General features: G+C 37.9%; 11 protein-coding genes and 2 long non-coding RNA genes across 35 annotated transcripts; 3 read left to right on the top strand and 10 right to left on the bottom strand.

Moving 5' to 3' along the window:
- Positions 1 to 32,821: 32,821 nt before the first annotated feature.
- On the bottom strand, positions 32,822 to 61,027 carry LOC131940338 (uncharacterized). Of its 2 annotated transcripts, none has more exons than XM_059298976.1 (4): positions 60,908 to 61,027; positions 55,032 to 56,475; positions 36,585 to 36,829; positions 32,822 to 36,047 (listed from the first exon to the last, which is right to left on the bottom strand). In XM_059298976.1, the coding sequence occupies exons 2-4, from the start codon at positions 56,386 to 56,388 to the stop codon at positions 35,835 to 35,837; spliced, it is 1,815 nt and encodes a 604-aa protein (XP_059154959.1). In that variant the 5' UTR covers positions 56,389 to 56,475; positions 60,908 to 61,027; the 3' UTR covers positions 32,822 to 35,834. The 2 variants fall into 2 exon arrangements, with proteins under 2 accessions (XP_059154959.1, XP_059154960.1); XM_059298977.1 differs by having other exon boundaries at positions 55,032 to 56,462.
- Positions 61,028 to 63,283: 2,256 nt separating this feature from the next.
- On the bottom strand, positions 63,284 to 68,235 carry LOC131940322 (uncharacterized). Its single transcript, XM_059298975.1, has 6 exons — positions 67,824 to 68,235; positions 66,943 to 67,051; positions 66,634 to 66,678; positions 66,306 to 66,380; positions 65,810 to 66,041; positions 63,284 to 65,660 (listed from the first exon to the last, which is right to left on the bottom strand). The coding sequence occupies exons 1-6, from the start codon at positions 68,186 to 68,188 to the stop codon at positions 64,003 to 64,005; spliced, it is 2,484 nt and encodes an 827-aa protein (XP_059154958.1). The 5' UTR covers positions 68,189 to 68,235; the 3' UTR covers positions 63,284 to 64,002.
- Positions 68,236 to 72,528: 4,293 nt separating this feature from the next.
- LOC131940254 (uncharacterized protein C05D11.13) lies at positions 72,529 to 82,542 on the bottom strand. 4 transcript variants are annotated; one of them, XM_059298893.1, is made up of 3 exons: positions 82,428 to 82,542; positions 74,620 to 74,946; positions 72,529 to 74,347 (listed from the first exon to the last, which is right to left on the bottom strand). In XM_059298893.1, the coding sequence occupies exons 1-3, from the start codon at positions 82,501 to 82,503 to the stop codon at positions 73,443 to 73,445; spliced, it is 1,308 nt and encodes a 435-aa protein (XP_059154876.1). In that variant the 5' UTR covers positions 82,504 to 82,542; the 3' UTR covers positions 72,529 to 73,442. The 4 variants fall into 4 exon arrangements, with proteins under 4 accessions (XP_059154876.1, XP_059154892.1, XP_059154900.1 ...); XM_059298909.1 differs by lacking the exon at positions 82,428 to 82,542 and adding an exon at positions 82,003 to 82,020 and having other exon boundaries at positions 72,531 to 74,347; XM_059298917.1 differs by lacking the exon at positions 82,428 to 82,542 and adding an exon at positions 75,604 to 75,622 and having other exon boundaries at positions 72,531 to 74,347.
- LOC131940316 (uncharacterized) lies at positions 79,051 to 80,900 on the bottom strand. Its single transcript, XR_009386542.1, has 3 exons — positions 80,479 to 80,900; positions 80,184 to 80,291; positions 79,051 to 79,163 (listed from the first exon to the last, which is right to left on the bottom strand). It is a non-coding gene; the product is annotated as an uncharacterized LOC131940316 (long non-coding RNA).
- A 2,014-nt stretch (positions 82,543 to 84,556) lies between the features above and the next one.
- On the bottom strand, positions 84,557 to 89,994 carry LOC131940281 (G patch domain-containing protein 11). 5 transcript variants are annotated; one of them, XM_059298952.1, is made up of 7 exons: positions 89,970 to 89,994; positions 87,801 to 87,869; positions 87,254 to 87,477; positions 86,787 to 87,040; positions 86,408 to 86,566; positions 86,206 to 86,287; positions 84,557 to 84,829 (listed from the first exon to the last, which is right to left on the bottom strand). In XM_059298952.1, exons 2-7 carry the CDS (start codon positions 87,851 to 87,853, stop codon positions 84,774 to 84,776), a joined length of 828 nt encoding a protein of 275 aa, XP_059154935.1. In that variant the 5' UTR covers positions 87,854 to 87,869; positions 89,970 to 89,994; the 3' UTR covers positions 84,557 to 84,773. The 5 variants fall into 5 exon arrangements, with proteins under 5 accessions (XP_059154935.1, XP_059154943.1, XP_059154910.1 ...); XM_059298960.1 differs by lacking the exon at positions 89,970 to 89,994 and adding an exon at positions 89,507 to 89,522; XM_059298927.1 differs by lacking the exon at positions 89,970 to 89,994 and adding an exon at positions 89,089 to 89,165.
- On the top strand, positions 89,734 to 145,647 carry LOC131940188 (uncharacterized). Of its 6 annotated transcripts, none has more exons than XM_059298825.1 (11): positions 89,734 to 89,975; positions 109,484 to 110,302; positions 129,646 to 129,790; positions 136,047 to 136,159; positions 137,305 to 137,452; positions 138,034 to 139,415; positions 139,716 to 139,842; positions 140,030 to 140,181; positions 140,430 to 140,553; positions 140,703 to 140,783; positions 141,274 to 145,647. In XM_059298825.1, exons 2-11 carry the CDS (start codon positions 109,676 to 109,678, stop codon positions 141,456 to 141,458), a joined length of 3,084 nt encoding a protein of 1,027 aa, XP_059154808.1. In that variant the 5' UTR covers positions 89,734 to 89,975; positions 109,484 to 109,675; the 3' UTR covers positions 141,459 to 145,647. The 6 variants fall into 6 exon arrangements, with proteins under 6 accessions (XP_059154808.1, XP_059154829.1, XP_059154821.1 ...); XM_059298846.1 differs by lacking the exon at positions 89,734 to 89,975 and adding an exon at positions 99,306 to 99,413; XM_059298838.1 differs by lacking the exon at positions 89,734 to 89,975 and adding an exon at positions 105,781 to 105,913.
- A 489-nt stretch (positions 145,648 to 146,136) lies between these two features.
- On the bottom strand, positions 146,137 to 151,818 carry LOC131940226 (DDB1- and CUL4-associated factor 4-like protein 2). Of its 4 annotated transcripts, none has more exons than XM_059298883.1 (8): positions 150,612 to 150,872; positions 149,235 to 149,531; positions 148,549 to 148,912; positions 147,773 to 148,112; positions 147,185 to 147,367; positions 146,754 to 146,924; positions 146,533 to 146,647; positions 146,137 to 146,446 (listed from the first exon to the last, which is right to left on the bottom strand). In XM_059298883.1, the coding sequence occupies exons 2-8, from the start codon at positions 149,524 to 149,526 to the stop codon at positions 146,259 to 146,261; spliced, it is 1,653 nt and encodes a 550-aa protein (XP_059154866.1). In that variant the 5' UTR covers positions 149,527 to 149,531; positions 150,612 to 150,872; the 3' UTR covers positions 146,137 to 146,258. The 4 variants fall into 4 exon arrangements, with proteins under 4 accessions (XP_059154866.1, XP_059154858.1, XP_059154840.1 ...); XM_059298875.1 differs by lacking the exon at positions 150,612 to 150,872 and adding an exon at positions 151,756 to 151,818 and having other exon boundaries at positions 146,157 to 146,446; positions 149,211 to 149,531; XM_059298857.1 differs by having other exon boundaries at positions 146,157 to 146,446; positions 149,211 to 149,531; positions 150,612 to 150,869.
- Positions 151,819 to 153,938: 2,120 nt separating this feature from the next.
- Positions 153,939 to 155,797, bottom strand: LOC131940473 (uncharacterized). The gene is made up of 3 exons (XR_009386547.1): positions 155,548 to 155,797; positions 154,112 to 154,274; positions 153,939 to 153,981 (listed from the first exon to the last, which is right to left on the bottom strand). It is a non-coding gene; the product is annotated as an uncharacterized LOC131940473 (long non-coding RNA).
- Positions 155,798 to 157,359: 1,562 nt separating this feature from the next.
- LOC131940481 (uncharacterized) lies at positions 157,360 to 159,755 on the bottom strand. Its single transcript, XM_059299144.1, has 4 exons — positions 159,603 to 159,755; positions 158,807 to 159,037; positions 158,409 to 158,558; positions 157,360 to 158,074 (listed from the first exon to the last, which is right to left on the bottom strand). The coding sequence occupies exons 2-4, from the start codon at positions 159,015 to 159,017 to the stop codon at positions 157,767 to 157,769; spliced, it is 669 nt and encodes a 222-aa protein (XP_059155127.1). The 5' UTR covers positions 159,018 to 159,037; positions 159,603 to 159,755; the 3' UTR covers positions 157,360 to 157,766.
- Positions 159,756 to 165,305: 5,550 nt separating this feature from the next.
- On the bottom strand, positions 165,306 to 188,432 carry LOC131940178 (WD repeat-containing protein 81). The gene is made up of 28 exons (XM_059298805.1): positions 188,219 to 188,432; positions 185,989 to 186,164; positions 185,602 to 185,761; positions 184,792 to 185,403; positions 183,842 to 184,531; positions 183,292 to 183,474; positions 182,898 to 182,947; positions 182,587 to 182,740; positions 182,103 to 182,284; positions 181,272 to 181,554; positions 180,515 to 180,765; positions 178,629 to 179,752; positions 178,371 to 178,510; positions 178,003 to 178,122; positions 177,501 to 177,762; positions 176,944 to 177,114; positions 176,687 to 176,810; positions 176,140 to 176,276; positions 175,251 to 175,440; positions 173,605 to 173,675; positions 173,358 to 173,417; positions 172,213 to 172,333; positions 171,444 to 171,546; positions 171,033 to 171,163; positions 170,860 to 170,921; positions 170,280 to 170,419; positions 169,537 to 169,737; positions 165,306 to 165,598 (listed from the first exon to the last, which is right to left on the bottom strand). Exons 1-28 carry the CDS (start codon positions 188,324 to 188,326, stop codon positions 165,470 to 165,472), a joined length of 6,135 nt encoding a protein of 2,044 aa, XP_059154788.1. The 5' UTR covers positions 188,327 to 188,432; the 3' UTR covers positions 165,306 to 165,469.
- Positions 188,433 to 188,529: 97 nt separating this feature from the next.
- LOC131940061 (thyroid adenoma-associated protein homolog) lies at positions 188,530 to 218,538 on the top strand. The gene is made up of 39 exons (XM_059298627.1): positions 188,530 to 188,636; positions 190,151 to 190,245; positions 190,691 to 190,809; positions 190,973 to 191,130; positions 191,484 to 191,516; positions 191,754 to 191,802; positions 192,010 to 192,182; positions 192,732 to 192,823; positions 192,970 to 193,208; positions 195,690 to 195,807; positions 196,040 to 196,106; positions 197,146 to 197,339; positions 197,563 to 197,724; positions 198,457 to 198,535; positions 198,805 to 198,959; positions 201,415 to 201,570; positions 201,736 to 201,834; positions 201,999 to 202,116; positions 202,247 to 202,392; positions 202,789 to 202,933; positions 203,075 to 203,282; positions 205,041 to 205,228; positions 205,358 to 205,548; positions 205,857 to 205,966; positions 206,162 to 206,294; positions 207,602 to 207,721; positions 208,087 to 208,209; positions 208,376 to 208,473; positions 208,803 to 208,889; positions 209,162 to 209,293; positions 209,434 to 209,605; positions 209,733 to 209,839; positions 210,274 to 210,958; positions 211,084 to 211,158; positions 211,240 to 211,280; positions 214,998 to 215,230; positions 215,470 to 215,577; positions 216,289 to 216,425; positions 217,832 to 218,538. The coding sequence occupies exons 2-39, from the start codon at positions 190,171 to 190,173 to the stop codon at positions 218,327 to 218,329; spliced, it is 5,823 nt and encodes a 1,940-aa protein (XP_059154610.1). The 5' UTR covers positions 188,530 to 188,636; positions 190,151 to 190,170; the 3' UTR covers positions 218,330 to 218,538.
- Positions 218,539 to 218,682: 144 nt separating this feature from the next.
- LOC131940168 (calpain-9) lies at positions 218,683 to 227,538 on the bottom strand. Its single transcript, XM_059298795.1, has 18 exons — positions 226,646 to 227,538; positions 225,789 to 225,870; positions 224,855 to 225,116; positions 224,259 to 224,439; positions 223,723 to 223,794; positions 223,477 to 223,562; positions 223,092 to 223,169; positions 222,596 to 222,753; positions 222,263 to 222,423; positions 221,854 to 222,065; positions 221,591 to 221,702; positions 221,438 to 221,495; positions 221,279 to 221,337; positions 221,048 to 221,116; positions 220,846 to 220,924; positions 220,569 to 220,685; positions 220,402 to 220,454; positions 218,683 to 220,302 (listed from the first exon to the last, which is right to left on the bottom strand). The coding sequence occupies exons 1-18, from the start codon at positions 227,390 to 227,392 to the stop codon at positions 220,279 to 220,281; spliced, it is 2,610 nt and encodes an 869-aa protein (XP_059154778.1). The 5' UTR covers positions 227,393 to 227,538; the 3' UTR covers positions 218,683 to 220,278.
- Positions 227,539 to 231,557: 4,019 nt separating this feature from the next.
- LOC131940140 (calpain-B) lies at positions 231,558 to 287,642 on the top strand. 7 transcript variants are annotated; one of them, XM_059298737.1, is made up of 21 exons: positions 236,554 to 236,708; positions 237,461 to 238,071; positions 266,432 to 266,501; positions 268,219 to 268,330; positions 269,172 to 269,312; positions 269,594 to 269,762; positions 270,489 to 270,569; positions 270,850 to 270,950; positions 271,073 to 271,150; positions 271,358 to 271,527; positions 272,729 to 272,892; positions 273,739 to 273,950; positions 277,275 to 277,311; positions 279,344 to 279,370; positions 282,117 to 282,252; positions 285,398 to 285,456; positions 285,628 to 285,696; positions 285,864 to 285,942; positions 286,183 to 286,299; positions 286,513 to 286,571; positions 286,814 to 287,642. In XM_059298737.1, exons 2-21 carry the CDS (start codon positions 237,496 to 237,498, stop codon positions 286,838 to 286,840), a joined length of 2,484 nt encoding a protein of 827 aa, XP_059154720.1. In that variant the 5' UTR covers positions 236,554 to 236,708; positions 237,461 to 237,495; the 3' UTR covers positions 286,841 to 287,642. The 7 variants fall into 7 exon arrangements, with proteins under 7 accessions (XP_059154759.1, XP_059154720.1, XP_059154712.1 ...); XM_059298729.1 differs by lacking the exon at positions 279,344 to 279,370 and adding an exon at positions 280,260 to 280,307 and having other exon boundaries at positions 236,555 to 236,708; XM_059298756.1 differs by lacking the exons at positions 236,554 to 236,708; positions 237,461 to 238,071; positions 279,344 to 279,370 and adding exons at positions 244,072 to 244,213; positions 252,972 to 253,407; positions 280,260 to 280,307.
- Positions 287,643 to 288,358: the final 716 nt, after the last annotated feature.

Here is a 288,358-nt window from a genome sequence, read left to right as displayed (position 1 = left end):
GGTGTTGCTGTTGCTGTTGTTCTTGGTGTAGTTGTTATTGTGCCTGGTGGTGTTGCTGTTGTTCTTGGTGTAGTTGTTGTTGTGCCTGGTGGTGTTGCAGTTGTTCTTGGTGTAGTTGTTATTGTGCCTGGTGGTGTTGCTGTTGTTCTTGGTGTAGTTGTTGTTGTGCCTGGTGGTGTTCCTGTTGCTGTGCTTGTTGCTGTAGTTGTTTTTGTGGCTGTTGCTGTGGTCTTTGATATCGTCGACGATGTAGTGGTTTTGGTGTGACAGTCGATCTGAGAGCATGTTGTTTACAGTTAGAACAGTGGATGGCGAGGGGGGGGGGGGGGGGGGGGGTTGTGTTGTAAAACTGATTGAATTTATCGATTCAGTTGAACGCAAAACGTACGCACTCAAATTTAAAATGCTTCTATTTTTGTTGATTTTAATTTTGTTTTTTGTTTTACATTTTCATGTTGAACGAAAGAAATATTTTTAAATCATGGAGCATAACCAAATAAACTAAAAAAAATAATGGGTGGGGGGAGGGGGGGGGGGGAGTCGGAACTTTAGTTTTTATTGATATTCTGTCCGAAAATAGTTGGTGGAATCCGAAATTGACGAAAAAATGCGGGTTTCTTACTAAACTATATAAATCCATTGAATTGTGCTTAGTCACTTTAAAATATATACCGAAAACTAGTTCGACTGATAGTTCATTGGTCGTTTAATATTGGAAATAGTAAATCTAATAAATATCACCAGTGGCGTAGCGAGGTCGGGTGTCACCGGTGCGGCACTTAATGGTGTCACCCCCCCCCTCACAATATATATATATATATATATATATATATATATATATATATATATATATATATATATATATATATATATATATATAATGGGGCTGGTAAGTAAGTCACCAACCAGCTCTATGGCTCATGAAGGTTTTATTGAGCTGTAGAGCTTGTAGGTGACCTACTTACCAGCCCTATTGTATGTCAAACTATCATTGGTGTAGTCGCAAAATTATTACTCGCTAGGTTATTAGAACTGCAAAGGCTTCCATAAAAGTATAAATCAAATATTATATTAAATTCATTTTAGCAATTAATTTGTACAGTTTCAGTACAATATATATAACATAATTTATAACGTAGTATTTATTTAAATAAATGCTATACTTTATGATTTTGTTTTCTTTTAAATAGTAAAAAAAAAAACAAGTTAAAAATTATTACTATATTAAGTTACCTCCCCTGTACATATACCAAATTACGTAGTCTTTGTTTACTTTTTTACTTTCTCGTATATACGTAGTATAGAGAAAGTATTGTAATCGTGCAAAAAAAAATCGAGATTTTTACAAATCTCGACGTTTTACACCTCACTGATACGGAAAAACATAATTTTGCAATCTTGTCCGTATGTCTGTGTGTGTTTGTGTGTGTGTGTGCCTGTGTGTCCGTGTGTAAACACGATAACTTCAGTACCGTTACAGCTAGGCTGGTGAAATTTCATATATAAGTATTTTATCAAAATCGTAGATCCGTATCAACTTTTGAGCGAATTCCGATAACCGGAAGTGGTACTTTTTCTACTTTGAATTTTTCAAAAGCCTATAACTTGAGTACTATTTCAGATAGATAAATGAAATTCGATCTGTAAGTAAAAGAGCTAATTCTCTACCTTCTGTCAAATTTTGAGTAATTTCCGTTGACCGGAAGTACTTATTTACGCTATTTCCGATTTCTCAAAAAACGCATGTAAATTTATAAAGTACTAATAGTATTGCGCACTATTATGCGCTTTTTTATTTAGCGTTCACGTGGTGTGCATTTCTTTTTTCTACGAGATTATATTCTATTTTAAGAAATGTGAGTATTTAAAATGGATTAAAAATCATGTCTAGAAGTCTATATCCCGAGTTGCCATCCATTTTAGTGTTATATTAGAATATTCGAGAAAGTTTAGGGGAGATCACTCCCGGTTTATTACAAACAATTGTTTAGTTAAGAAAATACTTCATTTGGACAAATCTAACGACCTTACATATAAGTAAGTATATATATACGCATGTGTATACGTATTCACATAATTTTAATTTATTTCGTTTTTTACGTCGTCCCCCCCCCCCCCCTCCCCCCATATTTGGATTAACACTTAAGTTATTACGATTCTCAACCAAACCGTATAACCGATGCATATTTTGCAACGTTGAGTTAATGGGCGACCAGAAAGATGCGCAACGGAAAAAAGCGCTACAGAAAAAATCGCAAACCGAAATAAGCGCCAACAGAAAAAAGCGCACACAGAAAAAAAGCGCAAACAGAAAAAAGCGCACACAGAAAAAAAGCGCAAACAGAAAAAAGCGCACACAGAAAAAAAGCGCAAACAGAAAAAAGCGCACACAGAAAAAAAGCGCAAATAGAAAAAAAAACGCACACAGAAAAAAGCGCAAACAGAAAAAAAAACTGTGCTCAGATATAATACTAACGATTTTTTTTACCTATAGTCGGTTATAAATACAGCTTGATGTAGCATGTTTTCTCTATCATTAGCAGGTTTACGTCATGGTGTCGTTCCCCCCCCCCCCCCCCCCCCCGTGATTTGTACAATTTGCTCTTAAAAGACTATTTAACACTCTAAATAATCACTTAATTAAGTAGAATTATCATTTTTCTCTATATATTTTGCTATTTTTTGCCTATGTTTCACCCCCCCCGTAAGTGGTGTCATCTGGTGCGGTCCGCACCCCACGCCCCCCCCCCCTCGCTACGCCACTGAATATAACATCTACAATGTAACGAACTATAGAACATTTTTCATACAGTTTATCTTTCTCAACTTTATATGGTCAACCCGTGTTACCACCATGTTAGGGATAAATTTCTGAATTATAAGTATTTTTACCATTCTAAATTGAACGTTTACCATAGTAAATTGTATTTGTCCCATTACAAATTGTATTTTTACCATTGTCAATTGTACATTTACCATTCTTAATGTATCACTCTTCTTGAACCTGTTTTTACCAATATGTTTTGCTCTTGCTTAAACGCGTAAAACAAAATTTTCCTACAATAAAAATATAAGTATTTTTTTATAAGCTAAAGGGCGGTTGCACATTAGTCAAACAAATTTATTTTGATACAAACACAGATAACTGACAAGACCATTCACATCAAGCAAGGTATAATGGCGCTAGGCTTGGGTTAGCTTTTTGTGGTTCTGTAAAGCAGAACTACGTCATGTGGAAATGTTAACCCCACTCATGTGTGTTAACTTCACCATGTGGAAATGTTAACTCCACTCATGTGTGTTAACTTCACCATGTGGAAATGTTAACTCCACTCATGTGTGTTAACTTCACCATGTGGAAATGTTAACCCCACTCATGTGTGTTAACTTCACTATGTGGAAATGTTAACTCCACTCATGTGTGTTAACTTCACCATGTGGAAATGTTAACTCCACTCATGTGTGTTAACTTCACCATGTGGAAATGTTAACCCCACTCATGTGTGTTAACTTCACTATGTGGAAATGTTAACTCCACTCATGTGTGTTAACTTCACCATGTGAAAATGTTAACTCCACTCATGTGTGTTAACTTCACCATGTGGAAATGTTAACTCCACTCATGTGTGTTAACTTCACCATGTGGAAATGTTAACTCCACTTATGTGTGTTAACTTCACTATGTGGAAATGTTAACTCCACTCATGTGTGTTAACTTCACCATGTGGAAATGTTAACTCCACTTATGTGAGTTAACTTCACCATGTGAAAATGTTAACTCCACTCATGTGTGTTAACTTCACCATGTGGAAATGTTAACTCCACTCATGTGGAAATGTTAACTCCACTCATGTGTGTTAACTTCACTATGTGGAAATGTTAACTCCACTCATGTGAGTTAACTTCACCATGTGGAAATGTTAACTCCACTCATGTGTGTTAACTTCACCATGTGGAAATGTTAACTCCACTCATGTGGAAATGTTAACCCCACTCATGTGTGTTAACTTCACCATGTGGAAATGTTAACTCTACTCATGTGTGTTAACTCCACTCATGTGTGTTAACTTCTCCATGTGGAAATGTTAACTCCACTTATGTGTGTTAACTTCACCATGTGGAAATGTTAACCCCACTCATGTGTAATAACTTCACCATGTGGAAATGTTAACTCCACTCATGTGTGTTAACATCACTATGTGGAAATGTTAACTCCACTCATGTGTGTTAACTTCACTATGTGGAAATGTTAACTCCACTCATGTGTGTTAACTTCACTATGTGAAAATATTAACCCCACTCATGTGTGTTAACTTCACTATGTGGAAATGTTAACTCTACTCATGTGTGTTAACTTCACTATGTGGAAATGTTATCTCCACTCATGTGTGTTAACTTCACCATGTGGAAATGTTAACTCCACTCATGTGTGTTAACTTCACCATGTGGAAATGTTAACTCCACTCATGTGTGTTAACTTCACTATGTGGAAATGTTAACTCCACTCATGTGTGTTAACTTCACTATGTGGAAATGTTAACTCCACTTATGTGAGTTAACTTCACCATGTGGAAATGTTAACTCCACTCATGTGAGTTAACTTCACTATGTGGAAATGTTAACTCCACTCATGTGTGTTAACTTCACTATGTGGAAATGTTAACTCCACTCATGTGAGTTAACTTCACTATGTGGAAATGTTAACTCCACTCATGTGTGTTAACTTCACCATGTGGAAATGTTAACTCCACTCATGTGGAAATGTTAACTCCACTCATGTGTGTTAACTTCACTATGTGGAAATGTTAACTCCACTCATGTGAGTTAACTTCACCATGTGGAAATGTTAACTCCACTCATGTGTGTTAACTTCACCATGTGGAAATGTTAACTCCACTCATGTGGAAATGTTAACCCCACTCATGTGTGTTAACTTCACCATGTGGAAATGTTAACTCTACTCATGTGTGTTAACTCCACTCATGTGTGTTAACTTCTCCATGTGGAAATGTTAACTCCACTTATGTGTGTTAACTTCACCATGTGGAAATGTTAACCCCACTCATGTGTGTTAACTTCACCATGTGGAAATGTCAACTCCACTCATGTGTGTTAACTTCACTATGTGGAAATGTTAACTCCACTCATGTGTGTTAACTTCACTATGTGGAAATGTTAACTCCACTCATGTGTGTTAACTTCACTATGTGAAAATATTAACCCCACTCATGTGTGTTAACTTCACTATGTGGAAATGTTAACTCTACTCATGTGTGTTAACTTCACCATGTGGAAATGTTAACTGCACTCATGTGTGTTAACTTCACCATGTGGAAATGTTAACTCCACTCATGTGTGTTAACTTCACTATGTGGAAATGTTAACTCCACTCATGTGTGTTAACTTCACCATGTGGAAATGTTAACTCCACTTATGTGTGTTAACTTCACTATGTGGAAATGTTAACTCCACTCATGTGTGTTAACTTCACCATGTGGAAATGTTAACTCCACTTATGTGAGTTAACTTCACCATGTGAAAATGTTAACTCCACTCATGTGTGTTAACTTCACCATGTGGAAATGTTAACTCCACTCATGTGGAAATGTTAACTCCACTCATGTGTGTTAACTTCACTATGTGGAAATGTTAACTCCACTCATGTGAGTTAACTTCACCATGTGGAAATGTTAACTCCACTCATGTGTGTTAACTTCACCATGTGGAAATGTTAACTCCACTCATGTGGAAATGTTAACCCCACTCATGTGTGTTAACTTCACCATGTGGAAATGTTAACTCTACTCATGTGTGTTAACTCCACTCATGTGTGTTAACTTCTCCATGTGGAAATGTTAACTCCACTTATGTGTGTTAACTTCACCATGTGGAAATGTTAACCCCACTCATGTGTAATAACTTCACCATGTGGAAATGTTAACTCCACTCATGTGTGTTAACATCACTATGTGGAAATGTTAACTCCACTCATGTGTGTTAACTTCACTATGTGGAAATGTTAACTCCACTCATGTGTGTTAACTTCACTATGTGAAAATATTAACCCCACTCATGTGTGTTAACTTCACTATGTGGAAATGTTAACTCTACTCATGTGTGTTAACTTCACTATGTGGAAATGTTATCTCCACTCATGTGTGTTAACTTCACCATGTGGAAATGTTAACTCCACTCATGTGTGTTAACTTCACCATGTGGAAATGTTAACTCCACTCATGTGTGTTAACTTCACTATGTGGAAATGTTAACTCCACTCATGTGTGTTAACTTCACTATGTGGAAATGTTAACTCCACTTATGTGAGTTAACTTCACCATGTGGAAATGTTAACTCCACTCATGTGAGTTAACTTCACTATGTGGAAATGTTAACTCCACTCATGTGTGTTAACTTCACTATGTGGAAATGTTAACTCCACTCATGTGAGTTAACTTCACTATGTGGAAATGTTAACTCCACTCATGTGTGTTAACTTCACCATGTGGAAATGTTAACTCCACTCATGTGGAAATGTTAACTCCACTCATGTGTGTTAACTTCACTATGTGGAAATGTTAACTCCACTCATGTGAGTTAACTTCACCATGTGGAAATGTTAACTCCACTCATGTGTGTTAACTTCACCATGTGGAAATGTTAACTCCACTCATGTGGAAATGTTAACCCCACTCATGTGTGTTAACTTCACCATGTGGAAATGTTAACTCTACTCATGTGTGTTAACTCCACTCATGTGTGTTAACTTCTCCATGTGGAAATGTTAACTCCACTTATGTGTGTTAACTTCACCATGTGGAAATGTTAACCCCACTCATGTGTGTTAACTTCACCATGTGGAAATGTCAACTCCACTCATGTGTGTTAACTTCACTATGTGGAAATGTTAACTCCACTCATGTGTGTTAACTTCACTATGTGGAAATGTTAACTCCACTCATGTGTGTTAACTTCACTATGTGAAAATATTAACCCCACTCATGTGTGTTAACTTCACTATGTGGAAATGTTAACTCTACTCATGTGTGTTAACTTCACCATGTGGAAATGTTAACTGCACTCATGTGTGTTAACTTCACCATGTGGAAATGTTAACTCCACTCATGTGTGTTAACTTCACTATGTGGAAATGTTAACTCCACTCATGTGTGTTAACTTCACCATGTGGAAATGTTAACTCCACTCATGTGTGTTAACTTCACTATGTGGAAATGTTAACTCCACTCATGTGTGTTAACTTCACTATGTGAAAATATTAACCCCACTCATGTGTGTTAACTTCACTATGTGGAAATGTTAACTCTACTCATGTGTGTTAACTTCACCATGTGGAAATGTTAACTGCACTCATGTGTGTTAACTTCACCATGTGGAAATGTTAACTCCACTCATGTGTGTTAACTTCACTATGTGGAAATGTTAACTCCACTCATGTGTGTTAACTTCACCATGTGGAAATGTTAACTCCACTCATGTGTGTTAACTTCACCATGTGGAAATGTTAACTTCACTCATGTGTGTTAACTTCACCATGTGGAAATGTTAACTCCACTCATGTGTGTTAACTTCACCATGTGGAAATGTTAACTCCACTCATGTGTGTTAACTTCACCATGTGGAAATGTTAACTCTACTCATGTGTGTTAACTTCACTATGTGGAAATGTTAACTCCACTCATGTGTGTTAACTTCACCATGTGGAAATGTTAACTCTACTCATGTGAGTTAACTTCACTATGTGGAAATGTTAACTCCACTCATGTGTGTTAACTTCACCATGTGGAAATGTTAACTTCACTCATGTGTGTTAACTTCACCATGTGGAAATGTTAACTCCACTCATGTGAGTTAACTTCACTATGTGGAAATTTAACTCCACTCATGTGTGTTAACTTCACTAAGTGGAAATGTTAACTCCACTTATGTGAGTTAACTTCACCATGTGGAAATGTTAACTCCACTCATGTGAGTTAACTTCACCATGTGGAAATGTTAACTCTACTCATGTGTGTTAACTTCACTATGTGGAAATGTTAACTCCACTTATGTGTGTTAACTTCACTATGTGGAAATGTTAACCCCACTCATGTGTGTTAACTTCACCATGTGGAAATGTTAACTCCACTCATGTTAGTAGGGGAAGAAATATAAATACTTAATTGAAACAAAATAAACAAATCTCACAATTACCTACCCATCCAGAACATTGACCACCCCCCCCCCCCCGCCCCCCCCCTCTCGCGGCACAGCTTTGATAAACTGGTCGAGCAAAAGTTTGATTGAATGAACATCAAATGTGAGGTTCTAATGTCAAGGTCGTTTGTTCGAACCTTACATTACGCGTTAATTTAGAACGTGTACACGTCATTTTAGACGTCATTTCAGACGTCATTTCACGTCTACATTGAAATGTAACGAGCTGTCATCACCACGAGTCTATATGACATGTCATATTGTCCACACACCCCCACCACACCACACAACAATTGCCAGGGGGGGGGGGGCGAAAAGATGCCTGAAAGAAACTCCGGCCTATCTATTTTTGAACTAAAACAACGCTAGATTGGGCATGACGGAGGTGCATCTAATCTGCACCGTGAAAATATCGTACTTTCTCTCTCCCAGTGACGTAGGTTTCCGGGGGAGGGGCGTATGTACGCGTCGCTTGTTGTAACCATGGTTACTCCCGCCGTTTCTGCTCTGTCGGATGAGGTAAGCACGCACAGATTATTTAGGGCATTCCTCGATTGTTGTCTATTCCAGGAAATTCGATTTTTTTCTACATCGCACCATTTTAATATTCCTAATCAAGTCTCTTACCACAATGGGTTGTATGACAACATTTAGTCTAGTGACCAAAACACAATTGGTTGTAGGACAACATTTAGTCTAGTGACCAAAACACAATGGGTTGTAGGACAACATTTAGTCTAGTGACCAAAACACAATGGGTTGTATGACAACATTTAGTCTAGTGACCAAAACACAATTGGTTGTAGGACAACATTTAGTCTAGTGACCAAAACACAATGGGTTGTAGGACAACATTTAGTCTAGTGACCAAAACACAATGGGTTGTAGGACAACATTTAGTCTAGTGACCAAAACACAATGGGTTGTAGGACAACATTTAGTCTAGTGACCAAATCACAATGGGTTGTAGGACAACATTTAGTCTAGTGACCAAATCACAATGGGTTGTAGGACAACATTTAGTCTAGTGACCAAAACACAATGGGTTGTAGGACAACATTTAGTCTAGTGACCAAATCACAATGGGTTGTAGGACAACATTTAGTCTAGTGACCAAAACACAGTGTGTTGTAGGACAACATTTAGTCTAGTGACCAAAACACAATGGGTTGTAGGACAACATTTAGTCTAGTGACCAAAACACGATTGTAGGACAACATTTAGTCTAGTGACCAAATCACAATGGGTTGTATGACAACATTTAGTCTAGTGACCAAAACACAATGGGTTGTAGGACAACATTTAGTCTAGTGACCAAAACACGATTGTAGGACAACATTTAGTCTAGTGACCAAAACACGATTGTGGGACAACATTTAGTCTAGTGACCAAAACACAATGGGTTGTATGACAACATTTAGTCTAGTGACCAAAACACGATTGTATGACAACATTTAGTCTAGTGACCAAAACACAATTGTAGGACAACATTTAGTCTAGTGACCAAAACACAATGGGTTGTAGGACAACATTTAGTCTAGTGACCAAAACACAATGGGTTGTAGGACAACATTTAGTCTAGTGACCAAAACATAATGGGTTGTAGGACAACATTTAGTCTAGTGACCAAAACACGATTGTAGGACAACATTTAGTCTAGTGACCAAAACACAATGGGTTGTATGACAACATTTAGTCTAGTGACCAAAACACAATGGGTTGTAGGACAACATTTAGTCTAGTGACCAAAACACGATTGTAGGACAACATTTAGTCTAGTGACCAAAACACAATGGGTTGTATGACAACATTTAGTCTAGTTACCAAAACACATTGGGTTGTAGGACAACATTTAGTCTAGTGACCAAAACACAATGGGTTGTAGGACAACATTTAGTCTAGTGACCAAAACACGATTGTAGGACAACATTTAGTCTAGTGACCAAAACACAATGGGTTGTATGACAACATTTAGTCTAGTGACCAAAACACAATGGGTTGTAGGACAACATTTTGTCTAGTGACCAAAACACAATGGGTTGTATGACAACATTTAGTCTAGTGACCAAAACACAATGGGTTGTATGACAACATTTAGTCTAGTGACCAAATCACAATGGGTTGTAGGACAACATTTAGTCTAGTGACCAAAACACGATTGTAGGACAACATTTAGTCTAGTGACCAAAACACGATTGTGGGACAACATTTAGTCTAGTGACCAAAACACAATGGGTTGTATGACAACATTTAGTCTAGTGACCAAAACACGATTGTATGACAACATTTAGTCTAGTGACCAAAACACAATGGGTTGTAGGACAACATTTAGTCTAGTGACCAAAACACAATGGGTTGTAGGACAACATTTAGTCTAGTGACCAAAACACAATGGGTTGTATGACAACATTTAGTCTAGTTACCAAAACACATTGGGTTGTATGACAACATTTAGTCTAGTGACCAAAACACAATGGGTTGTAGGACAACATTTAGTCTAGTGACCAAAACACAATGGGTTGTAGGACAACATTTAGTCTAGTGACCAAAACACAATGGCTTGTAGGACAACATTTAGTCTAGTGACCAAAACACAATGGGTTGTATGACAACATTTAGTCTAGTGACCAAAACACAATGGGTTGTAGGACAACATTTAGTCTAGTGACCAAATCACAATGGGTTGTAGGACAACATTTAGTCTAGTGACCAAATCACAATGGGTTGTAGGACAACATTTAGTCTAGTGACCAAAACACAGTGTGTTGTAGGACAACATTTAGTCTAGTGACCAAAACACGATTGTAGGACAACATTTAGTCTAGTGACCAAAACACGATTGTAGGACAACATTTAGTCTAGTGACCAAAACACGATTGTATGACAACATTTAGTCTAGTGACCAAATCACAATGGGTTGTATGACAACATTTAGTCTAGTGCCCAAATCACAATGGGTTGTAGGACAACATTTAGTCTAGTGACCAAAACACAATGGGTTGTAGGACAACATTTAGTCTAGTGACCAAAACACGATTGTAGGACAACATTTAGTCTAGTGACCAAATCACAATGGGTTGTATGACAACATTTAGTCTAGTGACCAAATCACAATGGGTTGTAGGACAACATTTAGTCTAGTGACCAAAACACAATGGGTTGTAGGACAACATTTAGTCTAGTGACCAAAACACGATTGTAGGACAACATTTAGTCTAGTGACCAAATCACAATGGGTTGTAGGACAACATTTAGTCTAGTGACCAAAACACGATTGTAGGACAACATTTAGTCTAGTGACCAAAACACAATGGGTTGTAGGACAAAATTTAGTCTAGTGACCAAATCACAATGGGTTGTAGGACAACATTTAGTCTAGTGACCAAAACACGATTGTAGGACAACATTTAGTCTAGTGACCAAAACACAATGGGTTGTAGGACAACATTTAGTCTAGTGACCAAAACACGATTGTATGACAACATTTAGTCTAGTGACCAAAACACGATTGTAGGACAACATTTAGTCTAGTGACCAAAACACAATGGGTTGTAGGACAACATTTAGTCTAGTGACCAAAACACGATTGTATGACAACATTTAGTCTAGTGACCAAATCACAATGGGTTGTAGGACAACATTTAGTCTAGTGACCAAATCACAATGGGTTGTATGACAACATTTAGTCTAGTGACCAAAACACATTGGGTTGTAGGACAACATTTAGTCTAGTGACCAAAACACAATGGGTTGTAGGACAACATTTAGTCTAGTGACCAAAACACGATTGTAGGACAACATTTAGTCTAGTGACCAAAACACAATGGGTTGTAGGACAACATTTAGTCTTGTGACCAAAACACGATTGTATGACAACATTTAGTCTAGTGACCAAATCACAATGGGTTGTATGACAACATTTAGTCTAGTGACCAAAACACGATTGTATGACAACATTTAGTCTAGTGACCAAAACACAATGGGTTGTAGGACAACATTTAGTCTAGTGACCAAAACACAATGGCTTGTAGGACAACATTTAGTCTAGTGACCAAAACACAATGGGTTGTAGGACAACATTTAGTCTAGTGACCAAAACACAATGGGTTGTAGGACAACATTTAGTCTAGTGACCAAAACACAATGGCTAGTAGGACAACATTTAGTCTAGTGACCAAAACACAATAGGATGTAGGACAACATTTAGTCTAGTGACCAAAACACAATTGTATGACAACATTTAGTCTAGTGACCAAATCACAATGGGTTGTATGACAACATTTAGTCTAGTGACCAAATTACGATTGTATGACAACATTTAGTCTAGTGACCAAATCACAATGGGTTGCAGGACAACATTTAGTCTAGTGACCAAAACACGATTGTATGACAACATTTAGTCTAGTGACCAAATCACAATGGGTTGTAGGACAACATTTAGTCTAGTGACCAAAACACGATTGTATGACAACATTTAGTCTAGTGACCAAAACACAATGGGTTGTAGGACAACATTTAGTCTAGTGACCAAAACACAATGGGTTGTATGACAACATTTAGTCTAGTGACCAAATCACAATGGGTTGTATGACAACATTTAGTCTAGTGACCAAATTACGATTGTAGGACAACATTTAGTCTAGTGACCAAATCACAATGGGTTGTATGACAACATTTAGTCTAGTGACCAAATCACAATGGGTTGTAGGACAACATTTAGTCTAGTGACCAAATCACAATGGGTTGTAGGACAACATTTAGTCTAGTGACCAAAACACAATGGGTTGTAGGACAACATTTAGTCTAGTGACCAAATCACAATGGGTTGTAGGACAACATTTAGTCTAGTGACCAAAACACAATGGGTTGTAGGACAACATTTAGTCTAGTGACCAAAACACGATTGTAGGACAACATTTAGTCTAGTGACCAAAACACAATGGGTTGTAGGACAACATTTAGTCTAGTGACCAAAACACGATTGTATGACAACATTTAGTCTAGTGACCAAAACACAATGGGTTTTAGGACAACATTTAGTCTAGTGACCAAAACACAATGGGTTGTATGACAACATTTAGTCTAGTGACCAAAACACAATGGGTTGTAGGACAACATTTAGTCTAGTGACCAAAACACAATGGGTTGTAGGACAACATTTAGTCTAGTGACCAAAACACAATGGGTTGTAGGACAACATTTAGTCTAGTGACCAAAACACAATGGGTTGTAGGACAACATTTAGTCTAGTGACCAAAACACGATTGTAGGACAACATTTAGTCTAGTGACCAAATTACGATTGTAGGACAACATTTAGTCTAGTGACCAAAACACAATGGGTTGTAGGACAACATTTAGTCTAGTGACCAAATCACAATGGGTTGTAGGACAACATTTAGTCTAGTGACCAAAACACAATAGGATGTAGGACAACATTTAGTCTAGTGACCAAATCACAATGGGTTGTAGGACAACATTTAGTCTAGTGACCAAATCACAATGGGTTGTAGGACAACATTTAGTCTAGTGACCAAAACACATTGGGTTGTAGGACAACATTTAGTCTAGTGACCAAAACACAATTGATTGTGTAATTAGTTTAGTTGCGGCATGATTTAGCTATATGTTTATTACATTAGTTAATTGATTGCGGATAAAGATATTCCCTTGAAATCAAACAGCAGTGCACTTGGTCAGCACTGACACACATTTCTTCCAAACAAAAAACTAATTAAGCCTGGCCAAGAAACCCCCGCTATGCGCGCGCAGACAGTGACGTGGACGTTCAACTTGTGAACTCTCCTTATGGCTCAGCGCGTGCTTATGTCAGCGCTTCCTCCACGATGACTTCAACGCATGCGCGGAGCTAATTTAATTTTTTTTTTCAGTTCTCCGCGAAGCTTTATTTTTATTTCTTCATCAATTCCAGCGTGTGGTCGAGATTTAGGAATTGTAGCCAACAAGACAGAGGCGCCTAGCCAACAAGACAGAGGCGCCTAGCTAACAAGACAGAGGCGCCTAGCCAACAAGACAGAGGCGCCTAGCCAACAAGACAGAGGCGCCTAGCCAACAAGACAGAGGCGCCTAGCCAACAAGACAGAGGCGCCTAGCTAACAAGACAGATGCGCCTAGCCAACAAGACAGAGGCGCCTAGCCAACAAGACAGAGGCGCCTAGCCAACAAGACAGAGGCGCCTAGCCAACAAGACAGAGGCGCCTAGCTAACAAGACAGAGGCGCCTAGCCAACAAGACAGAGGCGCCTAGCCAACAAGACAGAGGCGCCTAGCCAACAAGCGATGTAATCACACAACAGACCATTGAAATCATCCAAGGAAACCTCGGGGGAATCTTAATGTAACAAGCTTACATTATGTAAGGGCGAAATGTAATAAGATTACTTTATGTAATTAACTCCGATTTCCCTTCTTTTGTAACAAACTATACCAGTGAGGCTAATTATCTGATTTGTGATTCTGTGGTTAATGTAAAAAAAAAATTTGGGGGGGGGGGGGGGGGGGGGCTGCAAGATTGAAACTGAACCGGCGAGATTTTAGCTGACTTCTCTATCGGCACTCAAATCTTGATTCAACGTTTTATAAGCTTTTGTTTCGTTCACAAAGTGTTCGTTTGATTGTTTGTTTAGTTGTTGTTTTTTTTTTGTGGAATATGGCCAATTTTCTAACTTAATTTTGCACCTCTTCTAATCCAGTGATTTCGACAAAAGTTTTTTTTTTTTAATTTGATTTTAAAATTACAAAATTCCCAAATAAAGTGGAGGTAGCAAGATTAAATGCTAGCGACTGCTCTGTCAACTCTCAACGACGTTTACTTTTAAAGCTAATATTTTTAGTCGCATGTTATGTCAACTTCATTTTCAACATGAAATAAACCGGGAGCGATCTCCCCTAAACTTTCTCGAATATTCTTATATAAAAAAAACAGGGGAAGGGCTCGGGATATGGACATGAATTTTAATCCATTTTAAATACTAAAACTTTTTAAAATAGAATAAAATCTCGTAGAAAAAATAATTGCACACCAGTGAACGCCAAATAAAATGTGCATAATAGTGCGGAATATTATTAGTACTTTATAAATTTACATTCGTTTTTTGAGAAATCGAAAATAGCGTAAATTAGTACTTTTTGGTCAACGGAAATTACTCAACATTTGACAGAAAATAGAGAATTAGATCTCTTACTTACATGTGAAATTTCATTTATCTATCTGAAATAGTACTCAAGTTATAGGATTTTGAAAAATTCAAAGTAGAAAAAGTACCACTTCCGGTTATCGGAAATCGCTCAAAAGTTGAAACGAATGTAAGATTTTGTTAAAATACTATATATGAAATTTCATCAACCTAGCTGTAACAGTACTCAAGTTATCGTGTTTACAGACACACATTCACACAGACATACTGACAAGATTGCAAAATTATGTTTTTCCGTATCAGTGAGGTGTAAAACGTGAGATTTGCAAAAAACTAGATTTTTATTTTACACGATTACAAGACTTTCTCTATACCTCCTATATACGAGAAATTTAAAAAAAGCAAAAAAGTAAACAAACATTAAAAACCTTAATAATACTGAACAAAGAAATAAAACTATTTTCTTACACATTAAGACTATCAATACTTTTTATTACTTTTTTGTATACAAAGTATAGAGAAAGTAATATAATCGTGCAAAAAAATATCGAGATTTTTACTGAGTCGGAAAAACATAGTTTTGCAATCTTATCTGTATTTCTGTGTGTGTATGTGTGTGTGTATGTGTGTCTGTGAACACGATAACTTGAGTACCGTTACTACAGCTAGGTTGAAGAAATTTCATATATTACTATTATATCAAACTTGTAGTTTTGTATCAACTTTTCAGCGATTTCCGGTAACCAGAAGTGGAACTTATTCTTTCAATTTTTCAAAAGCCTATAGCTTGAATACTGATTCAGATAGATGAATAAAAATTGTACATGTAAGTAAAAGATCTAGTTCTCTGCTTTTTGTCAAAATTGAGTTAATTTCTGTTGAACGGAAATATACGCTATTTTCGATTTCTCAAAACACGCTTATAAATTTATACACTATTATACACGTTTTGTTTGGCGTTTACTTGATGCGCAATTCTTTTTTCTACGAGATTCTATTATATTTTAAAAAGTTTAAGTAATTAATAAACTGGGAGTGATCTCCCTTAAACTTTCTCGAATATTCTTATATAACACTACGGGGGATAGCAACTCGGGATATAGACATGATTTTAAATCCATTTTAGGAAGACGTAAGAATATCTAATTTGATCTAATCAAAACAAAGTAAAGATTCAATAACAAAAATAAAGATTCAATAACATAAGTAAAGATTTAACAACATAAGTAAAGATTCAATAACAAAAGTAAAGATTCAGTAACAGAAGGAAAGCTTTAATAACATAAGTAAAGATTTAATAACGAAAGTAAAGATTCAATAACATAAGTAAAGATTTAACAACAAAAGTAAAGATTCAATAACATAAGTAAAGATTTAACAACAAAAGTAAAGATTCAATAACATAAGTAAAGATTTAACAACAAAAGGAAAGGTGATCAGTTTTACATTGAATATTTTAAGTCTGGAGCCGACCGCGGACATAAAAAGGTGAACGGAAACAAAGTCACAGGGGAAAAAACACAGAAAAAAGTCAGTTTTTGCTAAACAAAAAAAAGTCACAGAAAAAAAGTCATAAAAATCTTTTCAGAAATATTTTGATTTATTTGTTGAAAATTATAAAATTGTGTATTTTTATTGTTGTGGGTTGTATTTTTGATAGCACATATTATTTATAGATGTTAAAAACATTATGGTTTATAACAATTGTTAGTAAAAAATACTCTAAGATAATTTACACAACATTCTCAACTTTTGTTACGTATTTAGTTAAACACACGGTAGAAAAATTAATTATAAAAGAAATTTAGGCAAATCATTGTGTTTTGCATATGTTTTGCCGTAGGCTATTCTCTGGTCGGCATCTCATCGGTAGGCCTTGTCTGAACATGTTGTGTGTTGTTGGCGTTTTGTGTCAATGACAGCCTTTGAACCTTGTCGGCTTTGTGTTTTGATTCTATGCTTTGTTATGCAATGAGCGTGATAAATGTGGGCAGTAAAGGTGGTTGAACTATTGTTGCGATGAGTTGAGGGCAGCTAGTCAGATGAACTTACCATTTCACTGTAATTTAATGTTAGTATTTTAAAAACTCGATGGAAACTGAGGACGCTGGAACATTCTATTAAATGCTATTAATATTATGTTTATCATAATTACAATCTACATACTTAATACTAAATATGTTTAGATGAATTATAAAAATTATCATGCGTATACAACCTGCACACATTACATTATATTTAATTAACCCGAAGTTAATTTGCACTCTCTGTATATAGAATTCATAAAAGTATTAACAAATTCAATGCAAATATATATCTGTGAATTTTTTCCTGTGACTTTTTTTCATGTGACTTATTTCCTGTGACTTTTTTTTTGTTTTTTTTTTTCCAGTGTTTTTTTCCTGTCACTCTTTTTCCTACAATCCATGAAAAAGGAGTGAACGGAAAAAAGGTCACAGGAAAAGAAAACAGAAAAAACAATCACAGTTTTTACTAAAAAAAAAAATTCACAAAAAAATGTCACAAAAATCTTTAGGGAATATTTAGATTATAATTGTTGAAAATTGTAAATTTGGGGTGTTTTTTTTATATGGTTTTTTTATTTACCATATTATAAACGTTAAAAGAATTGTGGGTTAGTACACTAATTATTAAAAATATTATAACATAATTTTCAGAGCAACCTCAACTTTTGTAATGTATTTAGTTAATTACGTTCTAGAAATTTTAAAAAGAAATTTTCTTTGTGTTTTGCATGTTTGTTTTTTACTTTCTCGTGTATACGAAGTATAGAGAAAGTCTTGTAATCGTGCAAAAAAAAAAATTGAGATTTTTGCAAATCTCGACGTTTTACACTTCCATGAGTCGGAAAAACATAGCTTTGCAATATTGTGCGTATGTCTGTGTGTGTGTGTATGTGTGTCTGTGTGTGTATAAACACGATAGATTGAGTACCGTTACAGATAGGTTGATGAAATTTCATATATAAGTATTATATCAAAATCGTAGATCCCTATTAACTTTTGAGCGATTTCCGAAAACCGGAAGTGGAACTTTTTCTACTTTGAATTTTTCAAAAGCCTATAACTTGAGTACTATTTCAGATAGATAAATGAAATTTCACATGTTAATAAAAGATCTAATGCTCTACATCGCTTGGTGCGCAATTCTTTTTTCTATGAGTTTCTATTCTATTTTAAATAGTTTAAGTATTTAAAATGGATTAAAAATCATAACTATATCCCGAGTTCCCATCCACTGTTGTTTAATATAAGAATATTCGAGAAAGTTTAGGGAGATCACTCCCAGTTTTTTTTACTTTCTCGTATATACGAAGTATAGAGAAAGTCTTGTAATCGTGCAAAAAAAAATCGAGATTTGCGAGATTTTTGCAAATCTCGACGTTTTACTCCTCACTGATACGGAAAAACATAATTTTGCAATCTTGTCCGTATTTCTGTGTGTATGTGTGTGTGTCTGTGTGTCTGTAAACACGATAACTTGAGTACCGTTACAGCTAGGTTAATGAAATTTCATATATAAGTATTTTATCAAAATCGTAGATCTGTATCAACTTTTGAGCGATTTCCGATAACCGGAAGTGGTACTTTCTCTACTTTGAATTTTTCAAAAGCCAATAGCTTGAGTACTATTGCAGATAGATAAATGAAATTTCACTTGTAAGTAAAAGATCTAATTCTCTACCTTCTATTAAATTTTGAATAATTCACTCCTTTGAATAATTTCCGTTGACCAGAAGTAGTAATTTACGCTATTTCCGATTTCTCAAAAAAAAAACGCATGTAAATTTATAAAGTACTAATAATATTCCGCACTATTATGCACATTTTGTTTGGGGTTCGCTTGATGCGCAATTCTTTTTTCTACTAGATTCTATTATATTTTTAAAAGTTTCAGTAATTAAAAATCATGTCTATATTCCGAGTTGCCATCCCACGTAGTGTTATATAAGAATATACGAGAAAGTTTAGGGGAGATCACTCCCAGTTTATTTTTATTTTTACCTGTGACTTTTTTCCTACAATAAATAAACCGGGAGTGATCTCCCCTAAACTTTCTCGAATATTCTTATATAAAATAACAGGGGATGGGAACTCGGGCTATAGACATGATTTTTAATCCATTTTAAATACTTAAAGTTTTAAAAATAGAATAAAATCTCGTAGACAAATTAATTGCACACCAAGTGAACGCCAAATAAAAAAGCGCATAATGGTGCGCAATATTATTATTACTTTTAAAATTTACATTAGTTTTTTGAGAAATCGGAAGTAGCGTAAAGTACTACTTCCAGTCAACGGAAATGACTCAAAATTTGATAGAAGGTAGAGAATTAGATCTTTTACTTACATATGAAATTTCATTTATCTATCTGAAATAGTACTCAAGTTATAGGCTTTTGAAAAAATCAAAGTAGGAAAAGTACCACTTCCGGTTATCGGAAATCGCTCAAAAGTTGATACGGATCTACGATTTTGATAAAATACTTATATATGAAATTTCATCAACCTAGCTGTAACGGTACTCAAGTTATCGTGTTTACACACGGACACACACACACACAGACACACACACAGACACACAGACATACGGACAAGATTGCAAAATTATGTTTTTCCGTATCAGTGAGATGCAAAACGTCGAGATTTGCAAAAATCTCGATTTTTTTTTTTTGCACGATTACAAGACTTTCTCTATACTTCGTATATACGAGAAAGTAAAAAAGGTGAGATTGAGATAACTGTCATAGATCACAAGCAACTAATTGGGTTTTAATCAAATTTTAGTTTTTATACTTAAAATTCGACTAAGATCTACTATGTTTACTAAATGAAGTTTTATTTTATATTTTTATTTTAAGTGCACATTAAAAGCCTATCATTAAGGTTTAGTTTTGTTTTATTTCGAGTGCATCGAAAAGCTAGCTATTTATGGGTTTCCTACGATGAACACATCAGGGTCACGTGGGTGACGCCATGTCTGAATGTGCCGTCCCAAGTCTGACGCAAGTTTACAACGTTGTCTTCCACCTGACACCGTTATGAGACAGTCCGTCTGGCCGTCCCAGACAGCAGACGTAGACGTAAACATGGCGTCTACACGTGCACTTTGGAAAAAAACACAGAAAAAAGTCAGTTTTTGCTAGGAAAAAAAGTCACAGAAAAAAAGTCACAATGGAAAAATGTTATCGGAAAAAAGTCACAGAAATAAAGTCACAGAAAAAAAAAGTCAGAAAAATCTTTTCAGAAATATTTTGATTTTTTGTTAAGAATTGTAAAATTGTGTATGTTTATTGTTGTGGGTTGTATTTTTTATAGCATAAATTATTTATAGACGTTAAAAGCATTATGGTTTAAAACAATTGTAAGTAAAAATACTCTAACATAATTTACACAACAATCTCAACTTTTGTTATGTATTTAGTTAACTAAGCGGTAGAGAAGTTAATTATAAAAGAAATTTAGGCACATTATTGTGTTTTGCATATATTTTGCCGTACGCTATTCTCTGGTCGGCCCATCCTCAGTAGGCATTGTACGAACATATTGTGTGTTGTTGACGTTTTGTGTCAATGACAGCCTTTGAACCTTGTCAGCTTTCTGTTTCGATCCTAAGTTTTGTTATGTAATGAGCGTGATAAATGTGGGCAGTAAAGGTGGTTGAACTAAGCATAACTATTGTTGCAATGAGTTTAGGGCAGTAAGTCAGATATTGGTATTTAAAAAAAAAACACGATGAAAACCGCGGACTTTGGAGCATTCTATTAAATGCTATTAATCTTATGTTTAACATAATTACAATCACACACTTCATAATAAATATTGTTAGATGAATTATAAAAATTACCATGCGTATACAACCTGCACACATTACATTTAATTAATCCTAAGTTAATTTGCACTATCTGAATATTTAATACATAAAAGTATTAACAAAATCAATGTAAATATATATTTGTGACTTTTTTCCTGTGACTTTTTTTTTCCTCCAATCTGATATTTACTGTCTTTCTTATAATGTGCTGTACCACCACTGTCTGTAATCCTGATTGAATTTTTTTGACAAAGCATTTGAATTCCACATTGTCTTATAATGTTAAAACGCGTTTTAGTGCTGCTGATTCTAATCAGAACGTCATGTTATTAAACTTGTTATTACAGCTTCTTCAACCAGTACTAGTTTTGCATTTGTTGTTGACTATGTACGAGATAGCAGCTCAAATCTACGAAATCCAAGACTTCGAGCAGTTATATCCGTTGTATTCCAGCCTGCTTCCTCTAGCTTGTTTCGTTATACAATCAACCAGCCAACGAAAGACCAATGCTAACAATAAATGTTTCTAATAAGTTGATCTTGTATGTCACTTGTATGACCTTATTCTAACAAACTTAGGATCCATATTTTTCTTCTTCTTCGTTCTTAATTTTTAGTGTTGGAGGGGAGAGACTTTTTTTTTTTAATTTATCAACCATGTACTTTTGCCGACTCGACCACGCCTCCATCACAATTAAGGATACGTGTCAACTGGTTGTGCGCCATTGAGGTCATTGACTCCGATTTCAGCCTGCTTTTCTTTTTGGATTTGCTTCCATAGCCTTTGTCCAACCTAGAACAAACTACAAGGCAGCAGTTGTTTGATTTTGGAGTTGTCTCTCCTAGAAGAGTGGCTGTCCTCAGCAAACGAGCCTCATCTGCCCGAGGGTTCGAACTCGAGACTTTTCGGTTTGGCAACCACGAGCTTAACCGACTCGACCAAGCCGACCCCTTAATCAATGTACCATATCACAAAAGAAACTGTTCCAAAAATAGAACATAAAAGGCCTCAGATCAGGCATATTTTTAGCGCAATTTCCATACGGACAATTGCGATTATTAACTCGTCAAGGATGGATGTGTGTCCGATGTGTGTCCGCAGCTTTAAGTCGTATCTCCTCCTCAACGAAGCAATATCGAGGACTAGTTCTAAAAGCAAATATGTTAAGCAAGTTTCGAGGATGACTGTGGGTCAAAAAAATTCCCGGAATTCCTTCCTGGATTTCCCGGAAAAGCCAAAAAATCTCGAAAAAATGCAGTTTTTGGCTCATATCTCGGCAACCAGGCCACTTAGCGACTTGAAACATTTACCAATCGATTCCTGCCATAATTTAGAACAATATTGCCGAAGAAAGTTTTCAAAAAAAAAATATCCTTTCGTTCGGTCACAAAAAATTATTTAAGGAAATTGCGCTTAAATTGTCACTAGACTTTTTATTAACTTGGATTTCCTTACAATTCTAATCTTTTGTAAACAAAAAAAAAACCGCATCTTCATGAGAACTTACTGAACGTCAAGTTAAGTTTAAAGGAACGAAAATCATACTTTTTCCGGACTGTCGCACACAAGCTTACACACACACACACTCACACACACATATATTTTTTTCCGGAGGGGGGGGGGTGCCAAATTGAAAGTTCGCCCCGGGCGCCGGGAGGGATCGCTACGCCTCTGAGACAATGTGACAAGTCTAGAGAAAACAACATCCGCCCCTCGCGTCACAGTTGATCAGGCGTGGTTATTTGGGTGGTGACGATGGGTGGGGGGAATTTAGGTTGTCACCTCCCATTAAACCATACATCTGAATTGAAAACGGTGTATCACACGACACTACCACTATAATCAACAACACAAATGCTGGCACCCCTACACGGCAAATGGGATGGTCTAAACGGCTTGGGTGTACACCGGTGGACGCTAAGTCGTGTTTACACCGTGCCACATGTTTTATTCATCGCCCTTGGCAATGATGGGGGGGGGGGGGGTATCTACTATCAGAAATTCGATACTTCCAACCAGTGACCTCCCTTCTCGTGCCATCCACCCGTCTGTCTGCACGTGCCAAGATGACATCAGACATATAAAAAGTAACAGCACCTAGTGGCACACGGGGGTAGCTCGACTTTTGATTGGGGACATTCGAGCATTACTAAATCAAATGGAGCACTTGGCCATGTAGTTTAAGGTAGATCAAGGCATATCTTCGGGGGTGGGGGGGGGGGGGAAGCATGTCTAAGATCCCCCCCCCCCCCCGAACGAAATATAATTTATTATAGAAAACATATACCTTCACATGTAACCGCCCCCCCCCCCCACGGAAAATTGTGTACGACCCCTCTCCCTTCTGAGTCGTAAAGCAACACTGACCCCCACACCACCCAGTCCTTAGTTACAGATCATAAGAAAATGTCATGTGACTGTCTGGTGTAGCCGCGACCAAACAGCCAAGTAGAAGAAATATGTTTGGATCACAATAAAGCTTCTTATAGTCTACCGAGTACTACACATGTAATGTTCTATACCTTTAATGTGCTACACAGGGGCGGAACTACAGTGCCGCCAGACCCCGCAATGCGGGGGGGCCCAGACCAATTGGGGGCCCAAAAATCCAGGCTAAATTATTAAAAAAAAATTAAAAAAAAAAAAAATTAGATGGAGGTCGAGTTATCTTTCTTCTACAGTTACAAACAAACACGATAGTCGGCAAACGTCTTTGAGAAAAATGCACAGACTATAGCTCGAGAGACCGCCAGACATATAGACAACTTCAAAGACGAAGCATCTGAAATTTGACTGTGCCGGCACGCTTTGAAATCGGGCTGGGGAAATGTTGCGGCGAGGCGACTATCCTGGTCTTCTAGACGATCGGAAAAAGTCGGCACTATTGATGTAGATGTTTATCGGCGCTTTCTTGTCCCCTTCCCTTCCCAACTCTCTCCCCCCCCCCCCCTGCCCCCTACCCCTCACCACACCCTTACTCTTACAATAAGATGTAATGCATAGATTAACGAACCGTCTATGAACTGTAAACTGACCAGTTCTGCACATTTTGTTAAAGACACTAGTCAGTAGTTGTTCATTTACCTGATGAACAGGGGCGGAACTACAGTCCCGCCAGACCCCGCAATGCGCGGGAAGGGGGGGGGGGCAGGCCGTTTAGGGGCCCACGGCTGACCAAAATTAATATATTTTTAAAATTTTGAATTTAATTTTTGCCTTAATATTTGGTTTGTAAAAGAAAAACACTGTAGCTGCGGTACGATTATCTTTATTTTACAGTCACTATACCACGCTCTTCCGCAAAAGATAAAATCCATTACAGAAACTACAGTGTAAAATATAGGCAACTCTTCAAATTTTGAATGACTTCTTTGACTCGTTGCCCCCCCCCCCCCCTCCCTTTGATAGCTAAAAAGAGGACACGTAACTGTTTGACCGATCCTCCAAAGTGTACTGTGGCGGATGGGGCAGGGGATGGGGACCTAAAAGGGGGTTAAAAAATTGTCGACAATTTTTTTTACATATTTAAAACAGTTATTTATAGTTGAATTTTTTAACCTTCGTCAAGGCCGAGTTCTATTTCCCTACAATCAAACACACGCTGTCGCCGGCAAAATTCTTTAAAAAAAACAAACAACAAAGTCCATAGCACGAAAAGCCGCTACATATGAAGTGGGCTTTCATGATGCGCGGTTTTTATTTGCGGCATTGGTAGGGAACCCGAAATCCATTGTACGTTTTTCAATGTTAATATGTGTTTGTGATAGTGGTTGAATTTGTATCCTGTACTATCTTGTATCGTACAAATAATTTTAAAAAAATAATATAATACTAGAAACTTCAGTTTTATATACTATACGTTTACTTGTTTTTGATTTTACAAGAAATATAGTAAACTTCTAAGGCCTATACTTCAAATTATCTCCCCTGAGTAAGTTTTACAATGGGCGATGCTGACGTACATAGATCAAGGCGTTTTGTTGTCCCTTTCAAGTTTTTTCCCGAGCCGACCCCTATCCCATCCCTCTTTTTCAACCTCACAAGTATCGAGGAGATAAATGTATCGTTTATGAACTACTGCCTAACCGTACGATTCACCACTTCAGCACATTTTGTCAGACACTAGACAGCACTAGATCTAGTCAACACATATTAATTTACTTTCATAGTATCAGGCACATCTAATTCACAAAACAGGGCAGGTAAGATTATTTTTTATATAATTATTTAGAAATTAATTAGAACGTTTAGAATTAATTGAACATTATTAATAGTCATTGAGGTGGGGGTGTGTGAGGGTCTGGCTTTTTGTTAATCCCCCCCCCTCCCCTAAATCAGATGGTTATCCAACGCGTGACCTGGTCACATACAGTTGTACATGTGTAAAACATTTTTCTCTCTATTATTATTATGCATTACTGCATCATTCACCCAATCGCCATGAAAACTTGGGAAGCTGTTGAGTACAACCCCGCAAAGGTTTCTGTCATAGGCCTAACATTTGTACATATTTGAGTGGGGACTCCTAACGGAAATATGTGATTTAGCCAGTGGCGTAGGCAAGGGGGGTTAGAAGGGGTCGTAACCCCCCCCCATAGACCCCTCGGTATATATATATATATATATATATATATATATATATATATATATATATATATATATATATATATATATATATATATATATATATATATATATAAAGTATGAGGGGGGTGCAAATCGAAAGTTTGAGCGGGGGGGGGGGGGCAAATCAAAAGTTTGAGGGGGAGGTGCAAATCGAAAGTTTGTCCCCGTGTAAAAATTGGAACCCCCCCCCCCCTTGAGACGATCCTGGCTACGCCACTGGATTTAGCGCCCCGTGATCCTGCATAAGCGGATGAGGTTACTACTTGAATACAACCGGCGTCAGTGTCATCCTGAGCGCATCACATATGTGCAAATTGGCCCCCACAGACAGTCGTTTAAAAGTTCCCACAACACTAGGAATAAGTCTCGCTACAACACTCGATGACTAAATCTAATTAGGTGTCGCACCAATGTTTCTTCCAGGGTAGACTGTTTTCGGGGGAGGGGAGGGGGGGGGGAGCTCTGCCGGAAGAAACAATGTGTCACACCCATCAGCCGTGCAGTAATGTAACCGGTAGCTCCAAGAGCCCCGTGACTCCCCTGACACCTGGGTCGTCGCCGAGGGATTTACAGCATGCCTTGGCGTGTCTAGTTGGTAGTGTGGACAAACCCGCGCCCTAAGATCCAAGAAATGAACTGCCGACATTGTTAACATTTAATTCAACTTCTGGAAAACAGGGCACACGGTTAGTAACGTTTTGATGAAAGCCTCAGTTTGGTGTGTTGGACTAGATTTAGAAAGGGGCCAGCTCGTGTGTTGGAAAACCTCTGATTTATTCGTGTACCAGATGGAATTTTTTTTTTTTAAATTGAGAGCGAACCTTGTTTTATATATATCTATATATATCTATATATATATATAATATATCTATCTATATATATATATCTATATATATATATCTATATATCTATATATCTATATATATATATATATATCTATATCTATATATATATCTATATATATATCTATATATATATCTATATATATATATATATATATATATATATATATATATATATATATATATATATATATATATATATATATATATATATATATATATATATATATATATATATATATATATATATATATATAGGGGTCCAAAAAAAATTCTGCGGGGGGGGGGGGTGGCTTTTTTTTCTAGTTCCGCCACTGATACACATGACATGTTGTTGTGATTAGATTTAATTGAATTTTGTTTTTTAAAACCCGATCAGGCCAGAAATGAGTATCCTATGTTCGTATTGTGTGTTTATATATATATATATATATATATATATATATATATATATATATATATATATATATATATATATATATATATATATATATATATATATATATATATATACATATATGGGGGGCCCAAAAAAATTTTTTGCGGGGTGGCCCATTTTTTCTAGTTCCGCCACTGGTGCTACACCTTTAATATGCTACACCTTTAAAGTGCTACACCTGTAATGTGCTATACTTGTATATTGCTACACCTGTAATGTGCTATACCTGTAATGTGCTACACCTGTAATGTGCTATACCTGTAATGTCCTATACTTGTATATTGCTACACCTGTAATGTGCTACACCTGTAATGTGCTACACCTGTAATGTGCTATACCTGTAATGTGCTATACCTGTAATGTGCTATACCTGTAATGTGCTATACCTGTATAGTGCTACACCTGTAATGTGCTATACCTGTAATGTGCTACACCTGTAATGTGCTACACCTGTAATGTGCTATACTTGTATATTGCTACACCTGTAATGTGCTACACCTTTAATATGCTACACCTTTAAAGTGCTACACCTGTAATGTGCTATACTTGTATATTGCTACACCTGTAATGTGCTATACCTGTAATGTGCTACACCTGTAATGTGCTATACCTGTAATGTCCTATACTTGTATATTGCTACACCTGTAATGTGCTACACCTGTAATGTGCTACACCTGTAATGTGCTATACCTGTAATGTGCTATACCTGTAATGTGCTATACCTGTAATGTGCTATACCTGTATAGTGCTACACCTGTAATGTGCTATACCTGTAATGTGCTACACCTGTAATGTGCTACACCTGTAATGTGCTATACTTGTATATTGCTACACCTGTAATGTGCTACACCTTTAATATGCTACACCTTTAAAGTGCTACACCTGTAATGTGCTATACTTGTATATTGCTACACCTGTAATGTGCTATACCTGTAATGTGCTACACCTGTAATGTGCTATACCTGTAATGTCCTATACTTGTATATTGCTACACCTGTAATGTGCTACACCTGTAATGTGCTACACCTGTAATGTGCTACATCTGTAATGTGCTATACCTGTAATGTGCTATACCTGTAATGTGCTACACCTGTATTGTGCTACATCTGTAATGTTCTATACCTGTATAGTGCTACACCTGTAATGTGCTATACCTGTAATGTGCTACACCTGTAATGTGCTACACCTGTAATGTGCTATACTTGTATATTGCTACACCTGTAATGTTCTATACCTGTAATGTGCTATACTTGTATATTGCTACACCTGTAATGTTCTATACCTGTAATGTTCTACACCTGTAATGTGCTATACTTGTATATTGCTACACCTGTAATGTTCTATACCTGTAATGTTCTACACCTGTAATGTGCTATACTTGTATATTGCTACACCTGTAATGTTCTATACCTGTAATGTGCTATACTTGTATATTGCTACACCTGTAATGTGCTATACCTGTAATGTGCTATACCTGTATAGTGCTACACCTGTAATGTTATATATCTGTAATGTGCTACACCTGTAATGTGCTATACCTGTAATGTGCTCCACCTTTAATGTGCTACACCTGTAATGTCCTATACCTGTAATGTGCTACACCTTTAATGTGCTACACCTGTAATGTTCTATACCTGTAATGTGCTATACCTGTAATGTGCTACACCTTTAATGTGCTACACCTGTAATGTGCTACACCTGTAATGTTCTATACCTGAAATGTGCTACACCTGTAATGTGCTATACATGTAATGTGCTACACCTGTAGGGTGCTATACCTGTAATGCGCTACACCTGTAATGTGCTACACCTGTAATGTGCTATAACTGTAATGTGCTACACATGTAATGTGCTACACATGTAGGGTGCTATACCTGTAATGTACTACACCTCTGATGGTCTACACCTCTGATGGTCTACACCTCTGATTGTCTACACCTCTGATGGTCTATGCCTGTAATGTGCTACACCTGTAATGTGCTACACCTCTGATTGTCTACACCTCTGATGGTCAACACCTCTGAGGGTCTACACCTCTGATGGTCTAGACCTCTGATGGTCTACACCTCTGATGGTCTACACCTCTGACACCTCTGATGTTCTACACCTCTGATGGTCTACACCTCTGATGGTCTACACCTCTGATGGTCTACACCTCTGATGGTCTACACCTCTGATGGTCTACACCTCTGATGGTCTACACCTCTGATGGTCTACACCTCTGATGGTCTACACCTCTGATGGTCTACACCTCTGACACCTCTGATGGTCTACACCTCTGATGGTCTACACCTCTGATGGTCTACACCTCTGACACCTCTGATGGTCTACACCTCTGATGGTCTACACCTCTGATGGTCTACACCTCTGATGGTCTACACCTCTGATGGTCAACACCTCTGAGGGTCTACACCTCTGATGGTCTACACCTCTGATGGTCTACACCTCTGATGGTCTACACCTCTGATGGTCTACACCTCTGATGGTCTACACGTTGTATGAAGAAAAACAAATGGCCAAAGTTAAAAAGTTTATTGAGATTAAAAAACACAATGCAGGTAGGTCAATTTGACATGAATGACGTCATGGTTTCTTTACGAAAGTTATGTACATTTTAATTGTGTTTTTTTTTAATGCCAAATAATAATTAAGGTTTTATCTCAATGTACAAGCAAAAACAAAATGATAAAATTACAAGCACTCCATGAAAAATGAGGTTCTATGATAAAATTACAAGCATATGTCGTGGAAGATAAAGTTCTAAAAAACTTAAATTTGTTTTTTTCTTTTTAAAAATGTTTTACAAAAATAAGATTTTATGTGTAAGTAACTTGTGAAATATGTGAATAGACACAATTTAGTTCAAACGTGATTAGACAAGATGTCTTGGAGTTGAGCTATTGAGTGGGTTGGCAACTTAACAAAAGCCAACCCGACTGGTTGGTTGGTGAAGGCTTTATGAACAAACGTGAATACATGATAGTTCTCTGCTAGATGACTGAACCCATCAGTCGAGTGTCTGGGTGATGGCACGGTGAGTTCATATCATCTCAGTCTCAGTGCTACACTACATTATACCATACAATAATGCGATACAATAATGCGATACAATAATGCGATGCTGAAATGTATGACTGTCCTAAAAAAATCAATCTATGGGATGTAGTGTTGAGTAGGAATGGGTGGACGGAATGATTTTCATTATGTTTTAGGTGAGTTGATCAAAAAGTGTTAACAGGTTTTGGGTGAGTTGATCAAAAAGTGTTAACAGTACTTGAAATGTTAACGTTACAGTTAACAGGAGCGGACGTGACTGGTAAGTATTGCTGTCTGAAATGGACGTTATGGAGTGTTGGCTTTGGGAAATCCTACACCATAATACTGGTTCGGTGGTTGTATTTGATAGTGGCATGTTTACAAAACTGGTTCGATGGTTGTATTTGATAGTGGCATGTTTACAAAACTGGTTCGATGGTTGTATTTGATAGTGGCATGTTTACAAAACTGGTTCGATGGTTGTATTTGATAGTGGCATGTTTACAAAACTGGTTCGATGGTTGTATTTGATAGTGGCATGTTTACAAAACTGGTTCGATGGTTGTATTTGATAGTGGCATGTTTACAAAACTGGTTCGATGGTTGTATTTGATAGTGGCATGTTTACAAAACTGGTTCGATGGTTGTATTTGATAGTGGCATGTTTACAAAACTGGTTCGATGGTTGTATTTGATAGTGGCATGTTTACAAAACTGGTTTGATGGTTGTATTTGATAGTGGCATGTTTACAAAACTGGTTCGATGGTTGTATTTGATAGTGGCATGTTTACAAAACTGGTTTGATGGTTGTATTTGATAGTGGCATGTTTACAAAACTGGTTTGATGGTTGTATTTGATAGTGGCATGTTTACAAAACTGGTTCGATGGTTGTATTTGATAGTGGCATGTTTACAAAACTGGTTCGATGGTTGTATTTGATAGTGGCATGTTTACAAAACTGGTTCGATGGTTGTATTTGATAGTGGCATGTTTACAAAACTGGTTTGATGGTTGTATTTGATAGTGGCATGTTTACAAAACTGGTTTGATGGTTGTATTTGATAGTGGCATGTTTACAAAACTGGTTTGATGGTTGTATTTGACAGTGGCATGTTTACAAAACTGGTTTGATGGTTGTATTTGATAGTGGCATGTTTACAAAACTGGTTTGATGGTTGTATTTGATAGTGGCATGTTTACAGAAGATTTTGGTCAAGTTAAATCGTCCGAGTTTTCACAGTGTATTTAATACAGGGCAGAAGCTTATAAGATGGCGTCTTCTGTTTGCCTATGACTTTTGTAACTAAATAAAAATTAACACTTGTCATGCTTTAAATCCACAAGTATTAAATAAAAAGTGTCTGCAAACTATCAAGTATTTTTTTCCTACATGCATTTTTTAATAACATGTATCATCTGTATCTAACATCCACACATCCACAAAATCCAGATTTGCCGTGTACCGTCTAACATCAACAAAATCCAGGTTTGTATGTGTCTAGCATTGGTCTATAAAGTACAATCGTCTTCAATCTTTGATATGTTTGGATTTAATACTACAGCGACAAGTTAGTATGGGGAGGGGAGCGCAAATAAACACATGATCAAAATTGAATTGCAACAATTCTCGTCAATATGATATGTTGGTAGGTGGGGTGGGTGGTTATGTCACAGACTTGTGGGGGGGGGGATGTGTCAAAGACGTGGTAGGTTGGGGTGGTGTATATGTGACGTGGTGGGTTGGGGTGGTGTGACGTGGTAGGTTGGGGTGGTGTATATGTGACGTGGTAGGTTGGGGTGGTGTATGTGACGTGGTAGGTTGGGGTGGTGTATATGTGACGTGGTAGGTTGGGGTGGTGTATATGTGACGTGGTAGGTTGGGGTGGTGTATATGTGACGTGGTAGGTTGGGGTGGTGTATATGTGACGTGGTAGGTTGGGGTGGTGTATGTGACGTGGTAGGTTGGGGTGGTGTATATGTGACGTGGTAGGTTGGGGTGGTGTATATGTGACGTGGTAGGTTGGGGTGGTGTATGTGACGTGGTGGGTTGGGGTGGTGTGACGTGGTAGGTTGGGGTGGTGTATATGTGACGTGGTAGGTTGGGGTGGTGTATGTGCCCTGGTAGGTTGGGTTGGTGTATGTGACGTGGTAGGTTGGGATGGTGTATATGTGACGTGGTAGGTTGGGGTGGTGTATATGTGACGTGGTAGGTTGGGGTGGTGTATGTGACGTGGTAGGTTGGGGTGGTGTATATGAACTGGTAGGTTGGTGTGGTGTATGTAACGTGGTAGGTTGGTGTGGTGTATGTAACGTGGTAGGTTGGGGTGGTGTATGTGACGTGGTGGGTTGGGGTGGTGTATGTGACGTGGTAGGTTGGGGTGGTGTATGTGACGTGGTAGGTTGGGGTGGTATATGTGACGTGGTAGGTTGGGGTGGTGTATGTGACCTGGTAGGTTGGGGTGGTGTATGTGACCTGGTAGGTTGGGGTGGTGTATGTGACGTGGTAGGTTGGGGTGGTGTATGTGACGTGGTAGGTTGGGGTGGTGTATGTGACGTGGTAGGTTGGGGTGGTGTATGTGACGTGGTAGGTTGGGCGACATGCAGTAGTTTGACAATTATACACATGTTTAGTGACGTAATAAGAAAGCTGAAAACATGGAACAAAACAAAGCCCTTAATAAAGTGAATGGAGATTTAATTTCTTTTGAAACCAAATGTTAAAAAGTTGGAAACAAACAAGCTGAAAGGGAGAGCATGCTGGTACATAACAATTGGCGATGAATACAAAGTGTCACAGGCTAGTGATCATAGCACATTCAATTCTTTCATGCCAGCCAAAACTGAAAACATATTTACAATAAATCTTCCACAGCCCAAGTCAAAGTCGATCAAAAGTAACACAACTAAAATGTAATACAATCAGAAGTAACACAATCAAAGGTAATACAATAAAAAATAATCAATTCTTAACAAAACGATAATGGTTTGATCTACATCTTAAAGTTTTAAACTGCTGAAGGTTAAGATAACCCACAGAATCAAATACAGAAGGCACCCATTGTGCCGGACTATACAGACGTTTTTAACTCGACATAGTCTTAATATTGATGTCAGAAAACAAATCTTTGAAGTGACAAAAAGACGCATGTATTTCTCTACATTATGTTAGACTAAAACAAGTCATCATTGAAGGCAAATAAAGCTAAACATGTGAGTTCAAACTAAATGGACATGTCAGGTTATGGACATATAAACATTTGGAGATCATTGAATTGAAAACAATCACTAAATCAGCTCTATGTACAAGGACTTTCCATGTAGATTGATGTGGTTACAATTTATAAATCATGGGGGAAAAATAATAGTATCAATAGTAGATTCATTGTATCAATAGCACAATGGTTGTATCAATAGCACAACGGTTGTATCAATAGCAAAATCCAGTTGCTTAAGGCCCCCGTTTGTATCTATAGGGTAAGTCGGGCTGCTGGAACTAGACAAGGCTTCATCCCACCAGTGTGGACTGGAATACAAGCTTAGCTGGTCACGTGGTTTGCTGGGGTTGCTATGGGAGCGACACGTCAACCACCTAGCTCCAAGTTATCTTAGTGCGACAGTCAATGTGTGTGTGGGGGGGGGGGGGTGAGACGGGAGGTGAACACAAACAGCACCATAAGCACAATCACGTAAACATAGAGACCAATTGTTCGTCTCAAGGTACGACAACCCTGAGCTCACACAACAGGGGGCGCTCCTGACTAGTATTTGGTGGGAGTCTCCTGCCCGGCTCTGTAGCCTACATGTAGGGAAGGACTCCCCCCGCTCCCGCTATGTGAGGCTTCAACTTGTGAAAGACACGTGAGACTAGGGTGGTGCAAGCCAGCACTCCAAAAAAAACTTAGGCACCAAATTGTAGGCAATGCAAGCCAGCACTCCAAAAAAACTTAGGCACCAAATTGTAGGCAATGCAAGCCAGCACTCCAAAAAAAAACCTAGGCACCCAATATTATTTAACTGTCGTCACATTTGTTTCGATCATCAGTTGCTATAAGCCAGCAAACTTTTGAGGTTTAAAATTAAGGCAACTTTAATTTCTCAAAAAATAAATACATCAATAAGCTCACATTTGAGAATAAAATTTCCGATACTTAAAATTGATATTGCACTTGGATTCAGCTTGAGACTCTAACGTACAGCGGTGGGAGTGGTGAGACCAATATGGTCGTGATCTCACTTCCGGTGTTACAACGTCAGGACGTTACAACGTCAGGACGTTACAACGTCAGGACGTTACAACGTCAGGACGTTACAACGTCAGGACGTTACAACGTCAGGACGTTACAACGTCAGGACGTTACAACGTCAGGACGTTACAACGTCAGGACGTTACAACGTCAGGACGTTACAACGACTAGAGTCCATGTCTGCTGCTGGTGCCTGCTCTAGCGGGAAAGACATCAAGGGGCGGAAATATGGAGGGGTCATGTAGTTGTATAGAGGGGTGACCTCACCCTACAGCAGGGTGGGGGGGGGGGTTACCCCGCCCTAAAGCAGGGTGGGGAGGGGAGCTACAATCTGACAATAAACTTTTTTTTCGCGCTAATCAAAAGAAACATTTTCCTACAGGTAAACTTTTTTCACGCTAATAAAAATAAAACATTTTCCTACAGGTAAACTTTTCTAAGAGCAAAAGTTTTGACCGAGTTTTCTAGTGGGATTAAAGAAATAACAAGAATAAATGTGAGACAGCTAGCAGCTCAACAAAGGTTTCTGGTTGAGTGAAGAGGGAAACAATAGACTGGGTGACATGGGCTTGCTGCGTCTAATACTCGTCTAAAACTTAATGCATAGAAACTATGTACACACGGAGGACAGGTGTACGCATGGTGTACAGGCATTAGTGCCATGTGGAATGTGGCGTGGTTTGTATATGCTAGTTGACTACACTACAAACTGCTCCAGTCAACTTTTAAATCGCACTAGATACATGCATGACTTTTGGATGTGACTGTAGAAGAAATGAGAAAAAGTGTAAAAAAAAATGAACATCAATATCAACATTGTAAAAGTAAACAAAACCAAAGAACATCCCCTGAATAGCTTGAAATGTCTGAGTTAACCTAGGATGTACAAGTTCAATACAACAACATGTGCTCGGTTAGTGCTGTCTAGACTCCAAGGTCAAGGATTTGTTGCAGTGCTCATTGAGGTCGACGTTTGAAGGATGGAACCAAGCAGTCGATGGACAAATGGAACTCTGGTGCACGGAGACCACAGTACGTGGCAGTTGTTGCACACACAAGCGGCCAAATGTGAGCTTTCTCAACACACCAACAAGTGACGTCAGACAGCTCAAAGTAGGCGGGGCAATAGCTGAGGTCACGTGATTGAAGCTGATCCAACGTGCTCGTCATGAAGTTGGTGCACTAGTCATGAAGTTGGTGCACTAGTCATGAAGTTGGTGCACCAGTCATGAAGTTGGTGCACCAGTCATGAAGTTGGTGCACCAGTCATGAAGTTGGTGCACTAGTCATGAAGTTGGTGCACCAGTCATGAAGTTGGTGCACTAGTCATGAAGTTGGTGCACCAGTCAGCTGAAAACAATTTGGCTTTGGTAGGGTTGAGGTTACTCACTCCGACGTCCCAGAGGTCAGCTTAAATGTATGTCCTTAACCTTTGAGCCGTCGTCAATGGGCCGTGGGCCCCTGACTGCTGGCTCCCTCTGCTGGCCCCGCCTGCTGGTCGGACAGGTCAACTGATGAGCCGCTGCGTGGTAGGCTGACCCGGCGTCCAGTGGCCTCCCGCCACAGCCACTGAAGTCGTCTGATCACCCCGCTCTGTCCCCGGGCAGAGGGGTAGGAGGAGGGGTGGCCGTCAAACAGTTCCTCATTGACGGGGCTCTGTGGGGAGAAACAAATAAATGGTCTAGGCGAGCTCATAATAATGGCTATTAAACACATAGATCGTTATCGTTTCTGGAGATGTTTCAATGAAACAAGCACCCCTGGACTAAAACCAAACCTCAAGCACCCCTCGACTTAAACCAAACCACAATCAAACACAAATGCTACAGTGCCAGCTTGATTAGCTACAGATTGTAAACTACGAGTAAGGCTTTGATGACATAAACCACCTACAGTGTTCATGCATTGGCCATTTTTTGCGAGATAGTTCAATTCTTGTGCTAGATAGTTCAATTATTGTGCTAGATAGTTCAATTCTTGTGCTAGATAGTTCAATTCTTGTGCTAGATAGTTCAATCCTTGTGCTAGATAGTTCAATTCTTGTGCTAGATAGTTCAATTCGTGAGCTAGATAGTTCAATTCTTGTGCTAGATAGTTCAATTCAAGACTTAATCGAGTGAGCTATGTTGGGACCCAATAAATAGTTTAGTAACTAACATGCGTGCAACAAGACAAACAGTGAGGACTACTGACCAATCGTCTGAAGGCTACGAAACTGAAGTTGAATTCGTCACTCATCCTCCTGAGCTCCCTCCCCACCTGTCGCCCAGCCTCTGCCGTCCTCTCTGCTCTCTGCAGGGCGTGGAAGTCGGGCACGGAGTGGGACCGGTCACGTCCCATGGTAGGTATGATGTCAGGTAAGGGGGCGGAGCTAGAATGGAGCCCCAAATGGACACCACTCTCTGAAGAGCGACGTCGCAAGGTCGCGGCGGCTGTTCCTGAAATGACGAAACAAACGCTTTTTGATTGGCTGTTTCTTACGTCTATCTGGTATATGTGGGTCAGTGTTACGAACCAACGTTGCTACATTTTTAAAAAATTACAAATATAAAAAAACCCGCTAGATCTGGGTGACGCATTAAAGAAACACATGTAAGTCGTAAGAGGAAACTTCTTTAAAACAATCTTGACGTAATCACTTCACTCAAGTGTTTACCACTGTCAACAACAGCAGTGCAGTGCTGGGCACATGTAAACAATTATTAACAAAGACCTTGAGTCAACAATCTACCAGAGACACACAAACAATAATGGAAACTTAACCAACATTACAAACACACTAGAATCCTGCGATGGGGAAAATATAGACACGCGTGCGGAAATGGGCTATCGGGATTATTCAGAATGGCACGGTCACTGTAACCGATCTTTCTAAAATGCGAAACGAGAAATGACAGGGCGGTAAAATGCGAAACATACCTGCGGAATTACATTTTTTTCATGCTTGTTTTTCTGGAACTAGAATCTGGGTCTAGATTTTTTTTAATATACAAAAGTTATGCCAATTTTAAATATCGTTGCTGCAGGAAGGCCGACTCACGTTTTCTTGTCAATGGGAGAAAAATCTTGTTTCGGTCGAGGGGTCACTTGTAGTTCAGATTAGTTAAGATATCAGTAGGCCCATAGCATACGTCATAAAGATCGGTATCTAATTTGTCAACAATGTCACGTGACAGTTTTCGCACCCTTCTCGCATTTTACCGCCTCGCCATTTCGCGTCTCGCATTTTAACTAGACCCCACTATTACCACGACCGATAGTGAGACCTTATAAAAATGTATAGAAACAAACAAGGTGTGTCTTGCTATTCCTCAATGGTAAGGCTCCAGGTGTTACTAATCTGTACCTACACGAGTATGTCACTCTGGTAATCTCTCTCTCTCACTCACTACTCAATTTAATATTCGCACCTCAGTGACCCTCTGTGCTCCAGAAAAACCGGACGGAATTTCTTTTTTCAACCTAGGGTTTAGTCAGTTAGTGCCCCCACAGCTGTCACCCCTCAAAGTGTGAACAATGGACTCAACCATGTGTAAAATGTAAGTCATTTGTTCCAACATGGGGCACACGGTGTATTTCATCAGTCCCGTGCGTACTAGTATGGTCATACCTTGATCTTCAATTAGATGGGGTTTTTTTTTCTGCGGTTAATTCTTCATGCATGAGTAAACCTGGTGAGCCAGCGTGAGCCGCACATTGTGCAGGCCATACCCGGCTCCTTCCTGCTTGTGCACGTGTCACTCTATGGATAACGTCTAAGTGAGATTTGGTTAAAGCTTTTGTAGAAACCCACCAAACTCGTTTCTGTGATAAGCTTCTCAATACATGCAGGCAAAAGAAAACATTGAGCATAAAGCAAGTATTTGTTTGATGTTGTGTTCACAAGGACATAATGACAGGATCTGTGTATAAACATAGAAGGTCGATTGCTGCAAAGTTCAGGGGTTAGGGCTGACACACTCAATCACACCCCAGTAGTTGTACTGTCACAAACAGATCCATTTATGTCTTACCACCACACACATCAACTGATCCAGGTCTGACCTACCACCACACATCAACTGATCTAGGTCTGACCTACCACCCCACACATCAACTGATCCAGGTCTGACCTACCACCCCACACATCAACTGATCCAGGTCTGACCTACCACCACACACATCAACTGATCCAGGTCTGACCTACCACCCCACACATCAACTGATCCAGGCCTGACCTACCACCACACACATCAACTGATCCAGGTCTGACCTACCACCCCACACATCAACTGATCTAGGTCTGACCTACCACCACACACATCAACTGATCTAGGTCTGACCTACCACCCCACACATCAACTGATCTAGGTCTGACCTACCACCCCACACATCAACTGATCTAGGTCTGACCTACCACCCCACACATCAACTGATCTAGGTCTGACCTACCACCCCACACATCAACTGATCTAGGTCTGACCTACCACCCCACACATCAACTGATCTAGGTCTGACCTACCACCCCACACATCAACTGATCTAGGTCTGACCTACCACCCCACACATCAACTGATCCAGGTCTGACCTACCACCCCACACATCAACTGATCCAGGTCTGACCTACCACCCCACACATCAACTGATCCAGGTCTGACCTACCACCACACATCAACTGATCCAAGTCTGACCTACCACCCCACACATCAACTGATCCAGGTCTGACCTACCACCCCACACATCAACTGATCCAGGTCTGACCTACCACCCCACACATCAACTGATCTAGGTCTGACCTACCACCCCACACATCAACTGATCCAGGTCTGACCTACCACCCCACACAACTGATCTAGGTCTGACCTACCACCCCACACATCAACTGATCCAGGTCTGACCTACCACCCCACACATCAACTGATCCAGGTCTGACCTACCACCCCACACATCAACTGATCCAGGTCTGACCTACCACCCCACACATCAACTGATCCAGGTCTGACCTACCACCCCACACATCAACTGATCTAGGTCTGACCTACCACCAGGTAACACTGACCCACACACACGTTTTAGCTAGCCTCATGTGTGAAGGCCCCTTAAGCTTGATCCCTGCGATTTACGGTTTCACTTTTTTCATGACCGACTTTTCTTCTCGTTCCTAGGTCATCGTAACCTGGATTTAATAATGCAAATGGCGGTCACACAAGTTGGGTAACAGATTCAGTGGAGCTTGGTGGAGTGGTTGGGCTACAGATTCAGTGGAGCTTGGTGGAGTGGTTGGGCTACAGATTCAGTGGAGCTTGGTGGAGTGGTTGGGCTACAGATTCAGTGGAGCTTGGTGGAGTGGTTGGGCTACATATTCAGTGGAGCTTGGTGGAGTGGTTGGGCTACAGATTCAGTGGAGCTTGGTGGAGTGGTTGGGCTACAGATTCAGTGGAGCTTGGTGGAGTGGTTGGGCTACATATTCAGTGGAGCTTGGTGGAGTGGTTGGGCTACAGATTCAGTGGAGCTTGGTGGAGTGGTTGGGCTACATATTCAGTGGAGCTTGGTGGAGTAGTTGGGCTACAGATTCAGTGGAGCTTGGTGGAGTGGTTGGGCTACATATTCAGTGGAGCTTGGTGGAGTAGTTGGGCTACAGATTCAGTGGAGCTTGGTGGAGTGGTTGGGCTACAGATTCAGTGGAGCTTGGTGGAGTGGTTGGTCTACAGATTCAGTTTAGCTTGGTGGAGTGGTTGGGCTACAGATTCAGTGGAGCTTGGTGGAGTGGTTGGGCAACAGATTCAGTGGAGCTTGGTGGAGTGGTTGGGCTACAGATTCAGTGGAGCTTGGTGGAGTGGTTGGGCTACAGATTCAGTGGAGCTTGGTGGAGTGGTTGGGCAACAGATTCAGTGGAGCTTGGTGGAGTGGTTGGGCAACAGATTCAGTGGAGCTTGGTGGAGTGGTTGGGCAACAGATTCAGTGGAGCTTGGTGGAGTGGTTGGGCTACATATTCAGTGGAGCTTGGTGGAGTGGTTGGGCAACAGATTCAGTGGAGCTTGGTGGAGTGCACGAGCTTTTAACTTATAAGTCTAACCATAACTAAGTGGTGCAGTCATGTCTAACTTACAAATTCTAACCTAAACACCCACTAAAGCAAGAATTGTCCTGAACGTTCAAACATCTTCCAGCATGTAACAAAACATGAAAGTAAAATGGCAGCAAGTTGAGGCGGGGGGGGGGTAATTGAGCTACAGCTGACAGTAAGATTCATTACCAACACTAACCTGACCCCCACGCCCCCAACCCACCGTCGAGTGAAAGGATCTTCTTTCAAGATGGGGAATAGGAACATTATAAACTTCAGTGCTCATTGCACATTCAAACAGATTTTTTGTTTAAATGCTGAGCTCCATAGCGAGGTGAACGAATGTTTAGTTTAAATGTGAAACAGGTCACACCAAACAGAAAAAAAAATGGGTGTGGTTTTTAGCCAATAACTAGAACCTAAGTTACACGTTCGCTTGTTAAGCTGGATAAAAAAAAAACGGACTATCATTGGAGGGTTGGTTCACACTTTTAGAGCAATAGGCCTAGCGGATTTTCCCAATTTTACCAGCACAGATTCACGAATGTCTGCACCAGTTTTACACACCACAAAGAGACGACGCCAAAAATTTACTGCGCAGTTTCTGACACGCATGATGAGACCGCGCTTACGCTTACTTATCTCGAATAGTTGTTATCAAGTGTTTTTTTTTTCTTAACCTGTTTCATGTTTGAGATTGAAGAACAGCTTTCCTTGGCTATAAAAATCTAGTTGGTGTGTAAAGTCAGTCCCAGAACTTGCAAGTAGGCCTACTGTGGCCAAAACTACAGCTGTCCGTAGGGTAGTTACAGGGGTCGTCTGGGGAACTAGTCGAGTAGATACAGGGGTCGTCTGGGGAACTGGTCGGGTAGTTACAGGGGTCGTCTGGGGAACTAGTCGAGTAGATACAGGGGTCGTCTGGGGAACTGGTCGGGTAGTTACAGGGGTCGTCTGGGGAACTAGTCGAGTAGATACAGGGGTCGTCTGGGGAACTAGTCGAGTAGATACAGGGGTCGTCTGGGGAACTAGTCGAGTAGATACAGGGGTCGTCTGGGGAACTAGTCGGGTAGTTACAGGGGTCGTCTGGGGGACTAGTCGGGTAGTTACAGGGGTCGTCTGGGGAACTAGTCGGGTAGTTACAGGGGTCGTCTGGGGAACTAGTCGGGTAGATACAGGGGTCGTCTGGGGAACTGGTCGGGTAGTTACAGGGGTCGTCTGGGGAACTAGTCGGGTAGATACAGGGGTCGTCTGGGGAACTAGTCGGGTAGATACAGGGGTCGTCTGGGGAACTGGTCGAGTAGATACAGGGGTCGTCTGGGGAACTAGTCGAGTAGATACAGGGGTCGTCTGGGGAACTAGTCGAGTAGATACAGGGGTCGTCTGGGGAACTAGTCGAGTAGATACAGGGGTCGTCTGGGGGACTAGTCGGGTAGTTACAGGGGTCGTCTGGGGAACTAGTCGAGTAGATACAGGGGTCGTCTGGGGAACTAGTCGGGTAGTTACAGGGGTCGTCTGGGGGACTAGTCGGGTAGATACAGGGGTCGTCTGGGGAACTGGTCGGGTAGTTACAGGGGTCGTCTGGGGAACTGGTCGGGTAGATACAGGGGTCGTCTGGGGAACTGGTCGGGTAGGTACAGGGGTCGTCTGGGGAACTAGTCGGGTAGTTACAGAGGTCGTCTGGGGGACCAGTCGGGTAGATACAGGGGTCGTCTGGGGAACTAGTCGGGTAGTTACAGGGGTCGTCTGGGGGACTAGTCGGGTAGATAAGGGGTCGTCTGGGGAACTAGTCGGGTAGATACAGGGGTCGTCTGGGGAACTGGTCGGGTAGATACAGGGGTCGTCTGGGGGACCAGTCGGGTAGATACAGGGGTCGTCTGGGGAACTGGTCGGGTAGTTACAGGGGTCGTCTGGAAGAGGGCAGACTTTCAAATGGAGGCTATGACATAAGTTTAGAAACGGGCTGACACATTGGAGGAGGGTGTACTAAAACGCCAGCTGAGTCGTCCACCCCCCTCTCCCCCCCCCCGACACTGTTTCACGCGGAAGTGATATCCGTTGATTGTGGCAGTGCATTCTTTGAAACTGCGTCTCCCACTAATGGGATTGTGTAGTTATGTGAGTCTTGTGTGAGGGGCAGATTAAAGGAGGGTGTAGTCACGAACATTTGAAATTTAAAAAAAAAACTTTGTCAGTTAAATGAGTCAGGGTGGGGAATATCATGTGACCACCGCTAAAAAGTTCTAATGCGACCATCGTCACCACCACTAAACCTGATCTCAAGACACCCCCCCCCCCCTCCCATCCCCCGTCGCGTGCGCGGACCGTTGTCCCCGCGGTTACCTCATCTGCCGACTTGTATTACAACAGGCCGTTACGCCCTTTTCCATTTGGGCAGAGTCAAGGAATCCCCTAGCGGCTTACTGTTAACTTTTCAGGCAAAGAAATGAGAATCCCCCCCCCCCCCCCCCCCCCGCCTACTGTTAACTTGGCACTTCTAGAGATGAGAAGCACAAGTACTGAGTGACAGTTACCAAAACCCACGGCCTTATCAACTTCCTCCAGGGAATTTTCTTTTTCTTTTCTAAAGTCCGTTAAGCTCGCAGACAGCAGATATTATCGCGCTCCCCACCCCACACCCCTTTTGCTGCTGTCACGTGTCTACCGTCTCGAAGTGCTGAACTAAAAATAGTGCTGACGGCTTCACTATAGCGAGGCCAGGCGAAGGATCGTTCGGCGCATGTGTAAGTATAATTAGGTCAAGGAACACCCGTTTTGTTATGGTTTTCTTGTGATACGTAAACTCTCACACCAAAATAAAATAAACATTGCATAGACCTGAAACATATTTAGTGGGGTATTACAGTGGGTTTATTCAATGACTTATCAAGAAAACAAAAGACAATGTAAATACAAGCAACCCTGTACATGGCATAGAGCCGCACGAGCTGCCCTCGTTATCAACCAAACGTGTCTAGACTCGATACTTCGCGGAGTCGATTCAACAAAGCGAGAGAATGAGAAAAGCGAAACGTAATCAGCTCACTTTTGAACCTATCGCCTGGCATTGTCTGGATGCTCATTCACAAAGACGACAGCTTCGTGTTCCAACATGTTTATGGCGGAGATAGCTCACATACAACATATTTGGTTTAGTAACCATGTTCGTTTGGTCGTCTACTGTCAAGTTGAACAAAATCTAAATCTTTGTTCGCTTAGAATGGATTACATGAATAATCGCTAATTATATTTTTTTCAAATGAACCAAATATAGATTGCTCCAGCAGACGCATTAACCCTTTTGTTGTGCTGATCGTGGCGACCATTTATTCCACAGACAAAACTTGATTACAACCAGCCCCTACCCTCGTAGGGGCCAACCAAGTGCAACCATTAGTCATCTGCGCATTTTTTTTAAAAAACAAAATTTTTCCTCACTCAACTGTGTATGACCCCGCCATGACCTCCAGGAAAAAAAATTCTCCCCTTGCCCAAATTGAAGACGCGCAGAACGAGGCTAAAAATGGTCTATCTCCCCCAGTTATCACAACCCGTCATCCTTACGTCAGCCGGTGACATACAAATACGAGGGGGGGGGGGGGGGGGGGGGGTAGTGTGTGTGGAGGCGCTCGCGCTGAAGCTGTTGACATACCGTATTGTTTATGTTTAGACTGGATATGGTCGCTCCGACAGTCTGTCTCAGTGGTTCTCAAACTTTGTGAGCATAACGCCACCATTAATATATTCACTCCACCCCCACTGGCAGTCTGTCTCAGTGGTTCTCAAACTTAGTGGGCCCAGGGCCACCGTTAATATATTCACCCCCCCCCCCCCCACTGGCAGTCTGTCTCAGTGGTTCTCAAACTTAGTGGGCATAACGCCACCATTAATATATTCACTCCACTCCCCCGCCCCCACTGGCAGTCTGTCTCAGTGGTTCTCAAACTTAGTGGGCCTAACGGAGGAGGGGGTGGGGCACGGCAAATAACAATGATGGCAGATGGGCAATCCTATATTGACGACACATCGATGTAAACAAAAAGTGAATGAAACAAAACAATGGAGTGATGTTTTCCTTACGACGTTGATAGTGACGTAATCGCTCGGCATCTTCGTCCTCGCTGAGGTCCGAGTCAAAGACCTCGTCACTTCCGCTCATTGTCCGGCTGTTGGCGGACGGCTCACACGCTCACGTCTGCCAATGTCCGTCTGACAATTGGAAGCTTTGGTTGTGCTCGGTGTAAAACATCCATTCAAATGTCTCGATTGGTGTGCTTATAAATGTGTGTATTCAACAAACGCTACTAGTCTGGTTGTATCAATACACACACACGGACAAACAAAATCCTCCGGACAGAAGAAAACAGTAGAGGTGGAAGGGTGGATTATAGAAAATGTGTTGTTGTCCACCACACGCCAGGGCTACACTACACACAGCAACATCCACACGAATAACACCAACTACACAAAAACCTCCACTGTATGGCGTGTAGAGTTTGAAATATCACTTTTGTTAATATTGCCACTTTATGACCACCAGTGTCCTGAATGTGTGAAGAAACTTGGTGAACACAGTTCTAGAGTCTGCTATGATGGATCTCTGCAAGCTACCATATTGTTGATGTCATCTCTTCTTATCGCTGCTCGTGTGCTTACATCGGCTTATACAACTGTTGCTATTTATAGACATGTGTTGTTGAAACTTGTGTGTTGATACACAAATTAAGATAACATTTAATTAAGGACTGAAAATGTGTCGTCAACATACGCTGGTAAAAATAATTAGCTTTATTTAGTAGATCCTAATTAGCATTAATAATCAGTGTATTTATGTAAACAGTGTGAGTTCTATGTATAGGTCAATAATTCGGAATATATGTGTTTACTTTTTAAATTTGGTGATTTTTGTGTCCATTGTTAACATTGTAGGGACAATATCACGCTGTTGCTGGGGTTACAATGTTGTTACTAAAGTAAACAATAACTGTAGCTAGTGTTACAATGGTGTTGTTACTAAAGTAAACAATAACTGTAGCTAGTGTTACAATGGTGTTGTTACTAAAGTAAACAATAACTGTAGCTAGTGTTACAATGGTGTTACTAAAGTAAACATTAACTGTAGCTAGTGTTACAATGGTGTTGTTACTAAAGTAAACAATAACTGTAGCTAGTGTTACAATGTTGTTGTTACTAAAGTAAACAATAACTGTAGCTAGTGTTACAATGGTGTTACTAAAGTAAACATTAACTGTAGCTAGTGTTACAATGGTGTTGTTACTAAAGTAAACAATAACTGTAGCTAGTGTTACAATGTTGTTGTAACTAAAGTAAACAATAACTGTAGCTAGTGTTACACCGTTGTTCTTATTAAAGTAAACACTAGCTGTATGGTCACGTGATGTACCAGAACAATGTAGAGTCAGTGGATGAGATAAAGGGCTGCCATTAATCTCTCCATACAGTAAAGTAGTGTCAGGTCAAGTGGGCAAAGGCCATTGACCTTTTATGTGTTACTTCGTATCTCTCCAGATAGGAGGCTTGTACACGTGGTTAAAGGTGAAAGGTTAAAAAAGCGAGTGGCTTGAGAAGGCTTGGGTAATAGAGGGGTAATGCCCCTCCCCTCACCCACCCCACCAGCAAACAAGTACCAAATTTGACAAAACAAGCATTGTAATACCATAACATCGCACCAGACTTCGATTAAAAACACGTTTAGTACTGCACTTCAAGCAGCCGTTACGTAATCAAATAATGAGACCTTGATCACGAGCCGGGTTAAATTTTATAGGTTGTGTTACACTTTATTAAGCCTTCCCAGTGGTCCTAAAATTTTATAGGTTGTGTTACACTTTATTAAGCCTTCCCAGTGGTCCTAAAATTTTATAGGTTGTGTTACACTTTATTAAGCCTGCCCAGTGGTCCTATAGTTTAATACACCTGCCCAGTGGTCCTATACGCTTGCTGAGTTCAAATCGAATTTCCTCAGGGGAGAAAATGTTAAGTCACAAACTCGATGGTTTCTTACGTAAAACCTAGCGATACTCGAGTATTTGATAATCTCCACAATAAAGACCAGTGGACCAGCCTAGTGACGTGAGAACCACTGGCCCAACACCACGTCCATTCTCAACCATGTAAGTCATAGTTAACATTCAGCTTAGTCACAGGCCCAGTCAAAACATATTGCATAATTCAAGAAACACTTTCTAATTATAGCATATCATCAACCAATGACTCACCGCACTGTTTAGGTGATGCCAATCTATAGAAACCAAACAATAATTAATTAAGAAGCCCCCCCCCCCAACACGTTCCACCACTTGAGTGAACAAAAACAATGGCCCAGTTTTAAACCAAAGGTCTTGTTTCCGTAAGCCTCGTGTGTACGTGGTGGACGAGTTCACCATTTACAGGGCTACGTACGTGGTGGACGAGTTCACCCTTTTCATCGTTTTTTATTGATTATAAATCATAGTGTACACTGGTGCCGATGGGGTTAAGTCTTCGTGTTAAGTCATGGATAGTCTTCGAAGGTTAGCTCAAGTTAAAGGGTGTCTTCAGGTTAGGTCAAGGGGTGTCTTCAGGTTAGGTGAAGGGGTGTCTTCAGGTTAGGTCAAGGGGTGTCTTCAGGTTAGGTCAAGGGGTGTCTTCAGGTTAGGTTAGGTGAAGGGGTGTCTTCAAGTTAGTTCAAGGGTGTCTTCAGGTTAGGTCAAGGAGTGTCTTCAAGTTAGTTTAGACAAGGAGTGTCTTCAGGTTAGGTTAGGTCAAGGGGTGTCTTCAGGTTAGGTTAGGTGAAGGGGTGTCTTCAGGTTAGTTCAAGGGTGTCTTCAGGTTAGGTCAAGGAGTGTCTTCAAGTTAGTTTAGACAAGGAGTGTCTTCAGGTTAGGTTAGGTCAAGGGGTGTCTTCAGGTTAGGTTAGGTGAAGGGGTGTCTTCAGGTTAGTTCAAGGGTGTCTTCAGGTTAGGTCAAGGGGTGTCTTCAGGTTAGGTTAGGTCAAGGGGTGTCTTCAGGTTAGGTCAAGGGGTGTCTTCAGGTTAGGTTAGGTGAAGGGGTGTCTTCAGGTTAGTTCAAGGGTGTCTTCAGGTTAGGTCAAGGAGTGTCTTCAAGTTAGTTTAGACAAGGGGTGTCTTCAGGTTAGGTTATGACAAGGGATGTCTTCAGGTTAGGTCAAGGGGTGTCTTCAGGTTAGGTTAGGTCAAGGGGTGTCTTCAGGTTAGGTCAAGGGGTGTCTTCAGGTTAGGTTAGGTCAAGGGGTGTCTTCAGGTTAGTTCAAGGGTGTCTTCAGGTTAGGTCAAGGGGTGTCTACAGGTTAGGTTAGGTGAAGGGGTGTCTTCAGGTTAGGTTAAGGGGTGTCTACAGGTTAGGTTAGGTCAAGGGGTGTCTTCAGGTTAGGTCAAGGGGTGTCTTCAGGTTAGGTCAAGGGGTGTCTTCAGGTTAGGTTAGGTGAAGGGGTGTCTTCAGGTTAGTTCAAGGGTGTCTTCAGGTTAGGTCAAGGGGTGTCTACAGGTTAGGTTAGGTGAAGGGGTGTCTTCAGGTTAGGTTAAGGGGTGTCTACAGGTTAGGTTAGGTCAAGGGGTGTCTTCAGGTTAGGTCAAGGGGTGTCTTCAGGTTAGGTCAAAGGGTGTCTACAGGTTAGGTTAGGTGAAGGGGTGTCTTCAGGTTAGGTTAAGGGGTGTCTACAGGTTAGGTTAGGTCAAGGGGTGTCTTCAGGTTAGGTCAAGGGGTGTCTTCAGGTTAGGTCAAGGGGTGTCTTCAGGTTAGGTTAGGTGAAGGGGTGTCTTCAGGTTAGTTCAAGGGTGTCTTCAGGTTAGTTTAGACAAGGGGTGTCTTCAGGTTAGCTTATGACAAGGGATGTCTTCAGGTTAGGTCAAGGGGTGTCTTCAGGTTAGCTTATGACAAGGGATGTCTTCAGGTTAGGTTAGGTCAAGGGGTGTCTTCAGGTTAGGCTATGACAACGGGTGAATTCATGTTAGGTCAAGGGGTGTCTTCAGGTTAGGACAAGGGGTGTCTTCAGGTTAGGTTAGGTCAAGGGGTGTCTTCAGATTAGGACAAGGGGTGTCTTCAGGTTAGGTTAGGTCAGGGGGGGGGGGGTGTCTTTAGGTTAGGTTTGCAAAAAAATTTATCTAAATGGTTAATTTTAAAGTATATTGTATTTGTATATTGTTCCTGTTTCCGATTTTTAAAATGTAGCTTTTGGACGCATGCGGAGAGTTTTAACAACAGATACACACATCCAAGCATAAAATACACATATTATTCACAACGTGAAATAACATCGTTATGAGATCACCTAACCGGAAGTGACACTCACGACTGACCTTGACATACAATTTGCTGGATTAGACCAAACATTCTATATTTAGACCAAGTTTGTGCGTCTTAATTACAGACAAATGGATGTCAAGTACATCATTAGACGCGGTCCGTTTTTAACAGAAATATGTAATGGAGACACGTGAGTTGATTAGACAGGGGTCACTGTGATGAAACACTAATAAGGGGTCACTGTGATGAAACACTAATAAGGGGTCACTGTGATGAAACACTAATAAGGGGTCACTGTGATGAAACACTAATAAGGGGTCACTGTGATGAAAAACTAATAAGGGGTCACTGTGATGAAACACTAATAAGGGGTCACTGTGATGAAACACTAATAAGGGGTCAGTGTAATGAAAGACATATGAGGGATCTCTTTTATAAGACGTACTAGGGGCTGTTTAAATACAAGAAGTGTTGAAAACAAGGTAGAAAACTAGTACAAATTTGCATGGAAAGATTTTTTTGTAGGGGCAGCATAATCAATCAATAATTAATATTTTACAAATATAATGATCAAGATTATACAAAGATGAATTATATGACAATAAATAATTTTTTAAAACTCTGGAATTTCAGCTTGTTGAACCAAGATACCGTCTAGCCAGATTTTTTCCCCATTTCCAAAATCTAGTACTGTGACCCAACCCCCCCCCCCCCGGGGGGCTTGTCCTCCCCGCGTGTCATCAACTCACGGCCGCTCGCGACGGCTATTAAATGGTCAGCCGATGTGTGTATGTCACGCTCGCCAGGGTCAAACAGACGGTAATGATGGAGGAATTAAACAATCAGCTCTCTAACGGGCTGAGTAGAGGGGCATCACGTGACCCACACGCTCCACTAATTATCAGTTTGTTGTCCGACCCTTTGTTGTTCACGTAACGCTTTCAAGCAAAGTGGGGCACACATATACACATATATGTATATATATATATATATATATATATATATATATATATATATATATATATATATATATATATATATATATATATATATATATATATATATATATATATATATACTACCTTCAGAGGTGTAACTATAGGGCTTGTAAGTAGGTCACAACTTCTCGTTCTTGTACTTGCCACGTAGTAGATTTCAAGACCGTAGACTTACAAGCCCTATACTAGATACATCAATGACATTTTCAGTTTACTAACGTTAAAGAAAAGTTTGTAAGAAACAGGCGATTATTGTGCTATATATATTTACACCAGGAAACAAGGTCTCTGTGTGAGCACTCGGTGATTGGGTCAGCTTGGTCTCAGACCCAGCCAACACCAGCCGTAAGGACGGTGTCGTCTGGTCTGTTTGGTTCGAGGGTTGCCACAACACAACCCGCACGAGATTTCTTAAGCGCATTGAATCATTGCTAAAAATAGACCTGCGGTACGCTTTATGTGGAACCAATCGTCGGCCAATAAGACGACCCACGCCGTATCCCATTGGCCAGCCCGCCACGATTTGTTTGTAGCAGACCTCCCTCGTGTTAGACTCGAACATTCGGCGGGAAAAATTTCACATTCTCGTGTACTCTTACGGAGTCGATTAAACACGGGTTTAATAACCGACAGTTTATTTACCATACAAGATTGTTTTTATAATCCGTAGTAAAGTTATTTATTATTTATAATTATTTTTTTTTGGCGGCGAATGTCAACCGGGTACCACTGATACAAGCAAATGTAAACACGAAAGACGTTACGTACGACCTTGTGGTTGTATACAGTCACTTTTTTTTATTTTTTTTATTTTTTCCCCACGAGGTCGTCAACCTTAAAAGGGGGCTCCAATTAATTACAAAATTAGATCCGCCCACGTCACTATGCTTTTATTAGTCTTCGTTCTAAAACTTGACACTAATCTCAAAGAGGGAGAAATTCAGAAAACAATTAGTTAAGTAGGATTTCTGCATAAAAAAAATATTAATGCACAAGCGCTGCTACAGACAGACTCCAAGAAAGACAAGCGCTGCTACAGACAGACACAAGGAAGACAAGCGCTGCTACAAACACAAGGAAGACAAGCGCTGCTACAGACAGACTCCAAGGAAGACAAGCGCTGCTACAGACAGACTCCAAGGAAGACAAGCGCTGCTACAGACAGACTCCAAGGAAGACAAGCGCTGCTACAGACGGACACAAGGAAGACAAGCGCTGCTACAGACAGACTCCAAGGAAGACAAGCGCTGCTACAGACAGACACAAGGAAGACAAGCGCTGCTACAGACAGACTCCAAGGAAGACAAGCGCTGCTACAGACAGACACAAGGCAGACAAGCGCTGCTACAGACTATCAGGAAGACAAGCGCTGCTACAGACAGACAATCAGGAAGACAAGCGCTGCTACAGACAGACTATCAGGAAGACAAGCGTTGCTACAGACAGACTATCGGGAAGACAAGCGTTGCTACAGACAGACTATCAAGAAGACAAGCGCTGCTACAGACAGACTATCGGGAAGACAAGCGCTGCTACAGACAGACTATCAGGAAGACAAGCGCTGCTACAGACAGACTATCAGGAAGACAAGCGCTGCTACAGACAGACTATCAGGAAGACAAGCGCTGCTACAGACTCCAAGGAAGACAAGCGCTGCTACAGACTCCAAGGAAGACAAGCGCTGCTACAGACAGACTCCAAGGAAGACAAGCGCTGCTACAGACAGACTCCAAGGAAGACAAGCGCTGCTACAGACAGACACAAGGAAGACAAGCGCTGCTACAGACAGACACAAGGCAGACAAGCGCTGCTACAGACAGACTCCAAGGAAGACAAGCGCTGCTACAGACAGACACCAAGGAAGACAAGCGCTGCTACAGACAGACTCCAAGGAAGACAAGCGCTGCTACAGACAGACTCCAAGGAAGACAAGCGCTGCTACAGACAATCAGGAAGACAAGCGCTGCTACAGACAGACTATCAGGAAGACAAGCGCTGCTACAGACAGACTATCGGGAAGACAAGCGCTGCTACAGACAGACTATCAGGAAGACAAGCGCTGCTACAGACAGACTATCAGGAAGACAAGCGCTGCTACAGACAGACTTTCAGGAAGACAAGCGCTGCTACAGACTCCAAGGAAGACAAGCGCTGCTACAGACGGACACAAGGAAGACAAGCGCTGCTACAGACAGACACCAAGGAAGACAAGCGCTGCTACAGACAGACACAAGGAAGAAAAGCGCTGCTACAGACAGACACAAGGAAGACAAGCGCTGCTACAGACAGACTCCAAGGAAGACAAGCGCTGCTACAGACAGACACAAGGCAGACAAGCGCTGCTACAGACTATCAGGAAGACAAGCGCTGCTACAGACAGACAATCAGGAAGACAAGCGCTGCTACAGACAGACTATCAGGAAGACAAGCGTTGCTACAGACAGACTATCGGGAAGACAAGCGTTGCTACAGACAGACTATCAAGAAGACAAGCGCTGCTACAGACAGACTATCGGGAAGACAAGCGCTGCTACAGACAGACTATCAGGAAGACAAGCGCTGCTACAGACAGACTATCAGGAAGACAAGCGCTGCTACAGACAGACTATCAGGAAGACAAGCGCTGCTACAGACTCCAAGGAAGACAAGCGCTGCTACAGACTCCAAGGAAGACAAGCGCTGCTACAGACAGACTCCAAGGAAGACAAGCGCTGCTACAGACAGACTCCAAGGAAGACAAGCGCTGCTACAGACAGACACAAGGAAGACAAGCGCTGCTACAGACAGACACAAGGCAGACAAGCGCTGCTACAGACAGACTCCAAGGAAGACAAGCGCTGCTACAGACAGACACCAAGGAAGACAAGCGCTGCTACAGACAGACTCCAAGGAAGACAAGCGCTGCTACAGACAGACTCCAAGGAAGACAAGCGCTGCTACAGACAATCAGGAAGACAAGCGCTGCTACAGACAGACTATCAGGAAGACAAGCGCTGCTACAGACAGACTATCGGGAAGACAAGCGCTGCTACAGACAGACTATCAGGAAGACAAGCGCTGCTACAGACAGACTATCAGGAAGACAAGCGCTGCTACAGACAGACTTTCAGGAAGACAAGCGCTGCTACAGACTCCAAGGAAGACAAGCGCTGCTACAGACGGACACAAGGAAGACAAGCGCTGCTACAGACAGACACCAAGGAAGACAAGCGCTGCTACAGACAGACACAAGGAAGAAAAGCGCTGCTACAGACAGACACAAGGCAGACAGGCGCTGCTACAGACAGACACAAGGAAGACAAGCGCTGCTACAGACAGACTCCAAGGAAGACAAGCGCTGCTACAGACAGACTCCAAGGAAGACAAGCGCTGCTACAGACAGACTCCAAGGAAGACAAGCGCTGCTACAGACAGACTATCAGGAAGACAAGCGCTGCTACAGACAGACACCAAGGAAGACAAGCGCTGCTACAGACAGACTCCAAGGAAGACAAGCGCTGCTACAGACAATCAGGAAGACAAGCGCTGCTACAGACAGACTATCAGGAAGACAAGCGCTGCTACAGACAGACTCCAAGGAAGACAAGCGCTGCTACAGACAGACACCAAGGAAGACAAGCGCTGCTACAGACACAAGGAAGACAAGCGCTGCTACAGACAGACACCAAGGAAGACAAGCGCTGCTACAGACAGACTATCAGGAAGACAGGCGCTGCTACAGACAGACTCCAAGGAAGACAAGCGCTGCTACAGACAGACTCCAAGGAAGACAAGCGCTGCTACAGACAGACTCCAAGGAAGACAAGCGCTGCTACAGACAGACTCCAAGGAAGACAAGCGCTGCTACAGACAGACTCCAAGGAAGACAAGCGCTGCTACAGACAGACACAAGGAAGACAAGCGCTGCTACAGACAGACTCCAAGGAAGACAAGCGCTGCTACAGACAGACTCCAAGGAAGACAAGCGCTGCTACAGACAGACTATCAGGAAGACAAGCGCTGCTACAGACAGACTCCAAGGAAGACAAGCGCTGCTACAGACAGACTCCAAGGAAGACAAGCGCTGCTACAGACACAAGGAAGACAAGCGCTGCTACAGACAGACACCAAGGAAGACAAGCGCTGCTACAGACAGACTATCAGGAAGACAAGCGCTGCTACAGACAGACTCCAAGGAAGACAAGCGCTGCTACAGACAGACTCCAAGGAAGACAAGCGCTGCTACAGACAGACTCCAAGGAAGACAAGCGCTGCTACAGACAGACACAAGGAAGACAAGCGCTGCTACAGATAGACTCCAAGGAAGACAAGCGCTGCTACAGACAGACTCCAAGGAAGACAAGCGCTGCTACAGACAGACTATCAGGAAGACAAGCGCTGCTACAGACAGACTCCAAGGAAGACAAGCGCTGCTACAGACAATCAGGAAGACAAGCGCTGCTACAGACACAAGGAAGACAAGCGCTGCTACAAACACAAGGAAGACAAGCGCTGCTACAGACACAAGACAAGCGCTGCTACAGACAATCAGGAAGACAAGCGCTGCTACAGACAGACTATCAGAAAGACAAGCGCTGCTACAGACAGACTATCAGGAAAACAAGCGCTGCTATGAACATGATGTGCCCATATGCAGACAACATAAGAACATGAAGCGCCAAAATACTACATAAGGACGCGTTTTTTTTTTTTTTACAATGTTATACCCTGCCCCAAAACAGCTCTACTTGAGCTCATTAAAACTCCAGTTCTATCGCTATAAAACAGTAACCGAAAGCTCACTCTGTACTTGGGCTAGTTGAAGTAGAGTATGCCTGACAAAAAGCTTTAAAAAAACCGGTATTATGTTTAGTCAGCTGACACAAAGGTGTGACGTGGTTTAACTTACACAGGTGTGGCGTAGTTAAACTGACACACAGATGTGAAGTGGTTAAACTGACACAAGTGTGACGTGGTTAAACTGACACAAGTGTGACGTGGTTAAACTGACACAAGTGTGACGTGGTTAAACTGACACAAGTGTGACGTGGTTGAACTGACACAGGAGTCACGTGGTTAAACTGACACAGGTGTGACACGGTTAAACTGACGGGTGTGACGTGGTTAAACTGACACACAGGTGTGACGTGGTTAAACTGACACAAGTGTGACGTGGTTAAACTGACACAAGTGTGAACTGGTTAAACTGACACAGGTGTCACGTAGTAAAACTGACACACAGGTGTGTCCTAAGCTAGTGTTCCAGCTAAAAAATAGTTTGATAATCAGCTTAAGCAGGTCATTGAGTGGTGGAGGGGGGAGAGAAAAAAAAAAAGAAAAAAACTGAATACTCACCAATAGCTTCATAGGGCAGAGGCAAGGGTAATGGGGTACCGACAATCTCTTCTATAAATAGACTGGCCATGTGGGGGGTCTGGGTGGAGACGGAGACCCCCAAGATGGTGCCTGCCCAAGGCAGCAATGTTCCGTTGGACATCCTCACATGGGACGACGCCATAAAGCTTCGTCGCCGGCACTGGCGTGAAGCGGGGCTTTGAGGGGGCTTCTCGTAGCGTGAGGCGGGGCTTTGAGGGGGCTTCTCGTAGCGTGAGGCGGGGCTTTGAGGGGGCCTCTGGTGGACAATGTTAACTGCGGCGCTTCTTCTCTCAGTGACGGTCGAGCTTTCCGTCCTCTGGTAGTCGTCGATATCGTCAGGGTCAAAGGTGAAGACGTTTTCCGAGTCGTAGCTGCTGCTCCTTGACATGAAGGTGTCGCGACAGCCGGGCTGGAACCCTTGGCTGAGCGAGGAGTCACGTGATATCTGGCAGGATCTACTCTGCTCCCCGCTGGTCAGAGAGTCACTGAAGCTCTGACTCCGGTAGGCGTGGAACTCCCCAGGCTCATGTAGAGCTGCTGCCTGGGGTATGTGCTCACTCGCATGTCTGCGGCGGCGGGCTGACAGGCCGCCATACCTGGACACGCTCATGTTGGAAGTCTGGACCCAGTGCTCGAGGTATCGGCTGCAACTGAGGGAATTCTTCTCGTCGACATCTTCTTCGCCGCCTTGGTAGTGGACTAATGATCTGGAATGTTCCAATCGGTTTATTGCTCTGCATGCTGGAGGGGGCATCAAGGTGCCGATGGTTTCGTTCTTATCACGATTGTCTTCCTCCTCCTCGCTGTCAAAATCAAAGAGAGGTGTGTTCACGTCAGAGGCTTCCGACACGGGGCGGGGGGAGGGGAGAGCCCCGCGGCCCAAAGAACTTGCTGGGGATGCGGAGGTTCTGAAAATTTCTGGTGAGACCCTTAGTGGAGGTGTAGATCTTCTAAAACCTCGGCGATCTCGGGCAGGTGAGTCCAACACGTGAGCTAGCGGAGATCTGGGAGCGTTGAAGGCCGATAAGGTGGGCAAATGCTCGTCCCCTTCACAGTGGCTTCTGGGCAGTTCATCAAATGTAAAGTGCTGCCTGACTGGGATGTGGGTGGCGGGGGAGACGGTGGTGGCTGGGGACACGTCGGTGTTGTAGCCGCTGTCTCGGGTGAGAGCTTGGGACGGGGAGAAACTCGACTCAAAGCGGCCCGGCTCTCGGGGTGGGGAATGTGGGCGAATGCTTGGCACAATGGGGGGTCGGGCTCCTGTGCCACGACCCCGTGGGTCAAAGGCGTAGAAATTGTCCTGGTTTGTGTTTCTTGTTTGGTTTCTATCCGCCATCGTCAAAAACCATTTGAACAGATAGCCCCAAGTCGTGGTTTCAATAGCCCCAAGTCGTCGCTTCAACTTGTGTGCTAGACTTGTGTGCTAGAAGACAGAATATATAGTTTTGTACGACAGACACATTGAGTCACATTTTCATGGTTCAAATATGGGATGTGTTATGTAGGAGTCAATTGATGTATATGATGACTCAAGAAATGAATGAGTGATGTGTCATTTAGGAGTCAATGGACGTATATGATGACTCAAGAAATGAGTGATGTGTCATGTAGGAGTCAATGAATGAATGAGTGATGTGTCATTTGTAAGTCAGACGATGATAATGAGATATTATCTGACACATTATTTACATAGCAACGGGTTAAGCTTTAGCTAATACAGGAGAATTTAAATACTAACAGGTTTATGACTTTATGCAGGCCAACAGGATTAATTGAAAGAGCAACAGATGTATGGCTTAGCTAATGCAGGCAAAAACTCATGCTTTAATAATAATAAGATGGACGGAAGAAAAAGTACAATCCAGGCTCCATATCACACCACCATCACACAGGTGTACAACCACCATCACATAGGTGTACACCCACCATTACACAGATGTACAACCACCATCACACAGGTGTACAACCACCATCACACAGGTGTACATCCACCATCACACAGGTGTACAGCCACCATCACACAGATGTACAGCCACCACCACACATGTGTACAACCATCATCACACAGGTGTACAGCCACCATCACACAGGTGTGTGTACAACCACCATCACACAGATGTACAGCCACCACCACACATGTGTACAACCATCATCACACAAGTGTACAACCACCATCATACAGGTGTGTGTACAACCATCATCACACAAGTGTACAACCACCATCACACATGTGTACAGCCACCATCACACAAGTGTACAACCACCATCACACAGGTGTGGTGTGTGTACAACCACCATCACACAGGTGTGTGTACAACCATCATCACACAAGTGTACAACCACCATCACACATGTGTACATCCACCATCACACAAGTGTACAACCACCATCACACATGTGTACAGCCACCATCACACAGGTGTACAACCACCATTACACAGGTGTTCAAACACCATCACAGGTGTACAGCCACCATCACACAGGTGTACAACCACCATCACACAAATGTACAACCACCATCACACACACACACACTCTAATGTTAAACAGATAATTTATTTGGCCATTACTTTCGTCGAGTCAATTAATCCATGTTGCTAAATCTACACGTTAATTTTAAGTGATCACGTAAATCTGCATTCAATGTAGGCCACGTGATACAGTGTATCTGGCAGCTACCTTAACGTCTGGCTATGGTCAGTCATACCCCCCCCCACACACACACACCATACCACTGCTGCCAGAGGTATTTTAATTGCTCAGCGGTTAAACGTTTTTTTTTTTTAAAACTTATTTTAATTTTTAACGCTGCCAGGTTTAACAACGTCCTATTTTTTAAAAAAAATGTCACCACAAAGCTTGTATGTCTAAAGTAGATTGGCTTAGTACTTCAAAGTTCAGTAGGTCTGTGCTTGTCTAGTGCTTCAGGACCCAGCGATTACGTGTTTGGTCGATTGTACATGTCTACGTTTTCCGTCTAACACAAAGACGAAAAGTTGAGGGGGAAAAACGTGCGGGAAAAAGTGCCAGATCTAGAGATAAGGTGAGACGTAGACAGGCGTATCGTCTGGGTGTTGACCTTTACTAGGTAAGCTACGGTAATAGCACAAGAAAACAAACTCGTTCATCCTAAGACACAAGACAAAGGGGAGCTCTATACTATAATATAGATAGTGGGGAGAGTAGTCCTTACAGTAGAGGTAGTGGGGAGAGTAGTCTTACAGTAGATGTAGTGGGGAGAGTAGTCTTACAGTAGAGGTAGTGGGGAGAGTAGTCTTACAGTAGAGGTAGTGGGGAGAGTAGTCTTACAGTAGAGGTAGTGGGGAGAGTAGCCTTACAGTAGAGGTAGTGGGGAGAGTAGCCTTACAGCAGAGGTGGTGGGGCGAGTAGTCAGTAGAGGTAGTGGGGAGGGTAGCCTTACAGTAGAGGAAGAGTAGTCTTACAGTAGAGGTAGAGTAGTCTTACAGCAGAGGTAGTGGGGAGAGTAGTCTTACAGTAGAGGTAGTGGGGAAAGTAGCCTTACAGTAGAGGTAGTGGGGAGAGTAGTCTTACAGTAGAGGTAGTGGGGAGAGTAGTCTTAGAGGTAGTGGGGAGAGTAGTCTTACAGTAGAGGTAGTGGGGAGAGTAGTCTTACAGTAGAGGTAGTGGGGAGAGTAGTCTTAGAGGTAGTGGGGAGAGTAGTCCTTACAGTAGAGGTAGTGGGGAGAGTAGTCTTACAGTAGAGGTAGTGGGGAGAGTAGTCTTACAGTAGAGGTAGAGTAGTCTTACAGTAGAGGTAGTGGGGAGAGTAGTCTTACAGTAGAGGTAGTGGGGAGAGTAGTCTTAGAGGTAGTGGGGAGAGTAGTCCTTACAGTAGAGGTAGTGGGGAGAGTAGTCTTACAGTAGAGGTAGTGGGGAGAGTAGTCTTACAGTAGAGGTAGTGGGGAGAGTAGTCTTAGAGGTAGTGGGGAGAGTAGTCCTTACAGTAGAGGTAGTGGGGAGAGTAGTCTTACAGTAGAGGTAGTGGGGAGAGTAGTCTTACAGTAGAGGTAGTGGGGAGAGTAGTCTTACAGTAGAGGTAGTGGGGAGAGTAGTCTTACAGTAGAGGTAGTGGGGAGAGTAGTCTTACAGTAGAGGTAGAGTAGTCTTACAGTAGAGGTAGTGGGGAGAGTAGTCTTACAGTAGAGGTAGTGGGGAGAGTAGTCTTACAGCAGAGGTAGTGGGGAGAGTAGTTTTACAGTAGAGGGAGTGGGGAGAGTAGTCTTACAGTAGAGGGAGTGGGGAGAGTAGTCTTACAGTAGAGGTAGAGTAGTCTTACAGTAGAGGTAGTGGGGAGAGTAGTCTTACAGTAGAGGTAGTGGGGAGAGTAGTCTTACAGTAGAGGTAGTGGGGAGAGTAGTCTTACAGTAGAGGTAGTGGGGAGAGTAGTCTTTCAGAAGCCTTTGTTTATGTAATTTTGACAGATGAAACAACTCGTCAACACCTGCCTGTGTTTGTGTTTGGATTTGTTCTTACCCAGCACGCTTTATCTACTCAAATAAAAATTAAACTTTTTGAAAAATAGTTTAACCTCGTGTAGTGTTTCTCATAAGATGGCGTGTCCATGATGTACCCCCTCCCTAACCACCACTGTTGGCAACCCCCCCCCCCCCACACACACACACCAAAGAAAAATATATGAAAGAAACTCTGGAAGCATGGCTGGATGACATGGTCTTGGTTAGGGTAATTAAGAGACAAAGATAATTGTTAGTGACCCCTAAACTACTGCCGCTATGGACATAAAAAAAAAAAACAAGTTTATCCCATTTGTTTTACCGTCACCTGCAGTGAAAGGTCACGATGCGATAAACTTATGTTGAAAGCTAGGAAAATATTAGTGGAAAAAAGAACAGTAGGATATGGTTAAGGCTGCTCTCGGGTGTAACACGGCACATTCACATTAACAGACACGTCTTTTACATAATTTAGTGGAACGGCCTTTCAGCGTGTGTGCTACAGGTCAAAGCAATTCAATAAAACGTCTTGTTGAGTGTGCGGGGGGGGGGGGGGGCTGCTTAAGGTAGTTTGGGAATATAATAATAAATATTACGTCAGTAACCAACACCTATAGCCAGGCACTGGTAAACTAATCGTCATATTAAAACATAAAAGCAAATGAGGAAAAATTAAAAATGTCATGCCAACATTAGCCTACAATAATTGTATTATTGTAAACAAAAAACTATTAAATCTATCTGATTTAGATCTAGAATCTAGAGATCTATATTTTTAAAATTGTTAAGAGAAGTTAACTCTCATCTTCCGCTAAGGAAAGAAAACGCAATAAAATGTGCGTACACAAAGGTAAAAATCAATTTACAAATCGTGGCTAGAATCTAGATCTATATATATTATGACTAGTTACTAGAATCTAGGTCTAACTGCATTGATTCTATGATCTATATTATCTTGAATTCTTCAAGCAATATAGATCTAGATATAATATAACTGTATCAGTTTATTTTTCAGTTACTCGTGAGGATATCCACCGATACAATTATTTTTGCCAACAGTCGAAGTGAGGGCAAGTAGGTCACTTAAATTAGATAATGATGCAACCACTAAGGTTAGCGTAAAAATTAGTTTTTCCATGAGAAATAAAATTCGAACAATGAGCTGGTAAGGATCATGAGCTTGGCCTATTGAATTAATAATAATAACAACGCACGCCTTGCCTTACACGGCTTACGGGATTTCTCTGTTTACCAACAAACCAACGTGACTGCCACTTCTACATCACACACGAACAACACAAATGTTGGACACTGAGATTTATTAAAAATTATAATAAACGTCTTATGATGTTAAAGATAGAGCCTTCAAAGATAACTTACCTCGGTTTAAAAGATAAACCCTTTTATTCCCGGATTTATATCGCAAATGGTTCTGTTAATCTAATGATCCAAGGTAACTCACACTCACTACAAATACAACTTAGCACTGCCGCGTTTGTGTTTGTACGATAGGCATGCCCTATGATGTCATCATTCGCGTACGGCCAACCAATCAGATTTCAAGGGGCGGTAGCAAGTCTATGCTTGCTAAAAATCTGATTTAGCGAAGAGAAATCGGGTACCACGACTTACACAACCATTTTATGTTGTTAGACTTTAGTACTGAACTTACTGCGTAATACAGATTGGTACACATTGATAGTTATTTTTTAATAAGTTACTTTGTAAAATATGTATTTATTTTGGTCGGAGTTGAGAACGAGTTATTGACCCTGGCATGACCCTAAAATATCTGCATAAAACTACATTACTTCGTTTAGAAAGCAGACAAAATAGCTTTACTTTGCAAGCGCTCTTTTAAGAATTTAGATATAGATTCTAATGAATTTTGTAACTATTCTAAATTCCAAATTAGTAAAATTACAAGCTAACAAAAAAAAAATTAGAGACCTAGATCCATAATGAACATTATAGAATCTAAGCCCTATAGTCCTATAGGCTATAGTAAAACTAAGCCGCTATACGCTATAGTCTAAGTCTATAGACATAGTAGTAGTAGGCCTGATTTAAGAGAGTCTAGTATAGATTAAATAAATCTAGAAATCTAGATAAAATTAAACTAAGTTTTTTTTTAATTAATAGGCCTTATAATTATAATATGATGCAGGCCTAGGCCTATTTATTTATCATGTTTAAAGTAAACCTTCTTAGCTAATTACTTCATTAGGCTTATTAGTATTAGACTTTTATGTTGTTAAAACATGTAATATTTTTTTCAATATTTACTTGACTCTACGCCTATTTTTGTAGTACCGTGCGCGCCTCTAATTTGATTAAAAGTTTTAGTCTACCAGATTAATTTTATTTGGTTAGCCTAAGCCTCGTTTTTTTTAGTGGTAGATCTAGTACTATAGTAGGAATGGGTGTTTGGGGAAAGGGGGAAAATCTATAGTTAACTGTGCTTTCAAGTTCAACCAAAACTACTTCCCTTCAGCTTCAAGGAACAGTCCATATATTTTTTTAGCGCAATTTCCATTCTGGAGAATTGCGTTTATTAACTCGTCATTTCTGGGAATGGATGGATGAATGAATGAATGAATGAATGTATGGATGAATGTGTGTCCGGGCTTTAAGTCGTATCTCCTCCTCAACGAAGCAATATCGATGACTAGTTCCAAAAGCAATTATGTTAAGCAAGTTACGAGAATGAGCATAGGCCATAAAAATTCCGGGTTTCTTTCATGTATTTCCTGGAAAAGCCAAAAAACATCGAAAAAATTCAGTTTTTGGCCCATATCTCGGCAACCAGACCACTTAGCGACTTGAAACATGTACCAATCGATTCCTGCCATAATTTTGAACAATATTTCAGAAGAAAGTTTTCAAAAATATCCTCTCGTTCGGTCACAAATTTTAAAATTACATAAACACCTACAAACCGATCGTTCTGCCAGCTTGAACGCACCCCAGCATTATACGTCAGAGCTATTTTTAGATAACATAAGGAAATTGCGCATAAATGTCACTAGACTTTTTTAATTAACTTGTTTTACATTATATTTTATATCAATTCGTGTATAATAAGTTGTATAGGCCTAAATAGTAACGCAGGTGAAAAAGTTTGCCTTCTTTCACATTAAAACTTGTTGCATTTTTTTTCTAATTCAGATTCATCTGGACCTAGCCTCTTATTAATCCTATCCTCATGGCGCAATTATACCCATGTAATTAAAAGCAGAATTTTCATCACATTTTAATTTACAATATTGTCTTTTGTTGTAACCAAATTTAGTTCAAGTACAAAAATTCACCTCTGCAGTTGTAGTGTCACTACACTTGACTTGGTTTGTTCGGTAGTGTCACTGCAATTGTGACAAACTTCAATTATTGTCACTGCTCCTTGAAAGAATTTAATCACGTTGAAAGAATTTAATCACGCTACAGTTTAATGCTGTTTTAGCTTAAATAAAATGTAGCTTTAATATTTTGAGTATGTTGGCCTATGCATTTAGATTTTGGAACAATTTCCCCCTCCTCCCAAAGAGCTGAAAAATTAGATGTAACCCCTGAAAAAGCTGAAAATCAAATCAGTGAAAGCTGATGATGGTAGTGAGGACTGCACATGCATGCACTGACTGAGGCCATCAGATAGAGAAGTTTTCATACTTTTATATGTTAAATAATAAAATTATCTGCACAGAACTAACTCAAATCTTTAGAGTTTGAAAATAAAAAGCACTAAATCTTGGTCAGTGTTAAAGACAAAATATTTTATTTTCCAACTCAACATGGAAATGTGAGTATAAATTTGAAAGACATCAAAGTAAGTTTCATCAAAAGTTCTAACAGTGAAGAGAATGCTAGAGACACCTGAATACAAAGTAAAGCTGACAATGCAAATATACATTCCTCAAAGTGTGGCACAGAATGTGATTCTCTACATACAAAGAGACCACTTAAATGTATATAATGTGACCAAGAGACCACTTAAATGTATATAATGTAATGGGACCAAGAGACCACTTAAATGCATATAATGTAATGTGACCAAGAGACCACTTAAATCAATAGGCCCTATTCTACCCACAGCTGTCTCAGTTTTGAAATTCAAAAATCCATCTTTAAACCAAGGGGGTTAATTCCTGATGCCATTTTAATTGCTTAACTAAAAATGATACAAGAACTTTAGGTTCATGATCCCTTTTAAACAAAGTTTGTTAAATGTACACAAATCACTGGTGTACAGTAAAAAATGTTACTATAATAAAATTAACAATGAGTACTATCAGTTACAGCAGAACATTGGAATTTAGTTTGAAAATTTCTGAATCATGGACATTTCAATCCTGTCTGAATCATGGACATTTCAATCCTTAAAAGTGTAGACCAGTGAAGGGATTGGGTTATGTGAAAAACTACAAACATCTGGGATGTGTTGGGGCAGGGGAGATGCCAGTTTTTTCAGAGACAGCATGTTACAGCAAGCATGTATCCAAGTGGTCATTGATCTGTTGGGCAGGTACTTTTATTGTACACACAGGACAAGACACTAATGGGGTGTCTTGTGCCTGTCTGGTTGCAGGATTACCATCTGCCTGTCTGGTTGCAGGATTGCCATCTGTGTGTCTTGTTGCAGGATTACCATCTGTGTGTCTTGTTGCTAGGTTGTCTTGGCCTTTTCCATGAGTTGAAGATGAAGTGCTTAAGTACTGAGAGTCCCGATTGTTTATGTATTTTGAATTATTCTGTCCTTGCAAGGACTCCAACCCAAATGCTACTTCAGAGCTTCTTTTACGTGGAAATGAAGAGTTGCTTGCCTGAAGAACAGATTCACCTGTTTTTGGTCTTTGGATTGGACCTAACAAAGTGTTCCTAGTGCCAGATGTATTACTGTTAAATGATTTTCGTATTTGTGAAAGAAAAGAGCTGCCTGCCTCCCCAGTACCTAACCGATAGCCTTGACCTGTAAACTTCTCTGAAGGGCATTTGGAAAGTGCAACATCTTCAGAACCAACCTGGCTCACATAATTAGATTTCTGTGGTTTTTCTATCTTTCTCTCATCTTGTGTGTTTTTAGCAAATGAAGTTGAAAGCTCAGTTTTTACATCGCCATCCTTTTTATGGGTGACCTCATTTATATCAGTACTACTTCCTTCCTCATCAGATTCTAAATCCGTGACTTCTGTAAAGCCTTCCTGCTTATTGCATGCACTGTGTTTTGCTTGTACTTTTTGTAGACTGCTGGTTTCCACCCACAAATCATCATTATCATCCAGCTCATCAAAGACATAAGACTTTGGTTTTTTCAAAGCTTTGGGTTTTTCCGTAAACTTTCCTCCTTCACACACACTAACAAAATGTCTGGAAAATATGACCTTGCTGTTATCTGGTCTTCTGCCGCCACTGTTATTCTTGTTACCTCTGTGTACAACTGGCGTCCTCTTTTTACGAATGTTTGAAGTTCCAGGATATTTTTGGCTGATTCTTTTAGAGGAGTTCATGCCAACAGTGGGCAAAATTTTCTTTTTGTGCTGAGGTTTTGGAGTCTGATGGGACATGTTAAGACTTTCACAATTTTTAATGTCTTTAGCAGTTAGATCAATGATGTCTGCTTTATTTAAAGGGGATACTGTATCCAGAGATGGGCTGGTGAAATAACCCTCAGAACTGCCAGTGTCTGCATCCAACATCCAAGAATCATCTTCATTCTCTGGAAAATTATCCAGACTTTCCAGTGAGATAGCACTGCAGTCAAACATCTTAGGTTTATCTTTTGAAGGGGGTTTCTCCAGTGAGACACCAACAGCTGTGTTTGAGGAAACTTTAGCAAGGCTGTGAGGGTTGGAACTATTTTTTACAGATGGGATAGAAAAGCTTGACGGAGCAACAGATTTGGCAGCTGATGAATTAGGTAAAGATGAAAACAAAGGACTTGGTCCAACAGCTTTGGTGGTCAGAACACCATTGACTATCACTGATTGCTTAGCTTTGTTCCCCGTAGAGATACTCTTTGATGAATTGTTGGAGGAAAATGTACTATTTCTTTGAATGACATTTTTTTGAGAAGAAGTTCCAAGAGAAATGCCTCTGCCGACAAAGGCACGAATATCAGTTGTTGGATTTTTTATTTTATCTGGGAAACAAAATGATGCAAATAAATATACAATATCAATATACAAAACAAAAGTGTTCATAACTAAATTAACAGAGGAGGATAATTTCACTCTTATTTGAACTTTAAAAAAAATAGTTATCCAATTAATCTTTCTGATACCAAACTACCTTCTTTTCCCTTTCCCTTTTTTTGACCATAGCCCTCAGGTTCTTTGATCTTTGTAAAGCTTCCACCACAAGAGGCTTGATGTTCTCCCCACCAAAAGTCACGAGGTGAGGGGGCGCGATTCATGGCACGTTTGACGTAACCAAAATATGGTTTCCTACTTTGACAGGGACCATCACATCTCCACCAGTGTTGTTGGTAGGCCTCAACTTCATCATGAAATGTGTGATAGATCTAAAGCAAAAATAAAATAGTACATCTACTCTTAGTAAAAAATCCCATTTCCTACAAACTTGTACTTAGAAACATGCTTAAATTATAAATAAAAGCTATTGTTTGTAAAGATAACATAACAAGAATGTGCCTGAAAATACATTGTTTGTATAAAAACAGATAGGAAGAGAAAAGAATATATGAAATCCAGATTTTGAGAGTATTATACTAAATAATCTTATTCTTAAATCATTGAGTAAAAAAAATAGCTGAAACTTTTCTTACAGAAATGTTAGCTCCTGTCTCTTTGTTAATTCGATGCATATGACTTTTAAACTGAGGGCCATGGCCATCATGATCCTAGAATAGATTTTTAAAATTGTTTTTTACTTGTTCCTGTTAATATGCTTAATCATGTTCATTGTCCATATTAAGCAGACTACACAGAAGTCGACATAACAGAAGACAACAGCAGCAAATCTAGCATTGTAACTTATGGGTTGGCACTAATGAACTATCATTAAGTCAACAACAGCATTTTAATATTGGGTGACAAACTAATCTTAATGAAGCTCACTTTGACTGAAAATTTCACAAACAAATGAAGTCTTACCCTATCATTGTCTGTGATAAACAAATAAGCATGGATCATTTCATGCTGAAAATTTAAAAACAACTTGTTTTATGAAAATATTTATATTTTTAAACACATTGTTTTAAAGTAAAGAGAATATCTCTTGCCATAACAATCAGGGTATTTTAATAAAATCTTAGTGGTTCAGTCTGATTATTCACAAACTTCTATAGAACCTTTCAATATCAAATCTGTACATTTCGTAAAAAATTAAGTTTGACTTAATCTTATGATCACTATGCATATGTAAATTTCTTTGACAAAATAATAGTAGAATATTTAAATTACCAAGAGAGTTTCAACTAAATCTTTTCTTGGCCTGAGCTTCAACAAAGGTAGACTAAGTCTGACAGAACAGAGACCTCCACGTCCTTCATAAACACATAGGCCTGCACAGCTGAGAAAAAAAATAAGAATAAATGAATAGCACATTTTCAATGAAGCTATTTAACAGTTGGGTATGTCAAAAAATAAACTAGAATAAACTAGGATGACGAAGAACTATATCATTACAACAGTTTATAAAATATGAATATGATAATCTTATAAGTTACATTACTGACAATCCTTACTCACAAGCTTGAGGAAAGTTTATCAAATTTTTAGTAAATTATATTAGTAGACATGGAGACTAATATTATTATGATAGAAAAGTCAGATACAGACCTATAAGTAGCAGTTTTTTTTAAAATGACTGTACTGTATTTAAACTATGTAGACAAATGTAATGTATAAGTATAGAGGGCCCAAGCAACAAAAATTAATTTTGTTAAGAAAAGCAGAAAAGAAAAGCCAGGCCAGGCTGAGCTATTTTGTCAATATGCACAGTTGAGAAAGGCCTTCATTCAAGTTTTCCCTAGGCTAGGTTAAAGGCAATAGTTTCTTTCTGCTGCGTATGCATATTCCCTATGGGATGGAATAAGCCATTTTAAAATAGTTATAATACCTAGTGAAATTTTTTAGGCCTATAAATTTCATTAGTAATATTAGTATGATTAGAATTGTAATTGATTAGTTAGTAGTAAGATCAACTAGTCTAGAATGTAGATCTAGAGTTCTACTATTACTATTACTATTACGCCTAAGTATTACTATTACTAATTGTAATAACCTAAAGTCTAGAATCTAGGCCAGGCCTAGATATTTCATTTCAAAATATTTTTACTCACAGAGTCATTCTGGGGCTCCATTTGACTTCAATTCCAGAAAGACGTCCCCAGAAGAACTGAATATTAAATTGAAGAAACAACTCAAAAATGTTAGGATTTGGATCTGAAAATTCCAATGATGGGTCAACTGGGGACAAACCCAAGTGAAACTTTTCAGTAAAATCATTCATCTGTATTGAAGCCGCATTCTTACTTCTTCCGCTTCCATTAAACTTTATAGCGTATTCTGGATTATCATTTACACTTCTGCTTTCAGAATTGTCATCGTCTGCAATTTTAACGGCTATTTCTCTGTCATATTCTTCCTGAAGTTTACGGGCGTATTCTAGATCGTCAAGGCCAGGAGAACCGAACATTTTCAACATTTCATAGATGATTAATATTAGATCTAGACTAGTATTAGTAGGCCCGGCCTATACCCGCCCTATAGATGATTGATACAATTGATAGAATTTAGTTAGATCTAGTCTAGGCCCTAGAATCTAGAATTTATCAAATCTTATGACTTATGTAATACATATAGTATAATAATATCCAGCGAAACGCAGCGCGCTAAACAAATTTAAAAAGAACTGCAGATAATATGACTATTATGACACAAAAAAAACGGTTGACAGTACAGTAACATTACACTTGGAATGATTACACAATGTTTTGTTCATGGTTCAGCATTTTTTTTAGATTTGAAGTCAATAAGGGGCAACTACTATTAAATCATTTGACTTAGGTTTTACTAGTAACCGAAATAATCGTTAAAAATCAAAGATTACGGTTATTAATGTAATAAAATAGGACTAACTGTTGCATAAATAGATGGGTTAATTGTATATTGTAATTGGAAATTTGTATGCCATCTTTAAATAATAAATATTGTAAGCAGTATATTTGGGGGTTTGAAGTGTCATTAATCCACATGGCAAAATGCCCCAGTTGTTTTTTTAAAGTGTTTTTTTTAAATAAGAAAAGGAAAAGTGTACCAAATTGTACCTATAGATTTAGATCTAGATAAAAATAATAAATGTTGTTTAATAACATAATAATTTCAATAAAGGATAATGCAGAGAAAAAAACTTTTTTTTTTATAAAGTGTTTCTACCTAGACTTCATTTACTTACTTCGTTAATGATAATTTCTTACTTTCAGTTTCAATCACTTTATTTAATTCACTTAAATTATCTTTACAATCTAATCACATACTTTATCCCTAAACTTAACCGAACTTGAAATTTAATAAAATAGTTGAAGTTAAAATACCTAATGTTACAGTTATATACAGTATAAATATGTTTTGTAACTTTCGCTTAACTTAATTTTCATAACTTCTTTTCTCTTAGCTCTTCTTTTCATTTTTGACCAAGCTTTCCTCTCTTTTCCATGCAGGCTGTTTTATCCAAGGAGGTTTGTATTTTCGCGCCTTTATCTTTAAGAATGTTTTGGAAACGAGTTAGGTTAGTATCATTAAAATAGTTAATAAATAGCATTGACGCACAATATGTTCAACTTTTCGGGGTGTTCCTTTTGCACAACTGTTAAACCAGCTAATCCAATAACGTGTATCTCTTTTACTTTTAAGTTATTTAGATTGTATGTCAAAGCAACTTATAGCTTGCTCAAACCCTTGTTGGTTTCTCAAACTTCTCTTATGTTGTTGGGGCAATCATAAGTATATATATGTGTGTATATATATATATATATATATATATATATTAGATTTTCTTAGTAAATTTGAAATGTACTCAATTTTCAACTTAAACATGACAACTAAATAAAAAACGTCCATACTTTATCCACTAGGCACTAATTTTGGGAATTTGCAAGTTTTAGACTAAATTATTGAATTTTAAATTTTTTGGTCACTCACAGCTATGGTATGAGGGATCCATCCATGACAACCTGCTTAAAAGCTGAAGGGTTTAACTTTTTAATTGACCGTGAAATAGATCTAATTTTTTTTTACAAGAGAGTTCCTAAAAGTAGAATTGGCCCGTCTATCGTCGGGATATATTTATAGAGGGAAAAAATTTAAGAGAATGTCATCAGAAAAGAATTTTAAAAAAGACAAGACAGAAGTGATGTTTGAATTCTTTTATTTCTTTAATTTTATAACATTTTTTATTGTACAAAAGAGCAAAATAAAAAACCATGCCAGGTAAACGTATCCATTCAAATAGCGGTCACGTGGTAAAAAAAAATAAAAAAATTTGGTTGTCATTTTTTGGACACATCTTATAAAAAAAAGTGTTGAAGATATTTGATTTATTTTTTCATAGAATGATAAAACTAATAATGCTTTACTTTGGAAATCAATTTTGTGATATGGAGATCTATATTTAAAAAGTTATATTATTTTGAATGACACCGACTTTAAATTTAGCCTACATTCTCCAAAGCAATTTTTGAAAATGCTTTTCTGGCATATTTCGACTTGCCACCTATAGCATGTTTTTATAACGTGAAAACCTGCCATTTTGCTCGTGGTAAACACTTTTAAAAGTAATTCCAAGGAGGTCCCTGGAACTAAGTCGAAAAACTCGCCGGAAGTCATGGTCCGATCCTAACGCCATGTTCTGGTTAGCAACCAATGACGCTTTCAAGTTAGTGAGCCTCGCTAATATATATATATATATATATATATATATATATATATATATATATATATATATATATATATGTATGTATGATTTTTTTTTAGAGAGGGAAGACTTCAGGTTTTGATCTTTGGTTATGAATCAAGTACTGTGAAACATAATCAACAACTTGACAGTCATCTGATACAGTCACCCTATTCAGCCATCTGATTAAATATTTGTTCCAAAAAGAATTTTAAAAAGTTCTACAGCATTCTAAATTTTTTTAAATGTGTCATGGGTGGGTGGGGGTATTACATCCACCCTACCGCTGTATTACATACACAGGGTAAACTGTATTAAATGTGTGTGTATATATGTATATAAATATATACATATATAAACAGGGAAGGCCAAGGGAGTCATATAGGTGCATGGTGGGGAAGCAGCTGGCAGAGGCAGGACTGGCTTCAGCTACTGCCTGGAAAATTGCAGAGATCGACAAAAGTGGAGGCAGCTTTCTCACTTTCTGTGTCTGCCCCATGTGTCTTGGTAAAAAAGATATATATATATATATATATATATATATATATGAGACTGTGGGTTATCAGTACACAACAAAGGTAGACCAACGGCGTTCCAAAAGATTTATTAACAGAGTATTTATAACGTTGAAATTCACAATATGATAATACTTGATCAGTACATGAATATTAAACTATGTTTGCATAATTATTGAGAGCAGCTCCTCCTTACCACTAACAGGGGGTTCATTTCCTACAGCAATATTTTGGACCAGGAAAAAACAGGGGAGGGGTAATTGACACTCAGCGGCAATGCTTCCTGGTATAGAGCTGGTAAGTAGGTCACCAACCAGTTCTACCGCTAAATAAAACCTGCATGAGCTATAGAACTGATTGGTGACCTACTTACCAGCCCTATAATGCCTGATGAATGGATTTCCCTGCTGCTTAAAATAAGACAGTAACATGTGTTAGTGATGTCTCAAACACCCTTTGAGCAAGATGAAAGATTCTAAACTTATTATCAGCGCGTGTTCCTATGAGTTCCTCAACAATGCTCTACACAAAACGTGTGGGGCTATTTGTCCTTTAAATCTTCCAATTTGTTTATACTTATGACCAGTCATATTTTCTTCATTGATTACCTTTTCTAGATTATTTTGATCAAGCCATTCCATTGCTTTATATAATTTTGCTTTTACTTAGCAACAAACAAGTGATATTGTGGCATCTGATACTCAATATATTAAAAAAAATCTGCCAGTGGATATATTATGTGGTAGATCTATATCATGGATTTCATCTGATGGATGAGATAAATAACTAGCTATTTGCCTTTTTTTTTTTATCACGGCAAGTTTATCTTGTCTTTAAAAAGAAAATCTTTAAGCTTTACATGTTGATATGCTTTATAATCAAGCTGCGCTGACTTCTTCAAACTTGGGTACAACTGTTCAAAATCAAGCTCTGCTGCTTTTATTGGCTCTGTATTTTTTATCTGTTTTGCTTACATTCCAACAGTATATTGAAACCTTAGCGAGACAGCACACCTACTAGTTGGTTTGTCCAAGCTATTACACTTATATAAACAAGGCCTCATCCAAAGACTACTTTTACAATACTGAGAGCTTGCAGCTCAAGGAAAAATAGGTCTTTTTTAAAATTTAGATCTTAGTAGAGAGATTTTTTTTCAAAATGGTAATATGAGAATTTCTGTCAATGTCAAAATAAATTTTGAATTATAATGCCCTGTAAGTTAACATGTACAACAGTATAAATACTATTTAATTTCTTTATGTTTGATTGTTACTCTTGTCCTTTTTCCTTATATATCAGGTCACATATCACCTTTTTAAACTGAATATGTGGTAAAATATAAATGTTGAAAATCATGTACATTGTAATTTTTACATATTAATATTATATAATACTAGTATACCAGTATGAGTAAGGTAGTGTAAGAATAAATATAATGTTTAATAAATTTGAGTAGTTAAATATTGCTAAAAGGTACACACACCTTGAGTTGACAGTTATCAGAAAAAGCATAAATAAACTATTGACAATTTAACTCAGAAAATAAAATAAGGAAAAAATTTATTAATTACACTTCATGTATGCCTAAATATCAACAAATTTATTTAAAATTATATATACAAGTATAAGGTAACATAAAATCAAACAAAAACAATATGTAGAAAATATTTTATTTTAAATCTTTAATATTCTTTGATTTTTAATGTGTAGGAACTGAAAAAACATTTCAAAATCTTCAAAACTGGAGTAAAGAGAAAATGTTAAAAAATAATGCCTTTTAGTCTAGAACTCAACAAATAAAAAAGAACTCAGATGACTAGTTGCTAAACAAACAAAAATTAACATGTCTTACAAATTACTGAAATGCTGTACATCAACAATAAGAATAACTTAAGTTTTGTAATGCTTGAGATTTTTTACAATAATACTAGTGAGATCACATATATTTTGATTGCTTCAACATATTACATCCCAGAGAACAGGTAGGTAAAATAACCGTTTATGCTGTTTTCATAAAACAACATGAACAAGATCCTGATTTTATTTTGTGAAACAAAACATCTTTTTTGAGGTTTTTATACATTATAAATATCAAGTTTACAACAAATGTTTACAAATTTAGTCACATTGTTACAGGTCAAGGGAGGAAATTATCTGAATTTTTAAAAAATATCTTTCACTTGTAGCACTACTAAAATAGATGATAAAAGTCATGAAACTTTACAATTCAATGACAGAAATCTAAATGAACTTTTTATAGTGATGTAATAGTACAAAGGATTTATACTTTTAGTCGCCTGGCTTAACACTCTTGCAACAATGAAGCTTAATGCAGGTTTGCTTTACTACACTACTTATAGACACAATCAGTATTTATTATAATTTCAATATTTATTTTATAGTTTTATTTTTCTAGAAGAGCTACATCTTGTCCAATTTGATTTGTTATACAGCTTGAACTCTTAAATAGTTATGTTCTATGATATAACAGATTAGACACAAAATGCACAATTTTCTTGTATTTGATGTTGAAGGTTTTCCTTCCTAATCTCTCTCAAGTGCTGTAACCTCTGTGACTGTTGCTCTTGTGTTTCAACAGCCCTATATTTTTTCCCCTGCTCTCGTAAACGTTCTAATCTCAAGCAGCGTTGCTCGAATGTTTCATGCTCATGCCTACGTCTCTGATTTTCTCGTAATCGTTGTAATCTAAGTGAGCGTTGCTCTGGAGTTTCATTACTACGCATTTTTTTTGCATATTCTCGTAAACGCTGTAACCTCCTTGAGCGCTGTTCTGGTGTTTCTTTTGCTGACAATTTAATTCTGATATCTTTCACACAAGTGTTTTGGCTCTTTTCTAATTGTTGTAAGTATTGCATACTAGTACATGGTGCAGTTTCCTCTGATCTAACTGGTTGATGCTCAAGAGATTGTTTATTACGTATTTTTCTTGCATATTCTCTTAAATGTTGTAGCCTCCGTGATCTCTGCTCCGCAGTTTCTTTCTCTAAATATTTTCTTTTATTTTCTCGCAAGCGCTGTAACCGCATCACTCGCTGTTCTGGTGTTTCATTTTCAAGTGATTTTCTTTTGTATTCCCTTGAGCGTTGTAGTCTCAATGCACGTTGCTCTGGAGTTTCATTTTCTCGACTTCTTTTTTTATATTCTCTCGAGCGTTGTAGTCTCAGTAAATGTTGCTCTGGTGTTTCTCTCTCTAACCACCTTGCTTTTCTGTTGTATGAAACTTGCAGTTGCCTGGTATGTTCAACACCTTTAACTTGGGAGTTTTCTAAATCAAAGCATTCTGTTGGTTTTTCAAACATACTTCTTTCACACAGTGATTGTTCATATTTTCTGATTGATTGATTGCTCAATATTTGTTTACCTTTCAAGTTGTGAGCTAAAATAAAATATTTGTAAAAACATATTTTAAGAGGCAAACAATTAAAGACATGAAATTTTTTAATGTAGGGCCCTATCTATTAATTTAAAAAAACATTTTTGTATACACAATAAATTAATGAGTCTATTTTTACATAGATAACATAGGATAAGCTAAATTTAATAAAAATTTTGGAATGTGGTTTTCAAATGATAATCTGTTGCTTTCCCAAACAAAATGCTGTTAAATTTGATAGTTATACAATAATTAAGATCATTTATTTTAATTACCTTGATAAAATGAATCACTACTATTACTATCACCAAAGGTGATTCTTTCCTGCATTTCTGATGTTTCCAGTTTAATGCTTTTCAACAAATCTGTTTCATATGATGGTTCTTCTTTAATATCTAACACATGCAGATCAGGTTTTATATCCTGTGCACAAAGCTCTTCATGGTTTTGGGAGTAGTGTGCGATTTCAAAGTATACATTAGGGGAATCTTCACAGTCAGAAAGTGTTTCATCAGGTTCAGTCTTTATTGACATCAGCATATACTCAGTGTTTTCATTATCACATTCTTGTAACAGCATTTTGAAAATAGACCTATAAGATTCTGAAATTTTTTATAAATAGAATTAATTAGAATATTAAAATTTGACTGTGATTATGTGATCTACATGATAAAACATATGTCAATTATATTAAAAGTAATCAAATAGTTGGATAAAGTAGTCTATACAGCTAACAATTAACTAACATTAATTTAACAGTACAAACACTAAATAATTGAATATTTGTTATTACTTGTTCGTTACTGAAAGACATTATTGATTTACATAATCAAAAGCCTGAAAAATTTTTAGTACTAATTAAGTTTTTTTTTCTAGAGTGGGGTTTTCAGAATATCGATCACAGAGTTCCCGCAGCCTGTTTGTCTTACAAAGTTGAAACTTCAGGTAAAATCTTAGGATTGATGAAAATTAATAGAAATGTAGTTTAAATCAATGTAGTCTTTGGTAAATAAAAAAATTATTTTAAAGTTGATTTAACATTGATTCTAAAAATATTATATGTCTGAAATCTGAATTATTTTCAGAATTAAGTAGTTTGATTGCAAAATCTTTATCCATGTTAACAATAATCAATTAATGATGGAAAATAATGTCAATATTTTAATACCCATTTAATCATTAAGGTAATAATACTACAGTAGTAAGTTATTATTAAATACTAGGCAGATTCTAAGCGGAAGAAGATGAGCTACAATGACCTGGTTTTTCTTGTCATCTAAATGTTCATTGTTTAGGCTTATGTGTTGTCTTGATGGGACAGGGATTAACATGATAAATAATTAAATAGTAGAGTAAAGTTCCGCGTGTGGTCAAAACCACGGTGTAGTCACATTCCTGTTTATGGCTTCGTATAATATTTGTTTGGATGTTTTATACGAAACTACCAATATCTGCTGTAAACATGTCCATTTCTAAATATATCCAGGTCAAATTCTTTTGTTTCACTCCTTCTGAAAGACGAGTTTTTAAATTTACAAGTTTCGAGGTATGACGTCGTAGGCGATTCTAGTTCCCCCGTATGAAAAGCACTAGGTCCCGGATGAGATGAATAAAACCAACCAATCAAAGCTTTTTATAACTAGGTTAACTATAAATAGCTTCTATTTATGTGCGGGACACTGAAAATACTGTAGTTAAGGCTATTAAAAGAATCTTAGTGGTGAAATGGGGGTGATCACAGCTGGGGTAACGATTTTTGTGTTTTACCCTCGCTGTGGTCACCAATGACTTGAGCTAGACTAGCCTAGATCTAGCTGCTCTATATTTCAAGCTAAGTCTAGAACCTATATAATTTCTATTTTTTTCTGTTGTTTTAAATTATTTTAATCATCTACTTCTTCTAAATCTAGTTTGTGTCTCTACATACAATCCAATTGAAGCAAATGTTACGTTTTGTCTTGTTAGTGATTGTTACGTCCCTTTGTTATGATTATAATAGTTGCGTCCCTTGAGTCATCACTGGGTCATCCGTAATTTGTAGTTAATAAATTTAATTAACGTGTTATTATTTGGTTTTGCAAATCTATTAATTAATTATACAATCATCAACACGTTTAAATGAGTAAAATTATTAAAATTGGATCAAAACGTAAAAAATACGCTAGTGATCACAAGCAGGGACAGGTGACCACAGGCAAGTAAAAAGGGGGGAAAAGTCGATCACAAGGAGGTTCGTCACTAAAACATGAATATCTCAAATACTATGCGTATGAATACAAAATAACTCATGCATATTAGAGTAGAATGGCAGTGGAGTAATAAATTACTTTCGGTTTGTTTCTGTGTGAAACGGTTACAAAATAGCGCCCGATGAAAATCGGGAGTTCGGAATTTTTCGCTATGTGTGACCACACGCGGAACTTTACTCTAGATTGAAATAGGCTATTAAAATAGATTTTTTAAAAATATTTTATGCTTCAATTATAGACTCCAATTAGTAGATCTCCTAACTAGATTTCTACTATAACTTAGTACTATGGACCCTAAATCCCTGACGACTTGACCGAAGCACAATTGCTCGAACACACTGAAGCGCAACTGCTCAAACACATGGTACCGATTGTTTTGTCAGAAGAATAAGGTTAAAAAGAAAGGTAATCTATCGTTTCAGGTACGTCAAATCACCCGCAACTAGTAATGTGAAAAACAGGTGACTCCTTAAATTTTAATAATTATTTCACATTTTGAGGAGGATTCATGTTTTGAAAAATACAAAAATGTTTCCTTGTTTCATTTATGCAGATCTACTTGTTTGTAAACAATTCAATTAAAACTTTTCAGTAATAAATGAAGACTAGCGATGTTTTTATCAGATGCAACCATGCTCATTTACTATTTACTAAAGCAGCCATCTTCTTTAAGTTTTATTTTGTTAAACTTATAGCGAAAGATTCAGGGGAAGCCACTCTATTTTACAAAGCTGTTGTTTATATAGCAAATCTTGCTCTCAAACACTGCTGTTTAGAGTTAACTTCTGGCCTATATTGATATTGATATATTTAGCCATTGATTTTGGTTTATTATTCAGTTATCTATAATAATTGACACAAATATTTTACAATATAGATCTACTTCTATTAAAGCCTTGACAATGAGGTAACTTTTCCGAACAATACTAGCCGCTGCCGATTTTACATACCTAAAGCGATAGATTACCAAAAGAAAAATTGATCCCATGCACAGCTAAAAAAAAGAGGTTAATTCAAGCCCATTGCGCAGCTATTGATAGTAATTTTAATACTATTCAATTTGAGCCAATTGCGCATCTATTATTAATCTAGTAAATTCTAATATAAGGCAATAAGCCAGGACAGGTCATAGCATTTTTTCATCTTCTGCTGGCCAGACTAGAGTCTAGAGGGGGTGGAAGGCACAAATAAATGAAATTTTATGGGCCTTTCTTTTTTTTAAGACTCAAAAATTTAGTTAGACATTCAAAAGTTAATATTATTGAATATTAATCTAGATCTACGGCCTACGGCATTTCTACGGTATTAACTATATTATATAATTAATATATAATATTAGCGTGTATTTCGAAAATTGAAAAATTCGTTATTTTCGGGAGGAAAAGATACCGATCGACGCGTAATTTTTTACTGAAACTACTTTTTATACTCTGTGTGTGTCTAGCAAAAGTTTATTTAGCCTATTTCGATTTTAAAATTTTTGTGTTTATAAAAAATTTGGATTAACCTGCCACCATTATTTTTCCTCTTACATTAAAAAAAAAAGTGTCTCCGATATTGGTAGTACACAACTTGATGACGTCATACGCGTCAAATTATATTTTCGGACTTTTCGTCATTTTACTATAAATTGTTAATGTAGTATTTTATTATGAGTTAGACTTATCAAAATTATATTTACTATACACAACTAGGCCTATTAATATTTGAATAAATTAATAGGCATAGGCCTACTGAAAACTTGAATTACAACCACCATGTAGTAGTAGCAAAATATTTTTTTTTTTATTATTAGATTTTAACATTTGTGTAAGGCCCTACATGACCAACAATTTCATACCAATACCATTGTCTAAAATAGTGAAAATGTTATAATATAGTTTATATAGGCCCTCTACAAAGGTATTCAGCTGCTTCTTATAGTTAGGCCTATAGATTATCAATATTATTAACCTTGCTTGAACACATTATAGTAAGTTATAAAAATTCATCAGTTAAGCTAGTGATACTAATTAATGGAATCATTATCTCTCACTATGAATATTTAATTTATTTATTCATTCTAAATATTTAATATGTAATTTGGTGTCTAATAAATATATTTATTTATTGACTGCTTACTTCCAATTACTGTTGTTGCACTGTGAATTGCGCAAGTCTAGAGAAAAAACTTCAGCATAAGCTTATTTTATCAGAACATGTATATGAAGGCTTACTCATTGCAAGTTGTTTTTTTCTAGACATGTATAGTATTCATGTGGTAAGTGCAAACATGGTGTTACTCTGACAGATCCACCAGTATAATTTCTTATACAAGACCTGGTTTCAAATTAAAACAAAAGATAAAAATAAAAAGAACCAAAATGGTTTGCTTTCCAAAAAATATTTATTTATTAGATTTAGATGCAATCATATAAATTTCAATTATCAATGAAAAGAACAAAGTAATAATGGGTTTAAGTTTAAGGTGTGAGTACAACAAAGTGATTTATATAACAAGTTTTAGTTGATGCAGATTAAAAAATGATCAGGTTGAATGAAAGTCATCAGTCCAGGAAAGATACAAAAATCTGCAAAGAAAAAAAAAAGTTATTTGATTTGTTTACACTATACTGTGTATCAAATTAGAATACCATAAGTAAAATATAAAAAAAAAAAGATTAAAAACATAATACCATGTCATTACATACCAACCTTTATTTTTTAACAAAAAATTTAGCGCACTTTTGAAAAAATAGAAATTATATACATATTGTAAAGACATAAATATTGCAATCATTGCATGTAACTGTAAACATAAAAATATATAACAAAGGAACAAAGCAAATTTAAAATAAAACATTAATTATTTTTTAAAGCTCAAATTTTTAATAATCATGCTGTCCAAGGATTAACAGCAGATTAGGATGTAAAGCAGAGATCACTACTAATCTAGTCAGCTATTAGTGATTCAGCAGGTAGGCAAAAGTCCTCAGCTTCATCCTCATCGGGTGCCCAGTAGCCTACAGTGTAGACAACAGACTTGTTCTTTTTAGCTAGTACTCTGTTAATAATCCTCACATAATAGCGATGCACTTCCTGATCATCTAGCTCCCACTTGTCAGTCAGCTGGACACCAACCAGGTCTTTACCACCCACTATTCTTGACAAAGAGGGTTTCCGCTTCTGTCAACACCACAAAATAGGGGATGGTTTACTGAGACATTCGATCCAGACAACACATCATAGATGGAATTTTCAGTATCTCTGCGTTCCATAGCTTCCAACTTTTTCTTCATCTGCTTTATTCGAGATTGAATGTCTGTGTCTATTTTGTGCTGTAACTGGTTTGTGTCGATGACCCTGTCAAACTCCTCAATCAGTTTGAGATTCTCTGCATGAACAATGTCATTCTTTACTGAGATCTTGACCCTTTCTCCTCTTAAAGCATCATCTATCTCCTTCAATACTCTGTCATTGTCAGCAAATCCATCTCCCATTTAACACTATCAATCTTGGTTCTCAATTCTCTTGCTGAAGATGTCCAGTTGTTCTTTGAAACCTAACCTGCAATTTAGCATATTTTATGTTTGAAATCATCAATAACTTACCCTTTCATGCTGTTTCTGCACCAGCCAATACCTGCTTTGACATCTGTTTTTTTTTTTCTTTTATGTAAAATACTTCCTCTTCCAACACTGGATCTGTGTCTGCTTTCTCTGCAATGATTTAGTATCTTTTCTTAGTTTACTTATTGTAGAAAAATATGAATTGTAAAGGAAGTTCTGTGCAACTGTATTTTATAGCTGTAAGTTGATGAATCAAGTCATGACTTAGTATACTAAAATAAACAATTAGTGTTAGAAAAAAGTCTGTTACATTAGTAGTCTATTACAAATTACTTACTTAATCCTCATCACTCCCTGTGGAGTATAGGGCAGCAACAAATCCCTGCCATTCCACTCTGTCCTGGGCGAGCCACTTTAGTTCATGCCAAGTCTTGCCAGCAGCTTGCACTTCTTCTTCCATCTCTCTCCTCCATGTTCCCAGTGGTCTTCCCCTCTTTCGTTTTCCAGTGCCATGTTGGGGGAGTCATCTTTTGCTCTTGCGTAGGACATGGCCCAGCCATCTCCATCTCCTCATTCGAACTTCTGAAAATGCATTTGGAAAATTTAGATATAGATATCTAGGCATAAGGTTTATTTTAAAATAAATAGACTAGGCCTATTAGGTTTATTTCACACAAAAAAAAAACCATTTGTTTTTAAAATTGTGAGTCTAGTAAAAAGTTACTATTGTTTAGAGTTTAGAGTAGAGGTAAGTTAGAACTAGATCTAGATTTAATTACTTAACACTAAATAGGTATATCTATAATTAAAAGTAGTCTATAATTAATAATTAGGTAAATAATTATGATCAATTAAAGTACTGTCACTTATCAGAAAGACTAACCATGATTCCGATGGCTGAATGATTTCTCACTCAGATTTCTATCAAAGCGCTGCAAGACCACAGACTGAAAAAAAAAGTAGATTAGAGATTCTAGAATCTAGAGTCTATATCTAGAAAATTAGATTAATTTTTTAATAGAGATCTAGATCTTCTAAAATAATTTAGATTAGGCTTATACTTAATTGTACTATACTATATATAGAATATGTATAGAATAAAGAATCTACATCATCTAGAATCTAGATCTATTATTAAATCTAGAGATTCTATTTCTAGGTTTCATAAATTGATCTAGAATCTAGATCTAGCCTCTCCTAGTGATCTAGTCTAGAGTCTAGCTTGACGATCATCTGGATCTAATCTAGATCTAGATCTAATTCTAAGAATCTAACTAGACTCTAGATCTAGATTAGAATGATAGAATCTCTAGATCTCTAGAGTAGATCTGGATTTAGATTTCTAGATCTAGACTCTATTCTAGATCTAGATGATATAATCTAGATTCTAGATCTAGAAATTCTAGGTCTAGTCTAGCTAGATCTAGATTCTAGATCTAAATCTACCTAATGACACTATTAAACCTTATTACTTTTTTTCGTAAAATAGTTTTTTTTAATAATGCTATTTTTAAAAAACTTATTAAATATACAATATTTTTAAAATCTTTTTAAAATAATGGCGGCTACAAAGCTATCGATTCAGACTTTGCAGGTACATTTAAACGACTTGTTGGTGGGAAATTAGCCGTTTTCAGACTTAATTTAAAGAAAATTTGCAAAACTCTGTCGAACTACCAAAATTTTAAAAAGAACTGGAGTTAATGAAACATTTCAAACAAAAACTAAAAATCTCCTAGATCTAGATCTATCAAGTCTCAAGTATTCAACCGTTTTAGGTTTAGATTTTTACATATGGATCTAAATTGATATGATAGATATAGAATTATAGAAATAGATCTAGATCTAGATTTAAAATCACCACAGAAAGAAAGGCTCAGTGTTGACTTACTTAACTAAACACCTGTCACTGTTTTTCGTTCGATTAAGTTTTTTATTTTGTGGGTAGCCTCCCCTTGTAGTTAAACGTTCAAACTTCAACTTTTTATTTATTTATTACATTTTTATTAATTTTCAACAGTTCTAATATGTGAAAATTCACAGCAACAGTTTTAAACAATTGACAAATAATAAGCTTAATGCAGAAAAAATAGGCCTACAATAGTAAATGTTGCCAAAAAAAAAAATAATAATGACAACAAATAAATTTCACTGTTATCACTGTCACTGTAAGTCACATCACATCTCAGTTTTACTATAAAGCAAAACAATGTTACTTTTTGCCTTATGATGTATGACATATACATGTAAGTATAATTATACAATGGTAAATCATTCTTATGTTACCTCTATTAAAAATCAAAAGTCTCTTGTAATAACACATAATCTTTTTAGCGTGTTGATTTCTAAACATTAAGTACATAATCGACTGATACTGATTGTGTACCAGGTCCTAATTCTTTAGATTTCTTGTCAGAAAGTGAGCATACTTAATTTAAACAATATTTAGATCAGAACTTGAACCTGCTGGAACAAATAACTAGGTCAGAACTTGAGCTTGCTGAACAATTAACTAGGTCAGGACTTGAGCTTGCTGAACAAATAACTAGGTCAGGACTTGAGCTTGCTGAACAAATAACTAGGTCAGGACTTGAGCTTGCTGAACAAATAACTAGGTCAGGACTTGAGCTTGCTGAACAAATAACTAGGTCAGGACTTGAGCTTGCTGAACAAATAACTTGGTCAGGACTTGAGCTTGTTGAACAAATAACTAGGTCAGGACTTGAGCTTGCTGAACAAATAACTAGGTCAGGACTTGAGCTTGCTGAACAAATAATTAGGTCAGGACTTGAGCTTGCTGAACAAATAATTAGGTCAGGACTTGAGCTTGCTGAACAAATAACTAGGTCCACTCTCCCTTGTTTTACAAAGAGATAGACTCTTGTAACTGTCTTTAACTTGTGAGGTAACTAACACTATCTGTTTTATTACTAATTGCATTAACCTCACTGCAGCTACCATTTGTTTTAGGGATAGTGAATGAATTTCATTAAATCATAGACCTCAAGCAGTTTCACTAATTAGGAAACTGACAAGGCAGAAGCAGGTTAAATTAACCTAAACACAGGAAGGTTTAGTTTAAAACCAAAATGTTTCAATTTCTGACGTCAGGGCATGTGAGGCTTGATAGCTGGGAACCTATCTTTGAGAGAAAACTTGAAAATAAAACAACTATTGCCTTTTAGTTTATTCTTGAATAAACAAAGGCATATCCACAAAGAAAAGCAGAGTGAATTCAGAGTCATATAACCATAAAATTAGATAGTCCAAGCTGAAATTAATTATTGATTGTAGACATCTGTAGTAAGTTTCTCCAGATAGAGCTTTTGGTTCTAAATTTTGTTACTAATTTTATGAAAATATCTAAAACAATAAAAATAGTAATGCTATTTTCAAAAAAGCAAAATATTTTTTAAAACTGCACTTTTTGTGAACCAATATTTTCTAAATTAATTAACATGTAAGTGCTGAAATAGGCAAAGCTTCTCAAAAGTATTAAATATCTATGCCAGATTCTTTAGTCATCTAAAATTTTCAGACAAAAAACTGTTTTGACGTTTTTCTTTTCAAACTAAATAAAAAGAAAAAAAAAAAGCTAAAATAACTTCTAAAAAGCTTTACTGTAGTAATGCACTAAAAAGGAGAAAATAAATTATTTTCTTTGAATATAAAATAATGAACCACTATTTAAATATCTAAACAAAAAAGTGTAGGTAGCTGTAGGCCTATATATATTTCCTTTACTAGAATTAGAATTCAAGATGCGATCCATGCTTTTATTTTTAGTTATTAAACAGTGGTTCATTATTAAATACTTAAAGAAAATCATTTATTTACTCCTTTTTAGTACATTACTATATAAAGCTTGTTATACAATTTTTATTCTTTTGAGTATTTTAAATAATTGCGCACTAAATGAACACAAAAAATATGCGTATAGTAGCAGTAAATTATATTGGAAACTAATTCTTTAAAAATTAATTAATCATCCAATTAAGTCATATTTCATTTAAGATTGCACTGTCATCGGGTCTTGACCCACGTGCTAAGTTTCAGAGAAATAGGTCAGTAAGAAGTGGTTGAACTTTGGCTCATCAATTTCGATCCATAACGACCGAGAAATCAAGTTAGATAAAACCTTGTAAAAATGAAACTATTCAAAAACTGAAATTTTTGTTTTTTGACAGAGATTAACATTTGAAATGTCACAATGAAGATAAGCAGAATAACATGCACTGTTTTTATGGCACCAAGAAATATTTACAGAATTGTGAATGTCATTATTACTAATATTACCACTTTTATAAAACAGTTATTAAAAAACTCTATGAAGTGAATGTATGCAGAAATAACAATGTACAGTAATTATAATATCAGTACTGTAAATAAAAAAAAACAAAACAATAACACTGTAAGTGGTTAAAAATAATGTATTTACAAAGTACTTAAAATGTACTTATATACTTGTAATAATATAACATTCAACTGCAATAGAGTTAAATTAACATTGTTTCTTCATCCATTTGGATATTCACTTGGCAACTGTAGGTTATTTATAACATTCACCAATGGTCAAGTTTCTGTCTTAAAACTGTATGAGACACCTGGCTGCTCTGTAGATTGTATCACTCATCATTCATGTGCTTGGAAGGAGTTACCAGGACAATTAGCTTCAAGGTCTTTGTTGTCTGTTAAAATAATACCAGAAATTCTTATTGAAAAGAAATGTAAAGATCATTATTTTCTGATGAGAGAGAAATTAAATAAAGAGCTCTGGTCTTTAACTTTATAAAGACATTCTGAAACTGTAACTTGCTAATAGAGTTATCTCTCTCCTCTATTTATTTTTGTTATATAAATTACACATTTCTAAATTATAAAGACATTAGTAAAGTCATTTAAAATAAAGAGCTTTTAAATAAACAAAAATAAGAAAAGAAACTTATTCAGTAATAACAGTAAAAGAATTGGTGGCTAAGCAGTATTGAAAAAATTCTTCTTCACCTGTACTTTTACTATTATAGAAACAGAAATTATTTCCATTTATAATTTTTTACTGAATTTAAATGGTTTTTATTATAAAGGTTTTTATACGTTTCATTTTCTTTTTAAAAACCAGGAATCGTGAAAATAATATTAGACCTACCTTGATATTTAAGTTTTTAAAAAACATATAGCACCATAATTTATAGTAAGTCAATAACATGTACCCCAAAATACAAACATTTACTTTGAAATATGATCAGCAACTTGCTAGACTTTAACTCTAAACAAGTATTATTTTGTATTAACACCCAGTGGTAAATGAGGTAGGGAAACACCACAAACTAGCATGCTTGGGCAAGTGATGGCTACCAACTCGTTATTTCCCATTTTGTTGTTGTATATAGTAATCTTTAAATTAATTTGTATTGACTAATTCAGTGATTGTTAACCTTTTTTGTTAATGCACATAAAGTCTGAAATAATTAGCTCTCTTGGAAATGGGACATAATTGAGTTTCCTGATTTTATCATAAACTGATAATACACATACAATGTGACATAAATAAAAAGAAAGTCTATGTACACTGTTAATTGCCTACTATACTAAAAGAAATCTAGATATTCAATTTGTTTTGAGAATAAGAGTTTTTTTTTAAAGTATTTAAGGAGTTGACCCCATCCAACTGACCAAATGCCTACACAATCTAAATCACTAGATGTTTACTCCATCCAGATCATCAGTTGTCTATCTCATATTGTGTTATAACTCCACTGAATTAGAGATTACCTATTTTACTTATTATCATCTAAATGAGAAGCTGAACATTTTAGAGAAAATCATCCTGAAATGGGCAGACAGAGTTCGACAATAAACAAATCATGTTTCACTCTAGGCATTCTAATAGGGGAAAAGCAATGTGCGTATACCCTGCAGAATAACTTAACATTTAATGTTACAATTATGCTTAGAATCAAATTGAAATTAACGGGGAAGCTAAGTGACAAAGTGTAATGTTGGGGAGATGACCAGGAGAAGCGAGTAACTAAAGGACATTCATCAGAGAAACCTTAACACTCACCATCATACTTAGTGCCACACCATAAACAATAACTGTATACATTTCGAAGATATCGGGTAACTATTTCGAGCCGTTCCGCTTCCTGAAATTAATAATATAAATCAATTATTATACACTACTTTTAAGAAGCTATATTCTATTAATTACAAATATGCATATATTTAACATAAATCACATACAAAGTTTAAAGAAATAAACTCACAGAAAATTCTAAATAAGCAGGGCATTCTGTTATTTCATCTTCATCTGATTCACTTTCACAATTTTTTTCATCAACATCATCATCACTTTTTTCTTCCTCTTCTTTAGTAAGCAAAGTTACTGCAGGCCAAAAAAATGGCTCCTCTGGTTCTGTTAGGCCCTAAAAATTTAAGAATTTATTGGAATTCTTTTAACAATATGAATAAAAATGTTAATAGCTTAACAATACTAAACATTAAAAAGCTCATTTCAGATAACAGTTACAAGCAGCTGATAAATATCACAATTGTCATTTATTCCTAGTAAATTTTTTTTTTCTCATAGCTACAACTTGAACATAAGATAACAGTATACAAAGAATTCAGATGTTCCTTTATAACCTGTTCTTGATCTAGTTGTAAGCATGCTCGTTGTGCTGTTCTCAAATCTCTCTCGACATGCTTTTCTGAAAACCGCTCACTCATTCTGCCTACAAAAGTTTCTTTCTGTTTCTCCACAGCCTTTTGTCTCTTGGCTAACATGGCAGCTCTCATATTGTTCATCTCTGTGGCTTTCCTTTTCATCTCTGAATCTCTGCCTAGTCCTGAACGGTTAGTTTTCAACTCAATAGGGACTGGCTCAACTCGACCATTTCCTGGGTGAATAAACCGAAATTTAACGAACTTACATTACTTTTACAAATCAATCCATTTTGAGTATCAAATGCTTTAAGTACAATTAATTATATACAACACAATATTAACTCTTAAAACTGTTAATAGAAAATAAATTTCAATAAACATAGGAAGTATTGTGATTAGGTAATAACTAAAAAGCTGTTTGATTATGAGAAAACATTCAGAGTTACCTAATTTCCCTATTCCCATGCCAGGTTTGTAACCCATTTTTTGCAACAGTGCAAATCCTTTACTTTCAGTAGAAATGCTAGCGCTAAGCCCTGCTTCACGATGAGTAGCTTCAAGCTTGTGCTTAGGAATAGTTGCATTTTGTTTATTGGCCACTTTCATACTCTTTTCCTTCTCATACTTCTGTTGTATTTGTTTTGGCGCTAAACCAGGTCTTGTGTCTCCACTAAAAATGTCAATTATTCTTTATAAAATGCCTTGACAATATTAAAATTGCATGATTAAGCCTAGGCCCTAAGAATAATTTCAGACAAATAAAACAGGCCCTACATATTAGTATATGTAGATCTAGCTTTGTTTAAAAGCTTGTGAGCTTATAAGTTTTAGAATAGACAAAGAAACAAATGGTTTACTTTACTCTACTTTATTTGCTTGATTAAAACTGTTTCAATTAAATTTTCAGGACTACAAATTGGTTTGGAGTAGGCTAGTTATCAACATTTTCCAAAGTTGAGTAAGCAATCTAACTAACTAAAGCATCATATTTACCACATTTGCAAGACCTTATCTGACATATAATCATCCTCATCATCACTAGACATTTTGTTGAATCTGTACCTTTTTTTAACAAAAAAAAAACAATCAAATTATTTCTTACATAAATATTTTACAGAAATAAGCCTTAATAAAATAGGGGCTACTAAAGAAAATAATAATATAGGCCTAATACTAATTATAAGATTGCCATAACTATAACATATTAAGATATTTTAGTAGTATTACTTATTATTACTATATTAGTATAATAAGTAAGCCCTATTAGTAGCCAATATTAATATTACTAAAATAGTATAGTTAACTTTTATAAGCCTGCTAAATACTTATAACTTATAATAAGTATTTAGTACTATTTTTACTATTTTATTATGCCTGGGCTATACACAAAGGGGTAGCGAGGGTGGGGCGGGGGGTGCAGACCGCATGGGGTGACACCATTTAGGGGGGATGACACCAAGGCGAAAAAATTGAAAAATGTACAGAAGAAAAATGCTTTTTGCCAGTTCCATTTATGATTAATTAAAGTTAAATACTTAAATAGTCTTTCAAGTTCAAATCGACAATTATTACAATACAACGTGCTAACTATAGAGAAAACAGTTCTACATCCATCTGTATTATTAACAGAGATTAACATCGTTACAATTAAGTCTGCAGTGATTTAAGTTTATTTATATAGCCTACACATAAATACATACAGACACACAGATATATAATTAATATATATATATATAGGCCTATAGGCCCTATATTATATATTTATATATATAGGGCCAATATATACTTTGTTTCTTGGGGGGAGGGGGGGTGACACCATGTAGTGCCTCACTAGTGACACCCAACCTAGCGCCACTGGCTATACATTCAATACAACTATACAACTATACTTTACTATACACTACAGTACTAGAGATCTAGATTCTATACAATATACATTACATTATGTGACTATAGGCCTAATATTTAATTATTTTTTATACTATTATACTATAGGCCTATTAGTTAGATCTAGATCTACTAGATGTATGACTATGTTACTTTATGTACAGTTTACTTTTTAAGTTACTAGCTACAAGTAGCTAGATCTAGATCTCTAGGCCTATTGCCTAAGTCAAGTTTAGAACTCTAGATCATATTTCTTTAATCTAGTAGTAGTAATAATTAAGTAGTAGTAGTAGATCTATAATCTATATTAAATAGCTAGGTATATAGCCCATAGCGGGCATAGGGACCTATCTTAAGTTCTTAACTATCTCTAGATCTAAATCTAGATCTCTACTTTTAATCTGGAGTACTGGAGTAGATATTGACATTATTGTAAACTAATTAAATTAAAGGGAGTTCACTCGAATCAAAACGATGTGTGTAATTTTTAAAATCTTTCTGATTCCGAAATACGTTCAATTATTTAGGTTTGGTGCAACTTAAAATCAGCCTTACATTATTATTATCAATAATAATACCATGTTTATTATGAATAGTATTGAATACTGAATAGTCACTATTACTATTGTAGAAGTGACTGTTTACTATAACTTATAGTCACAGTGTAATGGACCTAGTCTAGATCTACAACTCATTTATTGATTTAAGTTGATTTAAGGTTTAAAACACTAACTACTAGAATAGATCTAGATTTCTTGATCTAGATCTAAGATCTATCTTTTTAATTTTTAGGGCAGGGTGAGGGGTTTCACCGTTTTAGTTTTTTTTTTTTTTGTTGTTGCTAATCTAGAATAATCTATAGATCTAGATCTATCTATTTATAGGCCTAGCTTATTATCTAAGTCTACTGAGTTCTAGATTTTAATCAGTATTTTCTAAAATTCAACCCCACAATGCACAATGTATTATTCCTATATTGAACAATTTTTATTGTGATCACTTTGTGACCTAGTGACCTAAAATTGGGAACACACCAGTTATGCCTAGGGTAATGTACCTAGTGCACTGCTACGGATTTATCAAAAGGATACAGCGCTCTTCTGTTCTTTAGTTAACGAATGTACAGTAGGCCCTAGTCTAGATAATACTAGATATTGAGTCTAGACACAGATTCTTATTCTAGATCTAGTTCTAGATCTAGATCTAGATCTAGAAGTGTTAGAAGTGACTAGACTTAGACAAAAAAACTTAAAAGGAGTAAAATCTACAACTTACAACAAGGTAAGGTATGAATTATGAATGAATTATAGATATATATATAATTATAATAGTATAGGCCTAGGCCTAGATCCATACAGCCGCCGTCAGCGCTTAACACTTAAATAACAGGCTTAACAAAATTGACAATTAAAATTTAATTCTTCTTTAGTCTAGAGTCTAGACAAATAAAAAAAGTGGCCATTTCCAGATGGCTATCATTTCATGTAAAATACAACAGGGAATAATTATCTTACAATAACAAAAGCATTTATCATAACCGGGGAATGATCAGTGGCGTAGCTAAGGGAGGGCGGGTAGGGCGGCCGCCCCGGGCGCCGATCCTATGGCGACCTATGGTGTTGCCAAAAGGGGTAGAAATTTTTTTTAAAGCTGAGGTATTGAATTATACACAGTCAAAGTAGGAAAGTAAACAGCTATAAGGCTTTACACACTGATTTTACTGTTTTCTACATCACTTGTGTGGTACCACAATCAAAAACTTTACGGGAGAATGACTGGTAAAATTCGCCACCAACCTTCCAACTGGGGTGTGGGGGGACCCTTGTTGAATAACTATAAACATAAATGGGTGGGAGGGGGCGCAAAATTTATTTATTGTTTGCCCCGGGCACCGGAATAAGTAGTTACGCCTCTGGGAATGATGTATAGATAGATTAAAATAGCAATGTTAGGCCTATTTTTATTGTGCTTTTAAAAATAAGACAAATAATTATTAATTATTCTGATTATTTAGGTTTAAGTAGTTTATGTTCATATCTGCTATGCAGTAAAGCAGATGACTAACGAAGTCTAATGCACTCGAAATCTAAAGTTATGATCTGAAGTAGGATTAATACTAATAGCAATTTTTTAATGAATACCTAATTATGCATCACTTAAGTAGTTCAAATGCTTTTCAACTGTCAATTACCATTTTAAAAATCACATAGGAGTAAATAATAGTAAATATCAGGTGAAATAGCATGTCAGTTTTAATCCGATGTTTTTATTCATGTTTCCAGTTTCCATCACGATTTTCCCAAGTTTTTTCTCTCTTAACAAAAATGTAAGGGATTTTTTTTTTTTTTTTTGCTGCAAATATGCCAGCAATCACATCATAAGTGAAAAACAATTTAAGGAACGTTAGCCTTTCATGAATAACTGCAAAACATAATGATAAAAGGTTGTGAACTTAAAATCAATACCACAACATCCAGCACGTCAGCAACACATTGTTCCACTTGACCACACTGCTTCATGCCTTACATTACATACATGGCATTTTTAACATTCAATGTATCGAAAACAGTCATGAATGGGAATAGCCCTAATAAAATAATATGGCAATACCCTGTCAATTGAGTCAACTGGGAATAGAAACTTGGGGTAATTTGTAAGTAAATGAGTTAATGTACTCGGAAAAATAATTCATATAACATGTACATTACTATGTATGAGACTTTTATAAATCATGTGCAGGTCTGTTATATTTAGAAATATGCCTTCCAGTTTCCAGAAATTTTAAAATATGTAATCTAGCATCCCTTGCTATTCTTTATTGAAAACATTTTTAAAGAAATAATTTTATTTTCATCTTGTTGGTGCATAAATAAAAGCTTGTTATTATAAATGTTTTTATTCTTGACCATGGACTAAAGTTTAAAAAAAAGTCTTGATTTTCTTTCTTTTTTTAAATTGGCATTAGAGAAGATTGTTATCCAAGACTTAAGGGTTGCCCTTAGCTTAAAAGCTACACTACATTCCTCATGCTCTCTCCTAGCATTGTGAGCATTGCTTTATCATATTAATTTTGATATAATAATAGCATCAATCAAATGTATTCATTAATTAATAAATAGTTTGTAGGGGGAAGGCAAGTGTCTTGTGAAATATATGATGACCACTTTAAATAGTAACAATCGCTATGCCATGGTCAGAGTTAGAGCACACAATTACCAACCGGAGAATCCTGAGTTTGATTAACAGTCTTGTGTTCTTTGGACCTAAGTCTGAAGGGTACCTGACTTAAGTTAGGGAAAGTAAAAGCAGTTGGTCTAAGTGCTGACCAGACTGTTCCTTCATAAAGCAAAGTCAGGGAAGTAGAATGAATTCCATTTCATCTGCCCCATGGTTTGAAAAAGTTCTTTACATTTTACTTAATTTGTGCTGATAAACTTTTGAAAAAAATTTGGCTTAAAAGAAGTCTTGGGATGCACATTGCTAGACAGTGCATTGAGGTTATCAACTGAATTCTATTAATTGTTTGCTGTATTAATCAGATTTGATATCTGAAGTTGGTCTCACAAGCTTATCAGGCATCTTATTATTAACTGAATGTAATTTGTTAGTTGAAAATCAGCAGATTTTAATATTGATATTTTTATTAGCTCTAGTTTGTTAATCTGTAGCTACTCAATCTGTTGTACTGACCCTTAGGGGTAATGTGGAGGTGGTGGAAATCTGAAAGATTCAACTTTTGTTGACTGCTTAGGTGGAGGGGAAGGGTTGTCAGTACCTAATACCAAAGTACCTCATACATTTCTCTGATTAGGTCTGTGCTGCCTTTTTTACTTTTTCATATACAAAGTAGAATCTATATTGAGAGAGTAACAAAAATCAAAAGAGAGATTTTGACAAATCTGGTCATTTTACACCTTCCTGAGTCAGAAAAACTTTTTGTCTGTGAACAGGATAACTTCAGCACCATTTCTGTTATGTGGAAAAAATCTCATGTATAGTATTTGTAGTATTAGTATTTTATTGAATTTGTAGTTCTGTAGGACTATCTACTTTTAAGTGATTACTGTTCTTGTAACAGGAAGTGGTACTAACTCTGCTTCTGGTTTCTCTAAAGTCAATAACTGTTTTTCCATGTGATAACTTGAGTGCTGTTTCATTTTAATTTAAGTAAACAAAATTTCATTTAGCTAAAGAAATTTCATTTATAAGTGAAAATCTTATCCTTAGATTTTTTCAATATTTTAGTGACCTGCAATATCTGGAAGTGGTACTTAAAAAGTCTATGGTTTCTGAAATACCATGAATACCATTTTAGATAGGTAGATGAAATTTCATACACATGTGTAAAAGATCCTGTTCACTGTTTCTTTCAAATTTTGAGTAATTTCCCATGACCGGAAGTAGTATATCTACTGTATACTATTTCAAACTTCTTAGAAACCATAATAATAAATGTATCTATCTTGATTAGATAGGGGGAGATCACCCCAACTTCCAAGAGCCTCTCATTTTCCAACATTAGCTTGTATATGTTGTTTGTATTGTCATTACTTTAATTTTGAACATTTCCATCTTTGGTTATACCTTATCACCATTTTAAAAATTCAAGAGTTATTTTTCCTAATGATTGTGTCAAGTGTATTTTGGTAGATTGTTAGCTATTGGCTAATTACAACTAGACTTAGGTCAATGATAATAGCCACTTGTAGCTGACTTCTCAAATATTTAAGAAGAAACCAATTTAAATAAAATGGCAACCTACTTATTGGGGGCAAGCCTTCATCCCTAATTAGCTAGGCTTGTGGTTGTCCCACCTGTTACTTGGTTCATAAAGCTACCATTGTAAAATTGGTATTGATCTCATCTAGTTTTGACCTGAGCCTCATTGATTACACAATAAAAATACCTTGCCATTAATGTTGTCTATTGAGTGGCGTCCTGTCCTAGTCAGGCCTAGTGCAGTCACAAGATAACAATTTACAATGCTGTAAATAAAACATGCCTGGTTTGGTTTCTCTGTTCAAACATGTTTGTTACAAGCTCTTTGGGGTAGGGGGGGTGTACAAATGCTACATTGTATAGAGCTGGGTTAAGATTGAACACAACTGGTACAGGATAATTTTTGAAGGAACCCGCTGTTTACTATTAAATTCTGTAAAGAATTTGAAACTTGTTCATATTATCTTGAAATACCCACCTTTTTTTTTCACTTTCCATCTAGGCCTGTAAGAGTATTGATTATGTTGACTTCTTCGTCACTTAGAGAAAAGTTGCTGGTAATTTATGCAAGTTTAGAAACCAGCAGTTTGGAGTCAATATATGCTAATATAGGCAAAAGAGATGTACATTCCATTTAATATCCAAGACAAGAAAGAGATGGTTTCTGTTGGTCTAGCTGATGTATTTAGAAAGTAGTTGTTTCTGTTAGGCTAGCTAATGTATTTAGACAGTGTTTTTTTCTGTTAGGCTAGCTAATGTATTTAGACAGTGGTTGTTTCTGTTAGGCTAGCTGATGTATTTAGACAGTGGTTGTTTCTGTTGGTCTAGCTGATCTATTTAGACAGTGGTTGTTTCTGTTAGGCTAGCTAATGTATTTAGACAGTGGTTGTTTCTGTTAGGCTAGCTAATGTATTTAGACAGTGGTTGTTTCTGCTAGGCTAGCTGATGTATTTAGACAGTGGTTGTTTCTGTTAGGTTAGCTGATGTATTTAGACAGTGGTTATTTCTGTTAGGCTAGTTGATGTATTTAGACAGTGGTTGTTTCTGCTAGGCTAGCTGATGTATTAAGACAGTGGTTGTTTCTGTTAGGCTAGCTAATGTATTTAGACAGTGGTTGTTTCTGCTAGGCTAGCTAATGTATTTAGACAGTGGTTGTTTCTGTTAGGCTAGCTGATGTATTTAGACATCTCTACACTAGTGAGCTCTTCCAGTTGGTGAATATATAGAAAATATATGTCATAACCACTATCCCCCCCCCCCCCCCCCCCCCACATAGTTTCTAGGGCCACTACCCCCTGATAAAAATGTCTAAAAGAAAGGCTGCTGTCCGCACATTAAATTGTATCCTCCAGGGGATCATAGTTGCTCAAAGGGTGTCATTGTGCTTCTTGCAAATTGTGACTTTTTGGAGGGGGAGGGGGGAGCAACATCATTGGAATGCGATTTTTTAAAATTCAAAAGCTGCATAGTCAATAGAGACTGTTTACATGGTTGAATACACGGTCATGTGATTTAAAAATTGTTTTAAAATAAACACTCTAATTTATGCAATTGAAATAGGTTTTTATTTAGCTTTAACTTACTTGTTTAATATATAGAGCTGACCCGCGACGTAGCATGCCGCTATCTAGTTGTTTTATTTTCTTCTTATCAACAATTCATAATTTGTGACTTCGACACTACCCCACCCGGCTGCCTCAAGTGAAAGTAGCCGTTTACATACGACAATGAAAATTTCAAGTCATAACTTATTATATCTCCTTAGTTTCAAGTCGTTTAAAAACTAAATTATATGTCCCTAATGACTGCCAATTATTCGAACCGGCTCTACTATTGTAAACATTCGGGGTGAACCACAGCTCACCTGATAGGTGGGGATGAGGGTGGTGGCTAAGCTGCGTGGTGTTTTCTATGGTCTTCGTGAAGAGAATTATATATATGAGTTGACCCGCGGCGTATCATACGCCGCTATTTAGTTGTTTTATTTTCTACTTTTCAGTTATTCATAATTTGTGAATTCGACAGTACCAATGCTGCCACTGAAAATATTTGCTTTAAAACACTACCAGATGGTCAATACCCCCCCTCCTTTCCCCCAACCCCTACCCCAGCCCCCCCACACCCCACCCCCTTGAAAGCAAACTCCTCTTCGTTACCTCCCCTAAGTTTTAAATCGTTTCAAACTACATTATCTGCCCCTAATAGCCGTCACTAAACCCGGCTCTACGATTGTAAACATTTAGCGTGAACACAGATCACCAGACTAGAGAGGAAGAGAGGGGACTGCAAGGCGCGCTTACAGCTTGTTTTTTAACGTCTCCAAGAAGAAATTATATATATAGATAGATTATATATATAGATTTTTAATTTATGTGTTGTTGTTTTTACACTAAATGCCAATAATTGCTTATTGAATTTGAATTTTGAATGAATTCTCTTACATCAGTGAGCAAATAAGTTTGTAGAGATACAGGTAATTGTGTGCAACCCACTCTAAGCAACCCTGCATTTGACAGAAGAAAGAATGTTGTCTATATCTGTCTTATCTGACTGGCCCTATGCTAAAATTGCTATCTCTTGTCAAGTTTATCTAATTGGCCTTACCCTATCTGTTCTTTGCTGAAAATTACACTAAATAGTGTGCAGTTATTGTGATATTTTTCAACGAATAATCAGGCTATATATCGCAATAGTTAAAACGTGCGCCCGGAGCTTTGATAATGAAAAGCACCTGGCAGTCGGCTGTAATCTCCCATTGATCCAGCATTGAAAGAAAACGAGCCCGTGTAATGTCTCGTTTCACTGAGACGTTGAGCCTACACTCACCCATCTGTTCTACCCCGACTTATCAATACCATATACACAGGCTACAAATCTTTAGTGCCGGTTACTACTCCACCCTCCTTTCTCTCCCCTCAACCCTTGCGTTATTTTTTTTCTTTGTGTGTCTAATGCGGTATACCCATTCGATTCCGATGTCTTTGTGCCATTATGTGTATATAAAGTAGGCGACTGCTGGGATCAATAGTAAACACTAAACACCTCACTCCAGGCTGGGCAATGTGTTAGTCGGGATCAGGCCTAGAAACCACATTTCTGTTTCAAAATGCACCATACATTGATCAATGGTATGACAAATTGACGTAGACCTACTTGCTTTATGGCAGTTAGATCAAGTAGCTTGTTTAATATATCAAGCCTAACGTATTATGGATAGATATAACTCTAGACGCAGGCTAACGTAATTACCGAATACATCCTGATCTCGATGCCATCATCGGCACCAGAAAATATGTCAGTGCGGGTCTATGAATTAGTGGTCATTGACCTTCGCATTGGACCAATTATATCTTAGACATATGTTGCAGTTTGTATTTGTAAGTCACAGTTGTCTGCCATCAGATTGGTGATATCATCCATGCAATTATTAACAAAGCTTAAATCAGTCTTGCGCGAAAGTTACGCATGATTAAACATCTAGGTGATCGTTCGTGTTTCTACTAGATCTTGTAATATCTTTCGGCGGTTCTACGCCTCCATGTTTGATTTTTGAATATCCTACGGCCGTTCTACGACTCCGTGTTTGATCTTTGAATATCCTACGGCCGTTCTACGCCTCCATGCTTGATCTTTGAATATCCTACGCCCGTTCTACGCCTCCATGCTTGATCTTTGAATATCCTACGGCCGTTCTACGCCTCCGTGTTTGATCTTTTAATATCCTACGTCCGTTCTATGTCTCCATGTTTGATCTTTGAATATCCTACGTCCGTTCTATGTCTCCATGTTTGATCTTTTAATATCCTACGGCCGTTCTACGCCTCCGTGTTTGATCTTTGAATATCCTACGGCCGTTCTACGCCTCCATGCTTGATCTTTGAATATCCTACGGCCGTTCTACGCCTCCGTGTTTGATCTTTGAATATCCTACGTCCGTTCTATGTCTCCATGTTTGATCTTTTAATATCCTACGTCCGTTCTACGCCTCCATGTTTGATCTTTTAATATCCTACGTCCGTTCTACGCCTCCATGTTTGATCTTTTAATATCCTACGGCCGTTCTACGCCTCCATGCTTGATCTTTGAATATCCTACGGCCGTTCTACGCCTCCGTGTTTGATCTTTGAATATCCTACGTCCGTTCTATGTCTCCATGTTTGATCTTTTAATATCCTACGGCCGTTCTACGCCTCCGTGTTTGATCTTTGAATATCCTACGGCCGTTCTACGCCTCCATGCTTGATCTTTGAATATCCTACGGCCGTTCTACGCCTCCGTGTTTGATCTTTGAATATCCTACGTCCGTTCTATGTCTCCATGTTTGATCTTTGAATATCCTACGGCCGTTCTACGCCTCCGTGTTTGATCTTTGAATATCCTACGGCCGTTCTACGCCTCCATGCTTGATCTTTTAATATCCTACGGCCGTTCTACGCCTCCGTGTTTGATCTTTGAATATCCTACGGCCGTTCTACGCCTCCATGCTTGATCTTTTAATATCCTACGGCCGTTCTACGCTTCCATGTTTGATCTTTTAATATCCTACGTCCGTTCTATGTCTCCATGTTTGATCTTTGAATATCCTACGTCCGTTCTACGCCTCCATGCTTGATCTTTTAATATCCTACGTCCGTTCTACGCCTCCATGCTTGATCTTTGAATATCCTACGTCCGTTCTACGCCTCCATGCTTGATCTTTTAATATCCTACGTCCGTTCTACGCCTCCATGCTTGATCTTTGAATATCCTACGTCCGTTCTACGCCTCCATGCTTGATCTTTTAATATCCTACGTCCGTTCTACGCCTCCATGCTTGATCTTTGAATATCCTACGGCCGTTCTACGCTTCCATGTTTGATCTTTGAATATCCTACGTCCGTTCTACGCCTCCATGCTTGATCTTTGAATATCCTACGTCCGTTCTACGCCTCCGTGTTTGATCTTTGAATATCCTACGGCCGTTCTACGCCTCCATGCTTGATCTTTGAATATCCTACGGCCGTTCTACGCTTCCATGTTTGATCTTTGAATATCCTACGTCCGTTCTACGCCTCCATGTTTGATCTTTGAATATCCTACGGCCGTTCTACGCCTCCATGTTTGATCTTTGAATATCCTACGTCCGTTCTACGCCTCCATGCTTGATCTTTTAATATCCTACGGCCGTTCTACGCCTCCGTGTTTGATCTTTGAATATCCTACGTCCGTTCTACGCCTCCGTGTTTGATCTTTGAATATCCTACGGCCGTTCTACGCTTCCATGTTTGATCTTTGAATATCCTACGTCCGTTCTACGCCTCCATGCTTGATCTTTTAATATCCTACGGCCGTTCTACGCTTCCATGTTTGATCTTTGAATATCCTACGTCCGTTCTACGCCTCCATGCTTGATCTTTTAATATCCTACGGCCGTTCTACGCCTCCGTGTTTGATCTTTGAATATCCTACGTCCGTTCTACGCCTCCGTGTTTGATCTTTGAATATCCTACGGCCGTTCTACGCTTCCATGTTTGATCTTTGAATATCCTACGTCCGTTCTACGCCTCCATGCTTGATCTTTTAATATCCTACGGCCGTTCTACGCTTCCATGTTTGATCTTTGAATATCCTACGTCCGTTCTACGCCTCCATGCTTGATCTTTTAATATCCTACGGCCGTTCTACGCCTCCATGTTTGATCTTTGAATATCCTACACCATTGTAGGCGTGGATGTCAACCGACATGAGTGCCACAGTTCTAACCCTAGAGAACCTCGCGTGTGTGTAGGTAGAATCGCGCTCTACCCTGTCGCACTGCAGACAGAACTAGGTTGTGAAATCTTCCCCTGCCAAAAATGTGGGTTAACTATTATCCCATGTTTTAGATGAGTCCTTGTCTTAAGAAGCAAAAAATGTGTCACATAAAATGTGCCTCGCGGAAACACGTTAAGCCGAGGTACAGGCTTTTAACGCCACTGGCTAAACTGGAAATTTGTATGCGCGCTTTTTCTTTTCTAGAAGGTAGGTAATTAGCAATTAGCTTTAATTAGCTGTTCTTGTTCGGCTCTGCTATCCTCCTAATGGGATAAATGTTTGTTGATATTTTTATCACTGGTAACCTGTTTGCCATTTATGTAAACATAAAACACGATTTGTTTAGGCTCAGTTTTTTTTTCTGCGAGCTTTTATTTAAGTTGATTCAGCTATATGTCCTGCTTGCTTTGTCATGGGTCAAATATTGCCTTAGCGAAACTTTCACCCACTTCTACCGAATGGATAGAAAGCTTTACATTTAAAAGAAGAAAATTATATCATTAACTGATATCTCAAAAAATACTTATTTTGATTGTTCCGTTACAAAATGATGTGCATGCTACGACAATTAAACTTAGAAGTATATTGTTAGTATTTTCTTTGTTTCTTTTTAATATATGTAAAAGCTTGTTATTTTTTTATAAAGTGTGTTACTTGTTTATTACGTCTATATTCTGTTTGTTTAGAGATCTTTTCTTGTGTTCTGTAGCTATAACTACAATGACTTAAATGAACATGTTCTTATGAACCATCCATAAGGTTTGGTATACTTAATGCTCAAATATTAGAGTCGCTGGATTAGACGCGCTTATCATCAAATGTAATCGGAACTTGCCTAAGCCTCCCGGAAACAAAGGCAACAAATCAAGCCATTGTAGCAGATAACAATGGACGTGTCGGGACATTAGAACATTGTGTTAACAGAGCTAAGATGGGATGGCATACATTATTGAGTGGCCTGAAACATTGAGTGCCTGCCCAGTGGATGTTGCTTCTTACCCTGGCCCCACCAGTCAACGATTTATTGATTGCTCTTATAGTACACTTGTTTGTTAAGCCAGGAAACATTGGTTGGTGTTTGCTGTAAACAAGGAGTGTAAACCCTTGGTTGTGATAGCACCCTGTTGTGTTAGCATGCCTTCTATAATCTATTACTTGACCATGACGTGCCCATCAGGTCTAAGACCTGAGCTACTGGTTTCCTGTGCGCGCACAGCACATGTTCTCCACGCTCTATGGAGCTCATCCGTTATTCAGGAGCCGGCTCTGCTGTAAGACATATGGCACCCGTGTGGACGTGTTTGCTTTATTCCCTGACGTGCCACACCATGTCAGTGTTCATGTGACTTTTATCACCTGTGATCTGCGACATACTCTAGTTTCTATATATAACATCTTGTACATTTGTATAGAGTTGTAGTATTTAAGCTATCAAGATATACCTCCTTGCTTGATCCGTCATAGATTGTTTGGTTGCTACATCTGCTCTTCATGTACTGACACATGCAAAGAAAAAATCGAATACTATATATATTTGTATATATATATATATATATATATATATATATATATATATATATATATATATATATATATGCGCTGTCGTAGTAAGATAGTTGAATCAACAGGTCATGTATCACCAACATCGCGTTCTACAGCCTAGTTTTAATGTGTCGTTTTTACTTTCTCGTATATACGTAGTATAGAGAAAGTATTGTAATCGTGCAAAAAAAAAAAATCGAGATTTTTACAAATCTCGACGTTTTACACCTCACTGATACGGAAAAACATAATTTTGCAATCTTGTCCGTATGTCTGTGTGTGTGTGTGTCTGTGTGTCTGTCCGTGTGTAAACACGATAACTTGAGTACCGTTACAGCTAGGTTGATGAAATTTCATATATAAGTATTTTATCAAAATCGTAGATCCGTATCAACTTTTGAGCGATTTCCGATAACCGGAAGTGGTACTTTTCCTACTTTGAATTTTTTAAAAGCCTATAACTTGAGTACTATTTCAGATAGATAAATGAAATTTCACATGTAAGTAAAAGATCTAATTCTCTACCTTCTGTTAAATTTTGAGTAATTTCCGTTGACTGGAAGTAGTAATTTACGCTACTTCCGATTTCTCAAAAAACTAATGTAAATTTTAAAAGTACTAATAATATTGCGCACTATTATGCGCTTTTTTTATTTGCGTTCACTTGGTGTGCAATTAATTTGTCTACGAGATTTTATTCTATTTTTAAAACTTTAAGTATTTAAAATGGATTAAAAATCATGTCTATAGCCCGAGTTTCCATCCCCTGTTATTTTATATAAGAATATTCGAGAAAGTTTAGGGGAGATCACTCCCGGTTTATTTCAGTTTGTAGACCGCATGAATGTATCTTATTTTGTCTGAAAAGATAGATAGTGTTGTGACCTTATTTTAGGTGTGTGTATGTAATCCACAAACTTGACAAAATACTGGCCATCTTTAAGCAACTTAAAAATATTCTGAGACAACTTTCAACTGGTATATTTGAGCATCTCCCCATGCATAGTTCTATATCATTTATATTGTTTCTCTTCTTATTTATTCATACTCCTTCTGTATCCCTTAGAAATGTTGTCAGCATTGTCTTACTGGTGTTATGTTTCCTTAAATAGCACACTTTTTTATCATGACAGAACCCTTCTTTGTTCAGTACATTTGCATTCGTTTCTTGGTACTTTCATAATTTCGACAGCATTTCTTGGTTAGTTTCGCACCCAGCTCGTATGCTAGATTGTATTAAGTTTTATGTTAAGTGAATTTGTTATACGCCATAATAAACTCGCTTTTCCCTCAAGTTTGTATCTGGCTCTAACGTTTGATCACATTTTTCGTGACCATCTAACGTTCATCTTTTTCAACTGACCTAACCCAGTTTTGATGAGCTCGTGTTATTTCTAGACTCGATCTAGTGGGCGCAGACAGTAAACTGAAAAGATAATTGTCTGATGACCCCGGCGATAAGAGTTCCAGAAGAAGACATGAAAATCAATAGAAGAAACTCTGGCGTCACCCGGTCGTCTGGTGGCTCCACCCCCTGCCCCACTGGTGCAGCACCGGCAGGTCGTTAGCACCGTTCTAGGCCCGAGTTGTTGCCACCTCTCCATACTGCCTGTAAATCATGCAACCCTCCCACAGGCCTGTGTAGGGACACTTCAAGTGTTTGTACAACACCATCTCATGCACTACAGATCAATCAGAGTGATGATCATGGGTCGGGTGGACTCGAGCCTGGTTCTATTAATAGCAAGAGAGGAGAGACACGTTTTAGTTGCCTAGTCTTTTTTTAAGGAACCGTTTTGACACAATGATCAGAGCTGAAGGAATTCTCTCCTGATGGCGTTGTGTAGAGCTTGATCTCTGCCAGGCTCCAAGAGGAAACATCAAGCAGGTGTGTAAGGTTGACCAGTACAGGTGTGGTGGCCTCTGGGGTCAAGTCTTAAGTCACACTGGTAATGCACCAGGACAGCCCTTTTATCTGGGTGAGTAAAAGAAAGTAAGCCGTCAATAGCGTGGAGTAACTCAAGCGAAACGGAAAGATTGCTGTAGCAGGACAAAAATAGCCGTGTTTTTAACTGCCATAAATAGCCCTTGTTTGCTGCAAGCTCCCCTAAAGTGCTTAGCATAGCGTGTATCCATTTGAAATGGCGGCTATGCTCTCGCTTATGTCTTTGATTCGGTAGTTTTTGGAAGGCTTTATGCGTGTGTATCTGTACTAAAGAATAAATTCCCTTCGTTTCTAGAGTTAATTGCTTTGATTACCAAGGGCAGTGTTATTTACCCGACCAAGTTGATGATTACTTACTAAATACACATTCAGTATTGCAGTTGCGATTATTAGGCTATTTTTATCACCAATTATCCAGGCTTCTAGTTACGTATACACAGAACACACGGTATAAAACTCTCCCTAAATGAACACCGTGGCCAACATTGTATCAGATTTGTATTGTAGTTGTAGGCTGGAATGTTGGCTTCTGATTGTTCTATTACACACTCAACACACGGCTAATTAATGCTCCATTCTCAACTATTGATCAACTCGTGGTATGTAAGGGTTCATATTTGATGCGACAGGTGGGACATTGTTTTTAGTGTTGTGTTTTAAATATTGCAGCTGACAAATTATTGTTTTAACATGAGATTTGCTATGTTTTTCTACTGTGATATTGCTGAGATTTGTTAGTTTTACCATACGAGTTGCTGTTTTTTTTTTTACAATGAGATTTGCTAATATGTTTTACCAGATTTGCTAATTTACCATGAGATTGATGGAAAGATCACATAGTGCTTTTACTAAGGTGTAGAACCTTCCCCCTCCCCCTTCTCCCACAAATAACGAAAATTCGTCACGATTTCAAATAAAAGATAAACTATTGAGACAGTAAAATTTCAGATTTAGCTTTAACTTTTATTGTATAATCTGACAAAGGCCTAGAATACACTTCAAACTGGTAAATACAAAACAGCTTTTCTACACATAGGGGAAAAAATTAATCTTTTTTAAACTTGACTCCTCATCGGTGTTCACTCTACCTACCCGACATAGATCAAATAGCTTTTAGCTAACCCAGTGTGCTGCTGGTGCATATTTAAAACGCGAGGCTAGCGGGCAATCCATTTTTAACACGTTTTTATTAACTCAGCTTCGCGTGTGTTTGTTGTTAAAATTGACATCGAAAATTAACCCACTTCTGATTGCTCAATAGATCTGAAATTTGGCATGTAGGCTACTTTCGCCTAACAATTTCAGATGCAATCATAAAAACTAGCAATTAGAGACGGTAATTAGCTTAATTTAATTACGCCCCAAGGACCATAAAATTGAGGACATGATTTCTAAAGATACCGACAAGACTGGAGGCTTATAGACACAGTTACTTCGGCCCCAATCGATGTGAGCGCGCTGGCCGTGATCGTATAGTGGTTAGTACTTCGCGTTGTGGCCGCGACAACCCAGGTTCGAATCCTGGTCGCTCAAGATTTTTTTAGTCCGTGTATTTATAAACACTTAGTCAATTCATACTTAATCAAGTCATTAGATAAAGTAGAAAATAAACTATATAAAAAACTTTTTTAAAAAACACGTTTTTCATGTGTAGCAACGGACTAAAAAGGAGAAAATAAAATACTTAAAAAAAACTTTTTAAAAAACCACGTTTTTCTTGTGGACTAAAAAGTAGAAAATAACTATTTACATACATTTGATGACAAAAAACGTGGGTCGGGCAGATGGGTCGGGAAATTTGATGGTGAACGTACCCACGTTTTTTGTCATCAAATGTATGTAAATAGTTATTTTCTACTTTTTAGTCCACAAGAAAAACGTGGTTTTTTAAAAAGTTTTTTTTAAGTATTTTATTTACTGCTAGCTTCAGCTGCTGAAAGAAATCTATAGCCCCCAAGTGTAACGTATTTGTTGTTGCTAGGTCTTTGAACCCACCACCACTTTAATGGCGATGACCACGTGACACGTTTGTCGTGACGTCATAGGTTGCTTACCAATCGATAGAAGCTATATCTGGTTCCCATCCATCCACACCGTGGGTTCAAGCTTTTCATTTGTTTACTGTACTCCGTACACTCGGTCTTGCTCCAATGGTAAACTTTGTTCGATTTTACTCATCCGGTCTGACCACAACCACCTATTCGCTAATTTATGCGTATTGGTTGGAGGTTAGGTTTTGGGTTAAAATGTTGGTGGATTTAGCCCTACAAATATGTCATCCCGACCAACGAACAGTTTCCCACTTTGATCACTTTGGTACATGTGTTGATTCAGTTTCCCACTTTGGTACATGTGTTGATTCAGTTTCCCACTTTCGTACATGTGTTGATTCAGTTTCCCACTTTGGTACATGTGTTGATTCAGTTTCCCACTTTCGTACATGTGTTGATTTAGATTCCCACTTTGGTACATGTGTTGATTCAGTTTCCCACTTTCGTACATGTGTTGATTCAGTTTCCCACTTTCGTACATGTGTTGATTTAGATTCCCACTTTGGTACATGTGTTGATTCAGTTTCCCACTTTCGTACATGTGTTGATTTAGATTCCCACTTTGGTACATGTGTTGATTCAGTTTCCCACTTTCGTACATGTGTTGATTCAGTTTCCCACTTTCGTACATGTGTTGATTTAGATTCCCACTTTGGTACATGTGTTGATTCAGTTTCCCACTTTCGTACATGTGTTGATTCAGTTTCCCACTTTCGTACATGTGTTGATTCAGTTTCCCACTTTGGTACATGTGTTGATTTAGATTCCCACTTTGGTACATGTGTTGTTTCAGTTTCCCACTTTAATGTGCTGATTCAGTTTCTCACCATATGTAATGTTTCTCTCACAAGTCCTGCATCCATTATTCAGTATTCCAAATAGCAGATGAAGTGCACCGTGACAAAAAAAAAAAGCGATGTTTTGTTAACCCGCGAGCTTCCTCTCACCAACTGCTAGAAAATAATGTGAAAAACAACATGCCGGCGTTTTATTTTTAGCCCAGTCAAGGCCTCCAGTAGTCGGGGATTTCCAATAACAAGCAAGTCGTCATCAACATGGCGAAAACAGCTTAGCTCAGTGTAGTCTTCAATACTGGGTCATCCACTGGGGTGTGCACTCCTGGCCAATATTTTTTGTACCGCACACCGTCACATGATCCAGTCACGGAGGTATAAAACGTGGCAACTATCTCAAGCCTTCTCGAGTCACGGAGGTACCAAACGTTGTGAGGCCGCCTCAGTGTTTAGTCGTACACGAGTTGTTTATTGATTGATTTATTCCGTGAGTAAAGTGGCTATTGTGTACGCTTCTTTCAGCGCTTGCTTGTGTTCTGTGTAAACCTTCATACAGGCGGTTCTGTTCGTCTTATTTGGATTAGCCGGTTCATGCTAATTCTTGGGTTTGTATCAAGTATAGATCTAATTATAAACGCACGCTGGTTTGTATTTAGGTGTTGACCGTGTGTGCTGGACACAAGCATCACGTGACATGTCGTGACGTCACGTGGGCATAACGTTGGGACGGCTGTGTGTCATGTCGACATGTCGTGACGTCACGTGGGCATAACGTTGGGACGGCTGTGTCTGTCGACATGTCGTGACGTCACGTGGGTATAACGTTGGGACGGCTGTGTGTCATGTCGACATGTCGTGACGTCACGTGGGCATAACGTTGGGACGGCTGTGTGTCATGTCGACATGTCGTGACGTCACGTGGGCATAACGTTGGGACGGCTGTGTGTCATGTCGACATGTCGTGACGTCACGTGGGCATAACGTTGGGACGGCTGTGTGTCATGTCGACATGTCGTGACGTCACGTGGGCATAACGTTGGGACGGCTGTGTGTCATGTCGACATGTCGTGACGTCACGTGGGCATAACGTTGGGACGGCTGTGTGTCATGTCGACATGTCGTGACGTCACGTGGGCATAACGTTGGGACGGCTGTGTCTGTCGACATGTCGTGACGTCACGTGGGTATAACGTTGGGACGGCTGTGTGTCATGTCGACATGTCGTGACGTCACGTGGGCATAACGTTGGGACGGCTGTGTGTCATGTCGACATGTCGTGACGTCACGTGGGCATAACGTTGGGACGGCTGTGTGTCTGTCGACATGTCGTGACGTCACGTGGGCATAACGTTGGGACGGGACGGCTGTGTGTCATGTCGACATGTCGTGACGTCACGTGGGCATAACGTTGGGACGGCTGTGTGTCATGTCGACATGTCGTGACGTCACGTGGGTATAACGTTGGGACGGCTGTGTCTGTCGACATGTCGTGACGTCACGTGGGCATAACGTTGGGACGGCTGTGTGTCATGTCGACATGTCGTGACGTCACGTGGGTATAACGTTGAGACGGCTGTGTCTGTCGACATGTCGTGACGTCACGTGGGCATAACGTTGGGACGGCTGTGTCTGTCGACATGTCGTGACGTCACGTGGGTATAACGTTGGGACGGCTGTGTCTGTCGACATGTCGTGACGTCACGTGGGCATAACGTTGGGACGGCTGTGTCTGTCGACATGTCGTGACGTCACGTGGGTATAACGTTGGGACGGCTGTGTGTCATGTCGACATGTCGTGACGTCACGTGGGCATAACGTTGGGACGGCTGTGTGTCATGTCGACATGTCGTGACGTCACGTGGGCATAACGTTGGGACGGCTGTGTGTCTGTCGACATGTCGTGACGTCACGTGGGCATAACGTTGGGACGGGACGGCTGTGTGTCATGTCGACATGTCGTGACGTCACGTGGGCATAACGTTGGGACGGCTGTGTGTCATGTCGACATGTCGTGACGTCACGTGGGTATAACGTTGGGACGGCTGTGTCTGTCGACATGTCGTGACGTCACGTGGGCATAACGTTGGGACGGCTGTGTGTCATGTCGACATGTCGTGACGTCACGTGGGTATAACGTTGAGACGGCTGTGTCTGTCGACATGTCGTGACGTCACGTGGGCATAACGTTGGGACGGCTGTGTCTGTCGACATGTCGTGACGTCACGTGGGTATAACGTTGGGACGGCTGTGTCTGTCGACATGTCGTGACGTCACGTGGGCATAACGTTGGGACGGCTGTGTCTGTCGACATGTCGTGACGTCACGTGGGTATAACGTTGGGACGGCTGTGTCTGTCGACATGTCGTGACGTCACGTGGGTATAACGTTGGGACGGCTGTGTCTGTCGACATGTCGTGACGTCACGTGGGCATAACGTTGAGACGGCTGTGTCTGTCGACATGTCGTGACGTCACGTGGGCATAACGTTGGGGCGGCTGTGTCTGTCGACATGTCGTGACGTCACGTGGGCATAACGTTGGGACGGCTGTGTCTGTCGACATGTCGTGACGTCACGTGGGCATAACGTTGGGACGGCTGTGTCTGTCGACATGTGACGTCACGTGGGCATAACGTTGGGACGGCTGTGTGTCATGTCGACATGTCGTGACGTCACGTGGGCATAACGTTGGGACGGCTGTGTGTCATGTCGACATGTCGTGACGTCACGTGGGCATAACGTTGGGACGGCTGTGTGTCATGTCGACATGTCGTGCCGTCACGTGGGCATAACGTTGGGACGGCTGTGTGTCATGTCGACATGTCGTGACGTCACGTGGGTATAACGTTGGGACGGCTGTGTGTCATGTCGACATGTCGTGACGTCACGTGGGTATAACGTTGGGACGGCTGTGTCTGTCGACATGTCGTGACGTCACGTGGGCATAACGTTGAGACGGTTGTGTCTGTCGACATGTCGTGACGTCACGTGGGTATAACGTTGGGACGGCTGTGTCTGTCGACTTGTCGTGACGTCACGTGGGTATAACGTTGGGACGGCTGTGTGTCATGTCGACATGTGTGTCGGTGGTAGGGGCGGGCACCCAGCACGAACAGTTTCTGACATTCAGCGTTACACCCTTTCACCCCCACAAGGGCACACTTCTGGGAGTTTTATTTACACTTGAAAAATGGCTTTCGTAATGCTTCATTCAATTTTCCGAGAAATGTATTTCTTTAGCCAAATTTTTTTTAAATAAAAAAAAATGAAATATTCAAATGCCATTGTCCCATAATTCTGTCTTTAGAAATGTTGTGTAGCGTTGTTTCCCCTCGCCGTTGTACAAGCTGACTTCTTATGATCAAAGAACATGCTTTACATAGTTGCGAATTCGTTTTTATAAACATTATATAATGTTTTTGTTCAGAAGGTATATTGCTAAGCCACACTATTCTCATGCCGTGGTCATTAAAACAGTTGAACTCTACTTCCTCTGCTCCACGTGTATATGGGTACGATAGGGAACAGATGATTTGTTTAGATACAGTAAAGAAATAAAGTTTGGTCATAAATTATACTATTTTCACAAACATGTTTTGCTATCTGTGTCATAAAGACATACGGTATGCTACCTGTGTCATAAAGACATACGGTATGCTACCTGTGTCATAAAGACATACGGTATGCTACCTGTGTCATAAAGACATACGGTATGCTACCTATGTCATAAAGACATACGGTATGCTACCTGTGTCATAAAGACATACGGTATGCTACCTGTGTCATCGTGACATGTTATGCTCCATGCGTCATACGTACATGAAGGCATGAATAATTGATCGAGCTGCAGCAAGTACTTGTTAGCTACCCCGTGTATCTTTCAGTAGATTCCACCCGTATGTCCACGCTGGCTAGTGTTAACTCTGTCATCTTGTTGTATCTTTCAGATGATGAGCGCCAGTTAGATGGACGTTGTGAATCGATGAACTCAAGATGGGGAGGCTGTATAGTCGGCCAGCTGTCCACCTTGTTGGCTAGACTGTCACGTGGTTCATTGATGTTAAACCACCACCGTGTGGACGCTGATTCGCCTTAACATTAGACTTAACCTCTCTTTGATTTGATGACTTCTAACTAAGATGGCCGACACAGAGCAGCTGTTCACGCTGACGGAAAAGTCTCCGTTTATGGGCTACAGCCCCAGCATATTCCAGACCAAGTACGGCATCAGCAGTGTGGAGAGGCTCAAGAGATCCTCCAAGCTTGGCAAAAAACTAACCAAGAAAGCTCGATACTCGGACAAGTCATCAGATAAATACAAGGATGATGTTGATAAGGATAAAGATGAGGTGATCGTCAAGTCAGAGCCGCTTGATGATGCGGAGGATTACTCGATGAAAGGCAACAAGAAGCTGGAGGACTCCTCTGTTCATTCCACCAAACCAGCCAACAAGTCTTATCGCAACAGTTCGGACACTCTTGGCTCGCCACCTACGTCCACCTCGCCCTTCATTTGCAAGTCCAGCCCCAGGGGCTTCGACGGTCAGTGCACCTCGCCCGGCTCCTCGGCTCTACCAGACTCGTCCACGGGCTCCTGTGAGCAGCTCTTGAGGACCGGGAACCAGAGGAGTGGGAGTATTTCCAGCCTAGAGGACTGTTTCCACAGCACCACCTCAACCTCTTCAGGGGAGACCATCCACTGTCAGGTCTGTGGGGATTTAGCTGCTGGATTTTACTGCGGCGCCTACATATGTGAAGCCTGCAAGGTAAGCCTTGAGTTACATGCACATTACTTACACTTTCATCTACATATCTTAGCAAGATACGTTGATTTAGACTAAGGGTTATTAATAAATAATATTATATTTTGTATTCTTTGTTGCCCTTCCAGATTGTATTTTATGTTCAGAGTTTCTTGGGGAAAACAGAGGTTTTCTTTATAAACAACTTGTCTTATTAAATCTACCACTCCCACTTTTTATTTCACCCATAGCCGAGTCATCACTTAGAAAACAAACCAGATGACTGTTATTACCATTTGATACAATTTGGATACTCCGTAGCTGTTTTGTTTTCGCTCTCGTCACGTTAAGCTGTAGGGGCGTACAAATGATTGGGGAAATAAGATGGATGGGTGTTTGTCTAGTATGACCTTAACCTTGGACTAGTTTAGCACAATGAAAGATATGAAAATACTACAAAATGAACTTGTTCTAGAGGGTAAGGGCACGTTATCACACTAGGCGAACCATCAGTTGTTTGATGCTACTTGTAGTCTCCGACTTATTTGCCGTCACACATCCCCCCCCCCCCCCCAAATAATAATAAAATAGTGCATACACTAGAATAAGGTCAACATCACAACAAAAACATTTCGGACCACACGCTTGACAAAATGAAAATTAAAAGCGAACTTCATCTAGTTGTTTGTTGCTTTTTTTTTTTGGGGGGGGGGGGGGAAGAGAGAAAGGGGGAGGCATCTATTATTATAGACAATGTCAAGGGCAGACACTGGCGTAGTTCAAACGAAAAAGCTCGTGAGGCGCTCATGGTAAAACATAACTGTTAAACTGTTACATGTAGTATATGGTGTATGTTGCTGTAGATCTACTGTGTTGTATGCAGAGGCGTAGCGATGGGGGGGGGGGCAGGGGGGTACATATGTCCCCGGGCGCCGACATTAGGGGGCGCCAAAATGGGTTGTAAAAACAAATTAAAATGTCATTTTAGCGGCATTTTTGCAGTTTGGGGAGAGGGGGTTCAAATCAAAAGTTTGAAGGGGGTGGGGGTGCAAATTGAAAATTGGCTCCCGAGGGGGCGCCAAATTGACAGTTTGTCCCCGGGCGCCGGGAAAGGTCGCTACGCCTCTGGTTGTTTGTCGTGTATGGTAAAAAAAAAAAAATTTTATCCGTCTTCAATTAAAGCGGTTCTCAAAGTAAAACTTGTTGACACGCAGTAGCATGATGCAACATAAATACTATTTAATACAAACCAAGGGAAGGGCTCATCTAAACCAGGACCCCATCCAGTCTCAGACTGAGAACCGCCGAAAAATTGTTTGAAGAAAATTGTTTTGACTTTCTACCCCGCCAAGGTTAAGTCGGACAAGCAGACGTGTCCGCCATAGATTTGTACCAAACAACATGGCCGATGTTTACCAGTTCTATGCCACGCTTGTTTGTGCTCGTTGGAATTTTGAGTCTGGCCTGCACAGGGGTGTCCATTAAAGTGGAACGGTCTCAGTGGTAGTGGCGTATCCACTAACGTGTAACTGTAGTAGTGGCGTATCCACTAAGGTGGAACTGTAGTAGTGGCGTATCCACCGAGGTGGAACTGTAGTTGTGGCGTATCCACCGAGGTGGAACTGAGATGGATTTGATACCAGTTGTTTACAAGCCATTAAATAGATGTACGTGTCCGCTGTAAACTGTCACAGCCAGTGATGGACGTCTGTCAACGACATGCAGCCAGTGATGGACGTCTGTCCACGACATGCAGCCAGTGTTGGACGTCTGTCAACGACATGCAGCCAGTGTTGGACGTCTGTCAACTACATGCAGCCAGTGATGGACGTCTGTCCACGACATGCAGCCAGTGTTGGACGTCTGTCTACAACATGCAGCCAGTGTTGGACGTCTGTCCACGACATGCAGCCAGTGTTGTATCACACAGAAATTCCCGGATGTCGCCTGCTGGATCTAGAAAGGTCCGTCTCTAAAAGGTCGGTCTACCGGCATCAGGTCTGACGAAAATGAAAGTAGCCGCCATCTTTTTCCCCGCGACCAGCTTTGTGTTGTGAAATCCCAGAGGTCGGCATGAATTCATTGCAGTGGAGACAGAAATGCAAAACAAACACAGGTTCATTGACTTGTTGAGCAAAGCTGGCAATTTGGTTAATTAATGATGTGTTTTGTTTCTTGTTACAAAATGTTTATCTCGTGACGGTGAAGTATTTGTAATATTGACTAATGCCCAACTCGGTGGGGAGGGGGGGGGGGGTCTGTAAGTCTGGCCAGATGTCATGGTGTCCTGTTTATCTGTCTTGTTTATTTGGATTGAACGTCCTTCGTTATTTTGGACAACTGCGTCCCAGGTATTGTTGTTTACGTCGGTCTGCTATTTGGGTCAGTTTGGAATGAGCACCTGCAATTTATTGTATTGATTGACGCCTCCGTCCTAGTTTCTTGTTTTATACCTCGCTAGCATTCAATTATAAAAAAATGGAACATGCAGTCTAAGACATCAGTGAAGGATATGTTAGCGTTTGGGTCACGTGTTGTTATGGGTGAGGCAATCGAGTGGATGGGGGGGGGGGTGATGAACCTCCGTAACCAGTTGTTTACCACTTTGATGTCAAGGCCATGTGTGCTGGGCAGGTTTCCAGTCCGGCTTTACACTTGACGTTTTGTGGGGGATCAATGTTGGTCAAGTCACGTGATGCCCGCAGCTTACCGTGGTACAAAGCTGACATAGATCAGACTTACAACATGTGTATTGTTGACTCTACCAATAGGTATAAAATGTTCATTGTCTGCAGCCGAGCTTGTCTTTGTATTAAGGGATGACTATGTCGTCATTTAGAACGTAGTAGTATAGGCGATGGGGTAAGGGGAGGGTGTAGGGTAATGCTCTACGATAAAAAGGATTGAATGGTACGAAAATAACAAGATTAAGGAATGTCCTATACACACGTTCCCTAGGTTTACCCAGCGTGAATAGTGTGCACAAATAACGCGCTCAAAAGTGGGCCATGGTACCAAGTCCGGGCTGACTGAAGGCCTTGTTTTCTAGGTTACCATAATCACTCTCGGCGGTTCTAACATTGTTACAGGCAACACTAGGATTCCACTTTACCATCACATGTCGTGTTCAGATGTCTTCTCAGTTATGTGATGCCGGCAAATAATTTTTTTTTAAAGAAATAATTATTGAAACACTTTGTTGAAAGCAAATTTGCAAATATGCTACCTACAGCACTTCTGAAATGAAACTATTAAAATACTTGTTTAAAACTTTATAGCTAGATAATTAATTGCTCCAAGTTTGACTGTTAATGTATGCATGAAATTTAATAACTGCACGTGTACATAATGTAGCTATTGCGAACAATCAAATGTGGGTCCTTAGACTGGGTTGAGAACCTTTGTTTTGTCTAGAACAAGATTGCTAGATGCAAGGGGGGCAATCATGTTTCTGGACTAGCATTACAACCGATCGCTCTGTTACTTGATGGTAATGTTTACGGAGGGGTGGGGGTTGTTTTTCTATCTGTACTAGAACCACTGTACTCTTAACCCTGGCCTAAAATAGACCAGCTATGTTTTTCGTGTTTATGAGTTTGAAAGAGCTTGAGCGGCAAGTTGCAGTGCATGTCCTATCGATCACCCAGCCTACGGGATGGTAGGATGGACGGGGTGGCAAGCACTTTTTTTTTACTTTGGTAGATACCCGTATAAACGTAATAAGTAATATCTAGGGTATTATTAGTTGTAAGCTGAAGTTTGTTTTTTAAATCCCCACTCGATTGGTATTCTTGAAGGTTGGTTAGGACTGGTTTATATGAAAGAATGTTTTAGCTTTACGCTGGTTCTATATTTAGAGTTGTTTTGTTGCGTGGCTGGTTGAAAAAAAATGTGGGGCACTGTGTGGGAGTGTGTGTGTGTGGGGGGGGGGGGGGGTGAAGATGGAAGGGTGAGGAGTGTGTGTGTGGAGGGGGGGGGTGAAGATGGAAGGGTGTTGGCTCTGTGTTTGTTTTACAGTATTGTTGGATTAATGACTAGCTTGACTGCTCGTAGGTTTTATGTGTTTGCGTTGTTAATGTTATATGGGTAGCTTGCTAATCCTACGCCCAACCCTCCTTTTGCGGGCAAGGGACGGGCGAGGTGCTCCCTCAGGTTGATCTCGGTGGTTTGCCCATCTGTATTTCCAAAAAATATATTTCTTCTGTCTTCATCCACCCATGTCGTCAATGTCCATCCACTGTTGCTCTACATCCACCCATGTCAATGTCCACCCACTGTTGTTCTACATCCACCCATGTCAATGTCCACCCACTGTTGTTCTACATCCACCCATGTCAATGTCCACCCACTGTTGTTCTACATCCCCCATGTCAATGTCCATCCACTGTTGTTCTACATCCACCCATGTCAATGTCCATCCACTGTTGTTCTACATCCCCCATGTCAATGTCCATCCACTGTTGTTCTACATCCCCCATGTCAATGTCCACCCACTGTTGTTCTACATCCCCCATGTCAATGTCCATCCACTGTTGTTCTACATCCCCCATGTCAATGTCCATCCACTGTTGTTCTACATCCACCCATGTCAATGTCCATCCACTGTTGTTCTACATCCCCCATGTCAATGTCCACCCACTGTTGTTCTACATCCCCCATGTCAATGTCCATCCACTGTTGTTCTACATCCCCCATGTCAATGTCCATCCACTGTTGTTCTACATCCCCCATGTCAATGTCCACCCACTGTTGTTCTACATCCACCATGTCAATGTCCATCCACTGTTGTTCTACATCCACCCATGTCAATGTCCATCCACTGTTGTTCTACATCCCCCATGTCAATGTCCATCCACTGTTGTTCTACATCCACCCATGTCAATGTCCATCCACTGTTGTTCTACATCCACCCATGTCAATGTCCATCCACTGTTGTTCTACATCCCCCATGTCAATGTCCATCCACTGTTGTTCTACATCCACCATGTCAATGTCCATCCACTGTTGTTCTACATCCACCCATGTCAATGTCCATCCACTGTTGTTCTACATCCCCCATGTCAATGTCCATCCACTGTTGTTCTACATCCACCCATGTCAATGTCCACCCACTGTTGTTCTACATCCCCCATGTCAATGTCCACCCACTGTTGTTCTACATCCCCCATGTCAATGTCCATCCACTGTTGTTCTACATCCACCCATGTCAATGTCCACCCACTGTTGTTCTACATCCCCCATGTCAATGTCCACCCACTGTTGTTCTACATCCCCCATGTCAATGTCCATCCACTGTTGTTCTACATCCACCCATGTCAATGTCCACCCACTGTTGTTCTACATCCCCCATGTCAATGTCCACCCACTGTTGTTCTACATCCCCCATGTCAATGTCCACCCACTGTTGTTCTACATCCCCCATGTCAATGTCCACCCACAGTTGTTCTACATCCCCCATGTCAATGTCCACCCACTGTTGTTCTACATCCCCCATGTCAATGTCCATCCACTGTTGTTCTACATCCCCCATGTCAATGTCCACCCACTGTTGTTCTACATCCACCCATGTCAATGTCCACCCACTGTTGTTCTACATCCCCCATGTCAATGTCCATCCACTGTTGTTCTACATCCCCCATGTCAATGTCCACCCACTGTTGTTCTACATCCCCCATGTCAATGTCCACCCACTGTTGTTCTACATCCCCCATGTCAATGTCCACCCACTGTTGTTCTACATCCCCCATGTCAATGTCCACCCACTGTTGTTCTACATCCCCCATGTCAATGTCCACCCACTGTTGTTCTACATCCCCCATGTCAATGTCCATCCACTGTTGTTCTACATCCCCCATGTCAATGTCCACCCACTGTTGTTCTACATCCCCCATGTCAATGTCCATCCACTGTTGTTCTACATCCCCCATGTCAATGTCCACCCACTGTTGTTCTACATCCCCCATGTCAATGTCCACCCACTGTTGTTCTACATCCCCCATGTCAATGTCCATCCACTGTTGTTCTACATCCCCCATGTCAATGTCCACCCACTGTTGTTCTACATCCCCCATGTCAATGTCCACCCACTGTTGTTCTACATCCCCCATGTCAATGTCCACCCACTGTTGTTCTACATCCCCCATGTCAATGTCCACCCACTGTTGTTCTACATCCCCCATGTCAATGTCCACCCACTGTTGTTCTACATCCCCCATGTCAATGTCCATCCACTGTTGTTCTACATCCCCCATGTCAATGTCCACCCACTGTTGTTCTACATCCCCCATGTCAATGTCCATCCACTGTTGTTCTACATCCCCCATGTCAATGTCCACCCACTGTTGTTCTACATCCCCCATGTCAATGTCCACCCACTGTTGTTCTACATCCCCCATGTCAATGTCCACCCACTGTTGTTCTACATCCCCCATGTCAATGTCCATCCACTGTTGTTCTACATCCCCCATGTCAATGTCCACCCACTGTTGTTCTACATCCCCCATGTCAATGTCCACCCACTGTTGTTCTACATCCCCCATGTCAATGTCCACCCACTGTTGTTCTACATCCCCCATGTCAATGTCCATCCACTGTTGTTCTACATCCCCCATGTCAATGTCCACCCACTGTTGTTCTACATCCCCCATGTCAATGTCCACCCACTGTTGTTCTACATCCCCCATGTCAATGTCCATCCACTGTTGTTCTACATCCACCCATGTCAATGTCCACCCACTGTTGTTCTACATCCCCCATGTCAATGTCCATCCACTGTTGTTCTACATCCCCCATGTCAATGTCCACCCACTGTTGTTCTACATCCCCCATGTCAATGTCCACCCACTGTTGTTCTACATCCCCCATGTCAATGTCCACCCACTGTTGTTCTACATCCCCCATGTCAATGTCCACCCACTGTTGTTCTACATCCCCCATGTCAATGTCCATCCACTGTTGTTCTACATCCACCCATGTCAATGTCCACCCACTGTTGTTCTACATCCCCCATGTCAATGTCCATCCACTGTTGTTCTACATCCCCCATGTCAATGTCCACCCACTGTTGTTCTACATCCCCCATGTCAATGTCCACCCACTGTTGTTCTACATCCCCCATGTCAATGTCCACCCACTGTTGTTCTACATCCCCCATGTCAATGTCCACCCACTGTTGTTCTACATCCCCCATGTCAATGTCCACCCACTGTTGTTCTACATCCACCCATGTCAATGTCCATCCACTGTTGTTCTACATCCACCCATGTCAATGTCCATCCACTCTGTACTAAGACAGAAAGACCCCCCCCCCCCTCTAGATGGCGTGATTTGATGTCAACATGACAAACCCCGAGTTGTTTACGCCCGGCTATCACGATCTATTGGGGGCGAGGACGACACGGTGTCGTGCAAGTTGTTTTCTACTCAGTCGTTGTTTGTTTGTTTAACAGTGCACTTGTGTAGTCCGACATTACACGTTAGTACCCGCTGCTGGTTGCTGCACATATGATTAGTAGGGCAAGGGAAGACTGAAGGTTAAACAACAACTTCATATCTGTGCTGTTGATTGACGTTGTTTGTATCAGTCATACATGAGAGGCTAACAACCTACACAGGAAACTGTACAACTTACTTTCATGTAGATTTCAAATCCTTATTGGAGCTAAAAACATCGCGACATATTTGTATAAAGTTATTTTTAAATGGCCATTTGACACCGAAAGCTCATTCAATCGTAAAATCCTTAAGCCATTTCAATAATTCAAGATCCTTGCTACTTTTAGATCCGGTAACATTTGGGGAGTGGCCTTTGCTGAATCTGATACTTACACCGGGGAAGGGATGTGTTGTGTGTTCTGTTCAAATGTTTTCCGTGTGTTTGTGTGTTTAACGTATAGGCCTAGTGTTGTTTGAAATCAGTGTTTCTTCCAGACTTTTTTCTCCGGGGGGGGGGGGGGGCACTTGAAATTTTCGGAGGGGCCGACACTGTTAAAAGTATATATTTTCTATATAAATTTGATTTCGTTCGGGGCGGGGGGTGGGGGGGGGGGGGGGGGGAGACGGTAGACTTTCTTCGTGGGGAAACTGCTATAAATGTCAGTGGTTGTATGTAGACCTGGTGTTATCTATGTTAAATATGAATGGTTGTTTAAAAAACTGGGTTTGGCCGCTGAGAGTGGTGTTGGCTGTAAGTGTTGTCTGTACGATTTGATTGAAGAAAAAACGCAGCATCAAGTTGAATGAGTGGTCAAGTCCGACTGAACTGTCCGTAAAGCTAGAACATGGCGCAATCCTACGCCTCCCTCCCCCCCCCCCCCCCCCCCCCCCCACTTTCCCTGGCATTGAACTCAATAAACATAACGGCGCAGATACATGGGGGTAGTGGGCGGACTCACCCACCCGCTCCCGTTGTGTCACGCTGCTCTATTTCCCCCTGTCTGGTCTGGTAAACAGCCTTGTTTTTTCCCTCGGCGGGCAATACTTGACCTTGAGAATGGATAGTAGGCTAGGATGTGTCATTCCTGGCTCGTACTATGACATCATCGAGCACACGGCCTGCACTCTTACGAGTGGCTCAGGTTTGTTTGCCTTTAAGTCTGTGAATACCGCAGATAAAAGGTTTACTAATCAGCACTTAATTGCTTAATTAAGCCGTGAGTTAAAGAAGAGACTTTATTGCAATAACTCATTAGACTAATGACATTCTCTAGTGGGAAAATTTGTTTACGTCGCTGGCTTTTCTTCCTTGCTCTCTGCTAGGATCATTTTTTGGGCTTTCCCGTTTCCTGAACGGTGATAGGTCATTGTGCCGAGGCTATGAGAGAAATAGAACTACAACTTTACATTTTTCCATATTTATTTCTAGAAAAAACTCTTTACCGAAGTTAATGTCCGTTGTTCAAGTTTTGTCCTAACCACATAGCCTTGGTACAGAGCATGAATGGTATAGAAACATGCACACGTTTGGTGTGGCTAATCTCTCGACACAGCTTTCATAACTGTGTCATTATGTGGTTATCACATCTCTGTACATTGGGTTGTCACAGCTCTGTACATTGGGTTGTCACATCTCTGTACATTGGGTTGGCACATCTCTGTACATTGGGTTGTCACATCTCTGTACATTGGTTTGTCACATCTCTGTACATTGGGTTGTCACATCTCTGTACATTGGGTTGGCACAGCTCTGTACATTGGGTTGTCACATCTCTGTACATTGGGTTGGCACAGCTCTGTACATTGGGTTGGCACATCTCTGTACATTGGGTTGTCACATCTCTGTACATTGGTTTGTCACATCTCTGTACATTGGGTTGTCACATCTCTGTACATTGGGTTGGCACAGCTCTGTACATTGGGTTGTCACATCTCTGTACATTGGGTTGGCACAGCTCTGTACATTGGGTTGGCACAGCTCTGTACATTGGGTTGTCACATCTCTGTACATTGGGTTGTCACATCTCTGTACATTGGTTTGTCACATCTCTGTACATTGGGTTGTCACATCTCTGTACATTGGTTTGTCACATCTCTGTACATTGGGTTGTCACATCTCTGTACATTGGGTTGGCACAGCTCTGTACATTGGGTTGGCACAGCTCTGTACATTGGGTTGTCATCTCTGTACGTTGGGTTGTCGCATCTGTGTACTTTGGGTTGTCACTTCTCTGTACATTGGTTTGTCACATCTCTGTACATTGGGTTGTCGCATCTGTGTACATTGGGTTGTCATCTCTGTACGTTGGGTTGTCGCATCTGTGTACTTTGGGTTGTCACTTCTCTGTACATTGGGTTGTCACATCTCTGTACATTGGGTTGGCACATCTCTGTACTTTGGGTTGTCACATCTCTGTACATTGGGTTGTCACATCTCTGTACATTGGGTTGTCACTTCTCTGTACATTGGGTTGTCACATCTCTGTACATTGGGTTGTCACATCTCTGCAGTCACTCTACATTGGGTTGTCACATCTCTGTACATTGGGTTGTCACATCTCTGTACATTGGGTTGGCATATCTCTGTACATTGAGCTGTCACATCTCTGTACATTGGGTTGTCACATCTCTGCAGTCACTCTACATTGGGTTGTCACATCTCTGTACATTGGGTTGTCACATCTCTGTACATTGGGTTGTCACAGCTCTGTACATTGGGTTGTCACATCTCTGTACATTGGGTTGTCACAGCTCTGTACATTGGGTTGTCGCATCTCTGTACATTGGGTTGTCACAGCTCTGTACATTGGGTTGTCACTTCTCTGCAGTCACTCTACATTGGGTTGTCACAGCTCTGTACATTGGGTTGTCACATCTCTGTACATTGGGTTGTCACTTCTCTGCAGTCACTCTACATTGGGTTGTCACAGCTCTGTACATTGGGTTGGCACATCTCTGTACATTGGGTTGGCACATCTCTGTACTTTGGGTTGTCACATCTCTGTACATTGGGTTGTCACATCTCTGTACATTGGGTTGGCATATCTCTGTACATTGGGTTGTCACTTCTCTGCAGTCACTCTACATTGGGTTGTCACAGCTCTGTACATTGGGTTGGCACATCTCTGTACATTGGGTTGGCACATCTCTGTACTTTGGGTTGTCACATCTCTGTACATTGGGTTGTCACATCTCTGTACATTGGGCTGTCACATCTCTGTACATTGGGTTGTCACATCTCTGCAGTCACTCTACATTGGGTTGTCACATCTCTGCAGTCACTCTACATTGGGTTGTCACATCTCTGTACATTGGGTTGTCACAGCTCTGTACATTGGGTTGTCACATCTCTGTACATTGGGTTGTCACAGCTCTGTACATTGGGTTGTCGCATCTCTGTACATTGGGTTGTCACAGCTCTGTACATTGGGTTGTCACAGCTCTGTACATTGGGTTGTCGCATCTCTGCAGTCACTCTACATTGGGTTGTCTCATCTCTGTACATTGGGTTGTCGCATCTGTGTACATTGGGTTCGTCGCATCTGTGTACATTGGGTTGTCGCATCTGTGTACATTGGGTTGGCACAGCTCTGTACATTGTGTTGTCGCATCTCTGTACATTGGTTTGTCGCATCTGTGTACATTGGCGCTGTAGTCAAGATGTTTTGTTGTGCTCAACAAGTTGTCCCGGAGAGATGACGTTGATGTGGTATACCTGTTGTTGTTTCATGTCTAAACCAACGTGCCACTGATGCTACGATTGTAGCCAAGTTTTTATCTTGGTTAACTAAATGTGTGTCACTCTGGTCTGGCTGTGACCAATGTGGTAGACGATGATTTGTGTCGAGCCATCCTGTTGACCATGTAACCACTTGCTAGAGTTTTATTTGTAACCACTTGCTAGGGTTTTATTTGTAACCACTTGCTAGAGTTTTATTTGTAACCACTTGCTAGAGTTTTATTTGTAACCACTTGCTAGAGTTTTATTTGTAACCACTTGCTAGAGTTTTATTTGTAACCACTTGCTAGAGTTTTATTTATAACCACTTGCTAGAGTTTTATTTGTAACCACTTGCTAGAGTTTTATTTGTAACCACTTGCTAGAGTTTTATTTGTAACCACTTGCTAGGGTTTTATTTGTAACCACTTGCTAGAGTTTTATTTGTAACCACTTGCTAGAGTTTTATTTGTAACCACTTGCTAGAGTTTTATTTGTAACCACTTGCTAGAGTTTTATTTGTAACCACTTGCTAGAGTTTTATTTGTAACCACTTGCTAGAGTTTTATTTGTAACCACTTGCTAGAGTTTTATTTGTAACCACTTGCTAGAGTTTTATTTGTAACCACTTGCTAGGGTTTTATTTGTAACCACTTGCTAGAGTTTTATTTGTAACCACTTGCTAGGGTTTTATTTGTAACCACTTGCTAGAGTTTTATTTGTAACCACTTGCTAGAGTTTTATTTGTAACCACTTGCTAGGGTTTTATTTGTAACCACTTGCTAGAGTTTTATTTGTAACCACTTGCTAGGGTTTTATTTGTAACCACTTGCTAGGGTTTTATTTGTAACCACTTGCTAGAGTTTTATTTGTAACCACTTGCTAGAGTTTTATTTGTAACCACTTGCTAGAGTTTTATTTGTAACCACTTGCTAGAGTTTTATTTGTAACCACTTGCTAGAGTTTTATTTGTAACCACTTGCTAGAGTTTTATTTGTAACCACTTGCTAGAGTTTTATTTGTAACCACTTGCTAGAGTTTTATTTGTAACCACTTGCTAGAGTTTTATTTGTAACCACTTGCTAGGGTTTTATTTGTAACCACTTGCTAGAGTTTTATTTGTAACCACTTGCTAGAGTTTTATTTGTAACCACTTGCTAGAGTTTTATTTGTAACCACTTGCTAGAGTTTTATTTGTAACCACTTGCTAGAGTTTTATTTGTAACCACTTGCTAGAGTTTTATTTGTAACCACTTGCTAGAGTTTTATTTGTAACCACTTGCTAGAGTTTTATTTGTAACCACTTGCTAGGGTTTTATTTGTAACCACTTGCTAGAGTTTTATTTGTAACCACTTGCTAGAGTTTTATTTGTAACCACTTGCTAGGGTTTTATTTGTAACCACTTGCTAGAGTTTTATTTGTAACCACTTGCTAGAGTTTTATTTGTAACCACTTGCTAGGGTTTTATTTGTAACCACTTGCTAGAGTTTTATTTGTAACCACTTGCTAGGGTTTTATTTGTAACCACTTGCTAGGGTTTTATTTGTAACCACTTGCTAGAGTTTTATTTGTAACCACTTGCTAGAGTTTTATTTGTAACCACTTGCTAGAGTTTTATTTGTAACCACTTGCTAGAGTTTTATTTGTAACCACTTGCTAGAGTTTTATTTGTAACCACTTGCTAGAGTTTTATTTGTAACCACTTGCTAGGGTTTTATTTGTAACCACTTGCTAGAGTTTTATTTGTAACCACTTGCTAGAGTTTTATTTGTAACCACTTGCTAGAGTTTTATTTGTAACCACTTGCTAGGGTTTTATTTGTAACCACTTGCTAGAGTTTTATTTGTAACCACTTGCTAGAGTTTTATTTGTAACCACTTGCTAGAGTTTTATTTCAACTACGCTATTTATGTAACAACTAAAGAAAACCATACGACTAATTATGTTTCGACCTTTGTCTTCAGTAGATTGTACACAAATAAAAAAAAAACGTTTTCTTAAAAAGTATGATTTACATGCTCAGCGAGTGTATTCCTTAGCCTGTTGACGTATCCATGATACCCAGTTACAAAACACAGTCCGAGTTTCTAGAACGTAAGCCATTCATCTCCGTGAGTGCAAAAGTGAAAAAAATCAACCTTATGATGTACATAACGGTTATTGATTTCATTTCCTGTCTGGGTTCCTTCAAGCACTGAGACGGCCCAGCTAAAAACTCGTCGTTGGCTTTAGTCAACCCACATGAAAGATTTCATGTGGCTTTTTAAAAATCGGTTAATCTTAGTTCATTTTTTAACGTTTTCGAATGTAATTTGAGATTCATTTTAATGGTTTTTTTTTTTTACTTGGACGCATGCCCGTGGGGGACAGAATCGTAGTTATGGGAGAAGGTGGGCGGAGACGGGGGAGAAGGTGGGCGGAGACAGGGGAGAAGGTGGGCGGAGACAGGGGAGTTTGTACAAACTTTAGTTATTGGAGAAGGTGGTCGGAGACAGGGGAGTTTGTACAAACTTTAGTTATGGGAGAAGTTGGGCGGAGACAGGGGAGTTTGTACAAATTTTATTATGGGAGAAGGTGGGCGGAGACAGGGGAGTTTGTACAAACTTTAGTTATGGGAGAAGGTGGGCGGAGACAGGGGAGTTTGTACAAACTGTAGTTATGGGAGAAGGTGGGCGGAGACAGGGGAGTTTGTACAAACTGTAGTTATGGGAGAAGGTGGGCGGAGACAGGGGAGTTTGTACAAACTGTAGTTATGGGAGAAGGTGGGCGGAGACAGGGGAGTTTGTACAAACTTTAGTTATGGGAGAAGGTGGGCGGAGACAGGGGAGTTTGTACAAACTGTAGTTATGGGAGAAGGTGGGCGGAGACAGGGGAGTTTGTACAAACTGTAGTTATGGGAGAAGTTGGGCGGAGACAGGGGAGTTTGTACAAACTGTAGTTATGGGAGAAGGTGGGCGGAGACAGGGGAGTTTGTACAAACTGTAGTTATGGGAGAAGGTGGGCGGAGACAGGGGAGTTTGTACAAACTGTAGTTATGGGAGAAGGTGGGCGGAGACAGGGGAGTTTGTACAAACTGTAGTTATGGGAGAAGGTGGGCGGAGACATGGGAGTTTGTACAAACTGTAGTTATGGGAGAAGGTGGGCGGAGACAGGGGAGTTTGTACAAACTGTAGTTATGGGAGAAGGTGGGCGGAGACAGGGGAGTTTGTACAAACTGTAGTTATGGGAGAAGGTGGGCGGAGACAGGGGAGTTTGTACAAACTTTAGTTATGGGAGAAGGTGGGCGGAGACAGGGGAGTTTGTACAAACTTTAGTTATGGGAGAAGGTGGGCGGAGACAGGGGAGTTTGTACAAACTTTAGTTATGGGAGAAGGTGGGCGGAGACAGGGGAGTTTGTACAAACTTTAGTTATGGGAGAAGGTGGGCGGAGACAGGGGAGTTTGTACAAACTGTAGTTATGGGAGAAGGTGGGCGGAGACAGGGGAGTTTGTACAAACTTTAGTTATGGGAGAAGGTGGGCGGAGACAGGGGAGTTTGTACAAACTTTAGTTATGGGAGAAGGTGGGCGGAGACAGGGGAGTTTGTACAAACTTTAGTTATGGGAGAAGGTGGGCGGAGACAGGGGAGTTTGTACAAACTGTAGTTATGGGAGAAGGTGGGCGGAGACAGGGGAGTTTGTACAAACTTTAGTTATGGGAGAAGGTGGGCGGAGACAGGGGAGTTTGTACAAACTTTAGTTATGGGAGAAGGTGGGCGGAGACAGGGGAGTTTGTACAAACTTTAGTTATGGGAGAAGGTGGGCGGAGACAGGGGAGTTTGTACAAACTGTAGTTATGGGAGAAGGTGGGCGGAGACAGGGGAGTTTGTACAAACTTTAGTTATGGGAGAAGGTGGGCGGAGACAGGGGAGTTTGTACAAACTTTAGTTATGGGAGAAGGTGGGCGGAGACAGGGGAGTTTGTACAAACTTTAGTTATGGGAGAAGGTGGGCGGAGACAGGGGAGTTTGTACAAACTGTAGTTATGGGAGAAGGTGGGCGGAGACAGGGGAGTTTGTACAAACTTTAGTTATGGGAGAAGGTGGGCGGAGACAGGGGAGTTTGTACAAACTGTAGTTATGGGAGAAGGTGGGCGGAGACAGGGGAGTTTGTACAAACTGTAGTTATGGGAGAAGGTGGGCGGAGACAGGGGAGTTTGTACAAACTGTAGTTATGGGAGAAGTTGGGCGGAGACAGGGGAGTTTGTACAAACTTTAGTTATGGGAGAAGTTGGGCGGAGACAGGGGAGTTTGTACAAACTTTAGTTATGGGAGAAGGTGGGCGGAGACAGGGGAGTTTGTACAAACTGTAGTTATGGGAGAAGGTGGGCGGAGACAGGGGAGTTTGTACAAACTGTAGTTATGGGAGAAGTTGGGCGGAGACAGGGGAGTTTGTACAAACTGTAGTTATGGGAGAAGGTGGGCGGAGACAGGGGAGTTTGTACAAACTGTAGTTATGGGAGAAGTTGGGCGGAGACAGGGGAGTTTGTACAGTTGTAATGAGATTGCTCGTACTTGGAGAAATCGTTCACTTGCCATAGTCGCCATGTTCCATACAACTTTGCCATACAATCATATACAACACCAGTTTTTTCATTTTCGTAGAATGCGTTTGGTAGTATGTCATATTACTGAAGTTTTAATTGTGAGATGATACTTTTAAAAATTAAATATGAAAGTATTAATTTTCTGTAATATAACGCAAATAATGAAATATGTTGAAGGTTTTATTAAAAGCTAGCCATGCTCCTTTCTGTTAGTATATAGCGATTATCCTCATTGTCTTTTTCTTAGTTCGCAAAAAAAAAAAAAAAACTATTTTTGCAACTGAAACTGACCTTTTGAGTCGTGTTGTAGAGTTGAAGGGAATGTTTCAGTATGAAAAGAATAAACAGTACTAATTGTTTGAAGATGTTTGATCCACATCCTATATCTAGCTTTACAGTGAGGCCCGAACAGCCGACAGTATGCTGCGTGGGTGGGTCACGTGATTCATGTGTAATGCAACATGGCGACCCTGTATTCTGCATGTAGGAAGTTATTTTCATCTAATGTTGCGATAATACCGTCACACCGTGTTCTCTATGTGGATTCTAGACTTTTTTCATCTCTTTATTTTTTCCAGTCGATTTCGCTCCTCATTTATTTTAACTACAACAAAAAACTATCATTTTAAATCGCTTCATTTTTCTCCTCCATTTATTGCGGAACGTTTACTATTACTTTAAGAAAACTTGTCAAAGAGCAGCTGATTGTATCCTAGACTACCCTCCCGGAAACCATGGCAACTGTAAACAAACGCCATTGTAAGCGTTACATTTCACAAATAAAGCTCGCGTTCCCACGTATGACGAAGCATTGTCGATTTCTTCAGATAAAAGATGTTGGATATTTTCTTTGAGAGTGACATCGCATGATCTCTCGTGACGTAACGTTCTCTTTCGTGTTGTCTTGGTAACCGTCCTGGAAGTGTGTCATCCAACTGCCACCTAAGACATTCCTTGTACTGTCCCATCTACCCCTGTATGACTGCCACTCTGACCAACATTGAACGGATGAAATCATTGAGCTCTGTGTGTTTAAATTAGACATTTAGAAATGCCAAGTATTGATAATAATTGGAGTATTCACAGAAGAAACATAATTAATTTTTTTTGACACACTCTATCACAAAGCTGTTTCTCCGTTAGAGTTGGTGTACAAACGTGTAAGGTGGTAATATTATCACAGGGTAGGTAAGGCTGTATGTTGCTATGTGAAAAACACAGGCCGAACATCTGTATCCGGTTGTGTATAAAACGTGTTGTTGATATAGCTCTGTATCTGGTTGTGTATAAAACGTGTTGTTGATACAGCTCTGTATCTGGTAGTGTGGCCCTCATCTGTATAAAACGTGTTGTTGATATAGCTCTGTATCTGGTAGTGTATAAAACGTGTTGTTGATATAGCTCTGTATCTGGTAGTGTATAAAACGTGTTGTTGATATAGCTCTGTATCTGGTAGTGTGGCACTCAACTGTATAAAACGTGTTGTTGATATAGCTCTGTATCTGGTAGTGTATAAAACGTGTTGTTGATATAGCTCTGTATCTGGTAGTGTGGCCCTCATCTGTATAAAACGTGTTGTTGATACAGCTCTGTATCTGGTAGTGTGGCACTCAACTGTATAAAACGTGTTGTTGATACAGCTCTGTATCTGGCTGTGTGGCCCTCATCTGTATAAAACGTGTTGTTGATACAGCTCTGTATCTGGTTGTGTGGCCCTCAACTGTATAAAACGTGTTGTTGATACAGCTCTGTATCTGGTAGTGTTGCCCTCAACTGTGTATGCTCGAGGTGGCGATTAGTTCAGTCCAAATACAGGCTGTGTGTGAACTACAAAGTTGAGTTGGCCTAGACGTGTCTTATACAACACACCCAATATAAAACAATATATTCTAGGGCCTGACTTGATCTGTTCGTGTTTCATCACTACACACGGGATCTGCACCCTGAAGATCAAAGGTTACTGACCTAGTTTCCAACTACGATATAAAAACCAAGGTGACTGACCTAGTTTCTGTTAAAATCGGCGGATGAGAGCAAATTTGGCATGATTTACTAAACATTTGACGCCTTGTTTTTTATTCGCAGAAAGTGAACTTTAAAGAAATATTTCTTGCGTAAATGAGAAAGTTAAATACATCTACCCACCTCAACAAATACACATATAGATTACTTCTGTTTTATTGTATTTGTTAGGCGTGTGTTCAGTGTAAGACGAACTAGTGTCTAGCTAGAACTGTCCTACCGTCTTAACAGGCTGGACATTCTGCTAGAGACGGTTCCACATCGAATACAATACTAGTAGACGATAGTTTATTTAACCTTACGGATCGAGTATATTTAATTGAAATGACTGACGTCGGAATCAGAGTTTCTTCCAGGCATCTCTGGCGCCCCCCCCCCCCCACCCACCCACCCAACGAAATGAAATGAATTTATATAGACAATATATGCTTTTAGCAGTGTCCGCCCCGCCCCCCTCCGGATCCGGATATTTTAGAACGCCCCCCCCCTCCCAGAAAAAAGTCTTGAAGAAACACTGGAATCAACAAAGTCGGCAAATTCATAGGAAATAACCGGATTGGCTTATTTGTAATAATTGAAAGTAGTGGTTTAATGGATTCTCCAGTTTGGAGAAATGTCTTGTTTTGTTAGAAAACAGCGGAGTGAGAGAAGTCTGTTATGATAGAATTTAATCAGAGCTGTCATTTCGGCTCGACCTAACAGTCTATTTTTAGCTCAACCTGGCTCCAAGGCTTGCGATTTTTTGTAAAGTGGAGAAAATCATTTGTACATGAGTTCATCTAGATAGGGCCACAAAGCTGGGCCACTAGCTGTATGTGTCTTATAATGTCTCACTAGCTGTATGTGTTTTGTCATGTCTCACTAGCTGTCTCAGTGTTTTATGTCCCACTAGCTGTCTCAGTGTCTTGTGATGTCCCACTAGCTGTGTGTGTCTTGTGATGTCCCACTAGCTGTCTCAGTGTCTTGTGATGTCCCACTAGCTGTCTCAGTGTCTTGTAATGTCCCACTAGCTGTCTCAGTGTCTTGTGATGTCCCACTAGCTGTCTCAGTGTCTTGTGATGTCCCACTAGCTGTCTCAGTGTCTTGTAATGTCCCACTAGCTGTCTCAGTGTCTTGTAATGTCCCACTAGCTGTCTCAGTGTCTTGTAATGTCCCACTAGCTGTCTCAGTGTCTTGTAATGTCCCACTAGCTGTCTCAGTGTCTTGTAATGTCCCACTAGCTGTCTCAGTGTCTTGTAATGTCCCACTAGCTGTCTCAGTGTCTTGTATGGTTATAGCTACGGGCTAGCCATATCACTTGCAGACGTCATTTCTCCAATTTAATCGCGTGACGTGTAGGGGTGTTGACTCCAGTGTTGCTGTCTTTCTCTTCGTCTTTAAAGGTTGAAGCCTTAGGCCTATCCAATTTTATGTCGGGATAAATTGGACCAGCTAACACTATCGTCTCGTTAAATCACTACATTTTTTTTATATCCATACGTTTCCTTTTTTAATGTCTTTTTTCCCCCCATTGGAAACGTGTGGTTGACATGATCAAGCCTAATTGTATATAAAGTCTAGCTGTAATGATCTATACACGATGTACTCACCTCAAGACATTCTCTCGCCAGAAATTCTTCATCCGGGCATCAAAGTTGGACAAGCCCCGGTACGTCTGCCTGAGACAGAAAGATTGCGTCATCACCAAGGAGAGCCGGGTCCACTGCCAGTACTGTCGGTACCAGAAATGTCTGCAACTCAACATGTTCTACCCCAGTAAGTTGTCACTGTCTGTAGTGGTCGTACGGTGGTTGGTGGGGGTCGTACGGTGGTTGGTGGGGGTCGTACGGTGGTTGGTGGGGGTCGTACGGTGGTTGGTTGGTGGGGGTCGTACGGTGGTTGGTTGGTGGGGGTCGTACGGTGGTTGGTTGGTGGGGGTCGTACGGTGGTTGGTTGGTGGGGGTCGTACGGTGGTTGGTTGGTGGGGGTCGTACGGTGGTTGGTTGGTGGGGGTCGTACGGTGGTTGGTTGGTGGGGGTCGTACGGTGGTTGGTGGGGGTCGTACGGTGGTTGGTGGGGGTCGTACGGTGGTTGGTTGGTGGGGGTCGTACGGTGGTTGGTGGGGGTCGTACGGTGGTTGGTGGGGGTCGTACGGTGGTTGGTGGGGGTCGTACGGTGGTTGGTGGGGGTCGTACGGTGGTTGGTGGGGGTCGGTACCAGAAATGTCTGCAACTCAACATGTTCTACCCCAGTAAGTTGTCACTGTCTGTAGTGGTCGTACGGTGGTTGGTGGGGGTCGTACGGTGGTTGGTGGGGGTCGTACGGTGGTTGGTTGGTGGGGGTCGTACGGTGGTTGGTTGGTGGGGGTCGTACGGTGGTTGGTTGGTGGGGGTCGTACGGTGGTTGGTGGGGGTCGTACGGTGGTTGGTTGGTGGGGGTCGTACGGTGGTTGGTGGGGGTCGTACGGTGGTTGGTGGGGGTCGTACGGTGGTTGGTGGGGTCGTACGGTGGTTGGTGGGGTCGTACGGTGGTTGGTGGGGTCGTACGGTGGTTGGTGGGGGTCGTACGGTGGTTGGTTGGTGGGGTCGTATGGTGGTTGGTGGGGGTCGTACGGTGGTTGGTGGGGGTCGTACGGTGGTTGGTGGGGGTCGTACGGTGGTTGGTGGGGGTCATACGGTGGTTGGTGGGGGTCGTACGGTGGTTGGTGGGGGTCGTACGGTGGTTGTGGGGGTCATACGGTGGTTGGTGGGGGCTTATGTGGTGGTAAGTGTTTGAATGTTGTCATGATTAATTAAATAAAATGCCGTTAGTAAAGTAAAACTGTAACATTGCAAATGAAACACACACATGTACCTATACACATAGTGTATTTCTCCCCGTAATATTCTCATGTTCTAACATATATAGCCGTGTTTTGTTTGGATGTAGTCATCAATGTTCTGCCATTATACAACGTCATAGCCTAGCATTCATTCTCTTACCCGAACTGTCCAAGACACGATATTACACATTTTATTACCATATTGTACACATTGTACCTTTTTGCTCTTACCATTGTGAACACATTGTGCACTTTTTGCTCTTACTATCTTGTACACATTGTACCCTTTTGCTCTTACCATTGTGAACACATTGTGCACTTTTTGCTCTTACTATCTTGTACACATTGTACCCTTTTGCTCTTACCATTGTGTACACATTGTACCCTTTTGCTCTTACCATCTTGTACACATTGTACCCTTTTGCTCTTACCATCGTGAACACATGTCATTGTTCACTTTTTGCTCTTACCATCGTGAACACATGTCATTGTGCACTTTTTGCTCTTACCATCGTGAACACATGTCATTGTGCACTTTTTGCTCTTACCATCGTGAACACATGTCATTGTGCACTTTTTGCTCTTACCATCGTGAACACATGTCATTGTGCACTTTTTGCTCTTACCATCGTGAACACATTTTACCAACGTGTACACACGATGTTGTCATCACCCTGGGAAGACTGACATTCTTGCAGTCCATGTGTGGCCTGCCTGTGATGCTCTGGTGTATAATCAATGGTAAGATATTGGTAACAGCTTTGTAATCATCGGACATGAGTGAGTCCGTGCTCGCCTATCATCGATCATTAGCTTGTGTAACAGCTGACAGAATTAGCATCATTACAAGCTTGCACGAGCCAATCAACCACTTGAGAACAACAAACTGGTCGTCATGGTAAACGGATACTTTAATTTGAGCAGATAGATAACGCCAAACATTTACTTCCTCTCTACGTCCTGTCCTTAGCAAAGCACACCAGTAACAGGCACAAACCGACCTAATCCTAATCCTTCTGTGTTTAACCAAATCTTTGAATATGTCGAGAATATATTGCGTGATAAATATATATTTCAAAAGTTTTTAAGTTCGTGTCTGTGGGGTTTACGTGCAAAAAACTCTATTAGGACCAATTTCCTTTTAATGTATAAATTATTTATATAGATACTGACAGTGTTTTAAAGCAAAATATTTTCAGTAGCAGCATTGGTAGTGTCTAATTCACAAACTATGAATTACTGAAAAGTAGGAAAAAAAAACAACTAAATAGCGGCGTATGCTAGGCCGCGGGTCGGCTCGTGTTAAATAAAGAAATAAGAAAAAAAAACATGTTTTATAGCAGGCAGACAATAACGTCGACTACAATACAATCAAACCCCATGTAAAAGCCAACTAATGGATTTCTCTTAAAGGAAGTGACAGAACCAATTTCTTGTTGATGTCATGTGTATGCGTGTGTATGTGTTTTCAACTATAAAAGGCTTGGTTGGAAGAAAGTGTCTTGCAAGTGAACTTGCTGCCCCTGTGTTCTCTAGACACTGTCCATATTATGAACTTGCTGCCCCTGTGTTCTCTAGACACTGTCCATATTATGAACTTGCTGCCCCTGTGTTCTCTAGACACGGTCCATATTATGAACTTGCTGCCCCTGTGTTCTCTAGACACGGTCCATATTATGAACTTGCTGCCCCTGTGTTCTCTAGACACTGTCCATATTATGAACTTGCTGCCCCTGTGTTCTCTAGACACTGTCCATATTATGAACTTGCTGCCCCTGTGTTCTCTAGACACTGTCCATATTATGAACTTGCTGCCCCTGTGTTCTCTAGACACTGTCCATATTATGAACTTGCTGCCCCTGTGTTCTCTAGACACTGTCCATATTATGAACTTGCTGCCCCTGTGTTCTCTAGACACTGTCCATATTATGAACTTGCTGCCCCTGTGTTCTCTAGACACTGTCCATATTATGAACTTGCTGCCCCTGTGTTCTCTAGACACTGTCCATATTATGAACTTGCTGCCCCTGTGTTCTCTAGACACTGTCCATATTATGAACTTGCTGCCCCTGTGTTCTCTAGACACGGTCCATATTATGAACTTGCTGCCCCTGTGTTGTCTAGACACTTTCCATATTATGAACTTGCTGCCCCTGTGTTCTCTAGACACTGTCCATATTATGAACTTGCTGCCCCTGTGTTCTCTAGACACGGTCCATATTATGAACTTGCTGCCCCTGTGTTGTCTAGACACTTTCCATATTATGAACTTGCTGCCCCTGTGTTCTCTAGACACTGTCCATATTATGAACTTGCTGCCCCTGTGTTCTCTAGACACTGTCCATATTATGAACTTGCTGCCCCTGTGTTCTCTAGACACTGTCCATATTATGAACTTGCTGCCCCTGTGTTCTCTAGACACTGTCCATATTATGAACTTGCTGCCCCTGTGTTCTCTAGACACTGTCCATATTATGAACTTGCTGCCCCTGTGTTCTCTAGACACTGTCCATATTATGAACTTGCTGCCCCTGTGTTCTCTAGACACTGTCCATATTATGAACTTGCTGCCCCTGTGTTCTCTAGACACTGTCCATATTATGAACTTGCTGCCCCTGTGTTCTCTAGACACTGTCCATATTATGAACTTGCTGCCCCTGTGTTCTCTAGACACTGTCCATATTATGAACTTGCTGCCCCTGTGTTCTCTAGACACTGTCCATATTATGAACTTGCTGCCCCTGTGTTCTCTAGACACTGTCCATATTATGAACTTGCTGCCCCTGTGTTCTCTAGACACGGTCCATATTATGAACTTGCTGCCCCTGTGTTCTCTAGACACGGTCCATATTATGAACTTGCTGCCCCTGTGTTCTCTAGACACGGTCCATATTATGAACTTGCTGCCCCTGTGTTGTCTAGACACTTTCCATATTATGAACTTGCTGCCCCTGTGTTCTCTAGACACTGTCCATATTATGAACTTGCTGCCCCTGTGTTCTCTAGACACTGTCCATATTATGAACTTGCTGCCCCTGTGTTCTCTAGACACTGTCCATATTATGAACTTGCTGCCCCTGTTTTCTCTAGACACTGTCCATATTATGAACTTGCTGCCACTGTGTTCTCTAGACACTGTCCATATTATGAACTTGCTGCCCCTGTGTTCTCTAGACACGGTCCATTCTATGAACTTGCTACCTCTAAACTGCGTTTTTCCTTTGATGAAGAAACGTCTTGTATATTTTTACAGATGTTTCATTTTTTTTGCACGATCTCTGTCAATTTTTAGACGTAAGCCAGGATTTTCGAGCATCTCTAGTCCAACAGAAACATCTAGACGCCATAAGATGAAGTAGCACACTCAAGTTTTTAAAACCAGTCTATTGTGTATATATATATATACATAGTCGGGGCTCTACTTTATTCTCACATACCTCATTGATTTATTCATTGATTCAGTATTTTATTCTTTTGTTGTTTTTTTTTTTAAATATGTTAATCCGCACCAAACAATATTGGTGGGGGACGCCATAAAAGAAACCGACATCGAATGTTGAAGTTTGTATGGCTTCTCATAGAAGCGTGGCTGTAAACAAGCGTTCATTATTTGAAGATGTATAAGGCTTTGCCATTTTTGTTAGTGAAAAAAAAATTTTGGCCACAAATTTTCGTTAATTCAGAGGGTAGGGGGTGGGTAGAATAGATTAGGACATTTTACACCAGAGTTCCATGTAGTTGTTGTTGTTGTTATACCCAGTATAAAGTGGGTAGTTTCTAGCTACCCTGTATGAAAGTGGGTAGTTTCTAGCTACCCTGTATGAAAGTGGGTAGTTTCTAGCTACCCTGTATAAAAGTGGGTAGTTTCTAGCTACCCTGTATAAAAGTGGGTAGTTTCTAGCTACCCTGTATGAAAGTGGGTAGTTTCTAGCTACCCTGTATAAAAGTGGGTAGTTTCTAGCTACCCTGTATAAAAGTGGGTAGTTTCTAGCTACCCTGTATTAAAGTGTGTAGTTTCTAGCTACCCTGTATAAAATCTGTTTTTTGCCTTGAGCTAACCAAGCGATGTATCTCATTTGGTTGTGTCGGTAAATAAAGGTCATCGTGTTTCTTGTCAACCTTGACCTCCCTGCTGATGTTTTAGAGCACGTGCAGCAAGCAGTCACAGAATTTCGTCATCCCTGCTCACGCTATAGAGCTGTGTCTACAACAGTTTTTGGGCGGCCCCAACAAAATATCTGAGAGAAACCCTGTTTACCACCCCTACCCTGCCCTGCTAATGTTTTCTCTCTCTCTCTCTCTCCCCCCCCCCCCCCCCCCATCATTTCGCTATCTGCGCCATCTGTTGATTGCCAGCCTGTAACAAGTGGAACACATTTACACTGTGGCGTTCTTCGGCCTCATTCACGTGTTGATCTCACAGCATAGACTGGCATAGAGGTTCTTAAACCTTTTCAGGTTACCCACACCCAGCTGTGTGGCTGTAACAAACACACCCAACACCGTCAACCATATGCACACACACACAATGACAAATGTCTGAAAGAAACACGGATCATTCAGTGTACTTCTTACATAATACTACATGCTTATATAATTTATACATTTGATATACCATATAAAACATGTGTACATGATGTAATACATGTGTACCTTATATCAATTTTTATAACAAATGATACATTTGTACACCATGTGATATTTGAACATCTTCTGATACTTTTGTACAAATGTGATACTTGTGTACACGATGTGATACTATTGTACATGATGTGATACTTTTGTACACGATGTGATACTTTTGTAAACGATAAGATACTTTTGTACACGATGTGATACTTTTGTACATGATGTGATACTTTTGTACATGATGTGATACTGGTGTACATGATGTGATACTTTTGTACACAATGTGATATTGTACATGATGTGATACTTTTGTACACAATGTGATAATGTTGTACATGATGCGATACTTGTGTACATGATGTGATACTTGTGTACATGATGCGATACTGTTGTACATGATGTGATACTTGTGTACATGATGTGATACTTATGTACATGAAATGATATTTTTTGTTCATGATGTGATACTTGTGTACATGATGTGATACTTATGTACATGAAATGATATTTTTTGTACATGATGTGATACATGTGTACATGATTTGATACATGTGTACATGATGTGATACTTATTTGTTACAGAAGATGGGCAGAAGAGTGCCAACAAGGTGGGGGTGCAGGAAATTCCTTGTCGCGTCTGCTCAGCCCCGTCCTCAGGGTTTCACTTCGGTGCTCTCACCTGCGAAGGTTGTAAGGTAGGTGGCCAGGTGTTTTATAATGTATGCTGGTCAGGTGTTTTATGGTGTGTTGGTGGCCAGGTGTTTTATGGTGGCCAGGTGTTTTAAGGTGTGTGTTGGTGGCCAGGTGTTTTATGGTGTATGTTGGTGGCCAGGTGTTTGTGTGTTGGTGGCCAGGTGTTTGTGTGTTGGTGGCCAGGTGTTTTATGGTGTGTTGGTGGCCAGGTGTTTGTGTGTTGGTGGCCAGGTGTTTTATGGTGTATGTTGGTGGCCAGGTGTTTGTGTGTTGGTGGCCAGGTGTTTGTGTGTTGGTGGCCAGGTGTTTTATGGTGTGTTGGTGGCCAGGTGTTTGTGGCCAGGTGTTTGTGTGTTGGTGGCCAGGTGTTTTATGGTGTATATTGGTGGCCAGGTGTTTGTGTGTTGGTGGCCAGGTGTTTGTAGCCAGGTGTTTGTGTGTTGGTGGCCAGGTGTTTGTGTGTTGGTGGCCAGGTGTTTGTGGCCAGGTGTTTTATGGTGTATTGGTGGCCAGGTGTTTTATGGTGTATGTTGGTGGCCAAGTGTTTTATGGTGTATGTTGGTGGCCAGGTGTTTGTGTGTTGGTGGCCAGGTGTTTGTGTGTTGGTGGCCAGGTGTTTTATGGTGTGTTGGTGGCCAGGTGTTTGTGGCCAGTTTTTTGTGTGTTGGTGGCCAGGTGTTTTATGGTGTATGTTGGTGGCCAGGTGTTTGTGTGTTGGTGGCCAGGTGTTTGTGTGTTGGTGGCCAGGTGTTTTATGGTGTATGTTGGTGGCCAGGTGTTTGTATGTTGGTGGCCAGGTGTTTGTGTGTTGGTGGCCAGGTGTTTTATGGTGTGTTGGTGGCCAGGTGTTTGTGGCCAGGTGTTTGTGTGTTGGTGGCCAGGTGTTTTATGGTGTATGTTGGTGGCCAGGTGTTTGTGTGTTGGTGGCCAGGTGTTTGTGTGTTGGTGGCCAGGTGTTTTATGGTGTGTTGGTGGCCAGGTGTTTTATGGTGTGTTGGTGGCCAGGTGTTTGTGTGTTGGTGGCCAGGTGTTATATGGTGTGTAGGGATAGAAAATGTAATCAAAACAACAATAATTTATTCTTATTAGTTACTAGTTGTAAATGTGAAGGCAAGCTGATGAGATTGTTGGTTGCAATGTTTGACAGGGTTTCTTCAGGAGGATGGTGAAAGAAAGAGAAGCCTATACCTACAAGTGTAGCAAGAACAGTGGTTGTGAAGTCAATGCCATGACTAGAAACATGTGCAAGGCTTGTCGTTACAACAAATGTTTACAGATAGGAATGTCTGTAGAAGGTGGGTGTGTCCAACCGTATCATTGGGAGGTGGGTGTGTCCAACTATGTCTGTGGGAGGTGGGTGTGGCCAACTATGTCTGTGGGAGGTGGGTGTGTCCAACTATGTTTGTGGGAGGTGGGTGTGTCCAACTATGTTTGTGGGAGGTGGGTGTGTCCAACTATGTCTGTAGAAGGTGGGTGTGTCCTACCATGTCTGTAGAAGGTGGGTGTGTCCAACCTTGTCTGTAGAAGGTGGGTGTGTCCAACCTTGGTGGGTGTATCCATGTCTGTTGAAGGTGGGTGTGTCCAACCTTGTCTGTGGTAAGTGGGTGTGTCCAACCTTGTCTGTGGTAAGTGGGTGTGTCCAACCTTGTCTGTAGAAGGTGGGTGTGTCCAACCTTGTCTGTAGAAGGTGGGTGTGACCAACCATGTCTATGGGAGGTGGTTGCGCTTAATAAAGTATATGGAGGTGGGTGTGACTAGCTAATTTGGTTGTGTCCTTAAAATTTTATTAGAAAATTGAGCTTTTTTTTTAAATCATTGCCATAGCAAACTTTCACCAGGTTTCAATGCTTAAATTCAAGTCAATTCTTTCATACAGGTAGTCGCATTGGTCGCCAGCCAAATGCAGTGAAGCATGCCATTTCTCTTGAAGCCAAAAAGCAGGTAGCTCTAAAGACAGAGCCTGGCACTGGTCCCCATAAACACGAGATGGACACCAGCCCCTCCAATTTTAATTTTGATTCTGTGGTCCTTGACCCCTGCATGGCTGCTGATATGGAGGACAGCCTGCAGTCCGTGGACCACCAGACCACACACGGCACAGACAAGACCAGCCCCATGGCTGAATACTCACACAAGCGGACAGAAGCTAGGAGGGATGCTGATGACAGCTCAAACATCCACTCGCCCCCATCCATCATACATTCACATCAGGAAATGTTCCGCATGCCCTCACAAGCAGTGCAGGACCATTCAAGACACAGCAGGGAGCCTTACCCCCACAACTCCCCACCATTCCACCCCTGCACTCAGCTGGACATCTACAGTCAGCCGCAGGATGAGGGCATTGACCTGTCCATGTCTCGCTCACCTTTAACCAGCTCAAACTATTCTAGTGCTCACCTGCCTGCCACCACCCACCAGAACCCCTTGCCACTACCAACCTACCAGCCCCCACCATCCCCATGCTATAGTTCACCAGTCCATACACCTCAGGGGCTGCACACCTCCCACCAGCAGCTGCACACCTCCCACCAGCAGCTGCACACCTCCCAGCATAGACCATCCAACAGAAACAGCTCTGTAGACAGAGACGAGGCCCCCAGACATTACTACACCAGCAGGGAGGACTACAGCCAGCCCTACCCCACCTACCAGCACACATATCCAGGGCTAGCTGGTAAAGAAGGTTACCCAGAGAGGTCGTCCAGCCCGTCCCCCCAGCCAGCCAACAGCTACAACAGCGTGTGCTCATACAACAAGCCCCACGCTGGTGAGTACCACCAGCAGCACCACAGCTCACCCTACCTGAGACCAGAGTCTGAGCCACCCCACTACAGCCAACACTACCACAGCGACATGCCCTACCCCAACCCCCTGCTGGACTACACCAAGGACAGACAGCAACACTACAGACAGCACATGCTCAGCCCTGACAGATCGCCAGAGTCCTACCAGCCTCACAACCTAAGCATCAGGCAGCCCCAGCACTACCCTCAGTACAACAGAGAACTGATGGAAAGCAAATCTCAGCCTAAACCCACTGCAAGACGTGGGGCAGACAGTGCCCACATGAAACCCAACGCGCCAGTTCCACAGCTCAATTCCCCACTGAACTATCACAAACCTAAGCCAGCCACGCCCCAGCCAGTCCACAAGAAGTCAGCAGTACAGGAATACAACGGGAAGTTTCTAACTTTCCAGGCTCTCCATGATGAGCTCAAGTCAGCTGCCACCAACCTGTTTCATATATGTGTTACAGTAAGTGCTGCACACTCTTGATCTTACATAACCACAGGTTATAAAGTTATAATAAAGATAAAAGTTATAAAGATAAAAATAAACACTTGGTCATTGCTAATGTAAACAATGAGTAGAATTAAAAATCAAAGCTATGCTATGTGCCTTGTCTAAATTAGTATGCTCTAGTTGTTTGATCTAAGTTTATAAATGTGGGCTGTATGCTCTAGTTGTTATCTAAGTTTATAAATGTGGGCTGTTTTTCTGGTACCATGTCTTGTGTGGTTGACTATGTTTCTGACATGGGGTTGATGTCCACAGGATAGAGCCAAGTCTGATATCTATGATCCTAAAAAGTTTGAGAATGTTGATGCCTGCTGGGAGAGGATGATGGAGCATTTCAACTTCCATGCCAAGTGTATCGTCCGCTTTGCTAAAAGGGTTCCAGGTAAGTCAGTTGTTGGTGCTCATTAGCTTCATTTACAAGTATTTACAGGGGGGGGGGGGGGGGGGGGGGTTCATTTAAAGCCAATATGGAAACTGGGTGGTGGTTTCATTTACAAGTGTGGAAACTGAGGGGTGGTTTCATAATGTGTAATTAAAACAAAAAGTTAAACCTAATGTTGATATTTCAGGTTTCAAGGCCATAAAACTTGATGATCAAGTTCAGATGTTAAAGATGGCCACCTACTGCATTGTAATCCTGATCCACAGCAGAGAGTACGAGCCTGACACTGGCTTCTATAACTACTTCAATTTCTCCAGACTTGAAATACCCCCTGTCAAAGTAAGCTGCTCTTTTACTCCAGTTGGTGTGCTTGGGCAGAACTTGGTTGAAATATTATGATCCCACCTAAAATGTTAACCTTTTTTAAAGCTACATGGTTTCTCAACTTCTGTGCATTAGCACTAAAACAAACATTGGCAAAATATATATTGGATATTTTCAATGCAAACAATGGCTTAACATACAGAAATTTATGTAACACCAAATGTTTCACTTGTTTCTGATGGTAAATGTGTTTTATTTTGTAGGAGTTGTTTCCAGAATTTGAAATTCTCTTCAGTCACTTTAAGCACACTGGTGTGATGGCCAAGCGCTTGTGTCTGACAGACACAGAATATGCCTACCTGTCTTGTATGTTGCTGTTGGATGAAGGTGAGTGTCTCATCTGTCTGCTTGTTTCTGTTGCTAGAGTTGTAAGATTGCATGAGCTGTGGGCTCAGCAGTTTGTATTCATCAGTTAAAGATTGTTGTATTGTTTGTTCTTTTGTTTTTATTAACATCAAGGTGTTGTTTTTTATCAGAGTACCCAGGACTGGAAGATCCTAAAAAAATCAAGGAGTTAAAAGAAAAATACACAGATGCCTTCCATGAATATGAAATAGGTGAGAACCAACATATAACTTAGTCATAGTCACTTATTTTAAAATACTTGATGGGATGTTACGGTCCAGGACAACTGCTAACCCAAAAGCCTCTAGTTCAGATCTCGGGCTAAAATTTGTAGGGTATCCCTGAGTCCACCCAGCTCTGAAGGGTGCCTGTTTGACATTAGGGAACATAAAGGCAGCTAGGCAAAGTGCTGACAACACTATCCCTTCAGATGCCGAGTTCACAGAAATAAGTGAACTTTACTTTATTTGCTCTATAGATTTCAAGCATTGAAAAAAAAATACCTTTCAACCATAAAGCATGATTAATTGAGCAAATTAATTTGATTCAATTTAGCACTGGTATAAAGGCATACTCTAAAAATAGGGATTTCTTCCTTACCCAACCTTTGTAAAAAATCAGTGAATAATATTCTTAATATTTAGATTACCACAAGAAAATATTTGATTAGGTTGTCTAATGAATGAGTGCATGTTTTGACAGAAAACTTCCCCAACGGTAGTCTACGTTTTGGTGAAATGCTTCTGCGCCTGTCTGAGTTCTCCCAGTTCTCCATGCAGCACAACATTGCCGTGGGTCTTGTCATCACCAAAAACTCCCAGCTCCATATACCCCAACTGTATGCTGAGATGTACAACACTAATGACTCTGGCGCTAACTCTGACTGAGGAATGACCAGTAACAAGGATGGAATGGTTTATTTATCAGTTGGAATAAGGTTTCTCATAGGGCTGTGAATTCAAGAAAATTCCTACATTGGATTATTGTAGCCAACAATGGGCCTACTTATTTTGTGAATGATCAAGGTCAGTTACAATGTGAAGAAAATGTGAAAGATCCATCTCTGATTTCTTGCATTGATAACTGGAGCAATCATCCAGATGCTGCATGATTTTTCTTATTTCTGTCTGGATACTGGACATTAGGGACGTTACTTTGTTCCAATTGGATTCTATTTATAGCTCAGAATTTTGAGCAAGCAAGCTGACCAATCTTAGAATATTTTTTTAAAACTAATATTTTTTTATCTAGTATCCTTTTGGATGAGGATATTTGATGTGGGTTTAATGTAGTAAATTTTTGTTCTGACAGCGTTCTCTCTTCTTCTTCTTTCTCCCCCCCCCCCCTTCTTTGTGCATGAGGTAGCAGCAGTTAATCTTGGGTTATTGAAGCATCCAGTGCCTTCACCCATTGATATTTCTGTACGACCCCTATTTAGAGCAGCAAGACTAAGAAAGAAAAGCTATTTGTATAGACTCTAGCTACAGCTAACCTTGATGAGATTGTAGTCAGTAGAGTGACATTCCAAATGATGTAAACATAAACTGAACATTTCCTCTAAAATATATTGATGAGAATGTTTTTTTTCTTAATGTAATATATAACTTCATTCTATACCGGTAGCTAAGATGGTGTTTTTTTTGTTTGTTGTAATAAATATTAGCTATTAAAACCACACAATGTAAAAGATACATGATCAACATTTTATTGTTACTTTCTTAATCACCATGAATAGTTTTCTGTATCAAAATCTATTTCTATCTCAGGTATTGTTTAGATTTTTATACTAGGGTCTGTTACTTTTAGAAAGATAATTTTAGTGTTATATCACTAATCAGAATTTCCTGCTTCTTCAAACTTATTGCTTAAACTCTTAGCATGTCATAAGCTTCAGTCTGTTAGGAATAAAACTGTAAACAAGGACCATAAGAAATTGGTTGTTTTATTTATGTCAACTGGTTGTGGTCAGAAAATATGAGAAAGAATTCAGTAGGCTGCACTAGTTGAGCCACTCATCATTTAACTTCGGAAAGATTCATGAGCTAGTTACTATAGAGCAAAGGCATATCAGCTTTAGCTAGAGCACAAATTGCTCATGTTGATTGTTGTTTGTGATTTTCATGTGTTTGTCCAGCCATATAAGTTGTACACTTGATAAGGTGTACTGAGATGATAAATTAACCCAGAAATGTCTTACCAAATGCATGTTGTAACAGAATGCTATGTTGTATCAAGTGCCATACACTCATCTGGTGATGCTCACCTATTTAACTGACTTTTTATTTATGTATATGTTGTCATATTTTTAGCACTGAAATGATTTTTTTTGTCCATTAATGACTTATTTCACTCAATTTGCAATTTCAAATTCATTTACACTCTATTTAATATTTAATACAATTGTGATGTTAAAAATTTTAAAATTTTTGTTTCAACTTGATGTAATGGTGGAGTTCCATTTTGTATAAATTTCATGTGACATCAAGTTACAAGTACCCATATATGTGGTGTACAGTTTTGTATCATTAACTATTTAAAATCATGAATGAAACAAAGGTGTCAGAATGTTTTACCGCTGTAGATGAGAAAGAACTTGGATTAAAGCATAACAAAGCTTTTGAGTCATTCATTTTACCATATATCATGAATTATTTTTATCGCAGAAACATTTGAACACAGTAACAATAAAATGAATTGGAATTTACAGCAGTTATCAACAAAAACTGAAATAGCATTTGTCAATTTGAAACTCAATGGAAGGTTGCCATAATTTCTTGTACTCACACAGATAATTTTGTTATTTCAATTTTTTTGTAAAGGTTTGGTCAAAATTTTATTACACAGGAGTGCATTATGTAATCTACTGCCAAGCACTCAGTTAACTATTTAAGTGTGCTAAGTTATTAAAGTGTAAGTTGTTTAATGTACATCAAAATTTCTTTTGCTTGTTTATTTTAGAAGAGGAATGCTAAATTACAATTTGTTATGAAACAAAATATGTAAAATAATTCCCTAATTGTTTGACTTTTTAAACTGGTAGCTGATTGTGTAATTGCTCAACTCTTGGCTAGACACCTTACTGACATTAAATGCAGCTCTCCTAGTTGTTTCAGTACCAAACTTTCTCACTGGCCATAGTTTTTACACTGGTAATTCTATTTTTGAATATTGTGCCTTTCAGTGGATTGTAATGCCTTATGTGATGATAACTTACATTTTTAAGGCACTTAAGTTAGCTTTTGTTGGTAGGAAAAAATGTAAGGAAAGTGTGTGTTATACCAAAATTTGACACCTGGTGTTGGTGTTTTGGGCTATTGAGCTATTAGAAAAGTGCATCTACGTTGTGTGATAAGCTAGATGGGTGAGATTCTGGATGATTGAATAGATCCAGTGGTGGCACATAACATGCCCAGGCTGTTTACCCTCATTGATTTGTTTACATGACAAACTTTTGGATTCTACATTTCTTTTTACAAATAAAATACATCTAAATTCAAGGAGACAAAAATGTTACTGCACAGAAGACAAAGCTGCATTATGTCCACTGTTTAGTGAAATCAGTGTAGTGCACACATGTGCAATGTTGAAAATACTGCTTTGGTCTTCTATAGCGTCAATGTTTGAAAATATCTTCAACTTTCATTACAATGCATTGTGTTCTTTTGGTGGAAAGTTCAGTTTGTCAGAACAGTGTGGTAGGGACCATGTAATATATGGAATATTTGTCTGGGGTAATTAAGTAAATCTGTTGATTGTTTGAGACAAATGGGGCTTGTGACAACAAATATTATAAACAATCATTTGTGTAAATACACATCATGTTTCTGTCTTTAGAGTCAGTTGTTTTTCTCAGTAAAAAAATTGTAATTATGTCGGTGTATAAATTTGTTTTTAATAAAAATTGTACATTTTTGGGTTATATATTTTAAAATTGCCCTTGGTATATTTTGGATTTCTATTTTATTTCAAGTCTTTTTATAAAACCTACCTCATCATACAACATTCTTTCATCAAAACTTGAGAGATTTTAAAACATATATTCTATTTCTACTAGATTGGTTTTATTTCCTGGAAAGATTTTCTAGAAGCAGATAAAAAGATAGCTGATAATGTTAAATGGTATGCATTGAGAGATAAAAAGACAAGTTGTGCCTAATAGAGTGAGACCTAGTGTAATCTATATATTCACATCTACTTGGTTTTTTTTTTTTAATGTGGCTTTTGTTTTGGCTACTATATTTTACAATAAATGACATACCTTATTAAACAAGATTTTGGAAAAAAAAAATTAAAATTTCAACCAATTTTGACAGTTCAACTGAATAATACATACTGAATGAAATGTAAAGTAGCAGCTGTAAATTTTTGGCAGCTTATTTATTCCCTCATGTACTTTTAGGTCAAATCTTTCTAGAGGTCACATTGTTTTGTCGTTTGGGTGGTGTTATTTAGCCGATGGTCACTTGGTTGATTTATTATATAAAATCTGGAGTCTGTTATCTTTTTGCAATAAGTCAACAGATATTCTAACTTAACAATTAACTGTACATTGTGAAAATGCATAATGGCGGTTTCAAAAAAAAGTAGAATCTTTTTAACTATACAAGTTTTTTTATAGTTTCTAGGAAATAAATGTCTAACTGGCATGCTGCTGCGTGTGCTTGTTAAAGTTTGTCCACAATTTGTGGTTCGAACCAAATTTGTTAGAGCAATGGTAGTATGTACAACTTGGTTTTATGTTTGCTGTTTGAACTCAAATGGGCGGTAGCTTGCAGTTGCCCAGCTGTTATGTTTTGATATATGACATATTTTTAGATATCAGAATATTGAAATTAAAATTGACCTTTTTTAAGTATTTAAGACTGAAAGTTTTGTAAAAATGTGAACCAGTTTTCCTGTTTTGTTACTCTCCCGCCTCCCTAAGGACATAACCACAAGAAATAATCTTTATACAGCTTCAAGGGCAAGCCAGCCTTTTATTTCATCCCCATGTTGTTTTGACCGGTTTTATTGGTAAAAACTGTCATATGGTCCGTGATTTTTTTGTTTCAATAAAATATAAACCATATCAAAATGCATTGTTTGTGTTATTATCTTTGTTTCCTACAGATGTATTGGAAGTGGTATACAAGTGACAAGGGCTTCATACAAATAACATTCAATGTATTGAAGCCGTCAAATTTAAATTAGTTTTTAAAAAAGACAATTTTTTACTTAACTTGTAATGGTCATACAAATAAGTGAATTTCTACTTCAGAAAAATCAATGTATTGAGTTTAAAATGACTGTACATTGTCATCTGATGTATTGGGAGGCTGCAAAATCAATAGCTGGGGAATGGACAAACTGGAAGGTTATTGTTGAGACTCTATGCCCTCATGGAGTAAAGAGGATTAAGTCAAGTGCCTCCTTTATCCTGGATGATAATGAACTTATGTTGTATGCTATGGCGGATGATGGTTTAGAAAGTTGCATACATTGACAGTTTAAAAAAAAATTATAACTGATATTTTTAACTTTGTTATCCTCCAATTTACTTAGAAATCAAATATATATTAAAGAAGAATAAAAATTAAAATGATAGCACACACACAAGAGAAAACATTTTACTTTTACTGTCAAACTTTAATTGTGAAAGTAACATATTGGTAAAAACGTATCGCTGAACAAAGTACAAGATGAGAAGGTCAAGAATAAACTTGAAAATAATTTCTCATTGCTATTATAAGTCCACTATTGGCAGCAATATTTCCCCAATGTTGGGAGTAGATGGCTATAGGAAAATGTCCAGGAGTTGTGGAATATGGAGGAGGAATACTGCGCAGCAACTCACCACTGCCAACACTCCACAGTTTAGAGTAACTGTCAGATCCAGCTGCAGATATTTACATGTAGACTTGTTACTTAGAAAATACAACTATATATGTCATTTAGGTTTTTAATATTACAAACAAGACTTACTGCTACAAAGAAGTGTTTCACTTTCATCCAGGTAAAAAGGCAACTGATAATGAGAGTTGATCAAGCCCTTGTACCTCATAACAACTTTATGCATGCGCTGGTCCCAAGTACAAATCTATTTTGAACATAAAGCAGTTTGCATTTACTTTCTGCTTAAACACTTGACAAAATAAATAATCTAAGCATATTTAAACACCAAAACCAGTTAAGGTTTAGCTTACTGTTCCTGAAAAGTCACTGGCCATGATATAGTTTTCATCCTTCTGATGCCTCAGACAGCCAATGCCTTCGTTCTGTCTCATCTCAGCCTGAGGTCCACCACTTCCATGACATCTGACATCATGGCTGAGGATTAGACCTGCCCGTGTACCATTGTACAAGATGTTGGGGTTCTAGGAAGTAAAGTGTCTGTCAACTTTTTGTCAGATTCTCTTTTACAATAAAAGTAAACATTAAAAAAAATACTACTACTTTTGTTTAATATTAAATTGCATTAAAATGACTACCACATTTTTCCAAGTTTTTTTTGGTGAAAATATGTATCAATTATTGAATCAATTTATGGTCTCAGTTAAAAGACTGTACTGTTTAAGGAACATGTGCAAACATCATACTTCTGTTTACTGAGAAGATAAAACACAAGTGATCTTACATTAGGAGAGAAAAGCTGTGCTAGTGGATCACTGTTGTAGGTTTTGTATGTCCATCTTCTACGTGTTGACACATCAATTAGATGGCACTTGCGCTCTGAACCAACACTAAATCTTGACTGGTGGCTGTCCCATGCTGAAGACCAGACGATCTTGAAGCCCAGATTCAGTTCAAATACTGTCATCTATGGGGGCAAAAATAGATTTGGTGTACAACTAGTGTGGTCATCTATTCAGGAAAACACATACTGGGTATACAATAAATACTTGTCATTTGTTGAGGTATACAATAAATACTTGTCATTTGGTGGGGCAACAATAGATTTGCTTTACAACTATTACCGTCATCTATGACATCTTTAACCATCTCCCCCCCCCCCCCCCACCCAACTTAGTACCACTTTATGCAAGTGAGGCAAACCTTGGTCAAATGCCTGAACAATGAGAAAATAGAATTTCTTCAATAGCCAATACAATATCTCCAAAGTAGAAAACTCATGATGGTATTTGTTTTAAAAGAATAAAATATTGGATAGTTCCAATAGTAAATCTTGAAAAACTGCACAAAAAGAAATGAAACACTAACTTACTGAATCATTATTTTCAGCATCAAGATTCCCAAGGTAAACTAAACTTGGCATATATCCAATAGGGCAAACAGTAGTGTAGAGAATGGTATTTTTCCCTGGCAAATTAGGCAGTTTGGCCCAGCATAAGGAGCTAACTTTTTTGTAAATAGGGCCAAGAGGTAAATCAGGTGGCTTCATTTCAATGACAGTTTGTTTCCTGTCTTTTCTACTGAGCTGAGTTTTTTGAGTGACTGTCATCAACTGGATACACTGGGCTATGCTAGATTTGAGGGTTGAGACACAGACCATCTTGTCTCTTTCAGGACTCACCTCCACTTTTTGAATTTCTTCCAACCTTAGACTGAAACAAACAAAGCTTGTTCAAATCTACATGCACAATGGTGTTGGTGGGGGAATAAAAAGAATTTGCTGAGTTACGAGGTTACCAACTTTTTTTTTTGCCACATTACAGCAAACAATAGACCTGAGTGGAAGCTGGCACTGCATGGTGTAGCAGTAAAATGGATGCTAGAAGACCCTGAAGTCATGAGATTGAGAACATTGACCAAAATGCCCCTCATGTCCAAACAAAGTGGTGCAATGCAGTGGGGGAGGAAAGCAAAAGCCAGATGGAAACCAGGTAACAAGTCCTAGTGGGTCTGGCTAATGAGCAAATAGTTTGAGCCAGTAATGAGTGTATACAAGAGAGGGAATGATATTATCCTAGTGAGATACACACAGGCTGTTTGAGATTAAACCTAGAGCTGTTTGAGATTAAACCTAGAGCTGAATCTTACCTGGGCTGCTGAGGACAGTGGTTTTCCCATTCTGAGTTGGGCTCAATGTTGCAACATGCCCGTTGTATTATGTAAGTTGAAAGATTCCGACAAGTGAACTGACCACACTGGACATTCCTCAGAACATCAAGAAGATGCTTGGTCCTATTTGTCTTGGGCCTGGGCATGAGAGGTGCGACCTGTGTCTTTGGAAGTTTCCCTAGACTGTCAATGTCTGATAAACGCTGTTTCTCTGCCACCTGCTTTTTTATGGTTTCCTTAGTAACAAAGGAGCCAACAGAACTCATTGTGTTGGGTAAAATCTTGAAGTAACTTTTCTTTTCTCTGTCATAGTAGTAGCCAGGGAGATCTGACTCTGTTTCATCTGGGCACAAATGTAGGACACTCAATACATCATAGATAGATGAAATAAGCATTAGTACAGTACATACATACCAACACATGCTTATAAAATACAAACAAATGACAGTACAAAGTAACACATACATACAGTACACAGCTACATATGCACACAGTAACACAGACATATAGTACACAGTAACTCAAGCACACAGTAACACAAACATAGCACACAGCTACACATGCACACAGTAACACAACCACACAGTAACTCAAGCACACAGTAACTCAAGCACACAGTAACACAGACATATAGAACAGACCAAGAGATGCAGATGATGTGTGACCCAGCTGAGTTGAGGCCTGCAAGAAATGTCCAGCTGAGGATGGAACACTGGGCTTGTTTTGTCTGCTGCTGCCATGTCTGGCACTATGATGAGTTCTTGTAGAGCTACATGCCTGTGTTTGGTGACTTGATGCTTCATCCAGCTGCCTGGGAGCGTGGGAAGAAAAACTGCTTGTATCACCACAGCCACTTCTGTCATGACTTCTGTTTGAAACCCGTTCATTTTGAAATCTCTCTCTTGAATGGTGATTTACATTTTTCTTTTTTCCGTATTTATTACTTTTACTGTTCATGATAGCTGCAATTCAAAGACACATTTCTAATTACCTAATTGATAAATAAGCAATGAATTATGTAACCTGAATATTTGAAGTTCAGTTCTCTGACTTGAATCAGTAGTATATCCCTAAGTTCACCCAGCATTATTTAAATCAATGTGTACTAGACTAAAGAAAGCTAAGGGAAGTAGTAAAAACAGTGGAAGTTACAGAAACTCCACTTGATCAGCAATATTTAATGATCATCAATTCAGAAAGGCTAACTTGACTAGCCGTCGGTACCGGTTACACGTGAATTATTGATCTATATATTTTTAATGTTAAACTTGTTTGAAAATTGTTCTCTGACTTGAATCAGTAGTATATCCCTAAGTTCACCCAGCATTATTTAAATCAATGTGTACTAGACTCAAGAAAGCGAAGGGAAGTAGTAAAAACAGCGGAAGTTACAGAAACTCCACTTGATCAGCAATATTTAATGATCATCAATTCAGAAAGGCTAACTTGACTAGCCGTCGGTACCGGTTACACGTGAATTATTGATCTATATATTTTTAATGTTAAACTTGTTTGAAAATTGTATAAAATAGTTATTGGTCAAAACGCAATTATATTATTATTATTATATTATTATATTAGGATATTAATATTAATTATTAATGATGTGGGACAATTTGTTAATAGGCGTAGCTAGATTACAATTTATTTTGATCTACCCAAGTGCTATGTGATGTGTGTATGAATGAGTAATGAATGAACTGACTTATTAACTTATGAGACAATATAATGAATGGCACTATGTGACTAGCCTCTATACACTACAGTTCCACTATGCTGCTATTAACAAATTTTAGTAGTAGATCTAGTCTAGAAGTAGATCTAAAAGTTAATTGTCAACAACTTTCAACAAGTCAAATTCAATTTTGGGTAACGAGGTTTTCCAAATGGCAAATAGTGTACTCTAATAGTCAAATAATTTGTAACTATTTAGCCTAGTATATGAAGTGTATATTCTCAGTTGACTGGGAATATCTGTATTAGTATTGGGGCTAATGTTCCCCAGTCGGAATGGTTTTCAATAGATTTGATGTTAAAAATACCTTATGAGGTATGACGCTGCATGGTTCAAGTGGAACAACAATGAGTTAAGTAATCTCACAATATAGCATTGGTTATTATTCCAGAATGGTACAGCAGTAAAAAAAAAGTAAAACCATTGCGTAGTCTATCATTCCATTATGGAAACCATCGGAAATATTGTAAACCATATTTTATGTGGCGCCATATTATTTTTAATACATAATGTTTTAAAATGTGCATAGGTTGATTTCAGTTGCATTTTAAATACTGTTTTGCTAATTAATATGAATTATTTTGTATTTCTAAATATTTTAAGTTTTTAGGTGTGTGTGTTACTTAAATATTGCTGCTACTAACGATTAATCATTATTATTCTCGTCACACGCCCTTCTTGGGTGTTGGGAAACTGCGAGATGCGAAAAGGCAAGGCGGGAAAATGCGAGACATACCTGCGGAAACACGGGTAAACGGCGAGACACAGTTTGCGAAGAAAATTGTGTTTCATGTTTTTTTGGTTGTTTTGTTTTTTTAGTTATAAACTATAATGTTTATAAACTAAAGAAGCTGATATAAAATGAACGTTGTGTGTTGTTCTTTTTTTTAAATCTAGTTTTGATTTTTTATATGAACATCCTAAGAACGCCTTCTCTCGTTTTTTTGTCAGCGGGAGAAAAAAACAGCAACCATACTCATTTACTATAGCAGGCATCTTGTTTATTATTTTTTTTATTGTAGACTTATAGCGCAAGATTCAGGGGAATCACTCAAACTTACAGATGGCCGCTTTTTGAGCAAATCCTGCTCGCAAACACTGCTGTTTAAACTAGTTTAAAGTTAATTTCTTGCCTAGATCTATATATAATAGAAATCTATATTGATATATAATATATATAATATAATATATATTTAGCCGTTGATTTAGGTTTATTATAAATTATTATTCATTTACATTTATTTATTTATCTATAGTCCATAGGCCATAGGCGGATTCTTTGCCACTTGCTTTAGTACTTTAGTTAGTTTTTAGACTATACGTCACTATTATTATAATAATATACGTCATACGAGTTGTACTCTGTACCAGCAGCAGACACTTTCGGTCAAACATATTTAACATAAGTAACATACTGATATTAAATCTACATACACAATCAGTAGGCCTACCCACTACACACTACACAGCGTAGTACACACTGTCTACACAAGGTCGATTTTGAAGTATTTTAGTAGGCTGTTGCTCGTAATTTTTAAACTCCACTAATTTCAAGTAAAATTATACCACAAAAAAACAGGATTTTTTTCCCTACACATTGATACCAATTTTGTGTCTCTAGCTTAATTAGGAGCTAAGATATGGCCTTTTAAAAATTTGTGGGCGTGGCTAAAACAGCTTAGACCTTCGTCATTCAAGTCAATGTTACATAAGCAAAAAAGTTGGCACCGATGGTTTTTTCATTGCATCATCACGGATTCGCATTTTTCGAAAAATTAAAAAATTATAATTTTATTGCATCATTCGGGATTCGCATTTTTTTTAAAACTAAAAAATTATAATCAAGCTTAAAGTCTAAGTTATTATACTGGACTGGATGTGATTTGAATGAGTAATTTAATGCCATTCATATATTATTATTGACTTATTACTCCGTGTAAAAAAAATAATGTAGATCTAGGTTTAAGCTAAACTAGATCTAGTTATTGTAAATCGATTTATTATTATTTAATACTGTTACTACTATTATTGTATAATAGAAATGCATAAGCACATATTACTGCACACGTTCTTTATATCTAATTGTAATGAACGATATTACTTGGGTAGATGAAGTAGAGTAGAGTACATACATACACACACTTCATGATAAATGGAAGTAGCAATTGGTTGCCTTTACTTTCTCTCTCAGCCCCCCCCCCCCCCCCCACTTACTTGATATTCCGTGTCTATATTAGGAGGCCATAATAAAATTATAGAACAAAATAAAAAGAAAACAGCTTTCAAAGTGTGTACCAGTGTTTATTACTACTAAACTATGCAATGTAAATTATTAGAATGTGAGAAACACAGTATTAAAATACAGTAATCAGATTACCACATGAATTTTAATTTTGTCTAATAAGATAGAAACATTTAGGAGAATGGCAAAGTAAAAAAAAAGATTGTTTGCACTAATTTAAAAATATGTTTATCAGAGCAAAGAAATAAACTACATAGTGACAACCTCAATTTAGCCCTTGTATAATCTACGTACCACCAACACAGTACTGTAAAAAAGTTACATAATCATAATTAGTGTGAAGAAACAAATCTACAGTACAAGAAATCAGCCTCGTCTCATTAAGATCTCTTAAGAAGAAAAGTAGTATTAATTATCAAGGAATAAACATTAAAATATTGGTTTAAAGTATAATTACTAGTAGATCTAGATCTAACCCATTTATTGAATGTATGCTGGAAAAAAAAATAGGTGTCGAAAAACTTCTTGGACCACTTTAGTCTCTTAGTGTTAAAACAATTTTCTTAAGTATCAATTATAATTAATCTTTAGATACAATTAGCACATCTGAGGAAAAAAATATATTTTAAAAAGCGTTAGTACTTGTGTGATAAATTAGTTTGGACCAACATTTTTGAAGCACATTAACTACTGATTCTAGGATTATCTAGCTGATTTCAATTACCCTGAAAAATAAGTTAAGTAATTAATTAAAATGTAATTTTTTTTTACACTATGAAAACTAAACTTAATTATAAACATTGTTAGTATTAGTTTTCAAAATAAGTTTACAATGCACAGCAATCATTTTTTCAGTAAGAATTTACAAAAACACTAATGTTTAAAAAATAAAGTTCATTTTTATACTAAAAATGAAAGAAGTACTCTGAAATTCTGATTAGCTATTATTCAGAAAGAAAAACAAGATTCCTACAAAGTTAACAACCAGTGATTCTGCCAGATGACTTAAATCCTCAGCATTATCCTCATCCTCTGCCCAGTAGCTTATGGTGTAAAGAGCAGACTTTTATTTTGTTGCTGGCACCCTTTTAATAGTCCTTCCACTGTGTTGCGACACACCCTGATCACCTTGCTCCCACTTATGAGTCAGCTGAACACCAATCAGATTTCCCATCAGATACCTCTCCAGCTGTCGCACCAAGAAAGGTTCAGTAGAAGTCAACAACGCTTCTATGACTTTAAGAAACAGAGTACATTTGATCGCCACATTGCGTTCTTGTAACTGAGCTTTATCAAAGGACCAGAAATTAACTTCCCAATCAGCCTGAGTGCTTGCAGCGCTGCATGAGAATCCCAGGCTTCTTGAGATCTGCAAGCAGTTGAATGTAGACATTAGTTATGTCCCAGCAGCCACATCATTCTCCATGAAAACTACCTGAAAAGAGAAGGGCAAATGGAATTAGAATTTAGCAGACCATTTCACAAAATATATATCTAGCACAACATATTGCAAAGTAAATAAAATAAATATAAAAATTAAAAATAAATTCAGTCTCCATACTTACTAAATGTACTTCCACCTGAGACATTGGTTGAACATAGAAAGGGCTGTACACAAGTTCCACCAACCTATTCCAGTCACAAGCCTCTGTTCTCCTCAGCCGCTTTATCTCAGCCATCAAGTTTCTGATTGCATTAGCAATCCTCTTTACACATTGTTGGTCTTGCCTATAAGTAAATAAGATGTACAAAGAAAACAAATTAACCCAAGTTGTAGGCACACAAGTCTAGAAATAAATTAATATTAATAAAATTATCAAGTACTAAAATTGTCCTTAATAAAGAGGTCTAAGGGCATAGGGCTTTATAAAATTATATTATTATATAGGCCTAGTTATTAAGTTATAGATATATACATAGGCCTAGGCCCTATATTAATTTAAATATATAGGCCTACTTGATGGAGAATTATACCTGAACTAGTCTAAATCTATTCTTAACCATTTAACAATGTCTCACTATTTTTACAAGTTCTAGATCTAGACTAGATCTAGTACTTGTATGAAATAGAATCTAAGAATAGTTTCGGCAAAAATAAAAACATTGCTGTAACTGAAAACGTGTAAAAATATAACTAAAAAATTAATGTAGAGTCCTAATCAAACATAATGATTAAATGATTATGTTCATCTAAATGTACTGCATTAAAATAAATAGGCTAATTAGTAATTACTGAAATGGTATAGGCCTAGGCCTACTTAATACTACTTATATTAGGCCTACTTAACTTAGTACTTAATGCATAATTAGATGAACACTTAGGCCCTATAAATTAATTTAACTTATCTAGATTCTAGAATCTAGATCTAAATAAAAATTAGTGTTGGCCCTATTAGTCTATTAGATTAATTAAATTAGATCTAGATTCTAGATCTAGAATTAAACTAGATCTAGGCCTTACTAAAGCTAGATTATTTTTTACTTTTTACTAGACTCTAGATCTAAATCTAGTCTGATCTAGATCTAGAATCTAGATCTAGTTACTATAGATCTAGATCTAGTAATCTGGATTCGTTTTTCTAAATCCAGAATTTATTAATTAGGCTATCTAGAATTCTAGATCCAGGTCTACTTGTGTAAAAATCTTAAAATTAAATTAATGTAGAGTCTAGATCTAGACCTAATTGTCCTAATCAACCGTAATAATTTGGTAAATGTAGGCTACTTAACCTAAATTCTAAATTATTAATATTAGTAGGCTAATACTAATATCATAGATAAAATTAGATATCAAGTAATGCGATATTTTAATAACGTAAGAATCACAGGAAATTTGGCGCGAAATTAAGGCTCTCTCGCGGCCAGCCTTCCTAGGCTTGCGGACCATTGAAATCGTAATTTTAAAATATAGGTTAATTCTACAATACCCAATTATTACTATTTTCAACATTTAGGCATCTATTTCTAAATATTAAGTACTTTATTATTTATAGACTCTTACCTTATATTTCAGCACATTGCTCCTCTGTAAGATAATAAACGAGATCCAAAAATTAAAATAGGCTTTGAATCTAAATCCTCTTGAGGTTTAAACAAAGATGCGCACTGTGTCATGCGTAGATCAGGTGTGCTGTGGTAGAGCCTTAAGCGACACGGCCTTAATTAGCAATGGTCAACCGGAAACATGGAATTTAGGTTCAAGGTACAGCCATGATTACCATGGCAACAAAGGTCACGGCGCAAGCTGCGCAACTCGCTAATTTTAGCAACAACAAAAAACCAAATGAAAATAAGAGCTCTTTAGTATTTGGGATAACAAAAAATTAAAAGATATGTTTCGACTAATAGAGGGAGTGGTCTTTAAAAATAATTAGGCCTACTATTAAATGTATTAATTTTGTATTACATGTATCACTAGGTCTATAAAACATATCATTATATATGCTTAGGCCTATATAATATAATATATATAGTAGGCTATGTATATAGGCCGACATATGAGGCCTAGGCCGTTATATATATATATATATATATATATATATATATATATATATATATATATATATATATATATATATATATATATATATAATATATAGCCTATATGTAGCCTATGTATATATATATATAAATATATAAATATATATATATATATATATATATATATATATATATATATATATATATATATATATATATATATATAATCAGCCCAGGCCACATATGTAGGCCTATATATATAGACTACTATATATATAGTATACGGGCCTATATTTATATATCTAAGGTCTATTTGATATAATATATATTATTTGTGTGTGTTTATGTATATATATATATATATATATATATATATATATATATATATATATATATATATATATATATATATATATACATAAGCTTATATGCCAAAATATATTTATATATAACTTCTAGGCCTATATATTGGCATTGGATCTTGGGTGAACTGGAATTTCGCTAAAATGGCTTTTGTCTAAAATATCATAAAATATAATGGCTACCTAAATTGCAATCGTAGGCCTACATTTGTTTTTTAAAATATTTGACTTTTTTAGGTACTGAAGACTTGTTATTGTTACTTATGACATCTGTAGTGGGGGGAATATTAGTAGAAAATTGTATCTAAAATTTCTGTTTCACTTTAATATATCCTTCCTGGCTTCAGGGTTAATTATTACAAGAAGCCGCAGATGTAATGCAGTCTGTCTCTCTTCATCAAGGCTCATATTGTGGCCATAGTATCATCAAATATTGACAAAAGATGCCTAACTAATTTAAGCTTTTAAAGTAGTCTTATCAGTCTATATTTGATACATCTATGGTTAGGCCTATTTGATAAAGCTGCTTATTGTTTGGTATGCTAAGAAAGAACATACTGTAGAATAAATTCAATGTTTTGAATTATGAACAGTTGTTTTCTAAAAAAATCAATGGAAATGAAGGCAATATTTTTTGTATAAAGAATATGTATTTTTTTAATAAAAAGTGATAAATAAATGAAGATCCAAATTGAGAAAAAAATTTAGAAAGAGGAAAAATAGACTACATATGTACATATTAATTGTTTATTCAATTTCTCAAATATTTTATTCAGTGTTTCTTCCAGACTTTTTTCTCCGGGGGGGCACTTGAAATCTTCGGGGGGGGCGGTAAACTTTCTTCGGGGGGGCGGACACTGTTAAAAGTATATATTTTCTATATAAATTATATAAATTTCATTTCGTTCGGGGGGGGCGGTAAAAAATTTTCGGGGGGGCTTCGCCCCCCCGAAGAGATGCCTGGAAGAAACTCTGATTTTATTTGAGGTTTTTATTGTGTTATTTAAAAATTGCAAGGTCCAAAATGAAGAAAAAATGAAATTATCCTGAAATTAAAAAATATTTTCTTACAATTTACTTTTTCTTACAAGCCAATAATAAACGATGTATCACATCCAGTAATATTAAACATATATATAGTTATAAATCTACTATAAAATATTGAAACTGAGAAGTAATGCAAAAATAACAGAACATCAGTTTTGGAAGACAAAATTAAATAAGATATTAATATATTACAACATTTCAGTCATTCTTACAAAAATTGCAGTAAATTTTCTTACATTTAAAAATGTGGTGTTTTTATTTTTAAACAGTGTATTTATCAAAAAATTTTATTATACAAAAAGCAAATTATAAAATGTCAATCACAAAAAAATTAATCATCTTCTAAAACTGGATTGATTTGTCCCATTCCTCCTATTATGGTACCATTTTTTACTTGCTCCACATCTTCTACCACATACATTCTGTTTCTGTCTGGGTCAACATAAAATGCTGAGTGAAAATGACTTGCTACAATGAACTTTGGAGGCTTCTTGCAGCAAGCAATCAGCAGGAATACAAATGCGACAATACCCAGGCCACAAGCAATGACACACAAGATGAGACTCCAGCTGGCACGCCAGGCAGAATTTTCTCCAATCTTAGCACCAAAGATGATTACACCAATTAAATTTGTAATTGCTGAAAAATAATTTAGTCCCTTGTATTAGTAGGTGTATACGTTACATTGAAAACTCAAACTTTGAAATATTTTTAAAAAAAAAACCACTGTGTTAGAATGCCTAGTTTTAGCTAGGTGATACCATCATGTTCTGGAGAGAAACATAGTTTGAGCTAACCATCTAACTAAATTAAATCAACTTCCCCCTTTTATTTTTTGAACTTATATTATGAAAACATGCCAATGATTAGTATCATAAGATGCATGAAAATAATTATATCAAACTTTAATTCATGGGTTAACTTATTTTAATTTTTAACATTCAAGGTTTTTGCACTACTAATACTATCTTACCTCCAAGAATTGTGAGTACTGTCATAGTACCAATGGTACATCTGTAGTAAAGACCAAGTGCCACATAGATATAAACAGGCAAAACAATCAGTGGGATGGCCCAGAAAATGATGGTCAAAGCTTCCATTGCACGCACTGCATCAATCCATTCTGCACAAAATTGGATGCATTGATTTCAAATTACTACATACATATGGTAATTATTTTAGCTTGACATTCCATTTTAAGACAAAAAAATATGTTGTTGCATATGAGTAAAATGTTTTCAATTAATGGATCAAGTAGAAACCATCCTTGTAACAAAAAAATTAATGACTTAATACAATTTTGAACACATTTAAAGGCAGTTGTGCAATTCCCCCCCCCCTCATCCCCTCCCAAGACATATATGCCCTTACCTGTATAATAATACCACAGGTGGTCAGTCCTATAGCAGCCAGACACCCCATTTCTTTGAACACAATTGGTTCTCCTCCAGAGGCCAATATCTTCTGTATCAGAGTATGCCCAATAAGGTGCAGCAAATGAAAGGATCTGTAAGACCATAGCTGCCAGCAGACTGATGCATGCTATGAAAGGGATAGAGGCAGCACCCAGTAGGCTAGCCATTGTCTGTTATTGTGAGGGTTCTGACCATAAATGGGAAAATAGAAATGCATTAACCCAATTTGAAATTTTAAAAATAGTATTACCAATATAGTATATAGACTTACTGACCCTAAATACCTCCATTCAAAAATCTAAACTTATCCGCAAAATAAATGTAGGCCTATGACACCCCCCCCCCCCCCCACCTCTTGCATGCAAATGTAAAAAACAGGACACAAAATTATGTAGGCGATTGACTTATACGAGAAATTCAAAAACTTCGTTTAAAAAACGACAGCATTTTTTTTTTAAATAAGCAAACTGGACAATTAGCATGAGCACACTCGACAACTTTAAGAAAAATTGAGGGAATGAGCACTAACTGGCAATAAGACATTTCAACAGGCTTAGATATTCGTTATTGTATTAATTTATTTAGAGCAATATATACGCTAGATTTTAGTCAAAATTATGTCTGCACTCCTTTTCCTTACACGAAAAACATAGGACTGATTGTTAAATTATATCATTACCTTATTTTTCAGTGTTAAAATTAAACATTATAGACTATAGGCCCCTTAATAAAATAGAAATCTATAAACTTACTAATCGGCCCTTTTAGTCGCACATCTGATAAGTAAAACTGTTTTAAATCAATAGTAGAAAATTCTTGTTTAGTCCTTTTTTTTTAAAAATAAAATTTTCAACGTTTATTTTGATGTAAGGTGGACCTGCTGATAGTAGGTTGCAACTGCAGGTGGGAACTGAAAAAACTGGATATTCAGGTTTTGGTGGCACACAACTTTAATTGATACATTTCTATAAATAGATTATTTCAACTGAACAGTGTGGTTAGTTGAATCTAGATCTAGACTTAAACTACCATAGCATTAAAGGATAATTATATTTTCCTAAACGTTAACTTATTGCAAATCATTAGGGGGTCGTCCATAAATGACGCCACACTCGAAAAAAAAGGGGGGGGGGAGAGTGCGGTCCGTAATTTTGTGACGGTGTGTGATGAGGGGGAGGGGTTCAGATGTGTGACGTCACACTTTTGCATTTTAAAAAGCAATGTTAGAAAACGAGTTTTAGCCGTTATTTCGCGCTTTAGAAATCGGTTTTAATAAATTGTAATAGGAATTGATTAAAATACTCTATATTGACAGAGTTCAGACAATGTTTTGGAAAAAAATATCGATTTTTTAGCGCAATTTCCATTCTGGAGAATTGCGTTTATTATTATTAAGCCGTCATTTCTGGATGGATGAATGGATGGATGAACGTGTGTCCGCAGCTTTAAGTCGTATCTCCTCCTCGACGAAGCAATATCGAGGACTAGTTCCAAAAGCAATTATGTTAAGCAAGTTACGAGGATGAACATAGGCCATAAAAATTCCGGGATCCTTTCATCGATTTCCCGGAAAAGCCAAAAAACCTCGAAAAAATGCAGTTTTTGGCCCATATCTCGGCAACCAGACCACTTAGCGACTTGAAACATGTACCAATCGATTCCTGCCATAATTTAGAACAATATTGCCGAAGAAAGTTTTCAAAAATATCCTTTCATTCGGTCACAATTTTTTTTTTAATTAATTAAAATTTGGACCGAATTAGTAGGCATTTTTATCCAACCACACCACACGCGTCATCACGTTCAATAGCTGCGCCATCACGTTCAATGGCTGCGACATCACGTTCGGTAGCTAGCGCGCAATGGTTTTTAGTCATGTAACTCTATCTATATATATAATTCTCTTCTGGGAGACTTTAGAAAACAAGCTGCAAGCGCACCTTGCAATTTTGAGGGGGGGGGGTTGTAGGCTGAGGTGTGACGTCATTTTAGGGTCAGGCTTTTTGTGACGATGTGTGACGGAGGGGAGGGGGAGGTAAAAATCGTCCAAAAAAGCGTGACGTCATTTATGGATGACCCCTTACCGTTTAAGATAGCGGCATAGGGTCATCCATAAAAACTAATTCACTACTATGGGGAAGAGGGATTCTGATTTTTTTTTTGGGACGAGGGGGTGGAGTCTTCTTAAGAACATTAAAATACATTCTCCAAGTGTTCAAGTCGTTATTTTTTTTAAACTTTTAGCTTATACATTTAGGAGTCGTTTTTATTTAACTCTCGCATTTTATGTCATATTACCCCTTCCCTCCCCACCACGCATCGAAAAAAAAATAATCTAGACTCGTATAAAATTAGAACTTCCCCAAATTTGTTTTTGTGTTTTTAAACAATTCTTTTTTTTTTTCTAAAATATGAATAAAGCCTACGTGTCAATACATTTTTGTAGCAATTTAGAAAGAATAAATATGAAAAAAAAAATAGATTTTAAGAAATACAAAAGTCATAAGTCCCTTTCTGTCTCCTGTTATTAGGCCAATCGTCGATGGCAAAAGCCAGACATCTCTTTATAATTTATATGAGTACGCTATTGATGTTAAATATAGGCCTATAGTAGTAGTGTAAGAAATAAGTTTAAATAATTGTTAGTACAAATCGGAAATGATTACAAGAGGGTGACACCATGACGTAAATGTGCTATCTATAGAGAAAACAATGCAACATCTAACTGTATTTTAATAGATTATAGATAAACATCGTTATTATTAAGTCTGCAGTGATTAAAGCTTACACACACACACACACACACACATATATATATATATATATATATATATATATATATATATATATATATATATATATTTATATATATATATAGATATATATATATACTTTGTTTCTTGGGGAGTGATACCACGAAGTGCCGCAGCGGGTGACACCCGACCTAGCGACGCCACTGGTTAGGGTTGAAGGTACCAAAATACAGACCTTTTTTATAAATGACATGTCCCAATTTCGCCCTCTTCAATAAAATGTAAAAAGTAAAAAGTTTGTTATTTTTTTTTGTAGTGAAGGGGGGGGGGGTTGTCAACTTTTTTTGCTGGGCTTATCTGGACAAGATCTGTGTTATGAAATGGTGGACTGTTATTGGGTTCATCAAATTAAATTCTCTATTTTGAAAATGGTAGCTGAATATGCCAGTTTGAGAAGAAAATACGATACCCTATCAAAGAAAAGTGGTAAGTGGTTACAATTTAAACTGAATGCCAATTATGCCTCCAATATTCCAGTGAGTCTATACACTCCCTCGATTACTGTTTTGAAATGAAAATCTTTGAGTAAAACATTTTTTCTCGACACATCTGAGTTCTATACACATAGTCCTTATAAAAAAGAATTAACTCAAGTCAACAATAATTTTTTTACATTACAATTTATTCAATTTTTCCAATCAGCACACAATACAGTTATGAAAATAAATTGTCAACAACAGTGTTCAAATGGCACATCTTAATTTTTTAAACGGGACCAGAAAAACAAATACTGATGTTAATTTGCTAATGTTTTCAATTTTAAAAAATAGCTGGAAAAACAGGTTGTTCTCTGTAAATATTGCAGTAGTTGGTTCCTTTACAGACAGAAATGCTTATAAAATATTTGAGATTATAACATTAACAACATGAATTCATATCATCTAACAGTAGCAGAAGTTAACATCACAATCAACACAACTCAAGAAAATGCGCTCAGTTATGCGATTTGTTTCCTATTTTTGTTTGACTAGAGCAAAGGCAAGCACTGTGTTAGCGTGTGTGAACAGTCAAAGAGAACCATTTTATATTTTGGGTTCTCTATAACTACTATAAGGGTGATGATGAGTATTCAAAGGTACCGGGTATAAATTGATTACTTTTAGAGATGGTTTTTATAAGAGTTAATATCAACAAAATGGGGTAAAACAAAAAAAAACATTTTACCATATTCAATGAAAAAAATTACAAACAAAAATGTAATTGAATATTCCTAAAAGTAAATTACTTTAACTTTAACAACTTGTGATGTAGATCTAAAAAGTGTTTAATATTGTTTGATGTCTTGTATATTTATAAGAGCAATTTAAAAATGTTTTACCTAGTTGTTTTTTTTGGTTTAGTTTATAAAAATATTGATCTACATGAAAAAACAATTGAATTTCAAAGAAAAAAACTGAGATAATAAACCAATAACATTAATATTCTAAATAATTCACCAAAATATATAGCAGTTTTATCAATATTAATCTTGATCAAAGTCAATTGCTTAATTGATTCAAGACTAATAAAGCCCATTGTTTTTTGGTTACTTTAGTTAGTTTAATACATCAAAAAGTTTAAAATAGACTCTCCAAAAAGGGAAGAATATTTAGTAGGAAAATAGAACAAAAACCAACAGACTTGATTGAGAGCACTGAAAATTTGAGTTGGTTGACAATGGCCAAACTTTTTCTATGGCATTCAAAAAATCAACAATGTGAGTTGATGCTACCCCACCTCTGGTCAAATACTGACTATTGCTTCAATACAAATAAACATTTGAGCTGAAAACAACATAGTGTTACCAAATGATATGCAAGGTACAAAAATGTAAAGTAACAAAATGTTCAACATCCTTGTTTTAATGCCAACAGCTATTAACACAGCTTAGCATAAATGGCAATCACAATGGAATGAATAATAAAATAAAACATCACTTTGATAATGTGTCAGCTTTTTATACAACAAAATACTATAAGTTAAATTCACTCAATATTTTCATTGAGAGCAGGAATATTTTAAGTATGTTGTCAACTTTTTCTCGTTGTACAATTTCGGAATTGTATTGAGAAAAAACTTCTGTGAAATGAACAGGATAACAATTATAACTATAATGTTCAACACAAAATTCACTTATCATTTTAAACTGATTAAAAATTTATTTTCTGTTTATTTTGCATCAGCCCTTTAATAAAATCAACATTCCTATAGCATTAAACAATATAAAAAATCCTTCTTGCAAACTGTTAAATATAAAAATGCAAATCAAGCAAAAAGTAAAAGTCACTAAAATATTTATCAGTAGCAAAATAAATAAATCAACATTCTGAGATTACACTAAATTGTCACACAATGTTTAAAAACCAACAAAAACAGCTGATCAAAGCAAAATCTTTGGTACATGAATTTGAAATGCATTTAAAATCTTACATGGAATGGAGAAAAGAGCAGCATCAAGTTTTTTCTCACATAAAAACCTATTCAGAAATAAAAATGGTTTTTGTTTTGCATTGGTTCCTGATGCAGCAGGCTATTTGACCAGACAGCATGTTCAAATGAAGTTCACTCAATAACAAAAAATTCTACCAGGATTTTTCAAGCAATTTTTTTTTCACCAGATGATATTAGCAGATTACAAGAAATGCCCCAAATGAGAATAACACTTTACTTGTTTGATACAATAGAAGAGTTTTAATTTGTTAGTATTATGTCAAATGTTTTCCTACCCTTTTCTTACTGCTGTATGTATTGCTGTTTGCCCACCACTCAGATAATGAACTCCACATGTTCAGTATTCAAATCTGGACGGATAAACTCATGATTCCTTCAGTTAATAACACTGAACCTGGCAAAAAGTCTTTAAAAATATTGCCTGAATTAGGTGTATAGCTTTGATAAACAATTGTTTAGAAGGAAAAAAATGCCACTTTGTTTTTACAATAATAAAACGATACAATGGAATTTAAAAAACTACTTTGAATACAGAAGAAGCAGAAGTATTACACAAAACAATATATTCAATTAACTGCTTTTCTGCAGCCATTACCCTGGACCTCAATGTAAAAACTAGTGTATATTTTTGTATTTATGAAACAATTTCATGTGTAAAACTATTTCTGTTTCACATGAAAAAAACTGGGAGTTAGCTTAACAATGGAGTGTATAATTGGAAAAATAAATGCAGGTGAGTCAAACAGTTACAATAATAGCATTCATCTTAAAGCTACAAGTACAAGACAAACTTATCAGCCATCTCTAATGTTGCTTTTTCTCATCTCAAATTTTGAGGATAAAAAACCAGATAAGTTGATACCCAGCCACAAATGCACAAAAAAGTTTATCAAAATGTAATGTGTCAACAGATAACTAAGAGTTTTATTACAGTGGACTAATGAAAAACACACTTATTAAGGTTTGAAGATGTAGCATTTAGTCAAACTACCCAGGTTAAAACTTTAAATATGTATTGAAAAATTAGCTTATGAATAAGTATGTAAAGTGTATCTTGCAGATTATTAACAATTTTTGTTCATCAGATTTTCAAATGTACACTAACAAATTTTACATAAAAAAAAAACAACTAACCATTTTTTATAAAAAGCACAATGTATAGTTGATTAGGCCTAAATGTAATCATGCTGACATTATGCCATGAGACGGATGATGACATTGTCATAGCCTGAGTTGCCATGAGATGGATGATGCCTGACATTATTCCATGAGACTGATGATGCCTGACATTATTCCATGAGACTGATGATGCCTGACATTATGCCATGAGACCGATGATGCCTGACATTATGCCATGAGACGGATGATGCCTGACATTACGCCATGAGACGGATGATTCCATTGTCTGATCCTAGCAGTAAAGCTTTATTGAGTGGCAGCACGGACATGTGTGTAAGGACACCTTTAAAGCTGGCTGGTCTCAACTTGGATGTAGAGAATGGAATCTGAAGAAAATAATTGTTTCATTCAAATATTGGGAAAATTAGAATGGAATCTGAAGAAAATAATTGTTTCATTCAAATATTGGGAAAATTAGAATGGAATCTGAAGAAAATAATTGTTTCATTCAAATATTGGGAAAATTAGAATGGAATCTGAAGAAAATAATTGTTACATTCAAATATTGGGAAAATTAGAATGGAATCTGAAGAAAATAATTGTTACATTCAAATATTGGGAAAATTAGAATGGAATCTGAAGAAAATAATTGTTTCATTCAAATATTGGGAAAATTAGAATGGAATCTTAAGAAAATAATTGTTTCATTCAAATATTGGGAAAATTAGAATGGAATCTGAAGAAAATAATTGTTTCATTCAAATATTGGGAAAATTAGAATGGAATCTGAAGAAAATAATTGTTTCATTCAAATATTGGGAAAATTAGAATGGAATCTTAAGAAAATAATTGTTTCATTCAAATATTGGGAAAATTAGAATGGAATCTGAAGAAAATAATTGTTTCATTCAAATATTGGGAAAATTAGAATGGAATCTTAAGAAAATAATTGTTTCATTCAAATATTGGAAAAATTAGAATGGAATCTGAAGAAAATAATTGTTACATTCAAATATTGGGAAAATTAGAATGGAATCTGAAGAAAATAATTGTTTCATTCAAATATTGGGAAAATTAGAATGGAATCTGAAGAAAATAATTGTTTCATTCAAATATTGGGAAAATTAGAATGGAATCTTAAGAAAATAATTGTTTCATTCAAATATTGGAAAAATTAGAATGGAATCTGAAGAAAATAATTGTTACATTCAAATATTGGGAAAATTAGAATGGAATCTGAAGAAAATAATTGTTTCATTCAAATATTGGGAAAATTAGAATGGAATCTTAAGAAAATAATTGTTTCATTCAAATATTGGGAAAATTAGAATGGAATCTGAAGAAAATAATTGTTTCATTCAAATATTGGGACAAAATTAGAATGGAATCTGAAGAAAATAATTGTTTCATTCAAATATTGGGAAAATTAGAATGGAATCTGAAGAAAATAATTGTTTCATTCAAATATTGGGAGAATTAGAATGGAATCTTAAGAAAATAATTGTTTCATTCAAATATTGGGAGAATTAGAATGGAATCTTAAGAAAATAATTGTTTCATTCAAATATTGGGAAAATTAGAATGGAATCTTAAGAAAATAATTGTTTCATTCAAATATTGGGAAAATTAGAATGGAATCTGAAGAAAATAATTGTTTCATTCAAATATTGGGAGAATTAGAATGGAATCTTAAGAAAATAATTGTTTCATTCAAATATTGGGAAAATTAGAATGGAATCTTAAGAAAATAATTGTTTCATTCAAATATTGGGAAAATTAGAATGGAATCTGAAGAAAATAATTCTTTCATTCAAATATTGGGAAAATTAGAATGGAATCTGAAGAAAATAATTGTTTCATTCAAATATTGGGAGAATTAGAATGGAATCTTAAGAAAATAATTGTTTCATTCAAATATTGGGAAAATTAGAATGGAATCTTAAGAAAATAATTGTTTCATTCAAATATTGGGAAAATTAGAATGGAGTCTGAAGAAAATAATTGTTTCATTCAAATATGGGGAAAATTAGAATGGAATCTGAAGAAAATAATTGTTTCATTCAAATATTGGGAAAATTAGAATGGAATCTTAAGAAAATAATTGTTTCATTCAAATATTGGAAAAATTAGAATGGAATCTGAAGAAAATAATTGTTACATTCAAATATTGGGAAAATTAGAATGGAATCTGAAGAAAATAATTGTTTCATTCAAATATTGGGAAAATTAGAATGGAATCTGAAGAAAATAATTGTTTCATTCAAATATTGGGAAAATTAGAATGGAATCTGAAGAAAATAATTGTTTCATTCAAATATTGGAAAAATTAGAATGGAATCTGAAGAAAATAATTGTTTCATTCAAATATTGGGAGAATTAGAATGGAATCTTAAGAAAATAATTGTTTCATTCAAATATTGGGAAAATTAGAATGGAATCTTAAGAAAATAATTGTTTCATTCAAATATTGGGAAAATTAGAATGGAATCTGAAGAAAATAATTGTTTCATTCAAATATTGGGAAAATTAGAATGGAATCTTAAGAAAATAATTGTTTCATTCAAATATTGGGAAAATTAGAATGGAATCTGAAGAAAATAATTGTTTCATTCAAATATTGGGAAAATTAGAATGGAATCTTAAGAAAATAATTGTTTCATTCAAATATTGGAAAAATTAGAATGGAATCTGAAGAAAATAATTGTTACATTCAAATATTGGGAAAATTAGAATGGAATCTGAAGAAAATAATTGTTTCATTCAAATATTGGGAAAATTAGAATGGAATCTGAAGAAAATAATTGTTTCATTCAAATATTGGGAAAATTAGAATGGAATCTTAAGAAAATAATTGTTTCATTCAAATATTGGAAAAATTAGAATGGAATCTGAAGAAAATAATTGTTACATTCAAATATTGGGAAAATTAGAATGGAATCTGAAGAAAATAATTGTTTCATTCAAATATTGGGAAAATTAGAATGGAATCTGAAGAAAATAATTGTTTCATTCAAATATTGGGAAAATTAGAATGGAATCTGAAGAAAATAATTGTTTCATTCAAATATTGGGACAGAATTAGAATGGAATCTGAAGAAAATAATTGTTTCATTCAAATATTGGGAAAATTAGAATGGAATCTGAAGAAAATAATTGTTTCATTCAAATATTGGGAAAATTAGAATGGAATCTGAAGAAAATAATTGTTTCATTCAAATATTGGGAAAATTAGAATGGAATCTGAAGAAAATAATTGTTTCATTCAAATATGGGGAAAATTAAAATGGAATCTGAAGAAAATAATTGTTTCATTCAAATATTGGGAAAATTAGAATGGAATCTGAAGAAAATAATTGTTTCATTCAAATATTGGGAAAATTAGAATGGAATCTGAAGAAAATAATTGTTTCATTCAAATATTGGGAAAATTAGAATGGAATCTGAAGAAAATAATTGTTTCATTCAAATATGGGGAAAATTAAAATGGAATCTGAAGAAAATAATTGTTTCATTCAAATATTGGGAAAATTAGAATGGAATCTGAAGAAAATAATTGTTTCATTCAAATATTGGGAAAATTAGAATGGAATCTGAAGAAAATAATTGTTTCATTCAAATATGGGGAAAATTAAAATGGAATCTGAAGAAAATAATTGTTTCATTCAAATATTGGGAGAATTTTGTGATCTCAAGAAGTGTTTACACAGCAGATAAGGGGAGAAAAAAGGGACAGTCTAACTAAACCTAAAACTATCTGCAATAAAACCCTAAGACGCAGACATTCCACACCTCTCCCACTCACCCCCCCCCCCCCACACCACTCCCTGCCCCTGCTACAAACCATCCCCACACCATAACCTATCCCCAAAGCCTCTCTCCTCCCCCTCCTCCAAAAAACCAAACCAGCCCTTTTAACACCCACTCACCCAAATCACTTTTTATTGTTAAAATCAGTTTAGTTTGTAAATGTTAATAGCTAATTCAGAATGACATCATAAATTATACTTCAGAATAGCTGGTATATTTTAAGAAGAGTTTTGCACCACTACTGAATATGAGAAGTGATGATGCACTCAATCAATGTCTAAAAGGTCCTTTTTTTTTATTGAAAAGAATCAAATATTAAAATTTGTTACTGTCTTGGATTAAAATTTAATAAATAGATTCATTTTACTATTCACAAATTTCCTGGCAAATAAATTTTATTTTTTAATAAATATTGAAGAAATAAAAACCGCTGGTGAGTAACAGTGAAATAAGCCTATAGCAAGTTGGAGAACTGACTTCCCATATAGGCTTAGAGCATGTTGAAAAACGGACTTACATTATCAGTAATTGAAGCATAGACTGAGACCTTGTTGGCAGTGGTAGCACAGAGCAGCTGGTCCCTGTACAGGGACAGGCAATGGACTGGCTCAGACTGGGCCTTGGTGCCAGACACCTCCTGGCCAGTGTCCACATTCCAGAGCTTGATGGTCTGGTCAAAGGCCGAGGAGAGAAGTCTGGACTTGTTGTACGCCATCAGCTACACAAGGAAAAAATAACCACAGCTAATTGAACTCTCTGTAGCACAACGTTTACATTAACAATAAAATAGCCACAACTAATTGAACTCTATGTAGCACAGCGTTCACATTAAAAATAAAATAGCCACAACTAATTGAACTCTCTGTAGCACAACATTCACATTAACAAAAAAAAAAGCCACAACTAATTGAACTCTCTGTAGCACAACGTTCACATTAACAATACTATTTCATTTTTTAGGTTAGCCTAATTAACAAAAGATTAGCTTAAGTCTAAAATTTAAATACTATATTATTTAACTTTTAGCACAGAATCAGACCACACAATCTCTTTATAAGAATAGGTGAGAATAGCTTGAAATCTATTTCACCTGCCATATTGCCTGTTTACTTGCAGATACAAATATGCCAGATTAAATAGAATGTGTCTTTGAAAAAAACACAGACAATAGCCTCTTCCCTTAAACACAAGCCAACTATCTGAGGTTTAGAAGGAAAACTCAAAGAGTGAGAAGAAGAAAACAAGAAATGTGTTACAGACCTGAAGGATCTCCCCATCGTGAGCCTTCCAGTAGTGCAGCAAAATGCCGCTGTTGACGTCCAGGATGTAGATGAGACCAGAGGAGAAACCAACAGCAATCCATTTACTCTCTGGGCTCACAACCAGACAACGAATCAAACCTGACAAATAAAATCATCTCACTAGGCTGGCAATATTGTTAGAGGCCAGTCAGATGGCAGATGTATAAAAAAAATGTTTATTAACAGAGTGGGGGGGGGGGGGTGGAAATTAATTTTAAATTTGTCAAACTTCACAATATTACATCTCTATCCAAATGGTACTTCAAACTCATATAAAGTTTAAATATTTTAACATTTCTATTAGTTCTTATTTGAAATTTTTTTTTTTTTTACTATTTTTGACCTTTAATTGTATTGTTGGTTAAAATCAAACAACCAAATTTAATGTTATAGAATTTTTTTGCTTTTTTTTTTATACCAGGAATATAAATCTCTAAACTGGTTTCTTTACAATAATTTTATTTAAGTTTGAAATGTAATTTGCATTGAAAATACACAACCTTATAAAGTATAAATGCTTCTAATAAATGACCTCTGACCTGTATTCCCCACAGAACAGTTGAACTCATGAGTGTACTTTGATGTACGCATGTCTAAAAACCTGAAATGTATTTTTCAAAAGTATAAAATTTAAAAAAATAGCTTGACATCCAAATGACTTATCTTGTCTACTGAATGGTCACATGTAAATGTTAAAAATAGAAGTACTGACTTGAGAGTAGCTTCTGTTGTTGCCATGGCAACTAAAGTAGATGGAGCAGGTAGGGCTGTAAGTGCTACAACTGGGGCATATTTGGGGGACTCGAGTTGATTGAGTGCTAGGCCAGTGTAAGGGTCCCAAACCTGGAGATTTCAATCCACTTTTAGACAAGGTGTTTGAACATTTTAAATCAGACTGAATAACTTTTAGACAAGGTATTTGAACATATTCAATCAGACTGAATAACTTTTAGACAAGGTATTTGAACATTTTCAATCAGACTGAATAACTTTTAGACAAGGTATTTGAACATATTCAATCAGACTGAATAACTTTTAGACAAGGTATTTGAACATATTCAATCATACTGCACAACGTTTAGCTTCTAAGATATTAAATGTAATAAGTATAAAAAAACCTCACATGTACTGTGCTGTCACAGGAAGCTACCAGACGCATGCTCTCCACATAGGCCACAGAGAAGACAGATTTCTTGTGGTGATTGTAGCAAAACTGGCAAGTTTGTCTGGCAGTAAGAAGATTGGCCATCTTAACTTAAATCTTGCATTGCTTCAGATAATATAGCTTTTAATTTAATTAATTACTTCACCATGTAGAAATTGGCTTTTATGAACACATTTTTCTGCTCTTGTTAAACCTACTTTTTCACCCCCCCCCCCCCCCACTAGTTATAAACCTATTTTTTCATGCCGTCCACTCCACTAATTATAAACCTACTTTTTGTGCCCCCCCCCCCCCCACTAGTTATAAACCTACTTTTTCATGCCGTCCCCTCCACTGATAATAAACCTACTTTTTGTGCCCCCCCCCCCCCCCCCACTAGTTATAAACCTACTTTTTCATGCCACCCCTCCACTAATTATAAACCTACTTTTTGTGCCCCCCCCACTAGTTATAAACCTACTCTTTCATGCCCCCCCCCCACTAATTTCAAACCTACTTTTTCATGCCGTCCCCTCAACTAATTACCAACCTACTTTTTCATGCTCCCCCCCCCCCCCCTAATTACCAACCTACTTTTTCATGCCGTCCCCCCCCCCCCCCCCCACTAATTTTAAACCTACTTTTACATGCCCCCCACTAATTACAAACCTACTTTTACATGCCCCCCCCCCACTAATTACCAACCTACTTTTTCATGCACACCCCCCCCCACTAATTACCAACCTACTTTTTCATGCCATCCCCTCCACTTGTGATGGACCAGAGCCTGACAGTTTTGTCCTTGCTGGCTGATATAAAACAGTTCTCTGTGTCCATTGTGTACAGGGACCTGATGCTGCTGGTGTGGCCTGAACAAAACAATAACTTACAGCTAACTAATGGCCCCAGTGTTAAAGTATGCTGCTGGTGTGGCCTGAACAAGTTACATAAAAAACAATAACTTACAGCTAACTAATGGCCCCAGTGTTACAGTATGTAGGACTCTTGCTATAATTAAAGCCCAGGACAGGATTGTGTCAATCACCATTGGCCAAAAAAATATCCACTCAGTCTGTTGTATGACCATGAGCTTGTGGTACCTCCATGGTCCATCACCTCAGCCATCACTGTGGGCTAGTACTTGAGTGGACAGGACTCATTAGAGTCACATCTCCCAATTTATGGTGGCTTTAATTAGTCACATCTCCTTATTTATGGTGGCTCTAATTAGAGTCGCATCTCACAATTTATGGTTGCTCTAATTAGAGTCACATCTTCCAATTTATGGTGGCTCTAATTAGAGTCACATCTCCCAATTTATGGTGGCTCTAATTAGAGTCACATCTCCCAATGTATGGTGGCTCTAATTAGAGTCGCATCTCACAATTTATGGTGGCTCTAATGAGAGTCACATCTCACAACTTATGGTGGCTCTAATGAGAGTCACATCTCACAACTTATGGTGGCTCTAATGAGAGTCACATCTCACAACTTATGGTGGCTCTAATGAGAGTCACATCTCCCAATTTATGGTGGCTCTAATTAGAGTCACATCTCCCAATTTATGGTGGCTTTAATTAGTCACATCTCCCAATTTATGGTGGCTCTAATTAGAGTCACATCTCCCAATTTATGGTGGCTTTAATTAGTCACATCTCCCAATTTATGGTGGCTCTAATGAGAGTCACATCTCACAATTTATGGTGGCTCTAATTAGAGTCACATCTTCCAATTTATGGTGGCTCTAATTAGAGTCACATCTCCCAATGTATGGCGCATAGCCTGTGAGTGAATATCTAGGCTGCTAAGGTCGGAGCAGCATCTTCACAAAAAGCTGGTGACTATTTAAAAGATAAAATCTAAACATGCTATTGTGGAGGATGTTCTACTGACCTGTGTAGGTTTGCAACTCTATTTGCATAAAATTGAACATTGTGTCACGCTCATGCAGACCTAGAAAAGAATTCAACGGTGGAGAAAATTAAAGTTTTTTTTTTAGTTAAGTCATGTTTAAATGTGAAAATCAAATATAATGAGAGAACCCACCCATTTCACATATAAATGTGAAAATCAAATATAATGAGAGCACCCACCCATGTCACATATAAATGTGAAAATCAAATATAATGAGAGCACCCACCCAACTCTCTCTCCCAGTAGGCCAGCCAGTTCCCTCTTAGATGTCTTGTTTTGTTTTGATCCATTTCAGGCCTGGGAGCAAGAATCAAAGTCACAACATTAGAACATGTACCAACTCACAACATTAGAACATGTACCAAGTCACAACATGAGAACATGAACCAAGTCACAACATTAGAACATGTACCAAGTCACAACATTAGAACATGTGCCAAGTTACAACATTAGAACATGTACCAAGTCACAACATTAGAACATGTACCAAGTCACAACATTAGAACATGTACCAAGTCACAACATGAGAACATGAACCAAGTCACAACATTAGAACATGTACCAAGTCACAACATTAGAACATGTACCAAGTCACAACATTAGAACATGTACCAAGTCACAACATTAGAACATGTACCAAGTCACAACATGAGAACATGTACCAAGTCACAACATTAGAACATGTACCAAGTCACAACATTAGAACATGTACCAAGTCACAACATTAGAACATGTACCAAGTCACAACATCAAAACATGTACCAAGTCACAACATAAGAACATGTACCAAATCACAACATTAGAACATGTACCAAGTCACAACATTAAAACATGTACCAAGTCACAACATAAGAACATGTACCAAGTCAGAACATTAGAACATGCACCAAATCACAACATTAGAACATGTACCAAGTCACAACATTAAAACATGTACCAAGTCACAACATTAGAACATGTACCAAGTCACAACATTAGAACATGTACCAAGTCACAACATTAGAACATGTACCAAGTCACAACATTAGAACATGTACCAAGTCACAACATTAGAACATGTACCAAGTTACAACATTAGAACATGTACCAAGTCACAACATTAAAACATGTACCAAGTCACAACATTAGAACATGTACCAAGTCACAACATTAGAACATGTACCAAGTCACAACATTAGAACATGTACCAAGTCACAACATTAGAACATGTACCAAGTTACAACATTAGAACATGTACCAAGTCACAACATTAGAACATGTACCAAGTCACAACATTAGAACATGTACCAAGTCACAACATTAGAACATGTACCAAGTCACAACATTAGAACATGTACCAAGTCACAACATTAGAACATGTACCAAGTCACAACATTAGAACATGTACCAAGTCACAACATTAAAACATGTACCAAGTCACAACATTAGAACATGTACCAAGTCACAACATTAGAACATGTACCAAGTCACAACATTAGAACATGTACCAAGTCACAACATTAAAACATGTACCAAGTCACAACATTAGAACATGTACCAAGTCACAACATTAGAACATGTACCAAGTCACAACATTAGAACATGTACCAAGTCACAACATTAGAACATGTACCAAGTCACAACATTAGAACATGTACCAAGTCACAACATTAGAACATGTACCAAGTCACAACATTAAAACATGAAGTATCAAGTTACCATAACACAATGGCACATGGACATAATTGCTCGCACAACATCACATACAGAACAAAAACTGAACTAAATTCATCTTTCAACAATATACATACATGATCATACATTTTGATACCTTTTAAGCTATATTTTTACACCTATGTATCAGCAAGCAATATTGAGAGTAAAGCCACTTACAATCTCAAGTCATCCAAACGGATAGCCAGGATACCAGAGTGTTTGTATCCACGGCCAAACTGGCCAACTTCTGGGTGAGGAGTTGTTGCCACATTGGACTCATTCAGTTGGATTCTATTGCCCACCACAGCCACATTGCTGCCTATGTTGCCATATGCCAGGTTTTCGTCAGTGGGGGTCAACAGGTCATCTGTTGATCAGCAGTATAGAATCAGGAGGTCATTTACTTAGAATTAAAAATAACAAAAACTTCTAAAACCAGGAATGACAAAATTTAGTTTCAGTTTAATGATAACAACATAAATAACAGTAGAGAAAACTTTACAACTGTTACCCTAATGCTAGCTAGCAGTTCAAACAACAACTGTTACCCTTATGCTAGCAAGCAGTTCAAACAACAGCTGTTACCCTAATGCTAGCTAGCAGTTCAAACAACAGCTGTTACCCTAATGCTAGCTAGCAGTTCAAACAACAGCTGTTACCCTAATGCTAGCAAGCAGTTCAAACAACAGCTGTTACCCTAATGCTAGCTAGCAGTTCAAACAACAGCTGTTACCCTAATGCTAGCTAGCAGTTCAAACAACAGCTGTTACCCTAATGCTAGCTAGCAGTTCAAACAACAGATGTTACCCTAATGCTAGCAAGCAGTTCAAACAACAGCTGTTACCCTAATGCTAGCTAGCAGTTCAAACAACAGCTGTTACCCTAATGCTAGCTAGCAGTTCAAACAACAGCTGTTACCCTAATGCTAGCTAGCAGTTCAAACAACAGATGTTACCCTAATGCTAGCAAGCAGTTCAAACAACAGCTGTTACCCTAATGCTAGCTAGCAGTTCAAACAACAGCTGTTACCCTAATGCTAGCTAGCAGTTCAAGCAACAGATGTTACCATCAAAATGAGGCTCTGGGGGTTTGGTTCCATTTTCATAAGGTGACCTAGGGGTGGATAAATCTGCTTGACTGTCATGTTGAGCACACAACTGACGGATTAAGTCCTCATTGTGAAGATTTTCTTCCATGTGAATACTGAAACATAATTCATTCGCTGATTCATACTTGGAATTTAGCTCAAATCTGTGAGTTCAATTCAATCTTTGAGTGCCTAGCAAATTGTGTCTTAATTTATTATGGCATTTTTAAGTGAATAATTTTGAATAAGCAAATGATTCCCTGGCTAAAATAAGGGCTACACAAATATATTTTATATTTGGAGTTGAAAGAACAGATCTAACATTATATTTAAGAGTATTAGCATTGAAAAAGACATTTTTTTAACCAAAGAAATAGTTCAGTAACAAGGTAGAATCTACTCAAAAGAAAATAAAAATCACTTCAAACATCTGAAAACTTTTTCTTTACAAAGATTAGCTGTTAAATTTAGCTGTAATCATCAGATGAACTGCGTTAAGTTTCCTATCAATGGACCAAGCCAGTACCTGCCAAATATCCGACAAAATGGAATATAACAAGCCTGAGCAAGTTCTGGAGAAAATACACATTTTAATTCTTGTGCACATTTCTCAATTGTTGTTGATGGAGATTTGGCATCTACAAAATCATCTGGTGAAATAAAAAGTATATTCTCATAAAGAGCTGCATTCAAAATGGGTGAAACAAATGGTAAGAAATGAACTGAAACAGCATATGTTGTTTGATTAGTTCGACAAGAGTTAAAGTTAACAGGGAGACCAACCTTTGTCATCCATGATTCCCAGAGAGCTGAGACTGTGCATCTTGCTTAGAACACGTTTGGGTGGAGACCGGATGTTTTTGAGACTGACTGGAGAGCCAATTTTATACTGCTGGGTTAACAGATCCAGTTTGATTGTAAGGTAGGATTCATCTGAACCAAAGCTGTTTTCATCTGTAACAAACTTTTGGTTTTAAATGAGCGGAATCAAAAGTTTGCAGGATACAACCTAGACAAATAAGTCGGGGGAATTCTATAAGACAGAAGTGGCTGAAATTTTGGTATATGGATGAAATTTGATTGTACATCTCTAGATCTTGCTACAGCCACTGCTTGTAAGAAGATGAGACCCAATTGTTTGTTTTTCTTTTGTTTTTAAGTTTGTAATGTGGCTATCTGTCATAAGTCACCTCGGTCAGGGCATGACCTCCTGCCAGTGGGTGACCTACTTCCAGTTGGAGACCTACTGCCCATTAGTGAGACCACCCAACAAGCAATATGTGAATATGTTTCAAGATGTTGAATCATTTCTTCCAAACATAACTTGTCAAATCCCTTACCTGGCACTGATTCTGTAGACAGACCATCTGGGGGGACATAAGACTCCCCATGGACTCTGCTAAATGTGTCAAACAAACACACCATGCTGGCGGTCAGATACTTTCTGGTCAACTCAAATCCCAGACGAAGCCCCAAAATATACATGAGATCCACCAATTTATGACACAGAATAAACCTTGACAGAGCCCCACTTGGAAAGCATGTGTTAGGAGAGGTAATCATTGAAATAACTGGTCCAATGCAGTTATTCAAAATATTGTCCTGTGAATTTTTAAAAATAATATGGTACACTTGCAGAATACAAGATTTTAAAATAATTGTACATGTAATAATTTTAGTAGTAGAAACACTAAAGTATGAAGTAAAACTCAAACATATTTTTTTATTTATGCATTTTAAAAAATCCCACCACTTCTAAGGCTTAAATAACTTTCTAATTTGAATAAATGTTGTCTATTGAAAGTTGCGAGAGTTGAAATGTTGCAACTAAAAATGTGTTACCTCCAGGAGATTCATGAGGTTACAGTCAGAGAGATATGGAATCAAGAAAGCCAGCAGCACCACTGCTGCTATCAAACCACCCTCAGCTCTGGGGGACAACCTTTTGCTGGCTATTGTTATCTGAAGTTAAAAAGTTGACTGGCAATCTTACAAAATAAAACAATACAAAAGATTCAAATAAAATTAATATATTTTTAAATTGGTTTTCCCTGTATTTGGGTGAACATTGAATAGGAAAATATTTTTAATAAACTAAAGATAATTTGTCTTTTTAAAAATCACAAGCATAATAAAGAAAAAACATAGAAATGTATCAGTGAAAAATAAAATATGCAATAGTTAAAAAAAACTAGGACAGAATGACCCACCATGTCCATGATGTTAGGCAGACACTGTATGAGAATGACCTGCTCACCATAGAGCACCACTGAAAACCCAATACACTCTAGCACCTTATGGGCATTTGAATCACCTGCCACCAGACGTGAAGTCTTGGTCACACTGGCACCTAAGGTCAAGGCAAAACCAAGTTCAAGGAGATACAATTAAAAGTATAGCTATGGTTAGGATAAACCATTAAAAGGTGTTTTTTACCCCAAGTTAAGGTGATAAAATTTAAAACTTACCAGAACTTTCCACAAACTGCAGCTGATCCTGGCCGAGGTAACACAGGGCCAACATGCGCACCAAATTCCTGGATAAAAACTTGGTGGCCAGCACTGGCCCTAGCTTGTGACACAGCCACTTGACAGAATCCGCTGCGATGTCACGGATGTTGATGACACTCCCAGAGCTGTCAGATGACAGGTGCAGCATTAGGTCTTCTGTCTCACTGCGCACCATGTCAGAGGTCGACCTTTCCCTGGCTGCCTGTGGGTTCTTCACATTTTTCTTGGAATCAACAAGATCTTCAGATGAGTTGTTCTCATCTATTTTCTCTGAAAGGCGCCATCTATTGGCGTCAGTTCTTGATGAGTCCCCATTTTTCTGAGCAACAAATTCACTCACATTTTTAGCATCTGATGAATCCAAGGCCACATTTTTAGTTCCAGGCTCTGAGGGAATATCAGATTCCAAACTTCTGCCACTGGATGTCCTGATCCTCTGGTCAATAGTTTTGGAGGAAACTTTGGACAGAGGAGAGTCTTGGTCAAAAACTGCAGTGTCACACTCGTCATAATCCCCAAATGGTTCAAGGTCATCCAGAATGTTAGGGGAGTCTTCCCTGTGCCGCGGCATGATGAGTGAAATGCTGTGAATGGAATGCTGGTCAGGGCTGGCGTAAGGCTCGCCCCCAGCACATTCCTGGGCTCTGATCATGTGAGCAAGTATCAGCCTGTCCTCACTGGTCTCACTGCTGAGAGAGTCCCTGTCCCCAGCATCAGCTGACTTCAGCAGGCCAGCGTCCAGTGTCAGGCTGTCCAGGGTGGAGAAAAACATGGGCTCCCTGCTGGCCTGACTCACCTCCTCGTCTCTGGCACACTCTGCCTCCGGGTCCTCCTCAATGACACCTTCCACCAGATCCCTGATGTGACCTGGCCTGTACTCCTCCTCCGTCATCTGTTGAGTGCTGTCCCTTGTTGAAGTCAGGATGTCATTTTGGTTGAGTTCCTCCAGAAGTTCCTCTGGGTAGAAGCGGCTGGTCATCAAAAAATCTTTGTACCCAGCAACTGCCTCAACCAGGAGAGTGGAGAAGTACATGAGGAAAGTTTTTAAGCCCAGTCGTATAATAAGTTGGATCAAGAATGACCTGAAACAAAACTTATTATTATTAACAAAACAAAATGTGCTATTTTAACAAGTCACTTTATACCATGAAATTTCAGTTCACTATGGGAGTTGATTCTAATTTTAAACTAATAATATGATAGAAAAATGTCATCAAATTTAACTTTATTTTAATATATATATATATATATATATATAAATATATATATATATATAAATATATATATATATATATATATATATATATATATATATATATATATATATATATATATATATATATATATATAATTCTCTTCTTCGAGCCGTTAGAAAACAAGCTGCAAACGCTCTCCCTACCTCCCCACCCCTACATGGTTTTAGTGAGCTGTGTTCACTCTAAATGTTTACAAGCAGAGCCAACGATTTTAAACGTAGGGGGGGGGGGGGGAGGAGGAGGGGGGAGGGAAGGAAGGGGGGGGGGTTATGGTCCTTAACGAGCTACTTATAGTGTTTTAAAGAAATATTTTCAGTGTCAGCGTTGGTACTGTCGAATTCACAAATTATGAATTATTGAAAATTAGAAACAACTAAATAGCGGCGTATGTTATGCCGCGGGCCGGCTCGTATATATTTAAAATTCGTAATAAGCAAGTCTAAAGATCATTTTTGTTTTGTATTAACAGATGTTAAAAGTCATTGACCAAACCATAAGCCAATTTTCTGCAGCTGTCATTGCATAAACAAAAAAGATGAAGTAGAGTTGACCGGGCTAAGCCAACAGTAGCATCCAACAGAGAGTTACCTGTGGTAGAGCTTGATGTGTTTTGCTGATGAAATGTCGCCAGCATACAGGGCTGTCAATGAGGTGAGAAACTGTTTGGTGGAGTCACCAGGTCCCAGCTCACGTGTGGCAATATCAAACAGAGACCAGGCCGTCTGGACTGTCGTGTACTCATTCTGCAGCAGGTCCTGGATGTACGGCAGGACTAGGCCCATGCCCTCTGACCCTAGGTAACCCTGATGTCTCCACAGAAAAGCCTCTAAAATTGGCACCTACACGATACAGATAAATGTAGGCACTTTCATTTGTTACACAAAGAGATACAAATTGTATTATACTTAATATTTATAAAGCATGCATGGGCCTCCAACTAAAATCTAACTAAAGAGAATAGAAACAAATCTATAAACTTCAGCTATTGAACAATAATGTAAAAATTTGAGGCAAAAATATATGGATGCATATACAAAATAGTAGATCCCCCATATAAGTTTTCTAGTCAATATTTAAGTGAAATTTCATTTTCTTTGAAGTTGAAAAATTTGACAGGAAAAATGCTTTTTACAACTTTTGATAGAAAATATTTGATAATTTTAAAGCAACACCAAACTTTTAAACTTTACTTTTATAAATCACATAATTATATAAATCACATGTCCACTAACTCTACCCAGAATGAAATGGAGCAGTGTAAAAACAAACTGTTTATTGTACTGATTTTCCTAGCACACAGCAAAGTTAATTTTGATCCCCACATTCAAATAAAAAACCCTCTCACTTTCTCTCTCTCCAGCTGTTTGATGAGGTGAGCCCTCTCCACCAGTGGCTTCCTGCTCTTCCTGAGATCTTCAATCTCTTTCATTTTCTCTTCCAGTTTACTCAGGCAAGTGTACAGCTCACTGAAGTAGGGGGGGAATGGGATGAGATCAGAGTAAGGCTGGATGAGGAAACCTGGGGTGGGGGGAGGGCTGCCGTCAGGGAATATGGCGTGGAAAACAAATTTCTTCTCCGGGGTGATGTCCAGGCTGTTGAACATGTCCCAGACAAACTTCTGCAGGGGCCTGGGGATAAGTCATGTTGTAAGTAGACATTTAGCAGTTACACTGTAACATGTTGTAAGTAGACATTTAGCAGTTACACTGTAACATGTTGTAAGTAGACATTTAGCAGTTACACTGTAACATGTTGTAAGTAGACATTTAGCAGTTACACTGTAACATGTTGTAAGTAGACATTTAGCAGTTACACTGTAACATGTTGTAAGTAGACATTTAGCAGTTACACTGTAACATGTTGTAAGTAGACATTTAGCAGTTACACTGTAACATGTTGTAAGTAGACATTTAGCAGTTACACTGTAACATGTTGTAAGTAGACATTTAGCAGTTACACTGTAACATGTAAGTAGACATTTAGCAGCTACACTGTAACATATAGTTACATTAAAAATGTCTGAATCATGTTTTTAGGTCCAATGTAAACAATATTATTTTTCCAGTTTGTGACTTTAATGGTGAGAGATGCAACAGAACTTATTGGCTTTAGATCAAATCATCAAATTTGACTACTCTTTAATTTTGACCTATTTTAATAGTAACTATTATTTAACCTTTGGACTTCTGAAAAATCTGGCGAACAAATTCTTTTAATTGTCTTCACTCGTTTCCATAAAGGTTGACAGGTGTTCTGCATGCGCAGCTTTGAGTCTAGAAATAATTCACAGGTGAGACACAGCAAGGTCACCATGTCCTCAGTGACCCCTTCATCCTGGTATTTGGGGGCTGGAGAAAGCTAAAAATAGAATAAACTAATGTAATTAACACAACATTGGATTAGTAAATACCTAGGTTTTTGTTTTACAGTTCGGCAGAGATATAAGATAAGTAATGAAAACTTAATTGGCTAAAATGCAAAGAACATTGCTATTGTTCAAAATTAAATCTATTTTATAAATGTCTTAATTTCTTTTTATCACTTCCATTGTCAGCCATCTTTTCTTCTGTGTTTTCTCTTGAGGAGAAATTCTTTCAAGACATCCAATGTGTGAGGAAAATTGTCCTCATTAACCACTGAGTTAGTTATAATTCAATTACTTTATTTCCATAGGATTTAGCTCCTCTTGTATGTAAAGATTTGGTCTTAAATTCCTGGAGAACTTCACATTTCTCTATTTCTGCCACTGGGTTATAGTTCCTGGGTAGGTGAATGGTTGCCTGATTTATCCTCCCTGCCTCTGAGACTCCATCACTGATGAGAAAATAAAATATACTCAAGCACACCAATTATTTGATTTTGTAGCAGTACAAATTTTTTTATCTGAAATCCATGTAGTACAAGCTGTTTTACTGTTATTTTTAAAAAACTTGTTGAATAAATTTCTCAAACAGATCTAAATAAAACTCACTGGCTTTCATTGACATCTTTTTCTACTTCAGGTATCCCATAGGTTAGAAGCTTGACAGAAATTACACAAAGCTCATGTTAAACAAAGATAGTAGGGCGATAAAACAAAAACAATTTATTCCTGATTCAGCCATTTTCATAAAAAAATTAATTCCCACTAGTTTATCTTGAATGACTTTTTAATCTGAGGTTACAAAACAGCATATTATTAGAATTTATAGAATTAGTATTATGTTATAATATTTCATAGTCAAGTTCTTACAGAAAATAAAAGGTTGTTGTAAGATGGCTGATAATAAATAACATTAAATTTTAATTAACTATCCTGTGTGTTTCTAAAAAACTACCCTGTGAATTTCTATTATTAACTAACATGTAAGCTTATATGAATTTACCTGTGAGTTCAACAAACCCCGTGTTATTTGAGGCAATAGGTTGGAAGTGCTGGTTGGTTTGAGTTCCCTCTGTGGGTGTGGCTGTTGGAACAGCTGTGTGGCCCCATAGCGCTTGAGGTTAGTGTGCTGGTCTACCATGTGAAGATGGACATTTTTGGCTTTAACAGCAGCTGGGCCACTCAGCTGAAGAATGTTGTACATGTTCAGGTTGAGTTAACAAATGATACACTTTTACTGCCATTTGAACAATGTCAATTGTATTGGTTATATAAAAAGGAAAAGAAAGTCAAGAACACAACAGATAAAATATAAAAGATTCTGAATAAACTCCTGAACAAATATAACAAAATAAATACATTTAAAAGATCTCCTTTACAGAATAACTAAAACTAATGACTAAAAAAAAAAACCTTAACTAATATGATTATTAAAAATTAAAAAATAAATTTTAATGAAAAATAAATGCAATCTACGCAAAATTACCCTTAAAAATATAATAAGTGTAGTCAAACAAGTAAAAATGTTGATAAAAATCTAAAAAGAAAGAAACCTTGTAACCAAACGTCAGGTCAATCCAGTGGTGAAGATTGCTTGAGACGTGGTCGCTCTCTAGGGCAGCCAGGTGGCGCACAACAAAGTCTAATGCATTTTTGCTCCAAGGTGGGATCTCAAGGTCAGGGAGATCTTCATGAATAGAGTTAAATATGATGGGGTCGATGAAAAATTCTGGAATGCATTCATCTGGTGTCCAGTCCATTAAACGCTGCATGCTGATTGGATACTCATGGGGGACCCAGTTAGATCTTACGTGTGCACATAATATGGCTTTAGGTGTGCGTCTCGCTTTGTATACGTAGTACGTGATGTCTGATAAAACATCTGAGACATGATGGGGTACGTGATCACCTGTTTCTGAGATCTCCAGCATGCCAGAGTAGGTGAAATCAAGCTGACCATCACCTTTATTTAACCTGAATTTGGACTTGGTCAGATCTCTGTAGCCAGAGTCTGGTGCTGTGAAGTCTAGAACCCAGGGCAGAACGGGGTGGTTGTTGGGGTCATTCATTCTCCTGCCGGCCAAATGGTTGAGTATCATCAAGTACTGGAAGTTGTTTATCTGCCGATGTACCCAGGAATCAACGATAGCATCCAGCATGGTGATTTCATAATGTTGAAGCTCATAAGATTCCATGAAGTCGCAGGCAGATTCAAACAATTTTTCATGGGAGCCGCCAGGTTGCTGTGACAAAATTAAATTATTTTAAACTTTGTGTCCCAAATTTGTAAATGTGCATATAACATACAATAATCAGTGTCAAAGTAGAATTACATAAGCTTTAAAATAAATGAATTTTTTAATAATAATATTATCAATGACTAGCAAAACAAAAAGTTACATTAAAAATTGCAGTACTTGTATATGTTAATAAGGTATTATATTTTAAAACAAAGTATTAGCTGACTTAAAAATATGAGATATTTTGAGAAACATTTACTTACCTGAGGAGTTGCAGATGCTGTCAGGTCTTTCAACAGAGGAAAAAAGTTTTTTTTCTGCTCCACATCTGGAGAATTAGCAGTTAAATAAAGGGAACCAGATTCAGAGCAGTTGCTGGACATGTTTTCACCACTGGGTTTAAGAATGCTCAGTCTGGGACTGGTAACACGGAGCCACATATTTTTGTCCATAACAACATCACACACACGTATATCTCCCATACGGAGCCCATGGTTGTGTAGGGCATGCATAGCTTGCAGGAGTTGATAAACAATAAAGAGTGGTTTTGCATGACTGCCCTCTAAAATGGCAGGACTGAAGGTCACTGAATCACGCAGCGTGTACAGGTAGTATGGCTGGACTAGGAAGAAATGACTGTCAGTTTCCACCACGGCGTCAATGGCAACAATGCCATGACACACCTGGGTGTCAGATGTGTTGTAGAAGCTGCCGGAGCCGCTGCCACCTGTCCTGAAACTGCCGTGGTCTGTTGTGCTACTGCTGCTGTGTGAGCTGCGTCTAGGCTGGTGTGGTAGGATATTCTCATCTGGCTCAAGGCCCAGGTACACTGTTGGGTTCAGTCTCCTAACCAGCTGCCGTACTAAGGCTGTGTACTGAAATACAAGTTGCGCTTTCTTTACATTTCAGGATAATTTGTAAAAATTTAAATCAAGGAATCAGTTTCTTGCCTAACAATTGATGAAATAACCAAAATCTTAAAAAAAAACTATAAATTCTAGTATTTTTTAACAAATATTAAAATTCATATTAAAAATATGCTAATAGCTTTTGTAACAATCATGTTTACTTACAGTTAAGCTTTCAGACTTAAGAGATGAGATGCCGCTTCCCTCTTTTAATGTGCTCTGCGCTTGCAGCCATAAATTAGTTGTATTTTCTTTAGATATGTGTGACATGAACTCATACAGACTCCCACAGGACCACTGTTTATGGAGGTAGGCACCAGGAAGGCTGCTCAAGATTGTATCAGAAAAATATAAAATAATCAGGCTTGACATAATTGTAAAGGTTAAAGATCATCCATCTTGGTACAGTCATTTGTAAATTTACACATAAGCAACAATTTTCCTTCCTTACATACTCTTTAGTCAGTTTTGACCAACAATGCAGACTTTCAATTGACAATTTTTAAAGTGATTGGAATATTCAGCAAGAATAATTGTTCTGGAATCCCTTACCTCTCATACAATTCATCTGACTTGACAATTGCTTTGACAGTTATGCGAACCCATGGTGGAGGGATCTTGTCACATGAGCGTGACAGATAGCGTTCTGCCTCACATGAATCAAGATCTGTGCTAGATGAAGGGGAAAGCTGACCCCTGTACAAGTTTTTCACCCAGTCATCATTCACCTGTTCAACAAGGATTTATTTAATGCTGATTTATTCAAAAGTAACTAACTATTTCTTAACTAATCACATAGTGTAAGCTAGATAAATGTACTTACAACTGAAGTTTTAAACAGCAATAAAAAATAATAAAAAAAGATATAAGCTTACTGCATATTTCAAAACTTTAACTCAAATACAACTGATAAACAAAAATCAATAAACATTTTTTATTTTTTAAACTGAAGCAAAAATAAGTAGCCTTAAAGTAACACAATCATAGATTAAAGATTGGCATTCTAACTTTTACAAGGAGAAGGCCAAACAAATTTCAATTTACAAATACATTAACAGTATACATCATGTAGTAAAATCCCACCCATGTTTCATAGGATCAGCCACCAACCGATCAAATGTGAGTTCTCTCTGTGCTATACTTTACTGCTGATGTCACAAGGTACACAAACATAGTAATTTTAGAGGCAAAAAGGACAAAAAAATTGTTTTAAAAAATGACCATTTTAGTTTATTAAAAAAAGTGCATGGCAGCAGGTGTCAAACCTCTTGAATAAACACAGTTGATGTTCACAGTCACGCATGAGTGATTTTTGTACATTCTTAAGAACTAAATGCCAGTTTCTTAAGTTAATAAGGCTGATGAGTGCACTGTGTTTGTGGTGTATTCTAGAGCAGTCTAGAATATTTTATGACATTTTTTTAACATTGGTCATATCATGAAGTCCCTTTGGCATTTATTCAATGACACTGAAGTTATAAAGTAATATTTGTAATAAAGTATGCTGCACCCTGCTAAATTATGCAAATAAAGTTAGTCATGTTTGTATTTTTCATTTGAAGGACTAGATGTTCTGAGTATTTTTTAATTCTGTAGAATGCATTCTAAAATTAGGTACCGTGAAAACTCTACTCTAATATGCTAACATAGTTCTAGTAATAGATAATCTACTGTTTTTTAATTAGTAGGCTATATTATGTTTGGAATTATGATATATTTTGACCTGCTGTAAGGAAATGAAGCAGTGTTTATTTCCTTATGGCTTATAGACTTAGATCTAGTACCAAGCATTCCAGGGCAGTAAAGTAAAAATATGTATTTTACTAAAGAACAGTTTGATCTAACAAGATCTGACCTAACACTCTACTGTCTTTTTACACTGAATAGATCTAGAATCTAGATTTTTTTTTTTTTTTACCTGAGCCTACCTTTGGTGTTGAGAAATAAAACATTTAAACTTTATGTCAACATTGAATTGCTAAGATGAAAAAATCGGGCAGTCCTGATATGTATTTTTAGATCGCGTTCGAAGTATATTGTATTTCTAAACATAATATAATCTATTAACTATTAACTAATAAGTAGTAGATTATCTATTACTGGAAATGAATTTTTTTAATAGAGTTCATTAGTTATAGGGTATTGATGAATAATTTGGGGGAATTTTTAAACCAGTTGCAGATAATAGAATCTTCTTAAAAAGGAGAGTATGGTTACTGGTTGTTAACTAAAATACAAATATGGCTTGCTAAAGTCAATGTTAATCCTATCCCTAACCTCAACCCTAGTCCTACCATACACCTAACCCTAATTTTTAACCATACAAAATACAATTAGTCGAGATTACAATTCAATACTATACTACTAACAACCTAGCACACCTATTTTATGGAAGAGTTAATTAGGGGGTATCAAATAATTTTCTTGATACCTATTTTAGAAGTACGGAATAAAATAAAAAAACTCGGATCGCTCATGTCACTCATGGACTCATGGTGATGGAGCGATCCAGGTAGTAAGTGACTACCAGCAGTACCAGGTAGTCACTTTGAGTTGAATTAATAATTTAAATAAAGCCATTGATCTAGACTTTTCTAGAGGCTACTTTGAAGTACTTTGCATTGACACAGATCTAGATTTTAGGTCAATTCAAAAAATAGATTTACTTTAAAATAAAGAGTGACATGGACTTTAGAAATCAAATGAAACAAAACAACTTTGAACACTTTGAACAGCACTTCAAATAATTCAATGATTTGTCGATTATTAATTTTCAACTTACGATGCAGACAGCTCGGTCAGCAGATAAGAGTTGACAAAATTTGAAAGGAATGTGTAAGCCGTCACAGATATGTTTAACAACATTGGGTGCTGTCGATTTTTCATACATTGCATTGGCCTAAATTTTGATTATATTTCTAAATTACTGTAAAGATAACAATACATGACTGTTGGTTGCTAGTCAAAAGAGAAAGTCGATTTTTACTTTCAGATTGTTGTTGTCGGAAGTGGACTAAGTATAATAATGTGGGCGGGACCAGATACTATAGAAAAACTTTTTTTCGAGAAGAATATCATGTATGGGAAGTTACTCTTAAGACAGACGGTTTTATTTATGTCTAGTTCACGTGTGAATGTAAACAAAACAAACATCTACAATCTTGTATCTAGCCAAACTAGACCTAATACTAACTATTACGGTACTTATTAATATAATTATAACCAAAAGACCGATCTTTGAAATTACCCACCCGAATCTCCAAATAAACACCTAAAAATGCTTTTGAAAAGCACATCACTTTGACTTTACTAATAAAAAAAAATAAAAAAATAAAACTAAAATATTAAAATAAATTTTGGTTTTAGTTTTATTTTGAAGTCTCTTCACTCTTCACCTCTTGTCTTACACGTTTTTACTTTTACACTCTTACAGTACTTACACTCAATACTCTTAGTTACTAATGGACACCAGTGAGTTGACGAAAATCCTTCCGTAATGTTGTTGACAAGGAATAAAAATGTGCTTTTTAAGATTTAGGACCATAAAAATAAAAAAAAGATAAAATTTTTATTAAAAACTTAAGCCTAAAATTAATTCCGAAATTTAATATTTTTAGAATCAATGCTATACAAGTTGCAGATCCAGACCAGAGAACTTGAAAATAATTTGTTGAGTTTAAGGCTACATTTCTATTTATTTTCATCAAGCCTAAGTTATAACCCGACGTTTCACTTTCGTAAGACAAACATTGATTGGCTGTAAGGGAACTCCGTGATCGATTTCTGACAGCCCCACTTTATAGTTATTTTGGTTACAAAACTTTGCAGATCAAGTTTTTAAATAACAATGCAAATTTAAACACCATGACCTAGTTTTTCTATTTTTAGCTTACAATGTGTACAATAAAATTTAAGGCGGCCTATCGAATAGCAGGATGCCATTGTTTATGTCGCCATTACACATGAAAACCAAATTGTTTTTGCCTTTTTTTTAAATTTTATTTAGTTACCGAAAATATTAAAAACATCAAATACATCCAATCTTTAGTAAAGTCCGAAAAAAACCAGACAGACAGGATTTTATAACCATATTAATTGTAACTACGCCGTGCAAGATTTTAAAATTAATTTATGGACCTCTCAAATACCTTTGAGACTTTTCTCGCTGGTGTCCATTACTAACTTAGTAAGTTAGTACTTAAGAAGAAGTTAAGGATACTCAACTTTATTGTACTAACTTTATCTCATTAAAAATTAAAACAATACAGTCACTGTATTACAGTGATTATGCATTATTAGTTAAAAAACAATTCATTAGGCCAGGCGCCTACAAATAGGCTTAATAACTACACTCACTACACTTCAACGTGACTACACTACTACAGCTACTACATCTACTGACTCTACTAGTCTACTACTAGCATCCAGTGTGACTAGTGACTAAGTTAGTCAGTCATGACTAGTGTGAGTGTAGTTAAATAGTCATACACAGTAAATTACTTAACTACAGCCTACTTGTGGTATATAGGCCTAATAAAAATAAAGAGAGATTGCTGATGATATTTTGACTCGTTCTGCTAGGGGAACAAAGGGTTGACTGGATCTGAAATATCTACCCCGTTGAAGGGGCTGATAATTTTATTTTAGCTGTTATGTTAATTGAGAAAAATAGGACTTATTCAAACAGGTAGTCCTATTGGACTTTTTTTTTCAGTGTAGCCAACTTTCATTTAAATGGATCCTTTTCAAATGATTAAAGACTTGGGCCCACCTAATGACTCCAAGAAGTTCTTAGCAAGTCTTAAAAAGGTAACGATTATCATCTCAATATTTGTGTTGGTTGTCCTTTAATAACATCACATACCTAAGTGGTGAGGGGAGAAAGGGACGAAAGGGACCCAGACTTATGGTGAATTGTGTGTGTGTGTGGGGGGGGGGGGGGGGGGGCTGTAACTAATGTGATGTAATATTTATAATATATTTGAAAAGAAAATAGTGAATAAAAGCATGTACGTTTTCATTTGAATTACAGTTATTAAGGGTGGGACAGTACATTTTAACATATTTAAAAGGGGAGAATGGTGTATTGTAATGTAATTAACACTTTTAAAATGCCCCACTTGTTACAGATGTGCTGATCTTGTAGTAATGATAAAAATAGTAGTACATAAATATTATACCTGGGTAAGTTTGTATTGAAGTAGGTAGACTCCTCATCCCCTGACTTAATCAATAATTTTCTCCAACACTTCAGGTTTTAGAAGCAGTCACATCCAGTCATGTTACTGTCAAGGTGGCTGACATACTTCCTTCGCTGGTATCTGTTTATCTGGACTGTCCTGCCAAAATCCCAGCCAAACGCATCTTGGCAAGGTTAGTCAATGATTGTTTCTTCAATCATCGTTGCTATAATGTTTTACATTAAGAATCATTCATGTTGTAAATCATTTAAATTGAAGCATACATTTGCTCAATTCAGCACTTTTCAATAATTGGTGATCTTTTTTAAAGTTGTTATTTTCCTTCAATTTTTTAGTTTCTTTCAAAGTCTTGGTGGGAGTTGTAGAGAAGCCATAGAGAAAATGATGGCCCAATCAGTTTTAGCCAGGCTGTGTGTGGCTGGAGATGTGGAGGTCAGACAGGTCAGGCACTGTGTTGACACTATCACTGCTCTCTTGGAGAATTTTACTATTGGTAGGTTTCTTATCAACTTTATTGGTAGGTTTCTTATCAACTCTATTGGTAGGTTTCTTATCAACTCTATTGGTAGGTTTCTTAATATTATCAGTAGGTTTCTTATCAACTTTATTGGTAGGTCTCTTATCAACTTTATTGGTAAGTTTCTTATAAAGTGTTTTTAAATATTAATTTTAAATGAGACAAAGGTTTTTGATTTATCTTTTCCCGAAATAACACATCATGTCTTTTGCCTTTATTGCATATGTTGCTTTGTTTCTTACTCATCTTCTACCTAAAAAGGTTCAAGAATTAAGATTTGTTTTAACAAAGGGAAAATTTTTGGTTAAAATCTTATTTAATATCTGCAGGTGAAAAATGCCTCAACTGTATTGCTACTGAAGGTAAATTTTAAAAGATATTTTTGTTGAATTTCAAGTTTCCCTCAAGTGGAGGCTTTGATAATACCATTCATTGTTTTCCAAACTTTGATTTCATTGTGTTATGACACTTATGTAAAACACATTTTTGTTAAATATAACACATATTTTTGTTGTACCACTTAAATAGTGATTTGTACTCAGCATGGGACCATCAGAATATTTGATACTAAATTTGATTTTCTATTGTGATCCTTTCAGTGATACATTTTTTGGTAGAGGCTGAAGATTTGTTTTTATCACAAGTTCAGTAAGTTGTTTTTAACTTCTTGGTTTCAAAATTAAAAATTTAAAAATTATTAGCATTAAAAATTAAACTTCTGAAGTGCCTTCATTTTTGCCTGGAAAAATATAGTGCCAAAGGACAGTCAGCAACATTTACTATAAGAAAACCAAGTATTAAAAGCCCATATTATCTGTCTAGGATATTGTGAAATGATGTGTAAATGTTTTCCAGTGAAGATGTTCCTCCTGTACATCTGAATGAGGTCATGCATCATTGTCATGTGACTGTGCAAACTTTGAACCTTGTGATACAGAAAACAGCTGCAGAAGCAACCAATCAGATTATTTCAAGTGGTAAACTCATGGGAACCATGTTGGATTTTGACATGAAAATATTGCACAATGGTAAGTTAAGCTCAATGTTTGTTTCCTGTTTTGTGATCATAACGAAAAGGCTGATGCTAGCTGGAAAAAGATACGCATGCGCAATGGAGAGAAACTACGACTTTTCATCATGACGATGCGTGTGTTTACAACCGCAGAACCCTAACACCAACCCTAATCCTATCCCTAACCCTATTCCTATCCCTAATCCTATCCCTAACCCTAATCCTATCCCTAGCCCTAGCCCTAGCCCTAATCCTATCCCTAACCCTAATTCTAGTGGAGACGTTGGGGAAAAAAAATCTTCTTCTGAGTAGTCACTTCGTAACAAAAAATAATTAATGTAGTATTGAATATATTACAAATACATTATATTTAAGATGTTATAAACGTAATTATAATACTTTAGCTTGAACATATCCAGGCCAACATTTTCCTCTTCTGGTGCAAGCTTTGAGAATGTAAACATTGTGATGTAAATCCTTTAGCTCGAGCATATCCATAATAACATTTAAAATTTTCCCTCTTCTTGTGCCAGCCTCGTAAACAATGTGATGTAAATATTTGCAGAAATTTTCCTGCTAGACTGCAGGTGCTGCTGTGCCATGAATGCCATCATCTTGCTACAGATGGCATTTCCTGGTCCTGCTTCATTTCACCAGGTTTGTTTATTTCTTGTCACAATATTCCTTGTTGCTGACACACAGCATGCTAACCATTGGTAAACCATGGAGAACTCCTTATTTCCTTAAAGATGTTATTTATCAGCATGATTCAGATATGACAAATTGAAACTTGTCCTTCACAGATCCCATACCTGTTGATGCCAGGGAGTGTCTCAGATCCTACTGAGCAGGAAGTTGGGTGGCTGACACAGGCTCACATAGACTCTCTAGCTATGGAGAGATCCTCGACATTGTCTTTTCTAGCTCTGGCCTATGGCTACATAGCCATGGTCACCCCACAGGCTGTTGTGTATGAAGCCAAAGATGGCCAGCAGTTTTACATTGAAACATTTCTACCTCATCTTCTGGACCACTGTAAAAAGTCAGTTGCCACATTTTTTAATGTAATAGTTTTTGTCCCCATGTTGTAGCACCTGTCCTCATGTTGTAACACCTGTCCTCATGTTGTAGCACCTGTCCTCATGTTGTAGCACCTGTCCTCATATTGTAGCACCTGTCCCCATGTTGTAGCACCTGTCCTCATGTTGTAGCACCTGTCCTCATGTTGTAGCACCTGTCCTCATGTTGTAGCACCTATCCCCATGTTGTAGCACCTGTCCTCATGTTGTAGCACCTGTCCCCATGTTGTAGCACCTGTGCCCATGTTGTAGCACCTGTGCCCATGTTGTAGCACCTGTCCCCATGTTGTAGCACCTGTCCCATGTTGTAGCACCTGTCCCATGTTGTAGCACCTGTCCCCATGTTGTAGCAACTGTCCCATGTTGTAGCACCTGTCCTCATGTTGTAGCACCTATCCCCATGTTGTAGCAACTGTCCCATGTTGTAGCACCTGTCCTCATGTTGTAGCACCTGTCCTCATGTTGTAGCACCTGTCCTCATGTTGTAGCACCTGTCCCCATGTTGTAGCACCTATCCCCATGTTGTAGCAACTGTCCCATGTTGTAGCACCTGTCCTCATGTTGTAGCACCTGTCCTCATGTTGTAGCACCTGTCCTCATGTTGTAGCACCTGTCCTATGTTATAGCACCTGTCCTCATGTTGTAGCACCTGTCCCCATGTTGTAGCACCTGTCCTCATGTTGTAGCACCTGCCCCCATGTTATAGCACCTGTCCCCATGTTGTAGCACCTGTCCTCATGTTGTAGCACCTGTCCCATGTTGTAGCACCTGTCCCCATGTTATTAGTGTAGCACCTGTCCTCATGTTGTAGCACCTGTCCTCATGTTGTAGCACCTGTCCCCATGTTATAGCACCTGTCCCCATGTTGTAGCACCTGTCCCCATGTTGTAGCACCTGTCCCCATGTTATTAGTGTAGCACCTGTCCTCATGTTGTAGCACCTGTCCTCATGTTGTAGCACCTGTCCCCATGTTATAGCACCTGTCCTCATGTTGTAGCACCTGTCCCCATGTTATAGCACCTGTCCCCATGTTGTAGCACCTGTCCTCATGTTGTAGCACCTGTCCCATGTTGTAGCACCTGTCCCCATGTTATTAGTGTAGCACCTGTCCTCATGTTGTAGCACCTGTCCTCATGTTGTAGCACCTGTCCCCATGTTATAGCACCTGTCCCCATGTTGTAGCACCTGTCCCCATGTTGTAGCACCTGTCCCCATGTTATTAGTGTAGCACCTGTCCTCATGTTGTAGCACCTGTCTTCATGTTGTAGCACCTGTCCCCATGTTATAGCACCTGTCCTCATGTTGTAGCACCTGTCCCCATGTTATAGCACCTGTCCCCATGTTGTAGCACCTGTCCTCATGTTGTAGCACCTGTCCCATGTTGTAGCACCTGTCCCCATGTTATTAGTGTAGCACCTGTCCTCATGTTGTAGCACCTGTCCCCATGTTGTAGCACCTGTCCCCATGTTATAGCACCTGTCCGAATGTTATTAGTGTAGCACCTGTCCCCATGTTGTAGCACCTGTCCTCATGTTGTAGCACCTGTCCCCATGTTGTAGCACCTGTCCCATGTTGTAGCACCTGTCCTCATGTTGTAGCACCTGTCCCCATGTTGTAGCACCTGTTCCCATGTTGTAGCACCTGTCCCCATGTTATTAGTGTAGCACCTGTCCTCATGTTGTAGCACCTGTCCTATGTTATAGCACCTGTCCTCATGTTGTAGCACCTGTCCCCATGTTATTAGTGTAGCACCTGTCCCCATGTTGTAGCACCTGTCCTCATGTTGTAGCACCTGTCCCCATGTTGTAGCACCTGTTCCCATGTTGTAGCACCTGTCCCCATGTTATTAGTGTAGCACCTGTCCTCATGTTGTAGCACCTGTCCTATGTTATAGCACCTGTCCTCATGTTGTAGCACCTGTCCCCATGTTATTAGTGTAGCACTTGTCCCCATGTTATAGCACCTGTCCTCATGTTGTAGCACCTGTCCCCATGTTGTAGCACCTGTCCCATGTTGTAGCACCTGTCCTCATGTTGTAGCACCTGTCCCCATGTTGTAGCACCTGTCCCTATCTGACAGTAATGTTACTTACCTGTGTTAAAACTGCCATTGTTTGTCCTCTAGATGTACTGATACAGTGAGCAGAGCCCTTTATGCAAGATGTGTCAGTCTCTGGTCTTCAAAACTATTGTACGTTGTTTTTTATTTGCTTTGTCTAAATTATTTTTTATTTAAAAAGTCTACTCTTGTTTAATGCACTTTTTTACTTACTTTAAGTAACCCATTAAGTCTATACAAATGAATTGTTAATTTTAGTTTAACTATTTGATAAAGTTTATTATAATAAATACTTATATTGCTATTGAACATTGTATTTATGAACTTTTTTTTCATAACTCATTAATATATATATTGATGACTTTTGTGTTTTTGTAACTCAATAGTGCAAGTATTGAAGAACAAAAGCCAAGTTCTAGTCTGTCATTAAAACTGAATGGAGAATCCAAGGGTCTTAAAAGTCTGTTGGATTATGTGTGGACACACTGGGAGGATCAGTTAGATGTCAGTTCTCACATGGGTTAAATATTTTAGGCTTTTGTTGCAGTTATTCTGTTTGGTTGGTACCAAGGTGGAGGGGGGGGGGGGGTCTTTCAGAGGTAATAAAATAGCTACGTAGTTTAACAAGTTTTACTGAACTTGTTTTAAATCCATAGTTTTTGGAAGTTTAAAATCAATCCAGAAGAATGTCTTGATGAATGTCACTTATTGTCATCCAGTATGTTTTATTTCACAGATCATACGACAGAGTGCAAAAACTGTGTTTGAAAATGTTTTAAAAGTTCATTTGTTTGTTACATCATGTAAGTTGATCAGTAGCCAAACTTCACCTCTTTCTTTCAAAAGTGGAAATTTAAGAATTTTAATCATGATGTTACATTGCTGCTTTTTTTTGGGTGAAAATATGCTTTTTTTACTTTCTCGTATATACGAAGTATAGAGAAAGTCTTGTAATCGTGCACAAAAATCACATTAAATTTGGACAGTTTTCACCGTTTTACTCCTCAGTCCTTCATCACATCCGGGATATAGAAGACTTATTTTAATCGGGTAAAAATAATAAACTCAGATATATAAAAATTTTGGCGTTTTATGCGTAATGGAGTTGGAAAAACTGGATTATCCAATTCTGTCCGTGTGTGTGTCCGTGTGTAAACACGATAACTTGAGTACCGTTACAGCTAGGTTGATGAAATTTAATATTTAAGTTTTTTATCAAAATCGTAGATCGGTATCAACTTTTGAGCGATTTCCGATAGCCGGAAGTGGTACTTTTTCTACTTTGAATTTTTCAAAAGCCTATAGCTTGAGTTCTATTTCAGATAGATAAATGAAATTTAATATGTAAGTAGAAGATCTAATTCTCTACCTTCTGTCAAATTTTGAGTAATTTCCGTTTATCGGAAGTACTTATTTACGCTACTTCCGATTTCTCAAAAACGCATGTAAATTTATAAAGTACTAATAATATTGCGCACTATTATGACACATCTTTATTTAGCGTTCACTTGGTGTGCATTTCTTTTTTCTACGAGATTATATTCTATTTTTAAAAATTTGAGTATTTAAAATGGATTAAAAATCATGTCTAGAAGTCTATATCCCGAGTTGCCATCCCCCGTAGTGTTATATTAGAATATTCGAGAAAGTTTAGGGGAGATCACTCCCGGTTTATTATATTAAAATATACTGTGGCATTTTTTTACAGGGGGTTATTGAATTAAGATTAATTTAAAGTAAGAGTAACACATTATAAGAAAAAAATGTGACAATTTTCTCTCAATTCCCCTCTCCTTATTTCTTGTACTTGATGTTGGTTGAAGTTCCCCCATTTGGTTCCAGCAAGTGTCAGGTGTGACGGCTTCATCCACTCCATCTTGTCCCACCTGTTGGCTGTCAGCTGGACATCAAAGGGGAAGTTTAGTGCACTCACCTGCTGTGTGCGTCTGATTGGTGCGGGGGAAATTTTGGCCATCCAATCAGGACTGTCTGGTGAGATTTTAAAACAGTTGGAGGAGCAAGCTTTATCTTGTTATGTAAGTTGAGTTTTTGTTTGTAGATAGACTTGAAATGTCTGTACCGTGGCAAATTTAAATGGTTCCATGCTCAATGAAATAAAAAATCAAGGATGTAAATAATTTTGAAAAAAAAAAAAACAATTTTTAAAAAATGTTATAACAAACATGCATGCCTTGTTTGAAACAAATATTTCCTAACTGTTTTCTCATTAAATTTACACTTAGGTGTTTGACTTTTCAGGCCAGTGAACTTTACTCCACTTTATTTTCCACCCACCAAAAAGAGTTGGAAGCTGTAGATGCTTCAGACAGCTACAAACACAAGTTGTTTCAGACTTGGATTGATCCTGTTGTTGAGGCTTTGTGTTCTTCTAGACAGAAACAAAAACAAAACATTATAGAAGTAAGTAAAGATGGTCAGCTTGTTGAGGCTATGTGTTCTTCTAGACAGAAACAAAAACAAAACATTATAGAAGTAAGTAAAGATGGTCAGCTTGTTGAGGCTATGTGTTCTTCTAGACAGAAACAAAAACAAAACATTATAGAAGTAAGTAAAGATGGTCAGCTTGTTGAGGCTCTGTGTTCTTCTAGACAGAAACAAAAACAAAACATTATAGAAGTAAGTAAAGATGGTCAGCTTGTTGAGGCTCTGTGTTCTTCTAGACAGAAACAAAAACAAAACATTATAGAAGTAAGTAAAGATGGTCAGCTTGTTGAGGCTATGTGTTCTTCTAGACAGAAACAAAAACAAAACATTATAGAAGTAAGTAAAGATGGCCAGCTTGTTGAGGCTATGTGTTCTTCTAGACAGAAACAAAAACAAAACATTATAGAAGTAAGTAAAGATGGCCAGCTTGTTGAGGCTATGTGCTCTTCTAGACAGAAACAAAAACAAAACATTATAGAAGTAAGTAAAGATGGCCAGCTTGTTGAGGCTATGTGTTCTTCTAGACAGAAACAAAAACAAAACATTATAGAAGTAAGTAAAGATGGTCAGCTTGTTGGCACCTGTAGATTTAGACAGTTCTGTGAGCTTACACAAATGTAATTGTATGTTGTTTTTTTCTCTGTGATCTCCCTTACCCATAAAACATTTCTATGTAATATACACTAAACTATAAAATATATTTCCCAGTATTTGCTGCCTAAACTTTTAAAACATGGCGACCACATACTGAACTACATGATCTCAAGGCTCTCTGTACACAACACAGGTAAAAAAAACTCGCATGTTTTGATAGAAGCAAGGAAAACTAGTTTTATTTACTCTTTTAGCTTGCAATTATAAATGGGATTTGTTATGGTATAAATTTGACTTATAGATTAAGACGAGTCTTGTTCTGGTATAAATTTGACTGTTATAGATCACGTTGGCTATGGTAAAAATGTGACTGTTATAGATCAAGATGAGTCTTGTTATGGTAAAAACTGACTGTTTTAGATGAAGATGAGAGCTGCTATGGTAAAAATGTGGCGTTTTTAGATCAAGATGAGACTTGCTATGGTGCCATCATCATGTGCCTGAGGAGGGCCAGAGCTCTTGGATTGTTGAAGACCCAGGTGGACAAGGGCAGTCTCTGGTGTGGTCAGCTGCACCCTGATGTTCTGAAGGCCGCACTCTGTAGCCTCGATCAACAGGTTGGTGGCTTGATGTTGTTTAATTCCCCATTTAGCCATTTTGTCCCCATCTAGCCACTTTGTCCCCATTGCTAGCCACTATTGTCCCCATTGCTAGCCACTATTGTCCCCATTGCTAGCCACTATTGTCCCCATTGCTAGCCACTATTGTCCCCATTGCTAGCCACTATTGTCCCCATTGCTAGCCACTATTGTCCCCATTGCTAGCCACTATTGTCCCCATTGCTAGCCACTATTGTCCCCATTGCTAGCCACTATTGTCCCCATTGCTAGCCACTATTGTCCCCATTGCTAGCCACTATTGTCCCCATTGCTAGCCACTATTGTCCCCATTGCTAGCCACTATTGTCCCCATTGCTAGCCACTATTGTCCCCATTGCTAGCCACTATTGTCCCCATTGCTAGCCACTATTGTCCCCATTGCTAGCCACTATTATCCCCATTGCTAGCCACTATTGTCCCCATTGCTAGCCACTATTGTCCCCATTGCTAGCCACTATTGTCCCCATTGCTAGCCACTATTGTCCCCATTGCTAGCCACTATTGTCCCCATTGCTAGCCACTATTGTCCCCATTGCTAGCCACTATTGTCCCCATTGCTAGCCACTATTGTCCCCATTGCTAGCCACTATTGTCCCCATTGCTAGCCACTATTGTCCCCATTGCTAGCCACTATTATCCCCATTGCTAGCCACTATTGTCCCCATTGCTAGCCACTATTGTCCCCATTGCTAGCCACTATTGTCCCCATTGCTAGCCACTATTGTCCCCATTGCTAGCCACTATTGTCCCCATTGCTAGCCACTATTATCCCCATTGCTAGCCACTATTGTCCCCATTGCTAGCCACTATTGTCCCCATTGCTAGCCACTATTGTCCCCATTGCTAGCCACTATTGTCCCCATTGCTAGTCACTATTGTCCCCATTGCTAGTCACTATTGTCCCCATTGCTAGCCACTATTGTCCCCATTGCTAGCCACTATTGTCCCCATTGCTAGCCACTTTGTCCCCATCTAGCCACTATTGTCCCCATTGCTAGCCACTATTGTCCCCATTGCTAGCCACTATTGTCCCCATTGCTAGCCACTATTGTCCCCATTGCTAGCCACTATTGTCCCCATTGCTAGCCACTATTGTCCCCATTGCTAGCCACTATTGTCCCCATTGCTAGCCACTATTGTCCCCATTGCTAGCCACTATTGTCCCCATTGCTAGCCACTATTGTCCCCATTGCTAGCCACTATTGTCCCCATTGCTAGCCACTATTGTCCCCATTGCTAGCCACTATTGTCCCCATTGCTAGCCACTATTGTCCCCATTGCTAGCCACTATTGTCCCCATTGCTAGCCACTATTGTCCCCATTGCTAGCCACTATTGTCCCCATTGCTAGCCACTATTGTCCCCATTGCTAGCCACTATTGTCCCCATTGCTAGCCACTATTGTCCCCATTGCTAGCCACTATTGTCCCCATTGCTAGCCACTATTGTCCCCATTGCTAGCCACTATTGTCCCCATTGCTAGCCACTATTGTCCCCATTGCTAGCCACTATTGTCCCCATTGCTAGCCACTATTGTCCCCATTGCTAGCCACTATTGTCCCCATTGCTAGCCACTATTGTCCCCATTGCTAGCCACTATTGTCCCCATTGCTAGCCACTATTGTCCCCATTGCTAGCCACTATTGTCCCCATTGCTAGTCACTATTGTCCCCATTGCTAGTCACTATTGTCCCCATTGCTAGTCACTATTGTCCCCATTGCTAGCCACTATTGTCCCCATTGCTAGCCACTATTGTCCCCATTGCTAGCCACTATTGTCCCCATTGCTAGCCACTATTGTCCCCATTGCTAGCCACTATTGTCCCCATTGCTAGCCACTATTGTCCCCATTGCTAGCCACTATTGTCCCCATTGCTAGCCACTATTGTCCCCATTGCTAGCCACTATTGTCCCCATTGCTAGCCACTATTGTCCCCATTGCTAGCCACTATTGTCCCCATTGCTAGCCACTATTGTCCCCATTGCTAGCCACTATTGTCCCCATTGCTAGCCACTATTGTCCCCATTGCTAGCCACTATTTTCCCCATTGCTAGCCACTTTTGTCCCCATTGCTAGCCACTTTTGTCCCCATTGCTAGCCACTATTGTCCCCATTGCTAGCCACTTTTGTCCCCATTGCTAGCCACTATTGTCCCCATTGCTAGCCACTATTGTCCCCATTGCTAGCCACTATTGTCCCCATTGCTAGCCACTTTTGTCCCCATTGCTAGCCACTATTGTCCCCATTGCTAGCCACTATTGTCCCCATTGCTAGCCACTATTTTCCCCATTGCTAGCCACTTTTGTCCCCATTGCTAGCCACTATTGTCCCCATTGCTAGCCACTTTTGTCCCCATTGCTAGCCACTATTGTCCCCATTTCTAGCCACTATTGTCCCCATGATCTTTGCCCAGGTCCGCCTGGATGCCTTTGCCCTCCTGTGTGAGAACAACAGGACCACAGAGAGCATCACTTCCTTTGAGTTCAACATGCTCAAGTTTTTCATCCCTAGCAACTTGAACAACCAGTCTCCTGCATTTAGACAAGCTTTTCTGGCTTTACTCAAGAAGGTACAACTAAACAGATGTATTGTTTTGAATGTTTCACTCAAGTAAAATTATGTCAACACAATACTTTACTCAAGAAGGTACAACTAAACAGATGTATTGTTTTAAATGTTTCACTCGGGTAAAATTGTGTCAACACAATACTTTACTCATGATATTGTTGTACAGTTTTTCTCTAGAATGAAAGAATCTCTCACAACTTTAAGAAGACTGGATAAGAAAGACAAAAATGCCACATCTGTTAAGGAATCTATTTTGGAATATGAGGTACATAATACATTTTTAAAAATATCGCCATTTAGTTTTTTAAAATATTGCCATTTAGTTGTTAAAAGTAATTGTAAAGAGTTTAATTAGATTAATAAAAATGTAATTTTACTTTTCATTGATGGTCAAAATGTTTAATCATTAACATTTGATATTGTTGATAGAAATTCCTAACATGGCTGACCAATCATCTAGTTGGCTGCTTGTACCCTGGGTCAGCCTTTGCCAGAAGAACCACAACTCTTGCAGTTCTCTCCCTTATGGTTGCTCTCTTCAAGCAAGGTTAGCTCCAGTTTTAGTTTGCTTCAGTTTTAGTTTGCTCCAGTTCTCAGTCTTTAACTTGTGGTATTTTGTCAATAAATAATTGTCAGCTCCAGTTAAATAACATGTTTTAATGAAAATATTTCTCCAGAAGAAGATGGCTTATCTGTCCCTAAAGTCTTAAACAGACAACATGTCCAAGCTCTAGTGGAATGTCTGGTTGATACATTTGAAGAGAACAAGAAGGAAGCCTTGAACATCTTGTCAGCTTATATAAAACAATGTGCTCCTGTCTGGGTCTGTATTTAGCCTGTAATTTAATGATCTTTTTGTTAGATATTTACATCTCATTTGAAGCATTTGGACCACAGTCTATTGTGTAACAGTCATCATTTTTTAGTTAATGTAATATTGGATGATCATTGGATGTTTTACATTCAGTATAGATTCTCTATACATTAGACTGCTCTCTTAGATACTAATTTAAAATAGCTGAATGTATGATCTAACACATTTCTATTTTAAAGCTATCCTTTTACCTTAAAAAAAAAAACTTATTCCCATAGCCTAGCCTAACACTGTTTAGCTACTTTATATTTTGATTTGTAAAAATTAAATTATTGATCATTTTTTAAAAAGAATTTATTTTTCAAAACATCCTCAGTAAATAATTTTTGCTTTATTATGTTTTAGGATACTAGTGAATTAAAGAAGATAATAAAGATTTCCATGTCTTTGGCATGCAGTACTAAACCTCAAGACTGTGACACTGCTGTTTATAATTTTTTGTTGATTCTTAAACATGAAGAGTTCAAACCAGAAAGTTTGGATTTTTCAGGTATATTGGTACTTCATAATCATATCCTCCCGTAATTCCATTTTCATGTCCTTTTATTTTTTTTTAAATTATCTAGTATACAATCTTGTGCATCTTTCATCAGAATTTGTATTTTATTATTTCTGTTTGTTTGCTTTTCAGAGTTGTTACCTTTAAAAGTTCTGCGAATGTCTGACGTGACCACTGTAAGCTGTGTGAATAAGCCCCTTTTTTTACTTGAAATTCTCCTCAAGCTGTTGGATGATGAGATCCTGGTGGCCAAACAAAGTCTGATCACAGCAGCAGCCACCAGACCAATGTATCCCACGTTACACTGCATCAGATACATCCTGCAGGAAGTTGATTTCAGGTTTGATTTGGTTTAAAGATAATGCTTCATTATTAAGGAATAGTTAACCACAGTGTGTGGTATGTGAACTGTGTGTATGTAAACCGACATCCCATCTATAGTGTACTGTAAATAGTGTGTAGTTAGGTGTGTGATGGCATAAATTTGTTTAACTTGGAAGATAGTTCATAAACACCTAGTATTACATAAAGTTTATATTATAGAACCAACTGTAACAATGTGTATTTTTGAAGTTGTGTTGATTGAACAAGTTCAGACAGGGTTTTAAATGAGTTGAGTTACGGTTCTTGTTGTGATATGGGCTGTATATAAGGGGGACAACTGTTAGTAAACAGAAGGGGAGTAACAAATGTAGTGCTATGTTGGATAATTTATGAAACTGTTGCTGTTGATTGCTGGCTTGTGTCCTGTTGTGATTACCTGAATAAACTCACTCACAATTATGGCCTGAATAAACTCACTCACAATTATGGCCTGAATAAACTCACTCACAATTATGGCCTGAATAAACTCACTCACAATTATGGCCTGAATACACTCACTCACAATTATGGCCTGAATACACTCACTCACAATTATGGCCTGAATAAACTCACTCACAATTATGGCCTGAATACACTCACTCACAATTATGGCCTGAATACACTCACTCACAATTATGGCCTGAATACACTCACTCACAATTATGGCCTGAATACACTCACTCACAATTATGGCCTGAATACACTCACTCACAATTATGGCCTGAATACACTCACTCACAATTATGGCCTGAATACACTCACTCACAATTATGGCCTGAATAAACTCACTCACAATTATGGCCTGAATACACTCACTCACAATTATGGCCTGAATACACTCACTCACAATTATGGCCTGAATACACTCACTCACAATTATGGCCTGAATACACTCACTCACAATTATGGCCTGAATACACTCACTCACAATTATGGCCTGAATACACTCACTCACAATTATGGCCTGAATACACTCACTCACAATTATGGCCTGAATAAACTCACTCACAATTATGGCCTGAATACACTCACTCACAATTATGGCCTGAATACACTCACTCACAATTATGGCCTGAATACACTCACTCACAATTATGGCCTGAATACACTCACTCACAATTATGGCCTGAATACACTCACTCACAATTATGGCCTGAATAAACTCACTCACAATTATGGCCTGAATACACTCACTCACAATTATGGCCTGAATACACTCACTCACAATTATGGCCTGAATACACTCACTCACAATTATGGCCTGAATACACTCACTCACAATTATGGCCTGAATACACTCACTCACAATTATGGCCTGAATACACTCACTCACAATTATGGCCTGAATACACTCACTCACAATTATGGCCTGAATACACTCACTCACAATTATGGCCTGAATACACTCACTCACAATTATGGCCTGAATACACTCACTCACAATTATGGCCTGAATACACTCACTCACAATTATGGCCTGAATACACTCACTCACAATTATGGCCTGAATACACTCACTCACAATTATGGCCTTACAGTCAGCTTTACACATCTTATTATCATGTCAAGTTCACTGGCAGATTTAGGTGAAAACTTAACCTTTAACGGTCATCATTTAAATTTTTAAAAATAATGTTTGCCATGCTTTTTCTTAATTCTAGCACTTGTCAAATTGCTATTTTATTCATTATATTTAACAAAGCTACACATACGTCTGCACTGATTCTATTTTCAGTACATTGGGACCAAATGTAACTCCAGTTGCAAAGAGCTTCCTCTCCCAGCTGATCAACTCTTGCTTAAATGTATCTAAAGTTGTGTCCCCTGTTGTCCAGAACTCCTCTCCAGAGGGCAATGTACCAGAGGATGCTTTGCTTTCATTTGATTTACCTGAGGAAAATATAAGGATGAGCAGCACTGGAGGTTAATTGTGGTTTTAATTATATTTTTTTCTTTTTAAAATTATGTTCTTGAATTAAGTTTTTAAAGCATGTTCCTAGATATTATTTTCTTGAAATGATGTTTATTAGAGCATGTGTTTAAATCCTCTAGAAGCATGTGGTCAAGTGCCGGGTGAAACCCTGGTGTCCAGTAGGGAACTAGTGGAGTCAATGCCAGAGTACCTGGTCGTCTGCTGCTGGAGGAGCATCAAAGAGGTGTCCTTGACCCTAGGGAAGATGTGCCTGCAGATGCCCGCAGCTATGATTGCTGCAGATGGACAGGGTTTATTGAGCCTTGACCAGGTCAGTCTTGTACAGTGTCCCCTGTAGTTGTCATGTTGAATACAAGGGCTTAAACTGTGAATTCAGGTCGAAACAGAACTGATTTTCAATTTGACATACTGTTTAAAAATGTACAACACTATTTTGAATGAACAAGCACATATAACTCACATTTTGAATCCTTAAATTTTGTCTAAACATTAAACAATAGAACATAATTTTTTATTCTTCAAATATCTAAGTTAGATAAAATTGCTATTTTGTCTAAACATAAAACAATTGAACACAATTTTTTATACTTCAAGTTAGATAAAATTGCTATTTTAAAGGTGAAGGTCGTGGGTGAGTACTTTACCCAGCAGCTCCTGGAGTCTATCCACAGAGGGGCTTTTGAGTTGGCGTATGCGGGGTTCCAGTTGATGTGTCAGATGTTGTGGAGGTTAGTTGGCCCTCACTAGGTCGGGTGTCTCTCACTCTGTTATTCCCTTTTATTTTCTCTTCTATGTTCCATGTTTATCTGATTTTGTTTAAAACAGCTTGACAACATAAAGCTTGTTCTCTCTTACTTGTAGTTCATAGCCATCCACCCTTGTGGTTAAGTCACATGTCATGTCTAAATCTATTTAACCTTTAGCCACCCAGCCAGCGCCTTCCACAAGCTGCCAGCCCAGTGGTTAAGTCATGTGATGGAAGACATCAAGTCAGGTGACCCAGATTCACGCTTTTGTGCCACCCGTAGAAGTGCAGGCGTCCCATTTTTTGTCCAGGTCAGTTTGTGTTCAGCTGGGGAAGTCTGAGTTGTGAGATGGTCTAACACTTGGCTGTGGTATTAAAGACAATCCTAACAACTTAAAACAAAATGTTGCAGGCCATTGTCTAACACTTGGCTGTGGTATTAAAGACAATCCTAACAACTTAAAACAAAATGTTAGGGGCCATTGTCTAACACTTGGCTGTGGTATTAAAGACAATCCTAACAACTTAAAACAAAAAGTTGCAGGCCTTTGTCTAACACTTGGCTGTGGTATTAAAGACAATCCTAACAACTTAAAACGAAATGTTGCAGGCCATTGTCTAACACTTGGCTGTGGTATTAAAGACAATCCTAACAACTTCAAACAAAATGTTGCAGGCCATTGTCTAACACTTGGCTGTGGTATTAAAGACAATCCTAACAACTTAAAACAAAATGTTGCAGGCCATTGTTTAACACTTGGCTGTGGTATTAAAGACAATCCTAACAACTTCAAACAAAATGTTGCAGGCCATTGTTTAACACTTGGCTGTGGTATTAAAGACAATCCTAACAACTTCAAACAAAATGTTGCAGGCCATTGTCTAACACTTGGCTGTGGTATTAAAGACAATCCTAACAACTTATAACAAAATGTTGCAGGCCATTGTCTAACACTTGGCTGTGGTATTAAAGACAATCCTAACAACTTATAACAAAATGTTGCAGGCCATTGTCTAACACTTGGCTGTGGTATTAAAGACAATCCTAACAACTTAAAACAAAATGTTGCAGGCCATTGACTAACACTTGGCTGTGGTATTAAAGACAATCCTAACAACTTAAAACAAAATGGCTGTTGTATTAAAGACAATCCTAACAACTTATAACAAAATGTTGCAGGCCATTGTCTAACACTTGGCTGTGGTATTAAAGACAATCCTAACAACTTAAAACAAAATGGCTGTTGTATTAAAGACAATCCTAACAACTTATAACAAAATGTTGCAGGCCATTGTCTAACACTTGGCTGTGGTATTAAAGACAATCCTAACGACTTATAACAAAATGTTGCAGGCCATTGTCTAACACTTGGCTGTGGTATTAAAGACAATCCTAACGACTTAAAACAAAATGTTGCAGGCCATTGACTAACACTTGGCTGTGGTATTAAAGACAATCCTAACAACTTATAACAAAATGTTGCAGGCCATTGTCTAACACTTGGCTGTGGTATTAAAGACAATCCTAACGACTTAAAACAAAATGTTGCAGGCCATTGTCTAACACTTGGCTGTGGTATTAAAGACAATCCTAACAACTTACAACAAAATGTTGCAGGCCATTGTCTCCACAGAGCCGCTAGCAACAGGTAGAAAATGTTTTCATGAGGTGATGAGGGAGTTGCTGGACCTGGCCATCAGTCCAGCTCCTGGTGGACACACAGCTGTCAACGGTCAGGTAGGACAACTTTTTTAAACTTTTGTCTTAGGAATTACTTACTCAATTGTTTTAATGATTTTTTCTTATAATCAATCTATCGAGTTTTTCCCTTTTTCTATTATTATCACTTTATCTTTAAAGTAGAAAATTAATTTACAAAAAGCATTTTTTAACTAATTGATTCTTTCAAAAGTATGCTTTTATTTCCAGATGAAAGATACCATTTAGCGTTATTCTTGCCTTTTTAAAATATTTAGCCTAACTTTTCTTTCATGGTTGAAATAGTTCTAAAAATGAAATGATTACACAAATAACAATTTTAAATTTAAACTATGTTATGCATGTTTTTTTAATCTTAAGATATGTTGTATGTTTCTCAACAGATTCATTCTCTGAACATCTTAAGAACGCTGTACAGAGAAACTCGTCTAGGGGAGGATGTCTTGCCATATGTTGCGGATGGTCTAAAAGCCGCCATCCTTGGCTTCAAGTCTGAACTCTGGGCTGTACGTAACATTTGGACATTTGGCTTATAATAAATCAGACAGCTTTTGTATTCCAACAAAATAAATTTAGACAAGTTTTGTTCTTATGAGGATGGCGATATTTTTGTATACAATTTTTTTAATAGCAGAAAATAAAAATGAGAAACTTTGAATTCAAACTTTTCAGGTGAGAAATTGTGCCACCCTGCTGCTGAGTGCACTAATGACCAGAATCTTTGGTGTCAAAAGAAGCAAAGATGAAACAGCCATGTCCAAGAAAAACTGGTAAGTTTTGTTTTCTTGTTTCATTGGTCTTATTTTTTACATTTACAGTGATGTTTAAAAGTATTCATAGCTTTAAATATATTTGAAAAAAATGGCATGGAAGCATTCCACACATCACATTAGATTGTTTTAAATGCTGAACCTATGGTAGAATATTCATAAATAAATGAACTTATTTCAGACAATAAAATTATCCTCACTTGTTTTAAATGCTGAACCTATGGTAAAATATTCATAAATAAATTAACTTATTCCAGACAATAAAATTATCCTCACTTAAAATTTAAATATGTTGCGGAGATAAATTTAAAAATTCCTTCTTTCTGCAGCCAAACCGGTCGTTCCTTTTTTCATCGTTATCCAAGTCTGTACCCGTTTCTTCTGTCTGAGTTAGAAGAGGCCACAGCATCTATTGGGTAAGTTTGAGAGAACATCATTTCATTGATGTATTAATAGACAATATATTGGTTTATTTTAATATAATCTGTTTTTTGAAGCTGATAATTATGATAATTAGATGATCTATATTGATTTTTTTTTAGTAAAATTGGTTGATGATTATAACAGAACAATGCATATTGGTTTTATTTAGTAAAATCATTTGATGATTACACTAAAACAATGTATATTTTATTTAGTAAAATCAGTTGATGATTGTAATAAAACAATGTATATTGTTTTTCTTTAGGTCCAGAGACAGAATTCACCTCCACCCCAGCTTGTATCCTGTGCTGTTGGTGCTGGGCCGACTTTTCCCTTCAACATTAGAAGGTTCTGACACAAACCTCAGCCTCGGCGCTTTCATTCCATTTGTAATCAGGTCATTCATAATTTTATGCTCAAATATTTTTTAACGTAGACTTTAGATTAAAATCAAGTTCAGTATTTTTCTTATCTTTAAAATCTAATTTTCTTAAAAATTACATTTTTAGGAAGTATTTCTTTTTCTTTTCTATTTAGGTGTGCATCCAGTCCTGTATATAAGACAAGAGTTATTGCCTCCAGAGCTCTACAGCCATTGGCTAGAAAGAATCAGGTGACCAGTATAAGCCTTGAACTGCTAGCCAATCTTCCTGAATCACCAAGCCTTTGTGCTGTATCTAACAGTTTGATTCATGGCTCACTGCTGCAGGTTGTGGTCTTAGTCAATTGTTTTAATTAATTTGTTAGTCAAACTAAAGCATTAGTTGTTGAGATTTTAAATCTGTGATGTTTTCAAAAAGTTTTGAGTTAAAATATTTTCTATTTTCTTCTCCCAGCTTCACCAGTTGGTCAAGTTAGTGAAAGGACTTGGCTCAAGTCTGCAAGAAGATTTCCTACACACAGTCACCCCCAAACTTGCTCAGTGCAGCTGGCTCTTGTCAAGGTAATAAAAGATGAGAGAATTTTTTTGACCATTTTATAGTTTGGCTTATTAATTGTGAAACAAAATATTTTAAAATATTAATTAAGCTTATTAGAAAAAATTGCTACAATTATTTATTTTAAAATATGCTCAATGAATGCAAACCCAAAAAAAATGTTATTATTTGACTATTAGATATGCAGTGATGCATGAACCTTTACTTTGGGACTCAGAAGAAGGCTGGTCTTTGTGAACCTGCCAGTAATTAATATTTGGGGGAGAGAGGGGATGTCATGATTTAGTTCTAGACCTGATTTTAGAGGTCTAACTATAATCGAGTTGTGTCAGGAAAATTTTAAATGTCTAGCTGATGTTGGGTCATTAAAACTTGTGTGTATTTTGTCTAGTGGGTATCTAAAAAATATATGAACAAATAAAATGTTTTATATCAACAGTGAGAATGTATGTTTTGCTACTCAACAAGCTGCACTCGTTCTTGTTGATGCTGTACTGGACATTGAGGCCACATACAACAGAAAATCACAAAATCAACTGAGGTTACACTTTCTGTCAGCACTTTTACAAGCCAGAGTTATTTCCCCTGAACACCAGTGGCGTCCCTTGTTTTATGAGGCTGAGAAGACCAGGGCCAGACTGTGCTTGAAATATTTACCCCAGATAGCAGACACACAAGCTGGACATCTAAACAGTGACCAGCAGCCAGTGTCCAGTGCTGGTCAGTCCACAGTCAGGCCTGTTGTTGATGTCTTTCTCCACGGCCTTCAGTCTCCTGTGTATGAGGTCAGGCTGGAGGTGCTCAACTCTCTGATCCAACTACACAACACTGGGGGGAGGGCTGAGGCTCACAACACTGGGGGGAGGGCTGAGGCTTACAACACTGGGGGGAGGGCTGAGGCTCACAACATTGGGGGGAGGGCTGAGCCTCACAACACTGGGGGTTGGGCTGAGGCTCATCTCACAGAGGCTTCTGGTGAGGATGGTGTGTCTACAGGGGATGAGGTAGAGCCCTTGATTGAGGGAGCTACAGGCTGTAGAACTGAGGACATTGTGGCTCAGCTGTTTGATCATCTGCTTGACATGGGGCTGGAGCTTGAGAATCACCATGAGTGCCAAGAGAAGGTAACTCTCATTAATCGTCTACACTTGCTGTGTATTCTTATATAAAGCTGTCATGTGTTACATAGATTATAAAGGTAAAAGTTATCCACCTTTGGGTTTACACTTGACCTTTGGTTTTCCTCCAGGTGTTCTATGTCTTGTCATCCACCCCCAAGTGTGTACAGATTTTATCCCAGAAAGTTCCAGCAGATCTCTACCAGGTAACATTATTTTTGTTGTGGTCAGTAGGTTGACAGATTGTTTTAGTGACATGTAATGTCATTTTTAAATATTTTTAACAGATGCTGCAAAGGTTACTGGACTGTATGTCAAAAGAAAGAAGGTATAATATATCCACTCATTTTTTTTCTTAATGTCATGAATATTTATTTTGTTATCTAATACCATGCCTGTTTATCTAGTTATCTAATGTCTGTCTTAATGCCATGCCTGTTTATCTAGTTATCTAATGTCTTAATACCAGGCCTGTTTATCTAGTTATCTAATGTCTGTCTTAATGCCATGCCTGTTTATCTAGTTGTCTAATGTCTTAATACCATGCCTGTTTATCTAGTTATCTAATGTCTTAATACCATGCCTGTTTATCTAGTTATCTAATGTCTGTCTTAATACCATGCCTGTTTATCTAGCTATCTAATGTCTGTCTTAATGCCATGCCTGTTTATCTAGTTATCTAATGTCTGTCTTAATACCATGCCTGTTTATCTAGTTATCTAATGTCTGTCTTAATGCCATGCCTGTTTATCTAGTTATCTAATGTCTTAATACCAGGCCTGTTTATCTTGTTATCTAATGTCTGTCTTAATGCCATGCCTGTTTATCTAGTTATCTAATGTCTTAATACCATGCCTGTTTATCTAGTTATCTAATGTCTGTCTTAATGTCATGCCTGTTTATCTAGTTATCTAATGTCTGTCTTAATACCATGCCTGTTTATCTAGTTATCTAATGTCTGTCTTAATACCAGGCCTGTTTATCTAGTTATCTAATATCTGTCTTAATGCCATGCCTGTTTATCTAGTTATCTAATGTCTTAATACCATGCCTGTTTATCTAGTTATCTAATGTCTGTCTTAATACCATGCCTGTTTATCTAGTTATCTAATGTCTGTCTTAATGCCATGCCTGTTTATCTAGTTATCTAATGTATGTCTTAATACCATGCCTGTTTATCTAGTTATCTAATGTCTGTCTTAATACCATGCCTGTTTATCTAGTTATCTAATGTCTGTCTTAATACCATGCCTGTTTATCTAGTTGTCTAATGTCTTAATACCATGCCTGTTTATCTAGTTATCTAATATCTGTCTTAATGCCATGCCTGTTTATCTAGTTATCTAATGTCTTAATACCATGCCTGTTTATCTAGTTATCTAATGTCTGTCTTAATACCATGCCTGTTTATCTAGTTGTCTAATGTCTTAATACCATGCCTGTTTATCTAGTTATCTAATGTCTGTCTTAATGCCATGCCTGTTTATCTAGTTATCTAATGTCTGTCTTAATACCATGCCTGTTTATCTAGTTATCTAATGTCTGTCTTAATACCAGGCCTGTTTATCTAGTTATCTAATGTATGTCTTAATGCCATGCCTGTTTATCTAGTTGTCTAATGTCTGTCTTAATACCAGGCCTGTTTATCTAGTTATCTAATGTCTGTCTTAATGCCATGCCTGTTTATCTAGTTATCTAATGTCTGTCTTAATACCAGGCCTGTTTATCTAGTTATCTAATGTCTGTCTTAATGCCATGCCTGTTTATCTAGTTATCTAATGTCTGTCTTAATACCATGCCTGTTTATCTAGTTATCTAATGTCTGTCTTAATGCCATGCCTGTTTATCTAGTTATCTAATGTATGTCTTAATACCATGCCTGTTTATCTAGTTATCTAATGTCTGTCTTAATACCATGCCTGTTTATCTAGTTATCTAATGTCTGTCTTAATACCATGCCTGTTTATCTAGTTGTCTAATGTCTTAATACCATGCCTGTTTATCTAGTTATCTAATATCTGTCTTAATGCCATGCCTGTTTATCTAGTTATCTAATGTCTTAATACCATGCCTGTTTATCTAGTTATCTAATGTCTGTCTTAATACCATGCCTGTTTATCTAGTTGTCTAATGTCTTAATACCATGCCTGTTTATCTAGTTATCTAATGTCTGTCTTAATGCCATGCCTGTTTATCTAGTTATCTAATGTCTGTCTTAATACCATGCCTGTTTATCTAGTTATCTAATGTCTGTCTTAATACCAGGCCTGTTTATCTAGTTATCTAATGTATGTCTTAATGCCATGCCTGTTTATCTAGTTGTCTAATGTCTGTCTTAATACCAGGCCTGTTTATCTAGTTATCTAATGTCTGTCTTAATGCCATGCCTGTTTATCTAGTTATCTAATGTCTGTCTTAATACCAGGCCTGTTTATCTAGTTATCTAATGTCTGTCTTAATGCCATGCCTGTTTATCTAGTTATCTAATGTCTGTCTTAATACCATGCCTGTTTATCTAGTTATATGTATGTCCTATCAGGCCTGTTTATCTAGTTATCTAATGTCTGTCTTAATACCAGGCCTGTTTATCTAGTTATCTAATGTATGTCTTAATGCCATGCCTGTTTATCTAGTTGTCTAATGTCTGTCTTAATACCAGGCCTGTTTATCTAGTTATCTAATGTCTGTCTTAATGCCATGCCTGTTTATCTAGTTATCTAATGTCTGTCCTAATACCATGCCTGTTTATCTAGTTATCTAATGTCTGTCTTAATACCATGCCTGTTTATCTAGTTGTCTAATGTCTTAATACCATGCCTGTTTATCTAGTTATCTAATATCTGTCTTAATGCCATGCCTGTTTATCTAGTTATCTAATGTCTTAATACCATGCCTGTTTATCTAGTTATCTAATGTCTGTCTTAATGCCATGCCTGTTTATCTAGTTATCTAATGTCTGTCTTAATACCATGCCTGTTTATCTAGTTATCTAATGTCTGTCTTAATACCAGGCCTGTTTATCTAGTTATCTAATGTATGTCTTAATGCCATGCCTGTTTATCTAGTTGTCTAATGTCTGTCTTAATACCAGGCCTGTTTATCTAGTTATCTAATGTCTGTCTTAATGCCATGCCTGTTTATCTAGTTATCTAATGTCTGTCTTAATACCAGGCCTGTTTATCTAGTTATCTAATGTCTGTCTTAATACCAGGCCTGTTTATCTAGTTATCTAATGTCTGTCTTAATGCCATGCCTGTTTATCTAGTTGTCTAATGTCTGTCTTAATACCAGGCCTGTTTATCTAGTTATCTAATGTATGTCTTAATACCAGGCCTGTTTATCTAGTTATCTAATGTATGTCTTAATACCATGCCTGTTTATCTAGTTATCTAATGTCTGTCTTAATACCATGCCTGTTTATCTAGTTATCTAATGTCTGTCTTAATGCCATGCCTGTTTATCTAGTTATCTAATGTCTGTCTTAATACCATGCCTGTTTATCTAGTTATCTAATGTCTGTCTTAATACCATGCCTGTTTATCTAGTTATCTAATGTCTGTCTTAATACCATGCCTGTTTATCTAGTTATCTAATGTCTGTCTTAATACCATGCCTGTTTATCTAGTTATCTAATGTCTGTCTTAATGCCATGCCTGTTTATCTAGTTATCTAATGTCTGTCTTAATACCATGCCTGTTTATCTAGTTATCTAATGTCTGTCTTAATACCATGCCTGTTTATCTAGTTATCTAATGTCTGTCTTAATACCATGCCTGTTTATCTAGTTATCTTATGTCTGTCTTAATGCCATGCCTGTTTATCTAGTTATCTAATGTCTGTCTTAATACCATGCCTGTTTATCTAGTTATCTAATGTCTGTCTTAATACCATGCCTGTTTATCTAGTTATCTAATGTCTGTCTTAATACCATGCCTGTTTATCAAGTTATCTAATGTCTGTCTTAATACCATGCCTGTTTATCTAGTTATCTAATGTCTGTCTTAATGCCATGCCTGTTTATCTAGTTATATGTTTGTTCTATCAGGCCTGAAGTCAGAGCCGCCATGTTGAGGTTCACAGGTCAGCTGATATCTGCCGTCTTTCAGAAAATGAGTGCCACAGATGTCAGGTCACATGGGCTGGAACTGGTCAGAGAATGGGCCAGCATGGTCAAGTCTTTCAGTGTGTTGGATGACTACCCTGACCTGCAGATGAGCTGTTGCTATGTGCTGCTGTGGAATACCAACACAATCATGCTGGACCCTAACAACACACTGGGTACTAATTAGTTATTAACTTCATCCAATTAGATTATTATTAATTTGTTGTGAATTCAGGCTTACTTTGAATAACATGAACATTATGAAGATTTAACATATAAACCTGAACTTTTGTCTTAATTAATCTCTTAACCCATACGAGGTCCAAGTAAGGTCTCTAAACAGATTGGTCCAATATAATCTTTTGAATGAATCAGTTTTGTGTATGTGTTTTACCATCTTGTGACAATCTGGCAGGTGACATTTCTCTGACTTGTTGGGACAGCCTGGCCAGTCTTCTACAGGAGGATGACCTTGATGTCAAGGACATGGCAGCTTCAGTGCTCTGTGCTCTACAGGGCTCTGGTAGGTTACATTCATTGCTCTCTAGACTGTAGAGGTAGGTTTTATTCATCCCTCTAGACTAGTGAGGTAGGTTTCATTCATTGCTCTCTAGACTAGTGAGGTAGGTTTCATTCATTGTTCTCTAGATTAGTGAGGTTTGTTTCATTCATTGTTCTCTAGACTAGTGAGGTAGGTTTCATTCATTGTTCTCTACATTAGTGAGGTAGATTTCATTCATTGCTCTCTAGACTAGTGAGGTAGGTTTCATTCATTGTTCTCTACATTAGTGAGGTAGATTTCATTCATTGCTCTCTAGACTAGTGAGGTAGGTTTCATTCATTGCTCTCTAGACTAGTGAGGTAGGTTTCATTCATTGCTCTCTAGACTAGTGAGGTAGGTTTCATTCATTGCTCTCTAGACTAGTGAGGTAGATTTCATTCATTGCTCTCTAGACTAGTGAGGTAGGTTTCATTCATTGTTCTCTAGACTAGTGAGGTAGGTTTCAATCATTGCTCCCTAAAACTAGTGATGTAGATTTCATTCAGTGACATAAGGATTTAATTAAACTACTGACAACTTCAGATACAGGGTAAGTGATATTTTGTTTCTGGATGGATCAATTGGTAGCTTTAAAGCTGGTAGAGCTGAATGACACCAAGGACACAGAGTTATATTTAGACACTATCCTCATCAACCATGTTAATAAAGTTACCATGTGCTTCAATACTCCAGGAAAACCCTTCCACCCCAGCTATGCACTGTGCCAACTGCCTGATGTTCTACTCTCTGTGTATAAGACCAAGAATCTCCCTGCTGCTGTCCAATGTTTGCTCACATGGATTCTAGATGATTCTAGTGTGGATGTAACAGTAAGTGCAACTTTTAATTAACTGTTTCATCTTTATATCCTCTGAATCCATGATAAAATAAACCGGAGTGATCTCCCCTAAACTTTCTAGAATATTCTTATGTAACACTACGGGGGATGGCAACTCGGGATATAGACAATATTTTAAATCTATTTTTAATTACTTAAACTTTTTAAAATAGAATAGAATTTTGTAGAAAAAAGAATTGCACACCAAGTGAACGCCAAATAAAATTTGCATAATAGCGCGAAATATTATTAGTACTTTATAAATTCACATGCTTTTTTTGATAAATCGGAAATAGCCTAAATTACTACTTCTGGTCAACGGAAGTTACTCAAAATATGAGAGAAGGCAGAGAATTAGCTCTTTTACTTATATGTGAAATTTCATTTATCTATTTGAAATAGTACTCAAGTTATAGGCTTTTGAAAAATTCAAAGTAGAAAAAGTTCCACTTCCGGTTATTGGAAATCGCTGAAAAGTTGATACAGATCTACAAATTTGATATAATACTTATATATAAAATGTCATCAACCTAGCTGTAACGGTACTTTAGTTATCATGTTTACACACACACACACACACACACACACACACACACACACACACACACACAGACATACGGACAAGATTGCCAAACTATGTTTTTCCGACTCAGGGAGGTGTAAAACGTCGAGATTTGCAAAAATCTTGATTATTTATTTTTTTTGCACGATTACAATACTTTCTCTATACTCTGTATACGAGAAAGTAAAAACAACTGAAAGTCAGTCAAGGATTGGGACATTACTTCTCATAGCTTGAGTTAGCATGATGTCACTAGCACACATACCCATACATATATGATGTCACTAGCACACATGCATACATGTCACTAGCACACATACCCATATTTATATATGTCACTAGCACACTTACATACATGTCACTAGCACACACACATACATACATGTCACTAGCACACATACATGTCACTAGCACACATACCCATACATATATGATGTCACTAGCACACACACACATACATACATGTCACTAGCACACATACATGTCACTAGCACACATACCCATACATATATGATGTCACTAGCACACATACATGTCACTAGCACACACACATACATACATAAATGATGTCACTAGCACACACATACATATAGATATGTAATAAAAAGTGTCAGGGAATGTAAAATTAATTTCAAGAACCCCACCCCATCCCCCCTAAATAACATCGTGCCTACGCCAGTGTATGCAACCAAGCACATAGCTGACCACATAAGTCACATGTTGCTGTCATACTTTTATTAGAGTATTTTACCACTTCCTTTCTTCTATTATGCCACATTGTTTTGAAATAATGACAGCAGTTGAATACTTCATCTTCTCATGTTTTGTCAATACAGGAATCAAATGAAAGGCTGTTTGATAAAGGGGAAGTAAACACATATCAAGACAAAATTTCCTTCACAAGAATAGTTTGCCAAAGTATAGTCAAGCTGATTGGTGCACACATCAAGGGGAGTCACTACAGACTCCTTCATTTAACAGAGGAGACCAATGAGAATCATTTGACACAAAATGGACCATCACTCACTTTAGCAGACTGTATGAAAGAAGACCAGTTTAGAGAGTATATTAATGAGAGAGTTTTGTCTTTGTCAAACGGACTAGAGAGGCTGTCTGAAGTCTGTGCAGAGAATGATCTGTATGTCAACTGCAGCAGGTATATGTTGCTGTGTCACAGTGTCTTTCAGGCTCACGTTTTACTAGTGGTGTGTAACCTACTAACTGATCCAGGTCATTCAGGCCAGTTGGTCCCGGTGATTGATTGTACTCGCTTAGAAAAAGTTGTTAACGAAGTGATTCTAGCATTCAATTTAAATAATGTCATCTCCAGTTGATGTTCCTTAATTTTTTAAAATTGTTTTTAAGTCTTTCTTTAAAAAGATATTTTATGTAAAACAGTTTTTGTTTTGAATGTTCCGGTGTGAAACAAAGATTGAAAGAACCAATAAAAACTGCTGACATGTTTTAAATGTATAATTGTTTCAATCTCCTAATTTTATTGTATTGGAAATTTTTAAGCTATACAGTTTTAAAATGCAAAAATATCTTGAAATAATTTTAATATTCTGTCTTTTGTTATTTTTTTAAACTGATATGTCGTTCCAAGTAAATGTTCTATGTCAAAGTAAAATTTATTCATTCATGAACAAGAAAACTCAATTGTTATAAAAATATTTTATTTTTCCTAATTTCTTTATGATCCCACAGTTCTACTTTAAATACAAGAAATTTAACTCAAAAAATTTTACACAGAAATTTTCAGAACTGAGGAAAATTTATCATGATCACAGAATGTATCATTAGACAGCTCTATAACTGGAATGTTACAGCTATTTAAAAAAACTAAATTTGTGCTTTTAAAAATATCAGCCTAATAAGAGATTTGTTCTGAACAAAGAATATAAAAACCAGATCTCTGAAGATTATTCTAATTACAAGTGTGATCAGTTTTTAATTGCTAAAACTACTATATTATAAATAAATGCAACTAAACAAATCTCAGGGTGTTAAAATATGAAATATAAAAAATGGAATGTTCTATACAACACAGTGAAATATTGTTAGAGTTGATATCACAACCAGTAGGCCTACTTGATAAATTATGGCAAGCTCATATATACAAGGCATTATGGGAAGCAAAATAAATATGGATGTCCCTTATTTTAATTTGTTTTAAAAAGACAGCAAGTATTAATTCTTCACAGCGCATGAAATGTTTTTAATGGTGAATACTAAAAATAGCAAATTTTGCAATGTGCAATATAATACTGTACAGAAATTAAACCTGTTTATACTGAATTGCAGGCCACAGCACCCTACTATTTAATTTCACAATTTTGTGAACTTTTTTTTTAAAGTATTAATGTTTTGTACTCACTAGATTTTGAGCTAACATAATTCTAGAACTTAAATGACCAGATTTTTGGAGAAAATATCTGTTAGAAAAATTATTAGTTATTTGAACATTCAAGAAGATGAAAATCTGGATGTACCTGTGCAAAATCGCAATGAAAAAAATGACCAAATTTCTCTGGAACAAATTTGGAGGTTTGAATATATACTAGTTATCAATTAGCACTGCAGTATAATAAATGTGGCATCATTTAATGACAGCCTTTTAGCTTAAGTTGATGTAAATAGTGTTCTACATCTAATTTCCTTTTAGTTTTTTAAATTAGTAAATTCATTTATACAGAACTATGCATTTTTTAAACAAAATATTATTTGTATGTTAGTGGAATTAATTTAAGTAATTTAATATTACTTTGTCCAAATATTTTGTCAAATAAATTTAAAATATATTAAATAATTAAAGGCAAAATTCAAGGTATTTCTGTAATTAAACCTTATTTACAAACAAGTAAAATATTTTATTTAAAAATGTTTAAAAAATATATTTAATGATATTTTATATTTAAAATTCTTGTTTTAAATAGATGTATTATTTACAAAAACAAAAAATTGAAAACCTAAATGTCATGTGAAAAAAGTACTTAAGTAGGCCTATAATATTTTTTAGCAAAACAATAATTACTTCTTAAAGTATTATGCTGAAAATACTAATATTGTAATAAAGGTCTACATCTTAGTATTGAGCAGTTCATGCAAATGTAAATCATGCTTTCAATATACAGGCATAACATTGTACTTCTTCGGTTACATAACATGAAAAATATTCCTTTAAATCAAAAAATCTCTCTTGGATTAGATAATAAAATAGGCACATGACAAGCCAGCAGTATTGAAGACTGGGTTCCTTGAAGAAACTTGAGCCAGTACATTTTTACTTGACACTTTTCTCCAGCCACTAAACCAGGACAAAGTTAAAACAATTACATTTTCTAAAATATGTATATACAAATAAAATTGAAAACAAATCAATAAATAAATAACAAGTAAATCTCACCTGATCTAGTGAGAGAGTTACTACCCCATCTTTCTGGAATTCTTGATATGTGTCTGAATTAACAAGAGTATAATGTGTAAAAAAAAAATTAAAATTTTGACAAAAACATCATAAAACTTTATAAACCACAAATTAAAACATTTTTTTAAAAAAAAGCAATAACTCACTGAAAGATTTCATCAACCGACTCATTAGCATAAGGAAATCATCCAGTCTGATCTTCCCACTTTTATCAGCAAAACAAAAGATAAGGGACGCCAATGTTTTGTTTGAAATTTTGTAACCTGTTAAAAATATACACATTTTTACTTGCTCCATTCAATTATAATATTTGTGATAAAATCAATTAAATTTAAACTTAAACAGATTTTAAATAAACACTAACATACAAGTAAACTTCTGACTACATAAGAAAAGTTAGGATAAAAACAAAATGTGACTAACCAAGGGCATTGACACATGGTCTCAAGTCTCTTGAGTCGATCAAACCTGAATTGTTGACATCATTTTCAAGGAAAACTTTCTGTGGAAAAAACAAAACTTTGTGTAAACCACATGTAACACTACCTTCATAAGCTCAGATTAATGAGATTAATAAAACAAGAAAAGAAATTATTTGAAGATAGTTTTTTTTTAAGTTTCAGACCTTCCAGTTTCTGATGTGACTCCATAGCACCTGGAATTCAGGGAATCCAATGCGTCCACTGCCATCCGACTGCGGCTATGTCAAGGTTACAAACATTTACATTTTTTAAACAATATTTTAATAATTTGTTCTTTGTATTAATCTGTTCTTATATTAAAAAATAAAAAGATCAGTTTTTTAACTATAGTTTTAATTGCCAGGCAACAAATTTTCACATTTGAAAAAGGATACATCCATTAAAGCAACAAAGGATTTGCAAGCTTCAAGGCTCACATCATAATGATATGAATCTGTAACAAAAAAGATAATAAAAAAGTTATTGTGACTATATGACAAAACAACAGGCAAACTGAAATTCTATTAAGTAGCTAAATTTTTTTTTTAAAATACCTCTTTTCAAGTTCTCATTGATAGCATCACAGAGATCGAATGAATTCAGCTCCATGTCCTGTGAGTAGAAAAAAGTTTTTGTGAACCCAAAAATGTAAAGATAAAATGAAATAATCTCAGTAGAAATAAGTTCAATTGGGTTCAACAACTGACCTCTCCTGATATCCTGTAGAAAAAACTTCGGAAGTTTTCCTCCACTGCCTTAGGCTCAGGAAGGGGAGATGAAGGGGAAACATCTGTTTTTTCTGGTTTGTCATCACAGTACCTTAAAGAAAGATTTCAACGTTCCAGGCACTCGTAATTAATTTTTTAAGTACATTTTAGGCAAAGTCATGCATCACTTGTAGTAAATAATTTTTTAACTACATAAAGAAAATTACAGATCAGGTTTATAGAAAAGTTATTTTAATACATACTGAGCCATATTTTTTTTCTCAAAGAAGAAACGGATGTAGTAGTCTGATGTTTCATTAGGGTCCCAAGTACAGGGAACAATGACATATTCCCCAGGTGGGAGGCTCACTCTCTTGGTTATCTGGCGAGCGTTGAGGAATGACCCAGAGCTGGCCACTTCTCTATGGTGGTCAAAATATTCTTTATTTAATGGGAGAGAGTAGCCTTTCTCACACTGAAATAAAAATATTTTGCACATAAAGATGATTGTAAATAAATAAAATATTATTATCTGCATTGAACACAAATCTAAATATACCTGACATTTCTTAACTATCAGCAAAAAATAAATAAGTTTTTTAACTGGCAAGTTTAATAACAGGAAAATTATTAACAAAAAGGTGATGTTGCAGAAAATGTTTGAAAACGTACAGGATAAATACAAAAACCAATGTACAAGAACTGCTCTCCTTTCTGTTTAATTTTTCTGCGATCTTTTTGCATCAGCTGAACAATAACAGTGCAGAGGTTTTGTTCATCCTCATCCACCTCATAGAGCTGCAGTAGATATTGTGGGTTGGACCAGTGGGTTCCTGTCACAAAAATCAAAACTTTCTTCACATTTTTTATTAAAAATATTAGAGAGCATAAATCTCAGTCTCAGCTGAAATGTTTCAAATGAAAGTTAGAAGTTGAAAAGTGTTGTACATAATGACAGCATAAACTTATGCTAATAAATCTAGTTGACTTTGCTGAGTTCATCACCTTCTTTGATTGGTCGTCCACCAGCATTGAAACTTTCAATCCACCTCCCATGATGCTCCACTGTATGCCATCTTTTTGGCACGTCAAGTGGAGCATCTGCTGGCAAGTTGCAGATTTCAAGAGTGTCAAAAGTGGCCAGGAAATCTTCCAAATCCATCCTAAATAAGTGCAAACAGAACATACAAAATGAAACTAATATGATGTTTTACATAAAGTAAATAAAATATAAATGTTTTTAGTTTAAATCTTTAAAAAAAAATCAATTTTTTGTTCATATCAGTTCTGAGAGGGAGAAAGAAGGCAACTGAAAAAATCTAACTCTACTACAGCTTGTCTTGAAGCTTCATGATAAATAACATTTCATTTTAAGCTATTTTAGCATAAAAATGAAGTCTTTAATATAATAGCAACTTAAGTGGCTTTTCTTGCATAGATTTAATTAAGCGGAAATAGTAAGTAGTCAGTGAAAAATAAATATGAAAATAAGAAAACAAACCAGAACTCTCCATCATCTCTTATAATGAGGCCAAGTTTTGATTTGTCATCTAGTGAGATCTGTTGCCATTCTTGAGATCTAAACATCAGGATAAAAATGGGTTACATTTGTATATGGATTAAATTATAAGAACAAACATTTCAATAATTTAGTCTTTGAGTGTGTGTCTTTGCAAAACATTTACAATATAGATATAGGCCTACCTGTTCTTTAATTTAATAATAGATATACCTGTCTTTTTTAAAATTCAATAATAGATATAGGGCCTACCCGTTTTTTAATATATAAAAGTAAATTAATTTTTTTTTCACAAATTGAAAACTAATAATGCTATAAAAAACCTTTATTTAATGAAATTTTTAGTCTCTGACAGAAAACAACTGACCTCTCACTCCATCTGCCTCGCCATTCATTGTGACCCAGGGGGTCACGTAACCTGATCAGGTTCACAGGCTGCTGGCCAGTACGGATCTTTAGGGGAAAAATATGGTTTTTACAGAAAAAAGTATTTTTTTTTTTAATTTATCAAGCTGTAAACTATATTAGCTTTTTAAGCCACTTATTCATTTAGGTATTGCTTTTTAGTACACTAAAAGAGGGATCACTTCTTTGTTAAGTTATTGAATCTTACACTTCTAAGGTCTGTTATACTGTAGGTGTGTCTAGTCACCAGGCCATTAGCAAGTGTTGTTGTCTGAAGACTCTAGAAATAGTAAAAAAAAACATCATATTTAGGTAACAAAACCATTATATTTAGGTAAGAAAATCATTAGATTTAGGTAACAAAACCATTATATTTAGGTAACAAAAACCATTATATTTAGGTAACAAAAACAATTATATTTAGGTAACAAAAACAATTATATTTAGGTAACAAAACCATACTATTCAGGTAATAAAACCATTATATTTAGGTAACAAAAACCATAATATTTAGGTAACAAAAACCATTATATTTGAAGATTTAAAAAAATAAAATAGCTATTTTTTAAATTAAAAAATTCTAAATTAACCAAACATTATTATAATACATGCTTTTTAAATTTTATTTTTAAATGTTATTAATTCTACATGTTTATAACAGAGTATGTGTTGATAAATATATTTTTTATCCAGTCATTATATTGGTCTTAATTCAACCAATTAACATCAGTGTAATCAACTCACATCAATGTTACAACTTATCAATGACATGCGATCTAGAGCCTTGTACAAGATGTTCACTATGTTGGCTGGCAGGGTGGGCAGAGCACCTTTAATATCATAATGTTCTGCTACTCCACCTGTCATATCTGCCAAGGCATCTATCAGTTGTCCCCCTTTTAAAGCTTCAAATGACCCATACAGCCTGTAACAGTAAAACAATGTTTAAATAAAGGCGATAAAATTATAGTCTGTAGTTTAAACATCAGGCTTCAATGTTTTCTATAACATAAGTAAAAAGTTAAAAGCAACTGGTCAATGATTTCCTTGCTTCAAGTATCCAGACAGTTGGAAATTATTGAAAGTTAATAGATAATTGAAATAATTTAAAACACATTAATTAAATAGAATAATTTAAAATCAGATAAATATTAAAATTAAACTTTAAAAATTCTAAAATTAAAATTGTTAGGCACTTATGTTCCAAATCAATTAGTTATAAATGTTGTTGAAGGTGTATAAGAGATTATGTCTTATCTTACAAATCAATTATTTATAAATGTTAAAGCTATATAAGAGATTTTTCCCATAATTTATAAATAAAAAAAGTTTGAGCTCACTTGGCATAAGCTTTCTCCATCAAGGCAGACCAGAACTCATTGAGCTGTGTGCTGTGTACAAACACAAGTTTTCCTCGGGAGGTTGGCAGAAGATCATCCACAAGAATCTGCTTCCACTGACCAAAGTGCCAAAAATTGAAGCGGAAGACACCAGAATACCAATTTTCTACAAAACTTTGGCCAGGAGGTACAACTCTTTCAAACAAGGCACGATGGTCTGGGTTGACGAGGCTTGCTAAGGCAGCTACGAACCAGCAGTCCCCTAAAACATGACACGGTACACATGTGATTTCACAACCAATAATTCATCTGTACCAGGGGTCTCCAAACTTTTCAGTCTGAGGGCCGTATTAACTATCAAATTTCAGTTTGGGGGTCAGTTTCTTCCAGGCATGTCGTGATTTTTCTGAGTAAAGTTCCTCAGCCATCTCCAACAAACGTTTATTTCCCTGGACAAAAAGATCTCTGCGGGCCGGATGATAGGACCTCACGGGCCGCAGTTTGGAGACCCCTGATCTATATGATAAACAACATCACACTACTAGGGGGAGGGAGGGGTTCCAACTTTTGGGATTTGTGCCAAGGGGGGAGGGGTTTAGAAAGTGTGACAACCCTTTTGCACTGTAATAAGAAATGTTTAAAACTGAATTTTTGTATTTTTTTTCATATTTTTAACAGATTTCTTTATGTAAATTATTATAGATAAAAAAGTTAATTTATAGACTCAAGAAATAATGGCTTTTAAAAAAGGAAAAATTGTTATTTTCAGGAAGTGGTAGATTGAGGAAGGATGTCATTTTAGGAGGGGAAGTCTTACTTTTTGTGCCAATATGTGAATTTATGATGTTGGGGGACAGGAGAGGAGGGGAAAAATCATTAAACAGTCTGGTGGTGTTTATATCTGAATTTTTACAAGCAATAATTTATCACTAACCTAACTCTCCTTGTACAATGTCAAAGTTATCTATGTTGTTCAAGAAAAATTTGGCTGCTTGTCTGTTGCTACGAGCTATATCCTGTGGAAATTATTTGAATTATAAGTTGAACATGAATAAAGAAAGAAAGAGTAGGATTACATGTTATTTAGACAGGGTTATATTTTAACGCAGGCCTTGCTTCTGGCTAAGAAAAATTGTTTTTAGAATGGATTCATCCAACCCTTAAAACTAACACTTAATATACATTTACTGGTATCAGCAATATAAATATGAATAATATAGTTATAGTTCATCAAATGGAAACTGAAAAAAGGTATTTTTAGGCCTATGTAAAGTAAAAGTAAAAAAGTAAAGAATCCTCTTCAGACCTAGTGATCCTTTGGGCAGATGAAATAGAGTTTATATATTTTTTTACCTCGGCATATGAAAGAAAGGTGTGATCAGCACTTTGCCCAGACACCTTTATTTTCCCTAACTCATGGTAGGTACCCATCAGAGCCAGTTTCTTCCAGGCATCTCTTCAGGGGGGCTCTGCCACTCCAAACGAGGTGGAATTTATATAGTAAACATACACTTTTACTACTGTCCGCCGCCCCCCCCCCCCCCCCGGAGAAAAAAGTCTGGAAGAAACACTGATCAGAGCTGGGTGGTAGGGTCAACTGACTTAGACCAGGATTCAAACTCAAGACTTTCGGGTTAGCAACCTAGCACTCTACCACTTTGGCCACGCTGTCCCAACTATTCATTTAAGTATTTAAGCCAAATTTAATCAATCTCAATTATAAAATGTGTTTTTGGAATTGTGTGTCAACTCTAGGCCTGGATCCTCTTGTTAATAAATCAAAATATTTACCTTGGCCCGGGTCCACTCCAGAGGTATGGGAGGTTCTCTGCTGAAATAAACAGATGTATTGCTGGGTAGAAATACAGTGTCTTCATAAAGCTTGCCTCGCCTCATGTAGTCCACTCGCACTTTCTCAAATTCATGAAATTTGCTGTCCTGCACTAAGGGGGTTGTGGGTGTTGTTGGGATGGAGCGGGGGACAGCACCAGGGTCTCTGGCTGCAGGTTCTCTAGCTGCAAGTTCTCTAGCTGCAGGTTCTCTAGCTGCAGCTTCCCTAGACGACACACTAGAAAAACTGCTGGTGCTGTTGTGAGAGTTCCTGTCTCTGGACACCTGACTGTACGTGTCGTTATCGTTGTAGCTGTTGTTTTTGTACGTTGGCACATTTGTGTAGTTGGGGCTGTTTCCTGGTTGTTGTGGGTAAGGAGCATTGTTCCGACCATCGTCATCAAACGATGGCCTCTGGCCGGGCTTGAGCTGAGCTAAGTTGCTCCTGCTGCCCCCGAGGGTGCTGCTTGAACTGTTGAGTCTGTCTTGAGATTTCGCCGTACGTTTTAAAGTGTTCGGGCTTGACCGCCCATCGAGAAGTGAGCTTTCGGAGTCGAGACGACTCCTAGCCGAAATAAACTGAGCTGGGCGACGCTCTACTTGGGTGCGATTGAGCGTGCCCGTCAGATTTGGCTGCGAGCCACTACTTACTTTCTGAGTTTGTGCCCCAAGTCGGCCGCTGACCTTTTGGGAATAAGCTGCTGCCATTTTAATATTAGAATAAATCACAAATAACACATTATAGTTACTGTTATATTATAACACACGTGAACAGGTGAGTAACGACGAAAGGTGTGGCGATTTGGTTGTTGACCTGATTGCGGAAGTGTCAACGAACAGGTAGACTCGTCCACTAAAGGGAATCTCCTACCTAAATACCTAAATGGGGCAAACATCATTCGTCCATTTTCATTGGTCGACTCTCGGATAGACTGACTTCTTGCGGGGGTGACAGCTCAATTGGGATTTCCCAGAAGGATTTTCCGATGATTCGCATCTGACGACACTCTAGTAATTACTAATTCTCTATTGATTTGTAGGTACACCCGGGGAGAGAATATCCGAGGTGTGTAAGATAAGCCACTAGGCCCTATGTGTATACGGGTTTTAAAAAATAGAGACTTGGGAATGGAAAAAAAATCATTACAAGGAGCCGTCATCAGCGTCATTACTAAATTGAACCGCAAGAAAGAAGCGTAGACTGACATACACATGACGATAATTTAGCTGAGGGGTAGTTGGCTTCATCAGAGGCGTAGCGAAGGGGGTGCAGGGGGTACATATGTCCCCGGGCGCCGACCCTAGGGGGCGCCAAAATTGGTTGAAAAAAAATTAAAAGCTCATTTTAGCTGCAGTTTTGCATTATAAATATAAACAATATATGGGGGGGGGGGGGGCGTCAAATTGAAAGTTTGTCCCCGGGCGCTGGGAAGGGTCGCTACGCCTCTGGGCTTCATATGATGACATGCTAGTTTTGATGACATTAATACATTTAGATCATCTACCACTGTCACTCACAAAAAGCCAGATGCCACGCTTTGAATTCGATGCAATAGTGCACTGATATTGTGTTAATATCCCGAACGTTAAGTATGAAACAAGGCAAAGGGTAAAATAAATCATTTAAACAAATTAATATAATTAGAATCTCCAAGAGTTTTTTTTTACAGTACTGTTTTTCTTTTTAAATCGTTTCCTACTACGTTTAATAGCAACGCTGTAGCGTCCCTTGATTTTATTCTCACGGTTGCCTCCCATTAATCATGCGACTGGTTGACTTTAATTTGTTTTTCAGTGAGAATAATGCAATTAATTTATAGCCTACTTTATAATTTTCTTAAAACTTCTTACATATATGTCTATCTGAAAATGCTTATTCAATACTTTTAGACATTAAAAGATCTTTAATTTTTAAATCAATAAAATGGCCGAGATGGTAATATATCTTAAGCCAGAAAAACGGTTTAAAACCTCTGTACACAAGTTTGATGGGAAATGTAAATATAATAATATTTATATTTGCTAAATAAAATGTGTGTGAATGTGTTCATGGTTATTAATATGTATTTTTCAGAGTTATTAAATGTTGTATCCCATAAACGACGAACCAACCAATTTACCCCCACACTTTAACCCCCCCTCCCACACACACTTTACCCCCCCCCCAGGGGCGTAGCGAGGGGGGGGCGGGGGGTGCGGACCGCACCGGGTGACACCATTTAGGGGGGTGACACCAAGGCAAAAAATAGCAAAACATATAGAGAAAAACTCGAGGGGGGGGTGCAAATCGAAAGTTTGAGGGGGGGGTGCAAATCGAAAACTCGAGGGGGGGGGTGCAAATCGAAAGTTTGAGGGGGGGGGTGCAAATCGAAAACTCGAGGGGGGGGTGCAAATCGAAAGTTTGAGGGGGGGTGCAAATCGAAAACTCGAGGGTTTGTCCCTGGGAAGGGTCTCTATGCCTCTGGGGGGGTGACACCATTAAGTGCCGCACCGGGTGACACCCGACCTCGCTACGCCACTGCCCCCCCCACACACACACACACTTTACCCCCACACTTTATCCCCAACACTTTACTCCTTAATTTACCCCCACACTTTACCCCCACACTTTACCACTCCACCAGCAACATCCCTACCTGTGTGCCAACAACAACAACGGATGGTAAATCAATAAACATGGCCTTGACGAATTCTCTGCTGACTCGGTAGTTCACACTGCTCGCAACCACCCCGACCCCTCACCGAACACATTCTTTTTCTCAAACTAGGCTTCACCTATTTATTTTCCTCTACAATAAATTTTTTTTTGTTACACTCACACTCCTGTTGATGGCTTCCAAATTTGTCGGTACACCTACATGTCGGTGCTACGGGAAATACATTGGTTGAGACATGCTCAGAGATCTTACATTTATATATATATATATATATATATATATATATATATATATATATATATATATATATATATATATATATATATATATATATATATATATATATATATATATATATATATATATATATATATATATATATGTATATAGGGTATAATTTGGCTTGCTTGTGTTGACAACAGTGTACAGAGGGGGGACAGGGACACAATTGATATTTTGCGGGGGGGGGGGAAGAGAGAGACGGGGGGACAACATTTTCTGGGGGAGGGCGGACACTAGTAAAATTATGTTTTCTATATAAATTTTATTTCGTTCGGGTGGGGCGGTAGATTTTCTTCCAAAGAGATGCCTGTAAGAAACTCTGCTGAACATTAAAGAAGAAGAATTAATTCTTTGTCAGTCAATACTTGTGGTTAATTTAAACCTTCAAATGATCTTCACGGCCGCTCTTTCCCTTGTTCTTGGACATTCAAATAATTTTTTTAAAAATGAAAATTATTTTCAAATATTTTTAAGCAAAAACATTTTTTTTTTATGAAGAGCGACTAAAATATGCTGAGTTTATATATTGATAAAACACACTGAGGCGGAATTCAAGAGTTATTTCTCTTAGTGCTGATGATCTCAAGGTTTTTTAGAGTTACCTTTTCTTGAAACGAGTACAGAGCGAGTTGCGGTTCTTGCCACCGTAACGGGTAATATCTCTGTTCGAGCAGGTATTGAGGGGAGCTGTCTTTAGAACACCTGGGAATGTGCGCGAGCTCGTGTGCTATGGATCAGTAAACACGTGCTTGAGAACGCTCTCAAACTGTAGGTGTGCGGGGTCATTGACCTCCATTTGTTTATCGTGATTGCTCTCAAAATCAATCTTCTCCCTTTTAAAATTAATGACCCAGTTACACAGTAAATAAAGGTAAAGTAATGTAAAACCTTTCTGACATGAGGTCCTATAGGCAGATCTGGTAGAATTCTTTAAGTGCTGTTTTTTTTTTTAATTATCTAAAGTCAGCCCAGCCGCTTTACTCTCCCAATAGCAGTCAGGTACCCCTTATAGCTGAGTGTACTCAGAGAATCCAGTCTTATACGGATAAATGTCATGTAGGGTAAGTGAAGTAGAGAATACAAGGATCTTACGGTCCGCTGCACATATGGATGGTGCTGTAGGCCTATATTGTTGTCTAACTGTACATTGATGAGATTATGTTGTGTACTAGTGAATGGTTGACTGGGGGGGGGGGGGGGGATAGAGTGACAATTACGGTTACAAATGGACCTTGGTCGTATAGTGACCAGAGTCTGGTCACAACATATATGTAAACACTGATATGGCGGCTGCCCTCAGCCCCGCATCTCGCCAGTTTTAGAATCCCCCTCCATCACGTGACTTGAAACAAAACTCATCATCTTGACTGGTTATCCGCCAAGTGTGCCGGGAGGAGGGTCATTAAATTTGCGATAGAGAGGTGGCTCCCCCCCCCCCCACCATCAACCCATCATTCGTTTTGCAAGACTTAAAAACGCAAGTCTATCTCTTTTGCTTTTGTCGCGTGCGTTTTATGTTTTTAACAAATCCGCCGAACAGAAAAAAAAAAGATCGCGGAAATTATTGAAAGAAAAAAAAAAGAACTGGGTATATGAGGTTGAGTTTAGGGTCTGCGTGCAATAGTCGTTACCTGTTAGTCGCTACCTGGTGTTGTTGCTACTTGGTGTAGTTGGTACCTGGTGTCGTTGGTACCTCATCCACTCAAGTTCTGGTCGTCTGCGTTAAGGACGTCATAAAGACACTCCAGATATCCCGCGATAACCACACCAGGATATCCCCGCGATAACCACACCAGGATATCCCCGCGATAACCACAGCAGGATATCCCCGCGATAACCACACCAGGATATCCCCGCGATAACCACAGCAGGATATCCCCGCGGCAACCACACACCGCTGCCACACGGGACAGTCGCGTTCTCTGCTAGCACCGCCTGGGTTACACAACCTGTGCTTTGTACGGCCGGTAGAGCAGCAGACAGGACAATGACCAGGGGAGTGGACGCCATCGCTGGGCGGGGCACGAGATCTGAGAAGAAGAACCCATTCGCAGACCTGAAGACCCAGAAAGCCAGTGAGATCGCCGCCCACTGCAAGCAGCATGGGATTCTCTTTGAAGATCCGCAGTTCCTCTGTGAGGATGCCTCCATTTTTTTCTCAAAACGTCTGGACAAACCTTACGAGTGGAAGCGTCCACATGTAAGTAAACAAACTTTTGTAAACAAACTATTTACACATTTTTCATGTAAGTAAACAAACTTTAAAACAAACTATTTACACATTTTTCATGTAAGTAAACAATCTTTTGGTGACAAACTATTTACACATTTTTCATGTAAGTAAACAAACTTTCGTAAACAAACTATTTACACATTTTTCATGTAAGTAAACAAACTTTTAAAACAAATTATTTACACATTTTTCACATAAGTAAACAAGCTTTTGTAAACAATTGACACATTTTTCAAGTAAGTAAACTTTAAAAAAAAAACTATTTATACATTCCTCATGTAAGTAAACAAACTTTTGTAAACAAATTATTTACCCATTTTTCATGTAAGTAAAAATACATTTTATGGCACGGCGTGGTCGAACGGTAGAGCGTACGACGGCTAACCGAAAGTCTCGAGTTCGAATCCGGGTCAGTGAGTGAGTCCACCCAGCTCTTAGGGAAGGTAAAGGCGGCTGGGCATAGCGCTGACTACACTATCCCTTCATATGCCGAGGTCATAGACACGAATTAACTCTAATTCACTTGCCCCTTGGACCGTTGTATTCGAAAAAAAAAAAAAAACATTATTTTAAACAGGTTAATTGAAAGTGGAGAAAAAAAACAAGAGTGTTAGAAGTGTCAACGTCCGCATGAATATTAAAATGGAAAACAACAACAAAAACAACAACAAAAACAACAACAACAAAAACAACATACCCTAGCGAAATAAACACAAACCCCACAAGCTGAGCATTTAATTTACTCAATGTGTGGACGATAGTTCACCTTTGTGTGTTCACAGGTCAATCCTACATGTACACAAGTCAACCTTTATTTGTATTTATGTACACAAGTCTACCTTGATATTTACACAGGGCAACTTGCAATTGTACACAACTTTTGTGCGTACACAAATCTACTTTTGTGCATACCCCAAGTCAGCCTTTATTTATGTACACAATTTAAACTCTGTACAAATTAACGATTGTTTACAATTACATGCAAACATCCCCTAGTTCCTACACAAATAGACTTGAAAATCTGGTTTCAAATGGTTCCAAACTTTTGTTGCCAAAAAGTATATTTTTCAACCAAAATTGAATATTTGATAACATTCGTGAAATAAGTACAAAACTACTTCCGGTTTCATTAAGGCTATAAATAGTCAATGAAATAATTATAAGTAATCTATATATATAATTCTCTTCTTCGAGCCGTTAGAAAACAAGCTGCAACCTCGCCTTACAGTCCCCTCTCTTCCTCTATATCAATATCACAACCACCCCCACCCCGCCCCCACATTGTCTGGTGAGTTGTGTTCACTCTGTTTACATTTTACAATCACAGAGACGGGTTTGGTGACGGCTATTAGGGGCAGATAATTTAGTTTGAAACGATTTTAAACTTAGAGGAGGTAACTAAGAGGAGGCTGCTTTCACGTGGGGGGGGGGGGGGTAGTGTTTTTAAGCAAATATTTTCAATGGCAGCATTGCTACTGTCGAATTCACAAATTATAAATTACTGAAAAGTAGAAAAAAAAAAACAACTAAATAGCGGCGTATGATACGCAGCGGGTCGGCTCGTATAATAGTAATTTGGCAAACGCTTTTATTTTTGATGTGGATTAGTAGAGTCAGGGTGTTGTAGTGATTGATGATGTTATATTATTTAATATAAATACAATACTACGCTATAAACCATAGATCACTATTATGTATTTTATCATGTAAAACAATTGTTCAAACTTTTATTCTGGTTGACTTCAAAGGAGAGGTCGAGGGCAGATACAAAAATATAGAAATGTGTAATCGATAGTTCTCACAAGGCTTTAATTTTTACAAATATAACTATAATTTTATCGCTTGCAATATTTCTAAAAAGATTTTATCAACAATTTATTATGATTACATAGACTTTTCCTCCTCTACTCCGCACGCCCTCATTGTAAGTTATATAACTTTTAGAGAGAAGAGTGAGGGAGAGCAGTGTATTGACACTACGGTCTCCGCCAGTCAGTCTTATGGAGCGTGAATGGTGTTGGAAATGTTGATGTTGTTTAGTAGCGCTGTGTCAGACACAATCAGTTTCTTCCCTTGCATCAGTTTGGAAAAATGTGTTAAAGTTTACTCAATTCTTTAAATTGTATTCAGCTTTAATGAGCAAAACAAAGATGTAAACTTTCTAAACGTAAAATTATGTTCTCATCTTAAAAATTAATCGTCCAACGTATAATAGAGTTTATCTACAAAGTGTTATTTGTATCGCAGAGGCGTCGCTAGGGGAGGGCAGGTGGGGCGACCGCCCAGGGCGCCGCCTCAAAATAGCTTTCAAAATAATAATATAAAATAAAATATAATATATAATTGTATAATAAAAAATGTTATTATATAATATTAATTTTATTATATATATATATATATATATATATTATAGATTAATTATATATTAAAATGTATAATATATTTTAATAATATTGCCTGTAACAAGCGCCCCAACCTTTCCAAATGACAGGAGCGGGGGGGGGGGGGGGGCGCCTTTTTACTAACGCGAATAACTATATAAAGGTTATATACATTATGTGGGGAGGGGGCAGAAAAGTGATAATTCGCTCTGGGCGCTAAAATAGATCACTACGCCATTGGTGTGTCGATGTACACATTTGTTACGTGAGTCTGGAGTTGATAGCTTCCCCTGATGTCTCAATGTTCCAGTCGACAAACTCTGTGACTAAAAAAAACCAATCTTTCTAATGGCAGAGCTAGATTGGCACGGATACATTCGAGGGGTTTTGTTAATTGCCTTCACAATATGTAGATCAGGGGTACAAACAAAAACTGCTTAGTAAACACTTTTATTGTTGCTATATTCTAGAACTTTTGTTCTAATTGTAGGTGCGTTATATTGGAGATCTTTTTCTTTATATGTTGATGCGTTATATTCTAGATTCTAGATCTTTTGTTCTACATGTAGATGCGTTATATATTCTAGATCTTTTGTTCTGCCTGGCTTAATGCCTGCTTGTCGTTAGTAAAACCCGAAGCTACCTTCTCCTTAGTGGTTGCAGGTTCTAAACCAACACTGTAAGATTCAGATCCAGCCTTCACATGGGGTTACTTGTGCAACATCATAGCCACTCTACATATCCTAGGTTTGACTAGCACAACAGCCGTGCAGATAGTAAAACACGCAATCGATTACAGTTGTTACTGTGTTTCACAAAGAGAGCTCTATAATAGAGGTTAGAGTTAGGGGTAAGGGTAGAGTTAGGCTGTATGTTTTTTTAAGGAGCATCCACTGTCAGTGTGGTGATTAGCAAGTTATATCAGTGGCTTTAAACAGGATTTGTTTATAAACTTGCTCTCAATTCTATAGTTCTCTTTACATGCATAATAAATAGAAGTATAGATATGCTATATTAACAAAATAATACATTTACATTATACTTAATCCCATAAAAAATACATATATGGTAAATTTGCTATAATAAAATTTAAGACAGTTGTCACAACGATTTATGAAGAGGTGTTTTTTCAGACTTTTTTTTATCGGGGGAGGGGGCACTTAAAACCTCAGGGGGAGGGGGACACTGGTGAAGATATGTATGTTCAATATAAAGTAATTTCTCCCCATTCCGTTCTGGGGGGGGGGGGGGTGTAAGTGCCTTCAACATCCCTCTGCCTACTCCACTGATTAATTTTTTTACTTTTTTTTTTTACTGCCAAACATATACTTGATTTTACAAATACTCTCATTATTGTGTTATTATTGAACGCTGGTATAAAACTTACACCAGACATGACAGCGGATATATAGTCTTATTTGAGTTCCCACCCCATCCCCTCAGACTTCTTTCGGCGCTAGCAAGAAAATAGCAGAAGCTATCAATTAATGGGTATCTCAAGAGCGTATTGTTCCATTATTTATTTGCCCCATAATTAACCTTGGTGATGTTTTTTCATTTACCTTTGTGAATGTGATGCTACCTGGAGCTGTACCACGTGGTACCCAGGTGAAAAAAGGTTTCTTTTGTTCTTTAATTAAACTTCACATGCACGTGCAACCCGTATATTATTTACAGATAAAAATATGCAGAATTAGCTGGTAATATAACAATGGATACGATATATGTATATGTATATATATATATATATATATATATATATATATATATATATATATATATATATATATATATATATATATATATATATATATATATATATATATATATATATATAAATAAATAAATAAATAAATAAATAAATAAATAAATATATATATATATATATATATATATATATATATATATATATATATATATATATATATATATATATGGTGATGCCCCGTGTCGTATTTAAATGTCTTATTTGAAGTTGCCCATAGCCTAGTCCACATATTTAGCATTATTTATTAAACGAATTCAAAATAAACAATTTTATTAAAACTGTTTAACTTTGGATAAAAAATTTTAATAAAGTTGATCGAACACTTAACTTTTAACGTTTAAGAAGCTTATTATACGGTATGTTTGTATTGGCTGACTATTTTTAGAACGTGTAATGCTAGCAACAAAATCTTCCCAACAGAGACCTCAGCATACGAGCACGTAAACAGGAACTAAATATTTCTTCCGTTTTTAAGCGTAATTAACTGTCGCGTGCTATGGTCTTGAACTGTACACTAGTATTCACTTATCTTGTACTTAAGGGCGGGGCAGGCTTTGGTGTATGTTGCTAGTGTGTCAAGTGCACGAATGCTGACATCCCTACTTTGTGAAATGGGGTTGACCCAGTAGGTCATGAAAGTGAATTTCACCAAAACTCACGCCGAGATCTCCTGTCATGTCGGCACGGCAGAAGCTCTACCAAGGTAAGCAGCAAGTGCCGTAACTCTTCTGGCATTTCCTGGCACGGTCTGTAGGTGTGTACCCCGCCGTTGTTTGTGTGTGTGTGTATGTGTGTTGCCGAGTCACACTTCACCGGGAGTTTCCTACAGACGGATTTCTTTCTGTTTCAAATTATTTTGTTACTTATTGTTTTAGGTAAATAGATATGCCAGATTGCAATTTATATAGAAGTTCTACTTTAGAATAATCGATATGTGATTTGTTTTGTTTTGTTTGATATGTGATTTAGATTATTTAAGTATTTATGATGTTTAAGTATTCATTATGGATTATTTTTAGTTAAATTTAGTATAACGCCGATTTATATTTTTATGCTGTGATTTTAATTAAAATTGTAACGAAAGCACCGAGCTGATTTTAACATTGAGTGCACATAAGTAGATTCTATATATAGGTTCTTGATAACAATACATTGGCTTGGGTCGCTTGATTCCAGATTACAATACCTTTACGGGGCCCTATTCAATCTTAGCGCGTATCAAATATCTTTTATTTTTATTGATGCAGAAACGAAATACTTGAACTTAGGCCTTAACCCAAACCTAATCCTGAGCCTAACCTTAATTTAAACCCCGAACTAACGGCGTTGGCGAGAGAAAACAAACCTCTAAAAGATTATTAAGTTACTTTAGTGTCAGGGTTGTGTTTTTATAAGAAGCATTAGTGCTGGTGTATTGAAGATATAGCTAAACCATTTGTTTATTGCCGTGTGTAGAGTTAGTTCGTGCGGCAGCATCCAGCTGGTGAAACATGTCCAACTACTACAAGACACGGACTGTCCGTACCTACGTGTCTGACGGCACTGGACCGCCCAAAGTCCAGACCAAGACCTACACTGTGGGTGGACCCGGGGGCACCAGCATAGGCTACGCCCCGTCCTCGGACTTTGGAGATTTCGGCAACTTCGGCTCCCGGGGGTTCGGTGATTTCGGCGGACAGTTCAATGTTGACTTTGGGGACAACTTTGGCGGGAAAAGTTTACAGTTTGACGTGGGCGGCAACCGAGGGGGTTCAAGGCCTTCCGGTGGCGGATCTCAGTATTACGTCATCAACGACGGTCGAGCTGACCCGGGTCAGTACTCGAGTACCGGGAGGAGAGCCGGCCCCATCATCGACCCCGACCCACAACCCAAGCTGGCGGGTCGGCCGACCCGAGTTTTGAAGAAGAACCCGTTTGTGGGTCTCAAGTTCCAGAACGCCGATGAGATCAGAGCCCAGTGCCGGCAGCAGGGCATCCTGTTCGAGGACCCCGAGTTCCCGTGTGTCGACTCGTCCATCTTCTTCAGCCGCTCACCCCCCAGGCCGTTTGAGTGGAAGCGTCCTCACGTGAGTAACGAGTTATAAGCTAATTAATACACCTCGACTTATACAAGGGTTGGTCTGTATACATGTGAGTAACGAGTTATAAGCTAATTAAAATATCTCAGTTTATACAAGGGTTGGTTTGTTTACACGTGAGTAACGAGTTATAAGTTTATTAAAACACCTCGACTTATACAAGGGTTGGTCTGTATACAAGGGTTGGCCTGTATACACGTGAGTAACGAGTTATAAGCTAATTAAAATATCTCAGTTTATACAAGGGTTGGTTTGTTTACACGTGAGTAACGAGTTATAAGTTTATTAAAACACCTCGACTTATACAAGGGTTGGTCTGTATACAAGGGTTGGTCTGTATACACGGTGTGGGTAGTTTAGTAACGCAAGACTGGTTTACTAATGACTGGCCAACCTGTTCGTGTTGCATGAGGCAGCTAACATCTGCCTCAACACAGATTGGCTGGGGTAAGGGGTGGGGTAAGGGGTGGGAGGGGTGTTGTTTGATTAAAGAACTAACTGGCACACTTTGTTCTCAAGTATTTCCTTATCTGTCACAGAATGAAAATGAAAACAAACGTTATCAGTCATAACTGCCCTTCCAAGGCCCTACATAAATATACACACATATATTGTATATATATATATATATATATATATATATATATATATATATATATATATATATATATATATATATATATATATATGTGTTTTTGATCGAGGCTGGAATTGAATATATTGTTTACTTGTGTTTGCAAACCATTTTTTAAAAAAACCGTAAGAATGAAGTGAGCCTAACAGTAATGTCAGATTTGATGCGATCAAATTATACAGAGCAGTGTACAGCAATACTAGCATAGATAAGCAGGTGAATAGGGGGGTGGAAGGGGGCGGTAATGTGTTTGTGCGTGGAGGTGGTAGTGCGTGTGTGTGTGGGGGGGGGGTAGATGGTGGAAGTGTGTGGGGAAGTGTGTTCGTTTGGTGGTGACGGGTAAACATTAACAATATGTGTTGATTAGGGCAAATGTTGAAAGTGAAAATGTCGATTAAGACAAATGTTGAACAGTGCAAATGTTAATCAGCCTCTAGTGTGGCCTACATAGCACCTAGCGCACGTGAACCCAGGCTAGACTTCACGTTTACCTCTTGTTGCGTCACTCGCGTGAGCCACACCTGCCTTCTATCACTGGTCTGATCAACATTTGTTCAGCCAGCAGTTTTTAAGTTCTCACCACCAAATGCACGCCCATCATTTGACATGTACACATCTCAATGTAAGAAACATGGTCTAATGTGTACCATCATCTAGTGCAGGGGTCTCCAAACTTTTCAGTCCGAGGGCCGCATTAACTATCAAATTTCAGTTCGGGGGCCAGTTTCTTCCAAGCATGTCTTTGATTTTTCTGGGCAAAGTTCCTCAGCCATCACCAACAAACGATTTTTCCTTGGACAAAAAGATCTCCGCGGGCCGGATGAGAGGACTTCGCGGGACGCATCCGGCCCGCGGGCCGTAGTTTGGATACCCTTGATCTAGTGTAACACCCGTCTCCCCTCCCATGAAGTAACACCCGTCTATCCTCCCATGAAATAGCACCAGTCTCTCCTCCCATGAAATAGCACCAGTCTCCCCTCCCCTCCCATGAAGTAACACCCGTCTATCCTCCCATGAAATAGCACCAGTCTCTCCTCCCATGAAATAGCACCAGTCTCCCCTCCCCTCCCATGAAGTAGCACCCGTCTATCCTCCCATGAAATAGCACCAGTCTCCCCTCCCCTCCCATGAAGTAACACCCGTCTCCCCCATCCCTATATGTAAATGTGTTGTCATTTCACGTGACATAGCTGTAAACTCTCTAAATGTTTGCCAAGCTCCACCCACTTTATGATAATTTCTTCAAGCTCCACCTAACTCCTTACAATGGCAATCTGTAAGATTGAGTCTAGATCACTAGACCCTCGAGTTTACTATAGGGGGGGGGGGGGGGGGTAAATGGCGTAATTTTAACCTATTATTAACCTGCAATATATCTTAGCATTTGAACTTTGACCTTTAAGTCTTGACGCTAGTATGTAAACAACCAACACACGAATGGTTGACAGATTTATAAGGCTCCGCCCACACGGGGACAAGCATTCCCATCTGTCAGTTATAAGGGCTCATCCATCATGCAACAACGGTTTCACAGAAAACTACAGCAGCAACAAGTGTTGTGTATCCCATCTTGCAGCAACTATCATCCACCTTATAGCACGTATATGCAGCACGTATATCCCAACAACATGCAACAAGTATATCCCAACAACATGCAACAAGTATATCCCAGCAACATGCAACAAGTATATCCCAACATGCAACAAATATATCCCAAACATACAAATAAATATATCCCAAAATACAACAAGTATATCCCAACATACAACAAATTTGACCTAACATGCAACAAGTATACCCCAACATACAACAAGTCCCAACGTACAACAAGTATATCCCAACATGCAACAAAGATTCACCAACATACAACCCTACGATCTACAACCCCGTATTGTAAACCTTTACATAGCTACAATAAAAACTTAATTTGAAGAGTATGTTGTCAATTATCAGCTTTACATAGCTACAAAAAAAACTTAATACGACGAGCATGTTGTCATTTGTAAGCTTTTCTTATATCCGCATGATCACAATATTTACACGTGCGGTTGTTAAACTTTCTAAAAAAAAAGAGAGTAAACCACGTGAATGGATATAATTAAATCTGATTTTTATAGTCTTTCATGTTGTGAACTGTCTTGTTTTATGCGCGGATTGTGTCTCTTTAAATACACCAGCTAGCAGTGAGTTGTGTCCCTTTGAATACACCAGCTAGCAGTGAGTTGTGTCCCTTTGAATACACCAGCTAGCAGTGAGTTGTGTCCCTTTGAATACACCAGCTAGCAGTGAGTTGTGTCCCTTTAAATACACCAGCTAGCAGTGAGCTGTGTCCCTTTAAATACACCAGCTAGCAGTGAGTTGTGTCCCTTTAAATACACCAGCTAGCAGTGAGTTGTCCCTCACAAACCAACACCAGAAATCCTGTATGTCGATGATGTATGGACACATGTTTATTACACAACTTAGTTAACACATTGATTATTCACATAAAAATATGTCCACCTATATATAACACAAGCCGTATCCACAGAAAATTAGCTTGATTAGTTCTCATTAGCTAAGCAGTTGTCATAGCAACTTCTGTATAATGTGCTGTCTGACGATCCATTATTTAGTGTACAAAGCTTGCCAGTAATTATTGCTGATCTCCCCTTAGGTTATCTCACATAGCCGGGACTAGAGCGAGTGTATTGGAATATAAGCTGAAGGACTTGAATGGTGAATGTAAACAAGGGACAAGTGGTAGCAGGGTAGCAGTGTAGCTAGCTACCTGTGACAGGCTCCATATTTTTTATCAAGAGGAAAGATGGTAGTTCAAGTTGTAAAAACCCAAAGCCAGAGACCAACATTTTTTACTGCTACGATTGATGAGTCCACAACATTTTTTACTGCTACGATTGATAAGTCCACACAACATTTTTTTACCGCTACGATTGATGAGTCCACATGACTAGAGTTGACTGCAAAAAATATATTTAACACCCCCCCCCCTCAAATTTATTTAACGTTTTAACGCCCCCCCCCCCCCCAATCTACCAGTAGTTTCGCGTGTACCCGACAGACACGGCCCCTTGTATGTGATGACGTTATTCGAAGACAGAAATCATTGTGTGATTCAATGTTACATACGTTGGGGCATCCTAGGGCACCACAAATAGAAGAAAAGCCATGATGACTCACACCAGCTCAAGGCTGAGCTTACATTCTGTGTTCGCGATATTATTGACAGGCGCCTGCAGGGGAGGAGGGGGGGGGGGGGAGGGGTGTGTGGTCCCTGTCAGTCATGGCCGTACAGCTGACTTGGCCAAAACATTAAGGATCGTGCACATATTAAATAACAACAAGGGGCTGGGGATAAGCGTTTTATTACGCTGTTCCTCTCTAGGTTGCGCTATGCTAAAGTATTGTTCACACAACTTTCCCATATAGCCTACTGCGTAATCTTAGACACAGCGGGTAACTGAAGCAAGGGATCAGACATTTCAGAATTACGTCAATACATTAACTCTTTAGCCATACATAACTTTCAAACCGATTTTTTTGCATTGCTTTATTTGAATAGTTATCCGTGAACAATGAATGGTACAGTTACCTTTGCACGATTGTTTTTTTTACATTAAGATGTTTATATGATGAGAACCATGATAAAGTGTACAACCTGACTATATAAAACCTTTGCACAATAATTGGTATAGTTGCCTTTGCACAATGATTGGTATAGCTATATTTACAAATAAAAATAAACACGTTTGTTATTTACAGTTTACTTAATTTAAAACAATTCCCAACCTTATTCACCAGTTCAACTGTTCTAGTTAAGGTAAAAATAATGGCATCTGTTTCCTATTTTAAAAGGATGTGTAAATTGTTATTACATAATCCGCATATATTTTACAAGGCCGATAAACATACGCCTTTGACAGCGATTCAAAACGACAGGTTTCTCTCCCCTTGTCAACTCACACAAGACAACCTCCCCTTACCACGGCATAAATTAGAGTGTGGGAATGTTTGTGTGGGGAGGACGGGGTCATGGGCGGAAGCTACATTTTGGGGGTATTTTTTTCACAATAAAGTTTCAACGAGCCTATATTCATTTCAATCTACTACAAAATACGATCATACGAACAGCCACTACATTATACAGCACATTAATGTGACTCTAATGTGAAAGAAGACTAGATGTTTTTTTTTCTACCAAAGCTTTCATTTAAACTTTTCAAAAATAAACTCTGAAGTGTTTATGTATGTTTTAAGTGTATGCATTATTATGTTTTTATGTAATTTGAACCAATGTTAAGGCCTACACATGTATTTAAAGGCTGTGGTTTGGGAGACATAATAGGGATCCGTTTACATGTAACCTTATCCAACCATAGATTACACTTTACAGGGAAATGTATTTGACTGTTTAGGAATACGGATAAAAATAGTTTTTTTTTTTTTTTAAACTAAAAACACGATCGGGTTCCTGTCTAAAATAAGAATGAAATTATGAACTTAGCACAATAACCACCAGCGTTTATTTCGTTATCTGGAGGAGACATAAGCATGAAAAAAAAAAGACAAATTAGTCAGCTAATTAATTAGAACAGGTCGTTTGTGTATCATCTTTTGGTAACATTCCAAAAAAAAAATCTGCTGTTGGTTACATTAGTCTTAACAAATAATTGGATTAGTGACACAAGTGTAGCCTTTAAAATAGGCCTAGATATAGATGTCTATTTGAAATTCACGAATGTATTTTTAATCTTTTAAATATTTATGAAATCTTTTATAATAGCCTAACTATACAGTACTAATAATTTTTACAGTAATCGTTTTAACACTCCCGAGACCTAACTAGACATTAATAATAGTTGTTGTAGTAATCATTGAAATACGTATGAAGTAACTGGACATTAATAATATATGCTTTCCAAATGATTGCAATAAACAGCGGCCTTTGTACGCTATAACTAGGTCAACTGTAATGGTAAGTGTTAAGTATTGCTCAACCGCAGTTTGACTATCGTTTTATCGATTACTTTGTACACAAACGTAGCTTCCATTTTTGATGGGCTAAAATTAAATCCACACACCTTCAAAATTGGACACATCCAAAAGTTTCACTAAAATCAACAGGTTAACCAAGGCCGTTACGGTTGAGTAAATAGGTGACCTAGATATTTCAGTCAATCTTATCTAACCCAAGCATATTGCAAAGGAGCAAAACAAAATTAATATATTTCAATTTCAAAGCTAATCAATACATTAGGATTAAAAAGATAACAGGGTAGTAGGCCTATGATATTTTAATAAAAATAAACGTATTTCTTTGCGTGCGGAATCTTTTCACCTTCCCAGTTGTGTGACCATTCTTGTGTGGCACGCAGCGCTGTGTGGTGACAGTCCAGCAGTTTGTGTCGAACTGCGCGAACTGTGCTCCGCTTGTGTTTGTTGATACTCTGTGCTGAAATTCTTGTCTGGATTTTTTGTTTTTGGAAATATTTCAGTGTGAGTTCAATATTTTACTGCAGTGAGTTATGTAAATATTTATTTTAGAGTCGTGTCATTGATGTGTGTAGTTGTCTTACCAATTTCCTGGTTTGTGTGTTAAATTTTGATTGATAACGCGTTTTCTTTTAAGCGATTCGCTCATCGGTTAGATTAGAGTGATTAGAGTTAGCTGCTCTTGATTTTTCAATGTGACTCGCGGGCAAGTTAAACGTTTTGTATGAGTTATGAGTTAGTGATTGTAATCAGATGCATTCTTAGTACGTCTTGTTCTTGGCTTTTGTTTGGTTAGATTTTTCTGATCTTGTTATGCCTCAATATTACCATTCATAAAGCAACATTATTCATCCCAACATAGTCGCAACTAAAGCGACATGTGGGCGTTTAATCGAGTATTCACATATTGATTGATTTTTCCTATCAGTTACTAGATCTAGGCTTCATCTAGGCGCGCGCACGCACACACATGTTTTGTAAAAATTGGTGGCACAGGTCAGTAACACAGTGTGTTATGGTCCAGCCGTATCGTGTGTTGTTTGAGATCCGTGTAGAAGGTATGGGTGTACACTGTACACACACGGGGGTAGCCATGTAGCCCGGGAATTTCCTTTTTTTACCTGACGATTTGCTAAATTTTTGTATCGCCAGTTTGTGTTTGTCCGTTTAAAAAATAGTAGATCTAGATTCTAGGTCAAATGGAAATACGCATTTTGTCCACACTCGTATAGCCTACATTGCCCTCCACATAGCATGGATGTTATTCGCCCTCTGTTTTTATTCTCACTGCACTTCTCTGCTAACACACATTACGCTGAATCTAGCGAGGGACTTGTTGCTAGCTACATAACGGAATTTAAAGAAGAAAAAAATGATGCGATTAGCGAATGTTCGACACCCCACTGGCACACCCACGTAACAAAATGTGAACCACTTAGAACATTTCTGGTTGCTTCTATCTAATCTGGCAGTCACGTGACTCCCATTGTAGCTCCTTGTCTGTGAGGTGGGGTCGGCATATTTATTAGTCATTTTATTTTTTATGGGCTAAGGTGCAATACAGGCCAGTTATTGGTGGCCCCGTGGTAGTTGTAATGTATGGCCTTAAAGTCTATTGAAGGCCATCCTTAACAACAGCTAGTAGTTTAAGTATATGTTCCATATCAAGTATTTTTAAAAAATATTTTGTGAGGGTGGGGGGATGTTCTGTGGGAAGGGAGACAGTGTTTCTTCCAGACTTTTTTCTCCGGGGGGGGGGGGGGATGGGGCGGACACTGTTAAAAGTAAAGTATATATTTTCTATATAACTTTTATTTGGTTCGGGAGGGGGGGGGCGGTAGACTTTTTTTCGGCGGGGGGGGGGGGGGGGGGCGCTCCCTGAAGAGATGCCTGGAAGAAACTCTGAGGGAGATATAGCCGCCCCCCCCCCAAGCTGATATATACATGAAAGAAACACTATTGTTGTAGTTGTGTGAAGCATCGTTTTGTTTTAAAGCCCTAATGATTAAAGTGTGCTTGCCATGACGCTTTAGTCTTCTTGCTTTTCTCTCTCTCATACCCCGTGAACCAATATTTGGGGCACTGGATAAATGTTTCTGATACTAGGATTTAGATCTAGTTACAGATTATGGCATGTAGAGTTCTGATACTACGATCTAGATCTAGTTACAGATTATGGCATGTAAAGTTCTGATACTACTAGGATCTAGATCTAGTTACAGATTATGGGATGTCGAGTAAGTAAAATCAAATACTCGGGGTGGCTCAGTTTAAAAAACCAACAACCCTCGAGAAACGTTTTTGTTTACATTTGTGTTGCCTTAAGAGGTAGGGCGTAGAACTTGTGACGATTTATTCAACCTGTTGGTGATTTGTCCTATAGTCCAGTTTCATCAACCAACACAAAACGTAAATATCAAATACGGGCTCAGTCGTGTTGGCTCAAAGGTCGAAGGTCAACTCAGTTTGATTATCCCGGGCAAACTATAATGCATCGTTTCTCTCAGTGGTATGGCTGAGGGGGGGGAGGGGTCTACATCTAGTCACTGATACATGAAATAGCTCTACTCGTTTATAATTAAAATTTGAATGTGTACTTCTAAATGGTTTTATTTAGACATTTACTTTCTGTCGTCCAAATGTCACCATTTTAAAGTAGCTACGCCAAATCTACTGCCCCTGCTCTACAAAGAGAGTGGTCTTTAACATTCTCGAGATTCTTGGGCTGGGGTACATTTAAAAACCTAACAACTACACAGAAAAGCCTTTATTTAACCATAATCCTAAACATAGCCGTCCCGTATTTGTTTATGGCCGGAGATTATCAGATAGATGTCTGGCTCTATCACTGCTGTGTGTGCGTCACAGAGAGGCTGGCCATTCGAGGAAATCTGAGGAAAATAAATTTTAACCTTTCACCCCCCCCCCCCCCAACACACACTGATTCACGTGCTTGAAATATCCCCTCCATTGGCTGCTCACCAGGTGTCAAAGTTCAACTTGCCTCAGATTACCTCCTTCACGTGTACTCATCAAATCGTCTGCGGATTTCCCCGTTCCCTTCATTTCTTGCTGTAAAACATTCCTCATAATTTTCTTGAAGGCAGCCGGGTATACATTAAATTTTTACAGGAATGGCTGTAGGTGTACATATTTATTGTGTACAAGAATTGCTGTGGGTGTACATATTTATTGTGTACAAGAACGGCTGTGGGTGTACATATTTATTGTGTACAAGAACGGCTGTGGGTGTACATATTTATTGTGTACAAGAATGGCTGTGGGTGTACATATTTGCTGTGTACAGGAATGGCTGTAGGTGTACATATTTATTGTGTACAAGAACGGCTGTAGGTGTACATATTTACTGTGTACGAGAATGGCTGTGGGTGTACATATTTATTGTGTACAAGAATGGCTGTAGGTGTACATATTTATTGTGTACAAGAACGGCTGTAGGTGTACATATTTGCTGTGTACAGGAATGGCTGTAGGTGTACATATTTATTGTGTACAAGAATGGCTGTAGGTGTACATATTTACTGTGTACGAGAACGACTGTCAGTGGTGGATGCTGAGATGAATCTCTGCCACACTAAATAAAGCTAATTAAACGGGTGCTTGCCCCGCCCCCTTGTTGCCAGTCGTATAAAAATAGTTCCAGTAGCGTCACTAGGGGGGTGTGTGTATGTATGGGGGGGGGGGGGGGGGGGGGCGAGGGGCTGCACCGAATGACACCATATAAAAAATACCAAATTTTAATGAAAAACGTTGTTTTTTCCAGTTGACTTGATGATTTATTGTCGTCATTACATCATGAGGCACTTGGTGACATCATAGGGGTTGGGGGTGAAAGTATAGGGGATAGGTAACACCATTGGGGATGGGGGGTGAAAGTATAGGGGATAGGTAACACCATTGGGGATGGGGGTGAAAGTATAGGGGATAGGTAACACCATTGGGGATGGGGGTGAAAGTATAGGGGATAGGTAACACCATTGGGGATGGGGGTGAAAGTATAGGGGATAGGTAACACCATTGGGGATGGGGGTGAAAGTATAGGGGATAGGTAACACCATTGGGGATGGGGGTGAAAGTATAGGGGATAGGTAACACCATTGGGGATGGGGGTGAAAGTATAGGGGATAGGTAACACCATTGGGGATGGGGGTGAAAGTATAGGGGATAGGTAACACCATTGGGGATGGGGGTGAAAGTATAGGGGATAGGTAACACCATTGGGGATGGGGGTGAAAGTATAGGGGATAGGTAACACCATTGGGGATGGGGGTGAAAGTATAGGGGATAGGTAACACCATTGGGGATGGGGGTGAAAGTATAGGGGATAGGTAACACCATTGGGGATGGGGGTGAAAGTATAGGGGATAGGTAACACCATTGGGGATGGGGGTGAAAGTATAGGGGATAGGTAACACCATTGGGGATGGGGGTGAAAGTATAGGGGATAGGTAACACCATTGGGGATGGGGGTGAAAGTATAGGGGATAGGTAACACCATTGGGGATGGGGGTGAAAGTATAGGGGATAGGTAACACCATTGGGGATGGGGGTGAAAGTATAGGGGATAGGTAACACCATTGGGGATGGGGGTGAAAGTATAGGGGATAGGTAACACCATTGGGGATGGGGGTGAAAGTATAGGGGATAGGTAACACCATTGGGGATGGGGGTGAAAGTATAGGGGATAGGTAACACCATTGGGGATGGGGGTGAAAGTATAGGGGATAGGTAACACCATTGGGGATGGGGGTGAAAGTATAGGGGATAGGTAACACCATCGGGGATGGGGGTGAGAAAGTCTAACGTGTCTCTAACTTGAATATGCCATGTCAGCCCAATTCTGTTGTTTCTTATGGCTTGTTTAAGCACCTACTTACATCAACATACACGAGCTGTGAGCACAGACTTCGGTTGTACATTAAACCTGTACCAACCTGGGTCTTGGTGTGTTTGCCGTATATTAAATATATACCTAGGTTAGTCTCCTCCAATATTTAATCCAGTGGCTGAATTAGTCAATGTTTGTAATGGTGGGGTAGGGCTGGGGACTAATCAAACTTCGCTTTCACTAAAACGATTAATCCTATTACTCGGGGAGGGGGGTAGACCGCTAAACTTGTTTGCGTCTTTTTTGTGGTAATTAAATGTTGGGTGAAGTACTGATGGCGGTGTGTGCACAGTACGTAACGCGGGAGGGGGAGGGTGGAGGTTCTGTGTCGAGTTGTATGGGATGAATAGCCCGTTCCGCTTCACTGGGCAAGTGACGGATCTACCTGGTCATAGCTGGATGGTTTAGTGTGCTTCACTCAATAGGCTTATGTCAGCTTTACAGATATCCATCTACTGCTGGTCTAGTCTAAAGGCTGAGTGATCAACTTTTCACTATCTGAAGTACAGCACAACTCAGATATTCTTTAACTTACAGCAGAGCTTAGATATTCTATAACTTACCAGACCAGTTTTAAAAAAAATGGCTGCTAAAAAACGTCCTTAAAAATAACAACTTGGCGAAACTTCAATGCATAACGGTGATTGTTGAGAGAAAAATGTAAAGGTGAAATGGGGGGGGGGGGGGGAGTTATTTCCTCAAACATTTCTCTCTGCCATAACTAAGATAAAAAACTCATTTTGAAGTGGTTTTACCAGCCTCCATTCTTTGATGTTGTTGACGTTTTTTTTTTTTTAAAAGAACAAATGGCGCGGAACATGCGATGAAGGTAGACGACCGTTTGATCGCTTGGTGTTGGCACGGGGTAGGAAACTTTTAGATTGACACGTATTGACATCCTCTATCTAGGTCACGGGCGGTTCGGTTGGGTAGGTAAAATGGTTTAGCAGACTTGGTTCGTTACAGGGGGTGGGTGGGTGGGGGGCGTAACTTTGAAATCTATTTTTAGATAAGTTTCATTGCAACATTTTCTTGAAACGAAATGGTCTTAAATCGTCCACACGCTCGAGTATTCTGTCCATATTGTCTGCCTGTCATCTAATGTCGTCTGGCCAATGCTGTAGGAAGTCGCCAAGATATCACACGGTGTTTGCTCCTAGGCGGGTTTCTTGACTTTTTCACATCCGGGTTTCTTGGTCTTTTATGATTCCATGCCTCTTATCTTGGTAGTTTGGTCTAGTATTCAGGATTCCATGCCTTATATCTAGGTAGTTTGGTCTAAAGTCTTCTGGATTCCATGTCTTATATCTAGGTCGTTTGGTCTAAAGTCTTTAGGATTCAAAGTCTCGTACCCGGACATAGCGGATGTCCCATCATGATGTTGCATTAAATATCACAACTTCACAACGCCGATGTATAGTCATGATGATGCATTAAACATCATTATGTTGCATTAAACATCACAACGGTGATGTTTAGCCATGATGTTACATTAACCATCACAACGTTGATGCATGATTGCGAAATAGCGGTACATACTATGTGGTGTTTGCCTGAAATATTCCGTACAACATATGTTGTATTGATCCTATCGTGTACAACATATGTTGTATTGACCCTATGGTGTACAACGTATGTTGTATTGATCCTATCGTGTACAACATATGTTGTATTGATCCTATTGTGTACAACATATGTTGTATTGATCCTATTGTGTACAACATATGTTGTATTGATCCTATTGTGTACAACATATGTTGTATTGATCCGTCTTGCTTGACTGGTTTCTATAGTCTTATTGACCTGCTGGTCATGTTTAGTGACCTGTGGCCTTTTCTAATGAACAGTGCCCACAGTGGCCTTATTTCGTGATATGTCAGTCAGTTTTAGTGATCTGTCCATCTGTTTTGGTGACCTTTAGATACTACGTTTTATATTGTTCCATAACACGAACCAGTCTCGTGTATTGAATGGTTATCTGACAATTATCTAACACCTGTATCAACACCCACCTGGTAAACCATCACATAACGGTCTACTTCAAACTAGACTAAATTACCCTTCCAAACTACCACGGATGTGTGCTTATACATAATAATGAGAAGATAACCGTATTTTTTAAACATGTATTTTAAACGAAACAACTAAAGTAAACCAGGATTTAGTCTTATACCTTCGCAGTTCAACCGCCCCCACAAAAACTGCTGGGTGGTTTAGGCGTGTGTTAAATAGCCTAGCGTGCAACACTTTCTGGTCGCTGGTGTGTGGCCGATCGTAGCCAGATTCTCCGATAGCACCACGCCATGCTGGTGCTGAGTTTACCATCACTGTATCGTCTTGGTGGTGCCACATTGGCTACAGGTAGTTACCAACACACGGACGTCGCTACTGGCGGAGGGGGGGGGGCGTTGTTGGTTAGTGTGTGTCAAACCTCTGAGCACATTTGGGTAATAGAAACAAGTATATCTCAGCAGGTGCAATTAATAAAACGATACGTTTCTATGCGCATACGAAATGAGTCCGTCTTTAAAAAGTCGAATCTCACAAGAAATGAACGCGCGTCTTGTAGAAATGCTGACTCAACATTATTTTCTGCAGCAGTGTGTGACCAGGGTATGTTAGCCTTCACCGTTTCTCTATCGATTTATCGCTCGTATGCTACAAGCCGGCACGTGCTACAAACAGTCACGTGCATCAAACCGACACGTGTGTACTCCCTGTGTACTCACCCTTACACCACAACAGGAGCTGTGTACTCACCCACAACAAGGGCTGTGTCTGCTGTTTATTGTGGCCTCACCTCGCGTAATTCAATCCCCCCCCCCACCTCCCCGCCCACCGTATCACAGAATGTATCAACTCCCCCCCCCCCCCCCCCCCCACTTAGTTCTCAGAAAACACCCAACTGTACTGGGCTCAGCTGAGCAAATGTCTTGACGATCAATAACAGCACCAGTGCCGGCCGGCGCCCTACTTTCTCTGGGTGTTGTCTGCAAGTAGTGTGCTCACATTTCTACTTTATGCGGGATCATATTTCTACTTTATGGTCACTATTCTACTTTATGGTCACTATTCTACTTTATGCGTGATCATATTTCTACTGTTTGTTCACAATTTATGCTGTGGTCACATCCTGTTGTGATTATATTTCTACGGTGTGGTCACGCCTCCCCAGTGTAGTACAGCGATTCGTGAGAAGTTGGTGTATGTAATTCTTAGACTGCGATGTGTTAGTTAGGCAGGCAACAGGACAGTGTGTTGGTGCGATATGCCCTGTTGTATGCGTGGCGCCATGTCACGCATGATCGGAGATGAAGTGGGTGGGCAGGTGCGTGAGAAAAAAAAAGCTGCTGTAGTCTGGTTTGGTTGGCGTCTGCTGACACGTTGGTTGGAGTTTGATTCCAGTCGAAGTTAGCATGACCCCGCGTCGTTGGTTGTGTGCCGGTTGGCTGCACATTCACTCCTGCTATTGGCATGACCTATATTGGTGATATAAATTTAAAGCACCCCCCCCCCCACCTCTCCCCGCACTGTTGTGTCATCGTGTCCGCGCGATGGTCGCTAGGTTTCCTTAAGGTCAACATTTGTTGACATTCTAGTCGATTGATTTGTTTCCTTTAAGTCAACATTTGTTTACATTCTAGTCGATTGATTTGTTGTTTACCTTCTCCTGCCTTGTTTATCACATGACTTCTGGTTGTATTATTTTACCCTTCCACTTTTAAAATTAAGTTTTGAAACTGTTTATGTAAACTTTCTTTAATCTACCTTAGTAATAAATTAAATTGGTTCAACTAAACAAAGTTTTAGTCGCAATGTTTAACACAGAAGTCTTAAAACTATTTCTTACCCGGCTAAATGATTGCGTAATAGCTTCGAATTTTTTCCAGGTCGGAAATTTTTAAAATAAGCTCAGCAGGAATTGTGCGGTGGGCGTTTCCCATGACTCAGCTGTTTGGTGAGCTAGCGGTTAGACTTGACCCCTGACCCGTCCAGCTAAATGCCGTGCCTTCAGTTGATCTGTGTTTGATTCACGTTTGATTTCCCTGCCACACAGAGGGCAGACACTGGTGTTAAGTCTCTCTCTCTCTCTCTCCTGTCTTCTCTCTGCCGTACTGACTGAACTCAGCCTCTCCGTGTGCCACTGCTCACCTCTCCGTGTGTCACTGCTCACCATATGTTGCGTGTTAGATCTGTGCCCGCACCCACACATCCCCGCTAAAGTTTGGTCAAACCGTCAACCGTGTCGTTTGTACTGTGTTGGATGTTTGTAACTGTGTTGTTTCCATGGTGACGTGTTTAGCTTCATATCAGGATAATCAGCGGGTATCTTTCATTGATTTTGACCAGCAGTGTTGAACGCGCCTAGACTGAGCGTGTGTGTTTAAAAAACCAACAGATTGCAGTATATTAGTCACGTGGTACAGTTACATTAGTCACGTGCACCATGAGTTTGTTCAAAGAATTCGGCAACATGAAGCAACAGTTCGACAAGTACCGCGAGGAGTTCAACAACTTCCGTCAGGGTATCGGCGGCAACGTCAGCATGAGTTCGTATCAAACCACGTCGCTCATCGGCCGCCCCAGGCCCATCCCGGGCAGGGGGGTCAAGCCGAGGGAGGTCAGAAAGAACCCGTTCGCTGGACTAGCTCGCCAGAAGTACGAGGAGATCAAGACCAAATGTCTGGGCGAGAGGATCTTGTTCGAGGATCCTGAGTTTGAGGCTGAGGACAAGTCCATTTTCTTTAGCAGTGCACCCCCTAGGCCGTTTGAATGGAAGCGTCCACATGTAAGTTTGACATTTTTCAATTGTAATTTCTCCTACTGCTGCAGAGAGATACTTCTGGGTAGCGTTTGTTGTTTAGCCAAGAGAGAGAGAAACGTCCATTTAGCTAACTTTAGCACTCGTAATGGCTTCTTGTATTGTTGACATCTAGAAGAAGCTATGTATGTGACGCTCTCAAACTCAACTTTATTGTTACAGATGATAAATGTGTAATTATGTAATTAGCTGTAACCAGAACTGGTGCCTACCATTTAGGTGTAAACGTAGCTTTAAATTCACAGTTGATAAAGTACACATATAACACAAAGGTGGGACATATTTGATCCACAGACCAGCCTATAACACATTCTAAAACACCCCCCCCCTTTCTACTACAATATTATAGACCACAATCTCCCACGTTATATAGCAAATCCCACCCCTCCCCCAACAACACACACTGAGCGAGAAAAGAACGAACTACCAACATTTGGAACCTTACTACACATTATCTGCATGTCTTCGCGACATGAATCGGGGAAATTTTGAGCAGTAGATGGAATCAATGTATACACAAGTGTTGTATAATAAGGCTCTTCACAACCTCCCCACCCCTCACGTGTCAGCCCTGCCTATGTTGCGATGGATTTTTTTTAAGGGAATGTAGATCTAGAAGTAACCTTTAAAATAAGCCTAAACGAACATCCATTATAGTAAACGTTATGAAAACTCGCTGTCATGTGACTTGACCTAACTAATTAAAGAACTCGCTGATGGGGTGCGCATCGGGTCGTCGTGTAAACAATAATGGATGTAAACAATAATGGATGTAAACAATAATGAATGTAAACAATAATGAATGTAAACAATAATGGATGTAAACAATAATGGATGTAAGCAATAATGGATGTAAACAATAATGGATGTAAACAATAATGGATGTAAACTATAATGGATGTAAACAATAATGGATGTAAACAATAATGGATGTAAACAATAATGGATGTAAACAATAATGGATGTAAACAATAATGGATGTAAACAATAATGGATGTAAACAATAATGGATGTAAACAATAATGGATGTAAACAATAATGGATGTAAACAATAATGGATGTAAACAATAATGGATGTAAACAATAATGGATGTAAACAATAATGGATGTAAACAATAATGAATGTAAACAATAATGGATGTAAACAATAATGGATGTAAACAATAATGAATGTAAACAATAATGGATGTAAACAATAATGGATGTAAACAATAATGAATGTAAACAATAATGGATGTAAACAATAATGGATGTAAACAATAATGAATGTAAACAATAATGGATGTAAACATCAGGGACAAGAGATCTCCCTGTTGTTTTAGGACAAGATGGAGGGCGCCGTGAGTTTACCGCTCTTTCATTAGCAAATGATTGGATTTGGGTTTTTTAACAGCGCATGCGTAGTGTGTTAGCTAAGCGATTCAGTCTCCGTATGCCTCGGAACAATTTTTTCGGTCAGTTAATTTGGCCTTGTATGGATTCGCGAGATCTCCAACGTAACGTGCGAGATTTATGAACGCTATTTGAGATTTTGGACGAGACTTGTGACATGGTTAGCTAAACGTACTGTTCAATAGTACAGGACCGTGGGTACTGCCTGTAACAACCAACCGTGACGTACAGATGGCAAACAACAGGTTCTGCACCGCTGGACTATGTCCTCCCACACGTTCTTGTAAATGTCGACATTTTACCCCAATGCACCGGTTAACCCAATAATTAACTCGCCCGCGGGTCGCCGTTTTATACCCATCAATGGAAGTGCCACGTGAAAGTAATAAATATCTGGTTGGAACCAGTTTGGTTGCTCCCTCAAGAGCTGATTAGCGTGGGCCACTAAAATAAAACTTTCAATGGCTCCATCAAGGGCTGTTCAGTGTGGGCCGCTAAAAATACAAAAATACATTTTAACGACATTCCTAAACAAAAGGTTAGATGATCCTGCAGAAGTTAAAGGGTTAATAGCAGACCACGATGTCGCAATACACTGTCCAAACTTAGTTTCGCAACACAACCATTAGGTAATCATAAGCATAGACACCAGTGAAATCATCAAATCTTCTCACTGCCTACAGTACTGTCCACAATGTTTTGTGTTTCAACGGAAAGGGTATGATCAGACATGTACACACATTTGATCATGTCAAAATGTTGTTTTAAATGGTTTTCAGAAAAAAATACGCGTAAAAAAATACGCTAAGGACTTTTCTTAAATCGATAATTGACCCCATTCAAATAGTAGAATAATAAAACACTTTTTTCACGAAATATAGACAAAATAAAAGTGTATCAGTAGCTTGAGTTTGTATTTGCAAATTTTTCTGTTTGCGCTTTTTAGCTGTTGCGTATTTTACCGTGCGCATTTTTTCCGTTGCGCAATTTTCCGGTAACTGTTTAATATATAGTAGTTACAAGGGTATCGTGTAATTTCCACGAATCACAACATAATTTGTTCAATACAAAATACAATTCTGAACTTTCAGTTATGTAAATAAGAAACAATTACTTGCTACATATTGATTTTCAACAGTTGTAAGGCCACTTTTTTTTTGTTGAAGGTAAAATTAAAAAAACCCACCTGTGTCAACTTATCTATTCAACCATTTTAATTAGAAAAAACATTTTGTAACAATACGAGTTCAGATGATGAAAGCTAGTCTTATACAACATTGCTGAAGTTATTGTTGTATAACTTTGCTATAACATTACCTGTGAAAGTCTCGTTTGATGCAGGATTTCTATAGGAACTCGTTTACTTGACCATAATTGAACATTTCCGTAATATAGTGAAGTGTGAGAGAATATTTACTCTGTGTGTGTTTGCTTGTGTGTGTTTGTGAGGGGAGTAGTGTGTGTGTCTGTGATGTGTGAGGCGGATAAAGCTTGGGCGGGGCCCCGGGCTGAAACTTTTTGGTGGCCCCTGATTATATATATATATATATACATATATATATATATATATATATATATATATATATATATATATATATATATATATATATATATATATATATATATATATATATATATATATATATATATATATATATATATATATATATATATATATATATATATATATATATATATATATATATATATATATATATATATATATATATATATATATGTCAATGTTCAATGAGCGGTAAATTGGATACAAACATCTAACCTTCTTCTTCTTCTCTTCTTCTTCGATCTTAATTTTAGTGTTGGAAGGCATCCCCTACAATACAATTAAGTATACGTGTCAACTGGTTAGGCGCCATTGAGACCATTGACTCTGATTTCAGCTTGCTTTTCTTTTTACTTTCTCGTATATACGAAGTATAAAGAAAGTATTGTAATCGTGCACAAAATTCACATGAAATTTTGACAGTTTCCACCGTTTTACTTTTCAGTACTTCATCATAAACTGTGTATAGGGGACTTATTTTAATCGGGCAAAAATTCTAAATCCAGATTTATTAAAATTTCGGCGTTTTACGCGTAATCTTGTCGGAAAAACTGGATTTAGCAATTCTGTCCGGATGTGTGGGTGTGTCTGTAAACACGATAACTTGAGTACCGTTAAAGCTAGGTTGATGAAATTTCATATATAAGTATTATATAAAATGTGTAGATCCTTTTCAACTTTCCAGCGATTTCCGATAGCTGGAAGTGGAACTTTTTCTAGTTTGAATTTTTCAAAAGCCTAAAACTAGAGTACTTTTTTTAGATGGATAAATGAAAATTTTACATACAAGTAAAAGATATAAATTTTAATAATGAAATAACACACGGAACAACTACGTTTGTCTTCGTTCAAAAATACGCTATGATAAAATAAAACTGCTGTTACCAGATCAAACTAATCAAGTCTCAATGTTCATGTGCTATTGATGGAACAGAACACATTCAACTGTAAATATTGGTAATGCTTAATCTATCACTGTAATACAAACTGGGATGCACACCAAGAGTCCAGGGACAATGGGCAGGATTCAGGGCACTTGTAACTCAAGTCATGTGGAATGATTCATTCTTTGTTGAAATAGAAGCATGTCGAACAGGCAAGTTATTAACTATTGCATTCAAATTATAGCAAACCAAAATGGCTATATGTTTGCTAATATTAAAACTGAAACAAAATAACCTGCTCACAGTTAAACATTGAGCCACTTAATTCAAGACTATCGTACCTCGATTAACGAACGCCCAACTTCTACTTTAGGCAATTACTTTTATTTTATTTTTACTTTCTCGTATATACGAAGTTTAGAGATTTTTTACAAATCTCGACGTTTTACACCTCACTGATACGGAAAAACATAATTTTGCAATCTTGTCCGTATGTCTGTGTGTCTATCTGTGTGTAAACACGATAACTTGAGTACCGTTACAGCTAGGTTGATGAAATTTCATATATAAGTATTTTATCAACATCGTCGATCCGTATCAACTTTTGAGCGATTTCCGATAACCAGAAGTGGTACTTTTTCTACTTTGAATTTTTCAAATGCCTATAACTTGAGTACTATTTCAGATAGATAAATGAAATTTCACATGTACATAAAAGTTCTCTACCTTCTGTCAAATTTTGAGTAATTTCCGTTGACAGGAAGTACTAATTTACGCTATTTCCGATTTCTCAAAAAACGCATGTAACTTTATTAAGTACTAATAATATTGCGCACTATTATGCACATTTCATTTGGCGTTCACTTGGTGTGCAATCCTTTTTTCTTCGAGATTTTATTCTATTTAAAAACTTTAAGTATTTAAAATGGAGTTCCCATCCCCTGTTGTTTTGAATAAGAATATTCGAGAAAGCTTAGGGGAGATCACTCCCGGTTTATTTTAATGTGCTTCCATAGCCTTTGCCCAACCAAGAACTAACTACAGCAGATGTTTGATTTTGGAGTTGTCTCTCCTAGAAGAGTGGCTATCCCCAGCTAACGAGCCTCATCTGCCCGAGGATTTGAACTCGAGACATTTCAGTTAAGCATCCACGAGCTTTACCGACTCGACCACGCCGATCCCCTAACATCTAACCAATATGTACTCATTTTTATCATGATTATATGTTGTCCCCACCCACTACCACGACACACACACTAACAAAACACAGGCGAGATCCATCCGCTACGTCAGTAGCACTAAATATATGACTGTTTATTTTAGGCTTGTAGAAGTTTCCGACCTCTGCCCCGCGATCTAGCCGGGTACCAGACGGTAAGACGATGTCCTGCGTCTGGTGGTGGGGGAAGTAAAGCCTGGATAAAGCCTACGGATGGATAAGCGACCATCATGTAGTGTTTCAAACCAACATCTCAGTGAGCCTGATTCAGTCCACAATTTGCCATTTAGTTGAAGTTCACTACGTCGAGACCTCCCTGGCTAATGGGAGTCAAACTCCTGAGCCTGTATATCCGTGTCACGATAGTTATTGAACTGTAATTCAAGTTTTTATATTGGGCATGAGAAAGCTGGAAATGCAGACTAACCTTGAACAAACGTAAATATCCATGAGAATATTATAATGTCGTTACAGAGCAGACGATAAAGACTGGTGGCACTTGTTTGATTATAGAGGCAAAAAGAAAACAAAGAATATCAAACCACATTATGTAGGAAATTATCAATAACATACAGAGGTTAAACTAGGCCCAACTAAAACAGTAAGCACGGTATTAGCGTAAAAAACAACAACCACACTTCCATCCTCTTAGGTGTCATTCATTTATGAGGCCTACAAAAAGGTGGATTTCCACTGGCGTCCATTTAAAGAACGTCATCCCTGGCCTGTAAACCCGATATTATATTAATAGTAATTATTTGTTTGAATATTTCTAGCCTTAATTGCACAAATGTTATAAAATATTCAATTTAGGTTGAAAACTATTCTATCTGGCAACTACCATTTGGGACCAGCTTTTCAAGCCTATTATACACAAGTAAATATTGTCTGCCTAAATTGTGTTTTTGTGCATACCCCCACTTCCCATCCACGTCCCCGGGTACACATACGACAGGCTGGGGACCGCTGGTACACAGGCTGGGGACCGCTGGTACACATACGACAGGCTGGGGACCGCTGGTACACATACGACAGGCTGGGGACCGCTGGTACACATACGACAGGCTGGGGACCGCTGGTACACATACGACAGACTGGGGACCGCTGGTACACATACGACAGGCTGGGGACCGCTGGTACACATACGACAGGCTGGGGACCGCTGGTACACAGGCTGGGGACCCCTGGTACACATACGACAGGCTGGGGACCGCTGGTACACAGGCTGGGGACCCCTGGTACACATACGACAGGCTGGGGACCGCTGGTACACAGGCTGGGGACCGCTGGTACACAGGCTGGGGACCGCTGGTACACAGGCTGGGGACCGCTGGTACACAGGCTGGGGACCGCTGGTACACAGGCTGGGGACCGCTGGTACACATACGACAGGCTGGGGATCGCTGGTACAAAACTAATGTCCTCAGAGGTTCTCAGACTTCACCTCCTTACATCGTCCACTCTTTGTTAATTTACTCTGGCGAAGATCATCAGTCGACACTTTGATCTGTTTTGTCTTGGCTGTTAATTTAAGTGGTCTAAAATAGTCATCTCTGCACCCAATTGTATGAATAATGTAATGTTACCAGCAAATGGTCTAGACGTCAACTAGCAACTATTTGATATGTGTCAAGCAGAGATCTGGGCTTATGGTTTTCCTGTGTGGCTTATGTTGGATATGTGGTATCGTACAATGTGAAAGCCAGTATTAGGTGCAAACCCAGTTATCTCAGCCAGTGTTTGGCTTACGCTTATAATGTAATACAAGAGAATTAGCTTGGTTTAAAATGTAATTTTTTTATGCCTGGAACTGTGGTGTGTTTATTTGTCCCATGCACTAGATCTACTTATATCGTAAAGAAAGGTCAGTCAGTACGGAGAAATCTTACAGGAAACTAGCATACTGCGTACATAATATTTACACTTTATTTATACAGGAATATATATATATATATATATATATATATATATATATATATATATATATATATATATATATGATTTCAATTAATTACCCTTAATTAATCGTTTATTCAAGGCCTAATTTAACGTTTTTACACCTGAAATAACAGAACCTCAGGACACTCTAGTAAATCTGATCCCACCTGTCTAAGCGAATAATTCCATTGTGTGTCGGCCAACTGCTAGGGCTGGTAGGCCACGACGTGAGCCAACATAAACACACACACACACGCTGTATACACACACACGTGCACACACACACACACGTCGTATGTTTGGGTTTTTCATGCTGACTTGTTTGCACTGTAGAAAATACAGTCCGGCCTTATTCATTGATTCATTAGCTTTCACCGAATGTTTGATTGCTAATTAGCTTCAATCGAGGCTGACGTTTTACACACTGAATGAACTCACCAAAGGGAAATAAGTGACCGCTGTATTTCAACGCATTCACAACTTAGCTGATTTAAGCCCTGGCGATTCAGTCCATGTGTTTGATGAGCGGTTTAAAAAAAATGTTAATGAAAAATGCTTTGAAGTTTTTTTTAGAGATTAAAAAAGTTTCCACTTTCAATATTTATTAGAACCCAAAATAAGAAGGAAATGAAACAAATGAACATATTGATCGAGTATTTCAATTGGGTGGACCGTTGAATACAAGATGTCTGACCCTCACGTCTGCTGGAGCTGGTACTGCTGCAGATTTTGTTTACACCTACGCTGGCAGAAGTATAGACTAACGAATGCTATTTATAGAACTGTTTCCGGTACAAGAATGCGTTAAAAATGCCTTTCACACCAGCAACCTACTTATAGATCTACCTACCCTTTTTTCCTTTACTAAGATTTACCGACATAAGTCTAAGTTCATCTAAAATTTGGAAACGCTTTTCAAAGAAAATATTTTCCCTAACCCATTTAAAAAAGCAAGAGCTATAGATCTACGTGTTATTAAAACTGTGGTATAAAGATGAATTATCTTTGAAGCTTTTGATGATTTAGAAGTAATTAGCACGAGAGATAAACTAATAAATGCGATCAAGGTAGCCAGAGACTGCAAGAGGTCTGAATGTAAGGGAAAGAACTGTAGCTAGAGTCAGCAGTACACGGGGTTGTTTATACCAGAACTCGAGGTCACAACTTCAGGTGCAGCTTCTGATCCGTACGGGGTACACTCCCCTGTACCGTTACCATGACGACGTAGTCAACACAAGTTGAGTTCATGTAAGGACGCTGAGAACATGAGAATATGATTGAGGTAGAAATTGGTTTAACCTAAAATGGATGGGTGAATTGTGTCTGCCCGCCCACACCAGATACACAAAATAGAGCTGCCTATTGATGACTGTTTCATCAACTCGGTGATCACATGACCTCGTTGGTTCCCGGAAATGATGGCGTGGTTGCCATACCAACATTCGAAGTCGAATTATTGTTTCGTTTAGTAATTATAACAGCAAACATGGAGGGTTAACTGCCTTAGCTTTGTAGAGGCGAGAATGTTTAGAGTATGAGTGGGGTGTCAGTGGGGAGTGTGGGTGTAGCTCTGTGAATTGAATGTGTGATTGTATGTGTGGGGAGTGTGTGATTATATGAGTGGAGAGTGTGATTGTTTGAGTGGGGAGTGTGTGCTTGTATGAGTGGAGGGTGTGTGGTTGCCTGAGTGGAGAGTGGATGTTTTACGAATGTGTTATTACTTGAGTGAGAGTGAGCCCCTCAATAAAACATATACTTGTATTGTTGTCTCACCACTAATGTTGTCTCACCACTATTGTTGTCTCACCACTATTGTTGTCTCACCACTATTGTTGTCTCACCACTAGTGTTGTCTCACCACTAGTGTTGCCTCACCACTAGTGTTGTCTCACCACTATTGTTGCCTCAGCACTATTGTTGTCTCACCTATTACTACCTTGACCACCCACCTGCCACCATGTTCTCCATACCGACTAGAGCTCAAATCGACAGCTTGAGACCAAAGAGTCAAACGGTATTTTCCATCCACTCAACTTGCTCCGGCGTGTATGTGTTAATAGACTAACATCTAGGCGAGGTGGGCAGGTAAGGCTCCAACCATCCCTCACCCACCCCCCCTATGTGTAATCCAGGTATGACAGCCATCAGTCCGTGTCTTGCCCGTGTTCACGTTCAGCATATCTGAAGGTGTAATGGGATCAGGATGTCTTTGGACTTGAACTTAATAGATAGATACCAGGTCTATGCATATACATGCCAGATACATACAACAGATACCAGGTCTATGCATATACATGCCAGATACATACTTGAATGCTCTTGAAGATGAAGGTTAAGGTGACTTTTGCTTTCTCCCAGCTAGAGAAACAAACACATTTAGTAGACCTTATGTAGAGAAACAAACGATTGCATCATTTCCTGTTGTGTAAATGCCATAAAGGACTTGCCAAACTAATTGCAACAACTTATCGTGCCATATTTAACACTGCGTCAGCTTCCTCTCGGATGAATTTATTGTGTCATAATATAAAACACAAAACTCTGACTTTATATAATCCATATCATCTTGTAACGTTAATGTTATGTATTGAAATACAACATATTTCTACGGCATCACTCACCTCTCACGTCTTGATACAATTTAGGTCTACAAAATCTGATTTTTATCTCAATTATGGGAATCACCCCATTGTAGAGAACATCTTTGTTAAATCTTCTTTAGAAACAAAAAACAAAGACTTACTTTGATTCGATGTTTTATATGTTTGTGTCGGTAAATGCGTCAGCTACCAATGCTTTTGCAGTTTGTTTTATTTTCTTATTTTTAATGAATATAAAAGGTTATTACTATAAAGGTTTTTTAAATACTTGTTAAATTTTATTTATTTTTTTTTTTTTTAGTAATTTTGAAAATTGAAATATTTAAGTTTTAAAAGCAATTAGTTTTTTTTTCCATTCCATTCGTCCTTAATTTTTAAAAAATGGCTACCAACACAAAACACCGACTACCAACTTGCTACCTGAACTTTAAAACACAATTATCACGTCGGCTCTCAGGCGTGACACCAATCACCCGTGACCAGAGTTTCTTTCAAGCATCTCTCCCGGGACGGACGTAATAAAAAATAAAGAAAACGAGCTGACCCGCAACGTAGCATACACCGCTATCTAGTTGTTTTATTTTCTACTTATCATAATGTGTGAATTCGACACTACCCCATCCCCCCTGCCTCCCCCACCCCGCCCAGTGAAAGCAGACGTTTACCTAAGACAATGAAAATATCAAGCAGAACTTATTATCTCCCCTTAGTTTCAAATAGTTTAAAAAACTAAATTATCTGCCCTAGCCCCTAATAGCCGTCACTAAACCCGGCTCTACGATTGTAAACATTCGGGGTGAACCATAGCTCACCCTACAGGTGGGGGTGAGGCTGGTAGTGATATGCCTAGAAAGCAGGGTAGGAACGGCTAAGCTGCGTGGTGTCTCGTATGGTCCCCATGAAGAGAATTATATATATAAAAGATATGCCTGTACTTGAACGAAAAATGTCTGGAATAACCTGCCCTTAATCAACATTTCCCTTTAAGCTACCACCCCTTTAAGCTACCACCCCCTGCCACCCCATTTGTCACCACCCTTATAACACCACCCCCATTAAGACCTCAGCCATTGTGTGATGACAACAGCTGTGAATGCCCTGACATTGTTAAAAGGATTTGTTCCTTTTGACACGATGGCATCAAATTTTAATGTCACTCTAGACTAGGTGTCATGGCTGACTGATTCTTTTATCACAATAATACAAGTCAGTCCCTGTGCCTATCCCCCACTTCCACCCCGTCAACCCAAACTTATTAGCTGTGGTATCCTCCCTAGCCTGGTTCTAGAATTGCCAATATGGTTATGGTGAAATCTAAAGATGAAGTCATGCATACACGTGGTATGGGAGAACAAGTTGACACAAAAGGTTTTTGAACCAGTTAACTGTTAATGTTCTAGTTTTGCTTGTAAGACAGGTGTTTAGGAAATGGCAGCAATTCACATTTTTAAGCTGTTATGATTAATTTTTTAACCATTGTTAATTACCAATTTATCCAGAGGCTTAGCGGCCCTTCCTGGCGCCAGGGGACAAACTTTCGATTTGCACCCCCCACCCCCTCAAACATTCAATTTGTTTTTCCAACCCATTTTGCCCCCCCCCCCCCCATCGATATGCTTCTGAATTTATCACTTTAATTATAGAGGTCATAATCTGTATTAACTATTGCATTAAAAGACAGAGATTTGATCTATCTAGAGATGTTCACCTCTAAACTGTATGGCATTAAATGAAAATAGTTGAGTTTTAGGGTTTTAAGTACCCCACCCTGCACCTAGAACAATGGTCCAAGATCTCTGGGAGTAAAGAATCACACTATGCACACTTGTTTGGTTGTTTCAGGAAATAGATTTGCTTTAATGTGTAACTTTTGTCTGACTGTGTAACTTTTGTCTGATTGCTAGTGTGTAACTTTTGTCTGATTGTTACTGTGTAACTTTTGTCTGATTGTTAATGTGTAACTTTTGTCTGATTGTTAATGTATAACTTTTGTCTGATTGTTAATGTGTAACTTTTGTCTGATTGTTAATGTGTAACTTTTGTCTGATTGTTAGTGTGTAACTTTTGTCTGATTGTTACTGTGTAACTTTTGTCTGACTGTGTAACTTTTGTCTGATTGTTACTGTGTAACTTTTGTCTGATTGTTAATGTGTAACTTTTGTCTGATTGTTAATGTGTAACTTTTGTCTGATTGTTAGTGTGTAACTTTTGTCTGATTGTTACTGTGTAACTTTTGTCTGATTGTTACTGTGTAACTTTTGTCTGATTGTTACTGTGTAACTTTTGTCTGACTGTGTAACTTTTGTCTGATTGTTACTGTGTAACTTTTGTCTGATTGTTACTGTGTAACTTTTGTCTGATTGTTACTGTGTAACTTTTGTCTGACTGTGTAACTTTTGTCTGATTGTTACTGTGTAACTTTTGTCTGATTGTGTAACTTTTGTCTGATTGTTACTGTGTAACTTTTGTCTGATTGTGTAACTTTTGTCTGATTGTTACTGTGTAACTTTTGTCTGATTGTGTAACTTTTGTCTGATTGTTAATGTGTAACTTTTGTCTGATTGTGTAACTTTTGTCTGAATGTGTAACCTTTGTCTGATTGTGTAACTTTTGTCTGATTGTGTAACTTTTGTCTGATTGTGTAACTTTTGTCTGATTGTGTAACTTTTGTCTGATTGTGTAACTTTTGTCTGAATGTGTAACCTTTGTCTGATTGTGTAACTTTTGTCTGATTGTGTAACTTTTGTCTGATTGTGTAACTTTTGTCTGATTGTTACTGTGTAACTTTTGTCTGACTGTGTAACTTTTGTCTGATTGTTACTGTGTAACTTTTGTCTGATTGTGTAACTTTTGTCTGATTGTGTAACTTTTGTCTGATTGTGTAACTTTTGTCTGATTGTGTAACTTTTGTCTGATTGTTACTGTGTAACTTTTGTCTGACTGTGTAACTTTTGTCTGATTGTTACTGTGTAACTTTTGTCTGATTGTGTAACTTTTGTCTGATTGTGTAACTTTTGTCTGATTGTGTAACTTTTGTCTGATTGTGTAACTTTTGTCTGATTGTTACTGTGTAACTTTTGTCTGATTGTGTAACTTTTGTCTGATTGTGTAACTTTTGTCTGATTGTGTAACTTTTGTCTGATTGTGTAACTTTTGTCTGATTGTGTAACTTTTGTCTGATTGTGTAACTTTTGTCTGATTGTGTAACTTTTGTCTGATTGTGTAACTTTTGTCTGATTGTGTAACTTTTGTCTGATTGTGTAACTTTTGTCTGATTGTGTAACTTTTGTCTGATTGTGTAACTTTTGTCTGATTGTGTAACTTTTGTCTGATTGTGTAACTTTTGTCTGATTGTGTAACTTTTGTCTGATTGTGTAACTTTTGTCTGCTGCAGGAGATCTGTGGCAACCCTGAGTGGATCTCTGCTGGAGCCAGCAGGTTTGATGTCAAACAGGGGGAGTTGGGTAAGTTTGGCTCGTGGTGCTGTGGGGGAGGGGGGTTGGCTCATGGTGCTGTGGGGGTGGGGGGTTGGCTCCTTGGTGCTGTGGGGGGGGGGGGTTGGCTCCTTGGTGCTGTGGGGGGGGGGTTGGCTCCTTGGTGCTGTGGGGGGGGAGGGTGGGGGTTGGCTCCTTGGTGGTGTTGGGGGTGGGGGTTGGCTCCTTGGTGCTGTGCGGGGATGGGGGTTGGCTCCTTGGTGCTGTGGGGGGTGGGGAGGGTGGGGGTTGGCTCCTTGGTGGTGTGGGGGGAGGGGGGTTGGCTCCTTGGTGCAGTGGGGGATGGGTGAGGAGGGTGGGGAGGTTGGGGGTTGGCTCCTTGGTGGTGTGGGGGGAGGGAGGTTGGCTCCTTGGTGCAGTGGGGGGGATGGGGGTTGGCTCCTTGGTGCTGTGGGGGGAGGGGGGGTTGGCTTCTTGGTGCAGTGGGGGGGGGGGAGGGGGGGTTGGCTCCTTGCTGCTGTGGGGGGAGGGGGTTGGCTCCTTGGTGCAGTGGGGGGAGGGGGGTTGCTCCTTGGTGCAGTGGGGGAATGGGGGGTGGCTTCTTGGTGCTGGGGGGGGGGGGGGGTTGGCTCCTTGGTGCTGTGGGGGGGGGGGGAGGGGGGGTTGGCTTCTTGGTGCAGTGTGGATGGGGAAGGGGGGTTGGCTCCTTGGTACTGTGGGGGGGAAGGGGGTTGGCTCCTTGGTGCAGTGGGGGGGAGGGGGTTGCTCCTTGGTGCAGTGGGGGGGGATGGGGTTTGGCTTCTTGGTTCTGGGGGGGGGGGGTTGGCTCCTTGGTGCTGTGGGGGGAAGGGGGTTGGCTCCCTGGTGCTGTGGGGGGAGGGGGGTTGGCTCCTTGGTGCTGTGGGGGAGGGGGGTTGGCTCCTTGGTGCTGTGGGGATGGGGAAGGCGGGTTGGCTCCTTGGTGCGGTGGGGGATGGGGGTTGGCTCCTTGGTGCTGTGGGGGAAGGTGGGTTGGCTCCTTGGTGCTGTGGGGGGTGGGGAAGGCGGGTTGGCTCCTTGGTGCGGTGGGGGATGGGGGTTGGCTCCTTGGTGCGGTGGGGGATGGGGGTTGGCTCCTTGGTGCTGTGGGTGAAGGTGGGTTGGCTCCTTGGTGCTGTGGGGGTTGGGGGAGGGTTACATGGGCGTCTGTATAGTTTGTAGCAATGATAAGTTGTAGGCTTAGCATTTTCTGTTGAAATATAGACCTCAGATATAGACTCCAGATTTAGACCTCAGACAGCAACCCATGGCACAAACTTCAGACATAGACCTCAGATTTAGAGAGACTTTAAACCTGAGACATAAATACTTTGTGGTTGTTCCACACCTCTGATTGTGGTTGTTCCACACCTGTGATTGTGGTTGTTCCACACCTCTGATTGTGGTTGTTCCACACCTGTGATTGTGGTTGTTCCACACCTCTGATTGTGGTTGTTCCACACCTCTGATTGTGGTTGTTCCACACCTGTGATTGTGGTTGTTCCACACCTGTGATTGTGGTTGCTCCACACCTCTGATTGTGGTTGTTCCACACCTCTGATTGTGGTTGTTCCACACCTGTGATTGTGGTTGTTCCACACCTCTGATTGTGGTTGTTCCACACCTGTGATTGTGGTTGTTCCACACCTGTGATTGTGGTTGTTCCACACCTCTGATTGTGGTTGTTCCACACCTCTGATTGTTTCCTTTGTTTTTTACCTGGCTGTAGGTGACTGCTGGCTTCTGGCAGCTGTGGCATCTCTCACCTGTAACCAGAAACTCTTCGACCATGTGGTGGAACCTAACCAGTCCTTTACCTCAGACTACTGTGGGCTGTTTAAGTAAGTACAGCTAACCCTAACCGGTCCTTTACCTCAGACTACTGTGGGCTGTTTAAGTAAGTACAGCTAACCCTAACCGGTCCTTTAGCTCAGACTACTGTGGGCTGTTTAAGTAAGTACAGCTAACCCTAACCGGTCCTTTACCTCAGACTACTGTGGGCTGTTTAAGTAAGTACAGCTAACCCTAACCGGTCCTTTAGCTCAGACTACTGTGGGCTGTTTAAGTAAGTACAGCTAACCCTAACCGGTCCTTTAGCTCAGACTACTGTGGGCTGTTTAAGTAAGTACAGCTAACCCTAACCGGTCCTTTAGCTCAGACTACTGTGGGCTGTTTAAGTAAGTAGAGCTAACCCTAACCGGTCCTTTAGCTCAGACTACTGTGGGCTGTTTAAGTAAGTACAGCTAACCCTAACCAATCCTTTGCCCCCTGACTACTGTGGTCTGTTTAAGTAAGTACACATATTAGCAACACAAACATATTAAACATTGAATCAAACACACATAGAAACAATAAGGCTTTGTTTTTGTATCTAATGAAGATTTCACAAAGATGTTCTCAAAAATGGAGAGATTTCAATAAATATCAAGTGAATATCTACTGCATTGTACCAACCGATTCAGTTAACTATTTTCAAGTTGTAAAATAATGTAATTACCAAAACAAAGAGTATTTAACATCAAAAGTTTGTTTATGATTCCACCTTAAAAATATCTAAATATGTTATTTAAAAAGTAGGCCTACTAAAACTAAAATAAAGCTTTACTACAAGTCATGTTACTTGAAGAATTCTTATAAAAAATCTGGCCATTCTATTTTCTAAAATTGTTTTGTTGTCCTCAGATTCAACTTTTGGCACCAAGGTGATTGGCAAGAAGTTGTTGTTGATGACAGGCTACCCACCTACAAGAACCAACTGGTCTTCATGCACTCTACAGAGAAGAATGAGTTTTGGAGCGCTCTGCTAGAGAAGGCTTATGCCAAGTAATTACAATGGGATCATTATCTATTGAGAAATATTTTAATGCAACTAATTAAAACACGATAAGATCTAAAAAAAAAGGCAGATCTACTTTTTTTTATCGAAAAAAAAATTTAAAATTTAATATACAACTTTTGTCAACATTAAACAAAAAAGAAAAACAATTAATAATAACATTTAATAACATATAAACAAGTTAAAACTCTTTTTTTAAAAGATACAACTTTATGGAGTCACCGAAAGTTTAACAACAATTAAAATCAGAACTTGCTCCATGTTTCAGGCTGATGGGCTCCTATGAATCCCTGAAAGGTGGCAGCACCAGTGAAGCCATGGAGGACTTTACTGGGGGTGTGACGGAGATGTTTGACCTGCCGAAAGCCCCAGCTAACCTGCTACAGATCATGCTCAAAGCCCACGAGCGCGGCTCTCTGATGGGCTGCTCCATTGATGTAAGTAGGTGATGTAATGGCTCTCTATTGGGCTGTTCCATTGATGTAAGTAGGTGATGTAATGGCTCTCTGATTGGATACTCCATTGATGTAAGTAGGTGATGTAATGGTTCTCTAATGGGATGCTCATGCTCCATTGATGTAAGTAGGTGATGTAATGGCTCTCTCATGGGCTGCTCCATTGATGTAAGTAGATGATGTAATGGCTCTCTGATGGGATGCTCCATTGATGTAAGTAGGTGATGTAATGGCTCTCTATTGGGCTGTTCCATTGATGTAAGTAGATGATGTAATGGCTCTCTGATTGGATACTCTATTGATGTAAGTAGATGATGTAATGGCTCTCTGATTGGATACTCCATTGATGTAAGTAGATGATGTAATGGCTCTCTGATGGGATGCTCCATTGATGTAAGTAGATGATGTAATGGCTCTCTGATTGGATACTCCATTGATGTAAGTAGATGATGTAATGGCTCTCTGATTGGATACTCCATTGATGTAAGTAGGTGATGTAATGGCTCTCTGATGGGATGCTCCATTGATGTAAGTAGATGATGTAATGGCTCTCTGATTGGATACTCCATTGATGTAAGTAGGTGATGTAATGGCTCTCTGATGGGATGCTCAAGTTTGTGTTATCTATGTTTTAAGTTGTATTATTGAATTTAGGCAGATCCTGGTAAGGTTGAGTGAATTATAACAGTAGCCCATACTCTGTTTTAGGCTGATCCTGGTAAGATTGAGGCAGAGCTAGCCAATGGTTTGATCATGGGACACGCCTACAGTATTACAAGTGTTCAGCTGGTGGGTACTGCTCTAAACCTTCTCACAATTAGCTCGAGTTAACCAGCATTCTTCGTTTCATTCATTCCAAACTAGTTTTAAAATATGTCTTTATTTACTTTTTGTTTCACTGGTTTAGAAAATCTGCAGTTTAGCTGGTTTAGTGATCATCTGTAAATTATTCCTTTAGACCAAACAATCATTTTCTGTATGTTAGACCACCAGCCCAATTTCATTGCTAACAAGTGTTCATTATTTAATGCACAGCATATTAAACTCAATTTTTTTCTTTGTATTTCAGGCAGATATCCAGACCCCAAGAATGAAAGGGCAGATCCCTATGGTGAGGATTAGAAACCCCTGGGGCAATGGCTCGGAATGGAAAGGAGCTTGGTCTGATGGGTCAGTTTATTTCACAAGTTAAAACTTGGCAGTTTTTTGTAAACAATCAACATCTATTTTTAGTTTTTACTCATTCTTGTCAATACATCTTCAATCTTCAATTATGTGCAAAATGTTTTCAGCTCAAGAGAATGGAGTTTACTTTCAGAAGATGAGAAGAAAGAGCTTGGTCTCAACTTTGATGATGATGGTGAATTTTGGTAAAACATAGTTACTTTTTTGTACAAATTTTGTTTTTGTGTAATATTAACGTAAATGTATATCTTTTGAATAAGCTAGATCAGATCAGTTAAACATCTTGAGTTTTGAATAAGTTTAACCACATGAGTTTAACTTGAAGTAGAAATGAGATGTCCTGACATGCTCCCAACACATTGTTAAAATCCTCCAACATGATCTCTGCTCAGGATGTCCTTCCAAGACTTCATAACCAACTTCCAAAAGTTGGAGATCTGCAACTTGGGACCTGACTCACTGGACGAGGATGACCTGTCCAACAAAAAGAAATGGGAGTGTTTTAAAGAACACGGAAACTGGATCAGGAGGGTCAACGCTGGAGGCTGTAGAAATTATTTAGGTTTGTTGATATGGCGCTGTAGAAATTATTTAGGTTTGTTGAGGTGGCGCTGTAGAAATTATTTAGGTTTGTTGACGTGGTGCTGTAGAAATTATTTAGGTTTGTTGACGTGGCGCTGTAGAAATTATTTAGGTTTGTTGAGGTGGCGCTGTAGAAATTATTTAGGTTTGTTGACGTGGGGCTGTAGAAATTATTTAGGTTTGTTGACGTGGCGCTGTAGAAATTATTTAGGTTTGTTGAGGTGGCGCTGTAGAAATTATTTAGGTTTGTTGACGTGGGGCTGTAGAAATTATTTAGGTTTGTTGACGTGGGGCTGTAGAAATTATTTAGGTTTGTTGAGGTGGCGCTGTAGAAATTATTTAGGTTTGTTGACGTGGGGCTGTAGAAATTATTTAGGTTTGTTGACGTGGGGCTGTAGAAATTATTTAGGTTTGTTGAGGTGGCGCTGTAGAAATTATTTAGGTTTGTTGACGGGGGCTGTAGAAATTATTTAGGTTTGTTGACATGGGGCTGTAGAAATTATTTAGGTTTGTTGATATGGCGCTGTAGAAATTATTTAGGTTTGTTGACGTGGCGCTGTAGAAATTATTTAGGTTTGTTGACGTGGAAGCTTTTCTAACAGGATGTAATGTCAATTTGTTTGTGGTGGAACTTTGAAAAGATTATTCCAACCACATGCCATAGGTTTTATTATGAAAATATATTCACGTCAGTTGTTGGCTAAACACTTCTTTGAAACATGGAGTTTCATTTCAACATACAGCTCATAATCTAATTGAATGACTCAATAGAAATTTTAAAGCTTTTAATTTTTAAAATTTAGTAATAATTGAAATGTGAGCTTGGGGACGGCGTGGCCTAGTGGTAGAACACTTGACTGCAAACACAAAAGTCCTGAGTTTATATTAAGGTTCTAGTCAGTTGAACATCCACCCAGCTCTGATGGGTACCTAACTCACGTTAGGGAAAGTAAAGGCGGCTGGGCACTGCGCTAACCACACTATCTCTTCATATGCCGAGGTCACAGAAACAAGTGAACTCTACTTCACTTGCCCCATAGACTTTCAGGTTCAAAAAGGCCTAAGTAGTGTGGTGTGGTGTGAAATATGAGCTTGTAAAGTCAAGTCACAAAATCATAAAAAAACATTTGAAACTTTATGACTGTATGTAAACACAAGCACCTAATTTCTATGTTTTCCAGAAACATTTTGGACAAATCCCCAATTTCGCATGACATTAACTGATGTGGATGAGAATGATGGCGATGATCTTTGTACAGCTATTGTTGCTGTGCTGCAGAAGGACAGGAGAAAGAAAAGAAAGGAAGGATTAGATCTCCTTACTATAGGTTACGTCATCTATAAGGTGTGTCATTTGGTTATGTCATCTATAAGGTGTGTCATTTGGTTATGTCATCTATAAGGTGTGTCATTTGGTTACGTCATCTATAAGGTGTGTCATTTGGTTATGTCATCTATAAGGTGTGTCATTTGGTTATGTCATCTATAAGGTGTGTCATTTGGTTATGTCATCTATAAGGTGTGTCATTTGGTTACGTCATCTATAAGGTGTGTCATTTGGTTATGTCATCTATAAGGTATATGTGTACATATTTTTCTATAATAAGTCATTTCAGAACAACTGTCATCAATATATTTATTCGCTAGAGAAATATTTTTCTATAACAAGTCATCTCAGAACAACTGCCATCAATATATTTATTCCCTAGAGAAATATTTTTCTATAACAAGTCATTTCAGAACAACTGCCATCAATATATTTATTCCTCTAGAGAAATATTTTTCTATAACAAGTCATTTCAGAACAACTGCCATCAATATATTTATTCCTCTAGAGAAATATTTTTCTATAACAAGTCATTTCAGAACAACTGCCATCAATATATTTATTCCCTAGAGAAATATTTTTCTATAACAAGTCATTTCAGAACAACTGCCATCAATATATTTATTCCTCTAGAGAAATATTTTTCTATAACAAGTCATTTCAGAACAACTGCCATCAATATATTTATTCCCTAGAGAAATATTTTTCTATAACAAGTCATTTCAGAACAACTGCCATCAATATATTTATTCCCTAGAGAAATATTTTTCTATAACAAGTTATTTCAGAACAACTGCCATCAATATATTTATTCCCTAGAGAAATATTTTTCTATAACAAGTCCATTTCCAATGTTTTTCCCAGCTGGAAGATCCAAACTGTGGACCACTGGACATGAAGTTTTTCAAATACAACGCATCAGTTGCTAAATCCCCAACCTTCATCAACATGAGAGAAATTTGTGGACGACACAAGCTCCCCCCTGGAACTTATGCCATTGTGCCATCAACTTTTGAACCTCACTATGAAGGAGAATTCCTGATGAGAATCTTCACTGAGAAGGCCAACATTTCAGGGTATGTAATGTTGTAGATATAAGTTAATTATGAAAAAAATAGAAATAAATTGTACATTTGTCTTGAGATTATTATATTTATGTGGTTGTTAAGTATTTTCTGTTATGTGATTAAAATATTGAAACTATGCCATAAAGCAGCTAGGATAAAGTAGTTGTAATATGCAATTAAATGCTTCTATCAACATGTTCAGTTTTAAATTCAAAATTATTAGTTTTTACTTTTTAAAACAAGATTTGATATTACATCCACAATTTTTAACCACTTAAAGTTAGATGTAGAATACAATTTTAAAAAAAACAACTAAAAAACCCTCTAAGGAAACTTGTGATGTTGCATTCATATCTGTGTACCAATACATTAGATAAAAACAACTAAAAAACCCTCTAAGGAAACCTGTGATGTTGCATTCATATCTGTGTACCAATACATTAGATAAAAACAACTAAAAAACCCTCTAAGGAAACTTGTGATGTTGCATTCATATCTGTGTACCAATACATTAGATAAAAACAACTAAAAAACCCTCTAAGGAAACTTGTGATGTTGCATTCATATCTGTGTACCAATACATTAGATAAAAACAATTAAAGAACCCTCTAAGGAAACCTGTGATGTTGCATTCATATCTGTGTACCAATACATTAGATAAAAACAACTAAAAAACCCTCTAAGGAAACTTGTGATGTTGCATTCATATCTGTGTACCAATACATTAGATAAAAACAACTAAAAAACCCTCTAAGGAAACTTGTGATGTTGCATTCATATCTGTGTACCAATACATTAGATAAAAACAACTAAAAAACCCTCTAAGGAAACCTGTGATGTTGCATTCATATCTGTGTACCAATACATTAGATAAAAACAACAAAAAAACCCTCTAAGGAAACTTGTGATGTTGCATTCATATCTGTGTACCAATACATTAGATAAAAACAACTAAAGAACCCTCTAAGGAAACCTGTGATGTTGCATTCATATCTGTGTACCAATACATTAGATAAAAACAACAAAAAAACCCTCTAAGGAAACCTGTGATGTTGCATTCATATCTGTGTACCAATACATTAGATAAAAACAACAAAAAAACCCTCTAAGGAAACTTGTGATGTTGCATTCATATCTGTGTACCAATACATTAGATAAAAACAACTAAAAAACCCTCTAAGGAAACTTGTGATGTTGCATTCATATCTGTGTACCAATACATTAGATAAAAACAACTAAAAAACCCTCTAAGGAAACTTGTGATGTTGCATTCATATCTGTGTACCAATACATTAGATAAAAACAATTAAAGAACCCTCTAAGGAAACCTGTGATGTTGCATTCATATCTGTGTACCAATACATTAGATAAAAACAACTAAAAAACCCTCTAAGGAAACTTGTGATGTTGCATTCATATCTGTGTACCAATACATTAGATAAAAACAACTAAAAAACCCTCTAAGGAAACTTGTGATGTTGCATTCATATCTGTGTACCAATACATTAGATAAAAACAACAAAAAAACCCTCTAAGGAAACTTGTGATGTTGCATTCATATCTGTGTACCAATACATTAGATAAAAACAACAAAAAAACCCTCTAAGGAAACTTGTGATGTTGCATTCATATCTGTGTACCAATACATTAGATAAAAACAACTAAAAAACCCTCTAAGGAAACTTGTGATGTTGCATTCATATCTGTGTACCAATACATTAGATAAAAACAACAAAAAAACCCTCTAAGGAAACTTGTGATGTTGCATTCATATCTGTGTACCAATACATTAGATAAAAACAACAAAAAAACCCTCTAAGGAAACTTGTGATGTTGCATTCATATCTGTGTACCAATACATTAGATAAAAACAAGTAAAAAACCCTCTAAGGAAACTTGTGATGTTGCATTCATATCTGTGTACCAATACATTAGATAAAAACAATTAAAGAACCCTCTAAGGAAACCTGTGATGTTGCATTCATATCTGTGTACCAATACATTAGATAAAAACAACTAAAAAACCCTCTAAGGAAACTTGTGATGTTGCATTCATATCTGTGTACCAATACATTAGATAAAAACAACTAAAAAACCCTCTAAGGAAACTTGTGATGTTGCATTCATATCTGTGTACCAATACATTAGATAAAAACAACTAAAAAACCCTCTAAGGAAACTTGTGATGTTGCATTCATATCTGTGTACCAATACATTAGATAAAAACAACTAAAAAACCCTCTAAGGAAACTTGTGATGTTGCATTCATATCTGTGTACCAATACATTAGATAAAAACAACAAAAAAACCCTCTAAGGAAACCTGTGATGTTGCATTCATATCTGTGTACCAATACATTAGATAAAAACAACTAAAAAACCCTCTAAGGAAACCTGTGATGTTGCATTCATATCTGTGTACCAATACATTAGATCTGAAGATCCAGATAGTCCTAAGCATGGTGAAGGGAAGTAAGTCTGCAAGGTTTTGTTTACATGGGATTTCCAATCTTCCCCACTCTGTACTTGTGTGTACATTCAACACATTACTATTTACTTGGATAGAAACGATCAGTCAAAACATAATGCTTGCCATGATAAGCTCACCTAAATGTTATCCTTTTTTTCTCTCTTCACATTTTGTGCGTATTTCATAGTATAAGCTTATTACTTTTTCTAATAAATGTAGCTTACAATTTTCAAAAAAATTAATTCTGCAAAACTAAGTTGACTATGAAATTTTGCACAATTTTAATCCATAATCCAATACTTGAATCTGATGTTTTTGAGATGTGGTGTGTTTATGTGCTGTGTTTTTCTAAATTCCTACGTGGGGTGGCTTTGAAATATTTTTTCAACTTAAAAAGTTTGTGTAGTTCAATGTATTTAAAAGCCAGATATTTCATGATTTTGAACAGACAAGGGAAAGAAATATGTTTAGCCACAAGTGTGTTGAAATATGCAATGACTGTGAATCTCTTAAAAAAAAAAAGTTTACTTTAATAACATACCTTGCTTGATGTGCTATGTGATTTCTTGCTTTAACTAATTATTTCTTTTAACCCTGTGATTATTATTTTAATATAACTTCTTCAAAATATTTTATTATTATTTTTAACTTTCCTACCTGTGGAAATTAATTCTCATTTGTTTTTAAAGCATTAGTTTCCAAAATTTACAATGAATAAATGTTGATTTTTTTTAAATTTTATTTTTTCACCAACTTTAAATTGCTTTTACTTTTCTTGATGGTCTCGGTGACTTGCTTGTATCAGTCTTGTAACTGTATTTTAATTTGTCTACTATTTATATCATTTGTAACATTTATTTTCAGAGAGATTGATGAACAGACTAGGCTGGATGAAGATACTGTAAGTCATTTTATCTTTGAATTTTTTATTTAATGAAATTATTCAAATCAAAATTAAATGTGACGCACATGTAAATTGGCCTACAATGATTAAAGACAACTTTCCTTTAATGTTAGTTGTTCACATTTCACAAAGTAGTATGATCTGTAATTTTCTTTTATAAAATATCTAATTTAATCACTGGATTTTTTTTCCGATTTTCTAAGATAAAAATTTTCAGTATTGATTTCAATTTTTTTTAAAAACATCAAATTTGTTTTGAGATTTAATAAGTGTCTTAAATTTTTCTCACTGATCATGAAAAATGTTCTTACCAAATTTTCTACCTCCAAACCCCATGTTTACTACTACACAACTACTAAAAAAAAATAAAACTTGATGTTTACATGAGAATCTCTAAATTCACAGCTCTCATACCAAAATATATAAACTTGATGTTTACATGAGAATCTCTAAATTCTCACCTTAGGTGTTCTAGTCACATGTCGTGTATCTTGTTGAAATACCAGCATTGGTTTTGTTCTTGTTGTCCAGAATTGTTCTACAAATTAACCTCCTATCATATGTTTGATGTCATTATTTATTTCAACCTGTTCTGTTCAGTGCACTCCATTATGGTTGCATCCAAGCCCAGTTGGAACTCACCAATATTTTTGTTACCTTGTGTTTTATGTAACCAAATATTTATCTTTTTATTTTGAAATGGTTTCATACATATAAACTTAGCCTTGATGGATGCCAACAATTGGTGTAATAATAATTTTGTTTCTCTCATGAACCTCATCTGCGTCTTTTAGTTAGCCCCGCCAGAGCCCCAGAGGCCAGCAGTAAGTTGCTTGTGTTTGTGGTGGAGTTGAGGACATGTTTTATCCCTGAGATTTGTTCATGCTCAACTTATCCCTGAGATTTGTTCATGCTCAACTTGTGTTTTTTTTTCTTATAAATGATGAAGTTTTAAAAATAGATTACAACTAGTTTGATATTTGGTGATTGACTGTCCAATTTTTAAAAAAAACGCAGTAAGTTTTAATAAGCATGTTTGATCCCCCGTCCTCACAGAATAAAATAAAGAAACTGCGATGGACAGTTGATGGTCTTTGTTTCCCACTAACCTTCTTATATCTGAGGAAAATTTCTTTTTGCTGTGGAAAATTGACACTATTAAGTTTAGGTTTGAATTTCCAAAATGTGAAATTTGTGGTAAAATGAGTTGTGAATAAGTTTGAATAAAATTGCTGTGATTTAACTGTCAGCTGTTTCGGGCCCATATTTTCAGGTGTTTTTATTGACCAGCATGTAGTTTGGTGGTCACAAGAGTTCTTTCCCCTGTTAACAACCTTTTCTAAAAATTGACCCAGATGGAATTTTTCCATTTTTTCCATTTTGCTTGATGTGGTGATTTCCTTTAGCAGTCTAAAATTACTGTTTGCTTAAAAAAGTTTTTTCTACAGTTTCATAAAAACTAATTGGCATTTGCTTTTCTTAGCAGTAAATTTGTGTGGTCAACAATTGAAAAATTTATTGATCACATTAAAAATTCTGTTAGTTTTTATATAATGATTTAATTTTATAATTAAATATTCTGAAAAAATAGAAGGAGCAAGAGGTTGGACCAATCTTAATTTATTGTTTGGCATTTGTAAAATTAGTTTCAATCTTCCTGTCAATGAGATTCATGTTTGACTTGTTTCATCTCTCCTGGGCAAAGATGAAGTTTTCTCAGCTCGTCGAGCAGCCCCAGCTTGTTCTGCTCCTAAGGTAGAGCTGATGTTTGTTAGATGTGATCAACCCTTTCTTCGTGGTATTTCACGCTCATATTCCCAGCTCAGTTTTTTCTTTGCAGTGATTTGCAGCTAAAAGTCTAAAATTGGAAGATACTGACTTGTGTGATGGTTTTGTTTTCTTCAAGATTAACTGAGTTTTTTAACACAAGTTTATTCTTCTAAAAACTGCAGAAAATGCTTCTGAAGCAGTTAATCAATTTTTTTTATTAACATTGGTTTTTATTGTTCTCAATTTCTGAATTTTGTAGGCCAAAAATGGTCCCGGAAAAGGAAAAGTAAGTTGTAAATGTAGGCATGGATTAAGATAACAATCTGTGCTTACTTTTTAAGCATTTTAACAGGAGTGGCCAAATTTAAAAAAAAAAATGGTGTTGATCATTTTAATATTTGGTTGGAAATTTTTTTTATTAAGGTTTGATTTTTAATTTAATTTTTGTTGAGTGTTTTGGAGTTCTATTCAACTTTTGGCTTCTGGTTTAACCAGGTAAGCATGGACATTGGGGCAGTTCAGTTTATTTTTCTGTTTCATTCACTGAGCATGTTGACTGTCAAATGTTTAATAGTTTAATCATATTCAACATAAATTTGATTCATCCATGGTTGTCAAATATGTTTTGATTTTATAAGACTTAACAGTTTGTTTCATATCGTGACTACTAATTCTAGTTTTGGATTAACTTGAAGGATTTGTGTGTTATGAGGTTATCTAAATAAAATATTTTAAATGTGGTGTGATTTGTTTCACATTTTCAAGACCTACACTATTAGGCCTATACACAAAAGTTAATTAAGATCAATTAAAACTTTCTCAGTTTCTAGTTCTTGGTGTATATTTTTCAGAGGATTGGATTGCATGGTTTATAAAGATATCTTTTCAGTTTTTAATCTTTATAATGTGGGACTTTTTTCTTTTTTTTTGCACAATTTGCAATTTTAAAAAAGTTCCAAGTTACCAATCATTTAATTTTTCAAAGCATTACTTATGTGCAAAATGCTACATACACTCTTTTATCACTATTTCCACATTAAACTGGCTAATTATAACTGAAGAAATGTGAAAGATCATGTTGTGCTAGTTGTATGAGTTGTTTCTATGTGACATAGTTCAGTTTTTGTTCTGTTCAATGTCTGAATGACATGACAACCTCTAACACTCGTGTCTAGGAAGATGCTAATCACAACAAAAAGAAACCTAAAGAACATACAGACAAGGTTCAGTTTGAGGATTTCTTTATTATTTTCTACATTTTGCTTCTAACCAATTAAATCACCAGCTTTTAGCTGTCTTATTAAGAAAAAGAATTTATTAGCTTTTACTTGGTGTAATTATATTTGTTCCAGTGTCATCTTATTTCAAAAGATTATTTAGATTGTTTTCAAATAACATGAAATTAAATAATTTTTTACTCATATTTTTGTTTTGATCAGAAAATCAGAATAAAGTATTTATCAGTGTAATCTTTTCAAAGAAAAAAGATATACTTCAAACTTTCAAATTTTATGCAAAGGCGTATGAATTACATTTTTATAAATATTTTAAATAGAAAAAAATCTGCACAGGCAGGTAAAAATACCTGTCTTATTTTAAGCCAGAGATGCATTAACTGTAAGAAATAAAAGCTGGTCATTGATTGGTTACTTTTTGCAACACAACTTCATTGTGTAATTTTTCATCTGCACTAGTGAAATATTTATCAAGAACAGCCAGAAATATAATAGCATATATTGCTTTCTTTTTAAAAAATGTTGACAATAATTCAAATTTTTAACAATACAAAACACACTTCAGGTAGCATTTGCTAGTAGCATTTCTCAAAACCTGGTCTAAACATTTTAAATCATGGTCTTGCTCTAATAATGCTTGTTTTTTCTAACAGTTATCTTCAAAATCAAAGGAAAATATAGTTGAGCTATGTGTTATAATAACTAGAGTCAAAGCCTCGCTGAACAAGAAAAATTTTAGCTTCACAATAATTATATCTTCTGAAATCATATCTGAAATCTGATATCATAAATGAACTCTTTAAAAAACATTAAAAGCATTCCTAATAATTGTAAATCTTGAGATTTGAAGAAAACTGTTGAGTCATATCATGTATTATATCTTGTTCATAATTTGAAATTCAGGTGCATAACCTATTTTTTTTTCTACTCTTTATTTAAAACATATTTTGTTTCATACTATTTACTACTGCGATTTTTAAATATGTAATTGAAATTTTAAAATATGATTATAAATGACACTTAGCAACAATTTTATATTCATTGCTTTAATACTAAACATGCAGAAATTACTATTTGTTTACTAATAACTTCATTAATCTCTAATACAATTTTCTTTTGCTGTAAAGAGACAACATACACATTTATTTTGAAACACATTCAATTCTTTTCATTTCAAATTTGAGTTAATTACAATGTTTCCTTATCATTTACAAATGTCTTTAAATGACTATATTTTTTTATGTGGGACTAAATCTATTTGACAACTTCATATACCTTTTTTAAATTGTAATAACATTGATTTATATTTTCCTGTGAAAGACATTCATAAAAACATTAATTAGCAGTAATTTTGAAAAGTTATTCATATTACATGTAGAATCTATGACTAACCTTGGTTTACATACAGTATACATGATGGTTAACATTAAAAAAATCCTGGTGTAAATGTTGTATCAGAAACTTTTTTTCTGTTGTAATAACCTCTGAGCCTCTTGCAGCATAACCCACTTTTGGTTACTTTCCTCTTGTTGAAGGTCTAGTTTTAAAATAACAGTAGTTCATTATTTTTCATTCCACTTAAAACATTCAAGTTTATTTTTTTAAATAATGTTTTATTTAGTTTATTTCATTAATTTTATCTTTATGTTAATTTTTAAGTTGTCTTCAAGTTTAGCAAAAACATTTGATAATAAATGACTAATAGAACCCCACTTTACAAGAGACAAGTGTGGCCTAGAAGCAGTGAATGAACAAAAGTGTGTGTTTGTGGTCTGTAACATTTTGATGTACTTGCAGGAGCGTCCAGCACCAAATGAACAAGAGAAGGCACAAGCTGATGCTCTCAAACAAAGTTTCCGTCGCATCGCAGGCGAGGACATGGAGATTGATGCTTACGAGTTGCAGGATATTCTCAACACTGTCTTCACAAAAGGTATTATATTCATACAGTGCAGATTACATTTTGTTTATTCTTGAAACTTTTGCTAGTCATGTCATTAAATTACATTTTATAATTATTACTATATTTCATAGCTTTTAAGCTTTTAAAAAAATTGACAATTTCCCCACCCAAAAAAACCCAATATATTGTTACATCTATATCTAGTTTTAAAATTATTATTTAGTCACCTTTTGTTTAATTGGATTTTGGTTATAAGCAAGCTTTAAATTAATTATGAAAAAAAAATGTATAGTTGCAGAATGTATGTGGATTTTTATTTCTTTTTTCGAATTTTACATATCCGTTGAGAACAATAACAGGAGTCATTTTTTCAGGAGCAGCTTGTGTCAGTTCTTGTGCTAGGGGGGCAATCTTTTGATTCCTCCTTCAATAATTTCCTAAAACCTACAAAACCACAACAAAAAAACTGTTGTACAAACAGCTCAATCACCACTAATCTTGAGATTTTAACTTACTCTTCCTGTGAAGTTTTAACATCTATGTTTTAGTAGAATTAACATCCTCAGTTACAATGGTAGCCAGGGTTTTATACATCACTCTTAACTGGCACTAAAACAAACTAATACTTTACATATCTTGTTGCATGTCACTTGTGTTGTCTGGAGTTTCCCTGTGTTTAAAGTTAAGTTCAATGACATTGTGGGTAGATGGGTTGTTTCCTGTTGTTTTGTAACTCTCTACTGGTAAAAACTACAATAAACCAACTTTAAAAATTGTGTTTATCTGAACACTTTCTCTTTTTGTGTGCTGGATTTGTTCTATCAGCACTAAGATGCTACTTTCAACAATAGTTCAAACACATAGTCAAGATAATAGTTCAAGTTTTAGGCAGTTGCATGCAATACATTTGTTTTACTTTAACTAAATCATATAATTACATTTCTATTTCGACTTTGAAGAAAATTTCTATTATTTTTTACTCATTCAAAAGCTTTTGGAATGTTATTCTTTATGTGAAAATTTTCTTATCTTTGCTAGACACATTTGTTTTTTTAACTTAGCATGTCTGACTGAATATCAAACAAAACAAATACAGTATCCTTGTGACAGATATTTGTGTTTAATACACATCTAAGCAGTAAAAAAGTAATCTACGCCATTGTGTTGTATAACTGAGTGTATATCATGTAATAACATTCCTTGTGTGATTTTTGCTGCTGTTTTCCAGAGGATGTCATGGGTAAGCTGTTGATGCTCACACTGTTAATCCAATGGCCCAGGCTTTTCTTACTAATATTTTGTTCAATCAAATCACTTCATGTTTAGTTACTCTTGTTATTTTTAGACACAATATGTTAAGGGTTGACTCATTATTTCTATTGCATTTTGATTTGAGGGAAGAGGAAATCATTTTGTTAAAAAGATTGTTTTTTAAAAAAAAGAAATGGTTCAGTTATTTACAGTAGGACTATTTAAATTATATTCTTATATATTTTGAAAAAAAAAATCAAGTGTTATAGCTTCTTTAAAACATGTTCTTAAAACTAAAATTAAATTGACAGCATGTCTAAAGAAACTTAAAAAGATTTTTAAGAGAATGGAAAGAGTAAAGGTGTACACTACAGTAGCAAGTGTAATCTTTTGTTTACAAAAAGATTCAAACAAGATTTAAGGGCCTTGAATTAAATGTTCACTGCATAAATAAAAAAGTAGATGTTTAGTTAGCTTTATCATTATGCTTGTAGTTGTATTATGTACACAATATTTATTTCATACAGTGGACCAAGACTCTTACATTTAACTCTAATATTAATGGATGGAAGAGCTCTTTTCTTTTGACTAACAGACTTTTATTTACTATAGGCGCTAACCTTGGATTGAATATTTCCTGTTTTCACACTGTTCTTATGCTTTACTCTTTTTTTATTGATACAATTTTTTAATGCAGTGGCAAAAAATAGATTTTTATCAGTTAAAAAATTATTATTTTATTTTTTTCAATTCAGCTCCTCTCTTTTGGTTGGCAGAAAGCAGAGTTTTGTTTACTGTTCTAATAAATTCATGATATTTTACATCAAAACCTTTTTGTCAGTTAAAATTGCATGTTTTATTTATTAATGTAGCATAATAATATTTTAATTTTTAGTTTCCTTTAGTCTTATAAAATGTATTTCAAGTCTTGGACCAAGAATTTTTATGGTGCAGCTTCTTCTAACTTTATTATCTTTAATTTACTATTTTTTCCCTTTAAACATATTTAACATTGGCACAAAGATATGTCAGTCATTTATGTTAATAAGTGAGGTAGCCTGCCTGATACAATAGTTTTAACAGCCCTATTATCAAGCTGTTTAACAAAATCTCTTCAGATTAAATTCAGTTTGAAAAATGTATATTAAAAACTTAAATCTAAATCAGCTCAACTTGTAAAGGTTAATTTTAAATTAATCTGATTATCTTTAAGGTGAAAATAATTGGGTGATTTAATGGTTATGTTTTTACACAAGCCAATTTAGCTCATTGGAGTTGAGCCTATTAACTTTGGTTATTACATTTCATTTGTTTTAGGATTTGATCCCCCCCCCCCCCCATGCCATTTATACAACATTGTCCCCTTACATTGTGTAAACAGCATGAAATAACTTATTATTTTTGTATTGGTGTTCACACTCAGTGTCATGTCAGTAAAGCACAAATCTTTCCTGTGGTAGAGAGTACTTTATTGTAGCAGAAAATAGAAAAAATGTGAAGATACTTTTATGTATTAGAAATCATCTGGTCTAATTGAGTAACTTTATATATAGCCAGCACATTTCTTTTTGTAGCACAGCTCTTAAAGTGCATGCTATATTTTTAATAATTAAAAGAGTAGTTAAAAACTGGAAATATCTTCTAGGAAACAAAAAAACAAACAAATAAGTTTGATAGTGTCATTTGAGTTACTAAAACACTTATGTGTAGATGCAAGTAAGTTGAAAGTTTCTAACAAATAGAAGTTTAAAATGTGACCACCATGAGCAGTAATCCCTACCAACCAGTTAAAAAATGTTTTCATTGAATGTGTTAGCATGTCATATCTGTGAGTGGAATTTATTTAGGACATACAAATTACATTACAGCAGGTCAGCATACATCTAGTCTATTAAATCTTGTAACACAAATATTTTCCTTCCAGAGTTCAAGTTCCCAGGCTTTGGTATTGATACCTGCAGAAGTATGGTGGCGATGCATGATGTATCCTTTTCTTGATAATCTTTGAATTGGAAAGCTTTAAATTTTGATATACAGCCAAGAAGTAAATTAATGAATCTAATAAACACTTAATGTAGGCCAAATGTTGAATCTGTTGTAAAATTAAAACAAATATGTATCAAGCCTAGAAAAACTTTCTTTAACTAGAGCTAGGGCGACCTCTCAGGTAAACTTGGTTATGACGAGTTCAAGGAACTTTGGGAGGACTTGAGAAGATGGAAGGTGAGGGGCCAGATCTTCTTTCTTAGAAACTAAAAAAAAAATTTTTTTTTAAAATGTTTGAACATTTTCATATTGTCATGCCAAGGTTTAACTAGATTGGCATAATTTCAGTTTCACTGATTTAAATAAAATGAAATGTGTTTACCATGTTTTTATTAATGTGCTAGGGAGTCTTCAAGGAGTTTGACAAGGATAACAGTGGAAACCTGTCCTCATATGAGTTGAGAAGTGCATTAAACCATGTTGGTAAGTCACTGTTTAGAAAGTTGATGTGCATTTTCCTTCTATTAAAATTTGTTTTATTTCATCTCATAGAATTTTTAAAAATTGACAGCAATCTTTTTTAAAATATTACATTTTTAAAATTGTTTATAGATAATTAAAGTAATATAATAATTCTGACTACTACATAAAAAAAATGTTTAAATATCTGCCCTAATATCTGTAAAGGTGAGTGTTTGCTAACAAGTGTGTTGACAATTTCAGGTTTCCACGTCAGCAACAGGACCTTCAAATCTCTTGTCATGAGGTACAGCAACAAGAACGGCCAGGTGGACTTTGGAGACTTTATCATGTGCTCCATCAGGCTCAAGACAATGCTGAGTAGGTTCATCACAATACACACCTAGACTTGTTCATCATAATACACACCTGGACTTAGACTTGTTCATCATAATACACACCTGGACTTGTTCATCATAATACACACCTGGACTTTACAGTTCTTTACACAGCTCATCTTTACACACCCTACAGTAGAGATGTAGTTTTTTTTTACAAAGGGAAATAACTTTACCTAAACATCTTACTTTTCAGCTTCCTTCAAGGGACATGACCCGAATAACACTGGCTTGGCTCCTTATGATATTGATAGTGTAAGTATATTAGAAGAGTTGTTGCTAAGATGTGGGCGAATCAGGGAATCCATGCCTTTAGCAATCTGTTGATCAATTTTCCCAGCAACTTGTTAGATTTAAGTTATTTTCCCAAACTAATTACAACTTTAGCTCTAATTAGTGGATAAATCATTTTGTTACATGTTTTATAGCAAATCCAGGACATATGACTCATATTTTTAAACATTTTTAAGATAAATTCCTTTATTTATTTTTTGCAGTTCATTCAAACAACAATGTACTCATAAAATCGAGTTTTACTGTACAATGTTGGCATCCCCTCAAGTCAACTGGCAATGTAATACAAGCAGCGACTGAAGGCTACATAACTGGTTTCATAAATATAGATTTACTATGCTACATCATCATTCATTAATTACATTTAATTACAATTTTTTATTATATTTTATTTTTGTTTTGCTCAAGAATTACATCCTTAGATAAAATGTTTGAGCTCAAAAATTTTAGTCTGTTTTTTTTTTTATTTGCCTTCTCTTAATACTCTAACTTTGTACTGGAAAATATAACCACTAAAGATGATTTTACAAACAGAAAACTGTTACATTTTGTCAACAATATTTAAATTTATTTAAAAAAATCACATAATCATCTAAGATCTGAAAAGTATTTTTAACACTGTTTGAACTTGGAGTCTATGTGAGACAGATACATGATGTGGATGAGAGATAAATTTCTGATCTTTCACAACTAGTTTAAACATGAAACTCAAAGCTAATTTTTTTGCCACAAGTGTTCATAAGCTTTAGAAAAGCAGCTTTAGAACTAGAAATCTTGTTGCATCAATTTAAAATATCCAATAGTATTAAGTTTATCTTCTAAGTCTTTAAAATTAACAATTTGTGCTTTTTTTCCCTTGTGGTTAATTAAGTATTATTTAAGTAAAATTAAGAATATTCTGGATGTTTTTTTTTTCAATATTCCTTTAGCTTGTTTTGTTTATTTAGTTTGGTCTCATGAAAAGATCCTAGTCACCCATAAAGGAAAGATTAGCTTTTGTTGGTATCAATTTAATTTCTTTTCTCCCCCTTCCCCCCCCCCCCCCCCACCTTTGTCACCTTCATGCATATCATCTGTTTGTATTCATTTACTAAAACTCATGTCAATAGCCAACAAATTATCATTAGACGTAGGTTAGAAAAATAAAATATTTGTATATCTGTGTTGTTCTGCTTCAGTAGCAAAGATTGAGATTATCTACAATAAAATATTTGCAATGCATACCAACAATTCAGGTTCCACTGCTCAGATGTAGTGTGTATGTGGAGTTTTTTTTTCCAGATATTTATCCCAAGTTTTATAAAGCATGATCTTGTACATAGATAATTCTTATTATAGACATAGTAGCCCATAGTTTCCAGCAGCAAGAAATATTGAGGATAATGGGATTATTCTTGTAGCAATAAGGATAATGGGATTATTCTTGTAGTTTATTGCTGTTACCTAGCGATGTGATTATTTAACGAGGCATGCATTGCTGTTCTGTGATGTTTTTTTAAACAGCTTTTTTCTGTTTTGTCTCTAAGCATCTGGGTTGTTTTAATCAACTTTTATATCAATTTTTCTGATCAGCTTTTTGATTGTTTTATCTTTTATATTTAAATATGACATTTTAATACTGTCAACTTTAAGAACTGACATTATTTTTTTAAATTACTTTTTATAACTTTTTCTTCCACTTCCTATATTTTTTTAAATTAAAAAATATGAGCAAAAATATAATAAATAAGGATTATGTAGCTTTTGTT

Source organism: Physella acuta, unplaced genomic scaffold, assembly GCF_028476545.2.
Source record: "Physella acuta isolate Inbredline_101_S28 unplaced genomic scaffold, ASM2847654v3 ptg000021l, whole genome shotgun sequence".
In the NCBI taxonomy this organism is placed as follows: domain Eukaryota; kingdom Metazoa; phylum Mollusca; class Gastropoda; family Physidae; genus Physella; species Physella acuta.
Note: the sequence above shows the minus strand (reverse complement) of the source record. Positions and strands in the feature narration are given on the sequence as shown.

Coding starts and splice junctions, on each gene's coding strand:
- LOC131940338 (XM_059298976.1), bottom strand. CDS start 56,388: ATGGCGGATAGAAACCAAACAAGAAACACAAACCAGGACAATTTCTAC. Junction 36,830..55,031: donor TCTGCCCTATGAAGCTATTG/GTGAGTATTCAG, acceptor TCGTCATTTCAG/GAACAGCCGCCGCGACCTTG. Junction 36,048..36,584: donor TCGTAGCCTTCAGACGATTG/GTCAGTAGTCCT, acceptor TTCTCCCCACAG/AGCCCCGTCAATGAGGAACT.
- LOC131940322 (XM_059298975.1), bottom strand. CDS start 68,188: ATGTTGAAAATGTTCGGTTCTCCTGGCCTTGACGATCTAGAATACGCC. Junction 66,679..66,942: donor ATTTAGTTGAAACTCTCTTG/GTAATTTAAATA, acceptor TTAAATTTTCAG/CATGAAATGATCCATGCTTA. Junction 66,042..66,305: donor AGACAGGAGCTAACATTTCT/GTAAGAAAAGTT, acceptor TTTTTGCTTTAG/ATCTATCACACATTTCATGA.
- LOC131940254 (XM_059298893.1), bottom strand. CDS start 82,503: ATGTACTTAATGTTTAGAAATCAACACGCTAAAAAGATTATGTGTTAT. Junction 74,947..82,427: donor ACTTTTGATTTTTAATAGAG/GTAACATAAGAA, acceptor AAAAAATTTCAG/AATCTTATAGGTCTATTTTC. Junction 74,348..74,619: donor TAGTGATTCATTTTATCAAG/GTAATTAAAATA, acceptor ATTTTATTTTAG/CTCACAACTTGAAAGGTAAA.
- LOC131940281 (XM_059298952.1), bottom strand. CDS start 87,853: ATGTCTAGTGATGATGAGGATGATTATATGTCAGATAAGGTCTTGCAA. Junction 87,478..87,800: donor GATAAGGTCTTGCAAATGTG/GTAAATATGATG, acceptor TGACATTTTTAG/TGGAGACACAAGACCTGGTT. Junction 86,288..86,407: donor CTGCTTATTTAGAATTTTCT/GTGAGTTTATTT, acceptor TATTAATTTCAG/GAAGCGGAACGGCTCGAAAT.
- LOC131940188 (XM_059298825.1), top strand. CDS start 109,676: ATGGCCGACACAGAGCAGCTGTTCACGCTGACGGAAAAGTCTCCGTTT. Junction 110,303..129,645: donor ACATATGTGAAGCCTGCAAG/GTAAGCCTTGAG, acceptor TTCTCTCGCCAG/AAATTCTTCATCCGGGCATC. Junction 139,843..140,029: donor CTTTGCTAAAAGGGTTCCAG/GTAAGTCAGTTG, acceptor TTGATATTTCAG/GTTTCAAGGCCATAAAACTT.
- LOC131940226 (XM_059298875.1), bottom strand. CDS start 149,526: ATGAACAGTAAAAGTAATAAATACGGAAAAAAGAAAAATGTAAATCAC. Junction 148,913..149,210: donor CACATCATCTGCATCTCTTG/GTCTGTTCTATA, acceptor ATTTGTGCCCAG/ATGAAACAGAGTCAGATCTC. Junction 148,113..148,548: donor CACTGTCCTCAGCAGCCCAG/GTAAGATTCAGC, acceptor TGTTTGTTTCAG/TCTAAGGTTGGAAGAAATTC.
- LOC131940481 (XM_059299144.1), bottom strand. CDS start 159,017: ATGGCTAGCCTACTGGGTGCTGCCTCTATCCCTTTCATAGCATGCATC. Junction 158,559..158,806: donor CCTGTGGTATTATTATACAG/GTAAGGGCATAT, acceptor AATTTTGTGCAG/AATGGATTGATGCAGTGCGT. Junction 158,075..158,408: donor AGTACTCACAATTCTTGGAG/GTAAGATAGTAT, acceptor ATTATTTTTCAG/CAATTACAAATTTAATTGGT.
- LOC131940178 (XM_059298805.1), bottom strand. CDS start 188,326: ATGTATGAAAAATCGACAGCACCCAATGTTGTTAAACATATCTGTGAC. Junction 182,948..183,291: donor GGGGTTTGTTGAACTCACAG/GTAAATTCATAT, acceptor ATTTCTGTCAAG/CTTCTAACCTATGGGATACC. Junction 177,115..177,500: donor GTCTACAGAATCAGTGCCAG/GTAAGGGATTTG, acceptor AGTTTGTTACAG/ATGAAAACAGCTTTGGTTCA.
- LOC131940061 (XM_059298627.1), top strand. CDS start 190,171: ATGGATCCTTTTCAAATGATTAAAGACTTGGGCCCACCTAATGACTCC. Junction 190,810..190,972: donor GCCAAACGCATCTTGGCAAG/GTTAGTCAATGA, acceptor TCAATTTTTTAG/TTTCTTTCAAAGTCTTGGTG. Junction 208,890..209,161: donor GAGGCCACAGCATCTATTGG/GTAAGTTTGAGA, acceptor GTTTTTCTTTAG/GTCCAGAGACAGAATTCACC.
- LOC131940168 (XM_059298795.1), bottom strand. CDS start 227,392: ATGGCAGCAGCTTATTCCCAAAAGGTCAGCGGCCGACTTGGGGCACAA. Junction 225,117..225,788: donor CATTGTACAAGGAGAGTTAG/GTTAGTGATAAA, acceptor GTCATGTTTTAG/GGGACTGCTGGTTCGTAGCT. Junction 221,496..221,590: donor TCTACAGGATATCAGGAGAG/GTCAGTTGTTGA, acceptor TTCTACTCACAG/GACATGGAGCTGAATTCATT.
- LOC131940140 (XM_059298729.1), top strand. CDS start 237,496: ATGTCCAACTACTACAAGACACGGACTGTCCGTACCTACGTGTCTGAC. Junction 238,072..266,431: donor TTGAGTGGAAGCGTCCTCAC/GTGAGTAACGAG, acceptor TGTCTGCTGCAG/GAGATCTGTGGCAACCCTGA. Junction 269,313..269,593: donor CTAGAGAAGGCTTATGCCAA/GTAATTACAATG, acceptor TCCATGTTTCAG/GCTGATGGGCTCCTATGAAT.